The sequence below is a fragment of the Astyanax mexicanus genome, chromosome 6 (genome assembly GCF_023375975.1).
Source record: "Astyanax mexicanus isolate ESR-SI-001 chromosome 6, AstMex3_surface, whole genome shotgun sequence".
In the NCBI taxonomy this organism is placed as follows: Eukaryota; Metazoa; Chordata; class Actinopteri; order Characiformes; family Acestrorhamphidae; genus Astyanax; species Astyanax mexicanus.
Genome location: NC_064413.1, coordinates 37,346,306 through 37,578,960, shown reverse-complemented (window position 1 = coordinate 37,578,960; position 232,655 = coordinate 37,346,306). Strand labels below are relative to the sequence as shown.

General features: G+C 37.8%; 5 protein-coding genes across 10 annotated transcripts in view; 2 read left to right on the top strand and 3 right to left on the bottom strand.

The window, feature by feature from the left end:
• Positions 1-29,842: 29,842 nt before the first annotated feature.
• LOC103028875 (phospholipid phosphatase-related protein type 4) lies at positions 29,843-54,878 on the bottom strand. Its single transcript, XM_007250406.4, has 7 exons — positions 54,296-54,878; positions 47,372-47,557; positions 40,662-40,791; positions 40,342-40,537; positions 35,763-35,820; positions 34,646-34,819; positions 29,843-34,429 (listed from the first exon to the last, which is right to left on the bottom strand). Exons 1-7 carry the CDS (start codon positions 54,371-54,373, stop codon positions 32,996-32,998), a joined length of 2,256 nt encoding a protein of 751 aa, XP_007250468.1. The 5' UTR covers positions 54,374-54,878; the 3' UTR covers positions 29,843-32,995.
• Positions 54,879-58,688: 3,810 nt separating this feature from the next.
• Positions 58,689-151,047, top strand: plppr5b (phospholipid phosphatase related 5b). Of its 5 annotated transcripts, XM_049480488.1 has the most exons (9): positions 58,694-59,004; positions 59,082-59,239; positions 62,202-62,263; positions 84,885-85,073; positions 112,679-112,811; positions 119,846-120,096; positions 128,242-128,418; positions 139,996-140,130; positions 140,414-141,141. In XM_049480488.1, exons 3-9 carry the CDS (start codon positions 62,213-62,215, stop codon positions 140,540-140,542), a joined length of 1,065 nt encoding a protein of 354 aa, XP_049336445.1. In that variant the 5' UTR covers positions 58,694-59,004; positions 59,082-59,239; positions 62,202-62,212; the 3' UTR covers positions 140,543-141,141. The 5 variants fall into 5 exon arrangements, with proteins under 5 accessions (XP_049336447.1, XP_049336448.1, XP_049336445.1 ...); XM_049480489.1 differs by lacking the exon at positions 140,414-141,141 and adding an exon at positions 146,459-151,047 and having other exon boundaries at positions 58,701-59,239; XM_049480490.1 differs by lacking the exon at positions 128,242-128,418 and having other exon boundaries at positions 58,689-59,239; positions 140,414-141,149.
• An 85-nt stretch (positions 151,048-151,132) lies between these two features.
• LOC103027205 (uncharacterized) lies at positions 151,133-172,508 on the bottom strand. The gene is made up of 4 exons (XM_007250401.4): positions 172,229-172,508; positions 157,783-157,847; positions 154,730-155,619; positions 151,133-151,297 (listed from the first exon to the last, which is right to left on the bottom strand). The coding sequence occupies exons 1-4, from the start codon at positions 172,261-172,263 to the stop codon at positions 151,148-151,150; spliced, it is 1,140 nt and encodes a 379-aa protein (XP_007250463.3). The 5' UTR covers positions 172,264-172,508; the 3' UTR covers positions 151,133-151,147.
• A 4,200-nt stretch (positions 172,509-176,708) lies between these two features.
• Positions 176,709-203,961, bottom strand: snx7 (sorting nexin 7). 2 transcript variants are annotated; one of them, XM_007250403.4, is made up of 10 exons: positions 203,722-203,961; positions 200,344-200,535; positions 200,133-200,243; positions 199,427-199,591; positions 198,677-198,875; positions 196,793-196,992; positions 195,511-195,597; positions 193,966-194,067; positions 190,575-190,727; positions 176,709-177,163 (listed from the first exon to the last, which is right to left on the bottom strand). In XM_007250403.4, the coding sequence occupies exons 1-10, from the start codon at positions 203,827-203,829 to the stop codon at positions 177,080-177,082; spliced, it is 1,401 nt and encodes a 466-aa protein (XP_007250465.3). In that variant the 5' UTR covers positions 203,830-203,961; the 3' UTR covers positions 176,709-177,079. The 2 variants fall into 2 exon arrangements, with proteins under 2 accessions (XP_007250465.3, XP_007250467.3); XM_007250405.4 differs by lacking the exon at positions 193,966-194,067.
• A 26,556-nt stretch (positions 203,962-230,517) lies between these two features.
• LOC125802535 (uncharacterized) overlaps positions 230,518-232,655 on the top strand; it is a 23,069-nt gene continuing 20,931 nt past the window's right edge. Inside the window, exon 1 of the mRNA XM_049480918.1 lies at positions 230,518-230,757. Coding sequence (XP_049336875.1) covers positions 230,518-230,757 — 240 coding nt within the window. The remainder of the gene's footprint in view (positions 230,758-232,655) is intronic.

Here is a 232,655-nt window from a genome sequence, read left to right as displayed (position 1 = left end):
ATTAAATTCTTATTGCCCTCTCTTCCCTCTGTGTAGACCACTTATTGCCGGTGGGAGCTGACTGCACAGTAATGAAGAAATACAGCGTGCGCTGAGCAGATATGCCCTCACATTGCAAAAAACGTGCACAATCGGCTTAATCTTTTTGGATTTGAGCGTTCATTTATTAAAGTGCGCACATAAATAGATGCCTAAACTGAGGTTTTGATAGCGGATCATGCAGCATCGTTCCAGAGCAGCTGCTTCCTGCATACTGTATCTGAACACGTGCCTCTTCCACACTCTCCTCCCATCATTCATACCACTGTCGGCAGCCTCAGGCAGGTACAAAAGTCGCCATGGCAACGGGCTGAACCAGCGCCGAGTTCTCCGCTCCTCGCTGCCTAAAGATAGGCCCACGCAGCACATGGGCTCTACGAGCTATAGACTCAGAGAACTGACAAGGAGATCTCCTATTTTAACCGGTTATGAGACTTCTGCAGAATTCTGCAAAGGTTTCTTTTTAGTTGTAATCAATCTACCATGTTTGTCTTTGAACACTGACATCACATGTCAATCAATATTTGGATCAGTAGATATTTCATGCTATTCAGTACTACTGAAGCTACTTATTATACTTCTGTCTGCAGAATTATAATAAGTGGCCCTATAACAAGAAGCAAAACAATCCATCAAAAGTTTAAAATCCCATCTTTTTCTGTGAAACTATATATAGTGCAGTAAACTATATATGTTGATATGTTCATAAACAGAGATACTAAAAAGCTGGATCCATTGTTACTATGCTACCTCAAATAAACAAAACTAATAGAAAAAAGGAAAGCACACTCCATCAATATAATTCACCCTCCCCATTTATCTCAATAATTGCAATGCACACGCACACACACACACACACACACACACGTGCACACACAAACACACACACACACTAGTAACTAGGGCAGTGAGCACATGATTATACAGTCACCTCAGTTATGGAGTGATATGGTGTATACTGTACATTTTTTCAGTGTAATAGGTGAATATAGATAAATACTAAGTGGTGAGCACCAGATACTACTTCAGCAACCTAGCTGCCGGTTAACTAGTTAACTTTAGTGCATCATATGTCTTCATAAAGAGGGCAGGTGGTGCAGCAACTAATTATTATTATCTATTCCTTAATTCCACTGTGATGGGCAGCTAAAATTCGCTTTTATTACATTTTATCTTCTTTTATTTTTTTTCTTCCACCATAAATGCTGCAGCCTCAGGCATCTTTTGCACCATTTAAGGTGGAATGGGAAAGTTAGCTAACAAGAAAACTACTGAGCCAAACTACAAGTGATTTTTTTATGCTTGTTATGAAGAAAAGGGCCATAAAACATTAAAACTACACATTAAATGATGGTAATATAATGGTTATCATAATTTTTTAAAGGTAAATACTCACAACCCTCAGTTTGGAGAGTGCCTCTGAACTATATATCCCTAACATGTCCCAACTACCCCTCGAACATAACAAGGTGGTTGAAATGGGATTGGGCCTAAGTGTATTGCTATTAGTATCAAGTGCTTTTTTGGTAGTAACTGGTGCTTTTTATTTTAAGAAACTACACCATGTCTCTTCAGTGGCTCTGTGGAATGTTGATTCGTGAAAACACTTGTAGTACAAGAATCGAGTCGTGTTCACCACGACCACATCCTGCAGTTGATTGATGGTTGACTGACAGTGTTATGTGTAATAAGGAGTTGTTGAGAGTGGAATGACTCTGTTCTAAGCAGCCAGAAGCAGAATGAGCTCAGAGGGACAGAATGCACAAAGAGGTGGACACACACTCTCACTCCCGGCAATTAGAGCAGGGACAGCTTGCAGTCTGAGCGTGCCAGTGTAGGACATTCCTGCAGGCTGCGCCTCGCCTGCCACCCTCACCAACCTGCCACATTCCCCGCTGGGTCTCTAATGAACGGAAACGCAGGCAAAAATCTGCCAGCAGAACCGGGCCCTGGCTTTGAGTTTACCAAGGAATATTCAGCTCCACTGCCCACTCACAGGCTGTCACAGCGAGCACGGCACAGCAATCACCACGTATAGCAGTCAATCAGCCTTCCTAGCACTCCATTTCAACAGGCTCCCGAGACGCTGGAAGAAATCTAGAAGTTTCTATTAACCAATTCTATTGAGGCCACGCTCAGAGCCGGTGGGGAGGTCACTGGGAGGATTTGTCTCAGTCCGGCGGTTTGGATTGTTCCGTTCACTGCTCTCTAAGCTTCCCTATAGAAGTCTTTTATGGTTCAGACATTTACCCAGTGCCACGCTGTTGTGCTGCTTTCAAGGACACTGACATGAGCTGACCAAAATAGCTCCAGTAAGCCATGATTACCATGAAAGCCCACAGCCTTGTGGAGGAATGTGGTTGGCGTCATGCACATAGAGCTAAATGTGCTCAACTGGCTCAAAACACAGGTGCTTTAGACAGTTAAATATTATCATGCAGTTGCTGCTGGAAAAATACAACCGCAGACATCAACAACCGAGCATCACGGATAGGCAGTTGATGTTGCAGACAGCACTGGAGACCTTGATGATAACAATAAATATAATCATTCTTTTTTTTTTATTAATACATTTTATGACATCTTCAAAACATTGCTAGCAGAAACTGTTAATAAATGCAGTTGACTGGATTTTCTGTAAAATATTTTAATTGCATTCTTTTTAAAGAATATGTTCAAACAGATTCAACATATTTTTCATAGCATCTTTCGGCCAGTTCAAATTCGAACAATAATCACATATTTGAAGAACATTTTCTTATCCTCACCCTCAGACCAACACCTTGTATCTCCAAAATGACAACTTTGCTGGAGAAGAAAAAAAAACTTCTTAATTTTCGATGGAATTTACTGCAAAATATTTTTTTGGACTATTCTGCAGGACATCTTGTGTACATCCAGTGTACTGAACCACAGACATACTCGATTTGTCAAAGAGCAAACCTGCACACACAAAACTCAAGTTAATACTAAGTGCTATGGCCAAGGGGTGAAATGGGATTGGGCCCTTGTGTTACTCAACCGATACTAAGTGGTGAGCATCAGATAGTGTGGACACCAGGTACTATGTGGTGCTCACAAGATACCAAGTGTTGAGCATCAGATACTAAATGGTTCTCACCAGATGCTAAGAATTTGTTGGTCTGTTCTGCAAGACATCTTCCAGTATACTAAACCACTGGCATACTCAAATTGTCGAAGAGCAAAAATGGAGATACAAGGTTTTTTGTACAGTTTTTGCTCATTTGGCTGTATCCAGTGCTTCCACTGCTTTCTCTCATATATGCTTGTGCTGTTTGCCTGCCAGTCCATTAGGGGGTTCTGAGAAAAAGAGATTCTGAAACTGTGAGCATAGTTGCTGAATATTTTATACCAAACCAGATTTATTACAAAGTGTTGAATCAAAGAGTCAGTATGACAGTTTCTGATGCAACAGAACTTCATCAGTTCTTAAACCCATCCAGTTAACATACTCAGTTGTATTTTGTACATTTCTGATGTACTGCACTGGAAAAAAATTTAATACCACCAAACTCTAGCATAAAATAAAGTGAGTGATCTAAAAGTCTGTTTATTTAATGTGTGAAGGAGATATAGACACAAATCTGCCTTTTTCCTTTACAAATTCCATTCAACCTTACTTATTTAGATTGCTTAAGCCCTATCCGGACAGGATTAGTTTCTCGAGGTCCTGGGGTAATTTTCTCTGTGATTTTAGTCTTATCCAGATGTATGTGTTTCTTTTAGACGTCCTCTGAGAAAATTACAGGTTGAATTACCTACAGTTTTTGCTGAACTCTGTGGTCATCCGGTAATTTTAGTCCCGTCCAGCATCACATCTTTGAGTTTCGTCACCTCGCATTTAATACAATAGCTATTTGTCCACTGTTACACACGTAATGACACTCTTGGCAGGCGTTTCCACAAAGATTGACACAAACACAACAGCAAATGGAAATGGAGGAGCTACTGAACCAATTCTTCACGTGACAATGTGATGTCAGGTGACAGAGAAAGCCAAAAAACTCACTGGGCCTGTATTTTCAACTGCAGTTCAATTGCAGATGTTCCCCTGAGAAACTAATCCCATCCGGATAGGGCTTTAGTCTTTATTTATCTATATGACGTTTCACATTCACATTCCATATAAAATTATTTATTATTATTTTTTTATGTTTTGTAGAGTTCTGTATCCAATCTGTTTGTAGTTAGTAGTAAATAATTTTTAAGAGAGCACACATAATACTATCTTCCCACACTTAATTCCATCTTTTCCATCTCCACATCAAAGATAAAGAGCATTGCTCTGTATAATATTCATTTTACACTTGCGTTTAGATCACACCTCAATCAAATTATCCTTATTTTCATTTGAGATCATTATCCAGTAAGCAAATCAGTGACCCAAAAAACAGTGAAACAGAGGGGGGCTATAGTAACACAGCATTAGAGATCATCTCAGGGATGGGGAATTGAGGAATAGTAAAGAACAAGAGAGGGAAAGTGAAAGAAAGAACGAGTGAGAGGGAGCAGGAAGAGTGACTGGTGGGTAATCTTCCACCCAGTCTGTTCTGGGGTCTGTCATCTCAGCGGAAATACACAGCACACATGGTAGTGTGACAGCTGAAGACAGCAGCCACCCCGACCCAAACGGCCAACTCACACCCCTCTCACACACACACTGCCAGGACGTGACGTCAGCGGCACAGGCCCATTCCTTTCAACACTTACTGTACGTTACTACTCTCTATACATTTACTGTACAGCATTTACGTTTTATATGTTTGATGTTTTTTTTTTGGAAAATTCATATTTGAAGTTTTCAGTCATTACATTTGCATGTTTTCATTAGAAGAGCACAATTCATTATTATTTTTATCATTTAAATAGAAAAAATGGCCAGCTATTTCTTATTAGTATTATGTCTTATTTGTCCAGAAACCAGTAAGACCTGCCAAAATCCCCACAGCTCTCAAAATCAGAGAATTTCAAATGGATATAAAGGTTCCCTAACTGTACTTACGCTTTACCACAGTTAGTTCCTGCAATGTGATTGGCTGAGAGGCGTTCTATTAGTGCTGTTATCAGCCTGTAATGCACTGTAACCAGTGTTGAGCACGTTACTGTGAAAAAGTAATTAGTTATAGTTACTAGTTACATCTCCAAAAAAGTAACTGAGTTACTAACTGAGTTACTCCAAAAAAAAGCAACTATTGCCTTACTTTTCTGTTACTCGCCCCTGTTAAAGCCAGATAAATAGAGTGCACGACATCCTCCCCTCCCTAGTGACTCACACACACAATGCACACACACAAACACTTGCACCTTTGTCTGTATGCGCGAGTTCATTGAGCTGCTAAAGTAACATGCAGTATTGGGGTGTCGGAAATGGTAACGGCGTTATAGTGACAGTGAGATTAATTAGTTAGATTACTCTAAACTGAAAATAGTAACCGCGCTAGTAACACCGTTTATTTCAACGCCCTTATTCCCATCACTGACTGTAACCAAAGCTCTCTATGTATTACTCCGCCACATACAGGTAACTTAGCAACGATGCAGCACCAAACAGTGCATCTACAAACAGAGCAGCAATTAAACTATTTTAGTTTTTAAAACCAAACAGATGTTTTTTTTGTCCTCTTTAACTCAAAATCTTTGAATAAACAGTGATAATGGAACTGTAGTATAATTGCAATAATACCCTCGAGTTACATGCTATAACATGTAGTATTGGCACTGCTGTGCTGATCTACAACTGCATCACAGCCGTGCCAATATTACACATTATAGCATGAACCTCGAGTGTATTATTGCTTTAATGTAGCACAACCACAAAGTAAATGTATTTATTTGAGATGTAATGAAAATTATGAAAAAAAGTCTGAAAACTGTAAAAGACTGTAAAAAAGTGTGCAAAAGTATTAAGCCTCCTTTACCCTGAAAAACCTAAATAAACCCATTGCCTTCAGAATATTTGAAAATGTATGAAAATCGCTATAATTACACAAACATGCGAACACACAGTGACAATATAAATGAGGTGATGCTTGTTACACTTTCTCTTTTCAAAGCTGTGAAGTTGAGGTGTTGAGTGGGAAGATCAAGTGCTCTCTGTAGCCCCGTTAGAGCATGTTTTTAACATCATCTGGAACAAAGAGCTGTCAAATTTATTTTACAATCAATAAACAACCTGTTTCAAGTGAGCTTTTACTTTGTCCAGCCACAGAATAAAACGCAGTACAACATTATCACCAAGCAATTTCAAAGTTAATTCAATCAGATTTTTAATAATCAATAATATATATATTTTTTATTAGAATATTCAGATCAGATTAATGAATCCAAAAAACACTTGTGAGTCTCCTGTTCTGTATTTTAGTGATTTTGCCATGCTAACTCCTTTAAGATGCTGTGTACCTTAAATATCTTATAAATTCTTGAATTTGTACATATGTATTTTGCCCAGAGCGATGAAGGATCTCATTCCGAGTCCTCCTACTCCCACAGCTTGTGGAGTTATCAGTAGACACACTTGACCTAGTTAAACCAGGCATCATAGAGTCTCTGCTATTGCTCCTCTGCCTCGAGTGAAACCATCACATCTCGAAGGGCTCATCCACGTCTATCTGCTCAGTCCTGCTGGGAGGGTAATGCCTCCAGCTGTGGATTTGTGGCTACACTGGATGAATTGCAATGAACCTGCTTGAAGTGTTCAACCATCAACCTGCTCATGAGTCACCTACCAATGAGTTGTTTAGTGGCAAGTGATGCAAGTTCCAACAAGCATTACATCAATAAAACTGGCAAAAAATCTGCTAAATCTGGTGAGAATTTTTAAACTCTTTTTTTAGAAGGTCTTTCATGTTGATCTGAAAGTTTAAAAAAGCTCCAACACTAATCTGAACTCTGCCGTATCTCTAAAGGGTTGTAGACGCTTGTTTGTTCAGTGTTTCTTCTGAAATCATGGGTATTAATTAAGAGTTAGTGCTGCAATAACAACCTCTACTTGTCTTAGAAGGTTTTACACAAGAGATTGTCAGATATATTTTTGTAAAAAAAAAAAAACATTGAGTGTATTAATTCACTAGAGCATAGAGTTCATATCCCAGCAAAAAAAAAATAAAATAAAATAAAATATTGGCAAAATGTTTTCTGAACTTGAACATGACTTTTGGTTCTCAGAATGTTCAATCTGTCAGGATTTCTGTATATTTGTAGAAAAGAGGCAGTGTTATATTGAGAGATATTGGCCCTGGTGAACTGTGGTTGTAGATCGATACACTAGTGCCAATATATAAATAAATATATAAGTGTATTACACCACAGCCCATTATTGAATTTTCTGCCTGATTTAATTTTGTGTGTAAAACAACACAATGTAACCCACCTATATGAGCTACAGTGTGTCTTTGCTAGCATAACGTCAGGAAAAGTAATCCTTGCGCAGCTCTAAATGTGTCAAAGACGTGTACTAACTTTCTTAATTAATCATGGGAGTGTTTTATGCATGACAGGAAATAGGCAAATCAGCGTGACATCTGATCAAATTCCTTTAAGAGCCACTTGACGTCTGTCTAGGTTGTTTTCAGACAGTGGCGCACCTGTGTTTTCCATTGCCAAGATAGGCCGTATACACCATCGGCGTAGATATATTCACAAACACCTTATCTCTTTAAACCAAGCAGGTGTAAAATGTGTAAGATAGCAGTGAGCATGGTGTCGCACCTTGTACAGGGTTTAAGAGAGCCCAGGGTGTTAGAAGATCTGTGCAGAGCTGTGGCCTGGAAGAAACCCAGTTTCTCTTTACAAAAGTAAAAGTTATATTAATAGGCTGAAGCTGGATAAAGACCTATTGAAATTACCATTGTTTGCTCCTGCAAGGTCCTTTAGATTTTAAAATAAATGGTCTTATTAATACTCTTTTTTTCATGCTCAGTACCTCTTTCAGCTATGGCTCCTTTTATGAGATGCACGTTAAAGACATCTTTGCGTAGGCTGGATTCTCTCAATCGGTTATAGACAGCGTGTAGACCATGGCCTTCATTAAAAGCCTCCGCAGCAACCAGCGGATGATGGTAAGAGTATGTTAATGGCTGTGGCACTGCTGCCCTCCTGCTGTACGGCTGTAATTGGGAGCCTTTAAGAGCTCTTCTAAAGATGAAATGCTGCAGAGAGGTAACCATCAGCCAACACAAGGTGAATCCTCAGTTGTGATTGCCATGGTAGCCGTATGACACCTTTGTGAGGAAAAAAAAAACAAGGGAGTCGTTCCTCTTTCCCCAAAAAACAGCCATTAGTGAGCTCTCAACAGGATGCAAATTAAAGCTTTTAACAACAAAGTTCATTTTTACTGGTACACTTAGTTTCTAATTTTACCCAGTTGTTCCTAATCACAGAGTGTTCTTGTCTATTTGCGTGCAGTAAATTAGCAGTGCTGCGTGGGGACGCTGAGTTTATCAGCCTTATTCATGGAGACAGAAGACAAGCAAGAAACCAGATAGCAAACTAGTGTTGATATTCTATTGGTTTAAAAAAAAAAAACGCACAAGCTGGTCAGTCTGGTTAAATTGTTGACCAGTTTAGTGTTGACCAGTATAGGGTGTTCGTTTGAGGTTTAGCTGGTCTACAAGCATGATTGACCTGACCAAGCTAGATAACCAGAATGTCCAAGCCTAATAGCAAGCTAGTCGATTAGCATGTCTAAGCTGCTTGACCAGCAAGACCAAGCTAGTAGAACCACTTAAACATCATGTTTAAAATAATCAAATTAAACATACATTATGCTGGTCAACAGCTATTTACCCATCTAGTATACCAGTCTAGGGCAAAAGCTAGTCCTTAACTGAAATTTTCAGCAGTACAATCTTCTATCAATGGTAAAATATTACTGAAAGATTTTGATTCCTAGTTCTGGCAACAAAAAATAAACAGTAGATTGAGCGTATAGTGGTCTTTCCTTATTGCATACTAATTACTTCAACTACTTAATTTTATGTATAAAGCATGTAGTGAAGATACATGTTTAAAAGTTGAATATATCGTTGCTGTCCAATGAAAAACAAGTATCTCCATTTTTGTCGATTTTTAATTACTACGTATTTTCAACAAATCAACTGTTCTTTTCACTGTGTCAAAAATTCTTGATGAACGGACCAATAGAATTTCTTCAAAATTACCTAAAACAAACAGTTTTTTTTTTTACATTGACTTCCATTGAAGGTTAAGAAGGTTTTTTCTTTCCTGTAAAGTTGCTGTTTTGGAGATATTTGTTTTTTATTGGGCAGAACAAAATATGCTCAAATATCTATGATACATACTCAGAAACATACAGTTTTTATCTTTGTTCCAGTGTAGTGTAGTAGGCTGTAGTGGAGGTAGGGTGAGTTTGTTACACTGAGGCATGAAACTTGTGTGCTTTTTTATTTCTTCCCAGAAACATTTAAAAAGACAACTCTGCACCATACTCTTCTGTTTTAATTTTTCCTCTTCTTAAAAGAGCATAGTGAATTGTGGGAAACCAAGAGTTGTGAAGGATACATCAGTTGCGTCCTTCAAACCTTCCCAAACGGCTGTATACAAAGGATTCTTCACTTTGTAGCAGCCTTCAATGAGAGAAAGTAACGAGAGAAATGCAGCTGAGAAATGCAGCCTAGACAAAGGGAAGTAACTTTTTAGTGTGGTTATGAATTAACAGTATTCTCCCACAATCCAGTGCAAAATTGAAAAAGAGGAGCTCTATATTTCAAGAAATTTTAAATCCTCAAGTGCAGTCGCAGCAATCATTAAAAAAAGTTTTGATGAAACTGGTTCTCATGTGTTCTTTCATAGTTCATTCTAACTTCAGTTATAATTTACTGTATGTAGGAAAAACAAAGAAAACTTTTGACTGGTTGATTTAACATGATTTACAGCAGGAGTAAAATGTTAATAGGTTGAAGATGATTAAAGTAGTGTTGGTTTTCTGCTTGATTTAACATGTTTCACTGCAGTAATAGAATTTGAATAGGTTTCAAGATGATTGAAGCAGTATTGGTTTTCTATTCAATATTAAATCAGGGTTCAAAAGTGATTATGAATCATCAGAAGGGAGCGTTGATTCCTTGAAGTCAATGTTCACAGTTCAATGTTAATTTAAGATTAGTCAGTGACTGACTGCTCTCTGGGAATGGCCTGAGCAGCGTCAGTGTGGTGATGTGTTAAGTACTGTGCTGTTGTGTGGATTGGAAAGAGCTTAGCAGTGCTTCACATATGAAGTAATTCTCATTACTAGAAATGGGCAATACGCTGTGCAGAGGCGAGGCAGCTTTAACAACTTTAATGATTATGAGCCTGGTAATGATCATGGTGACTGTACTGGGCTTTGGATTGTAATGACTCTGCATTCCGCCTCCTATTATTGGCTAATCAGTGTCAGTCTGGTCGTAGAGAGGCCGCAGAGAGGAGGTGAGCCTCTGGCAGCTGCTCTAAAGCATTCCTCCTGCCTTATATCAGCTCTGACCTGGTCACTCTGCTGACCAAACACTGTTCCCAGCATAAACAGTCCAGCCATTCTATTTCTTTATCTTTTATCTATCTAAAACATATCCTCCATTCAGTTTCTTTTTTTTCCCACACATATTGGCCTATCTATCCTCAGGGGATGGCTAATATTCATCATTCCGCTCTAATTTTAGCTCTTTGGTTTCATGCAATTTCATAGATTTCATGGTGTCTCAACTTCATCAAGTAAGATTAGTGATCTCAATAAAGTGATAAAAAGGCCAAGATTTAATCATATCCTTCTTATCTGAAATATTACCCTCCTTTTATCATTATGTAAAACGAAAGGACGGCTTCATCTTTGATTATCTTGGGATGGTTATCACATCAATTTAGCATATTAATTTAGGACAATCTTGAGAAAAACTCTCTAATAATAATTTGCCTGAATGGCAAGCACTGTTCTTGACTAGTAATTGTGAAGAAGTGAATCTATACAGAGGCCTTGTTGCCAGCAGATGGCTCTGTAGCCTAACTAATGTGATGAAGAGCTCTGATGAAGAGTAGCACTGAAAATGCCAGCGTGTGAGTGTGAAGAGTCAAGTGATAACGAGTCATCAGGAAATGTTCACTGAGATCTCAAGCCCTAAAAATAGTAAGTGGCCATAGAAATAGTGTTTCCTGTGTATAACACTGAATATACACTAAATACATGCCGATAGTCATAGTCATGCAGTGTGCAAGTTGATAATGAAATGATTATTGTATTACCTGTTTACATTATGAGCTGTTATCTTATGAATGAGGTTAACCAGTGTGTGCTTAAGGAAAGGCATTGTGCCTTTTTAAGTTAGACTGAGGTCTAATAGTGGTTGCCAGATAGATGGGACATTTTATTCCTGATTTTTTGAGGGCAGTTAACATTTCTCAATCCACAGTTTCACATGTGTACCACTGAATTTATCCTAGAAGATATTACCACCCACAGTAGACAGCGCATTGTGACTGGTGAAGTTGTCAGTAAGTGAACAGACAAGCGCAGTGGTCTTTATCTTCCATGAGGCATGGGCAAAAGTCACGGGACATGAGCCACGACAAGCATAATTGCAAGTATAGTATGGTTTACCAATGTAAATGGAGGAAACCCATTTTCTATAGTTTTACCCTAGAAATTACAATAAATTTAAGGACATGTGAAACACTGTACAACATTTAAGATTAACTGCAACTTAAATCTGAGTCTGCTCAAATACTTAAAAAAAATTAAATGGTAAACCATCCAACATAATCATCTGGGATTCACATGGGTAAAGTTTTGTACTAAATGTGTTGTTTCTGGAACCCAGTTGGGCCTTCCAAATGGGCCACATCTTTAAAACCCACCTTAATCTCAAATGGGTCCCATGTTTAACCCCTACTTGTCCCATCACTGAGTCTCATGGACATCCAAATGGAATCTTTAGGAAAAATATGTAGATTGATTTTTAAATTGAAAACTTTGTGAATTTTTGTATTCAAAACTATATTTTTTAACTCGAAAACACATAATTTATAGCTACAATTACACAGAGAACTTTGTAATATCTGTTTGAAAAGCTCTCCAGGAAGTTTCCTAATAAGCTGGTTATAAGAAATCAGAGAGATAATCAAGAAGGAACAAGAAGGAGAAGGAAAAAAAATGGAAGTTTAAACAATGTAAAACACATTAATACAATATTGAATATTGAATAATTGCATAATTGAATTCATTATATTTCACAGTTCTATGGAAAATAGTGAAAATAAGCAAATCTTTCACTTTCCTTTTTAGTGTTCTTTTTTTCATTTTGGAATTTAGTTGAGAACTTTCTTTTAACCTAAAAGAGGTTGGTCCATGCCACTGTGCACCAGTAGGGGGCCTGGGAGGTGTAGTAAAAGAATACATGGGAGCAGCTCCCAGAACTCCAGTTCCCAGAAGCCCTAGCGCTGATAACTGCTGATCAGAAAGAAAAGTAGTAAATTTTCAGAACCTCAACCTTATGTTTAAACACATAGACTTTATTAGAGTAAACCATAGAGGTTCAGATCACAGTGTTTAAATTTATTAACTTATGTAAGCACAAGCATTCTAGTTAAAAGAGTTTTCAGCCCTGATTGTGAGGGTGTATTTATGTTTGTCCACTCAAATAAAGTCCTCCGACAGAACACCAAGCGATTTACAGAGTCAGAATAAAATCATGAGAGTCTTGCTAGAGTTGAGTTGTGTCATCTCAATCGTTCAGTGTAAGATGGTTGGAATTGAAGGTTTAAGTCAGTCTTTTTCTATTCCTGGTGTTCAGATGAAATCTACTGTGTTTAATACTGTGGCATGGAAGAGGAAGGAGGACTCGGGAGACTCATTGCAAGTACTCAACAGCTCTTTATTAACAGGCTTGCCACTCACTTATAGCCTTTAACAAGGCTAGGAGAGCGAAACCCAACTGCCACCACAGCTCAAACAGCCCTGAGGCCACCAACCCAGCTATCCAACACAAAGTTGGTAGGTCCCCTTAACCCACCCAAAACATACCCCCATAATGCCCCGCTGGCCCCAGATTACCATACCCCGCCCCCACAGGCACACTAAAAGCTGGCACACACACACACACACAGACGCCACAATATTATCGTAAATCTTGAGACTTGGCTCAAGCAATAGTGATGTAAACAATGTCAACAACCAATAGGCGAGCTACAGGTAGCTGCAGTGAAAGTGCAGGAACGTTTCTGTTCGTTCAACCTGGGTCGTGTCCACATTCTGCGGTGTCTTGTTTCATACTTTTAGGCTGTTTTTCCTGAAAAAAATTCACTGAACACAGAAAAAGCCAACTGTGGCCAAAAGGTGCTTCTCTTCTGCTCTGTTGTTAAACAGCTTCTCTTCCTGTTAAACTCCACCTGAAGCATGATGGGAAAGAATCTCAGGAAGACTCTAGTTGCGGTCTTGCAAGTAGTGACCCTGCAAGATACCAAAAAGTCTGTGTCTTGTCTTTAGATGTGAGAGGGCGTCAGATTTTAGTATTTTCAGAGTCTTTTCAAGGTCGTCTAGCGTATGATTAGCATTAGTTTGATAATGCCATATTTGCTGACTTCTTTGTTTGCTGTTTCTGCCTTTTTTTTACTTGAAGTGATTTATCTCTTTCTGTTTTTCTGATAACAGTAAAGATACTTATGATTACAAACATAGTTTTTTTTAATACATCATTCAATACACCCCCCCCCCCCACACACACACACACACACAAGACAACCAAAACACCAGCAATAGTTGGCCCACAATCAGTGAATTGGCATATCGCATATTTCCATGTTTGCAATCGGATTTCACTGCATTTTATTGCCAAGTGTAAATGTACGATGGTAAAAATCTATCAGGATCAAATTCAGATCTTAGTCACATGAAGATATCTAATGATTGGATGATCATATCTTTAGCCAGGAAGATATGCTGAAGGTTTTCCCCCATGGACTTCACAAAGCTCTTCACATGTTTTGTGTTTCTCAGTTTATGTGGTGGAAGATCTCAAGCCTGTCAGGTTCAATCACAGTCATTTGAACACACTTACACACACACACACACACACACACACACACAAATAAATACACTGAATATACCATCCCTTCCTAAGGTCACTTTATGACACCATTAAGATTTACCCTCAATCCCTATAACAGAATGACTGGTGCCCTTTCACACATGACCTCTCTTCATATACAGTATATCCCTGTGATGATGTACGAGTGAGGTAAGAGCAGTTAACGCTCTGCGGTTTTCCTCACTACCATCTCAACGCTGACATTTACAGCTGAGACTGTAGACAGTTATTTCCTCTCTCTCTCTCTCTCTCTCTCTCTCTGTCTAAATTAATTGCCATTTACAGTAATTCACTGATCGTGTGCTGTTCTGTATACGTACTCTGTTAAACAGAGTGCTAAATGGACAGGTGAGGTCAGAGATGAGTCTCTCCTTCTCGCTCTTCTGCTCTCTCATCTGCAATGCAACTGCTCTCCACTGCCCTTGTAAATATTCACCATGGCAACCCTGCTGGTGAAAACGTGCCATTAAGTGGTGCTAACTGCAGCTGTCATCTCCTTTCTTCCTGTAGTATCCCGCTCTCTGTGTCTCTACCAGCCCTCCTCAAGCACACTGAGAACAATTCCCTAGACAAGACTTTATTTGATGTGTGTCAACACACACTCATAAGATACACGGGCATGCCAGAAGTCATGGGACAACAATATGTTAATCGTGCGATCACGCGATCATGTTATCATGAAGTACTAGTGCAGGATATGGGTTGGCAACACCCATACCTGTAAAAGTGGTGAGGTGCTATCTTGTGAGTGACATTCGGGTGAGGCCTGATTGTACATTACATTATCAAAATTGTAGTAAAGGCATTTAACATTTCTCAATCCACAGTGTTAAATCCACTGAATGTGTGTACTAGGAATAAAATGATAATATCACATTTAATGCATCACATTTAATATAATGCAGCTTTATGCTAGAATTGGCATTTCTTGCTCCCAGGCACTACTTAAACTCTAGAAACATTCTAGAAAAGTTTGCTTGTTGCAGCAGACCTTAAAGAAGAGAAGATTTACATATGCATTCCTGGACAAGTTGAGAGATACAGAACCTTAATTGAAAGTGAAAGAGGCATGTGAGAGTGTAGTAATATGACAGGATATTGCAAATGTATTTTCTGTATTATATTTTCTATATTTATATATTTTCTATATTATATATATTATGTACCCAGTCCTCGCAAGTTTCATAGTACAGTTTTTGGCATACACAGTCCAGATTGGCAACAACACGGACACTATTCCCCTTATTACAGGTCAGAAGAGCTAACTGATTTTGAAACTGTTTTTTTTTTAGGTTCAAATGCAAAATTAAGCTGTTAAACATAGTTTTCATTACTCATGATGTTAAGTAATAGTTTAAGGGACATTTCTTACAGTGAAGATGTGGATAAAAATAGTGTTTATGTAAGACGTTAGGGTTATTTTGTGTAGCTACCATTCATATAAAATTGTTATTGACCAGATACACATCAGGTCAATAGGTCTGCCAGTCTATACCCCATTAATTAATGGAAGGTGTTTATACTTAATAATAAAATCCATCTCTGCTGTATAGAATAGTCATCACCTGCATACTGCGTAGCTTGATTTAGAGTGTGTCAGTGTGTCTTTTGCTATCATAACGATAAAAAAGTACACCTTGCACAGCCCAAAACATGCAAAATGCGTGGTGTAATGTGATTTTGGCGTATTGCTATTTTAACGGCACAGTGCTTCTGCACCTCTCACCAGAGGAAACTGACCTGCTTGTTCACAATGTGAAGGTGCATGAGCAGGTCATTTACAGGAACAGCAAAGTTATTTTATTTTGTATTCTGTTTACTGTAGATTTAAATGTTGGGTTTATGCACTGCTGCATGTCCTTGTGTGTGAGTGTATGTCTGACTGTTGACTAGGCTTTTTACATTCAGTGGCACAACTGTGTTTTCTGTTGTCGAGATAGCAATCAGCCATCAGCATATATAAATTTGTGAGCTCCTTCGCTATTTAAGCGATGAAGGCGCAAGGCATGAAAATGGACTGTTTGTGGGTTGTATTATAGGAATGAGCATCAAAACGCGCCTTGCACAGAATGTAAGATGAGTCCCTTTTTGTGGCACTGACATGGTGGTGTGTGTTAGTGTGTGTTGCTTAAGTTTTTAAACATCGTTACATCAGTGCTGGACTAAATAGTTCACCAACCAGAAATATCCAGCCAACAGCGTCCTGTTTTTCTTATTTATCATTTGTTCTGTTTTATAAATTACCATTTTAAAATGATTGTCTTGAACTTAGTCATAATATCACGTTTTTTTAAACACAGCATGAAGTAACAGCATTAAAGTATTAGAGGCTAAATTATGCTAAGAATTAAAATTTTATTTGATCTTACTTGGCCCAGTTCTGAGATGATGTATAGTCCTATTCCTATTGAGACAGTACTATATCTGAACAAAGCCATCATTTTCTATTTTAAGAGCCTTTGATTTTATCTGGGCTAATTTCACCTGACACAACACATTCCTCAACCTTTTCCCCAACCTTCTCATTACAGTTTTATAGACTGCAGAAGGAGCTGCTACAGCTGAGATGTTGCAGCTACAACAGTGCAGACATGGAGAATGTTTGTAATAATGCTGCTACTGATGCAAAATGAGACTTGAGAGTTCTGTGATTCTCGGTGAACACGTTTTCATGTCATTTATTAGGTTATTGCGATTCTCAGTGTAAAAGTGGCTCATCAAAGCATCGTCAGCTCCCTTGAGCCCCTTGTGTTGTTGTATATTTCATTCACAACATGCATCTTCCTCTGCTCTAACCTACTTTTGGAGGGATGTGAATGACGGGCTGCATCCCTGTGGACTGCTCCTCTGCACCAGCAGTGCCAGCTTTTCATTAACGAAAAAAAAAAAAAAACTGTGTGCCCATGCCACACCAAAGGCCATTCATGAAAGATTTATTTGGGAGGACATGTCCCGTAATGCACACCTCACCAAGCAGCGTTATGGCTGTAACCTCTTACTGCCTGCTCATGTGGCCTCAATGGAGAGGAGACAATGTCATTTCTGTCATTTCTAATTCCACATATAGTAGATGTAATGCTTAATGTAACATTTTCCAACTATTACATTATAATGTAATTAAGAGGAAGATAGATGATCACAAGCCATCAAACCAAGCTGAACTGCTTGAATTTTTGCACCAGGAGTGGAATAAAGTTATTCAAAAGCAGTGTGCAAGATTGACAGTGTGAAAGAAAACTGTAATTAAAAACCGGTTTGATTTCTGAACACTTAAAACTTTATAAATATGAACTTGTTTTCTTTGCATTACTTGAGGTCTGAAATATCTGATGTATTCCTTATGAACAAGACACTGTGGCTGGAGTAAATATGTGCAATTTTAAACTTTGGAAATGTAATGTTCCATCCATCAGGGACTCGCTCTTAGGCCTTGCCATGAGCACACAGGCCAGTATTTAGCTTCACTCACACCAAGATAACACCTCCCAACCTGTAGAGGTGTACAAGCATGCATGTCCTACATAATTCAGCAACTGCCTAATGTCCTCTATATTCTCTGTGAGCCTCCATTCAGGGAAACATGCCAAAGTAATAGCCTGGGGTTATTGACCATTTAATATGGGTGCAGCACATAGAGAATAAGTTGTAAACAATAGTCACAAACCCAAGCTACATCTATAGGCATGTGAGCAGCACAGTCCCAGTTAGAAAAAATTCTATTGACTGCTCAAGTTGGACATTTAAATTCTGATATTACACTGCATTCTGTTTTATAAAGGTTATTAAAAATTAAGGATATTATCTGTGCTATTATAAACGGTGTTAATGGTAAGGACAATAGCACTATACTGTAGATTAATAAAAGAAGCAAACCTGGCTAACAGAGAAAGTTATAGGAATGTTTAGCAAAAATTAAAAGGTTAAAAAAGTTCCAAGAATGTTAACCTGTAACATTACTGAAACAATGTTTCATAATAATGAAATAATGTGACATAATAATGAAATAATTAATGTGACATAATAATGAAATAATGTGACATAATAATGAAATAATGTGACATAATAATGAAATAAAGTGACATAATAATGGTTTGCATCACAATGTTATCAGAACATTTCTTACATGATGTGTGTATACTACATGTATACTAACATTATGGAAATGTTAAAAGTAAGATTCCCAGGGGCTCCGAGTGGTCCAGCAAGCTAAGGTCAGGAGATCGCCGGTTTGAATCCTGTTCATGTAGCTTGCCATTGGCTACCAGAGCTTCGAGAGAGCACAGTTGGTCACTCCTAAGGGTGATGACGCTCAGCACAAGGCATCTGTGAGCTGATGTATCGGAACCGTGTCGCCGCACTTTCCTCCGAGCGCACTGTCATGCTACTTGGCAATGCTGCATCAGTAGCAGCAGTTGGAAAACAGGCGGTGGCTGACTTCACATGTAACCGCTGAGGCATGTGTTAGTCTTCACCTTCCTGGTGTTGGGGCATCACTAGTGTTAGGGGAAGTCCTAATGAATGGATTTTGGGTTATTGGCGGTGTAAATTGAGAGAAAATTAGGGAAAAATAAATAAATGAGTGATGTTGCAGCGATGTTACCAAAAGTTTAAAAAGGTTAAATAAATATATTCTTTGAGCATATTGAACGTTCTAAGAATGTTAACTGTAACATTCAGAAAATGTTCTACTAACCAAAAACTGTTAGCTGGGAAGTCAAACCTAGATGAGATATTATTTCTATATATATAAAACTGCTCACTCTATGAACTAAGCCTGTCCTTCCATGTTAATCCTGGGGTTTCTCAAGCTTTAGGAGGCTCTATAGCAGAAGGTCCAAAAGCAAATGGAATTACTTTCTTTCTCTCTTTTTTTCTCTGAGACTGAGCCAGTGGATAAGTTTCACAATAGCTCACCCCTTGTTGCCATAGCAACATGGTAGGATTTTTTTAGAAAACTCAATCTGAGGTGATTTTAGCTGTGATTAAAAGACTGCCCTCTATACTGCAATAATGAACTTCTCACAACTAAGTTCTATGAATCCTGAGGTGCTGCCTGCTCATTGCTATTCTCCTCCACCGAAAGCTAGACCTATTTAAAGAAACAAACATATGAGGAGGAATTATCCTCCAGCCCACTCCAGAGATACAGTATAACAGAGGCAGTAAAGCACAGAGAATATGCCACAGTTTGTGTGTGTCAGTTGTGTTGCTAATATAAGAATGAAATGGACTTGCAGTAGAAACACTCAAACCCTTGGCGATTTACATGAATGAACCTGTGTCGTGTTCTGTGAGGCGTGGCACATTCACTGGGCATCATTCAGTGTGGCAGGTGTAAAAATAAGTCCCTCCCCACATTTCCCTTCCGTTTCTGTTTTATTTAGCACCTGCTTCCTGTTATTTACTATCATCTGTGTGAAAAATACCATTTAGTCCAGACGTGCTTGAGCTTCTTGTCTTCGGAGGCCAAGGGTTTTGTATCTGTGATTGGCCAGGAAGACAAAACTGTGTATAAATAACCAGGCTGGTTACAAATAAATTTATTGAAAATGTATTTTCAACCTGACATTTTCAACCTGTTTTTCTGTTTTCCTAATCTCGTACATTACATTTGGCAGAGGCTTTTATCCAAAGCAACTTACAAGTAATGATGTACATCTAGCAATAGAAGAAATAGAAGTTCAAAGCAAAAACATTTTAGGCAGGACTTAAAGGAGCCCAAAGGAAAATAGTGGATAGAGAAGGAAAGAAGGGGGAGCAGGAAATAAGGTTAGAAAACTGTGAAAAGCGAGAAAACTTAAAATGTCAAGGCAACTTACTCAAACTTTTTAGTTTTGATGTAAACCCCTACAAGTTGTGCCAACTAGTTGAGATAATTCATTTTTCATATGTATAAAAACTTCAAATATTAAGTCTCACCAAAATCGAGACTTAATGTTTTTAGTTGTCCTAATTTAAATTTTGTGAAGTGTGTATTGTAAGTTCTGCTGACCTTCCTTTAGGATCAACAAAAAATGAAGTTGTGTAAATTAAAATTGTACGATAATTAAATCATGCAGTAGGTGCAACAGTATGTTTTGTTAATTTAAGTTAGCAGCTGGGAACTGAGAATTTGTGAGTCATGTAAGCTTGCAGTAATGCAAATGTGACCAGCTGGACCCAGCCAGTATATAGTCATACTCAGCATTACAAAACATAGCAACTTTCTCTAATAGTCTTCAACACTGCGGCCAGGAGAGAATGAGAGTGGAGGAATTATTGTACCACTTTAAAATAAGACTACCTTTATAAAGGGTTTATAAATGGCTTACAATTAATGTATTAATGGTTACTAATTAGGTTCTAAATGCCTTAAAATCATTAATAATCAGTTATAACACATACGTAGAAAGGGCAACGATATAGATGGCTGTAGGTTCACTATTTGGCAAATAACAGGTCATTGTTGCCCTTTCTACGTATATATGTTATAACTGATAATTAATGATTTTTAAGGCATTTGCAACCTAATTAGTAACCCTTAATAAACTGATTGTAAACCATTTATAAACCTTTTATAAAGGTAGTCTTATTTTAAAGTGGTACCGTAATTATCATAAAATCATCTGATTTGTCTGGATTGTGCATAAAAGATCTAAGGAAGATAAAGATATAGATATGCTCAATAAAAAAACAAAATACAATCTTACATTTTGGATATTAATTAAATAATGTTACACATATTTTTAACACCATTCTAGAACTCAAGGATGTTTACACTTTTACATTTACATACAGCAGTCCATCTGGAGGACTGGATCGAAGATCTAGGGGTATTCATCCAGGATAAAGTGCTGATACACTTCTGGTAGTGTAAAGATATATGCTTTTACACCCAAACGTACACCCTCAGAACACATACACAATCATCATACGAATTTTAGATTAATACAGCATATAACAAGTTCACCTGAGTTGTAACTGTGGAAGGAAACTAGATATGTAGACAATCCATGTGGACATGACTTAATAATTAAAAAAGAAGATAAAAAAAAAGTTCACCCTCATAGGGATTTGAACCGAAGACTCCAGGGCTGAGAGGCAAAATTTCTACTAATCACCAAGCCATCCACCATGATTCCCAAATCCCAGTGATATCCCAGTGATTAATGCTAGATAAACTGTAAGAAAATGGAAGCAACTTCATACCACATGGGCACTGCCCATGACAAGGCCTTCACTAAAATGCAGCATCAGAGGAAAATAGAGATTAATCCAGGGTTATTTTGATTACTTTTATGCGTGTTTATTGTAAAATACGGGTGCTATTTCTATACCCTTTATTTTAGACAGCCCTGTTGTAGATTCTGCAGGTTCTGCAGGTGCTTCTCTGGCCTTACCGACGCTGTTCTCGTCTCAAGGCCAGGCACCCAGAGTGCTTCCACCTGTTCAAGACACACACAGATGGAGAAAGCTCCCACAGCACTGCAGCTCATAATCATGTCAGCTAACGGCTACACTGGAGCATGGCGCTGCTAATGCACTGTTGCTCAGCGGCTGCATTTTGGGAGAACGTCGTTTCTGTGGAAACTTTCGGCCCTTGTGAAATTGTCCTGCACTGATTTGAACATGCACATAAAGACCTTGTGTCCACCTGAGTGTGAAGAAGCCATCTGCAGCACTGCAGCCAGACCTCTCCATCCGTAACAAACAGGGCAGGCAGCTGGTACTGGATGAGCTGCTCGCTGCCCCCACAGATCTTTCTCTGCTGCTCTCCAGTTAACATTCATGCGCCCCCATTTAGGATGAAATGGAGCTTTAACCTTTCATTAATGACGGGAGCTATGGTACTGCTAGAGAGAAATAATGCCTAACAAGATAACATTACAATACAGTATAGTGTGGCTCCGTGTTATGAACACTACCACTATTACTCTGATGCCTTTACTGCTTAAAATATTATGGCATTTATTTTATTTTACTTCTTTATGGCTTAAGTTTTGGTTTCACAGATTAGGTTTTTTTTTTTTGTTTAAATTGTGGGAATTCACTGTAAGACAGTTTTTTTTATACATACTTACAGAACGTTTTGAAATTATTGGTACAATCAGTATGATAAGAAAAGTGTCTTTGTGTTTATAAGTTTTATTTTCTTAAATGTGACAGATATTAAACTTTCATTGTTGTAGAATTATTTAAAGATATTAATATGTATTTTAAAAATGAACAGCACTATATTCTTGCTGGATAAAGTAGGAGCAATGCCTGTACATTTTGAAATGAAAATTAAGCCGAAAATTAAAATCTTAGGTTAACGAATTTATCTTCAAGCACTGTATGTCTTCAGAAAGTGGGCAGGTGGTGCAGCTATTAATTATTATTGTCCATTCCTCAATTCATTTGTGATGGGCAACTGAAATTAGCTTTTATTAAGTTTTATTAGCTTTTATTTTAAATGATAATGCCTTTGCTGTCCGTTGCACCATTTGAAATAGGAAAGTTAGCTAGTTAGCTAGCAAGCTTCTGAGACAAACTACTAGTTATGAATGTTATGTGGTGAACTCTGAATAAAACTACACATTAAACTATAGTAATATTGTGCTTATCATACTTTTTAACAAGGAAAATACTTTGTTTTTTTGGGTTTCTTTGGTCTCTCGTGCCACCATCTTGCCAGTGATTCTCAGTCCTCTGTTTTAGGTGTTCATCTGAAATTCTCAGTTTGAAGGGCTATGTTGCCCTAACACCTCCCCCTCCATCTCCAGCCTAACAAGAATGAGGACCCTTTACCCCTAGGTGTGCATACACAGAAACAAGGGTGGGATAAGTGGTAGGACCAAGGGGTGAAATGGAATTTGGCTATACATCGTCTTACAATGGTAGTCACATTCTGATCTGAAAATACCATGTATCTGATTTTGAGTTCGTAATGCCGTAAAAGCTGTAGAGTTAAAGTGTTGCAGTTTTTTCATTCTGCATTAGCACACAAACATAACCTGATAGAACAGGTGTTTATTCATGAAAATGCTTGTGTATGTATCTGCCTTTGCAGCAATATTGAGGAAGGGCAGCACTGCATCCTATTAAAAACTAGTTTAAAAATGGAAGATGCATATTTGCATAAATGAATCCCTCCCTGTTTGCCCTCTCTTTCTGTTATATTCCGCACCTGGTTCCTGTGTAAAAAAAATATCAGTTAGTTCAGATGTGTTTGAGCTTCTTGTTTTGTATTTGAGACGGGCAAAGAGCCAGAAAGACAAATAAAGTTATTAAAAATGTATTTTATGACATTATACACAGATTTTCTAAAGTATTGAGTAGCTCAAAATTAACATATTTTTCTGTTTTCCTAATCTAGTACAACTGATTCAACTGATTAACTTATTAACAAATCCCTGGTGTGTGGGGTCAGGTGCATCCAAGTTGGAGTCACAAAATCATGCATTCCTACAGAATAACTTTGCATTATAACATGTTCTGTTGCTGAAAGTACTTTAAAAACTGGAGAACACTTAATAACAACTACAAAATTAAATCTTAAAGTTTGCATCTTAATGAAATAATGTTACACTAGAACCCAAGGAAAGCGGTAAAAAGTACATACGTACAAGCCATGGCAGGATGTTTAAAGTTTATGCCACATGCATTTGTGCCATAACTGGCTGAAGTAATAATCAGATTTTTGTCTAACACATTTATACCCAGAGTTATCCCCATTATCTGTTACCCAGAAGCCAGTGCAGATGCAGTGATTGAACCTGATTTTCTGCAGTTATTTTTTTCATCAATTACCTAAAAATAAACTTACCTTGATTAAAGGATTCAAATGTTTCATTAACTTAATTAATTATGCTTTCTGAAGGTCATCTCATGTTGTACTGGCTTAACAATTGACAGTAATAGACATTTTGCATGCAACTCTGTTCTAGGAAAACTCTGCATTCTGATGTCTGCACATGCAAGATACTGAATTTAATTCATAGGATTTAATGAAAGTAGGCAGTTTGCTGTTGGGAGTTTTTAATTGCTTCCACAAGAGGTAAATTATAGCTTTCATGAACTGGAGCTGCAACTTTATCAAAAATGAGACATCTCAAGAAGCACAGCACTGTGGCACTCAGACACACACAACTGTGCATTTGAACAAGCATATGATTTACGTCTGTCAAATATGGAAATTTGCTTTCCTGGAGGGGGAATAAACAACTTTTGTGTGGTTTACTTACATGTAAAACGCTCAATGAATTATTCATTAATTTAGTGTGTCATTTAGATACACAAATACAAGATGCTTTTGTCATCCAAAGAGCATTACACTTGTATAAAGGTGCATTTAGATGATGTATTGACTGCCCTGGATAATTTTTTGCTAGTGAACTTCAAAGGCTGGTCTGATCAGTTTCACCATTAGGTCATTATCCTCTCTGAGCACTGTCTGTTGTAAATTACAGTAGTGTAGGAGACCCATCTGGTTTCATGTTTCATGATACCGTACCACAATACGTCAGACAGGTGTCCACTTGCAGCTCAAGTTACCAGCTATCTCACTCTAAAGAAAGAGCATCTCAAACATGGGATACTATTAACCTTAACAGTAATAAAATCTAGCCTAATCTAAAACATACTGCAATACTGGGAAAGGGCCATGGTCCATCTTTCACTTATTGATCTAGCAGGCCACCAAATAATTAACTTTTTATTATTCAGTTCCATCCAAGTGATAGTAAACATATTTAATAGATTTGAGGTGTAGACTCTGTGTCAGTCAGTGCATTGTCTTTTAAAGAACAATAACTTAGTGAGAGCCTCTTGTTTGGAAATTGGTCACATCCAACATTGAGTTGTTTTCACACAGAGGAAAGATGGATAAAAACACCAGTCTGATCTTATGTTTTTAAATCCAGTGAATAAAGTGGTCCAGTATCCTTAAGTAGTCCTTAATCTCATTGGAAGTTTGTTCAGTTGGTGGTCATTTTGTAACTGCACTGGCCTGTTTTTTTGTAGGCTCACAAGTTCAGACATCCACTGATCTCTATGAGTAGGGAGACCCAAATGATTTGCTCTCCACATTAAGCGGCCCAGAGACATTACAAATGAAACAAAAGTCCTTAGATTGAAATATGAAAAAAATATTGTAAACACTCAATGGAAAAAGTGTCGCCCATCTTTAAAAAGAGCCAATCAGCTTGCAGAGTAGGGTCAGCAATATTTTGGCACCTGGAAGGAACCCATCCTATTGATCTAAAGAGCTGTGCAAGCAAAGTAGCCAGAACAAGCCAAGGAAATCTCCATTTATTAGGTTTTTACTAAATTTTAACAGGAATTTGTTTCTAGTATTCTGGGTCCCCCATTTATAAAAATAGGAGGCTAGAATTATGTGACTAAAGAGAACTAACTGTATTGGAACTTTATCTGCAAAAAATGCCATGCTGAGCATTATAAGATTTTCCATTCATGTTTCAACCAGTGACTGGTTTCCTGATTAAAAAAAAAAGTCTCTGGCAGAGCATACCAGTACCACGTCAAGCACTATTCAAATCTGATGTGAAAATGGACGTTGAGTTTTTACTCTTTCTAAAAGATAATATTTAATAGTGCTGATTACCTGACAGAAACTGGTGGTCTACCAGGTGTTGCACTGTTGTTAACTGTGGTTCCTACAAAGTTTTATTCCTTTTTTTTGTCATTGCTTCTGTCAAACATTCATTCATTCATTCATTGTAAAGAGTGTTTTAGTAAAGTTGAATTGAATTGAAGTTCTTCTGAATCTTTTAATTTGTTGTTTTTAACGTTGTTTAAAAAAAAAACTTCTGTTCTGTTTTTTTTATATTCCAGTTTTTCCACTTATTTCATTTTGACTTTGCCTTCAGTCTTCTCAGAAATAGCTTCTGAAAAATGAATGACTTGTTCAAGTCTTTTTTCTGGAAAAATGAATAAGTAAAGGGTGGTCTCTTTTCCACAGTTTTGCATGTACACTGACCGTCATGTCATTTGAAACATTCATGAAATAATGTATGAATTAAATGTATTTCATGTTACTGTATTGTAATGTGTTAGCCAGTGTTTTATCTGTCAGTGTGTGTGTGTATGTGTGTACAGTACAAGCTGGAATATCAGTGTTGGAAGTTCTTTCCTGCCTTTTTTTATTCAAGTTCATTGCGTTTGCTCCTCGGAGAGACACCGAGAGTACTGTAGCTTGAAGTGCTCTCTTTCAATTTAGGTCAATTCACTGACCTACTTTGGACCCACTATGGTAATTACACATGGCAATGCTAACACGACCGGCTTTCCTCACTCATTGGGTGCTTTGTGAGCGTTTGTGCCGTATTCTGCACACTTCAGCGCATTTATATATCCATGCTCAAATTAGTGTGAAATCAACATTTCTTGGAAAAATGCTCATGCTCATCCAATTGACAGATTTATAGCTGTGAATAGTGCAGTAGAGTGCTAGTGTGTTTTGAAAGCTGTGGCTTCCTGATGCTGGAAGGGAAATGAGTTATCTGACAAGGCTAATTTACCAACAGGCCACACTTCATTATGGATAAAACACACAGTGTGGCATTAGGTACAGAAAAGCTAAACACAGGAATCGAACTACACCAAGTTTTCTATCTAGAATCAGGTCTGGAAATGATCCAGAGTTGTCCATTCACACATGCAGTGTGAGATCTTCCATATCAGATGCATTCTCACTACATGAAATGTTCTGCGTGATTTAAACAACGGGGTTGCACCTGTGTAGTGAATGCAGGAGGCAGGGCAATGCACTTTGTGAATTCTCTGGAAAATGACTTGCTCACTTCATATAAGAGCTCATTCGGACTTTGCCCAGACATTATACTACAGCGTAAAATCAAATATCTTTACTTAAATAAATGAGCAAATTATACTTAGTTACCAACAAAATACGCTTTTTACTTGCTGTTTAAGTCTAAATAGAATCAGTAAAACTCACACCTTTGCTGTTGGCTCCAGGCACCATCTGTTTGCATGTCCTCCTGTCACTTAGACTCTCTGTCAGTGTGTAGCCCTTTCCCCTGGCATGTCTTAGGTAGTAATTAAAGGCTGTAATAAGAGCAAACCCTTTATTTGCTGCTAAGAGTGGATTTATTTTGACTAAAGGCTACATTGGCCACTAATGCTCAACAGTACCTATAGTTACGGCCATAGACTGTATAGCTGGACAGAGCATCGTCTCTCAAAAGTGAAGCTACCACAGGTCGGGCGCCCCCTGCTGTTCGGTTGCAGAAAGCTGTGTAACCCTACCCATCCCCATAGGTTTTAATGGCAAAACAGACAACTTTCAATCACGTTTTTTTCTAATATACTGTAATTCTACCTCCATTATTTAAATGCAACAGCTAGTGTAACCTCTGCTTATATTGTCAAAATTTTATATCCCCACAGAATTTGTTTTTAAAAACGTTATTCAGCTCTATTCAAAAAAGGTGTGGTTATTGTAAAAGGGCTGGTTATGGGCGGGACCAATAACAGACCGTCAGCTCCGCTCCGCCCCGCTCTGCAGCCTGTGACCTCGAGGCAGCCCTCAGGGGCAGAGTTATTTAAATGAGTAGGCTGTCTCTACACAGTCTTTCTCCCTCCTCTGGTCTCTACTGCACAGACTCAGGTTTCAGGATCGCCAACATGGCGGAAGATTTTGGCATTTTTTTTTAAGTGAATGGGAACGGTGACACGGCGTCCATCTTTTTTTACAGTCTCTGGTCACGGCATTGAAAAAGGTGGCATCTGTCAATGTTTCAGTTATGAAAAGTATAAGAGGTTAGCTGGAACTCGCAGTGTTAAGTACAAGAATGATTCTGAGCAGTCTATGCTAAGTCAGAAGTACATCTAAAGTAAATTATCAAGTAGTCTATAGACTGCTTCTCTTTGAATACTGGGCATATCCTCCTGTCATTTACACTCACTGTCAATGTGTAGTCGTTTCCCCTGGAATATGTTGTCTTATTATACGTACACTGTATATCTTTAACATTTTACAGTCTGCCTTCAATATGAACCCTTTGAACCTGTGTTTTTTCTCTGTTTTTGTCAGTCCCCCTTTTACTTGTTATAACACAGTTATGTTAGGAAGAAGCCACATGCTATTATTTTTTTTGCCTAATACCAGAAGTCATTAAGCTGCTCAAAAATGTCATCATTGGAGATATAAATGCTTCCAGAATTTGTAAATCTTCATGGAATTGATCGTGTTTTGATCAAAATTTTACCCAGCGCCTGTTTTTTTTTTTTTTTTTTTAATATACAGACTTCAAATCAATGAACACATTTTTTTTCAGTAATAGTTAGATTAGAGTGTGTATAAGTTGAAAGTGTAAGGAATTTGATGATAGTTGATTGCAGGGCTTAATTACTGTGATAGAATACATGAGCAGATCCAGGCGGAATTATTTTTCTGGATATTCCCACCTCTAAGTTCTGTTTGTGGGCTGGCAGTTTCTAAGCTGTTTCTCTGGACACTACTGGGTTTATTTAAATGTTATTTGATTTCATACTTCATATAAATGTTTTGGAAGCAGTAGAAGTAACTATTATTGGCTGAAAAAAATTTTTTTTAAGAATTTTTAATTCAAGAGTATGGATGGAAATATGAAGGTAAACCTATTCTTTAGGTGTATTTCACAATAGATTTATGAAAAACACCTCAGTTCTGCTTGAGGTTAGTGCTATTTTTTAGAAACAATAGGGTTCCTTGTTTTGTGACAATATATGAATTATTTTGGCCCATTCCTGACTAATTAAGCTGCGTATACAATGCACGATTTTTTTCATAATTTTATTTCTAATTTTTCCCATTTTCTCCCCAATTTACACAGCCAATTATCCAACCCACTCATTAGGACTCCCCCTATCACTAGTGATGCCCCAACACACCAGGAGGGTGAAGACTAACACATGCCTCCTCCGATACATGTGAAGTCAGCCACCGCTTCTTTTCGAGCTGCTGCTGATGCAGCATTGCCGAGCAGCATCACAGCACGCTTGGAGGAAAGCGCAGCGGCTCGGCTCTGGTACATCAGCTCACAGACGCCCTGTGCTGCAGACATCACCATAGGAGTGATGTGGGGAGAGAACGCCATCTACCCACCCAGAGGGAGCAGGGCCAATTTTTGCTCCCTCTGACGCCGGCAGCTTGATGGCAAAGCTGCATGAGCTGAGGTTCGAACCTGCGACCTCCCGGTCATAGTGGCAGCGCTTTAGACTGCTGGACCACTTGGGCCCACAATGCACGATTTTTGACGCTATTTGCGTCAATGGGGTTCTAAGGCATGGATTTATGTTGACTAAAGGCAACTTTGGCCACTCATATCTGAAGTACATTTAAAAATAATAATCAAGTACTCTATACACCATGTAAACTATTTTTGGTTAGTACCTAATACAATACATATTCCATGTAGTTTTTTGGCGACCAGATTGCTTGTTTTTTTAAGTAAGATTACATAGTTACATGTTTGCAGTTAACAGGGATGGATATGGGGAGGGGGCTTAAGACTCTGCAGTTTGCTCAGCATGATCTTCAATCTACTCCACAGTCAGACTCTCAGATATTGTCTGAGAACACTGGCTGCTTTCCACGGACAAGACACACACTGCCAGACACTCTGACAGCAGAACGACACTGCGGCAGCAGAGGGACCCTCTTACCTCTACCGCAAATAAGAGAACAAATCAATCAGGTCAGAAAAGGAGGAACACTTCATTCTGGAGAACATAACAAACATTTATTTATTTTTAAAACACTGAAACATCACACCGTTCTTCTCCATCAATCCCGAAGTTGTAAGAAGACCTGGCACAATGATGCAGAAGAAGAGCTCTCGAAGGCATTAACCTTGAGCCAGATCAGTGGAATGGGCTTGGCTGGGTTTGTTTCCCGTACACAGCTAACCTAACAACACAGTATTTCAGGGCAGCGTCCCACAGCTGTCTCAGAACACAGCATGCTTGATGCATTCCTTAAAAAACAAATGCACACACACAGACAATTCAAATGCCTATCCATTGTGTCGAGAGGCTGCTACTCTAATTAACAGAGATCTGCTGTAAAGGAACACACCCACAAAGATTGTCAACCAATAGTTCATTAGAATTCATGTCCAGTAGAAATAATTAGCCTACATATCCTGCAGCTACGGTAGTATACTGTTTACAAAAAAGAGGACAAAGTAAAAGTGCGGATTATCAAATCATCGTCATGCAGATGCTATAGCTGTGCTGACACAGTATATGTGGTACAGAAGAATACAGGCTGATATAGAAATACTATAGGAAAACACAGACTATTCCCTTGTAAAATACCCTTTGGCACATTTATATACACTTTATAAAAAGTCACACAGGAAAAATCAGTGTCAAATAAATTAATAATCTTTGTGTCTATTAAAATAAACAGATTCTATTTCATCGTCGATATGATACCACGTTTGATAGGCAAATCTAAAAATAGGTCATTCGTTTTATTTTCTTTAATACTCCTTTTTTTTTTTTTTTTTACTAAAATTGACCATGTGTATATATCCATTAAAATTAACATAAACACGCTTTAAATAAAGAAATGGACATTTAAACCTACAGTGTAGTGCAGTAAGAATCAACAACAGACAGGGACTGAATGGTTAACTAGGCCCACAAGAACTGAAATAAAAGTGTGTTAGAGGAAATATTAACAGCATATATTAAGACTGTAACACACGGAAGGAGCCGACACCTAACATTTACACTCCCTCCATTACTCTGCCTCACTTTGTTCACTCAAGTGCAAAATGCACAAGTAGTAAACAGAGCAGCTGGAGACCCATGCTGTGACTGAGCTTACAGTAGCAGTGGAGTGGTGTGTCACTGACCGCCCTGTTCCATCATACATGCTAAAGGAAGACGGTGACCCATTTACCTTCATTTACCGTCATTTACCACGGAACATAACATACTGAACACACGCTGCCCTTTTCACTCGCGTGAGAGACAGAAAGTGTTCCCTAAATCATTTAAAACAGCAAAGTCAAGCAAATCTGTGCTGTTAAAAGCAAGAGACACAAGTTGAGTTAATTCGGAAGTCCTGATAACATAACATACACCCCGTTTACTTCTACGTAGACTCGGTCACTTAATGTGTCTTTGAGCATCAGGATTGTATCTGGCGCCGTCACTATGATTTGAGGATTGCTGGTTTGCAGCCAGTGTAATGTTGGTCAGCACAGACTTCTGTTAGCTGTTGTATTGAAGCTGGGGTGCTGCGCTTTCCTCAGAGCGTTTCTCTGGCTACCCATTGAAAAGAGGCAATGATTGACATCACATGTGTCGGAGGAGGCATGTGCTAGTCTTTACCCTCCCAGTGTTTGGGGAATTACTACTCATTGGGGAGGTGAGTAGGGTAAATGGCCTTTGGTAAATTTTGAAAATAAAGTATTAAAAAAAAGATTGTATCATGACACAGCCAAGCCACATTAAATTGGAAGTTTAAACACACCCAAAATACATTTAAAATAGAAACAAATTCAACACATCATCCCTCCAAAGAGCATTTAACAGCTCAAAACTCCTCCCTATACAACAAAACTTCTCCCCAAGCAGCTAGGCATGTCATGATAATTATGTTAGCAATTTATATTAGAATATATGGACATGATCTTGATCATGGCGCGAATATGCATTACTCCTCTCTAATACTCCCTTTTTTTAAATTACAGTCAGTGTATGCTAACTTTGCTTAAAAAATATATATATTATTTAATATATTAATTCCAATTAATAAATATTCTTAATAGTTAAATACTCAGTGCTCTATAAAATGTTATATTTTTTATGTTTTTATATTATTAATTTATCAGTAGCATGGAATGGGCTTATACTGACAATATATTATTTATCTTAATTATGTCTGGGAATATATCATCCAAAAATAGTTATTGTGGTAGGGAGAGCATAGGCAGGCCGAAGTCAACATAGCCTACTGTAGCTGTTCGCCTCCCTTAGTCTAAAGAAATGAGACAGAGACACATTTGATTAAGCGTAAATGCATTTGCCCAAGAATACAATCCAGATACTAGTGACATAAAGTGAACAGGTGTAAACGGGGTCATAGTTTTAAGAAAAGAAAAAAAAAACCAGAAGAAATCCTTTGTATTGCAAGTAGGAGGATATAGTGCATGGTTCTTCAAGACTATATCATCATTAGCTACAGCGTATGTTCTAAGCACTTATGGTCATTAAAAAGCTTCTCAAAACACAGGTTTCTCAAGAGTGCACAGCTAGGAGTATGATGTCATTTTTCTTGGTTTTCAAGATCCAGCTTGGAAAGGTTGCTTTTTTTTCTTACTGACATACAGCATTTCACATGGTTTGTGGTTTAGATGGGGCAGCACCAATTTTCAGGGAATATTTACATTACAAAAGATAGGGGCTAGTATAATCAATGAAAAATGACTTTTATAAAGGTGAAACATATGCGATGCTTTACAGTGTTTCAAAGACTTGGCACTAGTTCTTTTTCACAGTGTGTCACATAGAATAATTGTCTGATATGCTACAATATATCTCTTTGTTTACAGAAGGGCCATTAGCCTCCAAACAGTTCTAGGTTTGTGCTTGCTTTTGTGTCACTGTGGCTACTTCATAACAATCCAGTGAAACCAGTGATCTCATGCATGGTTTGAGATGGTTGGAGTCATCAAAATAAATGTAGACTATTCAAAATAGAGTGCAAAAAAGAACAATAAAACAAACTGTTCTGGATAGAGACAGTAAATACCACAGTGTGATGAATGTGAGGCCTGATGACCAGACCACACATTTCTTTTTTTTTTTTTTTTTTTTTTTTTTACTTTTCATTAATAAACAGTGACAAGGCCTTTAATGGCTGGCTACTCTTTAAAAGCTGGGGTGGTGGAAGTGCCCTTGTAGAAAATGTTCCTGGTGTTGTCGGGGCTGTTCCCTCTTTCGGGGATCAGGATCATATTGCTTTTGCTTTTCCTGTTCAGAGTGGAGTCCCGGCTCTCTGGGCCGCTCTCGGTGCTCTCCATGGGGGTGACCCGGATGGTGGAGATGGCCTGATGAGGGTGCTGGTCCCCTACCGAGTTGGGTACAGTGGAAACAGCGGAGATGGTGGGGACCGTTGGCACTGTGACAGGGATTGGAGCACTTGAGTTGCTTCTTTTTCTGTCTGTTGAACTGAAGCCGTCCCTAAAAGACTCAGAGCTTTCAGAGTCTCGGTTTAGGTCATTAAGCTCAAAGGACTGCCTGAAGCTGCTCTGAGACTTCCAGGCCCAGGAGCTGCTGCCATCGGTGGAATGGGCATGCACCAATGGACGCCCGTTCTCTGGGTGAGCCTCTACTCTCACTATCGCCCCTGTAGAGCCTTGACTGGCAGCCCCTGACGCAGACTCCTCTGTCAGGCTCTTGTATCGATGCAGAGGAGCAGTAGAGCTGGTGTGGCTGCTCTCAGAACTGGGTGATCCTGTGGGCAGCAGACCCTGCTGTTTGGACATGGCGATGACTTGCATGATTCGTGGCTGTCCATTGACGTTAGTCCTTACAGGTGCTGCCGCTGCATTCTTCTCCATGCTCTTCAGCCACTTGTCTCGTACGTTGCCTCCCGGTGAGGTGCCGATGCCCTCCTGGGTCTCCTCTGGGATGTGCACCAGCTGGGAAGAACCTGGCCTGGACTGAAGGGATATCCTAGCACCTCCAGCAATACCGCTGGCATTGCTAGGTAATGTAGTACTTCCAGTGGCCAGTTTGTAACATGGAGCTCCAGGACCCTGGAGTTCCTCGTTGATACCGACGGCAGACGGCTCTGAGCTGGAGCGAGTCTCCATGCTGCTGGAGGGGGACGGGCCTGGCCCGTTTTCTGTGGCCTGTAGGGAGAGTTTTCTGTTTTCATTCTTACTCTTCCACTGCGACAGTAGCTGTTTGGAGCGGCTGGAGTCCATGGTGGCGTGGATGGTGGCGGCACGGCGGACATCATCCAGGGCCGGAGAGTACATCCTGGGCAGAGTATTGCTGAAGGTCACCATGCTCTCCCTGCCCACAGGGATCTGGGGGGTGATTACTTCCACGTCTGCGCTGGATCTCTTCAGGTTGGTGAGGGAGTTGGTCTGTCGGGCCTGCGGGTTGCGGTGCAAGATGCCCTCTGAATGGGACGAGGAGAGGCCGTCGCTACTGCTGCAGCTTTTTGCAGGCAGGTGGTGGCCAGCCCGCTGGCCCAGATCCGTCAGGGCCCGGACAGGAACCAGAACCTGAGGTTCACTGGTGTGCTTCTCCTCACTGGGCTGGAAATTCCCCACAGCATACAGACCCTGTAATGGTCAGGGAGGTGAGGATATAATGTCACATTTTATACCACATAATTAGGTTAATGATAAAACTGAACCGCACCATGCCAGATGATTCTACTAACTTCCAATCAAACACCCTATACAGTACATTTCCAAATTCACACCTCACCACTACTCCATCTTTTCTGTGCTACCCAGTCTAATATACCCAGTCTTATAATTTCACAAATAACTCACCAAATAAACAGCAATGCCACCTCCAAGGAGGAATCCCAGGTAGACATCCATGGCATGGTTCTTGTGCTGGATGATGCGTGTCAGGCCACATATGATGGCGCTGATGATGAAGGAGAAGACTAGCAGAGGCTTCAGCAGTTTAGAGGAGTCTGTCAGAGTACTGTTGAAATACATCTGTGCAGAAACAAATACATTCTCATGTCTTAAACTATCAAAAGTGGTGCAACACAATAGTGGCTAATGTGTGTCTGGAAAATAAGGTGCGCAAGAAAATGTAAAATAGATCTAGGTTTTGTAAAACTGTAGCGGTTCTCAAAAACACAGTATTGCTTCATACACTGCCTGGCCAAAAAAGGTCACACACACACACACAGCTTTTATTGCAGTACGCATTCTTTCTGGAATTGTTTCGATAAGCTTCTGCATTGTCACAAAATTTATTTCAATCCAATGTTGCATTAATTTTTTATCAAGATCTTGCAGGTGGTGACTTTTTTTAGTCCAGGCAGTGTAAACAAGCAACAAATAACTACATATAACTTACCGTATCGCAATATATTTCAATATATTGAATTGTAACCTCTATATTGTGATGTGTATCAAATCTGATGACAGTGTTTCATATTGACTGTTCTGAGCCCATCACAGCCCAGTGACTTTAACTCTGAGACTGCTTTAGGATGCATGAGTCACTGCCCTACTCAAAGAGCCACTTCATAAAAACTGCAGTTTTATCACAAGCATCCTAAGCATGAAACACATACACACACACACACACACACATACACACACACACACACCACACACACACACACACTACTCAAGGATGCCAGTGCTTTCAGGGCATTGACTAGATGATTTCGGTAAATAACCTAATTTTTGCTCAGTGACATGAGTGACTCATATTAAAGCCTCCCCAAACTTAGTGCATTATAAAACTACGAGGCTGAGTGCTAAATACTCTTTATATTTACACACTTTAATTATGAGCATGGCTTCGGTGAAGTGTATTCAAGTTGACATAAAAATCTTTAGTGTGAAAAGAGGCTGGATATCATAATTAGCTGATACTGCAGGGCAGACACTGTACACAATGTGTATGTGATACATCACTTACTGAGATGTAGACTGCAGCAAAGGAGGCCAGTGTTGCATGCTGGGAAGGGAAGGATTTTCTGAAAAATAAGTAGAACTGAAATTAGATTGGACAGAACTATATTTATTTTATAAATGAGAAAAATGTTTCTCTATTGTCAAAACATTGGGCTTTGAATTATTTTATTATATGGGAAAAAATGTACATATTATGCAGTCATTCAATGTGGTTTATATTTATAGAGAATTTACATACATATTACTATACATATTGTCACAACACAGCATTTAAGACCTAATACGGAAACCCATCTTCCTCTGATTGATACCGGTTACACAGCAGTCCTGAGCAATTTGTCTACGAATTGTTTTACCTAATTTTACATTAGAATAAACATGGATTTTTCTTTGGTAAAAGCTGCTTCAGTTAAACAGTTGTTTGGCTCATTGCTTGTGTTCTCTTCTCTCTTGCTTGCTTGTCACAGTAAGGACAGGATCAAGTAACTACATATACAGAAGCTGATTAAGACTAATTAAGATCATTATTCCTAAAATAAGGAAATAATCTTACACATACACAATGCTTAGTAAGACAAAAATTCTTATCACTTGCTAAGATTTATTTCCATTAAAGTGAGGTAATCCACAAAGCAGTAATTCACTCTAATAGAGTACTAAACTACTGCAGCATCTATTCTGTGATTAATAATCTCACTCATACGTGACAGTGAAAGAGGGGCACTGCATTTGCCTACAGCTACTGTCATTTCAGGCATTTCCCGTGTCAGCTTGAATTTAACGGTCCGTTTCCTTGATCTGGTTGGAGGATAAATAAAAGCTGCTCATTATGTGCTTCATGAGTTGGACACCACTGCAGTCCCACTCAAGACAGAGTAGATCCAGTACATCTCTCATAAATGCTCTCACTCTACCTGCAAGTGTTCTGTTGAAAGAGGAATTCTGGGACTTGCACTGTCTAAACCTGGTGCTTAATGAAGGAGAAAGTTGTGCTTATTTTAGATCATTGTTCTGAGGGTGCACAGGCAGGACTGCTGGGAGTAATGGCAGGCTGAATACTAGCAGGTCCCAGACATTGTATCAATTCCAACCAGTGCTAATGCAGTCTAATTGGACAGCTTAACATGCTTGGTGGAGAACACTAACTACTAATTCTGCTACATCAGCTAAAAGGCGCCTGGACTGGACTGGATATCACTACATAGTAATGGGGAAAGAAAGGGTTGATTAATGGCTATATAAGGAAAAACAACTATTACACAAATGAACCAAAATGGCACATAGAGCAGAGTATCTGCAGGAATAGAGAAAGTCAGTAAAAAAACTTTTAATACCACTTAATGACAAAATTTAGACCAATTTAGCAATAACAAAATGTCAAAAAAGAACACATCACCAATATAAGGTTTACAGACTTAAAACTATGCATGTTCACCCAATATTGTGCATGGAAATTAAAAATGCACAAAAAATTAAACACTTTGAATTAAATGTATAAAAAAATAAAATAAATCAAATATATTGAAAAAAGGTTCATTGCAAAACCTGTGTACCCCAACCAGTTTTCATTGATTTAACAGTCCCCCATGCAAGATAAAAGCAAGTAAAGACTATACCTGACTATATGTAGCACACATAGCCATAAACGATACTAGAGATTTCACTCAGTTAAGTCTGCTGTTAAATGAGTATTCTAAAATACAAACTCAGTTTGGAAATTACAAAATGCAATGTGTGAAAATAAAAACAAACTGTATTTAATGTCTGTGAGCTTCAGGAGATGGATGTAAGACATTGTAAGACTCTTTTTTTATATAGAATGTGGACACCCTGAAATGAAACTGCAATGGAACTTTCATTGGAAACCAATGTAAAAAGAGATGGTCCCACTTTATAATAAGTGTCCCTAAGTACTATGTAGTTACACAGTAACAATCTATGTAACTACAGTGTTACTACTAATGAAGTACACATTGTTACAGATTAACTACAGAGGAACAGGTTATGTAATTACACATGTGTATTAAGGTTAATTTTGACATGTGTAAGTACACATGTGTAATAAAATAAGGCGTGTTCAATGATTTGATTTATAAGATGGAAACATGTAGGTGTTTGTGTAGAATGAAGGGAAATAAGTGGAGTCTTCAGGTGAGCTAACAAAGTAAGGTAATGTGCTGGATATCAATGAGCACTTTCCTCCTCAGGGGATGACATGCTGACATCCTTTTCTTCCCATGATAAAATCTAAATAATGATTTTTAGTTTTCAAAACACTCAATCAGCCCTAATTACATACTTGACAGTAGCTGTTGGATAAGTTTACACTCAACTTATCAGACACACTATTAAATATGTGTAAGTACACACACATTGTTACCCATGTGTAAGTACACTTGCTCTATTACATGTGTATATACATGTGTAATAATTACATAACCTGTACCTCTGTAGTTAATCTGTAACAATGTGTACTTCATCAGTAGTTACACTGTAGTTACATAGATTGTTACTGTGTTACATAGTACTTAGGGACACGTATTATAAAGTGGGACCAAAGAGATTATTTCAAATCCTTTTGGATGATTTCTACTCGTCCTTTCATCAATAAATTTTGAAAAAGTGTCAGGGACAGTCTGTGTGTTTAAATAATGTTCTAAACTTTAAATCGACAAAATTTGTTTTGCGCCGGACATGCAGTATAAAGGTGAACAGACAGGAACTCATCCCCACTAGGTCTATCTGTGCACATTCCTGTGTAGCAGGATGCCATCTAGCTCACTCTGCAAAAATATCCACTCAGTCATTTTCATAAAAGGTCTGTTGAAGTGGCTGATTCAGAGGCTTCGCCTGCTTTGTCAGCGTGTAGTATCCGCACCGAGTTCTCCGTTCCAAGTGTAGATACATTTCCCTCTGTTTCATTATTTACCGAATCCACGCAGCAGCTGGAGGACGATGCACAGCGCCATCGCTTCCACAGAAACTGGCCTCATTAAAAGAAACATCAAAAGCCTCTCTCTTAATCTACAACTGCTATTCTTAGACTCCAGAATAGCCCCACTGCTGTCTGTGTGGGCCCTTGAACTGCTCAGCTCTCTGATATAAAAGCAACACTGGAAATTCTTGTGTTCAAACATACAGACTGTGGAAAAGCTCCAGCACATCTTAACTCTGTCAGCTCCAGTGAGGAAATATTTAGGTCACTGTCATACCCGATTCTACATGCTTTCACAGCCGACATTCTGACGCACTGCTCCTCCCTCAGTTCACAAGTGCTCTCTCTAGCAGCAGTACAGTACAGCTAATTATTCACATTAAAACAGGAACAGCAGAAATCTGCTAAGAAATACAGCTCTGGAAAAAAATTAAGAGACCACTTTAGTTTCTGAATTTGTTTCTCTGATTCTTTGTTATTTATAGGTAGATGTTTGAGTAAAATAAACATTGTTATTTTATTCTATAAACTATGGACAACATTTATCCCAAATTCAATCATAAAAATATAGTCATTTAAAGCATTTATTTGCAGTACATGAGAAATGACTGAAATAACAAAAAAGATTTAGAGCTTTCAGACCTCAAATAATGCAAAGAAAACAAGTTTATATTCATAAAGTTGTAAGGGTTCAGAAATCAATATTTGGAGGAATAAACCTGGTTTGTAATCAAAGTTTTCATGCATGTTTTCATGTTCTCCTTCACCGGTCTTACACACTACTTTTGGATAACTTCATGCCACTCCTGGTTTGATGACTGTGAGGTTTTCAATTTGGTAAAATCAAGAAAACTCGTAATTTTTAAGTGGTCTTTAATTTTTTCCAGAGCTGTATGTGCCCAAGTCATTATTTGAGTTGAGTTAACCCTTATTAAGGAAATAAGGAAAAGCTGGAACGGAACTGAAGTATCTCCAAAACAGCAACTTTACAGGAGAGAGAAAAAACGTCTAAACTTTCAAAAAAAGTCAATGTAAAAATAATTTATTTCAGGTCATTTTGAAGTATTTCTATTAGTCTGTTCATCAAGACATTTTGCCAAAGTGTAAGGAACAGTTTGTCTGTTCGAAATATGTTATAAACTGAAAATCAACAAAAATAGGGATATTTGTTTTTTATTGCACAGCGATGATATGTATTAGTGTTGTTATGAAATAACTAAGTTTTGGGAGGAGGAACATGCCAGAAGCTCCTCACCTTTCCTATCTAGCATCCTATAAATTCCCTAGCTCTAACATGTCATGATTTTTAAGAGTTTTCACAACCCTCCACCACCCTATCTCTTTCCTTTAACTCCGTTCTCTCCTTCCTGACTGAAGTTCTCTGAGTTTTTCCTTCTTGTGTTTCTCCTCCCATATCGCCATAAGCTGATGGAATGTTTTTAACCAGCAAAGCATTGGTATAGCATCACTAAATGTGTACATGAAATATAGCGAATATTGCTATGGGCCCAAAATCCTGTAATGGTGTGTCCCTAGTCTTGATTTTAAACAGGACTACAATTTCTCAGTAAACTTCAAGTCAAGGTGCTCCACTCAGGACCTAGCCTAACCGCTTTCATTTAGCATTATAATCTCATGCCAGTCCTACCTCCCAGCGTTGATGACGGCAGTGTCAGCCCCAGAGCAGATATCCTCCAGGATGAAGGAGTTCTCAGTGCAGGAGGAATTCAGATGGGTGTAGTTGGGTTTGCAGACCGTGAGGAAGTAGGGTGCTGGGTAACCCGTTGACAGCTGGATGATGTTTGTTATCAGAGCAGTGGCACAGAGGCCAAACACATGAACCCCTATTAGAAAAAAAGAGAAATAAAAACTGAATAGCAGGACAGAAAGACATCAAAGCCAATAGGAATCAGGATTTTTGGTTTCAGTAATTCCAAACTCAGCCACAACAGAGTTTAAGTAACCTACCCACAAACCTGACGGCACGGCGGACGTATGAGTTGAAGTTGCAGCCGGCTGCATTGATGTCTGCTTCAGCTCCAGGGCCGCTCTGGGTTCTGGACAGACAGCAGAACAGAATGCCTTCTCCGATCATTATCTGCAGACAGAGGAGACTCAGAGTCAGAGGTGCAGAAACCAGCAGAGAACACTGACAAAGATCAAACGTCCCTCTGTGGATATCTCCTCTTAGCTCCTCTCTCTTTCTGTTCTGTAACGTTCCTGCCGGAGCTTCCTTTATTCCACACTTGTTCCACAGAATAGACTAGAGACAAGCTCTACTCTGTTACACAGAATCTTCAATGTTCACTTAAAATTGGCAGCACTTGACAGAACGGTGCTTTTTATTAACCATTTTTGCGGTTTTGTCCAATTTTTAAATCAACATCAGAAATAATGGCTTTACACACAGTACCAGTGAAAAGACTGGACACACCTCCTCTCATTCAATGTGTTTTCTTTCTATTTATGAGGTTTACATCGTAAATGTGAGGACAGTTCTGAAAACTCTTGGACTTTTCTCAGTGTATTCATGAGGTAGGGTCTTAAAGGAGTTCCTGGGGGTGCTGAACAATAGTTGCTGCTTTTTCTTTATGCTGTGAAGCTCCAGCTCATCCCAAATCACCATCACATTGGGTTTAGGTCAAGGTATTGTGGGAGCCAAACACTTTTTTTTGTTCACTACATAATTTCACATTTGTCCCTTAATTCTTTTCATGTCTTCAATATTAATCTACAATGTAGAAAATACATCAATTAAAGTCAAAAATGAAGAAAAACACTAAAATACAAACATATGTTTAAAAATTTGAAATGGTACTGCAAATACTCCAATAAATATATCACTCTACTGTTACCCAATATTTAACATCCAGTCATGAAGAATCACAGAACTTCCCTTTATGTTTAAAGAGATCTGACTTGATCACAACTAAAAAGCACTGGAGCAATATTCAAACAGATGAAAATAATTAAAATGAGAATGATCAATTCACACTTGAGCAATAACAGCTTGTTACTGTATATCTGAGACACATCATCCTACTGCCCTAGCTCTGCTCCTGCCAAATTATATCTAGTGGTGTTGAGACACAGTGATGGACAGTACTGCACACTTCTACATGGTATCAGCAATAGCTTTACTTAGTCTACGTTAACACAGCAGGTAAAATGGAGCAAATCAGATTTTTTTTTACCAAATCTGAAAAATTATATAAATTATATTTTATATAAAAAATAACACTATCTTTTTAATGCGACTCATATCTAACATTTGTCTGAACAGTTTATGTTTAACTGAAGCATATGGGCTTTCAGTTTCATCTTTACCAACAACACTGGAGCTATCAATGAGTTCCAGTGGCTAAGAGCTGAGCTTATCACTGAGCATGTGTTTAAGCTTGCTGTAATTAGGGCACATTATTTAAATGTGTGTTCTGTTGGGTATAAGTCAGGACTCTGTGCAGGCCAGTCAAGTTCTTTCACACCAAATTTACTATGGACTGCTTTGTGCACTGGTGTGTAGTTATGTTGGAACAGGAAGGGAACAGAAAGCAATCCATTCTTTCACAAAACTGGTTGGTAAACCCTTGAATTTAGTGATTTGGATTGGTGAGTGAATACTAAGTATATCTAAATGGGAGACAAATAGATTTAAACAGTGTCTTACTGACAGGATTGTGAAGTATACCTGCTCTCACAGAAATAGATACACAATAAATCCTTTTCAGTAATCTTAAAAATCAGCAAAAACATAACATTAAAAGAGAAAATGAACACAAACTCACTATAATGATCTCAATCTGGATTTCATGTCTTCAATTTAAAAGCTACCTTACAAAAAACAGCTTAACCCTTACCAGTCTGTGTGTGTGGCAGTGATGTTATGTCATTATTAGAAGTGAAGCCCACAATGCATAGCATAAATTTAAGAACTGCATTTCTGCTAATATCATACCATATAGCATAAATATTTTTAAATATTGACCTACATTTCTGACACTTTCCTCACCTCTAATGGCACCCTATGTAACTTTTTTTCTGTTTAATTTGTATCCCTTTTTATTCCAACTTACACGGCCCACTCATTAGGACTCCCCCCATCACTAGTCATGCCCCAACACACCAGAAAGGTGAAGACTAACACATGCTTCCTCCGATACATGTGAAGTCAGACTCTTGCCTCTTTTTGAGCCGAGTAGCATCACAGTGTGCTCGAAGGAAAGCGCAGCGACTCGGCTCTGATACAACAGCTCACAGATGCCTTGTGCTGATCAACATCACCCTTTGGAGTGATGTGGGGAGAGAGCGCCATCTACCCACCCAGAAAGAGCAAGGCCAATTGTGCTCTCTCAGAGCTCTGGTAACCGATGGCAAGCTACATGAACAGGATTCGAACCGGCGATCTCCTGATCACAGTGGCATTGTTTCAGTCCACTTGACCACTCGGAGCCCCCTCCCTATGTAACATTAAAATAAATATAATCAGATACTAATAAATCCTTGTTACTGATCTATTTATTGGCAAAATAAATAGGAAATGTTATAGATCCATCTGCCCATCTATCAAATTACCCACAAATGTGATGCTCAGCCCTCAGTCTGGCAATAGTTGCACTGTTCTCTCTGTAGACCATACAGACATGACGTCCAGCACTTCTATCTCCACATATAGGCGAGACTGCCTTGGTACCCAGGTTAGGAGTTTAAATCCCGGCAGGGCAGTGTGTTTGATGTGAGCGTCGCTCCACACGCTGGCCTGGCAGATGAAGTGCTAAGGATATAGACTGAGCGTTGGCTTGATGACGTGCCATGCTGTGAGTTGAATATGGGCCCAGAGAGCATGCAGATCACAGCACACAGCTCCATCTGACTGACTCCAGCCCTCCAATTACAGCCACACAGCCGCTCCTCTACACCGTGACAATTGGCAAAACCACAGGAGTCCCCAGAGCCTGCAGTCACTTCCTCCCTGACACTAAATCTGGCCTGTTAGGTAAACAGATTTCAGAAAAGGATGAGCTGAGGTAAAGCCGAGAGGAGAGCTTGTCATGGAAAATAATTCATGACAAAAGGCGTTTTTATTCCTCTCCCTACACAGCTAATATGTGATTTTTCTCAGGTTTTCTCAGACAAAATCTGTCAACAGTTGCACATTTTTTACAGCATATGACGACAACAGATGGGGATGCTTTCACAAAGCTGCATTTTATAATTACTGGAAGAAATAGCAGCCTACTGCAGTATTCTCAGTGCAGCCAGCTGTTGAGATTGGCGGCAGTGCTCTTCGTTACAATCACTGCTGTGTTTCAGAGAAGAATATAGTTAATATAGTTTATATCTATCGTTAATAATCCAGTCCTGCAATGAAAAAGTATGTCACTTTACTTAAAGCGCACAAAGACCTGTTATAATACATTATAATTGACTATAACTAATATTATATTCAAGACAAGTATAATTCATGAGTGGTTAAAAATATATTTATAGGGTTATAGAGGGTGTGTTTATAAGTTGAAAGCTGTTTTAGTCATGATACAAGTCTGCAAGCTGGGACTGAGTTTCTTGGTTTTGAGGTATAACATGTTATAAACACAGCTATTAATGCGTTATAATCACAGTTCATGATGCATAATAAACATGGCTATGATGAATAATAGAGTTTTATAAATATGCATAGCCATGTTTATAATGCCTTATGAATGCATTATAATGTGTTATGAATACGTTTATAGAGTCTTATAGAGATGACATTCATGGAAAGTGTTACTAAAACTTTCAGTAACACTTTCTATGAATATCATCAGTATTAGACTCTATAACCGCATTCATAACATATTATAATGCAATCATAAGGCATTATAAACATGGCTATAAATATTTATAAAAATGCATAACCCATTATAGCCATGTTTATAAAGCGTTATGACTTGCGATCATAATACATTATAAGCTGTGCTTATAATATATATGTTAAAATTATATATATATATATATATATATATATATATATATATATATATATATATATATATATATATATATATATATATATTTATATATATATATATATCATTAATGATGTAGTCCCACAATGAAAGTCTGGCACTTTACTTAGAGCACACAAAGACCTGTTATAATACATTATAATTGACTATAATTAATATTATGTTCAAGGCAAGAATAATTTATCAGTGGTTGAAAATATATTTATAGGATTATCGAGGGGGTGTTTATAAGTTGGAAGCTTTTTTAGTCATAATACAGTCTGCAAGCTGGGACTGAGTTTCTTGGTATTGATGTATAACATGTTATAAACACAGCTATTAATGCATTATAATCACAGTTCATGATGCATAATAAACATGGCTATGATGAATAATAGATTTTTATAAATATGTATAGCCATGTTTATAATGCCTTATGAATGCATTATAATGTGTTATGAGTATGTTTATAGAGTCTTATAGAGAATATGGGGAGAAATATTGAGAAATAGAAATAAAACAAAATGCAATCGAATCACACTATATGACCAAGATAATAAAATAATATAAATGACATATACATGAAATAATCTGCATTCAGTAGATATGCTGTTGACAATGAAAAGTTTCCTTTTTTCTGCAGACATTTTTTTTGCTTGACTTAATATATCTTTTGTACATGGTGTTGCACATCCTGCCATGTGACAATGCTGAAACCATATATTGTGCAGTATAGTGTAGAGACATATATAGACAGCAATGTATGCAGCTGTATGCACAGCAGATTTACACACAGCTCCATACTGCGCTCTTCAGAAGAGCAGCCAACTGAGCCACACTGATGTTTCAGGCCTGAAATCACTGATGAGCTGTGCTGTGTGAATTTTAAAGTGTGTTTTCTGAGAATAATGTTATGTAAAATTCATCAAGCAGGGGCTTCATTATAGTTGGTTGATCCAAGTGAATAATAACGGAATCTGTTTGGTTTAATACAGGAAACATGTATAAAAATAAGGGCTGCACAATATATTGTTTCAGCATTGTCAAGCTTTTTTTTGCAAGATATGTTTCAAAAAACATATATACATATATATATATATATAAATATATATCAGCAAAACGTGTATGTCCGTTTTTTGCAACATATCTTGCAGCCCTAATAAAATGTTTCTGTCTGGTGGTACTAGAGTTTAAGCAAATAAGCTGTAACTTGTTGTATTTGCATGGTATTGTGGGAGCTGTAGTTGGTTAATGAGTATTGTAATATAACTTTTTGTCCTTCTGCCCCTCTTATGCCTTCTTTTCTATCTCTTCCATATAGTGGATTTAAAAGTATTTCACCAATATTTCATCTACTCTTTGAATAATAGAGAATAAGACGAGGAGTGTAGGAGTTCTTGTGTGGGTGTAAACACACTAAATATGCAAATTTTTATGCAAATCTACTGCTTAATTAAGACACTACAAGCTGTATTCACTTCCTCGGTGCTATAAAACTGTCTGTTCAAAACTTAATGGAAAGAAACCTGTGTTAGTCTTCTGTTTTTATGCCTGTCGTACTGTACTGATGACAACATGCGATAGGAACCGAATCAGGGTCTATGCGTACTGTTACACCGCTAGTTATTAGTCAATGGGATACGTTTAGAGTAAACATTTATTACAATTTGTTATAAATACTCATCTGTGTACAGAGTGAATGGACAGAGAGACAAACGCTGCAATAATAATTAATAGATAATACATTATGCAGCAGCCCTACCCACAAGACTATTAAAGCAGAAGCACTGCTGACAGGTCTGATGACCAGTCGCCCTTATTATATCCAGAATAATATGTAGTCCAGTGTTGATTTCTGAGCGATGCACTGTAATTGACCGCTAAAATGCAATCAAACCTCTGCTTGGCAAGGACAGACTTTTTCTTCAAAGTCAAATTGCTTTCCAGGAGATGACAGCATGCAAATCACAGACTCTTAAAATGACTCAAACCCTCCCCCAGTTTCCATTAGGCCAGAATACAGCCAATACAGACATCTTCACTCAAAAAGTACTTTTTTCTCCTTCTAAGTGTATTGCACTGCATATTACACTGATCAAAAGGTAGCTATTCATTCAAGCTGGAACAGTAAAGCATGCAGTTGAGTTTCTCTCTGAATCAGACAGAAATACACTTCCTATGGATTCACAATGCGAAAAATCTTTTTGAAGTCTTGTAAGAATATGGTCTGCTAGCCTGTTTGCATCTGGGGCCATTCAATGTGTTCAATGTGTTCCACAAACGAAGAATGAATAGATGCTATAGATGCTGCTGTTGGCACAGAATTAACAATTTGAATAAGACCATTAATCATCAGGCTATTCATTTTTTAATAGACTCCAGAGCAAATAAAAGAGAACAGCACAGAGCATTTTTGTCCAAGGCTAGGCTATTTGTCCCAATTTTAAACTTCCTATAATGAGCACTGCTCTGGGCAACAATTCTACTCAGCTGAACCGACGCACTGACGCCAGCATCAGTGAGTTTTATAGTAGCAGTTAAACAGCAGATGCGACTGCCTGATAATGATGCATACATGTAGACTCAGCAGAAGACAAGGTGAAGCTCTGATAAAGAACAATACCTACATGCATGCATGTGTGTGTGTGTGTGGGTGTGTGTGTGTGTGTGTGTGGGTGGGTGTTATCCACTGACCGTGATGGCAGGTGCAGCGAATGCCAGGCTGAGGAGCATGAGGAAGGGAATGACCTCATGCGTGGGCTCGATGTATGGTAAACTCAGACTTCGGTCATGACAGGCGAATCCCCAGCGCACCGGTTTAAAAATATCCGTCCACTCCAGAAAGTAAAGGCTCACTACAGACGACACCAGGATAGGAAGCTGAAATAAAACAGTGAAGAAAATATAATGAGAGATAATGACAGAAACAAAACAACTTTTCAAACATAAAACGTACTAATTTATCCTCTTTTTTAGTCAGGTCCCAAGATCCAGAATCAATGTGTGCATAGTAAGAATCCCCAAATGAACAAGGTGCCAATCCCTTGTGGGGTACTTTACACATTCATTTACTCACACAGGACAATTAAGCACAGCCAATTCACAGACATCTATGTTTTTATAAGATGCGAGGACACTAGGGTAACTGGAGGATTCATGGACCCAAAGTGAACACAGAAAACTGAAAAGACTAAACCACAACCCCTGGGCCCTGGAGTATGCACCCTCACAAAATTAAAAAATATAAATTAATTAAATACTAAAAATACTAAAACTAGTATTTGAGTGTTAAAAAGCTTCTATATGGAGCTGTGTATTCAAAAAAACATGACAGGGCTCACAATATTCACAATAGACTCAGAACAGTGGGATGTAGTGCCAGAGTAAAACACTGCTGTCTAGTGGGTGTTTTTAAACACAACATAGAATGTCACATCACAGAAGTGTGAATTCATTTATCAGATGTCGTTTATTGGATATCGGGTGGACAGGGTTGATCCACTTACCATATACCTGCCACAGCCTGGAACACATTATGCAAAAATATCCTAGCAGCATCAATGGTACCCATCGAGCATTGCAACCATCTGAAATACTACAGCAACAACCTAGCAACTCCCTGGAAGTGGACCTACACCATAACAACCACCTAGCAATACTGTATCAACTTCCTGGGATTCCACAGCACCACTTAGCAAGCCCACAGCAAACAACTAGCAACATAATAGCAACTACCTGTGACACCAAAGCAACCGTCAAGAAACACCATAGCAGCCACCTAACAACAGATTCGTGAGACCATTGCTACCAGGTAACAACACAAAACTTGGTGCCAGGAATTACAGGCATCTATAAGCAGTTTGGATGGCTGTCATTATCAGTACAGTGATGGCAGCACATCACTAGTTTTTAATAAGCTTCTTGTGCACTTTTAAAGTTATTAACGCCTCATTTTAAACGCCAGGGCACTGCGGATTCTACCAGTGAGGTGTGGAGCTACTTTGAGTCTGGAGAACGGTGTAAAAAGCTTTATCTGCAGGGGCAAAATATGCCCCGAAGCAGCCTTTGTATCAAAAAGCACAAAATTACTGGATCTCAGAAAGCTGAGGGAGAATGGAGGTGTGCTATTCAACAAAGCTTAGTACTTTTTAATCATGTTTTACTAGATCTAAACCGGCGTTCTCCTTTAAATGGCTCATTCTGAAAGGGACTGAAACTTGCAAGAATAGAGCTAATGAAATCCCTTTATATAAGAGTGATTCTGAGCATTTTTGTATGGCACATAATAATATATACCTATACCTATTCTAACTTGTGTAAAAAGAGTTAAGTAACTTTAAGAAGCGCAACAATTCTTCATTTTTTTCTGGAAATGCAGTTTTCAGGAGCTTTTACTGGCACTAGGAAGAGGGTACATTATCATAATACAAGGATACAAAGACTCTGTGTCTGCCACAACACTAAAAGGCAGACCTACAGACAGTTTATCCCGGCTGCTCTCAAGGAAACAATAAGATGCACACTCATTAGAAGAGACTCTGAAAGGATTTGCCTGTTCTGCTCTGGTTTATCTATGAAAGAATGCATCACTGCACTGATCTCTTACTGCTATACACAGCTAATCACTAGCTCCCATACACAGCTTAGCAATTAGCCTTAAGTGATTACAGAGCCTGTTCTCTGAGGAACTCACACTTCACAGGACACTTCTCTTTGCACACACACACACTTTTATTATACCCAAACAGTGATTTTCAATCAAATCAATATTCACATAAAGAACACCTGGCGACACAAACAATGGAACTGTGAATTAAGGTCATAGGGTACGCTGAATCAAAAAAAGGCTGAAAGTGCACAGTAGTGACTAACAGTGACAGGATTAACTGAGAGGACTTCATGGCTAAAATAAGACAGCTGAGTAGAGAGCTTTTAAACCCACCTCATGTATTATGAACCCATATGCACTACAACATGCGAGCAGTTAGAGCAGTTCAGAAATATCGCATGGTAAAGGAAAAGTGCAGGCAGAGCTAAACACACTGAAGCATGCTGCATTTGGCCACTGGCATCCTCACGTGGCATTATTTCATATTCAGGTATAAACGGGCAGCCCTGAAAAGAGAAAGTGGAACCCCACTGCTAGCGGAACAGAAGGACGTCTCTTGATGTCGGAGCAATGAAGTGACTCCTGCTGAGCGGAGGAAGGTTTTCAGATCTGCTGCAGAATTCAAACACACACCCAAACCAAATGAGAACACTATTTACTGTGCATTTCAACAGTCAAAAATAACAACACTGCCGGATATGTTCAAGAATTCTGGTTATTCCATTTACAAGAACGCTGAATCCAATGGAGGACAACCACTGAAGTCAATGAAGAGGTATGGAATGGTAATTCAGAATTATCTAATATGAGTGGGCAACATAATATCACAATACTTGAAGACTTATTTATATAGCACTTTTTACAGCTTATGTTGTCGCCAAGCAGCTTAACTGAAATGTAACAGCAGGACAGAGAATCAGCCAAAAAAATGTAACATACAAAACTCCCATTAAGTGACAGAGGCAAAGGAAAACTCCCTGGTAGACATGGCAAGGCTCTCATGTAACTTTTACTATCACATGTACAATCAAATGTAATATCAAAGGGGGGACCCATCCTCCTCTGGTGATCTTCTTATCCACACCTTTCTGATCAGGGTTGTGATAGTGGTAACCCCAGGACAGTTCATGGACAGTTTTCTTTCCCAAAATTCCATTTTCCATTGTTTTTCATTTAAGGAAATTAAACAAACATTTATAAAAGAAGATGTGGTTATTTAAGTGCTGTATTTTAGGAGCATGACAATAACCCATCATCAAATATCAGTTTGTAACTTTATTGAAAACAAAATGCCTGAACAAACTCTATACGTTTTTAAAACATTTTTTTGTGGATATCAATATGCATCCAATATTATAGTGCTCTACTATTAGTTATGCTATTATATATTTTCATGAAACATAATGTTGATGTTATGTAAGTACTGACAATACCCATGATAAGCCTCCAAATACATACTGTGACAAAGTTTCAGAATAATTAAGAAACATCCTCATATTGTCACCCAGAACTTCATAAGAGAAAAAAAAAGAATTAAAGAATAAAAGAGTTTTTTTGTGATGGTCAACGTAAAAAATATATTATTTCAAGTTATTTTGGAGCATTTCTATTGGTCTCGTTGGCATGACATTTTAATTCAACAAAAAGAACAACTGCCAGATTCATGTTATGCCAAAAGTTAAGACTGTCAAAATAAAGAAGTTTTCTGTGCAACAAAAACGAAACACAAATGTAAGATGTGTGATGTAATGCTGTTTTGTTGACCCAGCTGATGATCTCGTTCCTGAACCTCTCTCACTCTTGTGCACTCGCTTTGAGGAGGAAATATAGGTCAGTGGAACCACCTTGACTACAGTAAAAACTGTCAGAGGCAGCTGCTGGCTGTAGCATTGTGCATATCAAGCATTACTGAACCACAAGGTCTCTCTCAACTGCATAATGTACGCTCCGGGCCATCCTGCATTAGCTGATTAAGGCAGAAATACGTCACAAAAATCACTCTACAGCAAGACAAGCCATTTAATACTTGGGCATAAATGATACCTGCTTGGATACCAAAATGTAATTCAAACACAGAGTTGTTCTTAATGCCATATTAGATCTGACTCTGACTCAAGCACTGTTAGGGTTAAGCACGAATGCAATTTCAACCACACAAAGTCCAATCTGGAGAGGCAGATTAGAATTCCTCTCATGCCTGGAAATGGCTTCCTAAGCTTATTCAAGTGTATCACACATTAAATGATCAACATCAAGAACTGGGAAAAGAAAGGTGATTCTGAGGTGTAAATAATGAATGCATCCAAATGGAGGTGGGATCAGTTTTTGTTTTTTTTTGGAGCACAAGGCACTGGTAATAGTCCTATCATAGCAAGTGCTTTAGGTTTCCTACTGAAAAGGAAGACCTACTAACTTGACCAACACTTTCATTCATTAAAACAATTTAAATTATTATTTTTTGCATAGTGTCTTGAGAAGGTGATAGGGCCACAGACTGTCCATTGCAACTTGAGCCGAGGGTTCCACCAAACGCAGAGGGTTGTGATGGAGTTACACAGCTGTTACAACCTAACCTAACCTTTACTATTCAGTGTTGTCTCAATTTGTTTATGCAATTTTCTCTCTATTCTAGCAACGGCAATTATCCCACCCACTCAATAGGACTTCCCATCACTTGCAAAACTCCGAACACTAAGGCTCCCTATTTACGTTTTAGGGCACTATTGTGTAGGTCAGCCATTTTTCTCTGACTGTTTGAAACGTATATATTATATTAAGTTATATTAACACTATTAAGAGGGTTTATTACCTCATGGTCCTAAATCAAAAAGTTTTATCTTAAATATGGACAGATAAATAATTACTGTAAATGACATTTAAATGATTTTATCTGCTTGTTTTTTTATGTGTTTAGTGCATGGTATAATAGGACATGTGACCCTATATGCAATCAGAAAAGAATCTATATGAAAATAAACTTGCAAGCAATGAAATAGGTCTTTACACACACATAATAACTTACCACAACTGCTTGTCATACTGTCATAGTGTCTTGGCACTTGGTAGTTTTGTCCACTGGCCAAAGCACAGTGTTTCCTTCAGAAAAAAAAAAATCTTATTAAAATGCCCAATCTGGCAACATTGTGAGCTGCTGGATGCTGTAATTTTCACACATTTTCCATGTAGTTTATTATTGTAAGTCCTGTTTTCTATTTCTATCTCCAAACAGCGTTGCAAGGTAATAAGGAAGTAGGGAACCATTTCGGTCACACACAGCCTAGGAGTGTGAAGACAAGTGCATACGTCCTCTGATACGTGTGAAGTCAGCCACCACCTCTTTTACAACAACCACCAGTGTAGCATGACTAGGCAGCCAATGCGCTCAGAGGAAAGCACCAGATTCCCAGCTCTGATGCACTAATCCAACAGCAGGTGATGCATGTGAAGAGCACTAACTCTTCAGTTAACACTCACAATGAGAGTGAAGAAAGTGCCATCTACCCATCCAAAGTGAGGATGGCAAATTCTGCTCTCTCAGGCTCCAGCTACGGTGAAGCAGCATGACCTGGGATACAAGCACACAATCCTCCGGCCATATTTTGAGTCTCTGCATTTACTGATTCATGTTAACATGTTATTCAACTCAACAATTTAACCCAACACACACAATGTACATATCAGTTGTTACTAAACTTTCCTGGTGAAGCCTGTGTTTGTGTATGACAACAATAAATACTGTACAAATACTGTACATTTTTTTATATTCATATGGATTTCATAATTACATATAGCTGTATGTAATACAAAAGCACTGGTTCAGGCCACTGACTTTAATGTGTTTAATATTCACCCTGCCTCCATTCTGTATGTCCCACTGCACCATAGCCTATATGCTCTAGTTCCTTACTAGGTCAGATGGATGGATGGATTGAGACTGTATACATGAAGGCTGCATCTGCAGCAAAGCGCTGTCTAATACACCCACGAGGAACAAGTGTTACTACTACACAGAGAGTCAGCCTATTGGTCTTATTATAGAGTAGGCAGTGACAGTGCTTTGTCTTGGAGCATGACATCACATGGCCTTCACTGACCACTGTCTTTTTCTTCTTTGTCAAAGTGTTCATTATTTTCTAGTTAATATAGGCAACATAGTGCAATACACAAAATACAAAAAGATCATTTTTACAATAACCTCATTAGACAGCCTCAGGACTCACCAACCCAGCATCTAGGCAAACATGAGGTTTTGGTTGGGGTGCAGTATAAAGACTCACTCTGACCTGTTTTAATTAAAAACGAGAAACCTCATTACTTTTTTATCCATTTTATCTGGAGCCCTTGAGGCATCACAGCTTTTTTGATGCCAAAGTTGACTTATTTGAGTCAGCCAGCCCCCCCCCCCCCCAAAACACACTCATGAAAAAATAACCATACATCAAGCTTGTCCATGAGTAACTTTTGTTCCCAAACTGTCTGTCTGGCTGTAATGCAAGGTGAATACTAATGTATGTGACTCATTTTGTCTCCAGGACTTTCAAAGCGCCAAACTCTGCATGGAGCCTAGCTCAACAACACACAGTCCACAGCAGCCAGACAGACAGACAGACATGCTCTGTCTCTCATTTGAAAGCAGAACAAAAAAAAAAAAAAGATGAAAAAATGAATCATTGCAGATTGCTGAGCAGCAGGCGTTCAGTATTGCCTACAGATAGATCTTCTATCTACAATAACCAACAAAAACCTTATGCTGCTGCAACTGGAACAGCTGGAGGCTTGTGATAAATGATCCATACCAGCATCAGCTGCACATGTGTAGATAGACAAGATAAGACAATAAGAGGGATGTAACTGAAAAAAAAAATCAGGCTTTTTATTGAAACATGCAGCCTCCACTATAACACAGCAGTCAAAACAGATACTAGTGATGGAAAGCAGACATGCCATGCAGGGCATTTCTCCCTCCTCAAGGAGAAGCCAGTCAAAACACCAATCCTACAGGAACCCACCTCCACGAAATAGAAGCAGGGCAGCAGTGTAACGCTGTCCTTAGTCATCCTCGCCTTCAGCCGTTCTCGCGCAGACATGGCTCTAGGTCTTCCTCCTTCACCCCAGTCTAAGAATAAACCCGGCTAACTTGTTGTAGCCGTTTAATGCACCGCGAGCGCCTTCACCAGCAGCGCGAGACTCAAGGCAGCAGCTCCCGTTCGCTCCATAAGGATGAATGGAGGGACCTAAACGACAGCATCCTCTACAAAGTCTCCACCTTCAGCGACTCATTCGCTCCGGCATCGCCGCACAGCTCGCACTACGCTCGCATTTAAACAATATCGCCGCCAAAATGCCGGCGGAGAAAAAAATGATTTAGGGGGGAAAACGGAGCAGCTCGCGCGTGCGGATGCGCAAGCGCACACGAGCGCACCGACCCCCGGTTCCCCTGACCTCACCGTGTTAATAACAGCAGCATTAAAACAGCAACTTTTACACGTCTTGTTTCAGCAATGTGCAATATAATGTCAATTCTTTATAAATTAAAACGCCATGCATAATAATAAAGAGAATTTGCTAAATAATGTATAGCCTATGAGTCTAATATACAATACAAAGCAATATTGTATTCTTATCATAGACTATGCACTTTACCGTTATTATACGTTTTCATATTACTATTCTATACACTATACGTTATATTATATAATATTATATAATATTAATTATTCTGGAATGCAGCATGTGCGTTATATAAAACATAGCACAAAAAGAAAATATCACAATGGGATTTTAATAAGGAAAATTGGGTTTGATAAGATTATTTATTTTTTGTAACAATGTTACAAACAACAAGTGGTTGGTGTGGTGAGGTGGATAACACCACCACATGCCAGTGAGCTAGCATGTGGAAGACTGGGGTTCAATTCCATTGCTGTGTTACACCAATAAGAGTCCATGGACAAGACTCCTAACACTACATTGGCCCACCTTGTAAAATGCTCTGGATAAGTGCATAATCTAAATGCTGTAAATCTAAGTGTAGCAATGTTTTTTGCTTATAAATCTTATACAGTTGGAACGCCTGTTCATTTCCCTTTTAAATGGTGATACATTTCCAAGGAACATGCATTTGTGGGATGAGGAGCAGAGCTGAGTATGTACAATTTCTTATTCTCTGCCAATGCCAAACAGCTTATTTTTTTGTTGCTATTGACACTTGTTTTGAGCTTTTCAGCATGACACGTTTAATTGAACTGGATAGAGCCAATGCAATAGGGCAACTTCAAGCTGGTTCCACAAAACCTCAAAAAAAGTTGTGGTATTATTTGGCGTGAGCCCTCACATCATCTTCAATTTGAAGGCCAAGTTCTATATAATGGGTACGTCAGAGACAGGAAGGAAAGTGGAAATCCCAAAAATACAACACCCCAAGAAGATTGTTGAATGCCAAAAGTGTTTCTGGCAAAGCTCTTTGGCAATGGTTCATTTTCATGGCCGCAACCCAAATACTCAGCTCTCCTGCTCATCTGACAAATGCATTTATTTTACAAATAGAATAGTTCTGCTTCATTACTATACATATCTGCTTTCTTGGAATGATGCTGCTCAAAAGCAGTATTTGAGACGACGTTTGATTTGTGACATTCTAAAAGTAGCCATTAGATAGGTAAATATGACTGATATAATGTCAGGACTGATCAATACACATGATACTATTTGTCAGGTTATATGGCTGCTCTGACTTATCAAAGGAACATCTGCAAGAAACCAATGGGCTCACATGACACAAGTTAAAGGTCAGAAATAATCATGAGGAAAACCAGAAGCCTATAGCAGAGATTAATAATGTGAAAGTGACTAACAGCCACCACTGGCTTCTTTAAAAGTGTTGCAGCACAATGATGAGTTGTAAAAGGTCGGGTGAGCATCACACTGGACATGTTTTTGAGAAACTGGACACACCAATCAGCCCAAGAGCCAAGAAGGTGAAAATCAATAGAATGTATCTTTTGTGTCTAGTTGTTTACATTTTATACAAACAAAGTATTTAAAAATGTTATTAATTTAGGTATTTCAATTATTAATTTAACTAATTTCATAAAACTTTCAAGCTATTTAAATATGTCCAAGAAATTTTTTGTTCACCCTACCATCCTGGGATAAACACCGCTTTAAGAAACTTACCAATGACATTTGCGACATCACAACACTCATACTGTTTTATTCACAAGAGATGGAAGATACTTGCTGAATGTTCAGCAATTAATCATATACATTTAACTTAATATTACTCATATTGTCTCTTTTATCTCTAAGATAAACGTTTGAGCGGCCACCTTGTCATGGTAGAATATCAAGGTAATAAAAATAATTTAATATTTTAGAAAATCAAAATGAGAGAAAAAAGAGAACAAGGTCATAATTAATAATTCAACATGTTTAAAAGGTCAACTATGTTTTCATCAAATGCCAATTTTTTTATTAATTTGTCCACTCTGTCATTGTCCACCATGTTGTACAGCTTGCTGTGGAAGGGTGGACACATGCATGATAGGAAATAAAAAAGGGTGAATAAGCTGGAAAGTAGGATTTCTGTGTTGTCTGAAGTTTAATAAGTATGATAAAAAGCATTTTTTGAGGGGCCACAGTTTTGAGAGCCACAAGACGTGGTATTTTGGTAAAGGCCAAACCCAGTTGTATTGGAAAAAATGAAGTCACAGTAAAAACATTCATTTTTTAAACCCAGAGCACAAAGCACATTAATTAACATGCAGGCTGAGCTAGTCCACACCTGAAACCCTGTGACCGCGTTCTATGGTTAACAGGAAAGGCTCTTATTCTGAAATCCACTCGCTTTACAGATTGAGTTGCTGAGTGAAACCACAGGATCGTGGAAACCCGTCAGATGAGGTGTGGATGTCCTGTAAACAGATCCATCACTGAGAGAAGCAGACAGGACTCTCAGTGCAGGGAGCATTTCATTCCCACCCGTTTTCTGAGACACGCGCTCCTCCTGTAATAAAACCGATTTATAAATAACTCCTCAATACAGAGTGACTGATAGTGAAATACTACAGATAAATACACCTGTTAGCCAGCTGAAGCGCGCGCTGACGGAGATACATACAGGCTAACCTTACTGTCTATGGCGCTGGTTACCATAGCAATGGAGGGGGCGCTTCTGCGCGTGGATTACCTGTCAATCGGAGCACAGGAGGCGGGGCTTGTCGGAATAGAGGTGGGAGAAAATATGAATCGCCAAATAGAGCAAAATTCTTCTTCTTCTTCTTCTTCTTCTTCTTCTTCTTCTTCTTCTTCTTCTTAATACTATTACTACTATTAATAATTATAACAACAATAAATGTCACAAGAATTCTTTTTTTAATTGATCATACAATATATAGACACTAGACATTACTCATACTAGTTTTTGCTTACTTCAACAATGACCATTGTGTTAACTTAGTAAGGATCAATTAACGTGAATGAGCGGGTATGTCAGTATTAATAAAACAGTGTTTTTATTTAATGTATATTTTATTTAATTTGGATGTGTAAACACTTTTGAGTTCCAATATCTGAATATATTTAAATAATTAAAAGCTCACTACTCTTTAAAAGGAGTGTAATTGCATTATTATGCTATTACGTCTTTATTTGATCAATAATATTTTATGGCAATTATTTCTGAGATTATATACCGTCCAAAATAATTGGGTATTGTGAAAGGTGTTAGCCTTGTGTTAGCCTATAAATGCTTTAGTGGGAAAAACTTTCTATAATGTGTTTTCATGCTGTGAGACTATGACAGTTGTTTCGCTACTAATTGCACCTGGTTGTGTACACCTGGTTGTTTAAGCATGCAGATTTAAAAAACATATATGTGGAAAAAGAGAAAATCTTTATAGTAGAACAAAAGTAGTATGTGTAAATTACCATTTGAACATAAAGCATACAAATAGTAAAAAAAAAAAAAAAACGCAAAAGGGAATAAAAGTTTTGAACATTAAACTGTGGCCAAAAAGCTCTTATTAAAAGATTAGATATATAACTAGTTATATGGCAATAAAACATTCAGGTATTGGCTGGAAGGACATTTGTTTGCTTTCAAAATTAGAAACCCAAAGAAAAAGAAGAAAGAAAGAGAAAGAAAGAAAAAAAATAACAATAAAACAACACAAAAAAACTAAAATAAAAAAACACTAATATATAAAAATATAAAATATAAAAAAATATTAAACATTAAAATAAAAAAACACTAATACTACTAAATTGTACAGTTAAATATTAACGTTGTGAACTGCTATACAGGTAATGATGCGTGTTGTTATTCTGTATTGTTGTGGGGCTTTTGGCTCTTCAAACAGCAGCATCTTGCACTCTTGTGTCCGGGTGACTCACGGTGGCGCATGCGCAGTAGTGGTCTAGCAGTATGCAGTGTAGTAAATAAGTAACGCTGGTTTTTCCAAAGTCTCGACAAATGTGTGTCACCAGAGATGAAGCTGGTATTTAAAGTTTGATATTAGTTGTAAAGTGAGCCCGGACACAGTGGAGAGGTACAGACAGAGAGACAGAGACTGACAGAGAGAGAGAAACTCGTCTGTTTACTTCTCTAATCCTCTCCCCCTATCCTCCTCCTCCTCCTGCTGCTGTTCTCCTGCTCTCCTGCTCCAGGTACCTCTGATGCTGCTGATGCAGAGCTTAAACTCGAGCTAGCTATAATAAGGTAGGACTCTCTCATCCGCCTCGTGACTTTAGCTAACTCAGATAACTCAGATATCCTCGGGGTGTTATTTTCTCCAGCACTTGGTCTGAGTCCATGCAGTTCCTCTGGGGAGAGAGAGAATTACAGCATTGCACCAGAGGCTCCAGGCACTCCAGCCCTGAACAACCAGTCTCTGAGCCTCATCTCAACATTTAAAAAAGCTGGAGAGGAGAGTAGACTACTAAACACACGCCAGGTCAGTTTTATTCTCTTCTTATGAGAAAGAAAACAGCCAAGAGACTCCTAAACTTACTGTAAACAACAACCAGCGTTATACAGCTCTGGAACAAATTAAGAGACCACTTAAGTTTCTGAATCAGTTTCTCTGATTTTGCTATTTACAGCTTTGAGTAAAATTAACACTGTTTTTTTTATTCTATAAACTACAGACAGCATTTCTTCCAAATTCCAAATTGTTAAGCATGGTGATGGTAGCATCACACTACATCATGTGGACATGCCCCCAACAAAAAAACACAAAACAATAATAATAATAAAAAAAACATCTGTGCTGTAAATTCTATCAAATATGTTTTATACTCGTTCCAACCCCAAAAATGACCCAGTAGGTTCATGTGTATCTGCCCTTTGCAATTGGAAATACTTCTCTTGAGGGTCTAAAAAAACCTGTGTGTTTTTTTGTTTGCCCATCTTTGTCAACACCTGGTGCAACTTAGAGTAGCTGAATGAATTCTTTTCACAGGGGTGTCCACAAACAATCATATAGTGCATAGAAAATCACATTTTGCATGTGTTTTTGCACAAATCTTAATAATCTTAATCTTAATAAAAGTATATATTTTGTATTATGAGAACTAGTATGAAAACACAAATATAAAACACAGTTTCCCTCAGCACTTTAGGGCTATAAAATATGGGGCATTGGGCCTGGGAGGTTGGCTGTTTGAGATTGTTAAGATGTTGTCCTGTTAAAAAAGTACCAGATCATCCCACTGAGGGTTTAAATTGTAAATAAGATTGCCCTATTTAGTTTATAAACATTTAGTTTGGTCACAAGTACAAAATCTGTTGTTTACTATTTTAATATTTTATTAAAATGTTAGTTTTTTGTTGCACATCAGTAGCTATCGAAATGTACTTTTATCTTAAGGTTAGTTTATAACCTTCTGCACCCCAATCCTGCTGCGGGATCTTGTGTTTTGATGTAATAGTGCCTTCAAATCAGACAGAGGTCCGTGATCTGTAGTTTTTCTTTCGTATGAAAGAAGTGTTGAAGTCTTCTAATGTGTTTGTGTTCACATTGACAACTGGGATGTGTCCTAGTGTGTGCTGTGATGAAATGCGTGGTGATATTAATTCTTGAGGGATCTGCTGATGCTGAATCTAAACAATAGGCAAAAGTGGAGATGATGTGAAATAATGTAATTTTAGTGTCAAGCTTTAAATTGTCTGTACATGCTAATGTGCACTATAATTGTGTTCAGGGTAAATTCACATTCACTAGATAATTGTGGGATAATGAATAATAATAATGATTTTTGTACTGACACATTACTGATTGGTAACAGTGCTTCAGGGAGCAACAATATGTACTGTCAGAGACCTGAGACTGGTTGAACTATGAATGGGAGTTCTTTTAACTCTCATGAATGATACAAATGAATGTTTGGTTTATTTTGGTGCAACATTGGTGCAAATGTGGCCTATGTGTATGCGTCCCTGACTTATGCCTCATTACATGGAGCTAACTGGTGCTTGTTGAAAAAAACTAACAAACAAACAAACAACAAAAAAACGATGAGACAGCATGCACAGTTTTTTTTATGCTGGATCATTTATACAGTGATTTAAATGTATAAAGTAATATACAAAAAAAATATGCTATATATTTTGTTATTTAATCCATTTCTTACTTTCTGCAAATACATGCTCTAGATTACAATATTTTTATTTAGAATTTTGGTAGAACTGCTGTTTATAGAATAAAACAACAATGTTTATTTTATATATATAAATTTATTTTATATATATAAATAGCAAAGTAAGAGAAACTGATTCAGAAACAGAAGTGGTCTCTTAATTTTTTCCAGACCTGTATGTGTGAACAATGTAGTCTACCAGCTTTTGAGTTTTTAATAATGGGTTTTTACTTATAAAAAATGTATATAAATTATAATTATATTAGTGGTGTCAGTCTCTTAAAATGTATTGTTTTAATCATCACATCACAATCATGATTCATATTTTTTTAAATGCTGGTAGTTACCTTTATAGTTGGTAGGGAGAAATCACATGATGGAATCGGGAACATCCCTAGGAAAAAACATGAACAAATAATAAAATATTCATATTGAATAGCCGAATCTGATCCGACTGACAAAATTCAGGTACAGTCCTTATCAATATTATTCATGAATAAGATGTTATTTGTTTGGAAATCACCAGACAGTTATTTTTAGGCACAAAGAAATCATAAAATTTAAATAATAAGCCAGAATTGAATTTAAGCAAATCTAGTACCCATCACTAACATCCCTGTTTTAATAGAAAATAAAAAAATGAACAATGAAAATGAGCATAAGTTATAACTCCCAGCTCCCTTACTAAAATGTACTGCAGCTGGAATTAAAGAGACTTCAGTATTTCATCAAGATGGTATTCAAGTTATTTGTGTGGTGAGGAACCTCTGGGGGATAACAATGATCTTTTGTAAAAACTAAACATGTTTTGAGAAAATCTAGATTTCAGAAAAAATAAAAATTCTCTATGGGGTTTATTTCCTATGTGGGGCATAACCCAAGTCTTGGATTGCATTTTCAAATGTTCATGTTCCATTTAAAGGAAAATATATTCTAGGACTAGGTTTAAACTAACTCTTATGTTCCTGAATGCCTTACAATATATTTTCTTGGAAAGAAGGCCATCTGGTGGGTGTTTGTTGCCTGCACCTCCAAAATACACTGTGATCGGTATACTGTGTATTGTAAAAAAGAAAAGTAATGTACAGTTACAATGTTATTGTATAAATATTGGACATATCAATAAATATTACAAGCAAAACAATTAAATTTTAATAATGTTGACAGTATAGAATAATTAAAGAGAGTAACTGCAGTGTTGAGAATCACTATTGTTGATTTGTGGTAACAGGCTCCATCTTGTGGCTGATCTGGATAAAAAATCTTTTTTTTTTTCAGGTGTCCGAAAAATGCCACCTAAAAGATCTCGCCAAGAATTCTACACATATTTAGCTGTGGAGGTAAGGCACATCAGTATCATTTTACTTTGTTGGAAATCACTGTAATTCTGATGGCTGAAAAGTCACACTTTTTGAATTGGCCTCTAGCAAAACACACATACTTTCACCTTAAACTGTTTAATTCACCAGAGAAATAGTCTACACAGTTCCCTTTATGCATTTTAAAGCTGAGATAAAAAAAAACTAGAATTTAGCAAAATATCACAGTAGATTAAGCAAGCTGGGGCAGGAGTTATTAAGATGTGATTTTCACCTGAAAGGTGAGGAGGCTGTTTAATCAGCGAGTCATTATCACTAAAGAGCACTGCAATAATGTTGTAATTGGCCTCATCTGAGCTAGGCGGCTCATCACCCTGGAATAAGTGTGAAATGATCTTCCTCCTCTCCTTCCAATTGCGGAGAAAATTTAGCACTTCTCATTTAAAGCAGGCTGAGAGTTTGCTTTAGATCAGAACATTATACGAGGAGTGAATTTGAAGTGAGATAAGATTATGTGATATAGTCTGTGGATATTAGGGGCTGAAGTTTTATTGGATTCTCTCTTATATTTGAGTGTATTTGTTCCAAAAAGAATCAAAAAGCCTCATGTATTGTTTAAGCTGCTTGTGTGTGTTTGGAATTGCCTTGACATTCTATAAAGACTCACAAATGAAAATCGTAAATTGAACTTTGCACATACTCTGAATGGACAAAAGTATTGGGACACCTGCTCATTTATTGTTTCTTTCATAATCAAGAGTATTAACGTTTATTAGAGTTTATCTTGCTTTTATTCAGTAACTGTCTCTTCTGTGCAGGAAAGGCTTTCTACTAGATTTTGAAGAATTGCTGTGAGGATTTGACTGCATTTAGTTTGCACAAGAACATTAACGAATGAACATAGGTATTGGGTGATAACTCATGCCAAAATTATTGGATGGAGCTCCATCATTCTAGAGAACACTGGGGGCTTTTTACCCCTCTAACCCATATCTGACATAGGGGTGGGCGATATGGCCCTAAAATAATATCACGATATTTCATGGTATTTTCGCGATAACAATACTCTTGGCGATATGACAAAACACTTAATAAAACAAAAAATAAAAATACAATATACATTGCAAGAAAAAAAACAAAAAAAAAAACAAATATATATAAATTATATATATATAATATAATATATATTATTACATACAATATAATACTGCACACCCCTGAGTGAGAAAATACAAGAATTTTATCAGATTTGTGACAGATGCAGAATGCCATGATGCTAATCATAATGCACTCCAAATATCTCCATATATCCAGGATTAAAGTAAAATAAATGATACTCGACAGATATATTCAGTCTCTAGTAGATATCAAATGATTGGGTGATGTGGCACGATATTTTAAGGTATAATATCATTCACTATATTGAAAAATGTTGACGATATTATCGTGTACGATATGATATGGCACACCCCTAATCTGACATTAAGCATACAGCTAATTAGTTCATGTTTTTATGCTCCAGAGGGTTCTGTTCTATCGGCAGTACTTCTTTACAGGGTCTAGACAAGCTGTGTTCATGTGAGCGTGTGGGTATGTGCATCTGTCAGCCGTAGATGCAAGATAAATAACTAAATGTGTGCATTAGAAGGAATGTCCACAAACATTTGGACAAATATGTAGTGTGTTATGTGTGTTAGGGGCGTAACAAAGTATCGATTTAAATTTTTTTTTAATGATTGCAAGGTTTAGTTATACTTTATTTATTAAATATGAAAAAGGAGCATTGTATGTGATAAGTATTGATGTTTTAGTGCCCGAGTTCCCTAAAGCAAGTAACGTAATATTAAAGGGTTTTACACAAATATGACGAAGCTTGACATATTTTATGCAAGTGGTTATGTTTACAATAGTTATATAGTGCAGTGGGTGATGTTACTGGAACAGAGTGGCAAAGATGGTGATGCCATTCTCCCTTTTTTAAGTCATATTGTGTCAAATAGATTTTGAAGCTGTTATTTTATTGTACCATTGCTACATTTTGTTAAATGTTTTTAAAAGAATCTACAAATCTCTGATTCACAAATTCAGATTGGATTAGATTCATAAAGTATAGATACTCTCCTGTTGTTTGCCATATAACCCTGCAACAACAGTGTTCTTAACTGAAATAGCTTTATTTTTTATTTTTGATAATTAATAGGTATAGAGGCAACTAACTTTAAATGGACAGAAGATAGACAAACATCCACATGGCAAAGTGTTACATATACTTGGCATTAATCTGTTAGCCAGTAGAGTAAAGCTCTATAGGACTCAAAGCAACATCAGGCCAAAAAGAGACCACTGATAAGCTAGGCACATTCAAACTGCATTAGCAATTAGAAACGTTTACCAACAGGGATAAACTCACTCTTAGCAAGAATACCCCATCTCCAAATCAGCAGCCTCAAAGACCAAAACAGAACTGAGTCTGTACTGTCTTTAAAATCACAGAACTAATACTTAACATTTAAAAATGTAAAGTAATCTAAGTAGTTGTCTTTCACCATTTTTACCACATCCCACTATACACTTTAGAACTAATGCGGCGATCCTACACAGACCTGTTCTGGATGTCAAAGGTTTTCATTATTAGGTAACTGACATATTTTGTTAAGTGTTTCCATTTTCTTTATCCACCTTCTACTAAATAAAGGATCCCCTTAGATCTAATAAGCTGCCAGTTTGACTTTGCCAGGTCTTACATCACAAGCTTCAGGCTTTCCTCATGGTCATTTACATATTGTCCCTAGACTGACTCAACAAATTCATGGAGAAAAGATGTTTCTTGCCATATTAGTGCATGAATGTGTGCCGTTATATCAGTAAAGGACTCATTTTGTGTTTATTATCTTATTTTATCTACTAATTTAAAAATAGTCAAGATTGAAAGAGTTCACATCATGAAAAAAATGATTCTTGTATAATAAAAATGATTTATGTAATATATACAGCTCTGGAAAAAAAATTAAGAGACCACTTAAATTTCTGAATCAGTTTCTCTGATTTTGCTTTTTATAGGTATATTTTTGTTCATTAAAATGAACATTGTTGTTTTATTCTATAAACTACAGACAACATTTCTCCCAAATTCCAAATAAAAATATTGTAATTTAAAGCACTTATTTGCAGAAAATAAGAAATGATGCAGAGCTTTCAGCCCTCAAATAATGCAAAGAAAACAAATTAAAATTCATAAAGTTGTAAGAGTTCAGAAATCAATGTTTGGTGGAATAACCCTGGTTTTTAATCACAGTTTTCATGCATCTTGGCATGTTCTCCTCCACCAGTCTTACACACTGCTTTTGGTTAACTTTATGCCACTCCTGGTGCAACAGTTCAAGCAGTTCATTTTGGTTCAATGGCTTGTGATCATCCATCTTCCAGCTGATTATATTCCAGAGGTTTTCAGTGTGGTAAAATCAAAGAAAATTATCATTTTTAAGTGGTCTCTTGTTTTTTTCCAGAGCTGTATAAAATGGATTTCAATTAGCAATAATAGTTTACTTTAATTTCCTTATTTAGATATGTTGCGAAAACCAGTGAAATCACATCTACTGTACATCTGTCTATTTAGCCTACAGCAGTTTAGCTTCAGCCATTCACATTAAAGTTATAAGGAGTGTTTCCGTCTGGACTAGAGTGGTTGGAAAATAGTAACGTGACATTAATTGTGACTGTTTTGTGCAAAAAACCCAAATTGCTTACATTTAATAAATAATAATAAATAATATTTTTGAGCCTTTAAATTCATGAATTGCATTGGGATAATATTCCCAACCCTGCTCATGGAATACCTGCACATTTTCTGCATTTTTATGCGCCCACTGCAAGTCAGGAGGAGCTTGTTTATGAGCAAAACTGGATCTCCCTAAAGAACGATAGCACAAAGGTGATTAATAAATGGTCAAGCAGGAATCACACTGAATACTCACACTCTTTCTCCACCAGTTAAAATGATGTTTACCCTCAGATGCATTGGTGAAACGTGGCTCTGTCTAGTTTAACAGGTGTATTGGGGTCTGGGAAACACTCAAAACATGCAGGGCATGGGACAAGGGTTGGAAAGCACTATAAAATATTTATTTATATGTCAAGATAGTTCAGCTGTACAGACTAGAAGAACTGAATAAATCCCCCTGTGGTGTTTGTGTGGAGTGGGTTGTGGTAGAGAAAAGCCCACGCAGTGGTGCAGTGGTGCAGTGCAGCTGTGCTCAGGCTCAGTGAGTGGGCTTCGAGTGTCTACAGAGGCCTAAATCAAGGACGCATCTTCCCTAGCTTACTCTATCATACGGGCCTGTGCGTTCAGCCTGTGTGTAGGAACCTACATTAGTACCTTCCTGGAATAGCTGGAGTCTTTTCCGTTGTCTGCGTGGGCGGACAGTAGAGATTTGAGCGTTGTTCTAGTCCTGCTTAACCTAGATTTGTATAAAATGTATTTATCAGTGTAATGCATGATAATAGTCCTATTTTTACCCTATACTCCAAATGACCAAAACCATGTTCATATAAACTCTCCTATCACTAGAAATCCCCTCAAACCCTAGAATGCTGGTGCAAGATGAACACCAGCATTCTGAAACGAAACATGTGGAGTTTAGACTACATCTCTTTTTGAACTGCTGCTGTATCGCAGCATCACTGAAAAGCTGGTCAGCATGCTTGGAGGAAAGTGAAGCGACCCAGCTCTAATATGTCAGCTAACGAAAGCCGGTGCTGCCCAAGATTACACTAGAAGTACAAGGAGGAGAGAGTAGCATCTACCCAACCCTGAGAGAGAAAGGCCAATTGTGCTCTCTCAGACTCTGCTGATGCCAAGCAGCATGATCTGGGATTTAAACCTGCAATCTTTGGATCATAGTGATGCATAGTGGTGCATTAGTCTGTTGGACCACTCAGGACCAGGCAAAATACTTTAAATATTAAAACTCTGCCAAAATATAACCTGAGAAGCCATTTAAGCTCCTTTCATGAATGCTTACATGACCACCTCTATGAGCCAAATCGCCAAGGACTCCTCCGAATACACCAAAGACTGAGTTGTAAATCACTGTAGAAAAGGCCTCTGGGCAAAGGGAGCCAGACCCGGCATTCCTTCATCGTACACTGTATGCATCTCCATCGATTTAAAGGCTCCCCTGATGCACACAACATATTCACTCCATCTGTCAGCAGCACCTGTGAGCCAGGGGCCGGTCTCAGTGCTTTCAATCACTCTGCTCTCACTCCTCTCCTAATGCTCTGTGGAGGGGAGGCTACACTGCATGAGACATGAACTGATTTCTTATCATGCTCTGTTCTCTTCTCTCAAGCCGGCACACTCCTACAAGTCACACATACCTTCTTCTTCTTTTGCTGCCCTTCCATGACTTTCCCCATCCAACAGGAGGATATAGTTTAAACTTAAATTCATCATCAAATTAATTCATCATCATTCAGCATCTTTATTGCAATGTGGGCATACACAATATTCACAGGATGGCAGGATGTACAATGTCAGGTAATAAAAAATGTTTTTTGCTATTTGATACAAAAGGATCATAGGGAGATTATCTGTGCGTTATTTTTTTACATTTTGATCTTGGATACACATAGTGCATTATTAATTATGATGTTGGCTCACTGATTTCAAATTCCTGTATTTTAAACTGCTTAACAAAGTACAAATAATACAAAACCCTTATTCTCTGCTGTTAAATAAGTTATTTACATTCTAAAATCTTTGAGCTCTTTGAGACTCCTACAGGACACTTGGAGAAGCTGTCTGTTCACTCTTTACTCCACTTAATAATATCCGATCAGTAACAGGAATCAACCCAAAATGTATGTTTGAAAATAGACATAAATCTATGACCATGTGATAATGCTGCTGGATATCTCAATATTGATGTAAAACATGATTAATAAAAAAAATGAAATTAAGTTCCTCAAAGTATTTTGACAGTTTTTGCTGCACTTATTTTTCCATGATTAAGAAATAGTTTGGTTAGTGTGTAACTTTGCTGTGGACCTCTATGTCTACATCTACTCTGCCTCACTCTGCCTCCAACCTAGTTATGTCCCGTGAGCTGTCTGCAGTCTGCAGCATAAAAAGAGCTCCCTCTGTTGGTGCAGAAGAGTAATACAGATTGAGTTGGCTGCTATTTACATTTTTATTGCAGCTCATGTATTGTGTTTGTTCACATTGTTCAAAATCATATTGCGATAACAATAAAAATGTTAAAATAAAAATATTTTGAATACATTTTTTATCTCATTTGCTTCATATACTTGGCTGTATTTCTGCATGCATCACATGCTTTAGATGGTGCAGCTGAGTTGTAGACACATAGCCAGAGGCCAGGTCAGACATACTCCCCATGCAGCACCTGGAGCAGATGGAGGTTAAATGCAGTGCTCAAAGGTACTTTAAGCACTAGATGTTTATGCAGCTCTATCATTTATGACGAATAAGAACTGGGCTGAATCTGTGAATCAGTGTGTGCTTGCTGTCAGATTTAATATTTGTTTCTGTTGTTTTTGAGGGTTTATACTGTAGGCATTCAGCGTAAAAATACTCAAAAACTACACTTACATGTCAAAACTCATTGAGCTGGAGCTAGTATCATGTCCCATGACTTTTGCCATGTCCAATGGTAGCTAAACAATGCTGCATTTACCAGCACAATAAGCATGTAGGGCCTTGTGGACTGAATATTGATGTTATTTCTGGAAGAGTTGCTTGTCTATTTGCGTGGACAATTCTCTAACCATAGAGTTCCAGTGCATGCACTGTTTTTGGAATTGAATGTGCCATCTTTCATTTGAGACCCAATATAAATAAGATGTTATGATGATGTAGAGTGTTTTCTTTTTTTATATACATTTTATTTCTCATTTTTATCCCATTTTCTTCTCAATTTACACGGCCAGTTACCCAACCCACTCATTAGGACTCTCCCTATCACTAGTGATGCCCCAACATCAGTAGGGTGAAGACTAACACATGCCTGATCGGTTACATGTGAAGTCAGCCACCACCTCTTTTTGAACTGCTGCTGATGCAGCATTGCTGAGTAGCATCTCAGTGCACTCGGAGGAAAATGCATATTATCGACTTGGTTCCGATACATCAGCTCACAGATGCCTTGTGTTGAGTAACATCACCCTTTGATTGATTGATATGGGAAGAGAGCGCCGTCCACCCACCCAGAGAGGGCAAGCCAATTGTGCTCTTTCAGGGCAAGCTATCCAGTGTCCGATGGCAAGCTACATGGACTGGATTCGAACCAGCGATCTTTTGATCATAGTGGAAGCACTTAGCCTGCTGGACCACTCATAGCCCGTGTGAGGTGTTTTAAGGCAGTATAAGAGAGGTCAGGTGTTTAAAATCAGATTCCATTACTTTTTACTTAAATAAAATGAGATAAAACAGTACAGATTAGTAAAAGACAGTGCAAGTAACAGGTTTTTAACTTGAAGGCCTAAGTAGCCATGTGGGCACCAAGTATATTAATTAAGAAGAGGACCGTTGGAGGCATTCCTTGTCTACAGCAGTGCGGTTGTCTCTGCCTATCCAAATAGAGCGGGGATATGTGGCAGTGCTGAATGTGCTTTTGTTGTTAGCCTGTAATGAAATGCTTGGTCATCGCTCCCTCTTAGCTCAGGCTCATTAATCTGAGAAGCCGAGGCTGGCACAGGCCTGCTGGAATGAGGCGGCTGTTTGCCATGCCAGAGCAATCAGCGCTCCGCTGCCCTGTAAATATTTGCAATTAGCTGAGATGCCTGGTTCTGCTCTGCTGGGGGATGACCATTATTGAGCAGCTTTGCGCTTGATACTTTTGAGCAAATATTACTTCTTCCCTGAGAGGCTGTGAAAACTATCCCTTAGAGGGACCTGCGTGAATGTGATATACCTTGAGTTTTGATTGAGATTTGCTGTATTATTGTAGCACAATGTACGATTAGTAATGAAATGCCTATAGGTTTTACCATTACTGGCTGGAAATTAAATAACTTATTTTAAGGTATGTCTAATAATGTGGCATCTGGCTGAATATTTTTTACTTCATAACTGATTCATTTTGTGAAAAACTCACAAAGCTCAAAGCTCATCTCCTTGTGGACCACCAGATGGCACTTACATATATAAAATATGTAGTCTCCATTGCTGCACTCCTATAGGAGCAGTGTGAAGGGACTTGGAAGTAGTTCTGTTGGCATATTGTCTATACTGGTTCTTCAGTGAATGCAATGGTTCAACCCAAAGATCCTTAAAAAACTATTTGGATTTTTTGGATGTTTATTAGTGGGAAAACCTTTTGTACCAAATATACAAAATAGTGCTCTACTCTTAGAATGTAATCAAGAGAAAGATGGATGATCACAAGCCATCAAACCAAGCTGAACTGCTTGAATTTTTGCACCAGGAGTGGCATAAAGTTATCCAAAAGCAGTGTGTAAGACCGGTGGAGAACATGCCAAGATGCATAAAAACTGTGATTAAAACCAGGGTTATTCCACCAAATATTGATTTTTGAACTCTTAATACTTTACAAATATGAACTTGTTTTCTTTGCATTATTTGAGGTTTATATTATTTATATTATTTCTCATTTTCTGTGAATAAATGCTCTGAATGACTATATTTGTATTTGGATTTTGGGAGACATGTCTGTAGCTTATAGAACAAAACAATAATTACTCAAACATATACCTATAAATAGCAAAATCAGAGAAACCGATTCAGATTGACTTTGCCAAATTTTAAGAAAAGCAGAAAAAAGTTATATAAATACATTATAGACAATTTGTATGTACCAGGGTTGAGCAATTCTGAGCTTGGAGGGTTGAATTTTTTTTTTTTTTTGCTGTTTAATCACACCTGATTCACCTTACTTTTTAATTGGAAAATTTAATACTATAGGTCTGTCTGAGAAGGTAAATCAGCAAAGTGTTTTCGTCTCTGTCCTCACCTGCTCATCCTTGGTTTATACAAAACAGGACATCACTAAAATATCGTCTTATATGCCTCTCTTATTTGGAAAATATTGTAATGCAGCTACTTTTGAACATGGGACACGTGTTTGAAAAACTGTAATATGTGTTATTTTTTTGAGATGTGTATTACATACACATTAAAATAGACATTATGGGACAGTTTCCAGTTCCAGACAGGGATTAAACCTAGTCTTGGACTACACTGCATTTTGTTTAGATATAATTTTAACATAACAGCTGGTCTTTATCCCTGTCTGAGAAATTGCCCCTATATGAGCAGTGTGACATAGCTCTTTTCACACATCAACTTTTGACTATTGAGGCTAAGACCCAGTTAGTGCGGTTGTGGAATTTGGGTCATTTTAATGCATCACAGCATCAAATTAGACACATAAATTCAGTACTGGGGGACAGCTGCAGGACTGACAGTTTTAGATATTGACTTTCAAGTTCCTGCTGATACCAACCACCATCACTATTTACCTTTCTGACAATAATATAAGGCTTTATGCAGACGCACTGTGCTTTGTTTATTCGGTATCAAACAGTACAAAACAGCTGTGATAGTTACATCATGTGCAGTACCTTACCCGTACCAGCTATCAGCCATGTCTGACACAGCAGCTAATGGATAAAAAGATCTGTAGATAGTTACTGATACTGTACTTTATTTTTTTATTAAAGATGTTCAGTGTCTCTCAGCTCCGGCACAGATAAGAATCAGTTCAATATATTGCAGTAATAATGTAAAGCATATCATTTATACTGTTTATTAGACTTTCAGTCAGCTAGAGTTTTTTTTTTTATCTTATCTTGAGGGTGAAGCTGCTGACACAGTAACATTTCAGAATTATCTGTGTGTGTTTGTGTTTGTTTGTGTGTGTATGTTTGTGTGTGTGTCTAAGAGCTCATATCTCATTTGTTTACTTATTATAGATTTGTTGTACAGAAAAGCCAGAACTCTCACATAATGGGGGTTACCGCTGTTGCTCTCTCTGGATTTGTAGATTCATATCTGTCATTTTTAATAGTTGTTTTTTTGCACGTTCAAAAGAATGTAAGACTCTGATGCGCTGGCTCAGAATGGTTTTACATTTATAGTTTGATTTTAACTGGCAGAGGCTCATTAGAGGCTCTCTGGCTGCAGACAGAATTTAAAATGCGGTGGAAGGCTGCATTAACGTTCTCTTATATGCCCAAATGCTTTCCCACCATGTAAACACAAACTTCAATTGAATCACGGACGAGCAGTGCAGTGATTCCAAACTGAATGAAGTTTAATGATTCATGGGTGGAGGTGAAAACTCGATGCCGCAAAACAAGCCAAATAATATATAGCGAGGAAGATGCCAGACGATTGAAATGGGTTCAGCCTAAGGAAACTGCAGAGACGGCAGAAGTTTGTGCTCAGGATGCTCGGTTTAGGGACTTTGATTTGCAGCTCTGCTGAAGCAGGTGTGGTGGAAAATGTGAAAACATACAGCACACTATACACTGGACTAAAATATTGGGACATCTGCCTTTTTTCGTAGTAAAAAAATAGTTTATCCTGCTTTTGTTGGAGTAACTGTCTCTACTAGTCACTCCTGAAGGCTTACGCTACCTCCTGGCCGCTGCGCTCCACGTCGCATCGCTTTGCCAAACATTCACACAAAGCAATCCAGACTGTTCTCATACAGAGTTCCCCAATGGTGGAACAAACTACCTTCCACTACCAGATCAGGAGAATCTCTCGCTACCTTTAAGAAAATCCTGAAGACAGAGCTCTTCAAAGAGCACTTACTCTCCTAACACCTCTAACACACTAACTACTTCTAACCTCATTTTCTTCTTCCCCTCCTTCACTCCTCTGTCCTATTATTTCCCTTTGACCTCCTTTAGGCCCTATCTAAATATGTTTATACTTCTATTACTTTTGTACTTCACTATTGTCGCTTTGGACAAAAGCATCTGCCAAATGTAATGTAATCTAATGTAGTTAGGGAAGACATTATACTAGATTTTGGAGCACTACTGCAAGAATTGGATCTCACTATTACGTTTTGGATTTTGAATGATCACCCCCCACCTCAGCACTGAGTCTTTCAACACTAAGTCATACCCCACGGGCTTTACACCAATCTAACCCATACCTGTCTTAAGGCTTGGTGCCCTAAGGTTCATATTTGTTATTTATCTGCCCTTGAGAGTCCTATTATACACTGTAAACCCACAATTAATGTGGGTTTACAGTGTATAATATGTAAAATATGTAAAATTGGATATTTCCAAACATTACTCAACTATGTTCAATTTGTGGGCACATATAAATCCAAACTGAGATCTTTGAGTTGAATCAGCTTATAATAAATAAGTTTAGTCTGTTGCCATTAGCAGCTTCTTTTTCATTGGCTTCTGGCACAATCTATTTGCATTCTGGTTGTGTCTTCCAGGCTCTGACACTTAATATCAGTGTGTAGTGATTCTGAATTTTATCTATTTTATTTACCTGACCATAACATTCAAGGTAGAATTATAATGCAAAACAATTGATCTAACTTAATCTAATCAATGAAATGTACAATGGCTTACAGTGTAATAGATATACTTCTCTACAGGGACCAGAGAAGCTGTGTATGTGCATTTGTTACATGTATTCAAAGAGTGGGTGCATCTTAAACTAGCTGGATGCATTCATTAGTAAGGAGTCCCTCAATATTTGGACCTATATATGGTGTCTGGAGAATTGTGACTTCCATAAAGAAAAGCTTCCATAATCTTAACTGAAGAGGACGATTTGTTTTATTGCCCTGTGAGGTGGTGAATCTATTTATTTTTTGTTAACTGCTTCTATTCTTTGTGACAGACAGATAAAAAAGACCAAAGTGGATCACTGAGGGGAGAAAAAGCAACTCTGCATTATCCACAGTATAATAGCACTGCTTCAAGTGGCTTTTTACTCCATTAATCCTCAGTTACCTCTAGCTATGTTTTGCCACAGTATGACTGCGCCCCATTTTAATGTTGTAATTAAGCTCAAGTCTTTTAGAAAAATAAAGCTCATGATTAAAGCCATCAAGTGGCGCATCTCTTTTAAACAAGGCCTAAGAGTGCTGTAAATGAATCATGAGCAGGGATTAATAAATGATGGAACAAGCGGCTGGATGAGCCTCAAACTTTCGGAGGAACGGAGCAGGCCTGTTTCCTTTTTTACTGCATTATAGAGTCTAGTGCAGTACAGTATGTGCTGGCCTTTGAAGCCAATTTCACTCATAGCCATCTCTAATACTTTGTAGGCATTTCTCAAAAGATGAGTTATTAAGAGAAGACGTATCCCTCAGAGGGGCAGGGAGATCTCAAGGCTGGAGGCTGTTGCACACAGCAGACTTTAAATGACTGTCACAGCTGAAGAGAATTGCTTCCTTCTGTCATTCTCTTAAACTGGATCGTTGGACTGAGCACATGTATAGCTTATAACTCTTAAACCCTCTTTTTAGGCTTACATTTGCGATTCACCGAAATAAAAGTGTTTGGCCAAAACCAGAACTGTATCCCAAAAAAAAAAGTTACATTTTTAATACTAAATACAGAATATGTTTTTCAGGTTTTCACAGGTTGTTATTCATTTTGATGCTTTTACTCATAATTGCATGAATTAAATAGCCTATATGTATTTGTCTTTTTTTGCAAGAAAATGTAATTCTAAATAAATTCATTTTTTGGGGGTATTCACAAACACTGCTATTATTGTTATGCCTTTTGTGAGCCATATTTCAGTTCTTAACTCTCATAAATACATTACTTCTGCATGATGTAGCATCAGCTTTAGCACAAAATGTGCTAACTGAACTAATCAGTTACTAAATAAATAATTTCATAACTACATAATTAAGCAATCACACACTCAAGGTTTGTGCTATAATGTGTAATATTGGCACTGCTGTGCTGCTGTTGTAGTGCCAATATTACACAATATAGCACAAACCTATTATATCACAGTTCCATTATAACTGTTTATTGAAATAGAAGAGGAGAAGAGGAGAAAATACAATCTGTTTGGTTATAAACACTCCGCGAGTTAAAATAGTTCCACTGCTGCTCTGTTTGTAGCTGTGATGTTTGGCTTGTAAGCGCTGCATCATTGCTAGTTTACCTGTATGTGGAGGAGTAATACATGGAGAGCTTCGGTTACAGTGCATTACTGGCTGATAATGGCGCTCAAAGAACGGCTCTCAGCCAATCATGGTATAATAACTAACAACTGCATAATAATGCAATCAGGGACCATAGTAGAAATTCCACATTCATCATAGCCTGTGCGATTTTATCAACCACTGCTTGTATCTAATCATCAGTTATGGACCACTTAGCTTAACCCGGAGCATAAGAGGTTAAATTTTGCTCCTCTGAGTCTTGTTTTTAATCAGCTAAAACATATCGATCGGGCAGATTTGTTTCAGCATTTTATGAGCAGAACAGTAGGCAGTGTGAACATTTTTGGCAGTGCTCTACAAAAGCAGGGCCCGGTTTGTGCCAGTAACAAGACACAAAGCTTAGGTAAACAAGAAGGGCTCTGCTTGAAGCATTCGACATATTTGCATGTATTATTAATTAAAACGATAATGACCCAGGGGAGTCTTGATGAGCTTGATCTACTTTTATCTTATCTTATCTTATCGTCATTCACTAGGAAACACGCTTGCTTGCAGAGGATACAAAGATCTAGGCACAGCCAATCAAACCTATTTTTTTTCTTATGTAGCACTTGGACATATGAGCATTATGGGAAGGTTTATCTACAAATCTTTGTTTCTCACAAATGTTTGGCCATTATTTCTTCTGGACACTTTTCCAACAAAAATGTGTATTTGTAGATTCCTTCTTTTTTTGTGTAAACCATTTTTCCCCTTGTATTCTTATCGTCAACTGCCATTATGCTATGCAATAGGGCTGAACGATTAATTGCATTTGCGATTATCTCGCAATATTTTAAAATGAGATTCTCTAACCGCACAGGCTGCGATTTGATTATGCCTATGTGAAACCAGACCGAACAGAGCGAGAAAGCGCTCCAAGTAAACAAACTCATTAACTGATTCAGACCAGAGAAATGAACTACAGGTGTGAAAACGCCCCCAAAAAAACATCACAAAGCCTCGTATGGTATAACGAAAATAACGAGTTGGTTAAAGCAGATTCTCTTTATGTTTTTTGCACTTTATTTTTTTTACGATGTTACTAGCTGGAGAGCAGTAAGTTTAATTTTTTTATATCTATTTTTTCTATAAAAAAAATGGTGAAAAGGAAAAGCTATTTATATATTTATTTTTCTATTAAAAAAAAAATGGTGAAAAGGAAAAGCATAGATTTGTTTGCTTTATTGTTATCTGTGCTTTAAATAAATCTGACATTGTTTATTATTAAACAAATTGATTTATTGCTTCTGTTTGTTGAAAAATACTTGAGAAGGCATTAAAAAATCGCATTTTAAATCGCAATCGCAATTTATAGATAAAAAATTGCAATTTGATTATTTTCCAAAATCGTTCAGCCCTACTATGCAACATTCAGTGGCAAATGAGACAACAGAAATTGTCTCTGAAAGGTAATGGAAAGAGACTGACAAACATTTTACAGTGCACAACATGTTGAACCTTGAAGAACCTTGAACCTTGAGCTGCACCAACAGAAGACTATGACATATTCTATTTTTGTCTCCTCAGCTTTCAGCCAAGAACAGAAAGCTGAGGCTGCAATAGGCACAGGCTGGTAAAAGCCAGGTCAGTTTGGTCTAATGAATCTCAATTTTGAATGCCAGAATTTTGTGCCAACAGCATGAATTCATAAGCCAAACCTTTTGTATGCCAAGTCCAGGCTGGTTTAGGGGGTGTAATGAAATGTAATGCATTTTTTAATGTATTCTTAATACCATTACCAATCCTTCATCACTTTAATGCTAGTTCATTATTGTTGCTAAAACATGTGCATCCCTTCCTGGTCACAATTTATCATAATCCAATATGTATTGCAGCATTTTAATGCACTGTATTACAAATTAAAGGTAATCTTAAACTGTTTGAAGAATATTCAGTTCAGTTCAGAGTTCCTCTGTGGTCTTCCCAGTCACTGGTTCTGAATCCAGTACTACACATTGTGATGTGGTAGCAGAAGAGATTTAGAAAAAAGTCAGCAGGAAGTATTGTGACATAATCATGTCAACATGGAGAAGAATCTCAAAGAACAGTTTTCAAAATCTTGTGGAATCTCTGCCACAGACCCTTGAAACTGTAAATGAAGAGTAAAAGAAGGCCCTACCCAGTATTACTGTAGTCTTCCTAATACATTCCTCACATGGGTGCATCTTTTGTTCTTTTGTTCTGACAGTGATGGTATATAGATAGTAGAAAGGAAGACGTATTCAGCACTTGAGTAGACTGCTTGCTGGAGAAAGGTGTAAACAAAACAATTCTTCAGCTTTAAAGCATTAAGTATATTGATGATGTGTGTGCCACACCAGTGTCATTGTTCTTCTTTTAAACTGCATTGAAAAAGCACTGAAGACTGCAGCTGTTACTCAGCTAGTCATACAACATCCTTGTAATCTGGCAGTGTTTTTTTTTTTACATTGTGTCAGAATCTTATAAAGAGTTAACGGTAGAATAAATAAAGAAATGCTCAAAAACTTGGATTAAAATATTTTCACATTAGCTTTTTCATTCATTTTGTTTAAATATGTCATTTTGGAGATACAGATGTTTTTGTGTGAGGCTATGAGGTGGACAGCTGCCTCAACACTTCTCAGACTTTCAGTGCTTCAATACGTCTTTGTATTTGAATTCAAAAAAGCAATACTTTCATTCATGAAAAAAAGTAAAAAAGGAAATAAATACAGCATCCCCTCAAATCTTCCTGAAGACAGGCCATGAATTTCTTATGAAGTGTGGCACCCAGGATAAGCTGCTGCAGCTGGAAGCTCACCGCTTTTAAGTTTCCCTCAGTTTTCTCGCCTTTTAATAAGTGCTGTTTATTTAGTTGTGGTGAAAGATGATGAAAGGTGTACAGAAAGAGTGCTGCCTTTAAAGGATCAACACCAATGATCTCCTCGTTTAGAAGATGATTGCTTTCAGCTCGGATGATTTTTTTTTTTCGTGGTGCCGTTACTGTACTTGGCGGTTTTGTTATGATCGTTTTTTGTCTGTATGTGAGTAGCTGAAGGGTTTGTGGTTACTCAATGTAGGTCAGCCTGTTCCTCCGGGTACTCCTGCTCAGTGAAAGTATAAAGTAAGCTTTTTATGCTAGGTAATATTATGTATAGTAGTCAGTTGGAGCATGCTTTTACTAATTTAAAATGTTAGTAGCTTAAATTATAAACACACTATAATATAAATCTCAAATGATAAAGCGTATTCTAGAGACAATTTTGAATTTTACATTATTTGTCTTTGAAAATTAGACTTGGACATTTGACCAAAATGATTTCAAAATCCAGAAGGTATTTTTTTTTTTTTTTACCTTTAGGCTACTATCAAGCCTACAGTGGACCAACAGTATTTCTGACTGCACAGTGTACATGTGTAGATGCACCTACTAAATGTTTTCATTCAAGAAATGAGAAGAAATACACAAAACAGCCTATTTTTTAAATGGTTAAACAAAATACAGTTCTGCCATTTGCCTGAAGTTTTTATCTGGAGTGAATTACTTTTGAATTATATTACAGAGTTGAGCCAAAGTAGAGTTAGTTTAAATCAAATCAAATCAAATTTATTTGTATAGCGCTTTTTACAACTGGTGTTGGCACAAAGCAGCTTTACAGAAACGTGATCACAGGATAAAGCGTCAGGCAAAAGATTAAACATATTAAATACATAATACAGAACCCCCAGTGAGCGCGGAGGCAAGGAAAAACTCCCTCAGAGCTGCAGGAGGAGGAAGAAACCTTGGGAGAACCAAGACTCACATTTAAGGGGGGACCATCCTACCACTGGTCAAATGGCTTTTAAATTAATTTTAAAAAATGTCATACATCCACATAGGTTTTATATATTCAGGAGTATAGCAGCGCCACTAATAGCTTAAATAGTAAATTGCTTAAAGAGTAAGTTAGAGTAAGTAAGAGATAGTTGTACTAAAAGACTCTAGAGGCAAGCGTTAAATTGAATAAATTGTTAATTAGACAAAAACTTTATATCTGAAGTAAAACAATATTTTGCGGGCGCCGAGTGGTCCAGCGGTCTAAAGCGCAGCCACTATGAGCAGGAGGTCGCAGGTTCGAACACCCGCTCATGCAGCTTTGCCATCAAGCTTCCGCCGTTAGAGGGAGCAAAATTGGCCCTGCTCCCTCTGGGTGGGTAGATGGCGCTCTCTCCCCACATCACTCCTATAGTGATGTCTGCAGCACAGGGCGTCTGTGAGCTGATGTACCGGAGCCGAGTCGCTGCGCTGTCCTCCAAGCGCGCTGTGATGCTGCTCAGCAATGCTGCATCAGCAGCAGCTCAAAAAGAAGCGGTGGCTGACTTCACATGTATCGGAGGAAGCATGTGTTAGTCTTCACCCTCCTAGTGTGTTGGGGCATCACTAGTGATAGGGGGAGTCCTAATGAGTGGGTTGGGTAATTGGCCGTGTAAATTGTGGAGAAAATGGGAAAAATTAGAAATAAATTTATAAAAAAAATAAATAAAAAAAAACAATATCAATACTCAAGTTAAAGTCTATGATTTGATGTAAAGGTCTTTGCTGTAGGCCCCGTCGTTAGCCTAGGTCTTGTAGCATCTGGACCCTTGCAGACCCTGTCGTGTATAGAAGACAGGGGGAAATGTGTGATAAGCAGTAGAGATATGTATGTGTATCTTGACTGTGAAAAAATTGTCAAATCCTCTCTTACATTGCAAAACAGATTATTGTGCCGTTAACTTGTTTGATGGTGGACAATTGTGACAATTAAAAAGGAAGATAACAGGCTTTCCAGCTGTATACGATTTATCACTAAAAATCATTGTTATAGCAAAGAAATGATCTACCAAACACAAATTTCCTTCTTTCCTTAAGTCTCCACATGCTTTCGGATTCATTTAGTTTGTAATCGAGTTCAATAATGTCTCAAAAATTAAACATTTGATTAAATATTCTATAAAAAAATGTGATTTTCTCTGTCATACACATTATGGAATCATGCGCCTTGGGGTCACTGACATCCCTGTGGGTCTAAGGATAATGTAAAAACAAGCATTTCAACTGGTTTATTCAATGCAGTTAAATACTTAAGATATTGGGATAGAATGTAAATCAAAATCAGTTAAATTCACACTTCAAAAACACTTCAAATCAACTGCTGCTTTGTTCACATTTGTAACAAAATTTAGTTTGTGCAGCTTCTCATTTTTCACTCTTTTTTGTTTTGGAACTTACACATAATTCACAAATTCTTTCACAGTTGACGTTTCCCTCTTTGCACTCACACTGAGACAAATGCTGACAGGCATGCTGATGTAAATAACAGCTGCCCAATTACCATGATTAGTTCTCTGAGCACAGCAGATGTGAAACTCCATGCATAGTGTACACCAAATCATCAGCCCATCATGCATATGCCAGCTCTGTAAGTGCATCTCTACTAGGTTAATGCGAACATCTGGGGGTATGCGAGCGGGAGACGGCTCCCTCCCCCGAGCTCCCTTAAGTTTTCTGAATGATTCTGAGACGTCATTAACCCCCCATAATTTTTTAGTGCAGCCACATGCTCCCATTACAACTCTCCACTCCACTTCTTGTTTTTCTTCATTTTATTATGGATGTCAACTATAAACTGTGTGTCACTGAAATAAAACAAGGAGGCGGCCAGGCTAAGGATTACAAAGATAAACTGTATACATGTTATTTAGAGGTGATAAAGCCTGCTGCATGGTTTGATCTCTGACACAGACATTATGCTGCCTCTGTCTGCCTCTGCAATGTGGCCTCCAGCCTTTAAAATATTTGAAGTATTGTGATATCTGTAATGGCACAGCAGCAAGGTCAGCCTTTAAGCCACTTTGTTGAGATATTCAGCAGACGACTACAGAACTGACTGAAACTCTAATGTCATTCTTTCTAAATTCCAGCTCTCTTAGTGTCAGTCATCTGCTATGGAAGCCCATTCCCGCCACCTAAAAAAAATAAATAATCCAGCAAAATGTTTTTTTTATTATTATTAAGTAAACTGCTATCTCAATATTTTGAGATACTAAGTCAATATTTTGAGATACTAAGTCAATATTTTGAGATACTAAGTCAATATTTTGAGATACTATCTCAATATTTTGAGATACTATCTCAATATTTTGAGATACTAAGTCAATATTTTGAGATACTAAGTCAATATTTTGAGATACTATCTCAATATTTTGAGATACTAGTAGGCTGTACAGAGACAGAAGCAGGTGAGACAAAGATGCAAAATGGATACCATCATTGAGGACTACTTCAGACGTGGATTCACAAATCATGAAATATTGGAACTTTTAGAGGAATCACACAATATCAAAATAAGCCTCCGGATCTTGGACGAGGCTGAAGTTAGCTTCTTATTCGCCAGTGTCTTATTCAGATTTCCGTTCCACCTTAAATGCTGGCTGAACATTCATGCGGCCGCCTGTAGATGTCGCATTTTAACAGTAAAAAACAGCATGTAAGCAAAGTGCTGTGAAAACGCTCTGAATAAAGGGGAGAACACAATGCGAGGGACAGAGTTTAACTCTGAGTGAAATATAATGTAAATAAAATTAAATATGAATTAAAACGTTATTGCTCTCACTTTTGGCCTAATTCCCAGGTCATTATCTACAGGTGGCCGCATGTATATTCAGCCAGCATTTAAGGTATCTCAAAATATTGACTTAGTATCTCAAAATATTGACTTAGTATCTCAAAATATTGAGATAGTATCTCAAAATATTGACTTAGTATCTCAAAATATTGACTTAGTATCTCAAAATATTGAGATAGTATCTCAAAATATTGACTTAGTATCTCAAAATATTGACTTAGTATCTCAAAATATTGAGATAGCAATTTACTTAATAATAATAAAAAAAAATTGCTGGAGTATTTTTATTTTTTAGGTGGCGGGAATGGGCTTCCATAATCTGCACCATATGCCATATTTTTGTTTAGATACATTATTTTAAGTTTATTGGTTTGCTAGAGGGGTATAAAGCACCCAGCATTAAGCTGTGGAGCAGTGACAGTGTGTTCTCTGGAATGATGGTGTCTCAATCAAGTACTTTGGGGATGAGTAAGGGAGTTGGGGATGAGGTGAGGTGGTGATCATCCAACATCTTGACCAAATGAATGCTTTTGTCCCTGAATGCAATCAAATTCTCACAGCAATACTCTAAAAATCTAAAGCAAAATCTAAATCTAAATACTTCCCTAGAACTGTAGGGACAGTTACTACAGTAAATGTAGGAAAAACTCTTATTTAACACCATTTGATTTTCAGAAGAAACAATATATGAGCTGGTGTTCCACTACATTTTCCCATATAGTGTATTGTCATTGTCAAATTAAAAACATGTATCTCCAAAACAGCAACTTTACATGAAAAAGACCTTCTTGACTTTTAGTGGAAGTCAATGTAAAAGGAGTTTATTTAATATTTGTTAAGTTAAGAGAATTTCTATTGGTCCATTCATCAAAAAAAATTGACACAGTGTAAAGGAGAGTTTGTGCGTTCAAATTATGTAGTAAACCAAATAACAAAAATGGAGATACTTGTTTTTGTTTGGACAGAGACAGTATGCAGATGCTCTCTATATTGACAGAAGATTGTTATGTAATCAATTGTGCCTTAGACATTTAAAAGCAGGTGGTCTTAGTCTGGTTCAAAATGAAATCTGCAGCATGATGTTAACAACTATCAGGTGTACTTCTCATATTTGAACAAAGTCTTTGCAGGTGTAGTTTAAGCTGGTATATTACTCTCAAATTATTAGAGCTCTGAACTTATGCCATCTCTGCTGTTGCTCCATTTTAATCCCAAGAATAAACACATGTCCAGAACACAGAACCTTCTTCCTGTATTTACTTTCTAGCTCCTGCCCCAGAAAGATCTGACCAATAAGCAGAGAAAGTGTCTCATGTGGTTTATTGTGATGAATTTTGGTTCACTTATATCTTCCATGTTTTTCTTCAGTGTAGCTATTCACCACTTTTCCTCAAGTCAATTCTGGGACCTTTATACTGCTCAAGCCAGCATTTGACAGTGTCAAATGCGGAAATGCATTTGTATAAATAGCCATTATAAATTAACCTCAGCAGTCAGAGTCAGAGAGAGCATAACTGGCCTTGCTCTCTTATGGGTGGATTGATTTAGGGGTGACATTTCCTTCCAGCATCACTCCTAAGCTGTCACTAAAATGGATCCCCACTAAAAGACTTTATATCTTACAAGGTAGAAGTAGAAACACAAGTAAATTCGGACACCTATTCACCATTAAAGGAGAAATCTTTGGTGCCCCTATTTCTAGCATTATAAGCTGAATGCTGGGGGCGAATAAAGGTGGGTTATTTTACAGAAGTTCATACTCATTTTTATGTTTCACTACACCTTACGTCCTTTTCACACCAGATTTCTCCTTTAACACTCGTCAGTACTGATAAACATGCATAAACAACATCAAAAACATACAAGTTAAAAGTGTGTTGAGGGACTTTTAGGGTTCTTAAATCATGTTCCGATTCTACTTTGTATATGTATGTTTTGGGCTTGGAAGAATAGTTCCCTAAAATATAATTAAGGATCCTTTGTGGTGACATCCCTAGTGTGATGTTGGTCAATACAGATGTCTGGAGAAGGCTTTGTGCAGTGGTCAGACTCAGATCTTGGTGAAAAATGAATGCAACACTGGATTGAAATAAATCTTGTGACATTGCAGAAGCTTATCAAAACAATGCCACAGGGGATGCATGCAGCAATCAAAAGCTAAAGGCGGTCCAAACTAATATTAGAGTGACCTTTTTTTGGCCAGGCAGTGTATGATTAGTTAATGCTGACTCTGTAAGAGGAAACCCATGGTGAAATGCATGGTACAGGCCGGGTTTAGTGGTTTGTGATGTGGCTGCTTGGTCCCTGTAGGCGCGTGCTGTAGCAGTCAGATGCTGAAGCTGACGAAAGGCAGCAGCCTGGCTCTTACAGGTTGCTCATTTGCGTCAGTCCCCATCATCAACTGCTCGGGGCGAGGGAGAGCGGGGCGGCCGTGGCTTTTTTCTGCACCTGTATTCCGGCAGATCCCGGTTCCTGCGCTGTGATTGGTTATTAGCGTAACACATCGCTGTTTGGATTGGCTGATACAGTCACTCCCCTGCCCTTGAATTGGCTGATAGTTGAAGCTCGCTGTCAGACCGCTATACAGCGACCCCGGCCCGTGTCAGTGGGAGGGGGGCGTGTCGTGTCGGAATACAGGTGCGGTAAGAAGCGCTCAGCGCGCTCATTGGCGCTGGCGCGGTGGAGCGGGCAGGTGCAGAGCGGGAGCGGGTGCGGGAGCAGCGCGAGGAGGCTGTGAGCGGGGAGGAGATGAAGACGGCCGGGCTGCTCTGGGTCCAGCAGGAAGAAGCAGATCGTTAAATGCGCGCCCCCCAACCTTTCTCCACCATGCTCTATTTCCAGCTGGTGATCATGGCGGGGACGGTCATGCTGGCCTACTACTTCGAGTACACGGACACGTTCAACGTGCACGTGCAGGGATTTTTCTGCTACGACAGCGCGTACACCAAGCCCTACCTCGGACCCGAGGAGACCAGCGCCATCCCACCCGCCGTGCTGTACGCCGTGGTCTCAGGGGTCCCAACACTGGTGGTGAGTGTCATCTGCTCGAGTGATGCTGGTCTGAGTGTGTATGAGTGTACGAGTGTATGAGTGTGTTAATGTATGAGTATGTGTTAGTGTATGAGTGTTTTGGTGTATGAGTGTGTGAGTGTGTTGGTGTATGTGTGTGTGAGTGAATGAGTGTGTGTGTGTGTGTGTGTGTGTGTGTGTGTGTGTATGAGTGTGTGTTAGTGTGTAAGTGTATGAGTATAAGTGTGTTAGTGTATGAGTGTTGGTGTATGAGTGTGTGTGAGTGTGTATAAGTATGAGTGTGTTAGAGTATAAGTGTGTTAGTGTATGAGTGTGTGTTAGTGTATGAGTGTGTGTTAGTGTATGAGTGTGTGTGAGTGTGTTGGTGTATGAGTGTGTGTGAGTGAATGAGTGTGTGTGTGTGTGAGTGTATGAGTGTGTGTTAGTGTGTGAGTGTATGAGTATGAGTGTGTTAGAGTATAAGTGTGTTAGTGTATGAGTGTGTGTTAGTGTATGAGTGTGTTAGTGTATGTGTGTGAGTGTGTTGGTGTATGAGTGTGTGTGAGTGTGTGTGTGAGTGTGTGTTAGTGTGTAAGTGTATGAGTATAAGTGTGTTAGTGTATGAGTGTTGGTGTATGAGTGTGTGTTAGTGTGTGAGTGTATGAGTATGAGTGTGTTAGAGTATAAGTGTGTTAGTGTATGAGTGTGTGAATGTGAGTGTGTTAATGTATGCGTGTATTAGTGTGTTATTGTATGAGTGTGTTAGTGTATGAGTGTGATTGTGTAAGTGTGTGAGTGTATAATTGTGAGTTTATGTGTGTGTATGCTTGTGAGTGTATGAGTGTGAGTGTATGAGTATAAATGTGAAAGTGTGTGTGTGTGTGAGAGAGTGTGTGAATAGGGGTGAGATTGTGAGGCCCTGTATATAATATTAGAACTCACAACTCACCCTGTTAATGGTAATTATGGTAGTTAATGGTAAATAAGTCTCTTAGATCTGTAGTAGACTAGGTAGTCTGTAGTTAAAAGGTTAATATATAACATGTGTTATATGGTATCTTCAGTCTGATCATCAGCCATGTCTTTCACTATGATTTATTTGTATGAACAAATATCAGTGACTAGATACTATGTTTTGCAGCACATCATATGGTATGAAAATGGCTAGATTCTTTTAAGATATTACACTAAATACAGTACATTTGTTACATTCAATATTAGACAAAAAAGTTTGAACACACCTTCTCATTTTACATTGTAGATTAATATTAAAGACATTTAAACAATTAAGGGGCACATATGGAGTAAACCTAAACCCAACTGAGATGGTGATTTGAGATGAGCTGGAGCTTCACAGCGTGAAGGAAAAGCAGCACCTATTGTTCAGCACTTCCAGGAACTCCTTCAAGACACTATTCACTATACACTATGAGAAAACTATTCCAGGTGACTCTACCTCATAAAGACACAGAGTCTTTTGACGGGTACCACATATATGATGTACATAAGCAGTCAAGGCCATAAGTATTTCAGCAGTAACATAAAAAAAGCCACTTTAATTTAAGGAGGTTAGGAAAAAGCCATTTACAATATAGCCAGGTCAGCACACCTCAGCAAGGTAGACATGTCACTATCAAAGTCTTCTTTATGAACATAATTAACGAGGGTTCGCTTGAAGATATGGACGGCTGGTAACGCTCACTTTAAGAAAAAGCCCAGATTAGATTAGATGAAATGAGAGAAACTTATAAAAATTAACAAAACATTTTCAGTTATTCCGGTTTCTAGCTTTTTCAGTTTAAGAACAAGATTATTAGGACAGATAAAACCAAGAATAATTTGGTTGTGGAGCAGGAAGGTAAAGGTTTACGAGCTGAGACACACCACACTATCTGTCAGGATAGTGTCAAGCATGATGCAGGGACTGGTTGCTATTATTTTATGAAATTTAATGTGCATAGAGTTATGCTTTTTGCTCATAAGCTGAGATGCTGCAATAGTTAAAGGAATATATTTATACATGGCACTACATCTTTATATATATATATATATATATATATATATATATATATATATATATAGGACTGAACTTAACTGACCAGCATTTGTATCACATTATCTATATTTTGTTAATTATATCTATTATTTTTAATATCTATGTGAATAGTACACAAATTGCCACAATGAATCTGAACAATTAATTTGGCAGTTTGTGTAATGCCCCTATAATGAACATTAGTCAATTAAATCTTTATTGAAATATTGGAAATGTGTTTACGATCACATCACTGTTATTGAAACATATTCTATAGTGAAATATATTGATATATAATTGCTTTCCAGTCTGTCCCACCCAAAAAAACCTGGTGTAAACTCATCATATGTTAAGTGGTTTAAGGGGACATCTTTGACCTTTTTTCATCATCTTTATCTTCTTTACCATCATGCAGGAAGGCTTAATGAGATGCCACACTCTGTATGTGCTAAGTGAAGTGGATATATGGTGAAAGCGTGGTCCTTTCATATCAATGGTTTCTTTGATGCAAGCCGCCATAGTGATGCAATATATTCTCTGTTTGATGTTGTAATTAACTCGCCCTCGTTTCAGATGCTAAATGACACCATGCATCCACGACAGCACACTGTGGAACATCTCTGTAATAATGAGACTGTATGCATGTCACATTCTGCTAGGCCTGCCTGTAATCACAGAAGATCTCTTCCATTACCATCATCACTGCAGCCAGTGTCTTAGATGTAGAGGTTTTATTATTGGGAATGCTGCTATCTGCCTCTGTCCTCAGCCTGATTTCAGCAGATGTTAACTGAATGAGACTGAATACCGGGGTATATATATATAGTATGTTTAGCTATAAAGCCCTAAAAAGGGAGTTCTTACTGTTGATGTACCAGCCTAATGGAAAATCCCTGTATTAGTCATCTGTCTTTGCCAGGCTGAGATGATGTCATATGGTTGCACTGGTGGTTATTTCATATAGATCATAGATAACATTTAACCTCTATGCTTATAGTTAATATATGATCCCTTTTTCATAATTTTTTGTTATCATGATCATCGTGATAATAACATTAATAATATCACATACAACTTATTGTGCAATATAAGGACATATGGACATGACCTCAGCAAATTTAGCTAACTTTAATATTGCCCATTATGTTCTCTTAGTTCAGGCTTGTTGATGTAAATTTATTTAGAGTATATGTCTGAACATTTTTAATAATTAAAGGTTCATTGCACTTTATTTGCAATGATGTAATTTGCAATCTTATGCTATTATTTTAGAATAAAGTCAATAGACATACATTAAGTGTTACATACAAAGGACATACAGTTTAAAAGACACATACAGAGGATGTGAGTACGCTCTGGCTCTCATCTCCTTTACAACCATCTTTATATGTCTTTCTGCTTGGGACAGAACATTCTAAATGATAAAAATAATAGTAAGAAGAAGGACATGAAGGGATCTTCTTTTCTACGGTTTTCAGAGTTTGTTCGGTTCTTTTCTTGGTAGTAAAACTCACAAGCATAAGGAATATATTTAAAACAATACATTCTGTGATCACACAGGATGTTACAAATTGGAGGAAGAATCTAAAAAAAATACTCATGTTGTCAGACATACATACATTGGTTTGAACACCGTTCAGTGTATCAATCTTACAACACAGTGTAAATGGAATTAATTGATTTAAATGGGATTAATTGTCTCAATCTCCCTCACGTTTATCATTATATCAGTAAAATGCAATGATCTTTATACAACATTAACAGTGTTTATTCCAATTATTTTGTAGGACAATTTATTGTATAACACAAATATAAATATATAGTTATCGCGACAGACCTAATTAGTTTTATTTGCTTCACATTCCAAGCTGATGTATATACAGCTTTGGAAAAAAATAAATAACAATAAGAATATGTACAAAAATAAGAGACCACTTAAAAATGATGAGTTTCTTTGATTTTACCAAATTGAAAACTTCTGGAATATAATCAAGAGGAAGATGGATGCTCAAAAGCCACCAAACCAAGCTGAACCTTTTGAATTTTTGCACCTGGAGCGGCATAAAGTTATTCAAAAGCAGTGTGTAAGACTGGTGGAGGAGAACATGCCAAGATGCATGAAAACTGTGATTAAAAACCAGGGTTATTCCACCAAATTTTGATTTCTGAACACTTAAAACAATATGAATATGAACTTATTTTCTTTGAATTATTTGATGTCTTTCAGCCATTTCTCATTTTCTGCAAATAAATACTCTGCATAACAAAATTTTTATTTGGAATTTGGGAGAAATGCTATCCATAGTTTATAGAATAAAACAACACTGTTCATTTTACTCAAACATTTACCTGTAAATAGCAAAATCAGAGAAACTGATTCAGAAACTGAACTTTTTTCCAGCTGTATGTGTGTTTGTTTGTGTGTGTGTGTGTGTGTGTGTGCATGTATTAAATTAGCATAATTCAGCACATCTCATGTGTTCTTTACGCCACTCAAACAGGCAAAAGGCTTAGTGCACTGGATGCTGTATCTATTTGTTGTGACACAAACATATGATTGATATCTAGTAACCGTGACTGCGGTCAGCTTAAATAATCACGATCAGCTCAGATATCTGTGGTCGGACTATCATGTTATAATCGCAACAGACTGTCCTTTCACATGAGATTTATCATGTGTGCATCATCCACAGTGGAGTCTACCGCTCTCTCGCTCCCTCTCTCTCTTGCTCCCTCGCTCCCTCTCTCTTTGTGTGTGTTGCTCATCATGGTTCCCTCTGTTTCTGTCCTTCAGCGTGTAATCAGCAGTGGAGCATGTTTCATAGTGCACAGTGTATTGCTTCTTTATCCAAGTGTGTCTGCAGATACGGCCAGACGTTTCGTATACTTCGTGTCATTACTTTCAAGGAAATTGGCTGTGCTGACAGAGACAAAAATCATCTGTCTGTCTGATCCCAGTGGTATTGGTAGACTATGCATGTACAGGTAAAATTCCCCCCAGAGCGAGGCGCCAGGCCATATACTGCTCACAAGAGCCCTTCAATAAGCCATTCTGCAGGCCGCATGGCTTATAAAAACATTGCTAGAGATGAGTGATAATGCAGTCGGCTCACGTTCACCTTGATACGGGACTGAAAGAAAATCATCTCGCTTCTGTATAACAGTGCTGTGACACTGTCTGAGCTCGCTGATATCCTCGCCACACACTTTCCCTCTTCTCTCTGCTCTGATTTGTAGACAGCACTGCCAGCAAGGCAGAGAAACACAACAGTGAACAACGACCAGACTGAGGCCGAGTTCTACTAAAGTTGATAGAGTTCACACTCACAATGATGCATGTGGTGACGGATGCCAAGGCAGACTAAAATACAAATCAAAAGTGTATTGACTGTGTTTAAAGAGTATCTACACTCTAAATAGCATCATTTTATCTCTAAATATTACCGTTTTGTACCATATTACCAGGATGAAAAATACATCATTCTCTGTTTATGTGACTCTTATGCTATCTTGTCCTGCATTACTGCAATACTGAAAAACAGTCCAATAGATACGTTAGATAGCAGCAGGTTAAACACCACTGCACCACCCTCACGTGGGACATGACTCTGTGCACAGTTCGATAAGCTAACAATCTAATAAGCTAACTGGTATTTGGGGCTGTTTGTTTTCACACCTGTGAGTCATTGAGCTCCTACAGTGCTCCCACTCCTTTTAGGGAGTGAGATTATTTATTGTTCTAGACAAAGTTGTCAAAAGTATTGACATTTATTATGCAATTAGAAGATAGATATAGATACTAGGGTTTAAAATACTTCTGTATAAGAAGAATGAGCAACTCAAGCTTTTTACTCTCTAAGTAAAAGTGTAAAAGTACTGGTTTGAAAACTACTTTAAGTATGAAAGTAAAAAAAATGACATTAAGAACAAAATCTTAGGTTGCGCCACAGGATCCTATAGTGCACTACCCCCCCACCCCCCCGTTGGGATAAATTCACCATTAAAATGCTTAATTTGGACATTTTGCTTCTCAGTCATACTAGGCGACATATGTCTGCTATGTTCTTTCTGGAGTGTGGGCGTGATGAGATGTGCAGGTGTGACGGATTGTGTATAAACCAACAGTATGTGGGAATCTCCTACAACCACAATTATACTCACTTTATCTGGATGAAGAGTGATTTAGTGATTTATTAACAATATAAAGGGCCAGAATGAAAAAAGCTGGACTAAAATAGGAGCAACAAGGCTTTTTTTAATGTAAGAAAGTACGACGTACAGAGTAGAAAGTACAAATAATTGGGTACCACTTTAAAAAAAGACTACTTTCATAAAGGGTTTATAAATGGTTTACAATAAATTTATTAATGGTTACTAATTAGGTTGTAAATGCTATAAAAATCATTAATAATCAGTTATAACACATACGTAGAAAGGGCAACAGTGACCTGTTGTTTGCCGAATACTGAACCCACAGCCTTCTATATTGTTGCCCTTTTTATGTATGTGTCATAGCTGATTATCAATGATTTTTATAGCATTTACAACCTAATTAGTAACCATTAATAAACTAATTGTAAACCATTTATAAACCCTTTATAAAGGTAGTCTTATTTTAAAGTGGTACTGATAATTGTGTGAAAATGTAGGGAGTAGAGGTAAAAAGTGGTCTAAAAATAATTACTCCAGTAAAGTATAGATAACCAACATTTCAACTGAAGTGAGGTAACAAAGTATTTGTACTTTGTTATTTGACACCTCTAAATAGACACATTTGACACATCAGGCACTTTGTCATTTTGTACTGTCCTTCTTTGAAAAAAACAAATGTTCTAGTTTTTTTAAATAGTGTAGAGTAATGTATAACCATTATTTACATACAACACTAATAGTTACTGATATATCTAATCATCTTTGTAAATAGGTCTATGTATAGTATTCTACTGCAGTGTGTTAAGAACAGGTAAAGGTAGATAAAGAATCTTTATCTTCTGTGAATGTATCTGCCTGGTTATACAGAAACTAGATTAATGGTAAAGCACAGCCAACAGAGACCAGGATCTGCACATCTACAGTATTTCAGCTCTGTGTATTTAAATATAACAAGCTGCATGTCAAGAAAACACCAGCTGGAGGTCATGTAATGTTAGGGGTTGGAGACCTAGCATAAAATCAAATTATTTAGTTCCAGTTTCAGTGGGCAGAAAAGGTGTAATGTTACAAACAATATATGACTCATCTTCAAAATGTTACAAAAACAGTGTAGTGAGTAATTCATTCTTGGGAAAAATGAAAAAAAACAGAAGTCTTCTGTTCATTCTGGTTTGATTATATGCATGCATGTATTAGCAGGACTCTCAGACATCTGTGTGATTGTGTAGGCATGACATTGTGTAGCAGTACATTTCTGCCTTAAGGAGCATACACTAGTTTAGTGTGTGTACGCATTAATGTAGTTTAAAAACTGAAAAATAACTCATTTTTGGGTTTAAAAGATTGTTAAGTTGTTCTGCTGTAAACAGAATGCTTTGTAACATGATATCGTTTGACGATTATTATGTTACCACAACCAAACTTGAAGTGTCTGTGAAATTTAGCTGTTTTTTTTCTGATTGCCTAAATAAGTGTAATCACATTTCTGTTTCTGTTGGTGTTTGTCAAAACTGCATGTTACGGACCCACTGAATATTGAGAATCATGTTTCCATGATTCTTCTTCTTCTGGTGATATTCACAGTTTTGTAGTTCTTAAAAGTTCCACAGAATCTATTAATTCATTATTTTCTGTTGATCTTTGGTGTAAAAAAAAAAAAGAATTATGTAGGTGAATTCGTTTGGGACCAAAATGCTTTAAAGCACAAGATAAACCCTGCTTTTATTGATTGGTTTATATCACTGTGTGTGTGATGGCTCTCTGAAGCAACTTCATATTGCATAGTTAATATCACAGGAGCAAGAACTTTTTTTTTGTCTTGCCAGATAGTAGGGTTGTCTTCTCCACGTGTCTCCTCAGTGTGATGTGCTGTTAGCAAACTAAATATATAATAGCTGGTTAGCTTAAGGCCTTGCCCCTCTCATTTTCTCAGGCTTAATGTTCTCAGGTATTTCCAGTAAAAATATCTGCTGCCTTTAAAACGGTGATGGTAAATGCTACTCGACTGGTGTTATATTTGGGTTTGGTCTTCTCTAGTACTCTACTACTCTAGTTCTGTAGTAGAATGTTCTCCTGAAGTTGTTGTTGTTCATTAAGGCATTTGGATGTGGTGCATGTAAATATAATCAAGAAGAATCAAGTGTGGGGAAACAGTTTTGAGGTTTTGGTCATGCTGGATTTTTTAAAAAGGAGAGCACCATAGTGATTGAAGTATGGTGTTTGGTTATCCAGTTCTGCATGTCAAATACTTACAATTGAGCTTTGCCAACGATTAAGTTTATTCACGCCATTTATTTACAGTAATGTGGAGACTGAATCATTTGGCTCTGTTCTGCATTATATTGCTTTAAGTGCTGTTTTATTTATTTAATATAGGATTGTGTTATGAAATCTTGAATGAAGGAAATCTTGTATGATTAAATGAGAAGAGGAGGGAATGATAAAACGGGTCCTTAAATCCCATTGGATTGTAGAAGATACTGTAACCCATTGTCAGTTCCCACTGTAGAGTGAATAAAGATGTAATGTCTGTGTTAATGTATAATATTTCCTTTTATATTTTTTATCCAAATTTGAAGAAAAAATGAAATATCAAGTGGTTAAAGTGGCAGTCTGTATTATTTTGTTCCTAAACTGAAAGCAGAAACATTTTTTAAGTGGAAAAGGCACAAAATATTGTGTTTAATGTTACAAGTGTGCTGGAAAGACCATCCGTGCTAAGCCTAATATATTCATTCTAAGTACTGGGGTGTTGGATCGGAGTTCTACTGGCCACGTTACACTAAGTTTTACTGAACATGAGCGGCTGGTGGAGCAATGGAGACTTCAGAAGTGGAACTTCAGAGCTTAGTAGCTCATTCTCTCATATTAAAAACACAGAAGCAAAGCAGTGAAGTTTCTGACTGAGCGCACTCTCTCTCTCTCTCTCTCTCTCTCTCTCTCTCTCTCTCTGACTGAACATAACCTGGAATCGGATTCATTCCGACTGCCCAGTTTAAAATGATTCTTCCACATGCTCAAAGAAGTTTATGAGGGAACTGGCGTTAAATATATTTAGATGTAGACGTAGTTTTTAGATTTTTCTATGCATATTTAAGCTGGGATGTATTTATATATAATTTACAATAATATGAAGTGTTTCAGATTCAAATTAAGATAAGGCAAACAGTTTTGCTAAACATGCATTAGATGCTTCTTAAAGTTGCTTGTCTCAGCATGGTAGTGTTCCATTTAGTAGAACACATTTTTCCTGGAGATGTTCTGCAACAGACAAGACACTTCTACACATGATGCTATCAGTGTAGCTTTGCATTACAGTGTAATTGTGTAATTAAAGTCTTTTAATTAAAGAATTGTCACTGCCAAAAAATATGGAGGACAAGATAATTCTGCCGTAGTTTTTAAGCTTTAGAGAAAATCTGTTTTTGCATTTATTTGCCTAGTCTAAAGGCTGCTGTAGTTAGGTGGTTTTCTGTGTGACATGCATCACTGGCTAATGTCTGTTGCCCTGGAAAGCACTGCTCTCATGACTGTTAGCGCTGTAAGAAGGGCATCCATCCATTGATCCATTGTTGCTCTAATTGTTTGGAAATATGCTTCCCAAAAGGGCAGTTTGTCCTTTCAGCCATACCTGAACACTGTAGTTTGTAGAGCTTTAATCTTGAGTCCATGTGTCCTTCAAGGATCTTTGGGTACTGGAAAAATACTTTGCAATAAAATGTAGAGGGATTTGATTGTTTTTTTTTTATGATTCACAATGCTTATTAAACTTTACACATCGCTAAATCCCTATGCGGATGGGATTTGATTTTTAACTGAGGAGGAGGGATCAAGTCATTCCCACCTTGTAAAGATAAGATAAAACGAGCTGTGAAAATACATCAGGTTTTATTAATCTCACATGAATCAACAAACATATGTAAATATTCAGTTAAATACTGTGAAAGAGGAGTTAATTACAGCTTTAATTTCACTTTCAAACAGCACAGCTGCTTTAGGTAGTTCTAGTCTGTGGTAAGTTTCAGGTGTTGTATGTCGTATATCATTCAAATCCAGAAAAAAAGCTAAGGGACGCCTATAGCCAGTGTTGCAATAATTACGTTTTAGACTTATCACATGATAAAGGAGCATGATGTAATTTTTTTCACACTTTTGATATTGCCCAATGCACTCATTTGCAATTACTTTTAGCCAGTTGACTTCTTTATAGCAGTAGTGTTAGTTACAGTACTGTTTTAATGACACACTACAGTTTTACTGCTTCTGTAGTCTTTCACACAGTTTAGTCAATCGATACATAGACACCTGTACCTTCTGTTTCAACCCGAGACAAACCAAAATCTTATTTGCTTTCCTGTCCTGTTTAAAGCCTGGGATATAACAGTGGTCATTCATGCATACCTTATCTGACTCAAACTCAACTAAAGATTCCACAGGCTTAATGCCTCAATCTGATTCACCTGCCCTACCTTTATATGATGAAAATAATCTGATTTGAGTTTAAATATGTTAGTGCCATACAATTAGAATAAAATCATTAATCGCCCTGAACCCTGTGACAATATATTGTCCAAATAATAATTTCTCATGACATTCCCGCCAGTGCGTAAATCAAGTAGACATCTCAGTCATTTTTTGCAAGATTTATTGTACTGTAATAATGCATTGCAATATTATGTTTTGCATACTGTTTTGATTCTTAAAAAAAACAGTATTGTTTCTCCCAGAGACTGTAAAAAAGATAAATAAACCCGCCCCTGAGGGCTATCTCGACAGAGCTCACACAGTCTATGGTCCCACCCATACAGTCATTGGTCCCACCCCGGCTAGGTGTAACCCAGCCCTTTTACAATAACCACACCCTTTTGAATAGAGCTGAATAACGTTTTAAAAAACGAATTCTGTGTGGATCTAAAAATTTGACAATATAAGCAGAGGTTACACTAGCTGTTGCCTTTAAATAATCGAGGTAGAATTACAATATATTGGGAAAAAAACGTGATTGAAAGTTATCTGTTTTGCCATTGAAACCTATGGGGATGGGTGGGGTTACACAGATTTCTGCAACCGAACAGCAGGGCGACCTGAGAGACGATGCTCTGTCCAGCTATACACAGGTTTCCCCAATTAAAAGTTGGCGGCAGACAGTGGTTCATTTTGTGTTTAATCACTGATAAATAGACAGCATGTTTTTCTTTGGATCCCTCTGTTCTGATGCATAAAGTCAACTTTTTTCTCAAGTGACGTTCTTTTCCAATCAAGGTGCACTTCAGTGCTTCATCTATCAGGCATGGGCTGCACTGTGGTTGTGTTAAGTCCAGCTATTTTTTTCATCAGAGAGCCATTTGCACAAACCCACAGTCCCTGTTAGAGTCTCCACCTCATTTGTTCACACTCATTAAAGGTGTGATTTGCTAGATAAGAACACACAAGCTCCTTCCAGAAGGAGTAGTGATTCCACAGCCAAGACCAGTTGACCTGAAATTCAAAGCTGTTAGGAACCAAACCAAGCCTCCTGTATTGCCAGCTAACGAGCTCTAGTGTGCTCACTTCTGACACATTTGCTCATGTTCACGTTTAGCAAGTATAGCACAGTTTATTGCTTTTAATGAAGTAAGACTTGTTCTGCTTTAGGGCTGTGTGTTGGTGAATTGTGATATACTCTAGGCAAAACTATATAATGTGTTTTGTGTATATGACAAAATAAAAAAAACATAGTCATATGCATAAAATCTAAATAAAAGAAGACTGTACTTATTGTGCTATCAGTACTGCTATCTTATAATTAGGACCCTATTGTACACCCTGCGCACTGCGCACTGTTCAGGTAAATTTCTGGCATGTTCCTATTTCGACATTAGAATACACAGGTGCACAACTCAAAGAAATGAACCTAGACAACAATCAGATGTCTGATGTCAGATGTCTAGGTTCGCGACTTTTAACTAAACAATAAACAGAATAAAGAATTAAAATAAAATTTCTGTTCCTTTAAATGAGCTGCTGGCGTACCTTCACCTTCAGTATCCTCTTGTGGGACAAGCAAAAGCACCGTACTGTTAAGATACCAACGCATCAGGAGGCTCAGAGTGGTCCAATGGACTAAGGCCACTATGATCAGGAGATCGCCAGTTCGAATCCTGTTCATGTAGCTTGCCATCAGTGCAGAGCCCTGAGAGAGCACAATTGGCCTTGCTCTCTCTGGGTGGGTAGATGGCGCTCTCTCCCCACATCCCTCCAAAGGGTGATGTCCGAATGCACAAGGTGTCTGGGATGATGTATCAGAACCGAGTTCCTGCACGTTCCTAGTGTTTTACTACTGATAGCGGAGTCCTAATGAGTGGGTTGGGTAATTGGCCATGTAAATTGGGAGAAAAGTGGAAAAAGATTCCAAGTTAAAGTGCACCTGTCTTTTAAAGGAAATAACAACTGGCACACTGATTGGTTTATTTCACGTTACACCCAAAACATACCCATGATTAATTAAGAGTTCATACCTTCATGCCTTTTGTGTGTTTCAAGCTGCACAAGGCATTTTTTTTGCGCCCTCACGATACAAAAGACACAACGACGCCCCCATAATCCACCTGCACCATACACAGTTGACTAGTGCACAATAGATCACTAAAAAAGGCCCTTAGAGTTTAAACCTGCTACTAATCTTTGTATTCAAACTATTATTTAAAAACATATACTGTATTTTTGATAATTGATAAGTTATTACAAAGCATAATGACACAGTACTTCAACATATCAATATTTTCATTCCTCCCTATTCTGTATTTAGACTAACCTTTCGTCAGATAAAAACTTGTGAGTGTATATGATATGTCTGTGCTTTGCCTGTGGCCAAATTGTTCAGTAATGCACTCTTATCTCAGGAGAGACCGAACTTGATAGATAGAAGGAGCAGCTTCTCCAGAGAGTTGATTAAAGGCTACACACTCCAAGCTGTGTTAAGAGTAGCTAGATCACAGATTGATTTACTACAAGTATAAAAACAAGATAATACTGCACTACTACAACACACTACCAGTGGCAAGAAGATTGCACATACTTATACATTGAGCACATGTGGTCCAAAAACATGTTTTTTATCTTTAAATATGAATCACAGCTTGCATATTAAATACAAAATAAATAAGTATGTTTTTAGCCCTAATGCAGTCTAATGTAGTAATCTTTTACAAGCAGAGTATACTGAAAGGGACTGCATTTTTTTTTACAAGGTCTTAGACCCGGATTAGCAAGTCAGATCTGATGCATGTCAGCAGTTACAATTAGGAGCTGTCAGCTGAATCAGACTTTCACGCTTTTTAAATTGTCAAACCTTGTGCCAACACTCATTAAAGATGGGCTCCTCCAAACAACTGTCTAAATATCTGAAAAGTAATAAAGTAAAAAAGATTTTTGAGAACGCTCTATGTTGTACAACTGTGAAATACAAAAAAAAATAAACATTCAAACTACTGGGCATTTTTTAAAAGAAATTATTATATAAACATTAATTCTTAATTAATAACTTAGCACTTACTTATTATTAACTTATAACCACTGCTGTATAAATAATCTGTAAGCACTTAATAGCATCTAAAGGGCATGCTACTGTGTGTCTTAAGCTCTAAAAAGGTAAAAACAAATGATTTTGGTATCATTTTACAATAGGGGTCAAAGATAACAGTAATTAAGACAGTAATAAACATTGTTAAATGGTTCGGTAATGTCTCAACTGAATCTTAATTGACACTAATTAAGATATCATTAAACATTACTAAATTTTAATGCTTTGAAATATTGTAAATAATAATGTATTAAGACATTGGTTAAAGAAACTTGTAATGATAAAAAATGAACTTGTATAAATTAATAACTAGTTGAGTTATTCTGTCTTGAGTTATGTTAATTAATGTTTTATGTTTGTTTTTTTTATATTCACAGGCTGTTTACTTCTTATAGAAAAAAATAGATAAAGTGTGACATTTGGCAGAGATTGTGCCAAACGTTTGCATTTGACTGTAACTGTCGCTACTATCTGGTGCTCAATCACTGCACACTGATGCCTGATTAATCCATAAGTGACCTACTTTTCTTGTTTATTTGGAACACAAGTGGGACTGCAATACATAGTATATATAATACAGACAGTCTAAAAGTCTGCAGTCTAGAAGCCCTGTAAGAGCAGAGAATAGAAGATGGTCAATTTACTGTTGTAATACTTGTAGTTATTATAATAAAGGAGATTTAGCTGGTCAGATCCTAAGATACATTGATATTTTTTTTAACTACATAACATTCAGAAAGTTCAATTCCTGTCACTTTTATTAAACAATCAGTAAATTCTTCATTGTCATTTTTGTTGAAAATTATTTATATGGAAACAAAAATAATGCACCCAACATACCACATGTCCTGCGACATGAGAGTGGTGTCATGTCCCATGATTTTTGCCGTGTCTGATTGAAGCTAAAGAACAGTGCACTGGTCTACAACTTTAGAAATGTAAAGTACAAAATCTGGCACCCACTATCATGCCTTGCTCAAACAAGTTGTGAGATGTTATCTTGTGAGAGAGGTTGAACATTGGCCACTGTGCTCATGGCAAGGCAACGTGAATTATTGGAGGCTTAGTATTGGATATGGCCAGATGGATGGGACAGTCCAATTTCACATTCCTCAGTCCACAGTCTTATCTGTGTTCCTGGAATACATCATAGAAGGCATTTTCACACACAGTGGGCGGTGCAGCGAGTGGTAATGATTGTGATTGGCGGCATCTGGTTTGAATTGTCCATGCAAAATGCCAAACAAGTCTGACCTGTACACATATTTCAGGTCACAGAATGTTTTTTTTTTTGTTGTTTAAATATTTAAGTAATTAATTCAGAGTATACATATTGTGCCCTTCCCATCTTTTTCATGTGTTTTTTATGTTAAATGTGACATCATGTGTGCTGCTCATAAATAAAAAATTATGCCAGCTGAAAATAAGCCATTTCAAAACATGAAAGAGGACGATGCCATGTGAACGATAAATATTAATCACACACTTGGCACTTCTCCAAACCCTGTGGCAAAACCCTTTATTTCTTCGTTTAAAAACATTTTTTGAGAAGAACCTACAAATCATGATCATCAAAATGTCAAATATATGATGGTTTATCAAGACCTTCAGTTTTTATTAGTGAGTGTGAAGCTTTGCTTGAAACCAAGGCTTAAACCAAATTATGCTAGATTGTAGATTGTATAACTTAATTCTCAGAGATTATGCTGCAGTTCTCCCATCTTCTGGTTGTGCTTAAATCCCTGACCGTTTCATTTCAGTGCTTCTAATTTATTTATGACCTTATGCAAATCACCCTCTTTTTGAACATCCCACTTCCAGTGATTAGTATTTCAGGGCACTCGGAGGTTTGAGGGCGACTGAAATATTATCCTATGGTCCCCTGAAAAAGTAATGAGGGAGAAATTGCCCCGAGCGACAAGAACCTTGGCGCCCAGAGTTGGCTTAATTTTTAAAGAATTGCGGTCCCTCCCCGTCCAGCATGCTTATGAAGGACCTCAGTGACCTCAGATTTTAAGTGGCCCGTTTATATGGAACAAAGTGGAAGAGCAGCTATACTACATGTCCAAAAGTTTGTGGACACCTCGTCATATGAAAGCTACAGATATTCAGCTACATTTCTGTTGCGTACATTGCTGTTACACAACACTTGTCCTGTAGAGAAACATTGCTAATCAAATAAAACTCTCTATAGAGTAGGGTTGTGTATTGGAAAAACATGGCAATATGATTCTTATCACAATACAAGGAATACAGGGAATAAACACACAAATTTCATGCAATCAAAAGAGCGTTTTCTAATTATGACAGAGTACAACGTTGTCATCTAACATTCAGGGTTTAAACCCAGCACAAAATGAAACACTGTCTTGCACTATCTTACACTAAAGTACATAAATAAATATAAACCTAGCGCCATTCCTAATGTCAGTTCTGAGCTAAAGGGGATTTAGCAAAGTGTAATTTTAACTCTTTCAGATTTAAATGGTGTTCAGTGTTGGAGTTATTTGACAGAGTTGAATATGAGATATGAGATTTTATTAAACTCCGCACAGTTAAACACGTTATTTGCATAATAGGTGTGTCCCCCAGATCCTAACTTACCATCAGTGTGAAATCTTGCCCACCAGGGCTACCTTCCATTTGGCATTGTGTTATATTTTGTTTAATGGTTGTTTGTCTAGCCAATATATTGTAGGCGATAAGAGCAAGTTACCATCCTTTGTACAGTAAATTGTGATAAAATGTTGATAATGCACTTAGAAATAAAATGGAAAATTACACACTAACCTTTCCTGAATAATAATTAAATAATAAAAAGTCATATCAATTGACTAATCTTCTTTTCATTTATATTTTTTTAACTCTTTTCAGTGTTAGTGTAACAATTTAGGAAGTTAAAGAAATACAAATGTGAGTTAAAAAGGAACTCTGGCAAGGTGTTAAATGTTTACCTATTTTGAAAGTGTTGATTAAAGTCCAAAGAGAGTAGACCTATATAAACCCTGAAAAAGAGTTAAAATCAACTCTGTGGGCGTTAATTTAACACTTGCCTTTTTGCTGTGTAGTATTACTTCCACCTTCCTCAACAGGCCCACCAGTTTTTACCCAGTGCTTTACTGATCTCTATACATTGCAAAAAGCTGAATATCTGCTCACAGCCAGAATAGCTGATAGTAGTGAAACATGAGTATTCTGCATAAGGTAATGAAAAATTTACCAAAGTAAGAATTTATTGCCATTGCAAATATTCTTTTTTGACAGTATATATTGTGATATTAAACAATGCAGGGCCCATGATGTCACCAGCCCCACCCCCACCCGAGCGCTGTCTCACACTGTCTGTCTGGACTGATCAAGAGCTGAGTCAGTGGGAGCACTCAAACCCTGAGGAAAACAGCAAAACAACAGTAATCTGCCCTTTAATCAGGCATTTAAATGGCTTTTTAAAAAGTAAATATGAGCGTTTTTCTGGGATTAAAAGCGTGAATTCAGCTGTAACTGGAAATATCTCCCCCTTGTGCTTCTCAGGCAGCAGTAGCCTGTCATTTACACAGACACAGAGACAACACTGTGTATCTGCTTCTTGTGTCAAGAATCAAAACATTGTGTAGACTCAGAACATTTCAGTAACCAGCAGAGTTTGTAGAACATGCTCAGTGTTCTGATTCAGAAGTTCTCTCCATATCCTAAATACACAATCCCAGTGTTGCAGCTGGCTACCATGGCTGTGTATTGGCAAGGGCCTGGCAGTATGATGTGTATAATGGTATACAGGGGTACAGGATTGTTATAGAAATATACTGTATTGACAGAAGTATATATCTCATATTACACCTGCAAAAACTAGATCCATTGGCATAAATGCAGAGTTGGTCCCCCCTTTACAGTTATATTAGCAGGTTTGGAACTCTGCAGAGTCAGCAATGGATTGAGAACTTGAGTCATTGTAAGATAGTCACTCAACATGGCATATGGGACATTCCAGGATTTTGGTACATTTCAGGGGTGGTCACTTCTGAAAATTTGATCTTCAATTTGATCATTTTTAGTCATATATTTATTAAATACAGGTAATAGACTATCAAAAAATTAGATTCGTCAAGCTCAGGTATCAAAGCAGTTTTTTTTATTAGATTATGCAATATATTTGGTAACTTACAGTAACAGGGTTGCGAGTAACAGGGTTCCAAATCTAGGCTAAGTTGTGGTTTACCCCAGGAACAGATGCTAACTGTAAAATTTAGCTATGTATACAAGATCAAGAACAAACATGGTTATATAAGTATATAAAGTAAATTTTGACTCTACTCATTATTAGTCTTACAATATGAGTAACAGGGTTGCGTTCACTGAGTGACACACACATATTTGGGAAAAAAAAATAAAATTGTTAGAGCACTTACTCTTGGTCTTGCCATGTGGGTAGAAAATGTCCTTGTGATGTAACTTCCTTTGTGCCAGTAGACAAATATTTTTAACTCTTTCTCTGCCAGGTGAAATTCCTTATGGTAACAGGGTTGCGCTCATGTTGTGGGACACAACTTAATAGCATAAAAACTGTAACATGCAAAACAATGTAGACCAAAGAAGTTGTTTTCATAAGTAAAGAAGATGCATATCAACAATATACAAGAGGAAGTCATTTATTTAGAGCTTATTTTAATTGTTAAATTTGCCAAAGGAGTTGGTCACCCAATGTGTGGGACAAGAGAAAACGGCCATTTTTTGAGGCGGTCCAAAGGTATTGGGTCTTTTGAATAATATCTAAGGATATTATTCACCATATTTTACAGTTTCATTTTTCACAAAAAATAGTAATTTAGATATTTTGGATACGTACATTTGAAATGTAAGTGGTGGGACAGGAAATCCTGGAATGTCCCATATGTTTATAGATTATATCCTATCTTTCAATTAAAATAGCCAATTAACTATATCATTATATATAATTTGCTGCCAAAGGAGGACTTTACATTGTGTCATTTCATCATGGCTAAGTTACTGTGGTTCAGACAATGACAGACACTGGATTATACTTCAGAATGCAGGTTTGTGACTGAAAACTGAGAAAAAAAAGTAAATGTCTCAAAAGGTTACTGTGAAAGAAAGTTTGAAGGAGCATTTATTACTGTTTTCACAATTAATTACAAATCCTCATTGGAGAGTGTTGACGCAGCAGTTTTTTTTTTTTTAATGGAAGGATTTCTTTCTAAATATATGCTTTTGTTTCACAAATGCTGGAACAGGTTTGTTTTGGTGGCAACCAACTTTCAACATGGTCTACATATATTTTATTGTTTTGTTCAACTTCTAACTTCTCAAACCGTACTAATTCCATACCACTAAAGTGACATTTTCACTTTTTTTAGAGTATAAGTTTCATCCTAGGTAAAGTGTTGGCTGCATGCATTTTGGCTTGTTGCTTTGTTTATAAAATATGCCCGCGTTGGTCTGTGGAAGGCGCTGATAACCAAGGTAAGATGGATAAACACTTCAGAAATGAGTAGCGTTTTGGAATATTTTAGATAAAACAGATAAAATGTCTGTATAAAAAAATTTAAAATCTCGATTACACCATTAAAAAAAAGTTGCATTAAAACTGATAAATTTGAATTAACCAAATTAATCAGGAAAATCTCCCAGCCCTGTATTTCATCCCTATATCATTTTTTTTAGGAAAACTAGAAGCAAGCAAAAATAAGAACAATAAAATATGCATTCTTTGCATTGCTCGCAGCCTCTGTAACATCCTACATCATAGCAGTAATTTTGTACAGATATTAACATTTCTGCAGTGTTAAAAAATTAAATATTGTAATATTGTTTAGGTAAACAAATTACCTAAATAAAAAAGTCTTTAACCTTCATATACAACCTGTACACAGTAGTGTTGTGATGTGTTGTCAGAAGGGTGTGGTGTAACAAGGCTCTTTATTCTCTACGACACTGAGAGGACACGTATCTTTTCAGATTGAATATCGTATCTTTTCAAGTATTGACTGGGTTATTTTTGTCACGTCAATATGTGAACTTGTTGTTGCAGTGTGAGCTGAGAGGGGTTCACTTATTTAACCGTAGCTGCTTGCTGTTATGCTAGCTGTACGATGGTGTCTTGCTATGCGTGCTCTCAGCTTCGTTGTGTTCCCGTTGACTATTTGATTTTGGCATGGCTTATTCTGCAAACAGGGTGTTTTTGGCATGTTGATCTCCTTAGTGCCTTCTTTATTGTGAAAGCCAAAATGGGCCCACACTTCAGCTCTTCAAAGCCGTGTGACTGCCCTGTCCCAGTCTTAGGGGCAAACAATTATGCTTGTCCATATACTAGGAGCACAAACAACAAATGAACTTTCATTTAATCAGAAATGATAGTACATTATCATCACACAGTCACTGTTAATTTCTTTTTTTTTTTTTTGCTTTTTAGTACACCAGTATGCTGATTACTGTCTTGAAATACCTGTTTGTTTACAAAATCAGACAGCCTGTATTGCCTTTCTGTCTACTTGCCCAGCTGTCAATCACTTAATCACCACACCCCTTTAAATATCACCAAATAACTAATAAACAATCTAATTGTGGAGAAAACTTTGAGCAATATTAAAGTGAGGGGAGCTTGCAGAATTCATAAAAGTTTTCTTTCTGCTCCATTTACTTACATGGGATTGGATGGGGTTATAATTTGCTCTAGATGTCATGAGAGACATTTTCGTCAGTGCAGTTACTATTCAGCTAGTTTGCTAATGCTAATGTTCAGCAGAGCATCTTAACGCTTAACATTTCTGGACCAAAAATGTTAAAAAAAAAAAAAGGTTCTTTAGAGCACTAAAGAGCATGTCTATGCATTGTTACCTTTAGCCCTTTGAACCCTTGGCTGTTTTGGTGGGGTTTTTTTCTTCGTTTTTATCAGTTTCTTTTTCAGGTCTTATAACACAGTAATTATACCAGACAGTCACATGCCATGAGCTCTTTTACTCCAGAAGCCATTCGGCTGCTCAAAAATGTAATCGTTTAAATCTAAAAGAAGGAAGAATTGTTATATTGTGAGTTCGGAGATATTTTTCTTGATAAATACCCCTCGGATACATGTAGATTACTAAAAACCTGACACTCAGAGCAGCCTATGCATTTCAGTATTTTGATCAGGACACACAAAGAGAACTATATACAAAAATGAAAACTTTTTAGTCTAAATAAATTAAAATGTTTAGTGCAAAATAACTACTTAGTAAAAATGTGCAAGTAAAATAAAAACTATATAAAGTAGTGCGCAGCATACCTAGCTTTAGTTTAAACGCACGTAGTTTCACACTTTTTCTGTGGAAACTTTCGAGTCATTTACTGATATTATTTGGTTTGAAACATCATATAAATATTTTTGAAGCACTAAAGGTAAATAATATTGGTTGGGAAGGTAGAGCTCATATTTTTAGGTGTTTTTCTTATAGGTGCTTTACCGCACTGGGATGTCATCACTATTTTTAGAAAGAGTAAGTTCCGCCCTTTCTAACCATGTATGGTTTATGTTGATGTGTAAAGGGATTCCTGAGTAATTAAGCTGAGAACACACGGTGCGATTTTGGATGGAAAATCCATCCGTAGGGTTCTAGGGTTAACCTTCTACACGTAATAGGATGGCTGGCAGTTACAGACCTTCCAAGTAGGCAGTTCCTTACTCTTAAATCTGAAAATGTCTTTTTTTTTGGTTTAGTTAGCTTTTATTTCCTAAATAATAATCCAGTTAATCGATACATATCATTGGGAAGTGGTAAAGTTATGGTGTTTAATACTGTTTCAGTAAAAGAGATGTGTGAAGACTGAGCAGCACTTTTTTCCAAAGTGTAAAGTACTAAAGTTTTTTTTTTTCTGAGAGTTGTACATCCAAGCTGAGAACCTTCATACTCAGAAAGTGTACGTTAGGTTAAAGAACTAAATGCAACTATGGCAACAGCAGAAATGACTGTCCCAGCAGACCTGGTCCCCTGCAGCAAGCACTGAGGAGTCTCTGAAATGTGCTGTATTCTCCAGGCGTGAAAGCATAGGCTTTGGCAGAGCAACGTTCCCCTCTCTGCTCCTCAAGCTTCGTCATGGCATGTGACTGCAGCGGAGGTGACAGGCTGCTAAGACTGTGCAGTGCTCTAGTAGAGGCTGCCATTGCGGGGGATGGTGGAGCCTCGTTCTCAAAGCTTAGGACTGAGGCTTAGCTTTGGTTTGCTCTGGTGCAGATTAGCTCTTTCTGTGTGTGCTGGTATGGTGTCAGTTCCGTCTGTGCGCGCTTGTTCTGGTTTATACAGTTTAAGCCTGTAAACGTTAGCGCTGCATAATACACCTATCAGCTTCAGCGTACAAATGACTCAAGACATAATAACATTGATTATCCTGTTACAATGAAATGTATTTTATAGGCAAGTCTTTTTACTCAGGGGCCATGTTGGCAACGCTGACGGTCAGTTATCTCCACTCATTCAAGACCAGCTGCACATCTCTTTCAATGGGAAGAGACCAAAATACTGGATACTATAGGTCAGGGGTGTCCAAACTTTTTTTTGTTGGGGGCCAGAAGGAGAAATATATTTGAAGTCATGGGCCACAGACTCTATAATTAAACAAATAATGAAATATACCAATTTAAATAATACATTTTCCTGATTACTTTTATTTACACACCATTTTACTCGACTTACTATCTTTATCTTTGACAGTGTTGTGTAAACTAAGAATTTTCAAATAGATTTTTAATTTCATGATGTCTATTAATATAAAACTCCTTAATTACGGCAACTTTTAGACTCTTTGGCCCATTTTTCTGCACTTGAAATGCGCTCTCTCTCCGCTTTTAGACTCTTTGGCCCGTTTTTCTGCACTTGAAATGCGCACCCTCTCTGCTTTTAGACTCTTTGGCCCTTTTTTTTCTGCGCTAGAAATGCGCACCCTCTCCGCTTTTAGACTCTTTGGCCCTTTTTTTTCTGCGCTAGAAATGCGCACCCTCTCCGCTTTTAGACTCTTTGTCCCATTTCTGACACCTAGTTTTCAAACTTTGAATCTCACATTATAAAAATCTGCTGAACAGCGGGCCAACTTTCATTCTATTTCTAAAATACCTCGCGGGACCCTCCAAAAAAAAGAAACGGGCCGCAAGTGGCCCGCGGGCCGTAGTTTGGACTCAAATATCAAATACACTTTCAGAAATATATTTTAAATCATTGATGGAGTGTAATATATAATCTTGAACAGTTTGTACACTATAACTAGTAAAGTACTGTTCCTGTCAAATACAGAACATTTCTGTTAATACAGTGCCCATGTGTGCAAGAGTTTTGCAAATAGGGGATGTTGAGGGATGAGCTGCTTAATGAGTATTAATGAGTATTAATATGTAATGGTAGAGTTTCTGAGCTTATTTTTCTTAGTACAGCTCATATTCACCACCAGTGTGCAGTCTTGCCTACCGAAGCTACCTTTTCTTGGGTATTTAGGTTTTTTTTTTATATGCAGTAATTGCCTGCCTGTCCACAGTGTTGTAGACCATAAGAGCAAGTCACCATTTTTGGGGGGATTTTCTTGGATTAAATGTTCAATTTCAAGTTTATTATATAAAATAAATTTCCTCACAATATTGGGTGAACTCTATTAAAATACAGTGAATGTAAATGGTTGTTTTAAATGTTTTATTAGATTGTATAGGTTGTTTTGTTACAGCTTGTACTTAAAAACAGCCATCCCTACAAACAGTAAATTGCAGTAAATTATACAGTAGAGGCACTGTGAAATAATGGCAATAGCAAAATGATGTTATTCAGTATACAATAAACTGCTTTTAAAATAAATGACAGTAGATGCACTGTTAATAACGGCATAATTCACAGTGTAGTGTTTAGCTCAATAATGTAAAAATTAGTGTGGTAAGACTACTTCGATTGCAAAGATCTCCACATCGACCCTCCTCTGCTCTCAGCACAAGCAGCAAGCTGATTGGCTCTTTCTGTTTATCCATAAACAGGCATCAAGATTTAACATTATGAGACCTCTCATTTATATTTTAGTCAGTGGCTGATCTCCTCAATAATAACGTTTCTGATTCTGTGCAGAAGGTGAACAGTCAGTCCTTAAAGCAGATGTGTTGAAAGCAGCAACACTGGGCAAGCGTCAAAGTCTGAGAAACTTGGACCGGGGACAAACTGTGATGGATAGACCGCTGGGTCAGAAAATCTCCTAAAGTACAGGTCTTATGTGATGTCTTCAGAATGGAATAGTTATTATCTGAAAAGGTGGTTTAAGTAAGGACAGCTGGTGAATGGAGGACAGGGTCATGAGGACCCAGGGCTTATAGTTGTGCCGGAGGAGCAAAAGCTAGCCTGTCTGCTCAAATCCCACACAAGAGCTATTGCAGCACAAAGTGGCTTTTTCTGTCTGCCTCCCCATCACCTTAGCTTTTCCTGTGCTCCAAGTCAGGAAAGAGGTAGTTCAATTTAAAATATTGATATTGTTGACCAGCTTTATAAAATGTGTATATAAGTCAGGAAATACATAGTAAATAGTCACTTACAGTCACAAATAGACAGTAGACATCTTTTTATATTTTTCTGTATCAAAGGATACAGACATACAATTCATGTAACTATATACTTTTGAACAATACACTAAAAAATCTTTCATTTAACACAGCGGTTATCAGAGAATAGCAGTATTAAGGAGACATAGCTTCAGTAATTTCCTTAGTGCAGATATTTGTATCATCTTATATTTACAGCTCTGGAAAAAAAGAGACCATTTTTTGTTCAGAAAAAAAGATTATTATTATTTTTTTATTTTACCAAATTGAAACCCTGTGGAATATAATCAAGAGGAAGATGGATGATCACAAGCCACCAAACCAAGCTGAACTGTTTGATTTTTTGCAGCAGGGGTAGCATAAAGTTATCAAAAAGCAGTGTGTAAGACTGGTGGAGGAGAACATGCCAAGATGCATGAAAATTATTAAAAACCAGGGTTATTCCACCAAATATTGATTTCCTAACTCGTAAAACCTTATAAATATGAACTTGGTCTTTGCATCATTTGAGGTCTGAAAGCCCTGTGTCTTTTTTGTTATTTCAGCCAGTTCTCATTTTCTGTATATAAATGCTCTAAATTACAATATTTTTATTTTGTAATTTGGGAGAACTGTTGTCTGTAGTTTATAGAATAAAGCAACAACGTTCATTTAACCCAAACATATACATATAAATAGCAAAATCAGAGAAACTGATTCAGAAAGTAAAGTGGTCTCCTAATTTTGGAAAATATTGTAATTATTGTGTCCTTTTTTAAAACCACTGTCGTTAATGTATATGATAAAGGATGATTAGTGTGACTGATTTGATATTTAACAGAAGAAAAATAGAATACTGTTATTTTATCAAGCTAATAATGCAATACTTTCATTAGAGCTGTTTTTAAATACAGTATATTCTCAATCAATTAACATACTAGTTCATCAAGCAATGTATTTTTGTTTCTTAAATTAACATTAAAGCACAAATATCATTTCTTATCATACAAATTATTTCACTGAAAGAAATTGAACAAAATTAAACTTGTGGATAAAAAGGTAAGAATGCATAAATGCATAACAATAAGAGTGTCCACATCAGCTCTATTTTATACTTTCAGAAAGAAAGTAAGAAAAGAAAGGGAATTTAACCTATATTATTAATTTTTTTTTGTGTAGTGCATGCGTACTGCAAATTTATTTAGAAATAAGAGCATCATTTTATTTTTAAAAATAATTATCATGACCTAGTTTCCTTACACTTTCAGTTGTACACAAATGCAAATATTGGGCATGTCATTGAGTCTGCCATTGCACCAGGGTTGCACTAACACAAAGATATGCAAAGCGAGCAGTTGAACTGAAGAAGCTAGGTTGCTTTGCTTTCTTTCCTCAGGACGCACATAACCCAGATTTGCTGTGCGGTGAGGCTTTGGGCGGTTGTGAGAAGGCGGGGTTTAGTGGCAGAAACTCTCACTCGTTTGTATCATGTAATTTGTACATTTCAGAGTGTGAGTGTGTATAGGTTTCCTAATTTGGAAAAGAGAATGTGTCTAATACGTGGAGTCTCTGAGAGCTCATTCATGGGTGAGCAGAGTGAAGATGAGCTACATGCTCTCATAAATCACCCTGGCAGTGCTGGAGTGCCCCAGGGCTGCTCCTGTGTGTTCCTGTGTGTGAGAATCAGGCCTAAGCTCTACCGAGCAGGGCGAGAGATGAGACAAGGTCTAGTGCTCTGGGACCAGCAAAGCTCACAAGTTAACAAGTAGAGGGACTCTTTCCATGCTTGTGCCATCTATCTTCCTCCTTTAATCTGCAGCATCTCTGCGGAGATATTCAGCATCTCTGAAAGTTAGCAACATTTTCTGGATTCAAATAATGCTTATACATACAGCGCAATAGAGATTTTTAATTGAAAGGAAAATGTAGACTACAGCTAGGTTTATTCATGTCTGGGGAACTAACCTTCAGTTCTATTATGTATTTTTATTTTTTCGAAGAGAGATAAAAGTACTATATATGTTGCAGAAATACAGCTCTGGAAAAAAATTAAAGACCACTTAAAAACAATGAGTTTCTTTGATGTTACCAAATTGAAAACCTCTGGAATGTAATCAAGAGGAAGACAGATGATCACAAGCCATTGAATCAAGCTGAACTGCTTGAATTTTGGCATGAAGTTATCCAAAAGCAGTGTGTAAGACTGGTGAAGGAGAACATGGCAAGATGAATGAAAACTGTGGTTAAAAACCAGGGTTATTCCACCAAATATTGATTTCTGAACTCTTAAGACTTAATGAATATGAACTTGTTTTCTTTGCATTATTAGTCTGAAAGCTCTGCATCTTTTTGTTATTTCAGCCATTTCTCATTTTCTACAAATAAATGCTCTGAATGTCAATATTTTTATTTGGAACTCTGGAGAAATGTTGTCTGTAGTTTATAGAATAAAACAACAATGTTCGTTTTACTCAAACATAAACCTATAAATATCAAAATCAGAGAAACTGATTCAGAAACTGAAGTGGTCTCTTAATTTTTTTCTAACCCTAATCTTTATTAATGGTCAGTGGAGCATTTGCATGATTTTGAAGCTGGTATTTCAAGGTAAAATGATACATAATTTTGCATTAACTGACCTTTTACTAACAGTACACAAAACATGTTAGATTCTGTCATTTGCATAGACTTCACATGAACAACAGAAAAAAGATATGTCATTTTTTCGAATGGCCATTTCAGTATTTAGGTCAAACTCTAAACAGGTCTAGTTTTGAAGCAGGCTATCTGTGGACTCCTGCAATGCCGGGTGACTCTAATTGAAACTGTGAAAAACACCTCTCCTATTTTACGGCCCCATTCTTTTTCTGGTCTCCATTGGCAACGGCAGACATGTTTTTTTCAATTATAGCATTTCACACGCTGGTGACTGCTCCAGTCCCTGGTCTGCTGGACCACTGTACCTATTGTCTAACAACCCTGCCTGTTGGCACCCCTTAGGCCTTTCAGATAAAGGATAAAGGGGGAGTGTGTTGCATTTAAAACTGTGAGTAAAGCTCAGACTCTCGCTCATCTGCGGATTTACCTGCGAGCTCTAGACACTGTCTTCTTCTGTCAGTGTCTCAGTAATAGAACCTGACTCCTAAGCCAAGCTAATCTATCCCAACAATATGGTGCTGTGATGGAGATTGTTTTAGTGGCTGGCCATTTACTTTCGTTGTACTTGGTTATCTTTTATTTGGGTCTGGGTGGAGGTATCCGTGTATTTTTTAAGCCTGGTGGTGGGTTGTATAAGTTATTAATTCTCAGTTTTCTCTTTTTGCTTTGTGATTTTAATCATGTTTTAGATAACAGTGACAGAAGCAGTGCTGTTCTTGATGCAGTACACGTCAAAAGATCCGGACACCAGGAAGAAGACCATTGTAACCGGAGACTGCTGTTACCTCAATCCTCTGGTGCGCAGGACTTTCCGCTTTTTAGGTGAGTTTTCGTTTTTTACAATTTTTTTATCTAACATAATTTTGTTATTATGCTCATCATTTGTCCTCACCTTGTTCTCACATCGGACGTAGCCCTTTGTTTCTAATGCCATTGTAGTGGTGGATTCAATCACGTTCCTCTAGCTGATTAAAAAGAGAAGAGAAAGGATGGGAGAGAGGCTACGTACAGCTCGCTCTCATGCTTTCTGGTGTCGCTATGAGATAAGAATACAGAAGTGAAGGGGATTATTAGCCTGATCCTCAGAGGAAATCCACTCCCATCTTTTGTTAAGCCCTGCATTTACACACTCAAATAGGCTCATTTTTTCACTCACTCCGCATTTCCCCTCCAAATGACTTACTACACTGCCAGAACAGCAATGCATGTTAAATTTCAATATTCTATTCATTGTATGCCGCTTCCTTTATATAGAACCTTGATAGACATCTTAATTGTAAGACACTTAGTTATTATACTGGTTAACTGTGATTAGGCTCCCACTACAGGCTGCAGTTTCTGGTTTGGACTGGGTTTTGCTTTAAAGTATCCGTGCAGAGTAGAGTGCAGCACTGCAGACTACAGCACAGTAGTGTTGCTATCTGATGGCATTAGCTGACACAGATCAGATGAAGAGGTTCTCCTAAGCCCCCCTCACAGTGCCAAGAGAATCATCTTAACCCACTAAAAGCATCTGGCACGATTAGCAGCAGTGGCTGGAGCTCTTCTTCCGCCATGATTCCTCTGACATTTTCTTATTATAGCCAGTTTGAGCTTCCACTATCCATTACATTAGCCATCAAGTCCTTTGCAGATTGTTTTGAAAATCAAGTTATTAAAGTAAAAAAAAAAAAGGTCAAACAGTAAGTGAATAGCAATGTCCAAACTTCTGTAGAGAACAATGAGTACATATACACGCACTTCATAACCTGATTAAAATGGATTACTTCTGTAACTCTCATTGTTCGATTAGTCATGTAAAAGGCTAACTTTAATTATATATTAAAAGGTCTAGAAATCTGATTAAGAAATGTGATAAAGAGAGCTGTGTTTTAGCTTAGTCCTTAAGTCATTAATTCTAAGTCTGCGCATTCTCAGAAATAAAAGACATAAAGCAAGCAGTGCTCAACAAAGCACCCATGTCCAGTGTCTAAAGCACTGCCACTATGATCGGGAGATAGCTGGTTCGAATCCTGGTCATGAAGCTTGCCATCAGCTGCTGGAGCCCTGAAAGAGTATAATTGGCTTTGCTCTGTCTCAGGGTGGGTAGATGGTGCTGAATCCCGTCATCACTCCAAAGGGTGATGTCGATCAGCACAAGACATCTATGAGCTGATGTATCAGAACTGAATCGCTGCACTTTCCTCAGAGCGTTCAGTGATACTATTCGGCAATGCTGCATCAGCAGCAGCAGTTTGAAAAGAGGCGGAGTCTGACTTCACATATATCTGAGGAGGCATATGCTATAGTCTTCACCCTCCTGGTGTTGAGGCATCACTAGTGATGGGGGATATACCGCTGAGTAGCACAATTGGCCTAGCTCCATTGGGGAGAAAAGATGAAAGAAAATAAAATAAATCTTTAAAAAGAAAAATAAATCTTTAAAAAACAAAGCATCCACAAGATGACAACCAAACCCTTTGTAGCGACACTAAGACTGAAGAATTTAAATAATGCCGCTAAAAACACTGTGAAATTTGGGTTTAATGTAAATCATCAAGTCTTTTTCTTTGAATGTATTGGCTGGTTGCAAAGCAATGAGTTTTATGGGAATATTTTCAGAAGTACGGTAAACAGTATTTAAGTATCCCTTTTCAATTATATCCACCCACACCATCCCATCTTGCCCCTATCTACCCTTCACCACCCAACCACCAGCAAAAAAATAATCTGATTATGGTCATCTGATTCATGTAAATTCTGAGCTGTATATGGATTATTGACAGGATCTGATGTTCTGCAGTAATCAGATTATAAGTGCAGGTAAACTTAATAATAATCAGAGAAGCATTTAAACAATCTTTTTGGGATTAAAAATTTTAAATGTTTTTTATAGTTCACAGTTAACTAATATTCAGCTAAATATCTGTTCATTTCACCTTAGTTTTGCATAAACCAAACCCAGGCCCTGGTCCGGACCCTCACCATAAGGCTAGAGAGATATACTTGCTGTTTGGCCATATGGTAGTGTAGACAACCAGCTGCATAGTGATTGTAACTTTTAACATCATTGTCTGAGCTAAGCATGTGGAGGCTTCCACTAAAAGGCAGAGCAGAGAATACTGAGCAGGTTTCCCTCTAAAGATCACCTTCTAAAATAATGCAGATCTCTCACCAGCTGTTCTGATGAGCATATTTGTCACTATACAGCAACAAGGGTAAATCATACAGATGGTGATTATTGTGGACTGGATCACACAGTATTTTTTCCTAAACATTTTCGCCAGCTTTCCGAGTGGCAGCACAGCCCCTACAGTTTTTGTGGGCAATTCATCCTGTGGCAAAATAATACATACTAAATTACTAAAACATACTAAAGTTGAAAACTAAATCTAGACCTAATCCCTTATCATCTGTTAAAAATCAACAATTTGTCAACAGTTTGAACTATTTGCATAACCCCATATAATTTGCATACAAATTACTTTATAGAGTCATATCTACATATGGTGAGACCTAAAAAATACACAAAAAAATGAGAGCAGGCATTTGGGTGTAAACAAATCCAGTCATGGTTCCTGCTCTAAATTTAAAATTAAAATTAAAATTGCTCTAAATTAAAATAAACTAGTGGGCACCATGCCTAAAGTAATATAATGATAAAATAATAATAGTAAATAATTTAAAAAGTAGATTACAAAATGTGTTACTTCCCCAAAAGAGCAAAAAAACAGCAAACGAAGAAGTCTGTCATTTGTGCTGAGAGTACGGAAATGATACATTTTCTGCAATTTTCTTTGGGATCAATAAAGTTCTTCTATCCAAAAAAACCCAAAAACACACAACTGTGGCACTGGGTCAGTCAATACTCATATATCTCCAACAAGCATTTAATCACAGGAAAGTTAATAATGTAAATGATGTTAGTCAACAATTAGAATTCTAAGAGTAGTTTAAAGAATTCTAAAAGTAGTCTAAGCAGTCAATATTTAATGCTAGAATTACATAATATAATAGAGTTTAAAGGGAACACACAGTTTACTTCTAACCTGAAACAAAAGGGTTAAATTAGCTGACTTTTTAATTTAAAAAGGCACCAAGTAAACCACTTGAACTCCCTGAAGTGTTTTCTTTTTTATCTTATGATTAAAACAATATAATACAAAAGTTTGAAGTGAACAGAAGTGTGTCTAAAAGCATCATTGATGCCATTGTGATAAAACAATAAGAAAATTTAATTTTCATGGATTAAACTAATTTATTAGGCTCACTTTTAAACTCTGTGCCAGACCAGACAGACTGGCTCTGGGGTTTAGGCTACTAACAGCTTGAGTTCAGTAGGGTTTTCCTTTTTTCAATGCTGTTAAATTGTCAGATATTTCTTACTGTAAGAAGGAAGGATTATTTAAAAATATTATTATCATGCAACCTGCAAAATACTGGTTGATCAAATACATTTATATACTTTAGAACTATTTAATAATTTATAGATATAAGAAATAAAACATAAAACATAAAATGTACGTAGTTTTGATTTTTTTTTTTTAATATAACTATAATAGTCAAATAATTAAAATACTTCAGAGCTCAATTCTAGTGAATTGCTTCACCATTTCTCCAGTGTAAAATAAGAAGAATGAGATGTGTGTGTGTGTTCACTATTGGTAATTATTTCTATTGTCTAAGACAGTAAGCTGGTTTGGAATACTGTACACCTTCGACTTTGTTACTGTATGGTAAAGAAAAGCTAATGTAATTTAATTTAGCATTTAGCTGCCATTTGCCATGCCGCTAATTTGAGCTCTTTGTTTGTCAATCAAGTGAGTTTAACTACAGTAATTTGATTCATGACCTGAAGTCATCGCTTCCTATTATTTGCATAATGACTCACATGGCGCTGTTCTTTGGGAGAGATTAAATTTAGAAAAATGGCTGTGGGTCATGGCACGCTCATGTCTCGCTCAGAAATGCTCTATTGCTTCTCTTTCGCTCTTTATCTCCACTGTTTCCTGCCACCTCGGACTGAGAGAGGCTCCTTGTTAGGTTTGCTCCCAATGTGACAACAGGGAGTTGGGAAGAATGAGCATTTGAAGACGACTTCAAAGACTGTTTGTGCTGCAGTGTGTCACGCGTCCCTGTGAACTCTCTACTGAAACTAACTTACTGCAGAACTCCTGAGAACTCAAAGTGTCAAGTGCATTTTCAAGGAACGAATAAATGTACTGTGTGGCCTCCTCTTTAGGAAGTAAATGAGAGAGATTTATTCTCTTTGATATTGGCCACGATTGATTCTGTAAATACTGAAGAGACTAATTGCTGCATAATCTTTTGAAGACAGCGTCTGTATTGCCAGAATATGCACGTATACTGATCCAGCGTAACATTATGATGACCTCCTTGTTTCTACACCAATTATCTTTAGTTTTTCAGCTCTACTGAGCATATAAGAGCACTTTATAGTTGTATATAGGGCTGCACGATATTGGAAAAAAAATTGGCATTGCAATGTTTTTTTTGTCGATATATATATATCGCGATAATAAACAATACAAGACCAGTGACATCACGCTGTCTCGTGTCGGAGATCCGTTTACAAGCACGTGCCCAGCCATGTGGAGGCCATGCTGTTTCTAAATCAGTTTCTCTGATTTCGCTATTTATAGGTATATGTTTGAGTAAAATGAACATTGTTGTTTTATTCTATAAACTACAGACAACATTTCTCCCAAATTCCAAATAAAAATATGGTTATTTAAAGCATTTATTTGCAGAAAATAAGAAATGGTCAAATTAATAAAAAAAGACGCAGAGCTTTCAGACATCAAATAATACAAAGAAAACAGTTTCATATTAACAAAGATTTATGAGTTCAGACATCAATATTTGGTTTTTGATCACATTTTTTTCATGCATCTTGGCATGTTCTCTTCCACCAGTCTTACACACTGCTTTTGGATGACCTTATGCCAGATCAGCTTGGTTTGATGGCTTGTGATCATCCATCTTCCTTTTAATTATATTCCAGAGGTCGTTTTTATAATTTATCATCATTTTTAAATGGTCTCTTATTTATCTGTGGAGGTCCTAGGGGGTCCTGACTATTGAAGATGAGGTTGAAAGCAGGATAATAAACAAGATACAGGTCTACAGTGCTTCTACATGATCAATTCCACTGAAATCAGGATAAAAGCAGTAGAAACAAGAAGAGTGATCCTAATGTCTTTCTTGGTCAGTGTATACAGTATATAAAGGTATACAAATATATAAAAATGTCGATACAAAGTCTTTTAAAGGATTCTGGTTAGCATGTGTAGGTTTTTCTCCTAGACGAGACAGTCTATAAACAGCTGATGAACGAAATATATAATAGGGTCCATTTAGACTCCCACGCTGTCTACATGCTTCATCCATTTGTGGACTGTGCTGAGCGTAGCACCTGCAGCTTTGATCTGAAGCCAGGTCCCAGCACTGCAGTCTGTTGCAGTGAACCCCAGTCTGCATCAAAGTTATCAAGGCCACCCAGGCACTTTTAACAACACTGCCTACATGACAGGGAGCGGGATCAATGTGGTGCCAGCCGAAGACCTTTTAAAGCCCCTGGCAGGAGTCACTGCAGCTGCCAGGCAACAAACAACAGAAGCTTTCAACTTAAAATAATGCCATTAGGCCACACAAATAAAAATACATAATCTTTAGAGTTTCAGTAGCGCATTTAGTCACCCTCAGATCTTGTTTCAGGCCATCGTACTGCTGTTCCTGTGGTTCTTGACTAATACTTTAAATTTTAGCCTGCCTTTTTATACTATTGTGCAAAGCAGTGGGGTGCTAATTAGGCATATCAGAATCAGCCTAGTAAGACAAGAGCTGTGCATGTTCTGTGTGTTGGTGCCAGTGTTGCAGTTTAACCTGTGTCTTAAGTCCAGAAATATTAATCCTTTGATTCACTCTCTTTACAAGCATAAGCAAGTGTTAATTGGTGATTGGTTAATCTTGTCTAAATGCATTTTATTGATGCTTTTGAAATGACTCATTGTTGACTCCTCTGCCTGTAATAATGGCTCTGTCATCTTAGCTTTTTGAGCTCATTTGAGGTGGGAAAATGGAAACCTGGCAACAAGTATGTGACATTTCAGAACAGAGGAAAGAAACAAGGCGTTCTTCGCTGGTGACAGTGACGACTTGACATAGTTACGTCTGACAGCGAAATGCTCTTCAAAGAAGAAAAAGCCTTTTTACGATGCATGGGCACAAACAGATGACAGGCTGGAAGCCTACATAAAGCTTTGGCCAATTATGTTTTGTTTGTGGCTATTTGTTACTGCTAAAGGCTATAATCCTGAAGCTCCAGCTGGCTTTTATCATGCCGGTCATGAACAGTTGTTTAAATTCTAAAGGTTCTTTCTTTACATGCAGCAAATTCATACTAAGATTATGTATTTCTAGACATGAATTCAAATCACAGTGAAAGAGAGTACTGTCTGTTTTGTGTTTCATCTCTTTGAGATGTCTGCACTGATGTTTTAAAAATCATTTGGTCATGAACGTTTGCCTTGAAGGCATGGAAAAGTCATTAAACATCCATGGACATGTATTGGTTCAGAGTTTTTCCTTGACTTCTTGCTCACTGGGGTTTTTTGTTTTCTGTGTTTTTATGTTTAAATGTTTTGCCTGATTTTTTGTCCTGTGATCACATTTCTGTAAAGCTGCTTTGTGACAACATCAGCTGTAAAAAGCGCTACACAAATAAATATGATTTGATTTGATTTGCCTTTCTTTTTAAACGAAGCCATAAAGAATTGTGTTATCTCAAGCTCTGAATGTGCAACGTTTACATGCGTTTTTTTTTTTTTCTTCTTTTTTTTCTGTTGTTCCCACAGGTGTGTACATGTTCGGCCTCTTCACCACGGACATCTTCGTGAATGCAGGGCAGGTTGTAACGGGGAATTTGGCCCCTCACTTCCTGACCGTGTGTAAACCCAACTACACAGCGCTGGGCTGCCAGCAGGCCTTGCGCTACATCAGCCATCAGGAGGCCTGCACTGGTAATGAGGAGGTCATCCTGCGAGCCCGCAAAACCTTCCCCTCCAAAGAGGCAGCCCTCAGCGTCTACTCTGCGCTCTATCTGGCTGTGAGTAGCTCATTAAGTGTCACCTACATTAAAAAAAATACGTATCATCAACAAATAAGTTTTTTTTTTTTTTTTTTACATTTTAAAAGCAAGAATGTTCTCCTCACCCCCATCTTGAATTAAGTGTTTTTAGGTGTGGGAGATGCATTCTCCATTCCCTCAGTTCAGTGGTAGCCTAGTTATCCTTCGCTCCGCTGCATCCCTGCTGTGCACTGTCGTAAACAAAGCACAGAGAACCGCACACCTCAGTGTCTTAGAGCAATCTTCGTCAAGCGCTCTAATCTGCCATGCAAGCAGGCGAGATGACATCACCCTCGGCTGCTTTGGAAATGCAGATGTGCAGTCGCAGGAGGTGAATTAGCATTCTGTTCATCAGCCCGAGAGAGCACGGAGATGGAAGACACTATGCAATATGCCGTGATGATGGCTGTGTTTGCCGTCTTTTTTTCTTTTTTTTGGTTTATTAATAAGTGCCAGCAGAATGTGGGAGCTTTCTTTCTGGCTATAACCCCCATCTTTGCCTGTGCAATCTGTCGTTTTGATGTATTGCTGAAGGAAAATATATCATGAGACTTCCCTATCCTCCTTATATCCAAAAGCTCTGATGTGAAGTATTTATGTATATGTCATGGCTGTCATGCAGAATTGTTGCATCCTCTTAAATGGAGACAGTGCAGGGGATCTTGGGAGTATTTCTGTTGGTTCATTCACTATGACATCTTGATACAGTCTAAAAGAACACATTCACATTATGCAAACATGAAGATAGAATATTTGCATGACAACGCTGATATACTGTTTGTGTAGTGCAATTTTCTAAACATCTTTAGTGTTACAGACTGCACTGAAGACAAATACTGGGACAAATATAAATGCAGAGTCTCTTTAATAGTTTTTTTTTAAATGTGCATAAAAACCTAAATAGAAAAAGCCTAAAATCTAAAAAAAAAAACCACCCAAAAATCAGTCCAGCACGTATAAAGCAACTGCCATTCTCTTATCTACAAGGGTGGCCACTGACTATAAACAACTGGCCCTATATATGGGTTTAATTATAGCACAAAGTTTTTCAGTGCTTGCTTTTGAGATTTTAAAATGCAGAATCCAAATCATGTCAGAAAACAGCAGAACTGTCTGGTGTGTTTGTACTCCCAGATGCATGGTATATGTATTTAGGGAGGCCAGAGATTTTAGCCCTTATAAAGTGGGTCCCTGCTTGTCCTGTCTGGCTGTAAAGATGATTCCGCTAAAAGCATGCTTAGTTAAATCTCTCCATTTTGCTTGTTATAATGTTTGAAATGGATGGAAACATGACCTATGTACCATTTTTATCTGCCAACATTTAAAAGTTTGAATGGAAACCTAGCTAGAGACAAGCAGACTGGAAATGAGAGACGACCAAGGACAGGAGAGACATTGTGGCAGAACCTGACATAACAATACTTTTTTAACCCAAAAACTAATAATGATTGAAATATGTTTAAATGTTCTATGAATTATTCCCCTGTCAAAGTCAGTCTTCTTAAATTGTTGAGCCAAATGACTCCCCCTGCAGCCATGATACATAGATAGATACAATATGTCCCTATCTTCCAGTATTCAATCTTTCCATTTCAATCCTTCCTATTCCTCCAGTGGTTGTAGAAAATGAATACTCTTAGGTCTGATTTATTCTTCAATTCACTCTCCGATTGTGCTTTAATAAAAAGGTAGGATTAGAGACAGCCTGTGCTTATGAATGGGAGGAGAAAAGAGATAGAGGATCCAAAATCAGTAGTTAATGAGCATCCGAGTCCGGACTCGTTTCTGATTCAGCTCCAGGTGTGTGTGTGTGTGTGTGTGTGAGTGACACACAGTGAGCAGTATGAAGAAAGGACATATCACTCTGGGCTTCTTACATTAGACCAGAGCTGGCAGGATGAGGGCTAATGGCTTGCCATCTGAAAGAATTCTAATGCGCTAGAAGCGTAGCGCGCGAAGAGAGGAGAAGACGTCTCCAGATTAAGAGCTTCAGGATTTTTGCTCTGTGTCTATAAAGGTCTTAAGAAGCAGGGATTTTAACATAGGTGCCTGGAGGCCTATTTGCATGGACGATTTGATCCTATCAGTTGAGTAGATCGAGCCCTATGTAGGCCAGCTAGTGTGGGAGTCGCATTGTTTTCTGCTGATGTCTAAAAAACATGCTTTTTTTCCCTCCAATATTCATATCGGCCATTAAGAGGCTGCTTTTGGGATCAAACGCTGCTCAGGAAAAACATGCTGAGATGCGTGTTGAGTAGGAGGATCATGTTTTATCTACATAATGGCAAATTAGCCACAGACATGTACGGCTCACACGTATATATGTACATTACAGAGATGTTGACCTGTGTTATACAGTATGTGCTAAATTATATATGTGCAAAAATAGCACACCATATGTAATAGCGTAACATGGCGATACGATACAGGGGTTACGATTAAATATCTTATCATAATATATTGTGATACTCTTAAGTTAGTGCTGGGCGATATAGGAAAATTCATATATCACGATATGGAATTTTTTATATCACGATAACGATATATATCATGATATACCACATTTGAGTATGTTTTCAGTTATTCTTCAAAAAATATGACAAAATAATATCATTGCTTACTTTTTTCCAACTTTATTTCAAAGTGACAATAAACCAAACTTTCACAAATGAGAATTACTTCCTTTTAGTGCAGAAATATATATGTATCAAAAGAAAACAGATGATGTAGATGCAGTAGCTATTTTTTTTTTCAAAATTATTCAGGTATTTCAATTGAGTTTCAAAATATACTCAATTAACAATTTTTAAAGTGTCCGTCAAATAACATAAAGCAGCGTCACGTCGCAAAACCACATTATGAAGCTTTTTTTGAGAAGATTACTTTATTATCACTTATATAAACCAAGTTTATGCAAAGTGACCACGGCAAAACATTTCATCGTAGCCTACTTTATATATTTGCATGAATAATTGATAAAATTACTGTAGAAACGTTATTTAACATCATATCGCACAGCACTACTGTAAGTGCGGTGGAATATTGTGATGAATATTGTTTACATTTGAATGTAACTCTTATAGTATAAAATAAAATAAAGTAAAATAAAGTTTATTTTTTTTATCCAATTAGAACAGTGGGATCTAAAAACAGTACAACACTGCCATCTAGCGCTTGGAGTTTAAACACAATGCTAAATGGCTGTCTGTCTGTCAACTGTCTTTACATGTAAACTAGTAATTAAATTATAAATTATATGGTGTTTTTGAAAGTCGATACAGTATTGCAACAAAAAATCTAAATACTTTGATATATAATTTTTTTCGTACACCACCAAACATGGCGAATTAATATAGTGATTTAAAAAGCAATATTCAATTAGGACTGAACGATATTGAAGAAAAAAATACATTGCAGTATGTGTTTGATCTGCGATATACAATATTATAATTCGATATTTACATTTTTTTTTTAAGTTTCACAAGATTTTTCCAGAAGTAACCAAAAGTCAATCCTACATAGTATCATTGTATCAGTAATGGACTCCATTATCCAAAATAAGAGTGAAATAAATGATATTGACCGATATTATTATCTGTGGTAGAAATGCCATAAACAATAAGATGAACATGTTTTTTTTTTTTTTATCAAACATGTAACACAGCATGTTACACAACATGGAATAATTGGACATTGACCCTGACATACATTGCATATCCTGTGATGTATCTGTTGTTCTTACACACATTACAATGCCAATACTGAAACGATATACTGTGCAGCCCTAGTCTGAATGTTAAGATCCTCATTAGAGTTTTAAATCTAGTCAAAAGAACTAGATTTACCCATTTAAAACCACGTATCTGAATGTCTTTAACCAAGCTGTACTATGATCAACCATGTCACATTTCCAGCTCAGAGTTCTTCAAAGAGGCTTGAGTGTATTGAAAAATGTCCTTTTTAGACCATTATGTGATGTAAATCAGGTTGATATAGCAGCCTATGGCAGGCTGAAAGGAAGGTCCTCTCTGGGTGAGAGAGTGCTGCTGTGCAGTAGTGTGTAAAATTGATATTTCTGACAGCTTACACGCTCCAGCCTTTAGTATGTCCACAAGCACTGCCCTTGACCTGAAAGGCAAAGTTTTGCTGCACACAGAGATGACATGATATTTGATGGCGCTCCAGGGGACTGGTGACTCAGGCCTGAGCTAAACATGAGCACTGTTTCAGAGGCTGAGGTTAATGTGTTGGAAGAGCCGGGCCGGACTGTTTGTGGTGCAGTAGCAGGTTTGCAGGTTGAAGGTTGTAGGACAGGAGAGGATACTGCAGGGTGAAAAAGGCTTTTGTTGTTATATGAACTTCTGTCTGCTTCAGTCAAGAACCCCAGTGTGTTATATAAGGTATTTTATTTTAGTCCTTTTAGTTCTTTTATATATATATGCTTTCATTTTCAAATTAAAAGTAAATTTGATCTTAAGACACACAAATCTGTTCCTTCTCTGAACACAGAGATTGTTTTGGCACCATTTGTTAATTGGAAAGTAGTAAAGACAGTAAAATAACAATAGTAATATTATTATTTAGCAAATCCTAATCAACAGTTACCATGCCTATAAAAAAAAATTCTCCCTGGATGTTTTATTGTGTTTTATTTCCTTTTATTGGTTTTATAAGTGTAATCATGTTCAATTCAATTTGTTTTTTTTTACAAGAACTTACTAAAAAAAACTCAATTAAATTAAATCAAGTCAAATTTATTACAATTTCTTACAGCCGATCTTAAGCAGCTTTACAGATATCCAGTAATCCAGTAATGGCAAGAAAGACTAGGCAAATATGACAGTGGCAAGGACACTGTCTGAAAAGAGGCAATCTCTAATTAGAGCTGTAAGAAGAAAGTTTAGGTGCAGACAAGACTCACAGACTGGACCACCCCTACTGGTCAGTTATCCATTATAAATTTCCATATTGTTAAAAAGGCACTGTACCAGCATGTTAGTATATTGTTACGCTTAGGTATACTGATATAATCATGGTGGTGCTAAGATTTATAGAAGCAGTAGTGGTGGTTACATTTACATTTAGTGTATTTAGTGGACGCTTTTATCCAGAGCAACATACAAAAGTGCGTTGTTGATTACTTTACAAATATTCAGAGCTAGTTTGTATAAAACAGTATCATATTTACAAAATCTGAGTGAAAGAAATGTTTACTTTTTACCCAATTAGAACAGTGGCATTAAAAAAAACACTGGATGTGGGAGAACAACACTGTTTTTTGGCGGATGGATGGGTAGATGGATGGATGGATGGATGGATGGATGGATGGATGGGTGGATGGATGGATGGGTAGATGGATGGATGGATGGATGGATGGGTAGATGGATGGATGGGTGGGTGGATGGATGGATGGATGGATAAATGAATGGATGGGTGGGTGGATGGATGGATGGATGGATGGATGGATGGATGGATGGATGGATGGATGGGTAGATGGATGGATGGATGGATGGATGGATGGGTAGATGGATGGATGGATGGATGGATGCTTTATTTATCCCGAAGGAAATTTAGGCATCCAGCAGCAACAACACCATACACAAAAAAAACATATTCAGGCTATAAAAAACTTACTATACAAGGTAAAGATATATCTGTAAACGGAGCAGTGCAGTAGATGTTGCTAATGGTCATTGAATAATTAAATAATTAACAGAGCAAAGTGCAATGTGCAATGGCATTGATTATGAAAGTGACTGATGTGACACAGAAATATAATATAAATATGCATCTGTAACAAATATAGTTCTAAAAAGAGAATGTGAAAATGTGAATACCCAATCATGAGTAAAGTGTACTTTATGTAAGTGAGTAACAATTCTTTAATAAATCAATATTTCCTTACACACCTAACACATATGGTTCAAGTTTGTAGAGACTAGATTTAGAAAGATACTGTGCATCAAGATTAGCTACAGAGTCTTATAATTAAAAAAATAAACAGTGTGTCATTTGTTGAAAGGTGCCAAGGCTTTGCATCTGACTGTATATCAAACCTGGAGGACATAATAAAACCATGCCCCCTCTCGTGCCTCTCGATGTTCTCTGAAACTGCGTCACAGCCTCCTGACCTTTGAGTCCCAAGCAAGTCCAAGTCCCAAGTTATCAAACAAACAAGGGGAGATGGCGCCAGATGACGGCTCAGACACCCATAGGATCACAGTTACCGCCTTTGTGACTCGTGTCCTCAGGAGCGATTGTTGATTACAAACAACCTTCAGCATAGCTGTGCTCTTAGAATATGAAAACATCACAAGTTAAGTTTGATCAAAGGGCCGAAGCTCTCAGCTCTCTGTTTCAGTGTGGGTCAGCTGTTCCACTGAGAGGGCTGCCCTTGGCACTGCGTCTGCTTCTGCCTCAGCCAGACAGATTTAGCTGAGACTGTTAGGCAGCTGCATACTTTCCTCACCTCCTTCTGGGCAAACACACACACACACACACAAATTATATCTGTTTTTATAGTCTCAAGTCTTTGGCACCCATGCACGCAAGTTTAATATCATGTATTTAAACAGTAAGTATGTTGAGATCAGTTATAGAAAATTAATGCAGTAAACGGTTTTATTAATGTTATGGTTTATGATCATTGGTAGAACAAAGATGAGGATTCAGTATGGTGCCAATCAGATATTATTTTGTAACTACAGTTAGTAATGGGCTTCCTTAAGGACAAGTTTGGGTTATGGTTTTACAAACAGATTGACACACCGGTACATACAAACTGTTTATATTGAGGTAATAAAATATATTTTATTATATATTATGTATTAATTGTTAATAAAAATAAAAGAAGATTTATGTGTATATGGTTGTAACTAGTGTCTGAAACATTTGCACTACTATTTTGTTTGTACTTTGTTTTCCAAATGCTTCCCTAACTTGCAGCTTAGTTTTACCCATTAAAAAAGTTTTGATTGATTCAAAACTCAATTCAAAATTCAAAGAGTTGATTCTGTTTTTATGGAGATAACAGTCTCTACTGTCCAGGAAAGACTTCTTATACTTCTAAATTTTGCATTCAATGTTGAGAGTTACAGGGTTCTCACGGTCATGAAAAACCTGGAAAAGTCATGGAATTTAAAAAATAGCAGGGCCTGGATAAGTTTTGGAAAAATAAAAATGCCCAGAATGTTTTGGAAAAGTCATGAAACTTTGGTCTACAAATCTTTGTGTTTTCGTTTTTCGATGGAGAAAATCTATTGAAGCTAGAGCTCAGAGTTAATTAGCTAAGTAATTTAGCCCTACACAATGGAGCTCTTAGGGTCTGACACACATTTTGTTCACTAAAGATTGTGTGTCAGATTCATTTTAGGCCTACTATAATCCATTCTGATTGTAGTTTTAGTTGATTTTTGGTTTTATTGTCCATGTCTGCAATGATGTTTATTTTAAATCGTATGGTCATAGAAATTTGTCTTGAAGGCATGGAAAAGTCATGAAAAAAACATGGAAATTTATTGGTTTAAAGTGTATGAACCCTGGAGTCAGTGAAGTCCAGATGCTGGGCAATTAACACCTTTTCTACCCCTAGCCCACTTCTGGCGTTAAGCATGGTGCCAATAGATACTATAGTTTCTAGTAGTCATATTCTTTTAGCAGTACTTCTCTACAGGGATGAAATAAGCTGTCTGTTTATTTGCACATTTGCCCATTTGTGTCAACAATGAGTGTTACTTGACAAAGAAGCTGAATACATTCATAAAAAAGGGGCTTCCACAAATATTAGGAAACACTAAAATGTATCCACAACCTCCTATGATCCCAGGATTCCACAGGCATTTTGAGACACAGCTGGATTTGAGCCTTTTTCTAATGCATATTGTCAGCAGTGACAGCAAAGCATGAGCAGCCCCAGTGCGCTTGTAGTTTTGCTCACGGCCGCCGTGTTGCTTTGCTCCCTGCCGCTGAATTGGCACTGTGTTCCTCCCTCAGGAGAAGTAAAGCTGCAGTAATCCAGGTTAACACTGTACACAGTAATTATTTATCCACAGGAGAAGAGGAAAGTTTCTGTCTGATCGAGGTGACGTGAACTCAGACCCCTTTTTCTTTCCCCTCTCGTCTCAGATGTACATCACATGCACTGTGAAAGCCAAAGGAACTAGGCTGGCAAAGCCGGTCATGTCGCTCGGGCTGATGTGCCTGGCCTTCCTCACGGGCATCAACAGGGTGGCGGAGTACCGCAACCACTGGTCGGACGTAATCGCCGGCTTTATCATCGGAGTGGCCATCGCCACTTTTCTGGTAAGAAGCTTTTAGCTGTGCTGTGGTCGTTCATTTCCCGCTCTTTGTGTAATGGGCGCGGCAAGTGGGCTGAGCGCTGTGATTGCCTTTTGACTTTGCATGAGTCGACAGGCATTATGTAAGTGTCAATCAGCCACAGCTGAGTGAAAGGAGTGATACGCAAATTACACCCAGAGTAAAAAATCAGGTACGCCACCATGCTGTGAGCTGACACTATACACGCCTTTATTCCTAGTAACCAATCTGCACACTCTTCTCAGACACTCAGACTACAATTGAGCACTGCTGTGAGTCACATTTTCTGTGTTTGTGCTCTTTTGCGAATACCAAGTGTGATGGGTGTATTGTAGGTAACACAAAAGTGCGTCTGTATAGTATAGTATTGTAGTATATACAGCTCTGGAAAAACTTTAGTTTCTGAATCAGTTTCACGGATTTTGCTATTTATAGGTTTATGTTTGAGTGAAATGAACGTTGTTGTTTTATTCTATAAACCACAGAGAACATTTCTCCCAAATTCCTAATATAAATATTGTCATTAAGAGCATTTATTTGCAGAAAATGAGAAATGGCTGAAATAACAAAAACACAAGTCCATATTCATAAGGTTTTAAGAGTTTAGAAATCAATATTTGGTGGAATTCCTCCACCAGTCTTACACACTGCTTTTGGATAACTTTATGCCATTCCTGGTGCAAAAATGAAAGTAGTTCAGCTTGGTTTGATGCTTGTGATCATCCATCTTCCTCTTGATTATATTCCAAAGGTTTTCAAGTTGGTAAAATCAAAGAAACTCACTCTTTTTAAGAGGTTTCATATTTTTTTCAGAGCTGTATATATACTCTATTGTGTTGGGTTCTAAATAGAACACAGCAGAGTGTTACAATGAATTACATAAACCTAACCTAATACATAAACCTAAATAAACTTTTGTTTAAGGAGGTGGAAGATCCTTTTAAAGAACCAAAACATATTAAGTGATTAAATGATCAAGATAAATGATAAACAATTATCATTCATCATAATATTTAAGGTGAAGTAAACTTTGTCCTAGATTGATGACCCCGAATCTATATCATGATTAATTAAACTTAAATGTTAGCCTTAATATCAATGAATGAGCTGCTTAAGTTGCTCGGTTGGTTCTGTGTTTAAGTTCCATGTAGCAAATTGGATGAAGAGCATATTAGAAATCACATGACTTCACACATAGTAGTATGTTTTTTATGGGGGCAGTTCATGAACACACACAGTGGAGAAAGTTTTAACAGTATTAGATGAATAAAATCAAATAAAATAAATGACACACAATATTTGTGTGTCAGAATATCTTCCAGCATACAGTAGTCGCTCACGACTCATTAAGTGAAAACTCTAAAAGTACACGGCTAACCAGAATGGCTGTTTATTGTCTGTCAGTATTGCATAAATCCAATTAGCAGAATAAATAGACAGCCAGCTGTTTCTTGCTTTAAATAAACCAATCCAGTAATTTGTAACTTAGCAACAGTTTGTAATAATTCAGTAATAATACATATTTAAAATGATGCATAATGCATGGTGATCACACAATGGTTGAAAACTGCCCATTACACAAAGAACAGGAGAGCAGCAAATATCTGTTAGTTACTAGGCATGTTTACTCAATTACATTACTTTAAGTGAAAATATTTTACTGACTGTTTTTAATGATAATACTTTCTGTACATCACTGCTATTAGGATTGCCCTGTATGATTAATAAAGCCTTTAGTATTACTATAGTTTGTTTGTATGTAAGGTAATCTAGTTACGTAGTTCCACATTAGTCATTTACTGTAAGTTAATTTTATTTTGATTTGATTTTATATATCAACAACGAAAACCCAAAGTTATTAGGGGTGTCACGATTCTCTAAATCCTCGATTCGATTTTATTTCCGATTTTAGGGTCACAATTCGATTCTCGATTTTCTTTTTTTTTTACAGCAGAGAGGCCTATGCCAGTTTTAGATTAGTCTATGGTCAGTCATTGGTTTGATTCATCAAATTTACAATATCTTATTTCAAAAGGTGGGCTTGATATAAGTGATGCAAAGTGAAATAAGTGATCTGTAATACACCGCATTAGGCACTAATGGTCAAATTTAAATAATTTAATTAAGATATATTTGTTTTTCTAGTGGCTTTTTTGGTTGCAGCAGTGTGCACAAAACAAAATAAATAATAAAAAAAATGCTGAAACAGTCATGTACAAAATAATAGAACAATTAGAGCCTTAACAAACTGAACTCTATCCTACTGTAACAGTTAAACATGAAAAATAAGACTTTAAGACTTTTTCGGTCCCTGAGAATGACAAGTTTTTCTCTTTAACAAAGATATATTATTAACTTTATCTGAGAGAAAGATGCTCCCTAGGGTACCAAAACTATTAACATATTTGAGGCTAGACAAAACAACTGTTATTTTTATATTTTCAAGTTTTTCTTTAAGAAGATGAGAGTGTCCACATTCTCTGGAGAAAGGGCTGCTCTTTGAGCTACAGTGTGCTGCGCCATTTGCGGGAGGGATCGTCGATCCTCTTTTTGACTTCGATGCTCGAGACCATGACATAATTTCGATCGATTTCGATGAAATATCGAAATCTTGACACCCCTAATAGTTATACAATTTTTTAGGCCCCATCCAAATTCCTGTATTTAAAAAAACACAATATTTGTGAATTTATTAGTTTGTTCGGTTTATTGTGATGTTCGGTTCTACCTTTTAATAACCTTGAACAAATCTTCTAGCAGAGGTGAGACACTGAAAAAGATAGTAAGCTGGATGGTAAGGGTCTCTGATGAAGGGTCTCCCTGGTTACTCATGAAATTGTATCCAGTGTAGGCTGATCTTTGCAGCCTGTAAGATATATATATTTTTTTTTTCATTTTTCATTTTCATGTTCTTAGATGTATTTCCAAACCAAAAATTGATGAAAGTTGCAAAATACTCTAAATAATTTCTCTGTAAAAGAATCAATCTAATTGAACCAAATAAGGCCATGGTGCAGAAAAACAACCTTCTTTAATATGTGGATGAATCCTTGGTACCCATGTAGTTTGTTCAGTTCTGATTAAATCAGTATTTTATAGAGATTACTTTTCTTAAGCATGAGGTGAAGTCCATGTTTTTTAAAGAGGCACTAAACTCCACCCTCAGCTCAAAATAAAAAAAGGCAAAAAAGTAGTAGTTTGTAGTTTGGGAGGGGTACTGGGTGATGTATGGGTTTAGTTCAAAATTAGTAGTCAATACAATATAAAGTTTGATATACACCAAATAATCCTGATATAAAATAGGCAACAACAACAACACTCAGTAAACTAATTTCAAAATCAGTGAGCTACAGTTTTAGTGAGAACTGTGACAGTAATCCATCTCAATTCAAACAAGGCCAATGAAGCTTGCCAAGACTGTAACAAAGCATTCTGATTAGATCAGCAGAACAAAAACATTTTTCAAGTTTTCTGTACACTGTCAGTAATTCAGCAGACTGCTGAAAGCAACACATCACTAGAGAAAAGCTTGTGTCCTGATTAGGCAAATTTAAAGATGTCTCTTATTTATTTTACTCTTCATGCATCATTTAAATTGTTTCATTGTATTTATTAAATAAATCTCTGGTGGTCCATTCATTTTTCTTTATACAGGAAAGATTCATTTATTTGAAAAATGTTTAAAAGCCCCTGGATTAAGCTACTGAAACAACCTATGTAAGGCAGTGGATGTGAAGCAGAGAGCTACTGCCTGACTGCTCACATAGCCAAGCACTTGTCTTCCGTGCCTAGGAGCCGTTTTCTGTCCTCACGAACATCCAAGCTCCCCCTTAAAGCCAGTTGTGCTGTTTGGAGCTAGCATGCACAGGGTGATGCTTTAGCCTCTTCATTCCAGCAGCTTCTTTTCCAGCTCTGGGTGTGTTATTGTGCAGAAAGCAGCCAGTAAAAGCTCTCTCAGAGCTCACGGAGCTTTGCTGCAAATAGCATTGTGGCGGAGGAGATAAACACAGTAGCAGCCGTGACTGCAGATCTCCATGCCTGTGTGTCACTCGTTGCACGGAGGCACTGGACAGCAGGGCTCTGCAGTGAGACTCTCTGTGGGCACGCTGTCCTTCCCGTCACCTTTTATAACTGAATTGCAGGGAAGAACGGAGGCGTTCTCCAAGCAGATGCTGAGGTCTCGTCTGTGGAGGCTCTGGGCTGTAGCCATATGACCATATGAATTACAGTTATTATTTCCTAATTGAGTATATTACTGTGTATGTACTATGCATGGTGACTTAATCATTCTTACTCCATTATGTATTGGCCAGCCACGCTGAGTTACTTATTCCCTTTTTGTGTCTGATTTAATTGCATTCTGTTGGTTAAAGCTTCTGCTTTAACTTCTTTGCAGTTGTTCAGACCTTTTACTTTTCAGCGCAAGCCTTTTTTCTTTTTTTTTCTTTTTTTTTTAGATCAAACATTACATACCACATGTACTAGTCATCAGTCATACATGGTCAATTCCAAAACAAAGTCCTCAGTTTTGACTTAAGTTAATAAATGACATTAACAGAGATGGCATATCAGTATAGACGAGAGGTGGCAAATAACTAAGTACAAAAAGTAGACATGTTGCTTACCTCTACTTTACTGGAGCAATTTTTTGGACAACTTTTTACTCTTTTTTTTTTTTTTTTTACTTATTTTTCTTTTTACTCCTTACATTTTTGCACAATTATCTGTTCTTTCTATTCCTTGCATTTTAAAAATGGCATCATTACTCATATTTCATTTCAGCTTGTTTTCATTTTGGCTTCTCACAGTAAAAAAAAAAAAAAAGTCATTAAGATGATCTGTGGCAGAGACTCAAGAGCAACTGAGATCTCGAAATGTATTCCTTACTTCAATTTCTACAGAAGTATTTTTTAAACTTGAGTAATGAATGTGAATACTTTTAATACCTCTGGTATATACAGGTATCAGGCTTCTGTTAGTACCAAAATGCTGGATTGAAAAAGTAAATTAATTGATGAGATCCTGTTGTGTAATATGTCAGCTGACTGCTAACATCGCAAACAAAGCTTCTTTTTTGGCTGTGCAATTATTTAAGAAACTAAGAAAATAATTTAAGCAACTGTTTAATTGAGTTTAGCTGATTATTAAAAGAAGTCCACTATTCCTAAACTACTCTGACAACTGACCTGTAGCCACAAGGGAGGGAGAAAGAGTGAGACAAGCTTCACTGCAGGACAAATTAGAATTTCTATTTTAGCTAATGGGACAAGACAAGAGGCATCAAAGTCATCGGTAGAACCAAGCAGGATCTTTATTTCAGGGAGGAACAGGACACAGTTCTGATTTAGCAAGAAAACTGCTGCAGCTGGTGTACAAACTAATATTAAAACACTTGGTCACAGTTTGTATTGCACACTTTGTGGAATTTAACAAATGTCATGCTAGTTTCTTCCTTATGTGAGATTGATAACCACAAACCTCGGTTGTTGCTCAGAACAGCTGATTTTATGGCTTAGTCATTTGTAAAGATGAACTATCGAAAGTGGTACTTAAGATCTCGTAAGTATATTATTACCATAAAAAGTGGAATCGTTCCATCTCTAAGGGAAAACAGCAAAGATGCAAAAATAAGTTTCTTCCTTCAAAACTAGACTTACATAATTATCATCCCAAGAAAGTACCTTTTTTTCTACATACAGCTCTAGAAAAAAATAAAGAGACCATTTCAGTTTCTGAATCAGTTTATCTGACTTTGCTATTTATAGATATATGTTTGAGTAAATTAACATTGTTGTTTTATTATATAAACTACGGACAACATTTCTCCCAAATTCCAAATAAAAATATTGTCATTTACAGCATTTATTTGCAGAAAATAAGAAATGGCTGAAAAAAAAAAAGATGCAGAGCTTTCAGACTTCAAGTAATGCAAAGGAATCAAGTTCATATTCAAGTTCAGAAATTAAGATTTGGTGGAAAAACCCATCAAAAGTCATCGGATGTCATGCATCTTGGCATGTTCTCCTCCATCAGTCTTACACACTGCTTTTGGATAACTTTATGCCACTGGTGGTGCAAAAATTCAAGCAGTTCAGTTTGGTTTGATGGCTTGTGATCATCCGTCTTCCTCTTGATTATATTCCAGAGGTTTTCGATTAGGTAAAATCAAAACACTTATAATTTTAAGTGGTCTCTTATTTTTTTCCAGAGCTGTGTAAGCATATGATGCAGTGATGTATTCAACATTTATTGTCTGCATGCTTAAAAGCATATTTCAGCTCTTTCTATGTTGCCAAAAATTTCAGATTGTAAGCTGTAAAGTATTTCAGGTTGAAACCTGCCTTTTCTACGGTGAGGAGGTTATCATTCTTAGTTTCAGGGTTGAACTGTATGCAGCATCTGAAGTGTATGAACTACCTTTGCAGACATCTCACACTTAGACAGCAGGGCTCTGGCTCTATATGCCATGTTGACAGAAGAGGCCAGCTGAAACTGCGGAAGGTGAAAGTTGACTTTAGGTGTTGAATTTGTGAGGAACAGGATGCACTGAATGCTGCATAAAGCACCTTTTTAACAATTGTGTGTGTCTGCATGTGCGAATGTGTTGCTTTTTTTATTTTATGACTGACTTTACTTAATAAGGCCTATTAAAAGGGTAATAGCTGCTTGGTCCAGTGAGATACAGAGATGAAGAGAACAGGCTGTGAAAGAGTCCGAGAGCCAAGAAAACTAGAGGACTGAGATACACTGTGTCAGTACAGAGGAGCTGCTTAGTCACCCTGGCAGCCATCAATTTACTGCGCAGCCTTCAGGGAAGTACAGTTTCAAATGGGTATCATTTGGTTGGCAGATTATATAAATCTTTCTCATGTTCCTTTTATTGTGTCCGGTGAAATGATTTTACTGCACATGATTTTACTAAGAAGTAGAATATATTAAATGACACAATTCCCTTTCCAGTCCATCTTGTTCTGTAGTGGGCAGAAAGAATATTGACCGGCCCAAGTACAGCCCTGATATCTGTTTTAATGACCTGCCAGGCACAGAAACCTACAATTAATATTTGATTGACTTCAGAAATGAATTTGTCAGAGGCCAGGGTGTGTTGTAATTCATCAGAGAGTGGTCTAGTCTTTCTTTCAGCAGTGTCTAAGTGAGTGTGATGTGAAAATGTGAAAGCATAACTATCTCATTAAACCTTCATTGTAACTGCCATCCACCTAAAAGCATGATGGCAGATGATGGATCAGATGTACAGTACTTTTAGAAGATCTTAAGGAGAAGTAAGTTTCAATACTCCTATCTTACTCTTCTCTACTTCTTTATTGTTGCTTTATTGTTACTTCATCACACAAAAATACTTGCATTTCTATATATACCACGTGTTTTCATAAATATGTATTTAAAAAATGCTTAAAAATGACTTGGTATGAAATATTTTTTCATTGAATTTCATTGACAGTTAAGAAGACTCTTTTCCTTCCCCTGAAAAGCTGCTATTTTAGAGATTTTAGAGGCAAAGTTTTTGCCTGACAGCAACGATATGTTTCAATGTTTTGTTCTTTGTTTTGCTAGAATTCCACTTTTCCACCCATCTAGTTCCTATATAACCACAGTTATACAAATATATAGTGTGGACAAAAGTATTGGGACACACCTCTTAGACTTCAAGTGCTTTATTCAGACACATTGCTACAAGTGTATATATTCAAGCATCTAGCCATACGGTCTCGATATATAAACATTAGTGAAAGCTAGAAGTTTCATAGAAGTTTTCAGTGCATAAAGTTCCAAACCTCCTCTGGCATTAACATCAGCATCATGGCATTGGTTTCCATTATTAAGTAGATTACATTTTTTTACATACTTTTATACCAGTTTTTTTTCCCTAATGTACACGGTCAATTGCCCAACTCACTCTTTAGGAGGGTGAAGACTAGCACATGCCTCCTCCAACATATGTGAAGTCAGCCACCGCCTCTTTTTGAACTGCTGCTGATATAGCATTGCCGAGTAGCATCACAGCGCATTCGGAGGAAAGTGCAGCGACTCGCTTCTGATACATCAGCTCACAGACGCATTGTGCTGAGCGACATCACCCTTTGGAGTGATGTGGGGAGAGCGCCATCTACCCACCCAGAAAGAGCAAGGTCAATTTTGCTCTCTCAGGGCTCCGGGAGCCGATGGCAAGATACATAAATAGGATTCAAACCAGCGATCTCCTGATCGTAGTGGCAGTTCTTAGCCTGCTGGACCACTCGGAGCTCCATGCAGCTTTATATTGCCATGAACAATGTCTGAACTCTGGAGCAGTGTTCACATGTTTTATGCTTTTCTATCTGGCAGTCTGATTGATGAGTGTGATTTTGGCTGGCTGCAAAATGCCTGACTGTGTGGTACCAACTGTAAGGTTTGGTAGTGGAGGGATTATGCTTTTGAGATGTTTTTTTAGAGGCTATCATAGGTCTCTTTTTCTACCCCTTTTCCACCAACAAAGTGCTGGTGCTGGTTCCTGCAAACTTTTTAAGAACCGGACCATGTTTCCACTACTTTAAGGAATCATTCACTACGTGTGTGAAAGTGGGTGTGTTCCACAAACTAGAAACAGAAATCAGGGGATGATTTGAGCCGCTCTTTTTTTTTCGTGACGCTTAAACTGCCCGCCCTTTGGTTGTTCATGTCACAGGTTCATCACAGATTGTGGGGCCAGAACGCATCGACTTTTCTGGCCAATAACCTGTGATTTTGCGATGGGAAATCACAGAACTGTTCATGAACTTGGCTCCAGCCCTGGCACCATGCCGTTGGAAAAACACCCTTAGTAAAGGGAGCATACCAAAATGATTGGACAATTATACACGTCTAGGATTGAGGAAGGTCCTTTTCTGTTCCAGACTGAGGCCTGTTGTACAAAAAAAGGTCAATAAAATGCTAATTTATCCAAATACTGTAGCTAGAATTGCTGCACTGAAGACTTCAGTTCCACCACAACAGCTTTGCATTTATCTTGATGAAGAGTTCGGTTCCGTTCCGGCTTCAGATGATGAGAATCTATTACGGTAATCATTGGAGTATTTTAGTGCAATGATGTATGTTCTGCTTTGTTTTGTGTGGGTATAGAAGCTGCATGGAAGATAAATGGAAATAGCTTGGCACCCCATCAGCCGTAATGTGACCTACTTTCCTTGTGCTTTGTAAAAATGCATTTTTATGGCATTAATTATCAACACCTCATGCACACAAGTCAGATAATGCATTGCTCGCAATAAGCATGGCATTAGGCATCTTTAATAGCTCAGGGTGGAGGGAAGTGCAGGATGAAGGGAGTGTGTTATGTTGGGAGAGATATGTGAGGGTGCTACAGTGAACTAATGCAGAGGAACAAGGGCCTCACATATTCATGAATTCTAGCTCGCACTGCAGGGCAGCAGTCTGTTAGCTAATGAATGGTAGAATATTAAAACATTTCATGTCGTACGCTCATGTTCGCTTCTTCGGTTTTGCATCATATAGCGCAGAGCCATGTGCTCCTCCCTTAAGCTGTTATTGTCTATTCAAGAGATGCATACATTCCCTCCAAGGAGACACTAGCTTAAAACAGAGTAGTGTAGGGGCATTGAGGTTTTAGGTTCACAGTTAGAATTTGGCGTAAACTGTTGGCATAAAAATATAGTTTTAATAAACTGTGGGAGATATGGTCATAGGTAAATCAGTATTTCTTATTTTATAACTTTTACACAGAGTATTTTTAACAGGAGACATTTTTACTGGAATTAAATATTAAACAGATTATTTTATACTGTTTTATTTAGGAAAAAGTTCTGTTAAAAATGACTAAATTAAAATGCTGTTCCTGCCGATGACACAGTTAGCTTACAATTGGTCTCTATTTGAGAATTATTAAACAGTTTGATCTTTTCTTCATGTGGGTACAGTTGGTCAGACATGCCAAAAAAAGCGCAAAACAAAATTTAGTTAGCAACATTAGGGTAGGATACGCACATACTGCCCAAGGACATTGGGCAGTTTGAGGTCCAATATTAGATTGAGATTCCAATATTAGAGAAGAGAGAGACAGTAAAGGGAGGTGTCTTCAGGCACATCTCCGTTCATCACAAGCGGAGCTCTTCTAACTCTTACTCACTCTGTGTTCATGTCTTTCTGTGTGTCCACTCTCTGTTCACATTTCTCTCTCTCTCTCTGGTCATATTTTTTTCTTTCTAGCTCACTCTCTGCTCACATCTCTCTCTGTACTGTTTTTTTTAGAAGTTTAATTTACTGGTCAGTGAATATTTGCTTGTACCACTATCCTAAAATGTGTTTTTCTTATTTACTATGATATCCATTTCACAGCAGAAACTATTTACATTCTGCAGTTGTTTTATGTACACTGATTCATTTATATATTGTTTTATTTTGTTGGGCTAAGCATACACTGTAGCCTTCATTACCCTTCATAACCCTTTATGGCAGGATGTTGCCCTCAGGCAGCAAACCATATTTTGGTTATTACACCATTTCATACCATACTTTATTTATTTTGTGTTTATTTATTTATTTTATTTTACAAAGCATATGACCATCTATGACCAATAAAATAAGGTGTACAAGAACCTTATTTTAGTGCATTTCTGATGTAACTCCCCCACTTTACCTCAATAACAGGCTGATAATCAGCTGATCATTTAGAAGCTGAGCAAGTTTAATGGGAGCTGGGAAAACACTTTAGAGTGCAGTTTAGTGGCCTTCTATGGTTCTTAACCAGGGTTAAGAAGTACTGGTCTATTCAGTAGGTGACTTAAAAATGTCTTCAAATACAAATGTGGGCCAAACAGAACATTTTCAACTTTTGTGACAATGCTCATGAATATAGTAAGCAATTAATTTAGTCCTTGCCATCAGGCTTATTGTGTAAAAGGACTGTGACCATGTATACTGAGAGAAGAGCTAAATTCAGAAAAACAAACCGAAAATTATCAATACACTATCAATACATGCCACACATTTCCAGTGTAATATATTGTGCCAGGGTGTGCAAGCTGGATAAGCCTAGGATGGATAAGTTAGGCTTATGTAAAGCATTGTGTGCACCGAGACAGAATTCAATGAGCTTGGCTCCTCTCTCTATGAGGCCACTGGAATGAGAGGATTTGACAAGGCAGCTTGAAAAATGACCCTCATTTCTGTCTTATTTTTAGAGTGATATAGCCTGAGATTCTCGCCACCACCCCACCTCCTCCGTGCACTGTATACGGGGTTGCATTAGCCTCTTTTTATATCTGTTTTCTCTTTTGTGGTGTCTGAAGCACACCAGTAGGCCAAACTGGGTTTTTGTTTGTTTGTTTTATACTGTTGCCGTCGTTCCCCATCGAGATGGAGACGGTTTATTTCAGCCTTCAGTCATTCCTGTTTTCAAGGGTGTATATTTGCTTTTCTTCTCCAGCTTTTGAAGACCCTGCTCTTTAAAAAAAAAATTGCATGATGCCACGATTTGCTGCCATTGCTTTGCCTATTGTGTTCACAGGCTGCATAAGTGCTGTTTTCTGCTGTGTGTACTTTCAGGTCGTTTGCGTGGTCCATAATTTCAAAGGCAAGCTGCTGTTGAGTGAAGACCCCCAGCAGGAGAGCATGAGCAGTGCGCCCATGATGAGCATGCCCAGGGTAGAGAGCCCCCTGGAGAAATACATCGCCTCCCAGGTAGAGCATAAAGGCCTATTTAGATCACTGTCAGCGGCATTACTACCATACTGTGTGTGTGTGTGTGTACTGTATTGTGTTCAGCATGACAGGTCTGATTCAGCTGATGCACTGTATTGTATGGTTGTTTGTTGATGCCTCATGAAAGCTATGTATGAATGGGTCAAGCGTCCGCATGACTGACACGACTGTCTCTGATTGTCTCTAAACGTGTGTCTACGTGTGTGTGTGTGTATATATATATATATATATGTGTGTCTTTGCGCATACGGCCGTCCTTCAGATGGCCGAACTGAGAGAGGAACAGGAAAACACGGCCCCCCGCTCTCTGAAAGCTCGCCTCCTGGGGTTCTTTGACTGGATCACAGGGAAAAGCAGCAGCTTCCGCCACCTGCAGAACACAAGGCAATAAACGTATGAACACCTGTGTGAAGAGCTGCACCTGCCAAGCCTCTGGAGTACACAGCCAGGCCATTAAATTCCTGTTAAAACCCAATCGCATTCATTTGCTCCAAACAAACCAATTACCTCTCATAATCAGCCTGTATCCAGAGTGTTTGGCTCTGCGAGCTGAGTGATCCTGTCCTTTGAAGCTTGTTTTCTACTGTCCTCCCTTCATTTGAAGCAATCAGGCTGCCTTTAATTGCCTTGAACTTGCTTTATACTGTTGCTATTCTTGTATGTTGGTGGGGCTACAGTCTACGTTTGATTGGCCTAATTTTTTGCAGATCATTGTGCACGCCAAAAACCTGTAGAGCTAATGAGGGCTGATTGGCTGTGTCCCACTTGCTGGATTCAGAATTGTTTGTTGCGTATCTTAAGTTGTTGAATCTCTCGAAACACCTCAAATGATTAGGTGATTCTTCAATTAAAGAAAAGTGTGCATTCCCAGGTTACAAATGAATGTGTTACACCTTTTAAAAATGATTCACCAAAAATAGATTTAAACGTAGGGCTGTCAACATTACTAAGTTTACATGTTATTTTTTACCGCAGTTAATTATGCCACCAAGTTTAAAAATAAAAATAAGTTTCCTCTATTCAATTTCAGTAGCCCATGTTGCATGTAATAGTATTTTTATAAATATACATAATTGCATTTTTTACATTCATTTTTTTTATTTACATTTAAATATACACTATAAAAGTTTGCGCCTTAAGAAAAACAAGTGTGACCAAGTGTCATCGCAGTTAATCACAGAATATTGTTGTGATTAATCGCATTTAAATTTTTAAGCGATTGACACCACAAGTTCAAACATTTAAGACTTGTTAATGTCATAAACATGGAAACAAAACTATCAGCCATGCTAAGTAATTAAGTAATTGAATTGTGTTTTTTCTCTTGACTATGGCATAGGTACAAAGTATTTGTAGCATATCACTGTCACTGTCCAATGAAAAACAAGTATCTCCAAAACATCTACTTTACACGCGAGAAATAAAACCTTCTTAACTTTTAATGGAAGTTAATGTAAACCTAGTTTATTTTAGGTCATTTATTAAGAAATTTTGAATGAGAGTAAGGGACAGTTTTTGTGTGTTCAAATTCTGTAGTAAACTAAGAAAATACTCAAAATGGAGATACTTGTTTTTCATTGCACAGCGACAATATACTAACTGTTGAAAAGCCTATTTGAAGATGGAGTAGTGTAATATTACTACTAGCCACCTGTGAAATTAAGGATTGATTCGCACAGGATAAGAAATCTCAGCCTAAATTACTAACAAGTCCGCACTGCCATCTCCTCAAAAACAACCACGAGCTGCACCCTGTGACCACTGATAAAGAGGATGAGTATGAATAAAAAACAGTAATCAATCTTATAACCCACTTCATCTAATAATGAGATTTAATAGTATCAATTAGCACATGATTAATAATTTAAGTAATTTTTACAGAAGATAAAAGGCCCTGGAATCTTTGATTATGCAGGAACGTGTAACCCATAAATAATACATACATGCTGCATTTGGACAGGAATAAAATCCCTGATTTAAAAACATAATAATCACATCCCCCCCACTTTTCCATGTACACATGTAAAACTAATCCTGTACAGATAGTTCTGAACAGTGTTTAAAACAAATCCATGCCCTAGGATCTTAGGATTTTTTTAAATTTGTCATTAAGGCGACATGTCATTACATTTAGAAAATTAAGTTTATACATGTTACTTCTTTAAAACTAATGTTGGTACCACTTTAAAATAAGACTACCTATATAAAGGGTTTATAAATGGTTTACAATTAGTTTATTAAGGGTTACTAATTAGGTTGTAAATGCCTTAAAAATCATTAATAATCAGTTATAACACATACGTAGAAAGGGCAACAATATAGATGACTGTGGGTTCATTATTTGGCAACAACAGGTCATTGTTGCCCTTTCTACGTATGTGTTATAACTGATTATTAAGGATTTTTAAGGCATTTACAACCTAATTAGTAACCATTAATAAACTAATTTTAAGCCATTTATAAACCCTTTATAAAGGTAGCCTTATTTTAAAGTGGTACCCTAATGTTTACTCTTGTTCAGTCATTGTCTTCCAATGTTAAAATGGTAAAAAGAGCCTTCAATTAAAGAATGACCCCTATATATCAGTGTCATTGAACAGATAAGTATGAAAATGAAGCTTAATTCTATTTCACTGCACCTCTGCTGGAAATCTGCACCCTCGTGATTCACCCCAGCAGGCCCAAGGAGACCGTGATAAAATAGATGTGAAAATACTCTTCTTCCTCAGGCCACTTATTCTGTATTTAGCTCTTCAGTTACAGCTGCCCTCCATAGCAGAGCCGAGTACTGATTTAGACCAGACATTCAGCTATTAATTAAGCCACATGCTGCACTCCTGCTGCTGAGCTCCCAGTCAGAGGGTAATTACAGCATAAGTATGACTCTTTTAAATAATTAATAATAGTTACGGGATGAACAAACATGCAAGCAAACAAATCAGCGATTTAATCCCTGATTGCTGTGTTGTTGCTTTGTTTAATACGCGGGATTAAATGCTTTACTTGTCTGCTTGTTGCTCCTGGTAAATGAAGAAAGGGGAAGGCTGCAACTGGTTTGGTAAAAATGCATGGAGTGTATTATTGAGAATGAGAGTGATATTTCCACTAATAAAAATGCTAATGGCCTGTTTCTTTGTTCTCTCAGACCTGCTGAATTGTGGGAGCAGGAGATGCTTATCAGTGATATTTGTCTTTGGTGACAAAGCACACGTAGATGAATAGCATGTGTGAGAGGAGGTTGGAGGACAGTTGCATGCTGTGTTCCGCTCGGCTGCCTACGAAAAAGCGTCCCCTACATCAGGCCACTGTCACAACATATAATTAATTTGAAAGCTCTGCTAGTGGGTAAGAGTGAGGAGAAAGGACACACAGAAATGCTTCCTCTCTTCAAATTACTGGAATGTTTTGTCTCTGAAAGCAAATATCACTGAAATAAGGGTGAACCCCTCTCTGACTCTGTTGTTTTGGAGTCATGTTACGTTCCAGTGATGTGACCTGTGATGATTATCTTAATAATCTCTGTTTTTTTCTGATGTATTAAACTCTAACATGTATTAAACTCTAACCTTCTCTCAGTTTACAGCTCAAAGAAACACGTTTTCATGTTTTAAAATATACTTTAATTGCTGGTGTTTATGTCTTTGATTATTGCTGTTCATGTAAGTGCAGAAGCCAAGCTAACAACGTTCTTGAAAGCTTCAAACTCTTAAACAAAAAAGGTGCCACAAAAAGAAAGGTTCTTTAAGTGATGCCATAGAATAACCACTTTGGGTTTTCTGTGATGGAGATGTGTCAACTGAGTGTGATTTACCTATAAATGATTAAATAACGTTCTCTTTGTGTACACACACACACATCAGTGTTACAAAAATGCAATTAAATGGAATTAACACAAATAACCTTTTGTAACACACTTACTTTTAAAAGTGTTCACTCTAAAAATAAAAAAAAAACAGAAAGGTGCCAAAATTGTCCTTGAAACAATCTTTACAAAGGATGATTCTTGAGGAGATTTTCACACCTGCACTTTTTAGTCCACTTAATTCTAACCCTGGTTCATTTTTTATCCTTGGTGCCATTCATTTGGACAGGTGTGAATACAGTATTGCTCTGAGCCCCTCGAGGGGAGGTGGTGTCAGTCCAGTCCCAAACTAACTCTAGTGAGGTTCATTTGTGATGAGATTGTGATCTGACCTTGAACCGACCCAACTGTCAGATATACTCTGGAAGTTTTAGATAAATGGCTCTTTTAGCCGGTTTAACCTGGTATATTGCCAGATAACTACTACAGCTATGAATGGACTGAATGGCATCTCTGCTGTGGCTCCATGTTAAACTGCACAGAAATTTGAACTAGGAACTTCTTTCTGTATTAAATTTTGGTTCCCACCCCAGACAGATCTGACCAATGAACAGAGAGAACATAAACATGGTTTGTTTTTATAAGTTTTGCTTACATTTTCAGAATAATTATGTTTTTATCACTGTATAAAAGTTGAATTTAAGCAGTTATTGAAAGACACGTTTTTGCATCTGTAGGCCTCTCACAATCATTATATTATTACTGTGTTCTACAGTATATTAACATGACCTCAATTATTATTACGCATTGTATCCACTTTCCAGAAAGAGCGTGATTGAGCGTGAATGTGATTGAGCTGGTATGTTGACTTTTATTTTCTTTATGTTAAAAATTTTAAATATTTAAAATATATTGTCAAACGTATCCGCTCACCTGCCTTGTGTTTTTTGACGTAAGCTGAGCTTAGGTCTGTTTGGAGGTCTGTAATGATCGTAATGAATTTGTTTACTGTTGGCTTACTTCATTTTGTTCTAAAAATTCAGTCAGAACTAGTTACATGGAATGTAAAACATTAATTTAAGCACTGAAATGGTTAAATGGTTGAAACAGATCTGTAGAAGAAAATAATACCCTTCTAAAATGAGCTAGTTGTATCTACAGAACTAACAGAACAAACAGAACAGAACAAACACAGATTCACAGATTACACTGTCCTGTAATGATGCTCTCAGGATGTTCAGTAGATGTCACTTAGGAACTTCACCATGGGTTTCTCCGCATTAAAATGACAGAAATATCATATATCAAAATTAATTTATAAAATGGGTTATTGTGACAGGCATATAAAGAGCTTTACATATTTACTTTACTGAATCATCCAATAACAGACCAGTAAGGGTTCCAAATGGTTATTATACGTCCAAAGAACACTTTTGGCACCTTTATTAAAGCAGCACTAGGTAGGATTTTCTTGATTTTTGATCTTTTTAAAGAAGTAAAATTACAGCTTGAAACTCACTGCAGCGCTCCATTGAGGTATAATAGGAGGAATAGCGGTGCTCTCGTGTCTGTGCTGGCGCTCCTCTGAGCTCAAACCAGACTCTGTAAGTTTTCCGAGGCGACCGCGACCAACGCTCGCGAGAACTGCGACCTGCTTTCCGACCTTTAGTTCTAACAGTATTACAAGGACTATTGGTTCATTCTTTACAAACTAACATACAGACACTCTGACAGAAGCTGGAAAGAGACCGAATATGTCTGTGAAAGCCAGAAAACGAGAAAGAGAAACTAATCCGCCTGAAACATTTATTACACTCTGCAACTGTAGGGGGAGCCCACGAGCACAAAATCTCAATCCTACCTAGTGGAGCTTTAACATCTAAGTAACACCCAAATATTGTTTAGAGTGAAGACTCTTTTATGACTGTGTGCAAATGACTGCATCTGACAAGGACTCCTTTGCTTTCAGATTTGGCCTGCAGACAGGGGTTATATGGCAGTTGAACAAGATTATTAAGGTAGCACAAAGCCAATAGCGGCGGCGCTGCATGGTTGCATCCCCTGCTTTAGAAGCGTGCTCTTCCCTGACACCTGCATCAGTCTCGTCCGGGTGGCGGGTTTGGCTGCTTTGAAGGCACAAAGCTGGAATGGCTGCCCAAAATAAACCCCCCTCTCCTTCCTTTCATCACCAAACCGGCTTCAGAAAAGCTGCCCGAAGTCATTCGATGCAAATGCAAGATCCCAGCCAAGAAATGCGAGGAGTTTCTGGCCTAATGCATTACCATCTCCCGACAGTTTACTAAAGTGACATGTTGTAGCCTGTATCTGCATGAAGGGTAAACATGCTCGTTTTTGGTTTGAGAAAAAAAGGACATGTGATTAGTAGTGTACCCTTGTGGAAGATCCAAATGATGTAAACTCTTACATTATATTGTAAAGTGTTTCCCACATTCATGCTTTATCTCTCCCATCTCTCTCTCTCTCTTTTTTTTTAATTTCCCACAGAATCACATCGCCTTCGATGAAGTCACATGACGTTGAGTCGGCGGTGTGGCAGACACATTGGACATCCACGCTCTTTACCGTGCAGTCATCATAGTCAAGGTGCAATGCTAACCGCATCCAGTCCACATATCCTCCTCTATGATGTTGTTTTGGATCACTCTCTCTCTCCCTTCGTGTACGTGTGTGTAAACATGTCGGCCCTGTCCACCAATACCGGTGTGCTGCTGCTGGCACGCCCCGCTCCGCCCTCACACTTTCTGTTCTGTTGTTTCTGACCCCTCCAAACTGGAGCTCAACTGAAGATTCACTGTGTGCTTCTGGAGAGACTGGAGAGTGTCTGTGTACGAAACCTTCAATGGTGACAGTCAATGGAGTCGACCACTTCTCGCATTCAGAGTGAACTGAACTTGTTGCTGTAGATAAGTGTATTTATTTATTTCTTCCTTTATTTTCCACCCCTGTATCATATGTATGATAATACTTTTGTGGCATCATTTTGTAATGCATTTATTTTAAAAAGAAAAAAAAAACAAAAACGCCACCAACTGGAGTTGCCCACCCAATAAATGCAAATCATCAGACACTTCTGACACTCTGTTTTTAGAAGTGCACTTCAGTAAACAATGTTGAGCAATCCCACGTCCCAAGACAGTAATTACAGGAATCTACCATCACAAAATATTTAGTTGAGTATAAATATAGTTTTGTATAAATATATATCTATATGTATCTGTAATACTAGTTATATTGATTATATTGATTGATATTCTATTCTATTATATGAACCACTGCTCAAAAAGGGATGGTGGTAACACAGTAAATTACCACATAGTGAAGCTTTAAGGCACCCAACATGAGCATAGCATTTACCTACACTCTTCAAACAAATAAAGGTGCTTCAAATGGTTCTGTGAGTGAAGCATGGGGAAGACCCACATTTGGTCCCATATAGAACCCTTTTTTGCTGTTATAAGGATTTTGTGTTGTTTTAAAGTTTCATCAAACCTCCCCGAAAGGACATGATGAGGAGATATTTTCATGGGTTTTTATCTCGCGATAAATAACCTGATTTTCTAGGTAATAATCGGGAAAACCTAAGGATTTTACCCACCAGTATCAGTCTATATTATCTCTCTAAGCTTATTGTCCATTGTTTTGTTGTCATTTTTATATTATAGCCTCTTTCCCAAGCCTATACTGCAGTCGAGGTAGGGCAGGTCTTTGTTATAACTTTTGGTGACACGTATACAACAGCTTAACACGGCTTTGTTTTGACCTCACAAGAAAGGTCCTGCCTTTTGCAGCTGTAGCATGAATCCTATGTGCTTTTTAATTTCTTCACATAAGTGAAATACCCATAAACGTTTTTATAAAATTCATATAAAAGTCATAACAACTTTTTACCATTATAGCCCAGTTATAATGGTACTGTATATATGTGCACAGAGAATCTGTCACTTGTGTTCTAGAGATCGCTTTTCAAATGTAGGCTGCTTTTCTCAGCTGTATATGAAGGGTCCTTCAATTTGGAACAGCATTTTTTGATGTAGCATCAGAGAAAGGCAGCCCACCTCGACTGCAGCCTAGGCTTTGGCTTTCACTGCGTTCACACCGGCAGACAAAGAGTCTCTTACTACTGTGGGTGTGTTTGTGGCTGCTTGCCGTGTCGCATGTGGGCGTGTATTGGCGTGGCCAGTTAGCAGTTAGAGGCTAATCTAGCAAGCTGCCTGTTGGACCATCTTCTACTTTATTTCATATATATATTAACTGCCCATGTATTTGTGCAAATTTGCATCATATAAGACACGAAAGGAAAAATCAGCAGTTATAATCCTCTCTGTCATGTTCAGAACCACATTGCTAAGGATATGAACCAATAACAATGGGAATCAAAAGTTCACAAGGCAGAAGGAGGGGATTTTAGACCCCCCCCCCTGAATGTTATTGGTCTAAAGGAATTGTTTGGCCAATCGGTGTAGAATGTTGCTTCCCAGCATCATAATTCATTTGCATTTGTAAAAAAATCTCTGTCACTTTGTCCCCTGCCACCGTGTAACGGCACAAAACGCTCCTTTTCATACAAAATGAATGGCCGCTTGTTGCTCTGTCGAATGCCAGTGTGAATGCAGGGTAAGTCACATGACTGTAGCGGTTTGCAAATTTCAGACGAACTCTTAGAGCCCTGTTTTAGTGATGTATAGGTAAGCTATCAACCGTGCACTGTGCAGTTTAGTTTAGGGTGTGTCAGTGTGTGTTCTGTTTCACAGGGACACCAAGAATTTTACCTAGAGCGTCTCTTAATTAATTATTGGTGTGTTTTGGGCGTAAGGTGCAATAAAACAGACATAAATCAGACACAGGCGCAAGGCTTGAACAAAATTAGACTGTTTACGGGTTGTAAGATAGCAATGAGCATCACACAGGGTGTAAGACAGGGCCCATAGTCCTGCGAGTGTACAACTCTAAACTCTAAACCTCAACTAGTTAACTGATTTGATGCCTTGCAGTGATGAAGGTCACCGACTCACAAAAGCAACAATACATCCTGATTGTTGCTATTGTATTAACAACAATTGCTAGATATGAGCCATTACCATTATCCATTACCATGCCTGAATAGCATTTTTCATATTTCAGGCACATCCAATGTTTTTGCATCTAATAAATTATCCTGATATCATTCATTTTGGGAAATTAAAGTCATTGAATTTTTCCCCTTTATAGAAAAACACATGCATGTTTTTCCCCTCATGTCTTTTTCGGAGGGCTCCCTATATCACAGACATTAAAAGTAGTTTCTCTGTAGTTCTGCTTAAAGAACCATTTGAAGCAGCAGCAGCTTAATTTTGAGAGTGTGCTGTGCGTCCTCCTCCCTCTCAGTCTGTGAAGAATGGATCCGCCGTACAGACAATCACAAGCGCTCTCTCAGCGAAGCATTCTGGGCAATTTTCCTCAATAGAAGTCTAACTAATGTTCAATTTGGAGCAATGATTAAATCAGTCATAGCAGTGATACGTCACTTGAACCAGTCATTTGGGCGAAGACCACTTTGCTGGAAGCTGATTCCAATTCTCTCAGGCCCCCAGACTTTAGCAGGTTATTTTTAGACTGTCTTTTTCTTTTGTTTGTTCTCATTTTCTATAATCTTTAAACTAATGTTGAGATCTAACCTAATGGTCATCATTTAATGGGTTATGTTTCATTCAGGTTCATCTGTAAAGCCAGGAGAGATCAGGTCAGGATGTCGAAAAAAGCCCCCATTCATCTGTATCATAAATTAACCAAACTAAGATACCTCAGACTCAGAGAATAACTTAGGAGAACCTAATCTTAAGAACCGAGTTTTGAGAGTGGAAGAGTAGCACGTTCCTTTGCAATAGTGTATTAAAGCTGTACGTCAGATCCAACATAGTGCCCTGTGGAAGATTAGCAGTCAGTTTGAGGTGCTGTATATATATTATATACACCTTCACTACTTAAAAAAATAACTATTTGCTATTTAGAGCTGCAGTTTCCTGCTGATGTGACCAATTCATAGTTGAGCAATAACATTTGAAGCTTTCTCCTTCATGAGTATCAGTGAGGAAGAACCCATCGACATGGACCCATTTGGCTGTGTCCCATGATATACGGTATATTTTTATAATTCTTGCTGATGCACTTCACACAGAGATCATATAGGTTAATCAACACTAGAAATCAATTCACTAGAAAGCACTTTAATAAAAAGATAACACAATGTTGAAAAACATCAACTGCAGAGAGAAATATGAGAGCATTCATTATATAAAAAACTGCTGCTTTAAGAAGAATAAAAAGAAGAAGAAGAAGTCTAGTAATAATCACTCTGTAAGTCATGAGTCAGGTAAATGTGGACTAAAGCTACTGCAGTGCTTGTAACAGTATTATAGCAGAAGTATAATGAGGCATGTACAGAGAGAGAACATGCACATATAGCGTAAATTGTCAGGGTTGATTTTTATTTTCTTTTTGTGTGAGTGTGTGAGTATGTGTGTGTTTGTGTGTGTGTGTGTGTGTGTGTGTGTGTGTGTGTGTGTGTGTGTGTGTGTGTGTGTATAAAATCAAAGAAAGTACATATGTATGTACCATGTGTACTTCATCCTTAAGCTACTTTAAATCAGAAAAAGAAAAGACAAGATAAAAAAAAAACTAAAGGAAATGAGAAAATGTTATGTTCAGACTGGATGGCTGGATTCCTTTCTCATTTTGAAATAATGAAATTTGTTTATAGTGTTTATATTTTGCATATTTATTTCATATTTATGTTCACAACTTCTATTTCCTATTTGTTTTATAGTTTGTACAGACTCGATGGTTGTAAAAGGTATATTCTTGCAACCGAACCGAACTTCTTTTTTTTTATTATTGCTGATTTCTATCTATGTTGTTCACCTGTAACATTACCACCCGTGTAGACGTTGGTTCCTGTATGGATGTTGTAGGTTGGTCCTGTTTGTTTGACATGATTCCAGCTCACTGCGTCCTCTGAAGACTTTCATCAGATTATGACCTTTTACACTGTAGAGGAAATGAAATTTAAAGGCTTTGAATAAAAAATCATATTCTGACCTTGCTGGCTTTTTACGTTTGTCAGAGCGGCTTCATCTTTATGACCTGATCTGAGTACAGAGCTCATTCCTGAGCGACGGAATTTCAGAGCTTCAGACACTAAAGAACCTCGAGACGTCTCTGACCCCCGACTTGTGGGAAATGGACTGGTTTGCTCTGTAGAATTTGGAGAACGTGGAATAAGGTGACGTCCCGGAATCCGGTGGAGGACTTGCTGTTTCCTTGGTATCCAGACTGACACAGCACATCCTGACATAAACACACACACACACACACAAACACACACAAACAAGCAATCAGAGGAGATTAAGTGGATCAGTGGCCTCAGATCTGAGCCTGTCATTCAGGAGCCTAGAGCTCAGTCTGTCTGCTTCTCCGCCCACAGTCATTCATTTCTTACAAGCTTTTAGAAGCAGACAGAGATCCTCCTGCTCTACCATAGTTACCAATCACACACTTCAACACTAGATCTGTTGGGGATATGACAATATCTATTTGACTCTGACTGTGCCAAAAGTCTTGGGATAACAGTATGTAAATTTATTATGTGTTATCATGATGGCTTGGGAACAGCCACACCTCTTTAAGCAAATTCTAAAATTCATTTCTAAAGTTGTGCAGGTGCAGCACATTACCTCCCACAGTGGACAGCAGCATGGGCAGTAGGTGATAAATTGTGACCGGCAGCATCTGGCTGGAATTGTCCATGTAAACATACAGGAGGCCCCACATGTGTCTCTCGCAGGTCAGTGCAATGTTCTCTAGCTTCCATGGGCCATGGCAAAAGTCATGGGACACGTTACACGTGTTATATCTTGTTACCTTATTGGCATGTCAGTGTTTATGAACCACTACTGTCAATAAGATTGTGGTAACACACTAAATGACCACTGTGAAGATTTAAAGCACCTTAAAATTGCATTTATACTTTTTTTTTAATTGAGACAAAATGGGTTCTTTGAACAATGCAAAAAAAAAAAACAATTGTTGTCTGTTCCATAAAGAACTATGTTTAGAATAAAAATAGAATATGTATTTCTAGCAGTATACAGGCTTCACCACAAACTGTATTACTTCCAACATCCATAGACTTGTTCAAAACATGGATAGCATCTTTATTTTAAGAGCACTTAAGAGATATTTAAAAGAATGACAAGACTAAAAGTTTGTCATGATTCTTTGGAAGATACTGTATATGGTCCCAGAAATAATTGTGATTAAACAGTATTATTGTCAGTCATAATTATGCAATAAATCATTGCTGATGTTCATTTTCTTATGTACACAGACTCTAAAGTTAGCATATTGGGCAATATCAAGGTCAACAAAATGATTAAGGACATTTCCATATTTTGCATGATATATCAGTAATGTAGTTATTGTAACTGGTCTAGTCTTGGTGCTTGCTTTTAAGGACCACTATCAAACTTAGTCTGTAGTGAGTTGTTTACAGCCTTGGAGGGACAAAATAGTGCATGAAGAGCTCACGACTCCCTTAATTACGCCTTAATTATGCATCTGTGCAGCCCGTGATGGAAGACTGGCTTTTCATTTCTAGCGTAATATTGCCATTTCCAGCCAATTCATCCTCAAATGAAACTTAATAGCAGTTTCAGCTGCACCACTTCATATCTTTCTGATATCTTTTTGAAAGACAAAAAAATCAGAAAAACATGATTCTGTTGCTTTTCAGAAATGACTTCCATGCAATCAGCACACAGATCTTCTCCTGCAGTTAAAAGAGTCTTTTTGATAAAACGTCTGTCTGTCCTCTGTTAGGAATTATAATCGTATTGTGCAGTGCGTCTGTGCTGTGCCAGGTTTTTCCAGAATGGTATTGTTTCACACTGTGCCACACGCCTGGTTGCCATGGATGCTAATTGCCGGTTACCAGTGGCTCGAACAGAATCACAAAACACATTGTGTGTGAGAACGAAGTGTAAGGATATTTTGAAATGATATTGCACCCATTCTTTATCCTTGTACCTTTAGCAGTCTAAAAATAGCCACCTGTAAATATGTTTCTTTTGTTTTTGTTTTTTTCTTAGCAATGGATCCATAAGGAAGTGTGTGTGTTTGTGTGTGTTTGTGTTGGGTGGTGTGCTGTATATGTTTGGAGAACACTATTTTCACTCGACCCTGAAACAGTTCAATACATTTATGGAAGAATCCATCAGTGCCACAACAAGGACTAGCAGACCCATTGTGTCCTATAAAGATATGTTGGAAGAAATGGCTTTTTAATGGCAATTTTGTTTGAAATTGACGCTTGCTTTAAAGAAAGAGCAGAGACTGGCTTACCCAGTGGGAAAAGCACAAAAAAAGCTATCTATCCTAAGCCTAAAATGCCCTTTGAGGGTTGAGGAGGAGGGAAGTATGGCAATAAATATGGCATTAAACTCTTTTCAATGAACAGTGTCACATGTGTACAGAAAAAGTCATTACCAGCCACAGTCGAAAAAACAGTGGGTGGAAATGATAGTGACCTAGAATTGTCCATGCGAACAGACAAGCAAATCTGGCAGAATCTATACAATCTAATTAATTCATATTTAGTGCAAGTCTCAAAGGTCAGAGCAGTTTCTTCAGCTTCTGTGGGACACAATACTAGTCCCTATGACATTTGGCAACTCATTGTATAAAAAACACTATTCTCAGGATGAAACGGAGAAAGAATGCATCAGTGCCACAAGACATTGCAGCAATATTGCAGCAGCATTGTGCCACATAAAGATATGCTGGAAGAAATGGCTTTTTAATGGTCATTTTGTTCGGAACTGAGGCAGTTTTGTGAAGAAACAACAGAGACTGACTCACTCAGTGGGAAAATTACAAAAAGAACTGTATATCCTAGGCCTAAAATGCTTTTTGAGGCTTGAAGAATGTATTATTGCATTAAGTTTGGTATTAAACCTTTTTTTTCAATCGACAATGTCACGAAGAGTATGTCATAAATTATTTATTATCATTATCATCCACGATGGGTGGAAATGTGGGTGGAAATGATCGTGACTGGCAGCATCTGGCCAGAAGCCTCACATATATCTCATAGGTGAGTGCAGAGTTTTTAGCTTCTTTGGGACATGGCAGAAGACATGGGACACAATACTAGTTTGGAATTGAGGCTGGTTTGCTAATAAATGACAGAAACTAATTCAGTCAAAACTCATTCACTGGAAATATTACAAAAAACTGTCTAGTCTAATTCTAAGCCTAAGGGTTTGAGGGTTGAGGAGGAAGGAAGTATGGCATTAAATATGGTATTAAAATTTTTCATCCACAATGTCACAAGTGTACCGAGAATATGACATAACATACAGTATGTCATTATCACTCACAGTGGGCAGTGCAGTGGTTGAAAATGATCATGATTGGCAACATCTGGCCAGAATTGTCCATGCGATCAGACAAACATCTGTGGCAGAACTCACATGCAATTCGAAGCAGGAGGCTCATAGGCCAGTACATTGTTTTTAGCTTCCATTGGACAAAAGTCTTGGAAGATATGAAAAGATATGTTTGAAGAAATGTTTTTTTTTTAATGGCAGTTTTGATTGGAATTGAGGTTTGGTTTTGAAGAAAGAACAGAAACTGACTCTGATTCTGTGTCCAACTTAGCCTAAAATGATGTTTAGGTTAAGGTGGAAGGAAGTACGACAACATGCAACTTCTTACCCTTACCATCCACTGACTCACATCGGAGCAGGCCGTGGAGATGCCTCCTTGTTGTACCAGTTGTGCTGAGCTGAGTCCTGCCTCTGCTTGTGTTGGGCTCCAAAGATCCAAAGAGTTATAAAGTGCTTGTTTGTTCGTTGGTACTCCTGAGGCTGACCCATCGCTGTCGTGTGGCAGGTCTCTATGTTTAGTCTCTGCTGCTTTTTGACTGAAGTTCTGTTCCACATGACTGTCCTGCACCTGTACCCCTCCGTGACCCGCAGTTAGCCTGGCCTCTCTCTGGATCACGGGCCTTTTTCTGGCCACAGACGGGCCGTTTTTGGGTGACTGCACCGGCAGATGTGCCAGCCTGGCCGGCCGCCCATGGCCCCATTCCAGCTTCTTGCCAGATGCCCTTTTCCAGAGCTGTGAAGGTTCAGCAGGCCTTGCTTCACGGTTCACTGTAGCCAATCCTTTACATCGCCAGGCCACGGGCTCCTCCAGCATCAGCACCCGAGATGCAGCAGGAGCCCATCGTATCAAGGGCAGGCTATGCTTCTTCACTTCTAAGCTGCTTGTTCCCATCGGGCTGAGACCATAAATGATACTTTGTTTATGGATCATCGGGTTAACGAGTGCATTGTTATTTGCTGGGAAACAGTCAGTGTCAGAAGGGCTTTGTCTCAAAGGGCTCGGATCTGCCGGAAGGACCACAGGAGATGTAGTGGAGAGAGTATTATCTTGAGATGCGTCCAATCCCGGGGGTATTTTTTCTGCCACATCACTCCGCTCTGAGCCAGAGGACCAGGGACACCTTCGTAAATGATCCGCCACCACGACGTTCTTCTCATCCAGATATCTGCATTTGTGCTTAATCTGCTGTTTAGCCTTCCAGCATCCATAAAGCACATTATCATCTGTAATAAAATAAAATAAGAGTGTTCACAATTACTGACAGCGAAAGGAATTGCTTTAATCTTGGTGTGGAGCCTGACTGGGGGTGTCTGTCAAAGCACTTGAATTGTAATAAGTTGATTGAACCTCCGAGGGTGCCATTGGGAAAAGCACAGCCAAATGAATCCATTTACATTCGGTAATTAAAAGCATAATATGGGAGTTGCTACTGTTGCTTGTTGGCAAACAATTAACAGTCTCTCAGCGCAGCCTGGTCATTTACCTCACTCATGTCTCTCAAATTTATTAGCAAACAAATATTTTCTGGGAAAGCACAAATATCAACCTGCTGAAAAAAATTACAGGTTTTGTTGTGAGCTGGTTTTGGATGGTCTAAGCTGGTCTTTGATTGTTGGTGGTTAAAAATCTGGTCATTTGGTTGAATTTCAGTCTTGGTAATCAACCAGCTTGATGATGCTGGGCAGCCAGCATGGTTATCCCATGATCAAGCTAGACAAGGTCAACCTCAACTTGGTCATGTTGGTCAAAAAGCTTGGTGATGGCTGGTTATTCTGATCAACTAGCTTGGTGATGCCAGTCAACCACACTGGTTATGCTGGTCAACTAGCTTGGTCACCCACATTAACCAGTGTGGTTATACCCTGACCAAGCTTGAAATGTCCACACAGCATGACAAAGCTAGTCGATCGGCATGACCAGCCATCACCAAGCTTTTTGACCAGCCTGACTAAGCTGGTTGACCTTGTCTAGCCTGATCAGGACATTACCATGCATGGTTGGTCAACATGACCATCATTAGCAAGCTGGCCAATTAACATGACCAGCAAGACCAAAATGCAACCAAATGCAACACACTCTATGCTGATCAAGGATCACCTGGATGACCAGCTCTTCAATCAAATCAAAGACCAGCTTAGACCAGCCAAAACCAGCTTAGTCATTCTGGTCAACCATTTTGGCTATATCCTGACCAAGCTATTTTATGATGGCCAAACAGTGTGATCTTGCTTGTTATGCTAGTTGTCCCTATTGGTCATTTTGCTACTGGTTGACCAGCAAGGTCAAGCTTGTTCATTCTGCTGAGTAGCTTTGGTCAGGTTGGTCATGGTTGTAGAGCAACTAAACCATTAACCTTGAACAAAGACAAACAAACCAGGTGCTTGTTGGTCAAGAGCTAAGCTTGTTAAGCCAGTTTAACCAGCCAGAGATGGCCTTTTTTTTTTTTTTCCAAAGTTTCGGGACCGGTCTTAATTAAGGGTCTCTCTCTCTCTCTCTCTCTCTCAGGCTTTGTCAGTGTGTGTTGGAGCAGCTACATTAGGGATGCTGAGAGGCCCATGCCTTGTTAGCTGATGATTAATCACAGGCTCCGACCATAAATGTCAGACCTAAAGCTGGCGTAGCCTGCCTCTGATCGATGACTTAGCTACTCTCCATCTCTCTTCCACAACGCTGGCCCTGTGTGACACTCTGGGGACAGGACACCACTCCCCACCATTACTCCCAAACGTCATAGAGATGGCTGAGGCATGCCTTCATGCAGTTCATATGTGAGCATTTCTAGGCTAATATAGATGAAACTACCTGTGTGTGTGTGTGTGTGTGTGTTAGTGTAATGAAAGATTGAATAGAGGAGTAAAATATTGGATTGTCTCAAGGTTAACTTACGGATGTCTGAAGCTGAAGTTCAGGAGGACGTTCTATTGTAAATCTAATGCATGATATGATACTTTATTGTTTACCAGCTTAAGTTATTCTAGGTACTGCAGAACAACCTGCAGGTGGCTTGTCAGGCAGTAACAATAGCAACAATTTTAAAAAGCCAGTAAAAGAAAAACATTGGTGGATTGGAAACATGTTCACATGGTGTACCAGGCACTACTCACATGGACCCTGCGCATAATTGCTGCCTCCTGATTCCAGTGTGAAATTCAGGTAAATGCTGTGTGATTAGACAGAAGGTACACAGCATTGTGTGAACAAAATGTAAGAACAAAACATCATGTGAACGAATCCTCGAACTAAACCAGGTTTGAGAGTGGCTTAAAGAAAGTGGCGCTCAGAATCTGTTGATCCATTCAGGTTGATTGCAGAATGAGGCTCTGCTTTTAGCCTTCTCACTATTACAAGTCTCATTGGCGAGGTGCTGAATGAGTTTGATTGCTTACCATTTGTTCTGTTGTCTGCCTCGAAACCCTCCCAGGCACTGCAGAGGTTTTTCTTTTCATCTTTTCTGTTGACACATCAGCAACAAACACATAAAGAGTCTGGCATTCTCTGAATGCATCTATTAGAGCTCTTCAAGCCTTTGAACACACCGCGCAAGACTCCCACAAAATGCACAGCATAATCTAAAGGCTGCATGATATTCATGTGATCAAAGTACATTAAGATTATTGAAAGCAGCTTCGTCTGTGGATCATTATGTACAAATGGTCAGTCTCAGACAAAGCTAGCTGTAACTGTGGTTCTATGAATAGCACCGCAGATGGCTGCCAGATTCGGAAGGAATGACCATTGGTGCTTCTCATATACCAGCTGGGAAATGGAGTAGCATTTTTCATTGCTTTTTTTTGTATCATACTTACATCAGATTTATAAGATAACCTAAGCAAAGTAAATATGAAAGGGTTTAAATGAATATTTAATTTATTAAGGAATATAAATCTTTATAAGCCAATCTGGCCCTATGTAAAAAAAAAAAGGCTTTGCCCCTAAGCTCAATAACTTGGTTGTTCTAACGTTGGTTGCAACAACTGCAATCAAGCTTTACTGATAACTGGCAATGAGTCTTTCACATCTCTAAGGAGGGATTTTGGCACACTCTTCTTAACAGAATTGGTTTAATTCAGCCACATTAAAGGGTTTTTTAAGCATGTTAATGTTAATGCCACAGCATCTTTTTTTCTGCCATTTAGAGGTGGTCTTGTTTGTGTGCTTCGGATCATTGTCCTGCTGCAGAACCCAAGTACACCTGAGCTTAAGGTCATAAACTGGTGGCCGGACATTCTCCTGCTTCAGGATTTTCTGGTAGAGAGCACAATTCATGGATACAACAATTATACAGCAGGTTCTCCAGGTCCTAAAGCAGCAAAGCAGCCCCAGACCATCACACTACCACCACCATGTTTAACTTTCAGTATGATGATCTTTTTCTGAAACCTTGTGTTAGTTTTACATCAGATGTAACAGGACACACACCTTTCAAAAAGTTTCACTTTTGTCACATCAGTCCACAGAATATTTTCCCTGGGACAATTACTTTTTTTTTGCATGCGACCAGGTTGTTTTGGGTCGTTTTCTTTCCCTTAATAAATTAAATTATCATTTAAGAACTTCTTTTGTATATGCTGAAGTTATCATTGTCTGATAACACACAGCCCAGTCTGAATATCAACTCCTTGTTACTAGCTCCACTATCCATTCAGGAGCAATTTGTAGTTTTATAATTACAGACACAGCTGTGCTGCTGGAGTTTTTAAAAACCACAGTCCACCAACCAAAACCATTTAGCAAAAGTTTTCTGTGAGCTACATCCTGCCTGTGTTACCCAGCACTGAGAATGATCCAACACCCAAAAAACAGGGTAAAATGAGGATAATAATTAATAAAATAAACTGATAGACTACATGCAGTAATTACAGAACTAGAAAGTGCTCCTGTATGTTCTATAGAGCTTCATATGAACTTTATAACTTATCTGTGTATCAGGAGAGAGTTGCAACTTAGCAATCTTGATGTGAGCCATTTGGTAGACCTCTGTACAGGCTTCAGCGACTATTGTGAAAGGCTCTGCTTGGACACAGTATCCTCTTAAAGCTCTACTGAGCATCTGTCTGACAAAATCCATCAACTAAGTCAATAAAATGCCTCCAGGCCTGGACTGGGCCGAACAGGAAATGACGAGTGTGCAGCTTGAAAGGCAGCTCAGTACAGTGATTCACAGCACACTGAGGGATACAATCTGACAGAGATGCACTGAAATGGGGCATACGTGTGACGTCAGAACCATCTAGACACCATTTAAGCTCACCATTTTGCTCCAGAGACGGTGGGTGTAGCCTGTAGCGAGCACCAACAATCGGCAGATGATTTCGGACCACACAAACAGTGTAAAACCGAGGATAAATAACTTGGCAGACTTAAGGAAAGGTGGTAGACTTGTGCAACCTTAAGAAGAGCACTTGTGTAATTGCAATTGGCAATTGGTGTAAAAAATACAGAAGGAACCATCCTTAAATGTAAGCCACAGAGAGGAAACATAGATCTAATGAAACTGAATGAACCCTGGTGTTTTGTTGCAGAGTTTCTTTATGTTTGGTGGCTTAGAATAAAGTGTAGCACAGAAAAATAAGAAGAACAGAATCACATCTGTTGAGCTGCAGGATACTATTGGTTTGGAAGTGTTCCAACATCTGCTCAGAATGATGCAGATGGATGGATGGATGGATGGATGCCTCCTGCTCACAAACCTGCAGTTTAAACCAGTGAGCCACACCATCTACTAGCAACATGATATTTTTATTTATTTATTATGATATATATTTTTTACATTTTATCCTGCTGACACAACACGCACAGCTCATCTAGTCCCTGTAAAGATGTATTTCCAACAGAATAGGTCTCTCTAAAACATATAAACATATAAATAATGGGCAGTGGGGCAGTGGAACTGTGTTCTCCTGAATGAGGGGGCTCTATTTTGTACTTTTGGGATAAGTTAGGGGATTTTGGGAATGATGTGGGGTGTAATATTTACAGCAATGTTCCAAAACCCAGCAGAAATATTCTCTGGACACTAGAGACAGTTACTCCAACAAAAGCAAGATATACTCTTTTTTAATACTCTTGATTTCAGAGGAAGCAATACATGAACAGATGCCTTATTACTATCACTGTCCATATAATGTATCTCTGGATGTTCCTGCAGGTCTCAGGAAGGTGGTACTGATCCAGCTGATTGGGGCACACACTTTAGAGCATGTAACAAATAAGAAATGGGTTATCACACACACCACTGGGCATACTGTTTCCCCCGTGGTTAAAATAAAGCATTACTAAAGCATCAAAATGCTCAAAAATGCACATTAACATAATGCTACAGTCTTACATATTACATATATTATTTGACTGCTTTCACATCTACCTTGCTTAAATCAGTGTTGCGCCAAAAAAAGCCTGCCCTTCTTGTGGTAAAAAAAAAAAGCAATAAATTATGATGATGTGTCACCTAGATCAAGACTTTTTGATGATGTGTCTTAATAAGTGCCCATCTATGGGTGCTCATCTGCCCTTTTAGTAGAAAGGGTGTCGTTATAATAATAAAAAATATATATATAAATTATCTCTGCCCTTCAAACAGCCTGAGTTGACCGCTGGTGTTACTAACTAAAACTGTCGTGTGCACACATACATGCTCTTCTACTTTTTCTCTGTTAGATTAAATATTATATTTAGCCATAGACTTTATGTGGTTTTAACATTTGTTCAGCTTATCAGAAACCGAGAAGACTTTTTTTTTTTTTACATTTTATTTTTAGGGGTGTTTGAGCACCTTTTAAAAGATGGGCTAGACATGCCAATGGTGTAACTCTAGGAATAATAAGCAATACAAAGCCTGCATTGCATTTCATTGCCTATTCAAGCAAAAAAAAAAAAACTGTTAAAATTAGCATCTAGTCATGATTTATGTACTTCCTTAAAGTGCAACACTGCTACATTAATGCTATGTGTGAAAAGTTTCCAACTGGGAAGTTAATATAAAAACACCCTGTTAAATTGTTATTTCTGGTGTGAAACTTAGAGGGAGAGAATGATGATCAGGTGGCCATGTCTAAAAAGATTCAGTATTGAATCAGCATTCAGAATCAGTATTGGATGGTACATAATTGCAGAAGAGAAGAGGATTGTTTGAATAGAGGGTCTGGATCAGAACACATGGCTTCTTATCTTAACAGTAAAGCCCTAAAAAAGACTGTAGAATGTCTCTGCTGCTGATGTAAAGGTGTCTTATATGCAGAAGGTTGTGGGATCAAATCCTTTAGGTGTAGGATTGGTTGTGCTGGTACTGGTAAGGCAGGAGGTGTTAACTCTGGTTATTCAGTGTTTCCTTTCTGTTTGTAAGTGAGTGGAATTGGACTGCTGTAGACTGTTATAATTCAGCAGTGGATGGCAATTTGGAGAAAGCTATTAAAAACAAATTATATTACTGAAGCAATTTACAATTGGTGTTCTTAAATCATTACAGCTACGGTACATCTGATTCTTAATGTTTGAATGTTTCAATCCCATAATTTAATGATGACAAAGTTGCGTTCTCACAACATTTAATCTGTAAAAGTACATAATAATGGATTTTCCACCAATTACTGTAAGTTATGCCATTTCTGTACCAATAAAAATCTGTTTCCTTTGAAAATGTAGAATTTATTTGCCACACTTTTATTTTCCACACTTTTAATATGGCTTTATTTATTTACAAATTAAAGCAAGTCAAAAATGCACATGAACTCAAGTCTTACATATTATGATGCAACAATGCAAAAACAATCTTTAGATTTATTTAAGATGTTCTATATTTCAGTGAACTGTCCTAAGACAATTCTCTATAGTTTAATGGAACAGAAAACTGTGCATCAGTGAAAATGTAATCAGTGATTAATCCAGGCTGGCAGTAATGAGAGCTGTAATATTCAGTTGCTTTCACACCTACCTTGTTTGAACCAGTGTTGTGCCAAAATTTGAATACAGCTAAACGGATAAAGCTGTATAAAGTTTGAGGCTTAACTATTGACTTTATGCAGATGTGCAGACATGTTTAACCCAAAATAAATGCTTACTACTTTCATTTGATATCTGGAAATAATTTAAATGTTCCTAAATTAGGGGAAAAACCAAACCAAAAAAGGTAAAAAAAAAAAATAATAATAATAAAAAAATAAATAATAATAATAATAATAATAAATTTCATGTTGCTGGTAGTTGGTGTGGCTCAGTGGATTAACTTCAGGTTTGTGAGCAGGAGGCTCACAGAGTTTAAATCCTGTATTAATTATCAAGTGTAAAATCTAAGATATAAATGTTCAAAAACACAAAAAACAACTGTGGTATCCTGTGGCTCACTGCTAACTGCTCTGCTGATTGAGTAAGAGGTCATGGGTTCAAATACTAATCTTGATCTCCACTCTATTTTGGTCCAGTGTTTTCAAATAACAGCAAAATCAAAACAAAAGCTCACAAAAAAGCTCAGACTTATGTGAGATTCTGTGGCTTGGTGGTTAAAACCATGCATCTGTGATCAAGAAGTTTAGGGTTCAAATCCTGCAAGGAGTTTTTTGGTATGTATTCATTGTCAACATCACAGAAAAGACACAAAACACACAAATAAGCTGTGAAATCTTATGGATCACTGGTAGATACTGTGCCTTTAAAGTATGAGGTCTTGGGATCAAGTATCACACAATATTTCTAAAGTTGGTCTTTTGACTTTTCAAAATAACAGCAAAAGTGACTTTTTCCTACAGGGATTCTGTGGTTCAGTGGTTTAGACAGAGGATCTGAGATCTGAAGGTCAATGGTTTAAGTCCTGCAAAATATTTTTTTGCATGTGCTCTCTAAGAAGTGTGCTATATCTGACATATACATGTTTATAAACAGGAGTACAAAGTGTGCTGTTCATTGGCTTGCTGGTATGTTCTCTGCCTCTTAACTGAGAGAGAATGGGTTCAAGTCCCACTGGGTGTTTTTAAATGTTTCAAGGATCAGTAAAAAAAAAAAAACATGCATTTTGTTACATGTTAAATGTAATGCTACAAATCTACAAAATAAGTGTTCACAAAACACATTCTCATCTCATGGGATCCTGTGGCTCAATGGTTAAATGCAATGTCTCATGTTTAAGAGATTGTGAGTTCAAATCCAGGTCAGTATCTCCAGGACAAATATAACAGCACATTTTAATAGTTTCTTGATTTAGATAAAACCAAACCAAATAGATAAATTAGAGATGCTGCTACTAGCAAGATGTGGTGGTTCATTGGTTTAGAGTGCAGAGGTTCGTGACCAAGATGTTTAAAGTTCAAATCCTGAAAGAGACGTTTTATCACATCATTGTAATTGTCATTGTTCATTGTAAAGCTACAAACCACATGAACCACATGAACCATCTGTGGGTTATTGTGGCTCACTGATAGACTTTTTGCCTTGTGATTAAGAGGGTGTGAGTTCAAATACTGGTCTGTATCACCAGAGCAAACAAGACACTAAGTTATAAATGTGTCTCAATATGAGTAAAACCAAACCAAATAGATACAAAAGAGGGCATAATTGTGTCTTGTGGTGGCTCAGTGGTTTAGAGCACTGCAGTTTATGAATAGAAAGTTCTTGGTTCAACTCTTGGAGGAGGCATTTTTGGCACAGGGTCATTGTAAAGCTACAAATCTGAGAAATAAGTGTTGAAAAAACACAGTCCAACCCATGGGATCCTGTGGCTCACTGGTAGATGCTGTGCCTCATGATTAAGAGGTTGTGAGTTCAAATACTGCAGAGGTTTATGACCCTGAGGTTTATAGTTCAAGTCCTAAAAGAGACATTTTGTCACATGTTCTTTGTTTAATTTCAAATCTGAGAAATAAGTGTTCAAAAAACACTTGCTTGTTCTATGGGGTTCTGTGGCTCACTGGTAGATGCTCTGCCTCCTGATCAGGAGGTTGTGAGTTCAAATACTACTCAGTATCTTCAGGGCAAATTTGACAGTACATTTTAAAAGTTTCTTGATATGGATAAAACCAAACCAAATAGATCAATTAGAGAAGCTGTTGCCAGCCAGATGCAAAGGCTCAGTGGTTTAGACTGCAGAAGTTAATGGTCCATATGTCTATGGTTCAAGTCCTGTAAGAGACATCTTATCACATATTATCGATAACTACAAATCTGATAAATAAATGTTCAAAAAACACATGCCCATGTGTGGGACCCTGTGGCTCACTGGTAGATGCTCTGCCTCATGATTAAGAGGTTGCTGGTTCAAGACCGGCCGGTGACGGGCGGACAAGGCCCGACCAAACCCACAAAGGGGGAGAGGAACTACCTGGCCCTCTCCCCCTGGGGCTTCCAGAGAGATAACCAGCAGTGGTTATGGAGCCCAGGGCCAATTTTTTTGATAGACTTAACCCTGAAAAGGAACTGCACAATTCTACCTTTACTACCCACTTTTAAAGAAAAATTTTGCAACTCTTTCTTTCTTTCTTTCTTTCCCCCCTCCACCTTGCCCTCCTCTTCCTGCCAGCCAGCCTCTTCCTTCTAATCCAACCAGTCACTCCAGCTTCACCACTAACACCACAGTCAGACCAGCACCACACTGGATTTGATCCCACAACCCCCTGCTTATGAGGTAAAGCCCTTTACCTCTCAGCCACCTGAGTTCACACACTGCAACTCCCCACAACACGTATTCTGATCAGAATCATCTACTCAATCAGCCTCCATTTCTCAAACAGTTCTGGCTTATGCCAAACACTGTGCTTCCTGAGGGATGCTGTGGCTCAGTGGTTTAAACTGTGGCTCTGTGATCAGGAGTTTCAAGGTTTGAGTCCTGTTAGAGGCATTTTGGCTTGTGTTGCAAAGTGTAGAATGTGAGATATCAGTGTTTCAAAAGCACATACAGTAACCGTGGAATTGTGTGGCTTACTGGTATATTCTACACCTAACAATCAGCTGATTGTCAGTTCAAAACTCCTCAGGTTTTTCATTTCATGTAAACAACAGGACTTAAACTTTACTAAATATGAGTCAAAGCAAACACTTCCCCCACTCTTTTTTATCACCTTCTCCACCAGCCAAGCCTTGTTCTTCTCACATCTCGCCAGTGCTACCAGTGACAAGCCTGCACCACACTGGATTTGAACCCACAATCTCCAGCATATTAGACAAAGCCCTTTACCTCTCAACAGGTCATGTGGACTTTACAAACATCCCATCACTTTCTTTTCTTTTCTGAGAAGGACAGTAGAAAGGGCTCTCTGTCTTTTCTCTGTCACTCTAGAGGGCACTTTAGTAATGCTTTTTCAACCATGGGGCACTAAAGTGGACGGTTGCCCCCGCCCAGTCCAGCAGTGGCAAGCTGAATTAAACAATTAAACAAAAAAATCATACTGGAAACAGACTTTTGACTTTTATTGATAAAGAAATGTTATGACTTATGGTCATTAGTAAAATTCACAAAATATATAAATTGCTAAAACACTTCATTCAAGACTTGAACCCAGAACCACCAGGCTCCCGAGCCATTACTTACACCACTACACTACTACAGCAGAACATCATATATGAAGTTACTTTTCAATATTATTAGTTTAAGACATTGTTATTTAGAAACAAATTAAAGGTCCAAGACACTCTGGAGATCCTGACTAAGACTTGAACCCATGATTCCTTTGCTCAAGTGGCACAGCACTTACCACTGAGCCACAGGATCCCACTGTGGCTTGACTGATATTAAGTCACAGTTTGGCACAACATTGATTCAATCAAGGTAGGTGGGAAAGCAGCCTAATACTACAGCTCACTTTACTCAGTGTTTCACTGCCAACACTCCTGAACCCACTAATCAGTTCATTTGAGTGTGTTAAAGCATGGAAATCTCTGAAACACTGCCTGGTTGTGGGCCTCAAAAATACACAACAGAAATTTATAAGCCAACAAATTACTATAGGCACAGAGTGATGTTATATTTTACTTACAAAAGTGTGTATGTACTATATAGTTTTTTTTATTGTATGTATGTGTTTGTATGTGGATAAGCTGTTTTTGGTTTTTGAAGCTGTTAAAAACATTTTTTTAATATATGTTTTATATTGATGTTTGTGATTTTTTAAAACCCTTTAGATATTTCATTTTTTAATTTCTGAAAAATAGCTAAATAAAAACTATTTAACTTGTCCACCCTGTCATCTCAAGAAAAATCCACTCCTGTAAGTAAACAACTCTTAAAATAAGTGACATTACAACTTTCATACTATTTAATTTTCAATTGACTAAAGACATGCTGTTCATCAATTAATCATATTAGTGTCAATTAATATTTCTCATATTGTCAAGGTCTAAGCTTAAAGGCAGATGTTAAATGCAACTAAAAATGTATTAAATTAGAAGAAAATCAGGGCAACATGTAGAAACCAGATACGCAGAAGCTGGACAGAAAGACAAACTAAACCAAACATTTAAAAATAAACAAACAAAACTAAGAGACAAAATACAAACAAAACTAATTTACATTAAACACAAACATAAAAACATGCACAAGAACAGAAAAGGAACACAAAAAAAGGGTTATAAATACACTGAGATGGACAAGAAACACCTGGGGAAGATAACGAAAGTGATACACAAAAAAGTGAGACACAGGTGGGGACAATAATGACTAGTCAAGACAGAAACTAAACAGAGCCATGTGCTTAAGAACCCACAGTGAAGAAAACAAGCAAAACAATCACAAACACAGGAAGCAGACAAAAGCAGCTGAAGTAATGCTTAAACTGTCCATCATTTTGTGGTCAAATATCACGGTAATTAAAACGATTTTAGAACATCTCGAAAAGAGAATGAGATAACTAAAAACAGCTGTCAATGTCAATAACAGGAAAATAATTATTTGAGTTTATATGATTTTTTTTGTGTAGTCTGATAATTATAATTTTTAGTAAAATAAAAATCTTCAGTTCTTGTTTTAACATTTTAAGATGCTATAAAGGGACAGTGTGGGATTTCGCTTATACTGCAAACATCAGCTGAGTTTCCTGACGGACTCAAAAGTGGGCAACTGATTTCTTATCTCTTACTGTAGACCCCTGCATGGCATTGGGTGCTTCTTTTATTCAGGCTTGTCCTAATTAGGGTGACCATATGTCCTTGTTTTCTAGGACATGTCCTCTTTTTGGGACCTACATATGAGGGATTTCAAAACAGGCCAGACTTTCTAAATTGCCTAAAATATCTAAGATTTGGCGTTTAGTTCATGTAGATATTTACATTTTACAGCCCGCACTGTTCCACCCTCCTGTGTAAACCAAAAATCTGGCCACTCTAGCCATAATAATGAGGGTAATAATGAGGGCTGTACTGGAATCTAGGCCAGTGGGGCGCAGAATCTGATGAACATTCTGGGTCTGCATGATCTGTATACACTGTCAGCCAGTAGAAATTAATTAATACTTAAAAATATATATATTATCTGATTTAACCAATTCAGACCCAGTTCTAAATATTTATACTAAATATATATATATAATTATTTAAATTTATTGGGCAGCTAATTAATGTTTTTTTTCTTATACTGATAAAAAGGGGAATTGACTAAATATTTACAGGAAAAATCTTGATGTAAAGAAAACTTCATAATGTTAACATGTTCCTTAAGTAATCAAGACCAAACTAGTCAGATGTAATATTTAATTTAATTTGTTAAATGGTTGGAAAAGATCTGTAGAAGCAAAAAAAATACACTTTTAAAATGAGCTACTTTTATTTATTTATTTATTTAAGGTTACATGATCACACTTTCCCACACTGTCCTGTGATGATCTCAGGATGTTCAGTAAAGTGCTGTAAGAATGTTTTTTTTTTTTCACCAGCACTGTTTGGTCCGGATAAAACTGCTTCGCTTGAACTTGAACGGTTCGTTTGGGCAGGTGTGAAAACAGTATGAGTTATCACACTCAAGTGTGGACCAAAACAACCACACCAAGACCTGTGAAAGAAAGTGGTCTCGGTCCAGTTCCAAACACACTCCGGAGTGGTTAATTTGTGTTAAGAACATGATCCAACTTCAATTTGAACCAGCTATTAAACATACCCCTCATTGTTTAGCTTTAACAGCTGTTCAGGTGCCGTTTAACCTGATTTATTATTCCAATAATTACTACAGATATTAACTAATGCAATATCCGTTGCTGCTCCTTGCTACTTTGTTTTACACTGAATATGGTATATGCGACATGGACTTATCGCTGACATGTAGGCTTTGTTCACAACTGCCATTAAAATGCATCCTGGATGATCGGATTACAAATAAGTGCCAAAACACATAACACCGGTTCTGCTAAGAATCTTCCATAGTTTTTTTTTTTTTCTTATCCTAAATCGAGATAAGGCATCAAGTAAGGCATGAAGTATCGTCTTTATATTTTGCTGTGGATCGTGTGGTTTTGTGATTATCGTATGTAGGAAATGATTCAACAATGACGTGGTTAATGTGGACAGTGCTTTGCTTTTAGAGATGTGTTGAGACATTTTTGCTATGTTCACACTACAGTAATAATAATGATTAATGAAGTGATGAAACCATGAAGACATGTTAAAATAAAATAGGTTTTGAGTGGCCAGAGCACCCAAACTGAGACAAATCTGATTGTAATTATATTTCAGACCACCTTCAAATGTAATTTTTGGCAACTTCTAAAAATATTTTGATCTAGATTTGCAAAAATCGGATTTGGGCTGGCAGTCTGAACATAGTCTTTGACTAATGGCTAATAGAGTTTAAGTTAATGGATTATCCTGTTCACACCTCTCTGGCAATCATTTGCGATTGGATGCATTTTAATGCCAGATATTAGGGGTGTGACGAGACACTAATATCACGATACTGGGTTCACGAGAACGAGACGAGAAATTTTATAGAAAACGTCAAAAATGAAAAAAACTTAAAAACTAGAGTTTTATTTGACAAAATCATATAACGCAAACTTAACAGACTGTTAAGTGCAAACCACAACCAGTCATATTAAGACTATGGTTTGTGTTTTTACCTCCAACATTGCTTGTAATTTAACTATGCATAACCATAACCAGTCATTTTAAGACTATGCTGGAAGTGCAAACAGAGACAGAACATTTTATTAAATAACAGTACAGAGCTAAGGGATTAGTACAACTGCCTATGAAACAGTGACGTGTACGATTTACTTACAGTATTTACTAGGGCTGTGAATCTTTAACTGTGCCACGGAGCTCACCTACTGTCACGCAGAGATCTTTTAACTGTACCGCGGAGGTTTTTAACTGCCTCGTGGAGCTCACATACGGTCACGCGGAGCTTTTTAACTGTACCGCGGAGCTCATACTGTCACGCTGAGCTTTTTAACTGTACCGCGGAGCTCATACTGTCTCGCGGAGCTTTTTAACTGTACCGCGGAGCTCATACTGTCTCGCGGAGCTTTTTAACTGTACCGCGGAGCTCATACTGTCTCGCGGAGCTTTTTAACTGTACCGCGGAGCTCACCTACTGTTTTTTTTCGCGAGACATGTTCAAGCTTGACGAGAAATATCGTCACGTTTTAATCTCACGAGATCTTGTCACACCCCTACCAGATATGCACTGAGAGCTTTTTAGTATTTGAAAAATAACACCCTCTTTGTGTTCAGTGGAGTCGTTAATGTCAGCTATCTATATTGGTAACAACCAGCATTAGAAAAGTACTGCAGACTGCAACAGAACTGCAGCTCCTGAAGTCCTTAATGTTTATGTGAGCTGTGAAAGCAGTGGATGTCCGTTTTTTCACAGCTCATCAAACCTCTCATTTGAGAGCGACTGCAGTCTGCACTTCATGTGCAATGACTCCTGAAATGTCTGTAATTATTTCAGTCTCTCTGTGCCTCTGATCAGATCAGCCCTCTGGATGAGTCACTGGCACCATCTCACAGAATGGCTTTACTTAAGACAGCCATGGCAACAAGCCTTGCCCAAAGCAGTGGGAATTTTTCTTTTGCTTTCAGTTCTGTATATTACTGAAATACAGTAGTCATCATGCTGAGCCTGTGGTGCTTTTGCCCTTTATTCTCTGATGACATGGAGGCAGCATCACTAGACGGTGGGAGAGGAGGGCAGAGCCAGACTCTGAATGCAGAGAAAGCTTGTGAATGCATGTAGAAAATGAGTCTGCAGAGCACAAAACAGAAAGTCTCCTGCATGATGAGCTCTTATTATTCCCCCTTATTTTCTCCACCCTCTCTCGACCCATGCTCTTCTGTGTTTTCCTCACTGCTGATTAGAAGTTGAAATAGGAACCACAACTTTTCAACACTACAGTGAAAAGAAGAAGCTGCATGTATAAAATATTACACTCGGGTAGTTGGGTAGTAACATAATGTATATCTAACAGCATTAAAAACAAGGTGATTACTGGCAAGGATAACATTACAGCCTAAACAGGATCACTAATCTTACCATGTAGGTTTCTAATAGAGATACGATGCATAAAAGTCATACAATACAATAACAATTTTATTTATTTATTTTATTTTATTATTGTTTAGAAAGTCAGATAAAAAAAAAGATTGAAAAATCTTTCTAGCAATGATTTGATGGTTCAGGCTTTACAGGGTTAAACAAATGCTTCCCTCGAATTTAGGAAACATTTAAAAGTAAGAAAATTGCCAGTGTTTAATTATGTGATTAGCTGACTGCATGTTGTGCTGCTGTTCATACGTCCCATTATTTTTGCTGCCAAACAAGTGTACAGGATGCTGAAACAGGAGAGAACTAGCTGATTTAATGCTCGTCAGCAGTGTAGTGATTTATTTATCTTTATTCTGTATTAAAATCTTACTGTGACAGGCCTAGGTGCTATACAGAATTGTGACAATGTGAACACCCAACTAAATGTTTAAGAGGTATACTGCTTTGTTATACACTCTTCAATTTCTAAATCAGTTTCTTTGATGAGTAAAATGAACATTGTTGTTTTTTTTATTCTATAAACTCAGGACAGCATTTTTCCCAAATTCCAAATACAAATATTGTCATTTAGAGCATTTATTTGCAGAAAATGGCTGAAATAACAAAAAAGATGCAGAGCTTTTAGACCTAATACAATGCAAAAAAACAAGTTCTTATTCATAAAGTTTTAAGAGTTCAGAAATCAATATTTGGTGGAATAACCCTGATTTTTAATCACAGTTTTCATGCATCTTGGCATGTTCCCCTCCACCAGTCTTACACACTGCTTTTGGATAACTTTATGCCACTCCTGGTGCAAAAATTTAAGCAGTTCAGTTTGGTTTGATGGATTGTGATCATCCATCTTCCTCTTGATTATATTCCAGAGGTTTTCAATTTGGAAAAATCAAAGAAGCTCTTTAACTTTAATTTTAAGTGCTCTCTTTTTTTTTCTTCCAGAGCTTTATAAATAAATATAACAGTTTAAGTCTATTTGGTAAACCATGACCAAACCAAGACTCTGATTCAATGACTTTGTGTAGTATAATAATAGTGTAACAAAATCTAACAAAGTAATGTACAAACAGGAATATACCACAAAACTAAAGTGGAGTATATTTTAGTGCATGAGTATATTGTTTAAATTGTTTAAACAATTAATTACATGTGAATAACAAGTATATCTGTATTTTCACAATATATCTTGCATACGATACAATATCGCTCAGCTCTACTACTAACAGGATTACTCCTTTAAATTATATTACATTTTTATTTCAAATATTTTTTTCAAATATTAAATAAGTATATATACTATAAATAGTGCAATGTGAAGTACTTCTGAAGTACGTAAGTTCTGAAAAACAAAAAATTGAATGTTTATAAAAAAAAAAACTCACCCTTTCTTCTTGGGTTTATTTTCAGCAGAAACCATATCCCACCATAGTCCCCAGATGAGTCTTTTAAATGCTTTGAAGATTTGCTGCAGATAAGCAGTGAGTCACGTTCACACACTGATATCACACTCAGTGACACATCACCACTGAGACGTACAACATTCTGAGGGAACTTGGTAACAGTTCACTACATGCATGAGGTCACCATGATCAGCGAGAAGCACGCAAAGCAGGTTCTACCTGTCAACAGAAAACACAAAGGAGGGATTTCTTTATAGCTTTGTAAGCTTATACACGCAGCTTTAGAGACCTTAGAGATCTGCAGGCTTCAAACTACACCTGCACCCTGTCAATCCTAACCTTTTTTTTTTTTTTTTTTTTAAGAAGAAACCTGAACATTTTATGCTGTAGATTTACTTTGTGCAAACATATCTATTGGGTCGACACGCATCTCAGAGTGTTTTACAGCTTGTCGTAAACTAGCGAGAATTAATGGCTGGCAGCCTGAATCGTTTTTTAGGCCTTATAGTCAAACTGTCAGCTTCTCAGGGTTGTCAGGCTTTGGATTCTGGGAGTAAAGGTCTCCACCTGAGCACGAAGACACGCTCACATTTCACCTGACACCAACATAACTCTCAGTGATAAGGAACTCTCTAAAAGCCTGCCATGTGCCAAGTGCAGATTCCTCATCCAAGCGCCAGCTGCTGGGAATGACAGCATGAAAATGAACTTTCCACTGCTTTACAGGTCTTTTATATCACAAGTCAGTCATTCGCTATGGAGAATCTGGAGGATCTGGCAAATTGAACTTTTTTTACTAGCTGACCAAGCAGATTTATCAGAGAGGTTTTTTAAAACTCAGGCAGCATAGGCTTCTGCAAGTCCTCATTTAGACCGGGATGAAGTTGGTTATCTCCTGCTGCATAGAATAATCTACATTTCTTCACCAGGATGGAAGCATTAGCTACAGAAATATGGTTGCCTATTGATATGAATTATCATAATTATCTTCCTCAGTGCTATAATTACTCAAGTGCAAGAAAGACTATTATACAATATATCAGTTCACAGCATAGAGGCATTACATTTACATGCAAAATGATCTGGCCTAGTTATTTTACTCTTTATAAAGGAGGTTCTTTATTAAGGTAATGGTTCTATGAAAGAATTGTGACAAACTGAATGTTTAAGAGGTTCTTTGCTTGGTTAAAAACATTGTTTCTTTTAAAATCAAGGGTATTAAAAAGAGTGTATCCTGCCTTTGGTGGAGTAACTGTCTCTACTGTTCAAGATTTCTGAGCATAGCTCAGAAGGAGGATTTGATTGCATTCTGTGAGAAGAACATTAGTAAAGTTAAGGGTTTGGATGGTCACTCCTCAACTCATCTTCAAAATATTGGATGGAGATCACAAGAGTTTTATTTGAGTAATGTTCTAATCCATATTAAGAACTACTAAACTAAGAAAATAAAAAATGAATGAGAAATAAGGGTCAGTCAACCCAGAAAATTTAAGAACTTTGAAAGTATTCTAGAATGCAGCCGCAAAGACCACCAAAATGTTATGAAACTGGCTCTCATCAGGAGAAAAAGAACAGGGGTTACCTTTACCTTGCACAGGATAAATTCACCAGAGTTACCACCTAAATTCACACATTAACACCTAAATGCTTCACAGAGTATTTTGTATTTGATTAATTTTAATATATGATTTCCTATGTGTTCCTTCATCGCCTGAATGACTTCAGTATCCCTTTACAATGTAGGAAAAAAAAAAAATGAAACATTGAATTTTCTATAGTTGAGGACAAGCATGACTCAATATTCAGACTGGCAGTGGCACAGATTGAATAATCAGTCAGTAATTGAGTACATACTTGAGATAGCTCCTAGGTTTTTGGGAAACGAAGACATGGCGACATTAGGGCTGTGTTTGACACTGGTGGTTTTGTGAAGTAAACATCATTAAATAAAAGTAATTGTAGAGGCATTCCTGGATTCGTTTATCCATTTACATATTAGCTCTGCTCTGCATTTTCCTAAACAACAATTCCACATGGGCCTAATAAAAAAAAAATGTTACAAAGTCATAGATACAAATCACCAAAGCTAATAATGTGAGTGGGTCACAGTCCATGTCCATGGAGACCTGGACTCTTTACATAAAATCAAAACTTCTGGTATCTAGTCCTCTTGTTTAAATGTACAGCTCTGGAAAAAGAATAAGAGACCACTTTCTTTGATTTTACCAAATTAAAAACCTCTGGAATATAATCAAGAGGAAGATGGATGATGACAAGCCATCAAACCAAGCTGAACTGCTTGAATGTTTTCACCAGGAGTGACATAAAGATATCCAAAAGCAGTATGTATGACTGGTGGAGGAGAACATGGCAAACTTTATGAATATGAACTTGTTTTCTTTGCATTATTTGAGGTCTAAAACCTCTGGATCTTTTTTGTTATTTCAGACATTTCTCATTTTCTGCAAATAAATGCTCTAAATGACAATATTTTTATTTGAAATTTGGGAGAAATGTCCATAGTTTATAGAATAAAACAACAATGTTCATTGTACTCAAACATATATCTATAAATAAGAAAAGTCAGAGAAACTGATTCAGAAACTTAAGTTGTCTCTTATTTTTTTTACAGAGCTGTATGTTCTACATCTTAAGACTCTAAAGGAAAGGCTTAAGTCTTTAATAAGGTAGGGTCACATCAAGTTACAGATTAAACATGATGGAGGTCATATTATGTGCCACAGCAAACTTTTGCATATTTGTTCTGGCCTCAAACTCCCTGTGATTGAAATGCCATTGACAATTCTTTGCAGACAGTGATGGTACAGCAAAACTAGACTTCTGTGTTTTTTCTTGTTCCTCTGAAAGCATGATGTGGTAGAAAACAAGAAATCACAAGTACTCAAGTACAAGCACTGGCAGTAATGACAGGACAGGTTTGTGAAGGAAAAAGCAATTGACTGGGAAAATATAGTTCTTGGCGCCTAAACAATAAGCTGACCTTCTGATAGTGATGGATTTTATAATAATAACACAAGGGTTCCAGTCTCACAAATTAAGTAGAGTGTCTAGGCCACAACTCTGAGCCAACCTGTAAATCAAACGTCAAACACTCTGGAATATTTCTGCCTGTTCTCCAAAAGAGACAGAGAGTGAGAGAGCAAGCAAGCAGAGTACCTATTGCTCTCTCTCTCTCTCTCTCTCTCTCTCTCTCTCAATTCCACATCAAATAAACTGCTGATAAAAGCATTCATTTCAGGGCATGGTGTTATTTAAAGTTAAATGTTTAATGTGATTAGACCAAGTGGGTAACCTACTTCAGCATCTAACGTGCAGCTCAGCGGCCTGTGCTTTCACACCCAGCGTGAGGAGTAAATCCCATCACAAAGAAACCAAAAATCCACACAGAGCAATCCCAAAGTGTACCACGAAGAGGAGGATTTTCAATTACAGGTTCACATTCTGTTTATAGCTGTGCATCTAAAATAGCAAAAATTAAATGAAATAAACAAACAAAAACAGTACACAAAAAGAATGTAGTCATGCATTATAACTACTCTATACACTAAGTACTGTATTAGAAACACTATACTGAAAATAAGCAATACCTATTTAGATTTAATTGGTCATTGAAAACCACTAAACTCATTGTCAGGTTCATTAAATCAGTTTGAGACTACTTGTACTTAATGACACACGTGTATTATTATGCAGGAACAGCAGTTAGAAGTTGTGGACATGAAGGGATGCACATGGTCAACACCATGTGGTTGAGTAATGATTAAAAATTGATTAAAATTCCTCACAACACCAACATCACCAACACCAGCCTGAACAGTCTGTTGACATAAATCAGTTGGGTCTATTGGTTCTGTAGGTGCCAATGTCTGACCATGCAACTGGGTCAATTGCCAATGCAGCTTAAACTTTAAACTTTACAACATTACTTTATCTTACTTAATTTTATAATCTGGGCAAATATTTTACTTTCATATTAGCAGTGGGCTTCACAACTAAAGACGTATCAAGAAGGTCAAATACTTTTATTTATACCAAATAATTTTATAGATAAAACCTAATAAAGTCAAACGTCTGGAAATATTTTCTTAATAATATTTGTTCTTTATTTGTATTATTTACTATATTGTAGCTTAATATCAAATACTTAAAAAACGACTGAGAGAGTTATAACGGGAGTGTGAAAAGTCGGAATCATAGCAAAAGAATCTAAAGTATAAAACATATTTTGGCTTGTTAAACACTTTTTTATGATGCATATGCATTCCTTTATGGTTTTAATGTACAACAGTAATCTACTTTCATCTAATAATGTAGAAAATTATTAAAATAAATAAAGAAAAAAAAAATAACATTACATAAGAAGGTGTGTCCAAACTTTTGACTGGCACTGTAGATCAATACAAGCTTATGGCATCAAAAAGATCATAAAACCAAGAAAGAGTTTATATTCAGTTGAAAAATCTTTTTATTTTCAAATCTAAAAACCCAATAGTGCATCTGATGCTTATAATAAACCAAAAAAAAAGTATTGATATAAAATATTTGTATTTTTGTTTTCATATTGTCAACAAATTGTTGCAAGAAAAAAAATATCAGGCATTCTTCAGGTAAACTCATGGTATTAGAGGATGGGAGAACCATAATGAGTCCATTACTAATCTCCACACCCATGGTCAGCTGAAGATAAGGTACAGTTGAGTTCATACTGAGATATCTCCAGCAGTGGTGGTAATATTGCTGCACAGTTTGGACTCGTAAAAAAAAAAAACTTGTCTTTGGTCATCACGGTTTGGCTAAATGCATCATGGGAGATTAAGAATCGTCTCTGTCTCCGTCGTCTCCTTCATTGGCCTCGGTCCTCTGAGACAGCAGGAATGACTCCCACACTGCCAGGCACTGCAAGAGAACACACATTTACAATGATGACTGCATTAAATCTCCATCTCAGTCTTTCTCAAATCTGCACCTATACACACCTATGACTCACATCTAGGTGTGTCACCATCCCTTTCCCCACCTCCACCTCCATCAATAAAGCCCCCCTGACTCCAAAGTAATGGGGGACCATTTTGAAGGCTGCCACGAGGGCTGACACACGGCAGCTTTCAATTTAGCACCCAATTTCATTCACAAGCTGTGGCCGGACGTGGGCTTGTGCGCCATTTATGTGTCACTTGCCAGGCTTTAGATTAATGTCCTTCTCGCTCTCAGGCACAACCCCTGCCCCCCTCCTCTTCCTCCTCCCCAACCCTCACACAGCAGCCCACACAACTTGCCTGGCACTTGAGAGTCTGTGTCATGGTTGGCACACCAGAGGCATGCTCACGGTGGCTGAGTGTCTGTCAAAAGCACTTCATCAGCACAGCACAGCACATCGTCACAGGCCAAAGACAAAGCTCTGACCTTCTGAAGTGCTTCAGATGAGAGCATGAGGAATGGTGCTGCACGACTGTCCCAATCAGCTGTGCAATTATACGTACACTGCAGTGCCAAAAGTGATACATTTAGTTTGTAAATTCATTACAGCTGAATATGAGCTTGGGAATGCTCACACTCGTGGGAAGTTGGCTGAAATTGAACCAAACAAGGCTGAAAACCAAAAAGCAAGCAATTTTTATTCAATTGTTGTAAAAAAGGCTGTTTTTTGTACTGAACATTCTTTACATCGCAGCAGAAATATCTACAAAGCACAAAATAATAAAAGTACTTTTTTCCCCATTTCTTTTTGACAAAACATTTTGATTACTGAATATCTGGTACATCGCTACTGTCGTGTGAGTGAGGTTGAACACTGGCCTGTGTGCTCATGCCAAGGTGAAACATTGTCAAAAGTCTTTTGTCAAGTTTAAGTGAGGCCTAATTTTGACTGTGAGTGTCAGATGAATAGGACAGTCAATTTCTGAAGCTGTGTGAATATTTAACATTCCTCAATCCACAATGTCACGTGTGTACTGGGAATAAACTGTAGATGGCTAAAATGATCACCCTCTGTGAACAGTGCAGGGGGCGGTAATGATCATGACCGGTGGCATGTGGCCAGATTTGTCCATGTGAACAGACAAGCAACTCTCAATGCGGAATTCATATCCACATTCTTTAACTTGAATGGGACTTGGTACTTGATCACAGTTCCTGATGCTTGACTCGTCATTGTCAATTCTCAGATTATCAGACGTGTCAAGTTACAAAGTACAAATATTGGTTATACTTTACTGGAGTAATCATTTTTTCAGACGACTTCTAATCCTTACATTTTAACACAATTATCTGTACTTTCTACTCCTTAAATTAAAAAAAGCCTTAATGTTATCATTATTAAACATATACAATTCCGACACCCTATTGGTTTATATGATCCATTACACCAGCAAGAAAATAGCAGACATACGTAGCCTAGTATGAAGATGATCTGTGCAGAGATTTAAGAGAACTTGAGTGAAATGGCCCAACTAAGCTTATTTATTATATTTGCATTGTACTAAAATGCATTCATTTACAATAAGCATATATAAAACAGGCAGCCTAGTGCATGCTAAAGTTTTTAACATTAAGTTTTTGTTCTTTGCATTTTGTCCCTCGCATTACTTTTTCTTTTATACTTCAAGTAGTTCAAGTGAAACCAGCAGTTTAACACTTTTACTTGATTAGAAAATTTTAATTTATACTTCTGGGTTGAACTTCTGCAGAAGTATTTTTAAACCCTAGTATCTATATCTATCTTCTAGCTGAGTAATGCATGTAAATACTTTAGACACATTTGTTGATTATTGGGGAAAAACGACTAGCTGTAATGTAAGGGCTACATAGAAACAAAGAAACCTGAAGGGAAAACAGTATAAACGGTTCATTAGTATGACAGACAAGAGGCGAGGCATGAATGGCAGCGCTACTAGAGCTAAGGAAGCGTATAAAAAGGTAGAGTAACTCTACAAGCTCCTCCCTGCTCTGAGCTGTCTCTGTGGACATCTGACTCAGCAAGACTAGAATATTAATGTGTGGAAAGGAGAGACAGCTCAGTCGACCTGCCAGAAAAGACCACATCAGAGATAGCAAGTTGGCCGACCTCTCCAACACCCCCAACATAATTCACACCCAATCAGACGACGAACAGGAAATAGTCAGGGAGTAAGTCATTGAGTTTAACAACACTTGTTCCAAATTGTTCTGCAGAAATGGGAGGACGGAAGGGGAATGCATACTAAAACGTCTACAAGTGATTGGCCCATTTGTCTTGGAGAACTTGTTCCAACTGAGAGAATTAGAACTGAATGCACCGCATAAAAAATTCAAACGTGAATGAAAACTTCCTGTGTCCCCCCTCTCGAAACAGACTGGAACAAAACCCACTTTTTCCACAGCCGGCACCACAGACAGCATACAAAAAAGACTCCAAGGAACACTCAAGGACAAAACGTGTTTGATTCCTTATCTTGAGGGCAGAAGCACATTATGGAGCTGGGGGAGAGAGGAAGGAGGTGGGTGGAGTAGCAGACTGTCCTTTCACTTTTTCATTTTCTTGAGACAAGTGCTCAACCCTGGCTGGCCCTGGCTTTGGGCAGTGGGGTCACAGACACCCTCGGGCTGGAGAAGAGCACGACTGACGGCTGACGGAAGCCACGGTTTGCTCGCAGCTTGCACTGATCTCACCGCGCTTTGATGGGTGACGTGTGCAGACATCAAAAAGGAAAACTTGACTAAGGTTTTATGAGCCTGGCGAGAGAAGTCAAAGTGAAAGGCAAGTTAGGGCTGCAGTAGAACTGTGCAGCCGACGCTGTTGATGCAACTAATAAACCTCATGAGTATCACTTTAACTTCAGCAATACATATTTTACAGTGCACTGCACTGAGGGGAGCCACACATGCAATACTGCTGCAACCATAAGAATACACACACACACAAAAAAAAGACAACAAAAACAACACTGCTGAGATTATAGAGCTGGCTCCATCACTGAGTGACGTGGTTTGACGCTGGTTTGTCTGCAGAGGGAAAAAATAAATAAATTAATAAATTAAAAATTGGCTGAAGCATCTAAGCTGAGTGATGTGAACTGGGGACACTGACAGTACTCCCTGATGTGGTGAGTTGATATTATAATAATTTATTTTTTCAGCAGTATTTATTGCCTTTGGGGTGAAATGAAAGTAGGACATGGTTTGTATGTCTGGCCGGACATTGTAATAAACACCCCATTGCTGCCCAATGTCGGCTCATGGCTTCATGAGGAGAAAGCTCAGCTGAAATGAGCAGGCTCATTAGCAGGTCGAGGGTCTGGCCCCATTAACCAGCACTGCCCCACTCTGCTCAGCACCAGCTGTTAGGACGGGATGTGCAGGTAAACAGACCTAATCAGGGAACAACACAGGCAGCAGCAGAAACACAGTGCAAATAATCTGTCAGCCTGAGAGCAAGCAGGCAGGCTTATGAGGTGTTATCTTGTGAGTAAGGTTGAATACTATTCAGCTTGACAAGAGTTAGATCAAGGCTTAATTATAGGTGTCAAATGGATGGAACATTCCATTTACGAAGTTTTGGAACATTAATGGTATTTAATGTTCAAGACTTTGATCAGGAGATCAGCTTGGCATCGGCTACCAGAGTCCTGAGAGAGCACAACTGGCCTTGCTCTCCCTAAGTGGGTAGATGGCGCTCTCTTTTCACACATCACTCCTAGGAGGAATGTTGGTCGGCACAAGGCATTTGTGAGCTGATGTATCAGAATCGAGTTGCTGCGGTTTCCTCCGAGTGCGCTGAGATGCTACTCGCAAATGCTACATCAGCAGCAGTTGGAAAAGAGGAGGTGGCTGACTTCACATTTCTAAAGAGGGGGTTGGGAAATTGGCATTGTAAACTGGAGAGAAAGCGAGATAAAAATTTATCTGGCTAGCAGTGCAGCTACACCTATGCATGTTTTGAAGTGTTATCTTGTGAGTGAGACTTAACACTGTCAAGCATTTCATATTCCTCGAACCACACGGTCACATGTATCAGAATCAGGATATGTTATAGAAGGTAATAGCACCCAGGGTGGACAGCGCAGTGGACAGTAATGATTGTGACTGGCAGCATCTGCCTAGAATTGTCCATACAAAGAGGCGAGTGGGATGTTCAAGTAAACGGAGGAACAACACAGGCAGCAGCAGCGCAGTGTGAATAATCAACCAGTCTGAAGGCAGGCAGACATACTTTCAAATGCACACACAGGCTACACAGAACATAAGGAAAGACTCAAGTTCAACTTCAGCTGTTTCAAAGTGCATACAGAGAGGGGGAACAAAAATAAAACGCAACAAACTTCTCCGCAGTGCACTGTTAACAACGCCACTGCGGTTAAAAAAAACAGCGAGAAGTGTCACAGGGGAAACATCTACTGTAAGGGGGCTCTTAGAATGCATAATTGAAAGCCTAGCATGGCCCCCTGCTGCCCCAGTGCCCCACAAAACACGTTTCTAAGGCGGTGTTAAGAAACCTCGAAAACACTCAGTCCTCTCTAATTTAAGTCGTACATTTAATGACGAGATCCTTGTCTTTCCTATCTTTGAGCAACATCCTTGTTGCTATGGCGTCTCCATGGCAATCCTCTGAACTTGCCATCTTACAGTGTACAGCTGCTGTGCCCACAGTGTTGTATAGGCTACCATGCAAATGCCTCTAAAATCTCCCATATCAACCCACGCACGCAGACAGGGTTAGACTGGGGAGCTTCGCTCTGTGTATACATTTATATTTAAAGACGCATACCTTCCTGACTGTATGATGCATTCAGATATGAATCTCATGAGCTGGGAATTAGAGCTAGATCGTAAAGCAGGATCTATAAGGTTAGTGTCCAAATAGAATTTCTGTGCCAGATGAGGAGACTCCAAGAAAGGGGTCTGATGTCATTAAACTGAGATCTTTTACACATCAATATGTGAACAGATCGATATAATTTATGTTAAAAGTATATAATTGTCTAATTATGTATATTGAAATGACATATAAAATGTATGTTTTAATGTTTTTTATCTGCATTTCCTTAATTTTTCATTCACACATACACAATTTCACGAAACGATTCAGACTAATGATAATATAAAAACATAATAGGGTAATTACATGCTTACACACAGAGCAATTAATTATTTTTTTTTAAATCGCAGTTGTGTGTGGAAAAAAAAAGACATATCATGAGCCAAAAGCAGTTTCTGTTTGTTTTGAGTTGAAATACAAGCTACAGATCACTGTATCACTTACACAGAACTGTGTAGAAGACTACAGCAGCAGTAAAACTGTAATATGAATATATTTGTCAATTAATGTGTGGTTTATGTGCATTCCAATCTGTCCTTGTCGCTGTACACTCTGTGTGTATGGAGAACATACACTCTATAGCACCAATGTGCAATTTGTTTTATTTTATTTTTTTTATATATAAATTGTAAATTGCCATTGGGAAAACTGCCTATATTATTATTTTTGTGTTCAATTTAAAGACTATCCCTTATTTTTGTTTCTGTAATTTTTGCCTTTTAATTTGTGCCTTATTTTGTTTGTAAAGCGTCTTTGAGAATCTTGAAAAGCGCTATATAAATAAAATGTATTATTATTATTATTATTATTATTATTATTATTATTATTATTATTAATGCATTGGTCACTGCACACACTGCACTCTTTTTCTCCCTGATAGATGCTGTTGTCTGCTATTACATTAAGCAAAAATTATTAAGATCATATCCATATACTGTACTATTATTGTGACAGGCCTACTCCCTGGATGCATCACAGGACAGTTTGCAAATGTGCAAAAATTTAAATACTGGTGTGCTTGGTTAGTGCTTGAGTTCATTTTGTTTTTTGGTCTAAATGCTTTGTTCCACACATTTAATAATGTAAATGTTTTAACAAAATGTTAAACATTACATATAATAGAGTCCTGACCCCATTTCAGGAACAACATGATGGAATTACAAGCTATAAAATTGTTATTGTGATGTATATTACTACTTTGTGATTTTAGGCTCACATTATTTACAAGAGAAAATGTGACATTTTTTCACAATAACAGAAAAAAACATACTGAGCTGCTCAATTAATTTGCAGTAAATATTTTAAACACATTTTCAAACTTAGGTTAGGGATCCTATGGGTTAATCTGCAACACCTCATTATTTCTTTTTGTGTGTGCAGTACTGCAGGGTGTTCTCCACCATAGCCGGGGCAGAGTGGAGCACTCTCCCTCAGGTCCTGTCAGTACCTGTGGCCCTCAGACCTCAGTCTCAGAGGGATTTTCATCCCCTTGCCTCACCTTATTGAGGTCATTCTGATGTGCATTAATCATTCAGAGGGCCTGGGACCGCCACAGGCACACAACCCTCCCCCAGCGCCACCTGCATACCAAACTCTAAAGCCAGAGCTCTAATGCACACTTCATATCCTCACAAGCTTCCTTCACCACTTATCACTACCACACTGCTTCCTAATGCTTCCTCTCATCATGGGTTCACTTCCCTCACTACTGTGAAGTAGCTCCACTTAATCCTGCAGGAGCGTCTATTAGGGGTTTCTTATTTCGATATTTAATCGAAAACGATCGAAATTATGTCATGGTCTCGAGCCTCGAAGTCAAAAAGCATCTTTCTCTCAGATAAAGTTAATAATATATCTTTGTTAAAGGAAAAAAATATTTTTCAGAGTCTTATTTTTATAGTAGGATAGAGTTTTGTTTGTTAAGGCTCTAATTGTTCTATTATTTTGTACATGACTGTTCCTGTATTTTTTTTTATTATTTATTATGTTATGTTGCAATTTGCTGTTTTAATAGTGCACAATGCTGCTACCCAAAAAAGTCACTAGATGGCATTACATAGATATCTTAATTAAATTATTTAAATTTGACCATTAGTGCCCAATGCGGTGTATTACAGATCACTTGTATCACTTTGCATCACTTATATCAAGCCCACCTTTTGAAATAAGATATTGTAAATTTGATAAATCAAACCAATGACTGACCATAGACTAATCTAAAACTGGCATAGGCCTCTCTGCTGTAAAAAAAAAAAAGAAAATCGAGAATCGAATCGAATCGTGACCCTAAAATCGAAAATAAAATCGAATCGAGGATTTAGAGAATCGCGACACTCCTAGCGTCTATATGTCTGCCATCTTTTGTGGTGTCTCTTGCTTCACCTTGCTTACATATATATATTTTTTTTTTCTGTTTTCCCTCACCCACTATTTCATTCACCTGTTTGATGCGTATTTTTTCTCCTTGATATTAAACAAACCAAAAAAAGCCTTAGGCTTACAACAAAAACAATAAACTCTATATGAGGAATAGGCTTGTCCTGATTCAAATCTCACCTGGGCTGTCTTTGATAGGAACTTGCAATAATGCATGAATGACCCAGAGCTGTTTGATTTAAAGCATGTGTGCGTTCTTGTTTTTCTCCATAAATTATACAATACCATAACAACAACAATATAGCAGCCTAAAGTAAACTGATGCCTCCCAAGAAACCAGGCAGAGAGGGTGTTAAAAGTGTATAAACTAGACTATGGTTCTCTTGTATCATTTTAATTATCTAATTTCCTCATGCGACAGATATTAGATATAGTATTGTGTCCCATGGAAGCCAAAAAATGCTGTATAATGAGTATACTCATGCAGTAAATACACTTATAACTCATGCAGGAAGTATAATTCATCATTATACATACTGGATACAAAATGACACTGAGAAGTAGTAAAGACAGCTTCTGTTGTAGCCAATTAAACAAGAAAATCATTTTTTTGGCTAAATCCTACTGCACAGTTACTCATAAACATACTTATTAAAACTAAATAAAAACTAATAAAAATCATCAATATGGCCGGTGCCTCTCACAGAAATCATAGTTTACAAACACCTTCTGTAGCAGATACAGCTGGTATATTGTACATATCAGTGTATTTAAAACTATTTTATACAAGATACAAAGAATGGCCATGTTGTAAAATCGTGTGTGGGGGAAACTGTTTGGTTTTACTAGCCAAGTCAAATACAACAAAGTGTCCATGACAGTCTTATGTTTATAATTAAAATACATATATTACTCACAAATGTGAGTACATCCCTCACAGTTTTGTAAATTTATGTCACTTAACAGGGCAATGCTGAAGATATGACACTTTGATATATTAAATATAGTAAAGTAGTGAATGTACAGCATGTATAACTGTGTAAATTTGCTGACGCCTACCAAGAAAACAGGCTGTTTAGAGACAGTGGTAAAAATGTGGATGGCTATGGTTCTCATTGTATCGTTTTAATTTTCCAATTTCCTTATAGGACAGGGAGAGTATTAAGTCCTATGACTTTTGCCATGTCCCATAGAAGGCAAAGAATGCTGCACTGACCTGCAGCCTCTTGCATTGAATGTATTTGTGATCTCTGCCAAAGTGGCTTATCTGTTGGCGTGAACATTTCCAGCCAGACACGGTCAGCCACATTAACATCCTTAACATCCACTACGCTGTGCACTGTGGCCTTCTATGGTACATTGTCGGTGCATGTTACACTGTGGATCGAGGAATGTTATAATACCTGCACAACTTCCAAAATGGAATGTCCTGTCCGTCTGCTACCCAATATTGGTCCTTGCTCAAACTACACTTTGTCACACTGGTAAATATTCAGCCTCACTCACAAGATAACACCTCACAACATATACATTGTGAGGGCATTCCAAAACAGTCCCATGACATTACACTTAATCGTCCATTTAACTACTGCTATCCCTTTACCTGCTGGTGTATTCGGATATGTCATTTTCGTTCTGAAATTAAACCATGTCTTGTGATTTTTGACTCACCCTCTTCATATATTTAGCCATAACATGAGCACCACCTGCCTAATACTGAGGATGCCACCCCTTGTGCTTCCAAAATCTCTGAAGGCATCTGGTGGTATCTGGCAATAAGAAGCAGTAGTTTTTTCTGTATTTCTTGTGTAAGTTTTTCCTGCTTTTAACACGTCACATTTAAGAACTGACTGTTCCCTTACTGCCTACTGCCTCTTAAACCCTTGAGAGATACCACTGTAGATAAAGATAATCAATGTTTTTTACCTTACCTGTCAGTGGTGCTAATGTTATGGCTGAACAGTGTGTCGATTATTTGAGAGTCTCAAGCTTTAGCCCAGCTTGAACGTGTGATATTCACACTAGCTATAATTACACTGTCTTCCTATAGCTCTATGGAAGCACAGGTTGGCCTCAGGGGGCCTCCGGATTCAGCGAGACTGATGATGGATCACAAACTCTATAAACATCTGACATCTCTCTCACCAGAGTCCCTGAACGGCTCTCCCTCGTTCACTGAGGCCAATTCCACTTTCCAGGCTGTATTGCACCATCAGTGCTTGGGTCACGATTTCTGATTCAACTCTGTGTGAAGGAGGGAGCTACAGGGAGCAAATAAAAAGAGAGTGTACCCGTCTAATGACATCCATCATAATACCTCAGCCCTGCAAACCTTTTCAACTGGAAATATCAGCCTATCTTTATAGCCTCGGAGACCCATTACTTATGGTAAAGTGTCAGTGAGTATACAATGAAATACTACCACCCTCTGCTGGCAAATACCCAAAGCCAATGCAAATGAGTGCAGAGAGAAAACCACAAGCATCCATCAGATACTCCTTAGAACTGATCCAAAACTTCAACCTACTGGCAAAAGTGAGTATAATTCACTAAAAGAATATTCCAATATATGCAGGCTTGGGCAAAAAAAATGACACTGAGAAGTAGTAAATACAGTCTCTGTTGTAGCTAATTAAACACAAAATAATAGTATTTTACTACTCTGTCTATTAAAACATAAAAACTAAGAAAAATCATCAATGTGGCCTGAGTCAAACTTTGGACATATTATACAGTCAGGACTCTGTTATTCAACTGTTATCAAAGAGTCAATGCGTGTTTTATGCCTATTATTAAAATGCATATGCTACTTAAAAACACAGTTCAGAATTTACTATTTAAATAACCACATTTTTGTGTTTTTGGTTTGGCAAAATAAATGCTGATACTTTATCATTATACCTTATTTATCTTAAGCATTTTTCTTGAGCATTTTTTATTCATATCAGCCCGTTATACTGGCACTGTTCTCCCACTTTCCTATTTATTTAGACAGGGTTGGGCACTATGATACTTCACTTCTTGTCTCTTCAGATTGTACATTACATTGAGGTATATTTATGATCAATACCTAATTGTAAAAGCTTTTCTCAGATTCCTCTTTTTCATAAATGATCTATTATTTGCATTTAGGTTTGCTGGTATTTATTAGAAATCATTCTTTAGTTACATTTTTAAATTGTTTTCTCTGCTGATTCAGTCTACACCACCTGTTTTTTTTTAAACTCATGTAGTTTGATTCAAACATTGACTTCTGTGATAAGGTTGCATGTACAGAATGTTTTCTTCAAATCTCCTATGAAGTTCAGGTTTTTGCAAGCAATGCTGCACAGCAGAAGGCTGCACTGACTTCTTGAGCAAACAAGCAGTTCTCTCTTGAATTGTCTTCCGGTGTGGTGCCCAATCTCATATCCTCATCCTGATTTTACGTCTCTTGCATTCCCCCAGTGATATGTGCAACATATCGGATAATTGATGAGTATCAAAGTGTCAATCAACAATTCTGGGACGAAATCCAAAAGCCATAGGTAAGATATATATGTGCCTGACTGGGTGTAGCATTTTTATGACCCTATTTATATTGCATCAAATCCAGTACACACTTGAATTTAGTATTAATGACACGTTTTTTAGATAAATGTGTCTTGAATAGTAACAAAAACCAACCAAGCTAGCTTACTCTAAACAGGAAACAAAAAAAGAAGATACAAATGCTTTTTGATAGTGTTTTGATAGTGTTAAGTTGTGTGGTTCTTAATTAAGTTAATTAATTACTATTAATGAATAGGTTATGAATCCTGAAGCTAACAAATGATTGGAATATGGAATATTTATAATATATCTGGCACCTAGCAAAACACTGTAATGCAGCTGTGGACACAATCATTCATGATAACTGGGAGCATGCCTGATTTGCTAATCAAGGTCTAGGGGGAAAAATAAAAATCGGAGCCTGGCACACTGGCACAGACCACACTGATGATTGTGATTTTTTTATGTTATAAAAGGCAGATTAAATGCAATACAAATATTTGCTACAAATATTATTATATAGTTGATTAGATACAAAGGCTGTGGTTACTACTTCTTATCTTCTCATCCATCATGATGTTTATGGTTATTCTTGTTTATTTTGTATTTATACAGATCTAAGTTGTGTTAGTAATTAATTAATTAAACTTATGAATTAAACAAGCAATTACTTTATAATTAACTATTGAAATTAGTAATATTTAAAATGTCAAGAAAATGTATCTGAACCCTTTTGTATTTCAAAGTTTTCTGTATAAATATGTCACATATGTGATCTGATCTTCATCAAAATTAAGTGTATAGACAAATATATTGTGCCTAAAATAATTACACAAAAAGTTATGATAATTCATGTCTTCACTATATAATAAAACTGATAACTGGAGTGTTCTTAAGAAAATGATTATGGAAGAGTAAACCTAGATAATTTGACTGATGAAAACCATTCACTCTTTTTGAATGTGAACTACACAAGAAAGATACGTGTATATAAGCCATGCCAAAAGAGCTTTCTATGCTCAAAAATAGTTGATCTACATAAAGCTGGAAAGGGTTACAATAAAGTGATTTAAAGACTTTTGAAACACACCAGTGTACAGTAAGGCAAACAATCTACAAATGGAGATGATTTGAGATTGTGGCTACCCTGCCAAGAAGTGAGCACCCAGTCAAAATTACCCCAGTAGCACAACAATAAACATTACATTACATTAAATTACATTACATTAAAGGAGGTCAAAAGGAAATAATGAGATAGAGAAGTAGAGGAGGGGAAGAAGGGAATGAGGTTAGAAGTATTTAGTTTGTTATTAGAGGTGTTAAGAGATTACGTGCTCTTTGAAGAGCTCTGTCTTCAGGAGTTTCTTAAAGATAGTGGGAGAGTCTTCTTCTGATCTGGTAGTGAAAGGAAGTGAGGAACTCTGTATGAGAACAGTCTGGATTGCTTTGTGTGAATGTTTGGGAAAGCGAGGCGACGTTCGTTGGAGGAGTGCAGCGGCCGGGAGGTAGAGTAAGCCTTCAGGAGTGAGTGCAGGTAGGAAGGAGCCTGTGCAGTCTTCACCTTGTAGGCAATTGTAAGAGCTTTGAATTTGATACGATTTGATAGTCTGGGTGGTAAAAAAAAAAAAAAAGCAGCCCCAATCAAGTTCCAAATAACTCCAAGCTGTCCTGCAGGCTCAGGGTGCATCAGTGTCAGCGAGAACTATCCATTGATATTTCAATTAAATTTAACACTATGGCAGGAGACCCACAAGGAACACACTTCTGACAAAGAGATATAAAAAGCTAGACTGCAGTACGTGAGTAGTCCTAAATACCTCTGGGTAAAAATGTTGTGTAGAGAGATGAGACCAAGATAGAGCTTTTTGGCAAAGCACATTGTATTGTTTACCGAAAACTGAATGAGGCCTACAAAGAAAAGAACTTGAAGGTGGCACTGCATACCTTGTCTGTGTGCAAGGCGTCATTAAATCTGAAGATAACCAAAGGATTTTGAGTTGCAATGTAGGGCCCAGTTTCAGAAAGCTGGGTTTCTTATCCTAGGTCATGGGTCTTCCAGCAGGACAATGACCCCAGACATAACACAAGGGTCATGGTCCTGCAATGAGTCTCGATCTAAATCTCATTGAACACCTGTGAAGAGATCTTAAAATTGATGTTGGGAGAAGGCACAGTTCAAATACGAGAGATATGGAGCAGTTGCAACCTGAAGTTGAGAAGTGTAAGAAGTTTTGCTACTTGTGTAACACCAAATATTAAGTTGAGGGTGACAATTTTGTCTAGCATATTTTTGGAGTTTTTCTTGAAATTATGTGAAAATTGCCCAAATTGGCTTTTTTTCCCTCTGTTATATATGTAATTTCTAAAAATTACCAGGGGATTAAACATGTATAACAAAACATTTGCAAATGCAATAATTTTCTGGGAAAAATAGCAAAATTTCAGGGGTACCAACACTTTCAGCAATGACTGTATACTACTGCTTTCAATTTAAAAAGAAAAAATCTTTTTTAATCTTTAAAAGCTTTAAGAAGCTAAACCTGCAGCCACACCAGTGCTTTATGGGTACAATTGGACTCCCCTGGACTAGTAATGGACACTGCTCACCTTTTCATAGTGTTCCACGTTCTTCTCCGCTGTGTTAATGAAGGCTGCTCTCAGATCGGCCCGCATGCTCTTCTTCCAGCGGCCCCAGTCCCCTTTTAGTGTGTTGTTGGCAAACTCCAGCTTGTCCTCCAGCTTATCAATCTCCTCCTTCATCTGCCCATGCACACAATCACACCCAGATAACATCCGATAACATCAGATAAACACACATACACACACACACACACACACAGTTCCAAACCCACAATCCTTATGTCCAAAAGCCAGCCAAGTCACAAGAGCATCAGCTGGCAGAATCATCTTTCCTGATGTAAAACTTCTGCTTAGTCCTTCATTCACAAATGAGCCGGATGAAGGAGGGACTTTTTTTGGAGCCTCTTAAAATCCTTTCATTGCTATTAAATTTTGTTCAATTTTAATTTGGAATGATGCACACAGGCAGTTCTGTTGAACTTGTAGAGACAGTTTGACTCACTGTAATTAGGATAATTTGTTCCTTGGCACATTCTCGGTTCTGTATTCAAGTAAGGCTCCTTCAGTCATTCGTCCAGTGACAGGCTTCAGACTTCATCTCGACAGTGTTAACTCTTTACACACTAGGTTGCACCAGTTTTCATTATTATTTTTCATTACTAATGATCAATCACAATCGGATGTGATATTTGTGTTTCAATAAATAATACAATCCTATAACGTAAGTAAGATAAGCTGTTGATTAACACTAGTAAAATCTATTTGGTGAACAATAAGTATATTAAGACCATTCAGCTCCCAGTTCCTGCACTAGCCTCATACTCTGGGGTCAGAATGTGCTGTTCAATACTGATTTACATAAAAAAAAAGGAGCATGATTCTGTTGCTGGAAGAGCAGAGCATTTTTGCAATAGTTAATTTTCTATTGAGGCGTTATTCAAAGTGAAGAAGATCTTTGACGTAAATACACACATTCGTGCCTGTTTGGAAGCATTTCAAAGCCCAGCAGTACAGTCTCCAGGTACCTTATAAGCCCACTCAATCTGAGGACCCTACAGTACAATTGGCCTCTTGTTACTGCACCACTATTGATCCTAACACCTCATCAAGGTGGTTCCTAACGACTTATCCCAATCAAACGACTTGCTTTCTGAACAAGTGTTCTCCTGGGTCCAATTGGCTTTCAATAGCACACAAAAAGTATCACTTTGCACTGGAGCACGAAGCGAAATGATTAGTCAACACACTAATCGACGGCTGGGATGCCTGGGGACTGCGAGGAGGAGAGCGTGTCAAATTAGTAAGCTGAGATGAGGGGAAGAGCTTTAGAGAACCAACCGCCTTATTGACAGCTGAGCTGATGAAGGTCGAGCACTAGGTTTTTGCTGCCACTTCTGCCCTGGTTCCTTCTGGATAGGCGCATGTGTGAGCGTGGATATGTGTGTGCGTGTATCCATGTGAGCGCGTGTGTGTGTGTGGGTATAAAGACTCTGATTACGTGGGGCTGTCTTGTGGAACGAGAGATGGTTTGGGTTGAATGGGGCCGATGCACAGGGGGGAGGGATGCACTGCTGGTGTGTTCAGTAAATGTCTGGAGCCACATCTCCCCTGTGACAACTAGGACAGATCATTAGTTACGCTGATTTGCCCTCACTGTCATTACAAAACACACAGCAGGAACAAACTACCAACAAACACACTAGTTTGCAGATGCACATTTTAGTTGTTCAGTCATTAGGATCAAAAGGAGAGGTCCACGTTTCATCATTAAAATGCACTCAAGCCTATTAGACATAATGAGTCAGAGATTTATCAGACAATGCAAAAAACTCATTATAATGCTTCACATCACTCTTTTATGACAGAGTTCACATATATAAACCCCCTTAAGCACTGCTGCCATCTGACACCAGGGACCTGAGCAGACTGGATGAATGGGTTTTCCATATGCTTCCTCTGACCTTTACTGACATCTGCTGGATACAACATTACATCACACATTATATTCAACAGCCCACAGCAGTTCATTCAGCGTTATAGCACAGCCACAATCAACCACTGTTTCCTAATGCTAGTATTGCTCAGATAGCTGGAAAATATTAATTCTGCTTCTGCATGCAATGGCAAATCATTTGACATGATTTGAGGAAGGCCAGCAACAATACAGATGATGCAGAAGGAAGGAACACATTTATTAACCGCATGCATAATAACCCTTATAAACTGTTCTCAACCAGAACAGAAATGGACCATCATTCTGGTAGAGGAAAGAGACACACTTAGATGAAACATGCTGCATTTTGCCAGCACAGCCAAACTTAACATGCAGCCACACAAGTCAAAGCAAGGCCAGTCAGAATCAAAGAGGCTGGGGAATCTACACAAGGCTGACACATCAGAGCATTTTAGAAAAACAGACATTTGTTAGCCAGAAACCGTATTCAATCCTAGTCATTAAGGGCTGGAGTCCAGCACAGTTTAGTGGTTTTCCAGCTCAAATCATCTAGAGAAGCATCTCATGAATAAACTGAACGTGTTGTTTCTAGAGATGTCCTGATCAGGTTATGTTGCCACCTGATCTGATTCAAGCCTCTTAATGTTTAGTTTTACTCAATATAGATTGAATCCAATCTTTGTGTTTGTTTAAGTAATGCAGCCACACAGTTTAAACAAGACGCACTGTTGATTATTAAATACTGAAGCAGAATCACAGTTAATATATTATATAATATAAGGTATTCTAGGCAGATATATATTTAGCTTAGTAGTGACTTTATCTTTAAATTAATGTTTTATAGTGTGTTCAATATGCTATAATCCAGTCTGACTCTCCTCCCTGAACAGTATGTGTGTGTATAGTGGTATTCAATCTGTTATTGTCTGTTTACTATTGATGTAAAATAACTGTTTTCATAATGAGGCAAAAGTGCTATAATTTGGTTTCTCTAGTCTGTTTATGTATAAACATTGCAGTTAGCCTCCTCTCAGCAGCTTTAAAGTACAAGCTGACACTCTGAACACTGGTTAAAACAAGAACTTAGAAGTGTTTGGGATTACAATAGTCAATACCCCATCCTTTAAAACATGCCTGGATATGCCTGATCTGATCTATCGTCACTGGATGAGATCAGAAAATCCAACCAAACTGTGTAGGACACTTTGTAGGCCTTTAGAACCAAAACATTTTTAAAACTATGACCAGAAATGAATTTGTAAAAAAAATGTTCAGCTCTTAAGATAACGCAGTTCAGCCGTGTGTAAACGATATAACAGCCCCCTTAGACATTGTCTGTAGCCTCTTAAAATGCCTGTCCTGTATACAAACCAAATAAAAACAATGATAGTTATACAAGAACTGCAAACAATTGCAAGCTAGTGCTAGTAAAGCCATGCTCCACTGCTGTTATAAACGCAGTACCTCTTTAATCTCTCCTTTAAGCTTCTGATGTTTCTGCTGTTTGGCCTCCTCTGGGTCTTTGCCCACCAGACTTTCCCATGCTAAACTCAGCACCTTAGGATCCTTTATGAACACAACCAATACAGGAGGATACATTAGTTAAAACAGGTTAACAAATGTGTGTATTTATATGTACTGAACGACTAGGACATTTCTAAAAAATCTAACCGTTCATTTTGCATTTTCAGGAACATACTGGACATACTTCAGCATTTTACTTACTTCCCATTTGTGGTTACGTAACTCAGAGTGACAATTTGCAGACAAGGCTAGATAACTGTGTTTGCATAGGGAAGTATTTACTTTACAGGGTTGTATGGTGATTGTCACACTATCTGGCTGTGGTATTTGATGCACTTTAGTCAAAGTACAGTTTATTTTAACAAAAGAGTCACATTATAAACAGGATAGAGACAACAACCTTAAAAATGTATGAAAAAAAGTATTGGGACATCTAAATATTTATTCTTTCATCTAAATTTTTTACGAGAGTTAAAAAATAGTTTACTCCGCTTTTGTTGGAGCAACTGGCTCTACTGCTCAGGGAAGGCTTTCTACTAGCCTCTGGAGCATTGCTGTAAGGGTTTGACTGCATTTAGGGACAAAAGCAGAGTTAATGAGGTCAGAATGTTGGATTATCACCCCCTCACCTTATGCTCAACAACCCAGTTCGACCCATTGGAAGTATTGGATGGAGCACCATCATTAAAACGAATACAGTTTCACTGCTTCACAGCTCTGCTGCTGATGGGTCAATGGGTTCAGGTTTATCTGCTCCAAAGAGTTTTAATCTATTGCAAATACGGACTAATCGAGTTATGTGCATGATGTGAGTTTTTGAACGTCCAAGTCCCAGTAATGGGTGAAACTTCAATTACTTGAATGCATTTATTTAAAGTGCGTTCTACAAATGTTCCACAAAACCAAACACAGTGTATATGACTGTAGATCAGGCACAGAGAGCAAATCAATCTAAAAACAGACCATAAAATAAAGAATCCTTCCATCTCACAGCCGTACAACCCAGAGGAAGTCATCAAGAAGTGTGCGCTGTCTGTAATTAAATTCTCCAAAGAAAGGTTATAGCTAAGCTGCAGGGCACCTCTGCAACCTTCAAGCACTTCTCCTACAGGGCCCTGCCCAATAATGCCCCTTTCCCCTCTCCGAAGGCTGATCTTTCTCTGTACCCGTGACATTTGATGGAATTGATGCAAAAAGTCAAAAGCCTAGGAGATTTAAGAATGACATGATTAGCACAGGCTATATTCAACCATATTTACAGTGTTCTAGTTGAAGTGCGTTCAGGCTCAGTGGGACTTCCTCAGCTTTCTTGAGATATTTATATAATCTCACCATATTCCTCTTTAGGCTTAAAACGGATTGCTTTCAAATGAAAGCAGACATGGCTGCTGAAGCGAGGCTTTATTACTAATAATCCCTTGGAAATTGCAAGAGAGTGTTGGTTGGCTTAAATGGAAAAAAGGAAAGAGTCAATACTGCACTCACTGCTTCCGTGTCTGTCCTCTTAGTGGCAAGAGCCTCATTTTTAGCCTCAAACTCCGCTTGGATGTTGTCTCGTCTCCGAAGAACTGCCTGTGTATTACACATACCATGATCAATACACTTTAATGAAATATAGGACTGGATGAAATACATAATAAGCCTTGGTAAAACATAATGCACATTATATTGATCACAGTATTGAACCATGGTTCATGCCTCCAGTTACCACACAAATAAGATGAAATGTGAGCACTGTCAAAACACAAATTAAACATGGCCTTTTAAATAAACTAACAACAGAACACGGTACTGTTTGTTTAAGAGAGAGAAATCCTGAAATCATATCGAGTCAAGAAGAGGGCGAAACAAAAACAAGCAATATTTCTGCCTTCAGAATTTTATATACTATTTATATAAATATAGCTATTTTGATTTATACACGTATACAGTAACAGTACCAGTCAGTTTTTTACCCTATAAATGAAGTCGTCAAGGCTATGAAGGAACACATAAGGGATCACGTAGTACATTTAAAAGTGTTAACAAACCAAAATACTGTGTAAATAATTTAGGTTTAGGCTTTCTTATCTTGATTGCTGTTAACTTGTGGTTTCTGAAGCTGGTAACTCTGACTAACATATCCTGAGCAACAGAGGAAACTGTCTTCCTTTCTGGGGGCAGTCATGATGTGAGCCAGTTTTATCATAACATTTTTGTTTACAAAATAATTCAAAATTTTCTTCATGTTAAATAAATATATACAGTTATACAAGAATATAGTATCGCTGAAAATTGTTTTCTTCATTAGTGTCTGCATTGAAGATTAATACCAAAATCTACATAATCCCATAAGCATTAGTAAAGCTTAGGTGCCAGTACCCTGATGCCATTTTAACGGTTGTCCTAGACTACTTTTGGAAGGTATTAAACAGTGCATCCCAGGAATATCTTACAAGCATGATGTGTTAGAGATTCTTTTTTCTCTCTATTTGACCCTTGTTAATGTGGCCCAGATTCTTACACCTGTTGTTAATTCATGTTTTTATTCTGTCATGTTATGGCTGATTGGCATATAATATAAAACTACTGTGTCAAAATTAAAATCTTAAAATAAAACTATTTTACTTTGACTTACAATGAACATTATTTTCCTTTGCCTGTAAAGTTGTCATTTTAATGATACACATTTAGTTTTGGTGAGACACCATTGATTTATCAATTTATGCTATATATATGTATTTACACCTTTATGTAAACAACACAAAACATCTCCCTACACCAGTACCTTGAGTGTCTCTGTGCAGAGCACATACTCATGCAGGATTGGAAGCAGGTTGTTGCCGAGCTGCTGGACCTGCTCTTCAGTCTCTCTGCAGCACCTGTCCAAGCAACCTGCCATCTGCTTCAGAGGCTCCACCAGCTCCTCCTCTGAGCCCGACCACAGAGTGTAGGTGGGTCCACACTCCCTCAGCTCCTCAAGATACTCTGGAGACAGAGGAGATCATTCAGACTATAATCATCACAATGCTTTCTCATCAGCCAGGACTGGACTATGATCCAAAATATTAACATTAACATTAACTAATAACAATGAGAATTTTTAGCAACAAGAATTATAATGTAATTAAGTATCCCAGCGAGAAGACCATTACTTAAAACTTAAACGGTTTAAAAATAATTTACTAAGTGTGATGACTTTTTAGAGCTGTTCTGTACCTGATACAGGGGTTGGACACTGAAACTGAAACACCTGGTTTTAGACCACAATAATTATTTGCCCCAACGGACAGTTATGGTGGAAACAGGAGAGTTGAGGTGCACATCGAATTCTATCGTGATTTGGGCAGCCGTGGTTTTATGTTTTTTGGATACAATTCGGGTTAGCACCCGAACATCCCTTTCAGACAGCTTTTTCTTGCGTCCACAGTTAATCCTGTTGGATGGGGTTTGTCCTTCTTGGTGGTATGCTGACATTACCCTGGATACCGTGGCTCTTGAAACATCACCAAGACTTGCTGTCTTGGTCACAGATGCGCCAGCAAGACATGCACCAACAGTTTGTCCTCTTTTGAACTCTGGTATGTCACCCATTATGTTGTGTTCATTGCAATATTTTGAGTAAAACTGTGTTCTTACCCTTCATTGTGCTTTATTGTCCAACCCCTGTAAGGGATTTACATGGCATTTCACTTAACATGAAATGGAAAATTATCTTATCTGCAAGTTGGAATTTCTCTGATCACATGATGTCTCAGGACTCTTTTATAATGGAGCACAGAGCCCTTGTGGGCATTTAAACTTAGTACTTACAGCAACAGAGTGTCAAAACCATCCAATAGCCTGTTTGAATCAAATCAGGTTTAGGTCCAAAATTAATCAATACTACAATACAACAGCCCATAATAATGAGGAGTTTGAAAATAGGACTAGAAAGCCCTCCTCCATGTGATAGAGGATGTTCTTACTTGCTGATGGGAATACAAGGTAAACAATTTGAGGGTGATATACACAAACTAAAAATCATACACATGCTTAAAGGAGAAATCTGATGTCAAATTAATTTTTGGTGTAATGAAACATGATGACGAGTACAGGGCTATTTTACCATCATTAAAAAGCTTAAAATATCTTCACACTACATATTGGTAGCTTTCAGAAGGCCATGACATTTAAATCGAGGAAAAAACAGAGTGTGTTTTTCTTTTATTCTGATTGTGAGAGGCAGAATTGAGAAAGTATGAAATTTTAAAAAGTAGGGGGAAAAAACAGTTCTTGACTATGCCAAACAGACAAACTGAAATAAAGTTTTCCACACAATATTTTATTTTCAGATTTTGCCTCAACTGGTAAAAAAATGATAAATGATACACTCTTTAATATGACTGGTATATAACAACTCAAGTTGTCTGTAACTTTGGCAGTGCCAGGAAGTATTTAAAATATATATTTTAAAGAAGAAATCCAGTGTGTAATTGGCTTGGATGTATAAACAGTCCTTTTTAATAAACTAATAAAATTCACTACACTGAGGTGCAAACCTGCAAAAATATGATTTGTATGTGTTATGAGTATGTGTTTCTTTTTATTAAAATATTTCTAAAAAAATAATACAGATATTTGTATATTTTAATATCAGTCTCATTCTTATAATGGTAGATTTAAAACATACCTTTTTTTTCTCTGATGATCCTTTGGGTGATTTTGTCCAGTGAGGTCATTTTCTGACTGAATGACTCCACATAGTCCTGAATGGCATTGAACTCCTCTGGCCGGTTTCTGACACCTCTGACTGATGCAGCAACTGCTCGTACCGTATCTCCCATTCTGCTCAACAAACCAGGTCCTTGTTTCTTGTGAGAGGCCAGCTCCTGTAGATGACAGGAGCAGGATGGAAACACTGACAGTATCATCATTGCATTCCAGTGCAGGAAAAAGAAAGAATTTCTTATTACACGAAATAGCGTTTTGACTTTCAGCAACAGATATTCATGGGTTATATCAAACTGTGATGGAATCATGCAGGTTTTCACATTATAGTCTTAACACATCCCTCAGTGCACCTCCTGCAGTCAAAGCCTGATCCTAAGAGAGGAACTGCAAGAGTGCATAGGTGAACATGAATAGGAAAAAGGTGCATATGTTGAAGAAATAATCAGATTAGGATTGACAGGATGTTTATATTGCACTTGTATTGAGTTTCTGAAATGTATAAGTATATAAAATGAAAATATCTGCTATATATCTTGTAACAGAGCTGGTTTATTAAACCCTGACCAGCCCATCTCTAACGTGTAAAATCATATCATCTGTTTTGGTTCTGTCTGAAAACCCACTACTGAGCAGGCATGGCTCCAGGGGTTTGCGACTGTAACTGTGTGTGTTGTGTGTGTGTTCGTGTGTGTGTGTGTTTGTGCTTTACCCAGGCTTGTGCTGTGAGAAATATCTTGAAATCCTCACTGCAGGAGAGAATAGGATGCTCAGCTATTCTGTTGAGAAACTTGTGCAGCGCTCTCTTTCTGGTCTCAATGAAGTCGTTATTGAATCTCTCCACCATTCCCTTCATCACAAACTTCTCTGGCAGTGGCTGAAGCAGCACAAACAAGCCATTGTTCAGCATGACAGCAGAGAACAAAGGACATAACAAGGTTAGATTGAGTCGAAGCCTTGTATTTTTTGTTCAATGTTCAGTGTTACCCTTTTCCGATTAAATCCCTTTTTTTCTGTTTCTAAATACAAATTAATATGAATTTACATACAATAGATTAAGGAATATTTTTGTATTGTTTAGCAGGTGATGATAGTTCATTTGACCTGACTTCTTTTGATTCGATCAAATGAAAATATCATATATATTAATAAACATGAAAAAAGTTACAAATATTTAACCATCTCATGTAAAGTTCCTGTTTTGGAAATATGTTTTTAATATATTGTTTTTTGAAAGTGACAGTATATAAAGCACATAAAAAACAAGTTCTATTTAAATAGAACTTAGCACCTCTTAAATCAGTTAAATCACATTTTAACATATCTAGATAGAAGCCTGAAATGCGAATACATACATACAATGGCTGCATTTGCAAATGAGAGGAAAGATTGCATGCCTTCATCTCTAGATCACTTACATGAACAATAAGCGTGGGATGAGCCTCCTCCAGCTTGCTTTTTAACCAAAAGAAGTCTTGGTAGCGCCTGCGGACTTCATACTCACTGGAGTCAAACTCACTACGGGTGGTCTAATATCAGAGAGAGAAAAACATTTTAAGCATTTAGATGGTAAATGAAGTTGAATCCTTTTTTCAAGCACTAATCTGCAGAGTGTGGTTTGTGATGTACCTTGGTCAAAACCCTGTATGTAATAAAAGTCTCAATGGCAGTCACATGGCTTTCAGGGTTATCGACTGTGACGAAAATGTCTTTAGTGTCAGGCTGCTCTTCCTCCTCCTCAAACTTGTACTGATTGACCATTGAGCCAGGGGAGGTTTGCATGGAGGCATTCAAAGAGCCTCCGTCCGTGAAGGTTGAATCCTACAACAAGACAAGAAAAACAGACAAAATTGGGTTTGAGAGACAAAACTGGGCTCTAAAAAAATCACTCTATAGCTCACATGGACATCAGAACACTGACATTGATTTTACATTGCAGCATTTGTACTCTTCCTGCACTTATTAACTAAGTGACAAGCTATTACTATTTTGGATTTGGTCATAAGCTGTGCATCTCTTTATTGCAGAACACTTCTTAATTAAGCATTTATTGCGCTCTTTGACTGCAAAAGCAGTTTGTGAAGACTCAGTCAAAAAATTAAAATCATTCATGCTGTAGTAGTGCCAGTGTGTTTTGTCTGTGTATCCTGATCAGAGTTTCCCAGCAAAGCCTACTGCCTTATCACCATTCAATCAGAGACTCATGCAAATATTTCTCATTTTATCCAAACTCTCAGATAGATAGGTCAGATCTGTGAGGAAAAGCAGAGGCCTGCATAGTAGGGGTGGGAATCGTTTACTATCTCACGATTCGATTCGATTCCGATTTTGGGGGCCACGATTCGATTCAAAATCGATTTTTGATTCAAAACGATTTGAATTATAAAAATTTCTGCTTCTGGCTTATGAATCTTATTGAAAAAAAACCCTCCATAATATACACTGGTCCTGGAGCAGGTAATGTGTTACAAAAACAATAAAATGTGCAGGAATGTGGGTCCTCAGTGACAGAGGAATCACTGGGATATCACAATGACGTTAATGAACAATAAATAAATAATAAATAACACTGCTTTATTACCAGGCTACTAGCGGTGGTGTGTAGGTGACGCTGCTGGGCTGATGTGATGATAGCAGTGGAGCGCTAAAGTTCAGGAGCAGCTGCTGATTAACTAGTTAATTTAAGGTCGTTGTATTTCTTCAGAAAGGGGGCAGGAGGTGGAGAAATTAATTCATATGGTCCATTCCTTAATTCCTCTGTGATGAGGAGCTGAAATTAGCTCTGATTAGCTTATTGTATTTTTCCGTTCCGCCTTAAATGCTGCAGCCCGCTGCCACCTGTAGCGTTATTTAAGGTGGAACTGGAAAGTTAGCTAGTTAGCTAGCTAACAGTTACTGAAACTAACTACTAGCGATCTTTTTTATGCTTGTTATGAAGCATTCTGCCATAAAACATTGAAACTACACGTTAATCTAATGTAATATAGTGCTTGTTCTGCCATCTTACCGGTGATTCTCAAACACCTACGCTCTGTGTGTGTCTGGAAGATCTCCGTTTGAAAGGACAAGCGCTATCCCCAGGGTTGCCAGGTCCAACAAAAATACCCAGCCCAAAATCAGTCTAAAACCCGCCCCTCAGAATCGATTTTGGGACATTTTAAATCGATTCTGAATCGTAGTAAATGAGAATCAAGATTCTTATGTGAATCGATTTTTTGGCACACCTCTACTGCATAGCCTCACTGCTCCTCCTATCATGGAAGCTTCCTGTCAAAACAAACTCCACTGCTGTCAGCAGATTTCAGGAGGTCCTAAAACAAGGAATTATTAAACAAACTGCTCAGCAATGTCCAAGGTTTTCTGAAGGTTAGGAGAAAACACTCCTCCCCCCAAAAAAAGATAAATAAAATACCAAAAAAATTTAGGTTACCTAACCTTGCATTTTGCATGTTACAATAATAACCTATTTAGCAAATGTTACTCTTAAATATTACTCTAAAATGTAACTCTTCTAAACATTTGCCAGCATTAGGAAAAACATTGTTACAACAATTATATTAATGAAATATTCTAAAAGCATTAAGGTCCCTGACCCTGACAAATGAATGTTAAAGGAGCACTCTAAACATGTTAAACATTACACAAACGTTCTGAAAACAAAATTCAGTTATCTAGGTCAGCTATGTCACTGTAACACTTATCAGATTTATTTTCTGACCTTTCGAGGCTACATTTGAAAATAAAATATTGAGGGTAACATTTATTATTTATTTTTTTATGTTTGACATAACAAAGAAGAAAAATATATATATTTTTTCCATTTTTCAAGTTTCCAAATTCTGCACCCTCACAGTCTGAAATATTGAAAAACATTTTTTTCATTTTTGCACTTTGTAACAAAAATATGATGTTTTAAACCTAGCTACATACATTTGTTCCAAGATAAGTAACGTTAAATGGAAAACAGAACAAAATCATATTACAGAGTTTACTTTTTTTGTGTTGGGCAGAAATGAAAAATGGATGAAAAACAGTTTTTGACTATGCCAAATTGACAAAATCATATAATTAAGTTGTACACACAATATTTTATTTCAATATTTTGCCTCAAATTGATCATTCCTAAGCTATAAAAATGGAACTGACCTAAGCTAGCTAGCTTAGCTAACTAACTTACTAGCTTAGGTTAATCTTTTATTTGATTGGGCTGAAATGCTAATGGCTAATAGCAACAGAAATAACACTCATATCTAGCTGTGACCGGTCTGTAACCCTAGCAACGCTGGGACGTATTTATATATAGTTAGGTAGCAGCTATTTTAATCCGGTTACAGAGACTTAAATCATTACTACACTCCCTCATAGCTAACGTTAACTAGGTTAACTAACGCTGAGTGAGACAGGTTAGGGTAATTGACAGGTTAAGTCAGCATTTCTTGTGTTTCAGACACAGATAAACGGTGTAGAGAATTAGCTAAAGCTGTAAGTTAGTTAGGGTTTGGTATAATAACAATAACCTCAGCTGATTTCTGACCTTTGGACCCCAACACTAAACGTAAACACGGAAAACAACGCGGCGGCGACAAACATTAACAATGATAATAAGGTATTTTCCTTTATTTTTTATTATCTAAACTGTGTATTAGTATTAGATAGCATGTATTTGTTTGTATAGAGAGAGCTCTCATTTGTTATAGTTAGGCTACAGACTGAACTGACTGGATGCTGGGAGTGTCCACTTTTGCACACTCACTCCAACTAACTTAGTTTGAGCTTAGTTTGAAGTTAGATAGAATTAGCTAAGCTAGCTCAAACTCAACCGCTTCAAACACAATTTTACACAATTCAGTTTATCTGCTATAACGTTATATAAGTTACACATACACATGAACACACAGACAGACAGACCACGTAGCGGCAGCCATCATCACACTATTTATCTCTGTGGTCTCAGTGAGGCTAGCTCCTCTCCTGCTCCACAAGCTCTGAGACAGCGAGTTTTTTTACCTTACAGAAAACCTCAAAATCCTCGTCCTCGTCCAGTATTTGTCCTGAGAGTTCATCCGGGACTGCAGCAGTGGGACTGCCGCTGTCGACCACCGTCCCGCTCATCATGGCTCAAATCTCTCCTTTCTCTCAGATCAGCAGATCACTTCACTGATCATGATGCAAACTTTTCCGCCAGAGTGAAACTCTGAAACTCGGGCTGGCAGGCAGGCAGGCAGGCGGGCAGACAGGCAGGGGCAGCAGAGTGCGCAGAATCGGAAATACCATTTCAGGAAAGAAGAGCTGAATCTGCAGTGGAGAGGAAGGCCTGGCTGAGTGAGTAGATAGATAGAGCTATACACACAGAGAGAGAGAAAAAGTTCAGGTGGACAAACTGGAAAAGTAGCCCGGCCTGCTGGGGTAGACCCGGGTTCGCCCTGTGTGTTTCTAATAAAAATAACTAGTTAGTAAACCCACATTCACATAATGCACCGTCCGTAGCCTGTTGTTGATACTTCAGTTGAAAGCTTTCCAAAACATTCTAGAGCTTAAGGAAAATTAAACCCACTAAACAAAAACATGCTCCCTTCACTGTAGAACAACAGTGAGAGGTAACTTAGTAGTACAGAGTACAGTAAATGCAGCACAGCAATCACCAACATTCTACAGCTCTGAAAAAAAGAAAGCACTTAAATATTATGAGTTTCTTTGATTTTACCAAATAAAAAAAATGGATGATCCCAAAAGATGGATGATCACAAGCCATCAAACCAAGCTGAACTGCTTACATTTTTGCACCAGGAGCGTCATAAAGTTACCCAAAATCAGTGTGTAAGACCGGTGGAGGAGAACAAGCCAAGATGCATGAAAATTATGATTAAAAACCATTGTTGTTCCACCAAATATTGATTTCTAAACCATTCTGAACCAAAACTTTATGATTATGAACTTGTTTTCTTTGCATTATTTGAGGTCTAAAAGCTCTGCATCATTTTGATATTTCTGCCATTTCTTATTGTCTGCAAATAAATGCTCTAAATGACAATATTTTTATTTGGAATTTGGGAGAAACTTTGTCCGTAGTTTATAGAATAAACAACAATGTCAGTTTTATTTAAACATATACCAAAAAAGAGCAAAATCAAATAAACTAATTCAGAGACTGAAGTGGTCTCTTATTTTTTTCCAGAGCTGTATGTTTAAACTACATGTCAATGACAAAAGTGATAATACAAAAATTACTATAGAGTAAAAGTACCCGAATAAAAACATGTAAAAGTAGTATTTTTGTATAAACATGAAAAAAAGGTGCAGAAAAACTGATCTTAAATGAAAACCTACGCAGAATGAAACATATGTAAAATGTTTAAAATATATTAAGTACATTTGAAAAAAATGGCCTAAAATGTATTTGCTTTCCTGGGGAGAGCCAGAAAGATTCATCACATTTTGTTGGTCTTTACGACTGCACTCGAGGATACTTCCAAAGTTCTTGACTTTTATTTCTTAAAGTAGTTTTTTTCTTTACTTTGTAGAGTAGTTCTTGCTATAATATGGATTAAAACGTTATTCAACAGTATTCACTGTTAACCAGCTCTACCTCTTCACAACTTTACAACTGATGCTCAAACACATTAAGAGGCAAGAAATTCAAGTAATTAACTCTTGACAAGGCACAGCTGTTAATTGAAAGCCACAACAGGTGACTCAGCCTCATAAAGCTGACTGAGAAAATTCCAAGATCTGCAAAGCTGTTATCTCAGCAATGGGTGTCTACTTTGAAGTATCTACATTATTAGAATATAACCAGAATATAACCATATTCTGTTTTGTTTAGCACTTTTTAATTACTAAATTACTCCATATGTTTTTCTGCATGACCTGCAGAACTTTTGAAAATAATGGGAAACACTAAATTTTGACTGGTACTGTACATATTAGTAACTTGTCAAAACTGGTTTAATGTGTAAAATCAAGAGCTCTACTTACAACAACAGCACAAATTATATCACCAAAATATACGTGAAGGTAAAACCTAAATGTCTTAGAAAGAAAACTTTATCAGAGTTTAAGTATTTAAATGTAGAATGCTCATTTATAAACAGGTGGAAAAGTACAGAGAGCCTAATGGAAATTGAGCTGCATATAAAAAATCATACTCCGTTAAAAGTGGAAGTATGGAGCCAAACAGCATCTATATTTCAAAATCATGAAAACGTAACTAATTTAAAATGTAACATAATGAGTCACAATATGCTTTCCTGTGCTGTGGAGGTGTGTGTTGCGAAGGCTAATGGACTTCTGGAAGTTATGGGCAGTTTCATTTACATTGACATAAAGTTGATTGTATTTTTAATTGAAATGAAAAAGGTTTAGAGAAGTAAGAAACTTTCATGACCTTTAGGAATGTAAATGAGGTCTAAATGAATGTATCCCTTTTGGAAATATAATTGAGTTAGAGTTCAAGTAATTTGAATGAGGTCTGCGCAATATATTGTTTTAGCATCACCATTACAACGTGTATATTTTCAGTAGTCACATTGCTAGATGTATAATGTTACATGAGGTTTTGTTAGCCTATATGTCAAAAGTTTTTTGCTGTTTGATGCAAAAGGGAAATTCTCAATGTTCTCTTATTTTCCATGATATATTATACTATATCTGTTCAGTGTTGTATATTTTACTCCATTGTTTTAAAAAAATGGATTGAATCTTTAATATTATCACGTGTTGGATTGCTGACTTCTGGTGAAAAATACAATGTGTATAGAGGGCTGGGCAAGTAATTAAAAATCAATCACAATTTACATTCACAAACTGTAATTGACGCAGTCTTTCCCTTATCGTTAATTTTTATTTTCCTTTAATTCTGTAATATTTTTCACATTGTGTGTGGGCATGTACTGTCTTGTCAAACATAAAGCCATATTTGTATTTACATAACTACTCCCTATCCAGTGTATAACAAGGAAGCAATGTGGAGGAGAACTCAAACCCTGATTCAACTGAGCAGCTTAAGCAGCTTGTACCAAAATAAATTGCTGTACACTTGTACATTAAAGTACATTAACTATTTTTTCATTAATCATGATTAATATCAAATGTGAAAATAATTGTCATACTTTTTCCAATATTATGCAGCCTTTATTTTATTAGCTTCAAAGAAGTGCAACTCTTTTAAAGACAGAAACAAAGAACAATTAACTATGTAGAGTACAGATCCACTAAATGTTGAATTTATAATATTGAGTTGATTTGTCTTTATAATAAAGTCTGCTTTGATGGAAACTGCCTTATATCCTGTAAACAATTTTATTTACTAGTGCATCTAAAAAAATAGAATATCAATGAAAAGTTGCTTTATTTCAGGAATTCAGTTCAAAATGCAAAACTCATATTATATGGATGTATTAATACAGAGTGATCTATTTTAAGCATTTGTTTATTTTATCGTTGATCCTTATGGCTTACAGCCATTGAAACCCCAAAAATGAGGGTCTCAGAAAATTTGAATATTATATATTATAAGACCAATTGGTACTTTTGGCAGTGTGGGCAGTGTGTCAAGTCCTGCTGGAAAATGAAATCTGCGTTTCCATAAATGTTGTGAGCAGAGGGAAGCATGAAGTGCTGTAAGATTTTCCAGGAAAACACTGCACTGACTTTGGACTTGATATAACACCGTGGACCAACACCAGCAGCATTTCATTTGAAAATCAAGAGACCAGAGTCTGGAGGAAGAGTGGAGAGACACACAATCCAAACTGCTTAGGGTCTAGTGTGAAGTTTCCTCAATCAGTGATGGTTCAAATTTTGGGGTTTCTTTGGCTGTAAGACATAATCACCAACAATAAAAGACATGAATGATTAGATAGATCATTCTGTGTGTAATACATCTGTATACTATACACGTTTCACATTTTGAACTGAATTACTGAAATAAAGCAACTTTTCACTGATATTCTACTTTTTTTTTTTTTTTGCCGCACTAGTATATTACTTTTAACCTCATATTTACATGAGGTCTGTTACCTGTTTTGGTCATGCAGTTGATCTGCATCACCAAAAGATGTCACTGTAGCACAGCCAACTGCACAGCAGAGCCATCTGGCATGAAAAGTTTTCATGTGGCAGGTCTGTGTGTCTGTCTGGTTTTGTCTAGTGGTCTGTGCATGTCTGTGTTTTTGTATAAGTTTCTCGATGTAGCTTCATAATGAAACTCATGGCATTAGATACAGAAAACAATGTATTAAGAGTGAGAGAAGTGGTGCTTGGTTCTGCTTAAAGTTTGATCAAAGCTGGGAATGATACCTGTTCAGATTTATGTGAAGGCATGTATAGACTATGTACAATCATCAGTCAATGAATTCAGTAATCTGTTCAATTAGTTGTAATTGATGATGCTGTAATGAGTTAGAGCAAATCCAGGTTTCTATATGAATGAAGAAGACCTAAATTAAGATGTTATCTGGGAAGTTCTGAAGTAGCGACTGTAGTGTTTAATAGATCTATCTCATTGGTCTTTATCACAGTGACTTGAATGAATGTAGAGGGAAGGCAATCAGAGGTACTCTAATTAGAAAGTGTGGTGTAATATCTTGCTGGTACACACTGTTGATACCTGCAGAAGCTCCAACAAATAAGAAGTCCTTGGAATGATGCCACAACCATACAGATTGTGTAACCTTTTGCACAAAGCGTGAGTAGCATATCCTTCAACAATTCAGATTAGGCAGTATTAGAATAATTCTACAAAGGTCAGTCCTTTACTGTGCTCAACCCAGACTGGTAGAGCACCGAATGCAGAAAAGGTCACAGGCGCCACAATCGTATTGTCTTGCTGCCGTTTGATATCGTTTGTCTGTGAGATTGATATAAACCTGATGTTAGGATCACTTTTTCCCTGTATTTTTCTCCTTTTCCTCTCTTTTTTGTTTTATGTCGACCATCTGAGTGCAGCACTTCAGATATGTGTTCTTGATGATGGTTTTAAAGTGAGAGCTCAATGTGCTGGGCTTTGATGGAGTGCCAGCATTAGTGAGAGCCGTTCAATACAGGGCATTAATTGCTCCTTAATTGTACAAAATGTGAGTGATAAATGGCACCTCAGAAAAGGCAAAGTCTGCTTTTAAAAAGAGGTCTGGAACAGCTTACTCTCTGATAGTCTCTAAACCTGATTGGGATCTTGTTACTTGTTCTTCATGCATCTTAGAAGTCGAGATGTCACTTCCAGCACCTTTGAATGATGGGACACATGGTTCTAAACCCAAAGCAATTGCTCAAAACCCAAACATCTGTCAGTAAAAGTCTAAGCCCATAGTTATATTACCCTGCTTAACAAATTAAACAGCTTTTCTCTTTATCAAGCAGGTTTGGAGTTAGTGTTTTTCACATGATTTTCATGTTACATGTCAGAGATGTGATGCATAAAATAATGCAAAAAAACAAAAAAATTAACATTGAGGTTGAACAAGGATTTGTAGCCAGCATTGTATTTTACATCTCCACTTCTGACTCCTCTAATTCATGATGTTGGTTTGCAGTTGGGGTATAGAGGGACTAGTGGCAATGGGGCAGAAGCAAAGTCATGGCCCTAACCTCCAGAGATTCAAAGCAGCTCTAGCTGTAGCAGGCTGGCACCCAACACCGATCCAATGGCATCATCCCAAATCTGCCCCGGCGAAAATCCACACAGCACTGTTCCTCCATCAGTGGTGGTTAATAATTAGATCAGCATTATGCCACAACAATGGCTTACATAGATCAGCTCCTTTCAAATTGCATTTCCTTCCTGTCAGGGCCATTAGAGTGGCCGAGCAGACCGTCTTTCGAAAATCCCTTATTGCTGCTGTTTCAGAGCGCAGACTCTGGCTAGAGGAGGCATTTCAGACAATTATGTCTAAATACCCCCAAATATCCCCAAATATCCCTGAAACGTGGAATCTGTGCGATTTGGTGCAACAAATAGCTGGCAGGTCTTCACCATCTTGTGTAGTGGGGTGTTTTTATACCCTGCATCAAGCGCGTAAAACAGCAAATGAAGATGATTCCGAGCCACCTGGAGTGAGTGCAGAAGTGAACAATTAAAAATCAATTTGCTGTCAAAAAGCTTTGCTTTCTAATTAAAACCACATGCAGACTAGCATCTCTCACCACTGGCGGATGCGCAGTTGCAAAGCACACATTTATTTATTTCCTTTCCCCCCAGACGTGTGCTCTGGTTATTATCTCTCTTTTTTTTACGATTTTTCATCCTTTTTGCTCCTGGAGATTTCCTGAATTCAGATGGGAACCATTACATAGGATTTCATATGGATGCAATCATGCACCTAAATGCATTTTAAATGTGACTGCTGCTGAATTCCTACCAGGTGTCCAATCCAACAACTGTGGCTTGATTATAACCATCATTAGAAGCTTGTACACGTCATATTAATGATCACTCATTACACCATGCTTCTGCTGCTTTCTGCTTTCCTTTTTTTGTTCCGTTACCAAGCTACTAGTACCTACTTCTGACCTGCTTTCTCTTCATTTTTGAAGGAACGCTGTACCACATCTTGTACAAAGACCTGGCATCTGCCATCAGTTAGCCTGCTTCGGCCATTATGTGTTACAATGGCTTCTGAAGAAGGTCTAAAGGTTGGCTAATAACCAAGCCTCTCCTCAAGTCATCTGCTCGCTGGCACTAATGGGCAAATATGGGCCTGAACTAGTGATGAAAGATCTGCTCTCATTCTGCTCTCATGCATGCATGAAAAAAGAATATCGGAAATCTCTAATTGAGTTCTGAGAAATTCACAATTTTTCTACACACTAAAGAAAGAATTCCCGCCTTAGGTTAAGAGGAAGCAGTGATTCATAGCATTTAAAGCAATCAAGGCCGGATGCAGAAATTTCAGCTTTCAGGGAGACGTATTCAGACATACTGTTTTTCAACTCACAGTGCTGACATTTTTCAAATGTCCATGTCCTTTTTTCAAAAACGCAGCACTTTGTGTCCTTTTTTATTACTGCAATGCTGTGTGTGGCTCAACATATTGTGTTGTGCCTTTTTTCTCTCTCTTGTTTCTATGCAGACCCAGCCACTACAAGAGTCCTACTACAAGACTGTACAGCGGTCTTAATGACACTGACAGCAGTGCCACACGCCAGTGCCCCGCTCGCCTTCCAAATGTCCCACAACAACCTGCTTTAATGGCATCCTCTAATTAGAATAATAATGATTATCTTGAACTTTCAGTATGTGGACCTCTAACCTGTGAAATCTAATTAAGTCTCCTCCGCAAACAAATAAAAAAAAGCATTACTAATCAATCAGCCAGAAATAAGATAAATTGGAATAGAGAGGCGAGTGATTGCAGGCTGAGCCGAGGAGATAAGGAAAGTAGAGAACATGCACAAGTGCGTTCAGCGGAATTCCAAATCACCGTGTCGCACGCATGCCAAGCATCAGGTGTGGCTGCTGCTGTTTCTGAGTTCATTGTTCATTTCTTCCTTTATTTTAAACACGATGCCGTGAACGTTTGGTGGGGCAAATCAATCATTTTTTCCTTCCTTCCTTCCAAAAAAAAAAAAAAACGAAATGCAAAAAACAAACCTCAGTTACTCTTTTATTATTTTATTAAATTTCAATTACATTTAATTACATGCTCATTTAAATACGCATATATAAAACAACCCACAGAGCACCATGTTTCCGAGATACGTGACGCTCATCCACAGAGCCAGTGTGTTCTGTAGTTTACTCTCCAAACTTGAGAGTCTGACAGAAGGCTGGGTTCAGGAAGCGAGGGGACAGGCAAGCAGGGAACAGAAGGAGGAGGGTGCTGGATGAATGTAGCCCAGGCACACGGCACAGCTGACTTGATTTCAGTAATTAGGCTTATGGCTGCTACACCGTCATTTCCTAGACCTTATGCCCACACCTCCTCCTCACACGCCGCTCATTTCACTTCACTTCGCTTTCAGGAGTTTTATTAATAACAGCAGTGGTCGTTTTTAGATTCTCAGGACAGTCCCTGTTTGCAGGTTTTAAAGATTTATTTTAACACAGACTTTAAAATAAAGGACCACAAGTGCCTGTAAGATGCACACAGTGTAAAAGTCCTCTATTGAGAAATTGAATCATATCTGCATTTTTATTTATTTATTTAGTATTCACCAACTCCTGAGTTTTACTTGTGTTTACATATTATATAGAGCTACCAATAACAGTTTACACCATTTGATATTTCACAGTTTTTTTTTACTTTAAAGACGAACAGTTTCCCCTGATCATGCAGTGTCACCAAGTATCCCAGCTAGAAAAGTTGGATTAGTAAAATGTTAATTGAACACTTTGTACATTAATTTATTGTTGTCCTAATTAAATGTGAGCTCTTTATGTTTGCTAGGCATACTTTTTAGAAAGTAAATAGAAGTCCAGCATTTAACCTTTTTTATTTTCAGTGTAAATTCAAAAAATATTATATTCTATGTTTAAACAAATGCTCCAAATGTTACATTATTTATATATATATACAGTACAGGCCAAAAGTTTGGACACACCTTCTCATTCAATGCGTTTTCTTTATTTTCATGTCTATTTACATTGTAGATTCTTACTGAAGGCATCAAAACTATAAATAAACACATGTGGAGTTTTATGTACTTAACAAAAAAAGACCTGGCCTCCACAGTCACCAGACCGAACCCAATCGAGATGGTTTGGGAGCTGGACCTGTGTGAAGGCAAAGGGGCCAACAAGTGCTAAACACCTCTGGGAACTCCTTCAAGACTGTTGGAAAACCATTTCAGGTGACCACCTCTTGAAGCTTATTGAGAGAATGCCAAGAGTGTGCAAAACAGTAATCAGAGTGGCTATTTTGAAAAAAAAAATTAATATAAAACATGTTTTCAGTTATTTCACCTTTTTTTGTTAAGTACATAACTCCACATGTGTTCATTCATAGTTTTAATGCGTTCAGTGAGAATCTACAATGTAAATAGTCATGAAAATAAAGAAAACGCATTGAAAAAAAGAAGGTGTGTCCAAACTTGTGGCCTGTACTTTACATATAGTGGAATATCATTTTGTAGGGCCTGAAAGTTCCTAATTACATAAACAAAAAAACAGTAACTTTAGTTTGATTCATAAAATAGGAATTTGTAACCATGAACAGAAGTCACATATAAGTGTGTTATCTAGCAGCAAGACATTAGCAGTACATCTTTAAGTACTATAATTTGAACTAAATTGAGCAGACTGTTCACTTGCTGCCCAATATTTCTAGCTCTAAGATAATCAATGTTTATCACTCCATTTTCCATCGATTGGTGTTATACAATATATCACAATACAGTACGTTTGATATTAAGCTTTTAGAAAAGCCTCTGCCTTAGTAGCTGTAAAGTAGTTGGAAAGAAGTTTCTTACTTTGGCCTGCTTACAACCAGGCAGATTATTTGCATAGTTTAGAGCAAAAGCTTCACAAATGACCAACAGATAAATGCCCTCGCCTTCTCCTGCATAGTAACTTCAGTATGTAGTTCAGGTTGTTACTACACAAACTGTGATGATTTAGTTGACTTTATTAAGTTATCAGCATGTGACCTAGTTATGCGTGTGTGAAAGTAAAAAGCTAACCGTAAGACTGTATTCTGTAAGTTCTGCCTTTTACGTTATAATGAAAAAATGTGATGGGTTAAAATGAATATTTCTAGTGTCAATTAAGATACTGTACACTGTTAATGTCAATGTAATTATACTCATTAATTAATGAAAATGTTTCCTTTCATTATTTGTATTGACCTTTATTTGTACTGTTTGTACTTTATTTGCCACACTGTGTTATATAGTACTTTGATTATTTCTATATTTAATGCATTTCGTCTGAAAAATCTTTTTCTATTCCTTCATCCCTCTTGTACCTCATGTAGACTCTTTCTGTGTGCTTTCTTCTATTCCATCATTCTCAGTCCTACCTCGGTCTGTCTCATTATCTCACTTCTCTCTCTCTCTCTCTCTCTCTCTCTCTCTCTCTCTCTACACTCTCAACCCCCATCCCACTCCTCAGCTCTCGGCCTCCAGATACATTATGTAGATTAAACATTGCACAGCCGCACAGCAGAGTATCTATGACTGCAGCACTTTGTTTTCCTAAATAATTAACAAGGCTGGTGTTGATTTACCATCTAATGTAATACTTCCACATCCTTCTAGAGAAGAGATGGACATCTGGCTCCTGCTTCTGCCTTGATGGGCCCCCTGAAGCCTCCAGTGTGAACGCAGAGCATTAAAATTTAAAGCAGTGCATAGGCACCGACCACAGCAGAGCCTTTTCAGCAAACAGAGCAATTTGGGTGGCATTAGACACAGAGCGAGAAGCTTCAGGAGCACAACGATAACACTGTCTCTTTCTAATGAGGTGTTTGTAAAAAAAAAAAAAAAAAAATGGCCGAGTGTAATTTGGGTATGCATTTTTCTTCCCCCCCTTTTCTTTTGTAACCGCATTCCCTCTGAGGTATTGATTTAAACTCTGGCTCCGTAATTAGCGTCCCTTGGAACAGCCCAAAGTTGGCATGTCATTTTAGTTATGTTAATCTGCTGCAGATAGTAGGACCCCGGCACATCCACTGGGGCCTCCCTGCAGGGCCTCCATCGCTAAAGATGCTACCTGCTACCCAATTATACACCGGCCATTTGAGGTGCTAGCATGCTGCTCGGCTCCTCAGCCTCTATCTCATAATGGGGAGCTGCTTTTTATGGGAGCTAAATAAACAAGCAGACTGGAAAAGGTCCCATTTAATCAGCTTACCCTTTGCTTTGGTGCGGGGTGACAGGATGTCTCTGGGAAGAAGCCGGCCCTGCCACGGTTCATTTTCTAGAGCCCTCATTGACGGCTGTAATGACTAACCATCACCTTCCATTCCTCACATTATCCCCACAGTCACATCCAATAGTGGAGGCTGGCTCTGCCTTCATCCAAAAGCCTACATTTTAGCGACAGTGGAATGTGGCAAACCCAGTGTTTGCTTAAATGTGGGCTATTCTAATAAGAAAACATCAAATTAGGTTTAATCTGACTGACATTTGCACATTTTTAATCAGAAATGGGGGGGGAAAAAGTTGCTAATTACATGTTTCACTGCTGGCTTAGACAGCTCATCAGCCTGGACCAGTAGGCTACCTGTCTATTTCTATTTCTTTTAGTGCTGTTAGATATCTACCACGTATGACACCCACACAGGAATATTTGTTACAGCGGAATTGGGAGAAAAGAAAATGCCCAAGGCCATTTTTGCCCCTCCTGTTTTTGCTTTGGTCTTGTGGTAGTGCCTGAGTGGCCTGAGGAGTGTTGTCTGGAAGGATATGAAGTTTTGAAGTGGCACATTGATTCTGCAGCTTCAAAGACATCCGTTGTAGAGCCACAAAGCCATTACCCAGACTACCTGGTTGCTCTTAATGCAAATAAGGGCCAGCATTGTTAGACCACATCATAGCGGCCCGCTCTTTCAATTCCCTCTCATCAAAAAGCAATGAGAGTGGATCCAACATCATTATTGAGCATTTGTTTGTGTATGAGTGTGCGTGTGTGTGCTCACGCCTCTGCTGTGTTTGAGCCAATGTGTGTGATCGTGCGTGTGTGTGCCCGTGACTGAGCGTATCCCATCCCGTGAGTTTGTGTGTATGTCTATGTCGATGTCCATGTGGCTCTGTGTCTGTCTATGTGTGTGTGAGTGTGTGTGAAGGTGATAAAACATCAGCGGCTCTTTCATGACAAGGACAGGAAGGTCTTGTCGGTGCTGCTGGTGGCGCATGGTGCAGTAGATCAATAGCGGAGCGGCTCACTTTGAGATGCGCTCACGGGTCCGACTGAACGGATGATGATCAGAGCGCTTGGTGTGACCCCCCTCCCCCCTCTGATGAATAGAGAAGCCTCCGCCGCACCCGCTGTCACATCACCACCACTCCCTAATTAGTCCTGTTTTCCCTATTAAAGAGCTCGCGCACACTAAACACCACTCCTGTTTATTGCAATTAGTTTACCCATTAACTTGCACTTCATAACATTGGGGCTGTCTTGGGTGGAAATGAGTTGCGCACCATGTGCATTATGTATGAGGCAGGGGTGAGCGGGGGTACGGGTGGAGTGGGGGGTCTGGAAAAGTGTTTGGCAGCCCCTTAGAGAGCTTCGCCTGCCTAACTGCCACGTCCAGAGCTGACCCCTTTCTCTTGGGGTTATCTCCCCACAGACCCCTAAATGGTCCAGAACACAGCGCAAGTGCAAACAAAAGAGCACATCTGCATTCAGTGTTCGTGATATATCGTAGGGGTGACCCCATAAACGGTCAGTACCTGTACCTTCTGGTGAAAATTAGATCATTGGGCCATGCCGGTCTCGGTATTGGTTCACTGTTTGACCCATATAGAAGAAAGCCAATGGCTCAATATGTCTCTGCTAACATTTACTAGCCTCATAATGTGCTGATGAGGTGTAATGAGCCTGGTGAGTTGTAGTGCAGAGCCTGTGTGAGGTAATGTTTGGGTCAGTGTGTCTCTTAAGACTTGAGATCATGGTGCAGTGAATCATTTTCAGGTCAGTGGGGCATCACAAGTCACTACACTATATCTCAGCCATGATATCATTTCATTTCCACTAACTGGAGCCCAATGAGCTGTATTATAGCCCAGAGATGTCTCTGCGGATATGAAAACTGTCCGAAAACGAACTCCTTCTCTCCTTCTCCTTCTCCCTCCATCACTCCTTGCACAAAGTTCTCGAGCTTTTACATACTTTAGAAAATCATGGTTAAGATCAGATAGATACAAATAAGGTAGCCGTTAGAGTGCATGTACACTTATATGCTGGAAGAAAGAAAACTCCTACTATATGAGGGTTGGGGCCTGCCATGATGCCTCTAGTATCTGCTCACATGCTCTTCAGCTGCCCTGTCCAAACCATTTATAGTCCATCCTAGTAGCTGCAGACATTTCCCTCTCTATCACCAGTCCCATCACATTTCCATCAGCTGCTGTGATAGGGCCCCTCTCCCTCTCTTTCTCTGGGGATGCTTGGTCCACTACCACCACGGCTGCTTCCCAGTTACCTGTGCCTTCAAAAAAAATGTGTGGGGAAAAAAACATAATGCATGAATACAAATTGAAGGACTGGCCTGAAAGTTGGACTTTTTGATATGGCCTCTCTCTCTCTCTCTCTCTGCCTCTCTCTCTCTGCCTCTCTCTCTCTCTCTCTCTCTCTCTCTCTCTCTCTCTCTTCCTCTCACTCTCTCGCTCTCTCTGCCACTGCTCCATTGGCTTTATCAGTTCTCTTGCAGCTTCTGTGTTCCAGGCCAGTGTGTTCAGGAAGAGCCGGCTGGAGCACTGGAGCATTTAGGCAGCTGTAATGACTCCACGCGTGCAGGAGAGGCTCGGATACCCTGACACCTGGAGGGGTGCAAGTGGTCCTTTAAAAAAGCCCCTTTCCCCCTAATGACCCGTCCCATTCTGGCACCGAGGCCCCCCCATCACCCCGTGCGACATCCCTTTCTAATCAACAATGTAGCGCATGCAGTGGTCTCTCGCTAAAAGGCTTCCCTATTCCTCTAAATTAGATTTGCGCCACAGCACTAATTATTTTCTTTTCACATTCCTGCTGTAATGCAACCCTTTTATTCTAATCATTTCCTGAAAAATGAGCAATTACAGTTTGGGCTAAAATGCACGCTGGAGTAAAGGAAATACTCTCATGGCCGACAGATATTAATGACAGCGGGCCTGTTCACTGTTCAATTTGTCTAATGATTAAAAATACATTGAGGCACCTGCATAAATAATTCATGCTTAATGCTGAGAATGAGCGGAAGGGGGGAAAAATGTTTTTCCCCAAATTACAGGGGTGTCCTGCATTGAAAAGTGTTCTGTCTATCATTGGCTTTGCACTCTCCAGAGTCCCTGGTGTAATTGCAAATAACTACACTCCCGCTGTTTCTTTCCACTTGTCCAGATCCATCTTCTCCACGAGCGAAGTCTAAATCAGCTCTCTAGCATTAGCCTAACAAACACCTCTACTCAGTTAACTCGGTGTAAAATGTACACAGTGAGACCTCATTTAGTGCTAGGGGCTGATGTGTGGATGCATCAGAAAACTGTTTAGAAGCTCTCTCATATGCTGTACGTATGTATGACAGCCAATTCCAGCACTCATCTATGATACAGGATACTAGTACTATTTTGTTTGTTTCTTAGTATTATATATTGAACTGAATACTGGGCTCAACTAGTCCCTGTAGAGAAGTACTTCCAATAGGTAAGGATGACCTGGTGCAGAACCATTTGTATGTTGGCACCAGAGCAGGATGGGTTTCCTTTTTGAGTCATAGTTCCTGCCAATATTTCTTCTTCTTGATCTGATGGAGTTTTTATATGTTTATATGTTATATGCTCAAAATAGGTTTTGACCTGGATCTTTGTGAAGCCTCCAGCATTGACCTGTAGAACAATAGAACTGTGTTCTATGATATCTCTTCTTATCCAATAATTTTGGGATGAGTTGTGGAGTTATGGTTGATTTAGGGTAGTGATCATCCAACACCCTGACCTCAATGATGCTCTTGTTGCTGAATGTGATTCAAATCTTGTCAGTTACTCCAATACAAGCTCTTTGCAAGATAAGACTATAACTCTTTTATAAGAATTGGTAAATGAGCATTATAAGTGTCCTAATATATTTGTCCACATAAAGTGCCATGAAAAAGTACTTTTTTGCCATACTGCCATTTTTCAGATTATTAAACAAACTTTAATATCAGATAAAGAGTAAATACAAAAAGCAGATGAATTTTTTTTTCTATTTTTCTAGCCACGCTTAGGCCAGATAGCAGATAGCCAGAATCAAGGAATCATTTAAAAAGAAGCAGGATAAAATATCTCAAAAGGCAACACATTATGCCCCAATCTAAAGCCATTAAGCAAAAAAGAAAACATCATTAACTAAAACATAATTTCTAAAGCTTTGGGACTCCAGAAAACCACAGTGAGGGTTTTTATTCACAAATTGAGTATAAATAATGTGGAATTCTGTGGATTGACTAGAAAAAAGTCGAACTTTTGGAAAGTGTATGTCCTATTACATTGGTAAAATGAAGACAGCATTTCAGAAAAGAGGATGGTGGTAGTGTGATGATCTGTCACTGTTTTGTTGCTTCAGGACCTTGAAAACTTGCTGTAACTGATAGAACCATGAATTCTTCTCTCTACCAGAAAATCCTGAAGGAGAAAATCCGGCCATCAGTTTGTGACTTTAAGCTCAGGCATATGTAGGTTCTTTAGCAGGACAATGATCCGATGCAGACCAGCAAGTCCATCTCTGAATGCCAAAAAAACAAAATGGTTTTGGAGTGGCTTAGTCAAAGTCTGACTTAAGATGCTGTGGCATGATCTTAAACAGGCTGTTCTTGCTCGAAAAGCCTCCAATGTGTCTGAATTAAAACAATTCTGCAAATAAGCGTTGGCCAAAATTCCTCCACAGAGATGTGGAAGATTATTGCCAATGCTTGATTGCAGTTTTTGCCACCAAGGGTGCCACAACCAGGTTTAGGGGGCAAATACTTTTTCACACAGGGCCAGGTTGTTGTAAATGTTCCCATAGTAAATAAAATGATCCCATAAAAACTCTTTTTATATTAACTCAGGTGATATTTGTCTGATATAAAAATGTGTTGTTAATCTGAAAAATATGATAAAGAAAAGCAAAAAAAAGAAAATTTGCAGGGGGCAAATACTTTTTAAGGCACTATATATATACATATATATATATATTCATGCCAAACGATATACATTGTTGTTTATGTTGCTTTTGTTTTTTCCCCACATTGGCATTTTGTTCACTCTCTCTTGACAAAAAAAAAAAAACACTAACCCTCAGTGGGATACAGCCCACCAACTGAAATAAGATTCAAATCAAATGTATAGACGTTCTGTTCCCGGAGATTTGAGGTGAAATGTTATGCCGGAGCAAGAGATAAACAGTGGTGCTATGCAAAGCAGGATCCGTGCACTACCCAGCAGTAAAGTGACTGCAGGCCTAATCTCCACAAGAGTTCTTTAATGAATGCAATGAACGCATAACCTCGGGGAAAACACACACATACACACCTTCTGGGAAAGTTAAAGCATTTGGTGAGACGCGTCCAGGCTCTGCGGTGTGCTTGTGCCGGCGTGTGTGTGTGGGAGGAGGATGGGTAGGTGGGGGAGGATGTAGCCACCTGGATCACTACAATATCAGACTGTTAGGAAAGGCATATTAGCCCCCTGCAGAGCAAACATCATTCTGAATCCATCGGTGAGGTTTTAATTGTAATGGAAATGAGGTTTGTGCACGCGAGGAGTGCGCAGAGCACTGGCCGGGAGCTGGTACGGTAGCATTGTGCTACTGTCACATCTCCTGACGAGTTAATGCACATGTCTCCACAGAGCACAGGCCTGTGATGGGCTGCAGCAGCCAACAATGCCTTCGTAGCCCCACTACAGCCACACATACACACACACTGCCACATAGGGGCTACCACTGACTCTCTTGCTCTTTCTCTCTCTCTCTCTCTCTCTCTCTCTTACTAACTGGATATTACACTCAATACAGAACATGTGCACCTTATACCCCAGTGGTCTTTCTGTTATTGTTAGCAGAGCAGTATTGCACCAGCTCACCCCATTTGCTTACACTTACTGTGTGTCTAACCTATTTAGATACAACAATAAGTATAATGTCTGTGTATTATAGGCTCCTCATTCATTATTCATTCTGTTTTTTTATTCCCCTGTGAAGTTTTGCTTTAATGACAATGCGAATGGCTAAATAGGCAGATACACTGACATGTCAAAAGTCATGGGACAGCAGTATGTACTGTATATTGATCATGGATTGAAAATGCACACCTGTAAAAGTTGTGAGGTGTTACATTGTGAGTGAAATTTGAAACTTTTTTCAGTATGTTCATGGGAAGATGGAAATGTGAATTATTAAAGTTTAGGCAAGGACTGATAGTGGGTGCCAGATGAATGAAATATTATATTTCTGAATTTAACATTGATGTTAAATCCAAATTGCTGTCAATCCACATTGTCATGTGTATACTGGGATATGTCATAAGAGGCATTCCCACTAGGGGTGGGCGATATGGCTCTAAAATAATAGCACGATATTTCAGGGTATTTTTGCGATAACGATATAATTGGCGATATAGGAAAACTAAAATAATTAATTCATTTCAGGAATATAGTATAATAGTAAAACAGAATAATCATAATGTGGCATAATAATTCATGTAGAATAAAATAATATAATGCAGCAAACAATATTGCAGAATATTTAGTGCATGCATATAAACTGCAAACTAAAACAATTATACAATAAATACAACTAAAGCTTCACAGTAAATAATAGACTACTTTTAAGACAGAACAGCCCTGTTATTACGATATGGATTTTTATTATCATGATATTTCTGTGTCACGATATATTGTGTACGATATAATATTGCCCACCCCTAATTGCCACCCACAGTTTACAGTGCAGTGGGTGGTATTGATATCATAACCAGCTGCATTGGACTAGAATTCTCCATTTGATTAGATGAGTGACTCTGACAGAAATCACATCCATATTATATGAAGGAGAACCCAAATGCTAAATACTAAGGAGGAAATGATACTTTACATCATAAACAGTATTCATATACTGAAGTCAGGTTAGTTAAATGTAGGGAAATAGAGTTTACATGATACACAACATGGACAATACCTTCTCCTTCATAGTTTCTTTCAAAATAAAGGGTATAAGAGTTTATTCTGCTTTTGTTGTAGTATCTGTCTTTACTGTTCAGGTAAAGCTTTCTAATATATTCTGGAGCATAATTACTGGTATTCATGAGGACAGTGTGTTGGATGATTCTCACCTTACCTCATCTGTTTTCAACTCCCCAACTCACCCAAGAAGTATTGGATGAAGCATCATCATTCCAGAGAACACAGTTACACTGTTCCACAGCTAAATGCTGGGGTGCTTTTTAACCCTCTAGTCCATGCTGGACATTTATACATGCTTATTTACTCTAGAGAGCCACACAGGGGCTAGACAAGCTGTGTGTGTCTGTGCACATTTGTATACCTGAGTGTGCAGCTGAAAATATTCATTAGAAGGGGTGTCCACAAAGATTTGGACATATATAGTGTACTATATGTGTCCTTTAAAGTAGTAAAATTGGACTGTAGTATTTCACCAAGCAAGATCTTATGCCAGTTTATTTTATTTTTAATCAATTTTTAATGGTCCATTTATCAGGAAATGTTCACACAGTATAAAAGGCTGCTGACTAATCTGGCTGATATGAAAGTGATGATATAACCTTACCTAACCTAATAGTTTTGTGTATTTGTAACGATAAATGTCTGTTCTTAAAAAAGCTCTCCATAGGTTCAGCACAAGATACTGTAGTCCTGTGATATCGACAATGTATTTTCTACCCTAATTTTAATTGTCTCTCTCTTGGTGATCTATCTTTTCCCCAGTGATTCCCTTGGTGTTGACAAATAGCAGCATTAATGCAGTGATTAATCCAGTTCTGCCCTACACTGTTGTTTCACCTGCTATTTACTGTATTGTGTACCTAATGCTGGCATGTGGGCCGAACAATTATATTAGGCATTATAGTGAGAGCAAAAGGCTAAAAATAATCAATGCAGGACACAGAGGAGAGCTGAGATATCGCTCATTATAAACTACTCAGGGCCGTGCTGTGTCACAGCCTCCCCAGAGACCGCCAATGATCAAACAGCGAGCGGACGTGCGTCCACCCTGCACAGCTAACCGCTCTCCTGCTTCTAAATTGGGACATTAATTTTAAATTGTATGACTTTTTTTCCCCATCATTATTATTAATCTGTGTAATCTTTAAATAAAGTGCATGCCTTACTCATATTGTTTACATATCAGAATGCAATGCAAACCTTAGCCACATAAACAGAAAATACAACATAACAAACAATTTACTAGCATTATTTACTCATTTTTATTGCATTCTTTTCTTCTTTGATAGAAGTACAGTGTCATTTCGTCAGGGTGCATTTCATCAACTGTGCAGCGTGCAGTATGTTGCTGCATTAATCTTTAAATAGTACTGAATGAATATGCAGTGCGTAATGTTTCAGCTGAACTCCCCTCTCACCCCATCCACCCACTCACATACACACACACACACACACCTCACAGACAAATCGCAGATGGAGGAGACCAGACAATCACATGGCATTAGAATTTCAATGAATAAATACTCAGAAATGCAGTTATTGCAGTATAATAGCATTGTATGTAGTAATGGTAGTATTAGTAGTGGTAGCAGCAGTTGTAGTAGTGTTTGTAATAGTTTTATTGACAGTAATATTAGTATTTGTTGGAATAGTAATATTTATTGTATTTGTAGTATGAGTATTAATAGTTATAGTAGTAGAGGTAGTAAAAATAATAAATATATTATACATCTATAAGTATATGTATCTAGTAGCAGCATAAATAGTATTAGTAGTGTTAAAAGTACCTATAGTTTTAGTAGTATTAGTGTTTGTAGTAGTTTTAAAAGTAAAAAAGTTAGTATTACTAACGTTATTAGGAGTATTAGTATTTGCAGTAATATTAATAGTGCTTTTTGTATTTCTTGTGGTGATAGTAGTAGCAATTAAAGTGATGGTAGTAGTAGCATTAGTAGTAGTATTAGCATTTGTAGTAGCCATAGTAGTATTAGTAATAGGATATATAGAATGTGTTTTATAGTAGCATTGATTGTATAAGTATTTGTAGCATTAGTATTAGTAATAGTAATAATAGTAGTAGTATTTGCTGATGGAATGTTAGTAATAGGATTGATATTATTTGTTGTTATAGTAGAATTGATTGTACAAGTATTTATAGCATTGGTATTGGTAATAGTATTAGTAGTAGTAATAGGGTTGACAGTGTTTTTGTTATAATAGAATTGGTTTGTATAAGTATTTGGAGAATTAGTATTAATGGTAGTAGTATTAATAGTAGTATTTGCTGCAGTGGTATTAGTAATTGACAGTATTTATTGTTATAAGTAAAATGATATATAAGTATTTGTAGTAGATTTAGTAATAGCATTAGTAGTGGTAGGAATTGTAGTGGTAAAACTGTAGGATGGTAGGATTGTAGATGAGAGCAATGATTTTAGTATTTGAGCAAGATTAATAGTTTGCAAACATTCATCCTGCACACATCTGATGCATATGAACACATAAATGTTGAACCACACATAAATTCAAATTAGCACATAAAGGTTGGACCACACATAAATTAACACATAAATGTTGTCCAGGAGCTTCTCTTCATGACCAATTAATCCAGAAGTGTCAGGGGGGCAAACGTTATAATTTAGACCATAGATGAAGTTAATTGTAACAGGCTAAGGAGCTATTTGTTGCTATTAAGGTCTGGTAAAATGATGCAAAACACAATTATTTCAGTACGGTTTTTATATTGCTTAACCAGACAGTCTCTCCAACCTATATCCATCAAAATAAATATGATTAGCCAGGGACTGTGGCAAACATAACAAATGTACTTTTTAACCAGAAAGTAGAAGAGTAAATATTAGCCTCATAAAACAGAGAAACATATACATGATGCCTGTAGCGTATTTCTGATTAATGTTTACATACAATTTAATATATTTAAAATTGTATATAGTACACATGGAGTGATAGCATTGCGTAACCCCACCATGTGGAGGCTGCACTTTAGCTTGACTAGCTCTTACTGTGAGTTTTAGCCTTTAAGAATCATAATTCTCCACCACGTATGATGATAAATTACTTGTATGTTCGATTGTATGTACACAATTAGTGTTCAGTGTGTATCTGGAGAAAATATTGTTCGAATAGTATGTATGCATATAAATGCATAATATAAACATGCATGACTTAAAGACAGTGCTAGATTAGAATATGATGATTTTATATAATTGTGTAATTTGTTTATTTAATTTTTTGGTAAGTGCAAATTGACCAGTTTTGTTATGCCACGATGTAGGATGATCAGAATTTCATCAGCTGTGTAATTGGCAGCATGCTGCACGTGTTAATCTTTAAATAGTACAGAATGAATATGTACTACCTAATGTTTTCAGCATACTAACCACCCACACACCCCCTGCCTCTCCCCTCCACACGCACACACACACTCCCTCTCATTGCATGGAAGTGGAGGAGACCAGACAATATCAGGGGATTAGCATTGACCTTTGTAGTTCTGACATTCACCAGTTTTACTTAATTAACGCCAAGCAGCCTGCCTCTGACCTTTTGTCATGCGAGCTGTCACTGGAAACCTTTCTGTTGACTTGAATGGGAATGCTATTTGTTAAAATAATCAGGGCCGGACTGGCCTATGCAACTTCACAGGCCTGGCCCACACAATGGGCTGTGACGATTATGAGGAGGCTCATTCACACGGCACCGCGGGGAACCGCACTGCTGACAAATATCATCTCCCTTCATTAACCATCACACTCATCTGACTGGAGAGATGGCAGGAATATTTACCTATGGATTCACATCTCCATGATGACTGAAGAGAGAGCGCTGACGTGATTGGTGAAGACGGTCCGTGTGTGCCTAAGTGTGCATGTGTATGTGCATGTGAGTCCATGTGTGAGACGATCATCACCGATCGCGGGATGCAATTCTTCTCCTGATTGACTTCACTGCGTGCGCCGCTACGCCGAAAATAGGGCAGCTCGTAGCCGAATACATCCAGCATGCTCTGCAGCAGGATTTCAATTAAGTCTCTGTTAAATACAGTTTGAAATCGCCAATCACACCGCCATTGTTCACAGAGCTGTAAGATTGTGGAGGGATGTTTCGGGTTTTAGTGGGGAAAGGCGGTGAGGAACCGAGCTTTGCTGGGTAATGTACTGTGTAAGCAAGGGAAATGGCATTGTTGAGGAGAGCTCATGTAACGGTAATATCCTGTCTAAATTGAATTTGGAGAACAATCAGAGCCATTAGGCCCCACACTGAGAGAGATAGAGACAGATAGTGCCATGTGCTTCTTAAAAGAGTAATGCTTTCCCTGCACTGAAGCATCAGATTGACTTTAATGTTGTTAATACATGAGCACGGAGGGGACACGAAAGGTCCTTCTGTTTGGAGACTTGTGGACATGTGCAACTGCTGCAGACATATGCATTTCATAACACACGGTCACTGTAGAGATCACAGGTCAGCAGGTCAAAAATTGCATATGGTATTGTGGAAACCCACACACATTTTGCAGAACATATTGGAAACCAGGTATGGAAACTAAATATGGATTGTTTTTCTCATTAGGCAGTTATTTAGAAAATAAGTTATAACAAAATCTCAAAGGGCAGCTATATTTTGTATAATAGCAGTAGTCATGCTTAGGTCTGTCCCAATAATTACATTATTGAATTATCGTACAATAAATTGAGATTACCTTAATAATATTTGGATAATGGTGTTATTGTCTATTGTATTTATTCTTATGTGTGTTCACATGTATGACAGTGAACAGTATTTTAGTGCAATGGCCAATGCTTCAATAACTGTGACTCCATACACACAGAGTGAACTGCAGTAGGTGAAAAAAAGTATATATTTTTCAAACTACGATTTAATTAAATAGTGTTGCCTTTAAAAGGATATAATTGCTTTAATATGCTTTTCTATTATCATTATGTCAGTGACATTTAATAGGTTTTAAAATGACATTAATATGAATTATTACAATATTCCCTAGGATGTACAAAAAAGGTTATCATGACAGACCTAGTCATGCTGATGTAAACACATATTTTCTTAATTTAGAATCATTATAGAACATTATAGAATTTGATTTTAAGTGCAAGAATACGTAGTTTTAGCTCTTGACTATGAATTAGAACTTCATATATACTAAGATCACATACGCTGCATATTAAATGCAGAGGTAGTTTTATTCAAGTCAATATTCTATGCTTACCCATGATACCAAGTGAAGGAAATAAATTGCGGTTCATTAAATGTCTCAGTTTAACTATGTTACAAATTGATTATAAACATGTTATTATATTACACATAGAATATTAATATATAGAGTGTGTAAATAATATGTAAGTTATTATAGTAGTCATTACATTTATTAAAGTATAATATAATAGAACAGTATATAACACTCAGTCAGTTAGTTTACTTTGAATCAATCTCTTATCATGTAAAATGAGCAAATGAATCAACCACAATGCTTTGATAATAAAACAAATATCACCATGTCTACTGTGATACTAAAGGTAGCAACACTAATGACACTATGCACTGCAATTCTAACATTCACTGTTATATAGACATGTATGTATTTTGATTAGTACCAACATTTCATAAGTATTTCTTACAGCACACCAACAGCTCGAATATTGTCTCATTATGTACAGTTATACACAAAGGTCATTATAATGTGCCATTTATATTCTTTATCTCACACACATCTAAAAATAAAACTGCCACTTCTTCCATTTTGTTTCATTCCATATCAAGTGATAATATATGCTCAACATGTGTCGCTAAGAAACAGAGCTCTAAATAATACTTCAAAAGAGCTATTTGACTGAGAACAATTACTGGTGCTATGTAAAATCATTTTTAAAAGGTTGAATCCATGAATAACCATTTTAAATGTATACATGAGTGTGATGTGAGTGCATATTTAACTGCAAAAGCAACTATTATTATTTACAGAAAAATCTGTAGTATGTATATAGTATGGTGTTTTAGCAGAAATCATGTTGACATAATACTGGTTGCACAATTGCATATTTGGTCATTATTTAAGCTTGTAACATAGCTAAAGTGGTTTATTTGAATGAATCTTATATTGAGCGTCTGTGATTCTTTTATTAAAGTAAGTCTACTCAAAGAATAACAGATATAGTCCTAAAGGATAATGCTATGATAATAAAAACAAACACAATTTCAGCTGTAGTCTTAAAGGTGGTAACTCTAGTGGTAACTGTGTATTAGAATTCTAATCTTTCTTTGACATTTAGATTCTTATGCATTTTGATTAAAGTCTGTGTTTTATGAGAAAACCTCTCAGAAAGCAGAATAAGAGCAGATCTGCAGACTTACGGGTTTTGGTTGGTTTATTTGAAAATGTTTGATTAGTTTTAGCTGTAATCACTTTTTTATTTTTCATTAGTAATGTATCAGTAATTTGCTTGGTGATTTACCATTGTTGCATGTATTTTAAACCTGCAGCGTTATATCTATGCTGATATATTTACTGTATCTGTAGACACGTGTTCCTTAGATCAATACGCTACACTATGTACGTTGTTCAGGTCACACAAGCTACCCCCCCCCCCCCCCCAATATTTAATTATATTATTTTATTTCACTGGTCATACAATGTGTGTAAAATGATTTTCCACTGCTCTGTGAACATTGTTTGTGTGTGTGTGTGTGTGTGCATATGTGTGTGTGTTAATGCTTTACCCAATTCTAAATAAGAGTGACAATGCACTTCCATCTTTTTGGTCTATAGTGCTGGTGGCTGTGAATTCAGCTGGTCGAGTTTGCCCTCTTTGCCCCTGAACGTCTGCGTTATTGTGAACGTTTCCTTATCTTTGGGTAATGAGCCGCTGCCGCTGATGCGTCCCCCTCTCCCCCCAGCTCCTGCTACTGCTCTTTCTCCTCGCATCCCTCCCTCCCCCATCCCCCCAGAAATGGCGACAGGGGGCTGCTAAACTGGGTGTTTCATCCTATTTGCTCATTATCGCACTGGGTTCATTGCCAATAATAAAGATTTCTCGGGCCGCAAGACTTTTGAATTTAGAGGAAATTACATTGAGCAACAGGGAGCCTGTGGCTCTAAATGTTTAATTAGGGCTGATAAAAACAAGGGGATCAATCACTGGCAGTGATCAGGGCCTCCGAGTGAAGATTCGCAGTCAACTCCACCAGCAGCAGTTGGGTTTGGAGAATGGGTCGTGGAAGTAATGCCATATGCCGAGGAATAGCAGCGAGGACATCAACAAACAGCTGTAGGATGATGTTTGCTGAGAGAAAAAAGTTCTCACCAAGATACACAGGATACATGATAATTATTATTAGGGGTGGGTATTCTCTGTCTCTGCTCCAAATGCTCAGCCAGATGGAAGATAAAGTCACCAGCGAAATCATCAGGAGAGAGAAACAACTGCACAGGCTGTAGTTTCTGCAAATTAACATTTACAGAGCCGTTTCCTCTGTGGCTGGATAGTAGTTGTAGTGGCGGATGTGTGTGGGATAGAGCGAGGAAGAGAGAGAGAGACATCTAAAATATGTAGAAAAACGCCCAGGTCACTAAGTTTACTTTATGAAAATGTACAGTAACCTAAAGTGCATTATAAAGTAGGGCTGCAATGATAAGTCGACTACAAATTTAATTGTTGACTAATCGTTCATTTGTAATAGTACAGTATTACACAAAGTGCTGGGGACAGAAACACATTGGGAGATGGGTAAATGGCGTATTCACAAAGTTTACACATAACTTGACAGTCAGTGTCTCAAAAAGTCTTCAAAATCAACAGATTACATATTTATATATTTAATTACTAAATATCAGTACTTTCCACATTTAAACAACATCCAGACATTTAAATGGCTTTTAAATCTCATGTTTAGTTGTTTCTATTGTTTTTAGAGATGGAGGACATGGCAGAAATAATCGTTGATTAATCGACTAATAAAAAAAAAATCATCATCAGATTAGTCGACTACCAAAATAATCATTAGTTGCAGCCTTATTATAAAGATAAGCCTTCCATCTGTTTGAATAGGAAGAGACTAACATACAGGAAACCAAACATCTGAAAAACTTTTTTTGAAAAAGTTTTTGCATTTGACTTGGTATGACTACTGCGCCTATGCAGATCTCCACAGTAAAAGGGGCTTCCCCAATTGCACACTGACTCTCATTCGCACTATTTGTGCATTTTATATTAAAATGTTTTAAAATATCATGATTAATATAACAGGGTTTTTTTAACTATATCACCCAGCCACACTGTATACACATGTTTATTTCACTTTCAGTATCTCTCAGCTTGTCAACAAATGCACGTTTATAGTTGTCCATGAGGGTTGCTACACACAGCATAATTTGTAATTTAAAAGTAAATTACACTCTGCAGTTGTAGAGGGAGCCCAGGTGCCAAATATATTAGTTCTTACATATTTCTGATTTAATATTAAATATATGTATATAAATCACAATACTCAAAATACTTAGGTCTGTAGTTTCTTTGATTGAATTCATGCCCTTAAAATCGCAAGTCTAGCTTGGAAAGAACACAGAGGAGTAAACAAAACTCTTTTATTTCTGAACATTTGCAGTGAGTCTGTTTCAGGCCACAGCTGTGCTCCTGCAGTACAGGCAAAATAATTCAGTGCGGACTCAGTCAAATACAATCCCAGAAAAATGGTATATTGGACCATTAGCATTAGAAGCAGGGCACGGCAAAGAAAGCTCCATGTCAATCTCACACCCAGAGGAAGTGGGACACCTCCGAGCTTGGGAACAAGATTACTGATCAGCAGGAAGAGTGCAATGAAAATCTCACCACTGCAAATCCCCATGATCTCTCAGGGATAGGGGGCTTGCAAGAGAATCCAACAGTTCTTCTCGGGGGCTGGAAAATGAGCTTTCTGCCATGTGTCAAACTGACCCTGAAGCTGTGCAGCAAAAAAAAGAGAAGAGAAAAGAAAGGAAAATACAGTGTTGTAATGCACATGCTGAACAAGTTCTTCGACCTTATAGTGGAAAAGGTCAGCACCTTTAGCCTCTTTAGCGAGGGCACCTGCCCTGCATCCATCTCTGCTCAGTGGACTGTGCTGCAGGAGGGAATCTTAGTGGGGAACATACAAGGCCTGCAGGGGTCTGCAATAGACATGAGACCGCCCATTCAGAAAACAGCTCCAGACCCAGCTCCACTGAGGAAAACAGGGTTAAAGAACAGTGATTCAGTACAGACAAAGCACTGTTCCACTCTTACAGCCTTCAGCAATCACCAAGAACCCACTACACACACACAAACACACACACAAACAGCCGTTACACTGCAGATATTACACTTTTGAGAGAAATCAAAAATAATTGTTTATTGTGTAGAAAGAAAAAAATGAGAGTGGCAAGAGCAGAAAGAGAGAAATCTTTGTTATGTAAGTGAACAGTTTATCTTGTGTTTTTTGTGTATTATTGTTTGTAAATTTGTCACATCAACAAGCAGACTGTGAACCACTGAGATAGTGAGCGAAAGCAAAAAGGAAAAAAGATAAGGGGTAGTAAAGAGACATAGAAGAGGGAAAGAGTATGTGTGAGAGAACATAACATATACTGGGGAAGGAAAGATGAAACAAACATACAGAAAAAGAGAGAGAAGCAAAGAGCTGGACATATTGGGCATAGAAAATATTAGAAAAAATAAGAGATCATGAGAAAGGGAGAGATACATAATGAGAATGAGAGAAAAGAGAGTGTTAGAAGTGGCGTGAGATAGTAAGAGAAGGTTGAAAAGGGGAGAGAAAGTTTGAGAATGAGAGAGAAATTAAGAGGGAGTGGTAGAGAGGGAAACAGTTAAGTAAGGGGTAGAGAATGTGAGAATGAGGGAGAACTAAAGAGAATAAAATGAAAGAGAGAAAGAAGGAGATGGAGAATGACAAATACAGTGTGACAGGGGGAGAGGTAGAAGGAGATGGAAAATGAGAGATACATATAGAGTGAGATAGAAGAGGGATAGAAGAAGAATTTGAAAATGTGAGAAATAGAAAGAGAGGGGGAGAGAGAGGTAGATGGAAATGGAAAATGAGAGAGAATATAAGCGAGGGAGAGATAGAAGGAGAATGTGAGAATGAAAGAAATAAAGTGAGAATGAGAGAGGACTACAGGGAGAATAAGAGAGAGAATGAGAAATAAAAGTAGGTAGACAATGGGAAAGATAGAGTGTAAGAGATAAATAGGCAAAAGAGAGAGATAGATAAAAGGAGAGAGGGAAATAAGAAGAAAGAGAGGGGGAGAGGTATAGAAGGAGCTTAAGAAAAAAAAAGTGTATGAGAGATGGAGTATAAGCGAGAGAGAGAGAAAGTGAAGAGAGATATAGAAGGAGAGAGAGAGAGAGCACGGACAGATCGGTGCAGTGCGTCAGTGGGGGGTTTCAGTAAGTGATGCTGATTTGGGTGTAAGTCTCGTGGGTGCCATGTTTCTGTCACCCCTCGTCTGAGTGATTCACGGCTGGCTTCTGGTAAGAAGCCGTCATACAGTCCTCACCACACTGCATCTCTGCATCAATTAAAATCCTACTCATAAACCCAAATCATCCTGTCCTACCCTCTCCAAAACCCACAACGCACACTCACACACAGCCCTCACACAATTAGAACCGCTTTTCTCAAGATACTGTAAGTGAGGGAAACTCGGCTGTGTCTCCAAATGTCGGCTTGTACATGCCAGTCTAGCGCTGAACTAGGGCTGTGTTCAGACTGTTTCTCAAATCAGATCTGTTGAGATGACTGTCTTGCACTGTTATTTGGAAGTGATCAGATCAGATTTGTGTGTCCAGGCATCACCAGTGTATCTTCACTGGCTGCTGTGGTAACAGGATCAGTAACTTACCTTTGGTGCTCTTTTTGGACCTACACATTTCAGTCCCTCTGGATTTGATTAGGTTGTTGTTTGACATATTGTAAGTAATGAAAAGACACATTAAAATCTAATTTAGGCATCCAGAGCATCCAGACTGAGGCACAGATCCAATTGTAATTGCTTTCCAAACCACCTCCAAATGTGGTTTGGATCTGATTAGCAAAAACATGGTAAGATATTATTAGAGATGGACCGATCAGTTTTTTTGGGACAGTGTTTCTTT

Excerpts from the sequence above, each read along its gene's own strand:
- LOC103028875 (XM_007250406.4), bottom strand. The coding sequence starts at position 54,373 with ATGTCTGCGCGAGAACGGCTGAAGGCGAGGATGACTAAGGACAGCGTT. Across the intron at positions 40,792-47,371 it reads TCGCTGCACCTGCCATCACG|ATAATGATCGGAGAAGGCAT; the intron begins GTCAGTGGATAA and ends CTCTGTCTGCAG. Across the intron at positions 35,821-40,341 it reads GCCGTCATCAACGCTGGGAG|AAAATCCTTCCCTTCCCAGC; the intron begins GTAGGACTGGCA and ends CTTATTTTTCAG.
- LOC103027205 (XM_007250401.4), bottom strand. The coding sequence starts at position 172,263 with ATGGTTTCTGCTGAAAATAAACCCAAGAAGAAAGG. Across the intron at positions 155,620-157,782 it reads GGCAGACAACAGAACAAATG|ATGATAATGTGCTTTATGGA; the intron begins GTAAGCAATCAA and ends ATTTTATTACAG. Across the intron at positions 151,298-154,729 it reads CCGATGTGAGTCAGTGGATG|GATGTGCTGTGTCAGTCTGG; the intron begins GTAAGGGTAAGA and ends TGTTTATGTCAG.
- plppr5b (XM_049480488.1), top strand. The coding sequence starts at position 62,213 with ATGCCACCTAAAAGATCTCGCCAAGAATTCTACACATATTTAGCTGTG. Across the intron at positions 112,812-119,845 it reads CAGGACTTTCCGCTTTTTAG|GTGTGTACATGTTCGGCCTC; the intron begins GTGAGTTTTCGT and ends TTGTTCCCACAG. Across the intron at positions 128,419-139,995 it reads TGGCCATCGCCACTTTTCTG|GTCGTTTGCGTGGTCCATAA; the intron begins GTAAGAAGCTTT and ends GTGTACTTTCAG.
- snx7 (XM_007250403.4), bottom strand. The coding sequence starts at position 203,829 with ATGATGAGCGGGACGGTGGTCGACAGCGGCAGTCCCACTGCTGCAGTC. Across the intron at positions 200,536-203,721 it reads ATTTTGAGGTTTTCTGTAAG|GATTCAACCTTCACGGACGG; the intron begins GTAAAAAAACTC and ends GTCTTGTTGTAG. Across the intron at positions 177,164-190,574 it reads ACGTGGAACACTATGAAAAG|TGCCTGGCAGTGTGGGAGTC; the intron begins GTGAGCAGTGTC and ends GTTCTCTTGCAG.